General features: G+C 42.1%; 3 protein-coding genes across 7 annotated transcripts; 1 reads left to right on the top strand and 2 right to left on the bottom strand.

Moving 5' to 3' along the window:
* Nucleotides 1-305: 305 nt before the first annotated feature.
* Nucleotides 306-70,774, bottom strand: zdhhc2 (zinc finger DHHC-type palmitoyltransferase 2). Of its 2 annotated transcripts, none has more exons than XM_033029307.1 (13): nucleotides 70,502-70,774; nucleotides 57,424-57,450; nucleotides 55,184-55,278; nucleotides 49,792-49,912; nucleotides 48,331-48,400; nucleotides 47,058-47,090; nucleotides 43,361-43,481; nucleotides 33,514-33,646; nucleotides 28,373-28,499; nucleotides 24,448-24,540; nucleotides 23,784-23,899; nucleotides 8,548-8,620; nucleotides 306-703 (listed from the first exon to the last, which is right to left on the bottom strand). In XM_033029307.1, exons 1-12 carry the CDS (start codon nucleotides 70,623-70,625, stop codon nucleotides 8,580-8,582), a joined length of 1,101 nt encoding a protein of 366 aa, XP_032885198.1. In that variant the 5' UTR covers nucleotides 70,626-70,774; the 3' UTR covers nucleotides 306-703; nucleotides 8,548-8,579. The 2 variants fall into 2 exon arrangements, with proteins under 2 accessions (XP_032885198.1, XP_032885190.1); XM_033029299.1 differs by lacking the exon at nucleotides 306-703 and adding an exon at nucleotides 4,053-5,798.
* An 11,335-nt stretch (nucleotides 70,775-82,109) lies between these two features.
* Nucleotides 82,110-211,122, bottom strand: micu3 (mitochondrial calcium uptake family member 3). 4 transcript variants are annotated; one of them, XM_033029258.1, is made up of 15 exons: nucleotides 210,801-211,122; nucleotides 188,383-188,536; nucleotides 181,574-181,605; nucleotides 178,821-178,899; nucleotides 162,351-162,398; nucleotides 161,273-161,355; nucleotides 142,817-142,891; nucleotides 142,407-142,448; nucleotides 133,106-133,204; nucleotides 113,685-113,779; nucleotides 113,301-113,472; nucleotides 108,917-109,025; nucleotides 105,711-105,868; nucleotides 90,363-90,431; nucleotides 82,110-83,266 (listed from the first exon to the last, which is right to left on the bottom strand). In XM_033029258.1, the coding sequence occupies exons 1-14, from the start codon at nucleotides 211,086-211,088 to the stop codon at nucleotides 90,363-90,365; spliced, it is 1,503 nt and encodes a 500-aa protein (XP_032885149.1). In that variant the 5' UTR covers nucleotides 211,089-211,122; the 3' UTR covers nucleotides 82,110-83,266. The 4 variants fall into 4 exon arrangements, with proteins under 4 accessions (XP_032885149.1, XP_032885158.1, XP_032885168.1 ...); XM_033029267.1 differs by lacking the exon at nucleotides 142,407-142,448; XM_033029277.1 differs by lacking the exon at nucleotides 162,351-162,398.
* A 23,219-nt stretch (nucleotides 211,123-234,341) lies between these two features.
* On the top strand, nucleotides 234,342-240,677 carry fgf20 (fibroblast growth factor 20). Its single transcript, XM_033029247.1, has 4 exons — nucleotides 234,342-234,443; nucleotides 234,804-235,115; nucleotides 236,766-236,869; nucleotides 239,562-240,677. Exons 2-4 carry the CDS (start codon nucleotides 234,842-234,844, stop codon nucleotides 239,805-239,807), a joined length of 624 nt encoding a protein of 207 aa, XP_032885138.1. The 5' UTR covers nucleotides 234,342-234,443; nucleotides 234,804-234,841; the 3' UTR covers nucleotides 239,808-240,677.
* Nucleotides 240,678-243,793: the final 3,116 nt, after the last annotated feature.

Here is a 243,793-nt window from a genome sequence, read left to right as displayed (position 1 = left end):
AGGGGTCTTAGAGGTGTACAAAATCATGAGAGGAATAGATTGGGTAGATGCACAGAGTCTCTTGCCAAGAGTAGGTGAACCGAGGACCAGAGGGCATAGGTTGAAGGTGAAGGGGAAAAGATTTAACAGGAATCTGAGGGGTAGCTTTTTCACACAAAGGGCGGTGGGTGTATGGAACAAGCTACCAGAGGAAGTTGTCGAGGCAGGGACTATCCCAACATTTAAGAAACAGTTCGACGGGTCCATGGATAGGACAGGTTTGGAGGGCTATGGACTAAAGGCGGGCAGGTGGGATCAGTGCAGCTGGGACATGTTGGCTGTTGTGGGCAAGTTGGGCTGAAGGGCCTGTATCCACGGTGTATCACTCTATGACAAACACCCTGGTGAATTTCCTTTGTACGTTCTCCCAATGTACTGACGTCTTTCCAATAGTATGCAAACCAGAACTGTACACAGCTATGGCCATTCCAATATTGGATTACATTGTACCAATTATTTCAAATACCTTGATGAACACTTAAATCTCAGAGGCCTGTGAACCAGGGTAAATAAAATGGATTGGCTAATATGAGTCCTTACCGGTCAGCATGGATGTGGTGGGGCAATGGGCCTCTTTCTGTGCTGCATGGCTATCTGCTTTCTTGTCAATTTGTGCCAATCCTTCCTGCTCTTATTCTATGTCCACTCTCACTTTCTTGATCGGCTGAAACGAGAGGTGTATATTCATTGAACCACAAATCGAAAACAACCTCACACAACAGTAACAAATATAAACAGTTTACAATTTTTTATTTTATTCTTTTATACTGATCCTGCTTCAAACGTAACCATTTTCACTTCTTTAGAGGATGTGCTCCAGTGATCTTGGTACTTCAATGTAGTGAGAAATTGCTGTACTAGCAGACCATCTCTGAATGGGATGTTAAACTAAGCAGGCAGGTTGTTACAAACGCCTCATGGCATTAAATCATAATCGTGGAGTTTTTTGTATCTTAGCCAATATTGCACCGTGAATCTCTAAAATAAAACTAGATTTTTATTTACATTGGCTCTGTGTAGGAACTGACTGTGTATAAATTGTGTATAAGATGTTTCTTTGCTGTGGGAGGGTTTAGGGCAGTGCACCTCCAAAGTAATTAAGTAAAGTATTTATGAAGCACTAAGAACAAGATAGGTACAATGTCAGGTAGTCACATCTAAAGTATACAAAAACCAGCACATACCAAATAGTTGTGGCTCATGGCATCTCATCTATTTCTGTACTGATTCCAGCTGTGGATACGTTACTGTCAGGAGGAGATGCAAACTGCAGAGTTAGTCTGGACCAGTGATAATGCACCTCTTTCTGGCTTTGTGGAAACAAAATTCCTGGGTGTATTTTATGGGAAATTTCACTTATTCCATTATGGAATGCAGGGAATGTTCCCAAATTCCATTCACTGCCGAGTTGTGTACAGTTTATGAATAATTTGGAGCAAAGTACAAAAACAAACTTTGGGGTCCTGATTTGCACAGTGAAGGCATTTTATTTCTGCTTTTGGGAAATGGAAAGGGATCTGTCAATCTGAAAATAATCAGCCTAAAAAAAAAACTGCGGCTGGTGGGAAATGTCACTTATGAGGGCTCTCGTTCTTTAATAGCTTCTTAAAGCAATATTTCTCTCACATTTAATCAGTGTCAATAGAAGAATGTAAAACTAAAGCATTACCAGTTCACACATAATTGAGTAACTCCTGACTTGAATTTAAACCTCAATATCTCCAGTCTTGGTTGACTCACACATTGTAATCGTGAAAATGTAATAATTTACAACTGCTATCTTTGAAATGTTAAACTGGGACTTCTAGTGGGTAAAGATGATCCAATTGTTCTTTTCAAAATGCACACAAATTCTCCTTGAGTCCAAGGCAATATTAATCTCTCAATTCACATACTCTGAACATATTATCTGGGCATTATCACATTTCTATTTATAGGACTCAGCGTTGCACAGTTCAATTGACATATTTCTCTTCAACTAAACACTAAACTCTAAATGACTACTTTGGAATGCTCAAAATATAGGTGTACTCTGAAGCAGATAATTTGCGTATTGGTGCAATCTTTCCCCAGGAAGTAAAAAAATATGAAGGGTTCTAAGATTTTATATAGTTTGATAAAATGATTGGTAATTTGAAACTGGATCTAAGCCCCCCAATATATTGGAAAGGAAGCAAATGCACATAACTAGCCAAAAGCACTCTATGCTTTTTGCAGGATGTGTTATCAACTTTTGAATGCATTGGTGTTTTACCTGCCATGCTCTAAAATTGTAAAGCACAACATGGAGGCTATCAGGTGAAAGGATTATTCTTTTAATTATCCAATTGTGGAATTGAACAGAGCAACTGCTTTCCTTGGTACAGCATAAATAAATGTGGCCCGGTCTCTTCTGTCCCAAACAAACATTGATCCTCCAGGCCCAATGCTCAGTCCAATTAAATAACCTCAATCTTCACATGTACAACCATCCCAAGGTGTGATGGTCATCTCTGGCTTCTGACCCTTGCCTGTCGTCAATTCCAATTTACCATCTCCCACCTCACTTGCATGGGAGGCATTATGATGGAAGATGGGACCCAAACGTGGTTCTCTCATTTTGGGCGGGATCCTCCTCACAAAATATTAATGTGGACAGAGGTACATTATTATTTATTCATTATGGAATGCAGGGAATGTTCCCAAGTTTAGATGCTCACAATTTTCAAAACCAATGCTTTAGAAAAGTGATAGATTCCAAGGCATTTGACCAACTTAATGAACTGTAAAAGCAACAATGGGAATTTTAAATTTAAAGGACATATCCCAAACATCTAAAGGTTTCAAACCTCCTCACATTTATAATCATTAAAGTAGTTTATTAAAATTATTTTTTCAGTTAATTTTCCGGTGATGAAGGGGAATGATTAAATCATATATTTAAAGTTGTAACATTTAGGACTTCACTGCCAAATTTAGTTTAGCGGTACAGCGCGGAAACAGGCCCTCCCGCTCACCAAGTCCACACCGACCAGCAATCCCCACGCACCAACACTATGCCACACACACTAGGGACAATTTACACTTATACCAAGCCAATTAACCTACAAACCTGTACATCTTTGGAATGTGGGAGGAAACCGAAGAACTTGGAGAAAACCCACCCGAACACGGGGATAACGTACAAGCTCCGCACAGACCGCACCGGAGTCAGGATCGAACCCGGGTCTACTGGCACTGTAAGGCAGCAACTCTACCGCTGTGTGTGTTGTAGATTGTGTGATGTAGATTTGGCTTATGAAGCAACATTTTGACAACACGCACATGCAAGCCTTTTGGAATAGGGGTATTCTTCAATGTTTAATGCTAGGATTAATTAATTTCACTCTTAATTCGATTTGTGTGTCATGTAGCTACCATTACTGGATTTTCTCTGGATCTATATACACCTTCACTGAGTACATTTCCAAAGAAATGACAAGATTAACATGCTAATTGTTCAGATTTCCAGAATCCACAGTAGTTTGCTTTTGCTTTAAGTCATTAAAGGGGCTGTCCCACTGCGGCGACCTAATCCGCGAGCTCTGGCGAGTTTGCCCTCGACTCATACTCGCAGCATGGTCGACACGAGGTCATAGGAGGTCTTTTTAACTCTCCTTCATGCTCGAGAGTAGTCCCCGCAAACACGAGGCCTCAGCTAGGTCGCGGCGTATTTTTCAACATGCTGAAAAAATGCCCTCGAGTAAAAAAAGGTCGCCGTGGAAAAAATCAATACTTTTTTTACTCGTAGGTTTAGTCGAAGTAGGTCGGCATGTTATTCGTAGGTAATCGAGGGTAGTCGAAGGCAATTGAAGGTAGTCGTAGTACATAGTGTTCAACATAGTCGAAGGGAGATCGAAGGATGTCGTCTTCACTCTCCACTATTCGGTGTCCAATTTTCCCGAAGCTAGTCGAAGCTAGTCTTCAACATAGTCGAAGGAGGTCTTCTACATAGTTGAAGGAAGTCTTCAACATGACAATTTTTCAAACTCTCCTAAACTCACCAATTAGGTCGCCGCAGTGGGACAGCCCCTTTAAGCCACTGACTCTCTTCTTAATGCAAATGATTTATTTTTCCCATTTGTTTTAAAGCACTTGTCCCAGCAATGTAATCAAAATACCCCTGAATATATTCCACAGAAATAACGCAGTTCTTTAAAATGCCTTGGTAGAAATCACCACTAGAAAACTAATTTGTTCTAAGGCCACTATAAAATTAGTTCCCCTTTCCACAGATATTCCTGTTTTTTTTTTAAATTACAACCCTAGAATTTTACAGCCTTCAAAATTGTTCTTAGTTTACATTATCCGATCTGTGTTATAAAAGACTGGTGCCTAATTAAATACTCTATTTATTAACTTGTTTAAGAGGAGGCCAAAGAGGATTTACTCATGTTTCAAAGCAGCAGTCAGAAAATTAAATGCACATAATAACTAATATTAATGAAGACTACTTCACTTTTCATTGCATAGGGGAAACCTCTCTCCCCAGAATATATATTTTTCTCTACAAATTGATTACAGAAATAAAAATAATACTAATTCCATTGGCTTGAGCCATACTAAAATTTATCTTTGAAAATGTCTTGATCATTAATTTCAAATAGATTACAGCGTTGGGTCCAACTTTCAATGAAGGCACTATGAAGGGGCAATTTTGTGCTTTTTTTTCTCCTCTCACTTCAGCATGTTTTCTGTATTTCAACTCCCTTTGTATTGATTGTGCTGATGGCACTTTGTCATGTATCTCTTATGATGTGTAAATATTGTGAAACTGTTACACTATTCATATCATTCCATTTTATAACAACACGCACAATGAAATTGTCATGCTGACTTAACATTTGTAAGGGAAAACTGGACGCCAAAAACTGGCAACAAGGTCATTTCTCGTGTCTGCTAAAATAAATTAAAAAGGATTGAATGCCACAGTTGCAGCATGCAAAACCTACCATTAGAAACAACACAGTACAGAATACCGCCCGTCTGAAAAAACCATTTAAAATATTTTCATTCAGCATTTCTTTGGCTAGAAAACCAACTACTTCTGCAAGTTGCTTTCAGCAAAATTGCAAAACATATGGTTTAGATGTTCTAAAACCAATATCATATACACTTCTCACCCCATATCATAGCAAAATCAAAATCAAAATAAGTCCCCAGTGCATTAATGAAAGGCATATTCATGATATGTCATTTGTTTTTGCTTTGTAAGCCACCCCCTAAAATGTTGATAAAAATCTGTTCTTCTTATGAAATCCTTAACTGTCTGTTAACAGGTCATTCCTATTTAACAGAAAATACTATCACATGTACTGCTCTCAGAGAATGTGCGTCAGTCCTTGCGCATGTCATATGATTTGATGTGGAAATCATGGCATTACTATGGCAGGAGCAGTAATAAAAACAGTATTGTTTCAGCACTGTTTCAAAGGGCAAGAGACCATGTTTTCCTCAGTGATCTCATAATTGCTGCAATGCCAAGCTGCTATAAAGGTTTAGCGTGTTTTGTTAAGCAAATGCATTCAGAATAGAATTATATCCCCCATCGTACATTTAAGGGTGGCTGAACCAATGCGTTGTATGTGTTAAGCTGTGATAATAGGAAAACCAGTCAATCACAGGATTATTTCCATTGGACATCCCACGGAGGCACAGACATCTAATAGGAATAGTAGGTAGGTGAAGGTTGGGATCGTGGAGAACATTTCTTCCTAGATTTCTTCCATAAGCAGCTGCACCTAGAACTCAAAGAAAGAGATACAATGGATTTAGATCTCCATGTCATCAGTGTGCTCACGTTCTTATCTCTGTTGCCTAGCAACAACTTAGCAGAGTGGGTCTGCTACATTATACAAACTGCGTGTTCTGCTCCATTAGATGGCACAGCCCAAACAGTAAAAATATAGAAAATGTATAAGAAACATATTTTTATGGTGATGGGTTGAATCTGGTGGGCTTGGTACCTTGCATTAGTCAAGGAATGTGCCATGATCTATTTCAAACCAAACTAAGGACATTTCCCCGATCAAGCTCACCATTTAGGATACTATTTATTTTAGTGTCATCTATAAACTTATTGATTATGCCTTGCACATTCTCATCCAAATCATTGATATCGATGATAAACAGCAATGGGCCCAGCACCGATCCCTGAGGCACACCACTAGTCATAGGCCTCCAGTGTAAAAAACAACTTTCTACCAAAATCCTCTGCTTCAGTCTCTTCAATACCCCATACCACTGCTCTCTCTCCCCATCCCCCCACTCGTAACAAGGGCAGAGTGCCCCTAGTCCTCACCTTTCACCCCACTAGCCGTCACATACAACAAATAGTCCTCCATCATTTTTGCCACCTCCAACGTGACCCCACCACTCGCCACATCTTCCCATCTCCCCCGTCTGCTTTCCGCAAAGACCGCTCCCTCCATAACTCCCTGGTCAATTCTTCCCTTCCCTCCCGCACCACCCCCTCCCCGGGCACTTTCCCTTGCAACCACAAGAGGTGCTACACCTGTCGCTTTACCTCCCCCCTCGACTCCATTCAAGGACACAAGCAGTCGTTCCAGGTGCGACAGAGGTTCACCTGCATCTCCTCCAACCTCATCGATTGCATCCGCTGCTTTAGATGTCAGCTGATCTACATCGCTGAGACCAAGCGTAGGCTTGGCGATCGTTATGCCGAACACCTCCGCTCGGTCCGCATTAACCAACCTGATCTCCCGGTGGCTCAGCACTTCAACCCCCCCTCCCATTCCAAATCCGACCTTCCTGTCCTGGGTCTCCTCCATGGCCAGAGTGAGCACCACCGGAAATTGGAGGAACAGCATCTCATATTCCGCTTGGGCAGTCTGCACCCCAGTGGCATAAACATTGAATTCACCAATTTCCGGTAGTCCTTGCTGTCTCCTCCCCTTCTCAGCTCTCCCTCAGCCCTCGGGTTCCTCCTCTTCCTTTTTCCTTTTTCCTTTCTTCTCCCCATCCCCCCCCCCCCCCGACATCTGGGTTTCAGCCCGAAACGTTGCCTATTTCCTTTGCTCCTTAGATGCTGCTGCACCCGTTGAGTTTCTCCAGCACCTTTGTCTGCCAGATGAGGTAGTTGAGGCTGGGACTATCCCAACGTTTCAGAAACAGTTAGACTGGTACATAGATAGAACAAGTTTGGAGGGATATGGACCAAACACAGGCAGGTGGGACCAGTGTCGCTGGGACATGTGGGCCAATTGGGCCGAAGGGCCTGTTTCCGCACTGTATCACTCTATGACTCTATGACTAAAGTGCATTGCCTCTGCCAGGTCTGATTTACCAGGGAAGCATCAGGGATATAAAACTATCAAACTTGTACAATCCAATGTTACTGCTGATAAGTATTGTACTCATGTTCATTTTATCCAAGCAGCTTCAACGCCATGCAAATGTTATCAGTCTGTGACAGCCTAGTTGGTCAGCCTTTATATTCCTATTTCCACTAAGAAAAATTGGAAAAAAAATTAAAAATTGCAAAGTTTACAAAAAAAGCATCAAAAATATTTGGAGATACTGAAAATGACCCCGAATTTACCCACACTGCCACCAGGCTTCATTAATTCATAGACCTGCCATTTAAATTAGTCTGAAGAAGGGTCATGACCCGAAAAATCACCTATTCCTCTTCTCCAGAGATGCTGCCTGACCCGCTGAGTTGCGCCAGCATTTTGTGTCTATCATCAGTATAAACCAACTTCTGCTGTTCCTTCCTACACATGTAAATGAAAGTGCTCAGGTTTGTTCTTCCCAGCTTAATGTGGCTCTCAGAGACTTTCCAGCTCGCTCTTTCCCATTACTTCCAAAGCACATATTGACAAATCCAAAAGAAACAGTCAATTGCTTCCCCTACTTTAATGTCGACTTGAAATCAATGTCCAAAATTCAAAAAGAACGTTCTTTAACAGATGAAATGAAAATCGATGGAAGGTATGAAGTTCCAACTGTTGTTATGTGTTCTGATTCATGCCATAATAGAGGCAGAAGTGCTGAATACTGCGTATCTATCTGAAATTTACGTTCAGTTTTTTTGGACGCCAAACCAAAGCAGTGAAATATTCATCGTCCAAGATCATACGTAAAATTAGGCACAATATTTTCATGGATTTGCCACCAGACTATTAAAGAATTTTCAAGTGTCTCCTGCTGATCTTATGACAAAATTAAGGCAGGCAATTAAGAGAATTTGAGTATAAATTCATGGCATGTGGGTGTAATAAGTTTTTATGCAAGATGATTTAGTGAGAAGGCATTTTAAGTAGGTAAGAGCCAACTCAATTATTTAAATTACAGCTCTAGCAAAATGCAGAAACTGGAGTTTTTAGTTACAGTACATTAGTCTGGAATTTGCACAATCCAATGGAATTGTTATATTAACATGAAACAATGTTATTATATTCCTCCTATTACCACACATTTGGACCACGAATGAGAAGTACATAGTTACAAGGGTGTCGGTCTACTTACAGCTGCCACAGTTAAGTGTGTTTCAGGGGGTGCTAGGTCTCATTTTCCATGACCATGACAGGATTGTTCATACCTGTAAATTAACAAACACCTAAAACATTAGTAACATAACAGCTGGTTTTATGCTGGTCATGTAATTTCTATTCACAAATAGATTTTCTAGCATTCTTTGGCCTTCCTTACAAACACTTCAAGCAGATTGAGGTCCAAGGATGTAACTACCCAATAAGTTAAACTTTCCTCTCAAAATTATGTGTGATTATTGTACAGGTGTGCTGAACAAGACTTTATCTCTCGCTTAGCCATATCTGTCTAAGTCCATAGCTCTGTGAACGTGGCGATATAAGTTAGATAAAGTGGTAAAGAAGGATATTGTTTGACAGGGACCCCAACAGTCCTTTCAGGTTAGGCAGAGGTTCACTTACACCTCCTCCAACCTCATCTACTGTATCCGTTGTTCAAGATGTGGACTCTTATACATCGGCAAGACCAGACGTAGACTGGGCGATCGTTTCGCTGAACACCGTCGCTCAGCCCACCTGAACCTACCTGATCTCCCGGTTGCCAAACACTTCCATTCTTCTTACCATTCTCACACAGACCTTTCTGTCCTAGGTCTCCTCCATTGTCACCGTGAGGTTAAATGCAAATTGGAGGAACAGCATCTCATATTTCACTTGGGCAGCCTACAGCCCAGGGGTATGAATATTGAGTTCTCTCACTTCGGGTAACCCTGGCATTCCCTCTCTCTCTCTATCCCTCCCCCAACTAAATCGCACTAGTTTCTCGTTTTCACCCAACAAACAGCTAACGGCCTGTTTCCTTTATCATCGTTACTTTTTTTTACATATCTTTTATTAATTGTTCTTTATCTCTCTACATCATCGTCTATATCTCTAGTTTCCCTTATCCCTAACCAGTCTGAAGAAGGGTCTCGACCCAAAACGTCACCCATTCCTTCTCTCCAGAGATGCTGCCTGTCCTGCTGAGTTACTCCAGCTTTTTGTGTCTATCTTCGGTTTAAACCAGCATCTGCAGTTCCTTCCAACACACATTGTCTTTATCAGTCAGGGCATTAAGTATAAGAGTCATTATTCAATATATATATATATATATATATATATATATATATATAATGACTCTTATATTCAATGCCCTGACTGATGAAGACAATATGTGTAGGAAGGAACTGCAGCTGCTGGTTTAAACCAAAGATAGACACAAAATGCTGGGGTAACTCATTGGTATGGATTAAAAACAAAGTAACCGTTTTTATATTTATTGTATCTTTTTTTTATTGTTGATATTTTGTGTTTAAGCTTTCCAATGAAATACATAATAATGAATAGAACTTAAAATCATGAAATAAAATATCTAGTTTGCTCACCTATTTTAGCGATGCCTCATTCTGATGTGTGTCCCCCCCCCCCCCCCCCCCCCCCCCGTTGAGTAACATTGTGAATGCGATCACTATAACGGGGTTTATTTGCACTCGTTGCGACTTTTTTACTTTTTATAATGATCCTACCGTGAACTAAGGACTTCGTGGTAGATTAGGTGCCGACATTTTGTAAGGAAGCTTAGAAATCAGTAAGTGTCCATATGTATTATATGTCATATAAACATTATTTTTTTCTCGCTTTTTTTCCTTCAAATTTTGATCACAAATGAGCTCAAAAGGGTCATAGGTAGGACCATTTTTAATGCTGTGGTATTTCGTTACGATTTTATAACCTTTATATTTGGCCACCCATGTCATAGGTTGGTACCCTTATTTACGGAAACACCCATATACATATGTATACAGTGCCCTCACTGCCCTTTGGGACAAAGACCCATCATTTATTTATTTGCCTCTGTACTCCACAATTTGAGATTTGTAATAGAAAAAAATCATATGTGGTTACAGTGTACATTGTCAGAATTTAATAAAGGCCATTTTTATACATTTTGGTTTCACCATGTAGAAATTACAGCAGTGTTAAGGGGCTGTCCCACTTGGGCGACCTAATCTGCGAGTTCTGGCCAGTTTTCCCCGATTCATACTCGCAGCATGGTCAACACGAGGTCGGAGGAGGTTTTTGTAACGCTCCTTCATGCTCGAGAGTAGTCCCCGTGTACTCGAGGCCTCAGCTAGGTCGCTGCGTATTTTTCAACATGTTTCAACATGAGTAAAAAACGGTCGCCATGGAAAAAATCGATACTTTTTAAATTCTAAGTTGCAGTCGTAGTAGGTCGTAATAGGTCGGCATGTTAGTCGCAGGTAATCGAGGGTAGTCAAGGGTAGACGAAGGTAGTCATAGATAGTCTTCATCATAGTCGAAGGGAGGTCGAAGGAGGTCGCCTTCACTCTCCACTATTCGGTGTCCAATTTTCCTGAAATTAGTCGTAGCTAGTCGAAGCTAGTCTTCAACATAGTCGAAGCTAGTCTTCAACATAGTCGAAGCTAGTCTTCTACATAGTCGAAGGAGGTCTTCAACATGACATTTTTTCAAACTCTCCTAAACTCGCCAATTAGGTCGCCCAACAGGGACAGCCCCTTTATACTTAAGGGCCTGACCCACTTGGGAGACCTCAACCTCCACCTCAACCTCTGGCGACTATGTATGTTTTACTCGAGGACGGTCTCTGGCAAATTGGTCCGTGAGTGAGCACGACCCCCTTCCACCTCAGAGGAACACACCGAAAACCAACAACGACCAGTGACGTGTTTAAGAAGAAGGGTTAAGTGACGTGTTTAAGAAGAAGACGTCTGAAGAAGGGTTTCGGCCCGAAACATTGCCTATTTCCTTCGCTCCATAGATGCTGCTGCACCCACTGAGTTTCTCCAGCTTTTTTGTGTACCAACGACCAGTGACGAGTGTCTACAGCTCAAATGATCACCTGATAAAATGATGTCATGTCTGGATTTTTTCTCACTAAAAAATGCCTCCCAGGTTTTTTTTTAATCATTCTGAACCATGCAAACAAGGAAGGAACTAGTTTGGAGAATGTTAGTAAAAATACAACTACTGTTTGCAGTAGCCCTTTTGCTTCAGCAGCCATTTAAGAAAGGCAGAAGGGGAAGAGCAAGGGTGAAGAGAAAGCACCAGAAGAGGTCTCAATGGGTGAATGGAGATGATGTGATGGACTGTCCCAGTAGACCAGATGACTGGAAGACAGTGGTGCTGGGCTTTGACAAAAGATGGAACTTTAAGCACACATGTGGGGCTGCTTCGCTGCCTTCAAATGTGGCAGTGAAGGATGGGGTGGTGGTGGGGACATACACTACCACCCTGGTCTCCTCCTCCAAGGGCCAGTCCTCCTTCTACTGCACTATCACCTCCTGTGGCATCACCTCCTGCAACTCCTCTGCCTGGGTGGGTAACACCTGCATGGCAAGATTTTTTCAGGGTTGTGTCCTCCTGCTGCTGCCTTTTTGGTTCCATCTCTAAAGCATAAGTCTCCTCTCCAAAAAACTCTCCAGCTATGAATGAACATGCCCTGGAGTGAAAGAGGTGACGTTCTGCTGTTTAATTTACCATTTTTTTCTACTGACCTTTTTTTTCACCCCGGAGCTATTACATTCGACTACCTTCGACTACCTATGACTAGCATCACGACCTACTATGACCGGCTTCGACTAGACCTACGACTAAAAAAGTATAGATTTTTTCCGACAGCGACATAGTCGCGGTCAATTTTAACTTGAAAAATATGGCACGACCTAGCTGAAGCCTCGACTACGCGGAGACCACTCTCGACCAAGAAGGAGAGTGACGAAGACCTCCTACATCCTCGTGGCGACCTTGCCGCGACTATGGGTTGTGGGCAAACTCGCCAGAGGTCGCACAAGTGGAACAGGGGCTATAGTCCCTCCATTTCAGGGCACCATAATGTTTGGGACTCATCAATGTAATGTAAATTAAAGTAATTATGTTTAGTATTATGTTCATCCAAGTTTGGCAAAAAAATATATCAGGGAAGGTAGTACATCCGTGGATAACAAGGGAAATCAGGGATAGTGTCAAAACAAAAGATGAAGCATACAAATTAGCCAGAAAAAGCAGCCTACCAGAGGACTGGGAGAAATTCAGAGTCCAGCAGAGGAGGACAAAGGGATTAATTAGGAAAGGGAAAATAGATTATGAAAGAAAACTGCAGGGAACATAAAAACTGACTGCAAAAGTTTTTATAGATATGTGAAGAGAAAAAGATTAGTTAAAACAAATGTAGGTCAGAAACAGGTGAATTGATCATGGGGAACAAGGACATGGCAGACCAATTGAATAACTACTTTGGTTCTGTCTTCACGAAGGAAGACATAAATAATCTGCCGGAAATAGCAGGGGACCGGAGGTCAATTGAGATGGAGGAACGGAGTGAAATCCAGGTTAGCCGGGAAGTTGTGTTAGGTAAATTGATTGGATTAAAGGCCGATAAATCCCCAGGGCCAGATAGCTGCATCCCAGAGTACTTAAGGAAGTAGCCCCAGAAATAGTGGATGCATTAGTGATAATTTTTCAAAACTCTTTAGATTCAGGAGGGTAGCTAATGTAACCCCAGTTTTTAAAAAGGGAGGGAGAGAGAAAATGGGGAATTACAGACCTGTTAGTCTAACATCGGTAGTGGGGAAACTGCTAGAGTCAGTTATTAAAGATGGGATAGCAGCACATTTGCAAAGTGGTGAAATCATTGGACAAAGTCAGCATGGATTTATGAAAGGTAAATCATGTCTGATAAATCTTATAGAATTTTTCGAGGATGTAACTAGTAGAGTGGATGAAGGAGAACCAGTGGATCTGTTATATCTGGACTTTCAGAAGGCTTTCAACAAGGTCCCACATAAGAGATTAGCATACAAACGTAAAGCACACGGTATTGGCGGTTCAGTATTGATGTGGATAGAGAACTGGCTGGCAGACAGGAAGTAAAGAGTAGTAGTAAACGGGTCCTTTTAGGAATGGCAGGCAGTGACTAGTGGGGTACCGCAAGGCTCAGTGCTGGGACCCCAGCTATTTACAATATATACTAGACTAAATGGGACCCGTTGGGTCCCAGCATCACACAGGAGGGCTGGTCATCCAACGCAATATTCCACCTCTCCACCAATTCTAATATTGGTGGCCGGTTGGGGGGGGGGGGGCTTTCTGGAGTGCTAGTATGGGTGTTGTGGGCTGAAGGGACTGGTTTCCAGAGGGCTAGTATGCAAATTGTGCGGCAAATTAATTATTGGGCTGGCGTCTCAGTCAATCAAGCCTGTTGTGCTGGCAACTCACACACTCACGGCTGGTGGGCTGGTAGTTGACTCACGACTAATCCTTGAAATTCTATTTCAAGCAGGGTATAAGGCCACCAAATTCAAGTGCAGTTTCTTACCCCTTCTAGCATGGTGCAAGGCCACCAAATTCAAGTGCAGTTTCATACCATTTGAAGTAGGGTGCAAAGCCACTAAAGACAGCGAGTCGTGACCTCTCCCTCCTCCATCTTGCAGAGACTGAGCCACACCCACATTTCCGGGTTTTATAACCCCTCCCCCCCCCCACCGGAAAAGGTGTGGCTTTCATGGAGTGATTGACAGGAGAGAGATTCTCAACATTTAAAAAAAAACTAATAACACTTTTATTTTTCATTGATGGGAAGAATTCTCTGCACCTGCGCAGCGGAGGGGAGACTGAGTAAGATGGCCAAAAATCACAGCCGTAAGTGGTAGCGTTTTTATCTAAAATCAATATACAGTGCAAACAGGAAGTAAGTGCATTTACAGTAGTGCCTTTTAACTTCAAGCCAAAGCACACACGCCACCATTTGCAGTAAGTAGTGCATTTCAACCATGCCACCATTTGCAGTAAGTGGTGCCTTTCAACTTCAAGCCAATGCACCCAAGCCACCATTTGCAATAAGTAATGCCTTTTAACTTCAAGCCATTGCATCCAAACCACCATTTGCAGTAAGTAGTGCCTTTCAACATCAAACCACACCCAAGCCACCATTAGCAGTAAGAGGTGCCTTTCAACTTGAAGTCAAAGCTCCCAAGCCACCATTTGCAGTAAGTAGTACCTTTCAACTTCAAGCCAAAGCAACCAAGTCACCATTTGCAGTAATAGTGCCTTTCAACTTCATGCTACCATTAGCAGTAAATAGTGCCTTTCAACTTCAAGCCAATGCACGCAAGCCACCATTTGCAGTAAGTAGTGCCTGTCAACCTCATGCCATCATTTGCAGTAAGTAGTGCCTTTCAACTTCAAGCCAAAGCACCCAAGCCACCATTTGCAGTAAGTAGTGCCTTTTCTACTTCAAGCCAAAGCTCCCAAGCCACCATTTGCAGTAAGTAGTGCCTTTCAACTTCAAGCCAATGCTCCCAAGCCACCACTTGCAGTAAGTAGTGCCTTTCAACTTCATGCCACCATTTGCAGTGCATTTCAACTTAATGCCAAAGCACCCAAGCTACAATTTGCAGTAAGTAGTGCCTTTCAACTTCAAGCCAAAGCAACCAAGCCACCATTCGCAGTATTAGTGCCTTTCAACTTCAAGCCAAAGCTCCCAAGCCTCCAAACACCACAACAGCAGCACTCATCTGCTACAGCCCTGCTCCCACCCTCACGTGGCTCGTGTACTACTCCACTCACTGTAAGGGAGCACGATGTCAGACGGGTGCTCCTGGCAGTGAACCCCAAGAAGGCTGCCGGCCCAGATGGAGTACCTGGTAAGGTGCTCAAAGCGTGTGCCCACCAGCTCACCATCATCTTCACCAGAATCTTCAACCTCTCCCTGGACCAGGCAGTTATCCCGTCCTACCTAAAATCAGCCACAATCGTCCCAGTGCCGAAGAAGTCTCCCATCACCAGCCTAAATGATTACTGTCCCGTGGCCCTCACTCCGGTAATCACGAAGTGCTTCGAGAGATTGGTCCTCCAGCACATCAAGGACTATCTCCCTCCAGACTTCGACCCCCACCAATTCGCCTATCGCCCAAACAGATCCACAGAAGACGCCATCACCGTAGTTCTCCACTCTGTGCTGAGCCACCTGGAGCTGGGGCAGAGCTACGTCCGGATGCTCTTTGTGGATTACAGCTCAGCTTTCAATACTATCATTCCGGACATTATCATCGACAAACTGGTCACTCTTGGCCTCCCCACTCTCACACGTGCCTGGATAAAGGACTTCCTCACCAACCGGCCCCAGACTGTGAGACTCGGCCCCCACCTCTCCTCCACTCGCATGTTGAGTACCGGCTCCCCACAGGGCTGTGTGCTAAGCCCCCTCCTATACTGTCTCTACACCCACGACTGTAGTCCGGCCCACAACAACAACCGCATCGTCAAGTTTGCTGACGACACTACAGTAGTCAGACTCATCTCAAAGGGAGACGAGGCAGCCTACAGAGAGGAAGTCCTGAAGTTGACAGCCTGGTGCTCAGAAAACAACCTGGCTCTGAACACCAATAAAACAAAAGAGCTCATTGTCGACTTCAGGAGGCACAGCACCGACTTAGCCCCCCTATACATCAACGGCGAGTGTGTGGAGAGGGTCAACACCTTCCGGTTTCTCGGCGTCCTCATCTCCGCTGACATCTCCTGGACAGACAACATCACAGCGGTCATCAAGAAGGCTCAGCAGCGGCTGCACTTCCTGAGGGTCCTCAGGAAGCACAACCTGGACTCCAACCTGCTGCTGACCATCTACCGCTCGTCCATTGAAAGCCTGCTGACATACTGCATTACAGCATGGTACGGCAGCTGCACCATGGCAGACAGGGAGAAGCTTCAGAGGGTAGTTAGGGCAGCACAGATGATCATTGGCTGCCCCCTCCCCTCCCTGATGGACATTTACACCTCCCGCTGCCTCAGCAGGGCGAAGAACATTATCAAGGACAGCTCCCATCCTGCATTTGGCCTGTTCGACCTGCTGCCCTCAGGGAGGCGCTATAGGTGCATCAGAACAAGGACAAACAGACTCAAGAACAGCTGCTTTCCAAAAGCCATAACCTCCCTGAACTCACACATGTACTGACTTCACAGCCTAACCCCCGGACTTCCATCTATCCACCTACTGAAATTTGTACTGTAACTGTAATTTTTTTTTAAATATGTGCAATAACCCATACTGTATATAGGAATCCTATTTATTCACTCTATTTATTCATTGTCTTTTTATAGAAATGTATATAGCGCCACAGAACTGTGCACCTTATCCCCCCCCCCCCCTTTGTTTTGTTTTTTGTTTTTTGCACTAATTACATGTCTGCACTGAGTAGGAGCTGCTTTTAATCTCATTGTACATGTGTATAGTGACAATAAAATGGCATTCTATTCTATTCTATTTGCAGTAAGTAGTGCCTTTCAACTTCAAGTCAAAGCTCCCAAGCCACCTTTTGCAGTAAGTAGTGCCTTTCAACTTCATGCCACCATTTGCAGTAAGTGGTGTCTTTCAACTTCAAGCCACACCCAAGCCATCATTTGCAGGAAGTAGTGTCTTTCAACTTCAAAGCTCCCAAGCGACCATTTGCAGTAAGTAGTGCCTTTCAACTTCAAGCCAAAGCAACCAAGCCACCATTTGCAGTAATAGTACATTTCAACTTCAAGCCAAAGCTCCCAAGCCACCATTTGCAGTAAGTAGTGCCTTTCAACTTCAAACCAAAGCTCCCAAGCCACCATTTGCAGTAAGTAGTGCTTTCAACTTCAAGCCAAAGCACCCAAGCCACCATTTGCAGTAAGTAGTGCCTTTCAACTTCATGCCACCATTTGCAGTAAGTAATGCCTTTCAACTTCAAGCCATTGCACCCAAGCCACCATTTGCAGTAAGTACTGTCTTTCAACTGCAAGCCAAAGCACCCAAGCCACCATTTGCAGTAAGTAGTGCCTTTCAACTTCATGCCACCATTTGCAGTAAGTAGTGCCTTTCAACTTCAAGCCACAATTTGCAGTAAGTAGTGCCTTTCAACTTCAGGCCAATGCACCCACGCACCCCATTTGCAGTAGGGAGTGCCTTTCAACTTCAAGCCACACCCAAGCCATCATTTGCAGGAAGTAGTGCCTTTCAACTTCGTCAAAGCTCCCAAGCCACTATTTGCAGTAATAGTGCATTTCAACTTCAAACCAAAGCTCCCAAGCCACCATTTGCAGTAAGTAGTGCTTTCAACTTCAAGCCAAAGCACCCAAGCCACCATTTGCAGTAAGTAGTGCCTTTCAACTTCAAGCCACACCCAAGCCATCATTTGCAGTAAGTACTGCCTTTCAACTGCAAGCCAAAGCTCCCAAGCCACCATTTGCAGTAAGTAGCGCCTTTCAACTTCATGCCAACATTTGCAGTAAGTGGTGTCTTTCAACTTCAAGCCACACCCAAGCCAAGGGGGGGGGGGGGGGGGGGGCCTTTCTGGAGTGCTAGTATGAACCATTTTAGAACCAATAGACATTTATTTTGCAAGCTTTAGAACCAATAGTCATTTTTTTTGCAAGCTTTGGAGCCAATAGTCATTTTTTTACAAGCTTTAGAACCACTAAGGGCACTTACATTTGAGTTGACATGTGTTCAGTGTTATTCACAGCTCAGAGAAACGTAACCCTCTGCCTTCCTCCATCTTAAAGAGACTGTGTGGCACACCACTTCCTGGCTTTATAGTCCCTCCCCCCTGCTGCCAGCGGGGGCAGCAGAGAGAATGGGGAATTTTGTAAAAACATTAATATCTCTGTCATTTTTAATCGACGGGAAAAATCCTCGGCACACATGCGGCGGAGGAGGTCTCTGAGCAAGGTGGCCAAAAATGACAGCCGTAGGTGGCGGCGTTCTCTAGGAAATCGCAGCACAGTTGGCCAAAACCGGTCAAGAACAGACTTTTAGTAATATAGACTAATGATCTGGACGAGGGAATTGAATGCAACATCTCCAGGTTTGCGGATGACACAAAGCTGGGGGGCAGTGTTAGCTGTGAGGAGGATGCTAGGAGGCTGCAAGGTGACTTGGATAGGTTGGATGAGTGGGCAAATGCATGGCAGATGCAGTATAATGTGGGTAAAAGTGAGGTTATTCACTTTGGTGACAAAAACAGGAAAGTAGACTATTATCTGAATGGTGGCAGATTAGGAAAAGGGGAGATGCAACGAGACCTGGGTGTCATGGTACACCAGTCATTGAAAGTGGGCATGCAGGTGCAGCAGGCAGTGAAGAAAGCGAATGGTATGTTGGCATTCATAGCAAGAGTTTTTGAGTATAGGAGCAGAGAGGTTCTACTGCAGTTGTACAGGGTATTGGTGAGACCACACCTGGAGTATTGCGTACAGTTTTGGTCTCTTAATCTGAGGAAAGACATTCTTGCCATAGAGGGAGTGCCGAGAAGTTTCACCAGACTGATTCCTGGGATGTCAGGACTTTCATATGAAGATAGACTGGATAGACTCGGCTTGTACTCGCTAGAATTTAGAAGATTGAGGGGGGATCTTATAAAAACTTACAAAATTCTTAAGGGGTTGGACAGGCTAGATGCAGGAAGATTGTTCCCGATGTTGGGGAAGTCCAGAACAAGGGTTCACAGTTTAAGGATAAGGGGGAAGTCTTTTAGGACTGAAATGAAAAAACCTTTTTTCACACAGAGAGTGGTGAATCTGTGGAATTCTCTGCCACAGAAGGTAGTTGAGGCCAGTTCATTGGCTATATTTAAGAGGGAGATGTGGTCCTTGTGGTTAAAGGGATCAGGGGGTATGGAGAGAAGGCAGGTACAGGAGTTGGATGATCAGCCATGATCATATTGAATGGCGGTGCAGGCTCGAAGGGCCGAATACCCTACTCCTGCACCTATTTTCTATGTTTCTATGTTGCATATACTTTGCATCCAATGACTGCTTGAAGTCTGCGATTCATGAGCATCACTAGTTGCTGGGTGTCTTCTCTGCTGATGCTCTGTCAGGCCTGCATTGCAGCCATCTGTAGCTTATGCTTGTTATGGGGGGTAGTCCCCTACAGTTTTCTCTTCAGCAAAAAGAAGGCATGCTGAATTGGGTTCAGATCTGGTGATTGACTTGACCATTCTTTTTAGCTTTGAAAAACTCCTTAGTTGCTTAGCAGCATGTTTGGGATCATTGTAGTGCTGCAGAATGAACCGCTGCACAATGAGTTTTGAGGCATTTGTTTGAACTTGATAAGATAGGATGTGTCTATCCACTTCAGAATTCATTATGCTACTACCATCAGCGGGTGTATCATCAATGGAGATCAGTGAGCCAGTACCTTCAGCAGCCATACACCCCCACCACTGTGTTTCATACATAACATGGTATGCTTCGGATCTTGGGCAGTTCCTTCTCTCCTCCATATTTTGCTCTTGCCATCTTGCCATATGTTAATCTTCGTCTCATCTGTCCACAAGACCTTTTTCCAGAGCTTACAAGCTTGGCACACCTGTATTTGGGTAATTTCTCCCATTCTTCTCTGCAGATCCTCTCAAGCTCTGTCAGGTTGGATGGGGAGTGTCGATGCACAGCTATTTTCAGATACCTCCAGAGATGTTCGATTGGGTTCAAGTCTGGGCTCTGGCTGGGCCACTCAAAGACATTCACAGACTTGTCACAAAGCCACTCCTGCGTTGTCTTGGCTGTGTGCTAAGGGTCATTGTCCTGTTGGAAGTCCTCCACCCCAGCCTGAAGTCCATAAAGCACTGAAGCAGGTTTTCATCAAGGATCTCTCTATACTTTGCTCCGTTCATCTTTCACTCCATCCTGACTAGTCTCCCAGTTCCTGCCGCTGAAAAACATCCCCACAGCATGATGCTGCCACCACCATGCTTCACCATGGTATTAGCCAGGTGATGAGCGGTGCATGGTTTCCCCCAGACGTGACGCTTGGCATTCAGTTCAATCTTGGTTTCATCAGACAAGAGAATCTTGTTTCTCATAATCTGAGAGTCCTTTAGGTGCTCTCCAAACTCCAAGCTGGCTGCCATGTGCCTTTTACTGAGGAGTGGCTTCCGTCTGGCCACTCTACCATAAAGCCCTGATTGGTGGAGTGCTGCAGATATAGTTGTCCTTCTGGAAAGTTCTCCCATCTCCACAGAGGAACTCTGGAGCTCTGTCAGAAAAACCATTGGGTTCTTGGTCACCTCCATGACCAAGGCCCTTCTCCCCCGATTGCTCAGTTTGGCCGGGCGGCCAGCTCTATGATGAGTCCTGGTGGTTCCAAAATTCTTCCATTTAAGAATGACGGAGGCCACTGTGCTCTTCGGGACCTGCAACGCTGCAGAAATTGTTTTATACCCTTTCCCAGATCTGTGTTTCGACACAATCCTGTCTCGGAGGTCTACGGACAATTCCTTTGTCTTCATGGCTTGGTTTCTGCTCTGACATACACTGTCAACTGCGGGACCTGATATAGACAGCTGTGTGCCTTTCCAAATCATGTCCAATCAATTTAATTTACCACTGGTGGACTCCAATCAAGTTGTAGAAACATCTCAAGGATAATCAATGGAAACAGGATGAACCTAAGCTCAATTTTGAGTGTCATAGCAAAGGGTCTGAATACTTATGTAAATATATTTCAGTTATTTCTTTTTAATTACTTAGCAAACATTTCTAGACAGCTGTTTTCGCTTCTTCACTCTGGGGTATTGTGCGTGGATTGTGCGTGGATTGATGATTAAAAAAAAGAATGTAATCCATTTTTAAATAAGGCTGTAACGTAAAGGTTTCCGTGCGGTTCCCAGAGGTTTTTGAAAAATTCAAAAGGTAAGACCTTCCACTACCTGCAACCTCCGGCAACCACCTTCAACTAGCATCACAACCGGCTTCGACTAAAAAATTACCGGTTTATAAAACGGCAACCTATTTTTAGTCGCGACCGGTTTTTGAATTTTTTGAAATAATCGCTGGAACATAGAAGAAGCGGAAACCACTTTCGACCATTAGGGAGACTGACAAAAATCTCCGGGAACTGCACGGAAACCTTGGGTGGGGCGCAAAGTCTTCAGAGGTTTTAATTCAGATTTCCTAAGTGGGACAGGGGCATTAGGCTATTAATTTTATCTATGCCCCTCAGGAATTTATAAACCTCTGCAAGGTCACCCTCAGCCTCTCATACTTCAGGAAAAGATGTTTCAGCTCTTGCATCCTTTCTTTTAAACTAAAACCCTCCTGACATGGGAACAACCTTGCAAATTTTTTTTTGCATCCATTCCAGTTTAATGACATCCTTCCTATTGCAGAGTGACCAGAACTGTACTCAGTACTCCAAATGTGGCCTTACTAGTCTTGCACAGCTACAACATGACACCCCAACTGCTGTCCCTGATGGATGAAGAAGAGTGCCAAATGCCTCATCACAACGTGTTACCCCACTTGTTACAGGCTTCCAGTCTGAAAAACAACTCTCTGCCACCATCCTCCGTCACTTAAGGCCATAAAACCAATTTTAATCCCATTGGCTAGCTTGGCCTGAATCCCATGCAACGTATCCTTCCAGACCATCCCACCATAAAGTCATGACAGAGAATAAAATAACAGAACACACAATGAACACAGTTTAACATCCACAACAGTGAGACCTGGCACCTCCTCACTGTGATGGAAGGCTTAAAGTCCTTGTCTCTTCCTTCCTTGTTCTCCCTCTACTTTGAGGCGATCCAGGGTTTCGATGTTGGGCCCCCCGCCGGGTGATGGTAAGCCCCGCGGCCGAATCCGAGCTCCGCGAACAGGCCGGTTCAAACTCCGTGGCCAGGGGTGGACGAAGCTGCCACCCTCCAGTCCAGCGGACGAAGCTGTTGTTGCGGGAGCTCCGGAGAACCTGGGACCTGCGAGCTCCCGATGTTGTTGTCCACTGGGCCCTCGGCCGAAGCCTCCGAGGCTCCGAAGTCTGGCCACCGCCGCAGCACCACCACAGTCCTGAAGTCGGCCAGCTTTGCAATGGTAAGTCCTGGGTCTGCCTCCGGAGCCTCGTGGTTGGTCCCAGTTGGAGGCTGCCAGCTCCGCGATTAGGCCTCAGCGCAGACGGAGACGGAGATACGACAAAGAAAATGTCGCATCCCCCCGAAGGAAGAGACTAAAACATGTTTCCCCCGCCCCCCACACATACACAACTAAAAATAAACTAAAACATACGTCCAACAAGACAAAAGAAAACAAAAAAAAAGAAAAAGACAGACGGACTGCAGGTGAGCCACAGCTGCTTGTGCAGAGCTGCCACTTCCGGATGCAGTACCCTTTCAAAGGCCAAACTCCATGCCGACAACGTCTACCATCAATCTACCTGGTCTCCTGTACAACAAACTCAATCAAATCGTTGAGACACAACTCCCCACACACAGTCACTCTGACTATCCCCAATCAATCCCTATCTTTCCAAATTCAAGTAGATGCTAACTCAAAATTCCCACCACTGATGTAAAGTCTGTAGTTCCTATGCTTTACCTTGCAGACTTCTTAATTAATGACATAACATCAGCCACCCTTCAATCTACCCCCCACTTTGTCTGTGACTTTCACTGATAAAGATATCTCTGCCAGTTGCCCCATTATTTTTTTCCTAGCTTCCGACAATGTCCTATACCCTCGATCAGGTCCTGGGGATGTATCTACTTTAATGCATTTTAAGATATTCAACACTTCTGTAATATAGATTCAATTCAGCACTATTAACTTTCCAAAGCATGGACTTGGTGGGCTGAAGGGTTAATTTCCATACTGTATCTCTAAACTAAACTAAATTTAAATGTAGCCAGTGAATTATAGTAAGCACCCTTCCTACCTGCAGGTAGTAGAGACCAACAAGAAATCCCTTTTAATAGAAAAGGGCAGCATAGTGGAGCAGCTGGTGCACTGCATCACAGCTTCAGCGATGCGGGTTCGATTCTGACCTTGGGAGCAGCCTGTGTGGAGTTTGCACATTCTCTGTGTGACTATGTGGTTTTCCTCTGGGTGCTCTGGTTCCCTCGCGCATCCAAAAGCAATTTGACCCCAGTATATGTGAAGTGGATAAGAATGTGGGGTTACATTGAACTAGTGTGAACAGGAGATCGATGGTCAACTTGGTGGGTCAAAGGTCCTGTTTCCATGCTGTGTCTCTAAACTAAAAACCTTGCATATCTCCTGTGCCTCCACACATAGACGCCGTTGTTGATCTTTGAGGAGTCCCATTCTCTCCCTAGTTACTCCTTTGCACTTAATGCACTTGTACAATCTCTTTGCATTCTCCTTTACTTTATCTGCCAGAGCTACCTCAAGTTCCCTTTTGACAAGTTCATTAAATTTTGAAATGTTCTAAAAACTCACCATGCTTGCCTTTTCCATCGTCATAAGTTCCATCTGACCATGTCTGGTTGCTACCCAATAGATGGTTCTGGGACTCTCGTAAAGGCTTGGCAAGAAAAGGATGGCCTTCAGTAACACTGTTGGAGCAGGTGATTAAATGATTACAGAGACACCAGCAACTGCAGATGCGGGAACCTTTAGCAAAACACTAAGTGCTTGAGGAAGTCAGCAGGTTAGGCAGCATCCGTGGAGGGAATGAACTAGCAATGTTTTGCGATGGGACCCTTCATCAGACTCTTAAATGTCATCTGTTCATTCCCTTCATAGATGCTGCTTGACCTGTTGTTTCCCCCCACTTGTGATTGTGATTAAATGATTGGTTCTTTGTGAGGGTACTTTGAATAAACCTCCAGGGCATTTCACCATCCTACTCATTGAATAGGATGGATTTAATACTCTAATTACCACATGCCGCATGCTTTACAGAGATTACATAACCAAATCCTCAGCAATCAAAGATTAATTGCATAAAATATTTAAAAACAGATCTAATAATCAACATTGAAAACTGAAAGCTTAAAAATTACTTGTGCTTATAAATTAAGTCACCGAGTTAGGAAAAAAAACACATCTATTTTGAAAATCTCCAAATCCACAGGGAATCATATAATAAATAAGTAAATACTTTTTAGCAGTTGAGTTGTGCCCAGATGGAGTCGTGGGTTGCTCTGGGTCCTGATTCACTAAACATGTTGGGAAGGAACAACCATCGCCCAAGCTGCAATTACATAACATAAGAAATTATTCAATTCAAAATAAATTGCCATTTATTTATAAAATAATGCAATAATCTAACTTTTAGGACAGACTACAGTACATTATCTTGATATTCTTGATGAATTTAACAGACCTTTTTACATATGAATAACATTTTGCTTTTCCTTTAATAAACAGGTATATTTAATGCCCGGTGACCTGCAGTAACCAACCAGGAAGATCTCACGTTTACCTTCTAACACGGGTGAGATAGTTGATCTTGTTTAGCCAGAGAAATGGAGAGGTTGGGAAAGCCAATAGCTTTTTAACTTCCTGGTGTGTGTGCAACTTTACTGTTATACAAAAGTGCCCGTTTGCATGTGATAAATCTGCTATGTTGCTGGGTTCCAGAGAACTGTTTACCACAGACTCTCTCTGCAACTCTACAATGATTGGATTTATTTTCAAAGAATAAAACCTACATTTCTTTCTGCTTTTACATCCCAGTGTTGAGTTGTGTCCTTCAGAAGCGCATGTTTGAACCTGTGAGCAAGCAGTTCTCAGGACTGTTAAAACTAGTTGCCTATCACAAGCTTTAATCCTATGATTGCCTAATATAAAATGTAGAACATTATTCTCCAGCTAAAGGCATCTCATTCAGAAGGTGACAAGTTTCCAAACTGGATTTAAACTGCAAGTTTAATTAAAAACTTCTTAGGGTCAATGATCTGAATGATCACATTTGGTGTGTAACTTTGCTCAATGAGATTGATGTCAACTTTACAATGGTATTTGATCACCAACACATATCAGAAGTTGACACGTTCAGTCCTTCAGTATTCACTCTCTATTTTAACAGAAATTGTACCTTAAGTAATCTTCATACAGCCAAGATTATTTTTTTATATCGCAAATTCCTTCCATTGCAATGAGAGAAAATATGGCTTGAATTTGGAAAATATCGATGTGGAAAATACAATGCACATGAGATATATAACTTTGGATCCGTACTTATGTAACTAGGTTTAATCTCGAATGCATAAAACATTGATCTGGAGGGGGGGGGGGGGGGGGGGAGGGGGAGGGGGGGGGGGGGGGGGGGGATGATGGGGCGTGGGGCACCATAAAGACATAAATACTTGTTTGATGGTTTAATAGTCCTAACGTCTGCTAAAACACCTACAGCTGTCATTCCTTTGGTCTAAATGGGTTTTTTTCTCAAGGTCTTTCTTATCGTCCACCTCCTATCTTCTTCTTAGTTAGTCCAATGACATCGAGGATGACTTATTTCTATTCCAATTCTCTGGTTTCTAAGGTGGCTGATGAGGCCAATACAGGACCAACTTTGCTACAGGTGAGCCAAGAGGTACTAGATGAGGTGTGCGAGAGGGTAATTTGGTGCATTCCTTCTGGTGTCTCCGTTGGGGGAGGGGTAAGCTCTGTGCACTTTCATCTAATGGATTCAAGGCTCTCAATGTCATCCCTAAATGCCTCTCGTTCAAGTTAAAGTTCAAATGTATTTGTCACATGCACCATAAGGTGCAGTGGAATTATTTTACCATGCAGCGTTACAATTATAAAAGGACATAATATACAACATAATTCAACACAGACATGCACTCTTTAGAATGATCCAAGGGCCAGGAATTATTCAGATTAAGCAGGGATGCTTCTAAAAGGCTACAAGAAACAGGACTCAACGGGCTGAGCTATAGGGTGGGGTTGAGCAGGCTCGGAATGTATTCCTTGGAGTGCAGGAGGATGAGGGGTGATCTTATAGAGGCGTACAAGATCATAGGAATAGATATGGAAACTGCACTTTTACCCAGAGTAGGGGAATCGAGAACCAGGGGCAAATGTTTAAGGTGAGGGGGGAAATATTTGATGGGAACCCGAGATGCAACCTTTTTACACATACGGTGGACGGTGTATGGAACCTACCACCCTATGGAGCAAGCTGCCTATGCTGTATGGCTCTATGAGAACATCTCTGACTAGTTGCCTTTGCCCGTCTGGTAACCATTGGCTGTGACAGAGTTTAGAATAAAGCGTCTGTTTTGGAGTCTGATATCGGATATTTTCACATAATTTTAAGGTGGAGATATACAGATTCTTGATTAGTACGGGTATTAAGGGTTGTTGGGGATAAGAATGGGGTTGAGAGGGAAAGATAAATCAGCCATCATTGAATGGAGGAGTAGACTTACTGGGCCGAATGGCCTAATTCTGCTCCTAAAATGTTATGAACTTATGGTCAGGTATGTTAATGATGTGGCCAGTCCATTGCAGCTGATAGAATAATTAGCACTTTGTTTCTGGGGACATTGGTCTGAGAGAAGACACTGACGTATGGTTCACGTATCCTGCCAGTGGATTTGCAGGATCATGAGGAAGGTTTGGAGGTTTTGCTCTCGTGCTTTGAGGTGCCTGCTGTAGTCAGCCTATGTCTCTGACGTATAGTGCCGGGCAGGCAGGGATCTCTTCTGGCTGGTTGACCATGGTCGAGATTGAAAATAACTTAATTGAAAATTATTATAATTAATTTATTCTAATAAATACAGGTTTTATTTATTTTTGTTTTCCTCAAACAGCCATAGGTTGTGTTACTGCAATGAAGGTGAATGGGGGATTTAATTGCCGATGTCTACTATGTTAATATCAGCACTGTCTTTCTATAAACAGAGTTTTCTCCCCATTGGATTGCAACCTTGTCGTGGTCCTGGAGCTTGTAGTGACCCCATGAGCTATGCCAGCGGGAGATATGTCTCCTGTAAGGGTCTCCCAGGTCGAAGGGTAGAGGCGAGACGAAGAGCGATCCACTGGTCCTCCAGGTTGGAGGTTGAGCACGGGGCTAACAACCCTGTCTCGTAAAACAAATATGTTATGTAAACAGCAACTGAAGGAATCAACACCACTGAGTGGAGGACCTTCGTTGCTGCCCTACATCCCAGGAGGCATAATAGGCAGTAAATAAGTAAGTAAGAGTTTACAGACACAATTATCAAATTCACTTGTGTGCACAACCCATTCTATCCGTGCAACTTAACAATTTTGTCTCAGATGTATACCCTTCCTCCGTCTTCTAGGTAATAGTCCAGCTGAGTTACTGCTGCCTGACCCGCTGAGTTACTCCAGCATTTTGTGTCATGCTGCTGTTTTAAGCTGCCTTATTGCTCTCAGGAATCTTTCCCAAGACACCTTTTGCTCTTAATTCAGTGAGAGCATCAAAGTATCAAAGGCATTTTATTAGTCACATTCACATACACCTAGGTGTAGTGAAGTGAAATGCTTTTTGCCATTTTGCAGCACACAAAAAAAGAATACAGACATAACACCAATGAGAGTCTTAACACATAGAACATCCCCCCACAATGGCTCCCACCATGAGGGAAGGCACAAAGTCCGGTCCCCAACCCCAGTTCACCCATAGTCGGTCCCATTGAGGCCTCCACAGTTGCCTCTACGGAGGCCCGATGTTCCTGGCCATTCTCGCCGGGTGATGTTGCTCCGGCGTCGGGAGAGTCCTCCCAGCGGCCTGGGAATCCTGGAACGGCCACTTCCGCACTGGAGTATTCACAAATCATTGCAAACCTTTTAAACCTATTACTTCAATGCATCTTTTGGTCAGCTTTTCCAACACCCATGGTTACCTTTCATTGTGTAATTGTTTAACAGCAGCCTCTGGGAAATACTAAACCAAAATTAAATCAATTAATAGAGGTAAAAGAAAATTCAGCTTCTCAGAAAAGGCTAATATTCAATGGAGTTTTACAACAATCATTTACATAGCAAACTAGACCCAATTTGTGGTAATTGTCAGAATTGTTGAGGATAGGAGATGTCAGGATCTGTACCTTGTAAAGACAGGCAGCAACCAGTACTTCTTCTCATCGCCAAATACCTGCTTCATATTCTTGCTGCAGCCCAAGCTAAACCCATTCTTGTCTGGTCCTTGTCGAAATACAGGTGCCCTGAAGGCCTCTGAAACATAAGAGTCATTATTTTAATGTTATCACATGGAACTCACACCATACTATTTGCAACATTTAACTGCAGAACAAGCAAGAAACCAAAACAAAATCCATGAGAGAAATATAGTTTTGAAAGGGCATCCTAACCATTTTAATTCCTCTGTGCAGCCACCAATAAAGCATGAGGCAGAACAGAGTTTAATGTCTGCCTTTTCAAACTTTGTGAGATGAATCATAATCTTACTTTGTTTAGGTGCCTTAACTTTACAGTTCCTGGTCAGATCTGAGCAGTTGTGGGAAGGGAATTAAAGAAGGCTTAAGGCACCAGTGGTTTGAAAGGTTTTAAAGGGGCTCAAACATCTCAGGTAAAGCAAAGAAGAAGGGATAAATGAGGGGACAACAGAATGTTGAGAAACTTGTCCACATCATGGTAATTGATATCTGTGTCAGCATTTAGTGCCCATTCATATCAGTTCCAGCCATGAGCGGCTGTTGGGCTATTTCTTCATTGTCTTCTGAACAAGCACATTGGAGTGTGCCTGGCGAGGATGTTGAAGGGTCTTGGACTAGAAGTATTAAGTAAAGTTTCTCTTTCCATTGGGTGACCAAGAAAGTACATCAGCGTATTTACTTTCTGAGCATATTTGGCAAGTCCATGAGAATTCTGTCTAACTTCTACAGATGTGCTATAGAAAATATTATGACAGAATGCATTTCAGCTCTGTTTTTTGACTGCCTGAACCTGCAGCATGGTGAGCGCAGCCCAGTCCACCAAAGGCTTGCCGCTGCCTTCCATCCAGCCCATCTTTACAGTGCATTGCATCAGGAAGACTGGAAGTGTCGCCAAGGATACTTGCCACCCTGGCCATTTCCTGTTCTCTCCTCTGCCTTTATGGGAGAAGATGCGGGAACGGGATAGCACGGACCTCCAAACTTAAGAACTGCTTCTTCCCTACTGCAATGCGACTCCTGAATCAATCACCTCCTTCACATCCCAACCCTGGAGGTGCTGCAATGTTATCTTACTCTTATTTCTACCTCAGTCAGTTATTCTGTTATTGCACTTCAATATTCTTTTGCATGACTCAATGATTTTTTACTACAATCTTGCACCATTCTGTTGTTTTGCACTTGCCATTGTGTTTATGGCCATTGTATGTGCACTGTTTGCTGTGAGCTTCACATGTACAAGGGATTTTGAGAATAAACTAATCTGTCATCTGACCAGCTGGAGCATCCAGCATTTTCTGATTTTTTTGTAGGTGAGAGGCCAGATGTCTTTCTCTGGCATTTGTGAACCAGAGAAGGAGTCTTTACAGCAATCGAATTACTGATACTAACTTTTTAATTCCAGATTTAATTAATTATTCAATTTTACATTCACAAATGCACTGACGGGATTTGAACTGGTATCTCCAGATCAATAATTTGGGTCCCTGTACTGATCCTGTAATTGAACAACAATGTAGTGATACACTGTGTTACTGTTCCCCCGTATAGCTTCCGATTTTGGTACAATGGCACTACTGATTAAAATCAGAGGTGTTGCATTTCTTCCATGGAACATAACAGGTCTTTTGTTGCTGTCTACACATATCAAAATACAAAGACCTTTTTGTATATTGTGAGCATACTCTGAACATGGAACATTTGCATCCTGTGCTTTTCTTATCTTTCTGCAATGAAATATATTTAACATGATCATTTGCCCAATGAGCTGTCAGCTGCATTAGAGTTACAACCGATGTTACAAAGCAAAACGCTGCTATTACTGCAATGTCCACTTTAAATTGTCAGAATAATCTGCCAACACTGGCCATGGTCAATAATGAAGCATTTGGCATCACCACAAACATTGCCTGATTGGATTGGATTCTGGCATTACAGTGTTGCATAAAGCAGCTAGTGACAACGTTCTGGTTGAATTTGAAAAAAAAGATAGTCTCACATCTCATTTGTGTAAGGATGCATTTAGTCTAGAGGGCTATATTAATTGACATTTTCAAAGTACAGGTACCAGGAAAATGAACAAAATTTGTAAGTTGGGAAATCTGTAAATGCTGTAGCCATTGGAGAATCCATGGACTGTGATCAACATATGTTTAAATACACACAAATAAATGTTAAATATTTCTTATTTCTATAACACCCTCAATGCAGAATGAGTATTAGAAGTGCAATCAAAAATATAATATTGGGCCCAGGAACATGCCACGTGGAGGAATCCACATGAGGATCAAAAAGGGTTGTTTTAACAATGAGGAAAAATAAGTTCCAACAATGAGACCTGGGCAGGTAAATAAATGCAAACTGACCAGGGACGAGGCAAAAGTTGGAAGAAATGCAAGAGATCACAGACATAGAAACATGGAAAAATAGGTGCAGGAGTAGGCCGTTCGGCCCTTCGAGCCATTCAATATGATCATGGCTAATCATTTAAATTCAGTACCCCATTCCTGTTTTTTTCCCCATATCCCTTGATTCCTTTAGCCCTAAGAGCTAAATCTAACTTTCTCTTGAAAACATTCAGTGAATGGGCCTCCACTGCCTTCTGTGACAGAGAATTCCACAGATTCACAACTCTGGTGAAAAAGTTTTTCCTCATCTCAACCCTAAATGGCCTACCCTTATTCTTAATCTGTGACCCCTGGTTCTGGAATCCCCCAACATCGGGAATTTTTTTTTCTGCATCTAGCCTGTCCAATTCTTTAAAAATTTTATATGTTTCTTCAAGATCCCCTCACATCCTTCATAAGGTTGGTTTTATAACTACAGGAAATTAGTTAGTGAGCCAGATGGAATTTAAATCATAAACATATCGAAACTCAGTGGAGGAATTGTGAACGGTAGGTTGATAAGGTTAAGAGTGGTGGGAGTGTCTTGTGTAACAGGTTGAAATTTATTGAGGGTGGAGGATTTAAATCAACCTGAAAAAATGATTGAAATTGACAAGGGTATGGATGAGAACATATGCTTTCTAAACATGAAAGGTGGACACAAAATACTGGAGTAACTCAGCGGGCAGGTAGCATCTCTGGAGAGATGGAATGGGTGATGTTTCGGGTCAAGACCCTTCTTCAGACTGATTTCAAGAGTGCAAAAGAAAGGATGTTCATAAGCGATAGGAGCAGAAATAGGCCATTTGGCCCATCAAGTCTACTCCACCATTCAATCATGGCAGATCAATCTTTTCCTCTCAACCTCATTCTCGTCTTTTCCCCATAACCCTAACACCCGTACTAATCAAGAATCTATGAATCTCTGCGTTAACAATATCCATTGTTATCGCAAGGCTCGGTGCTGGGACCGCAGCTCTTTACAATATATGTTAATGATTTAGATGAAGGGATTACAAGTAACGTTAGCAAATTTGTGGATGACATAAAGCTGGGTGGCAGTGTGAACTGTGAGGAGGATGCTATGAGAATGCAGGGTGACTTGGACAGATTGGGTGAGTGGGCAGATGCATGGCAGATGCAGTTTAATGTGGATAAATGTGAGGTTATCCACTTTGGTAGCAAATACAGGAAGGCAGATTATTATCTAAATGGTGTCAAGTTGGAAAAATGGGAAGTACAATGGGATCTGGGGGGTCCTTGTTCATCAGTCAATGAAAGTAAGCATGCAGGTACAGCAGGCAGTGAAGAGAGCGAATGGCATATTGGCCTTCATAACAAGAGGTGTTGAGTAAAGGAGTAGAGGTCCTTCTGCAGTTGTATAGGGCCCTAGTGAGACCACACCTGGAGTATTGTGTGCAGCTTTGGTCCCCAAATTTGAGGAAAGACATTCTTGCTATTGAGGGAGTGCAGCGTAGGTTCACAAGGTTAATTCCCGGGATGGCGGAATTGTCATATGCTGAGAGAATGGAGCGACTGGGCTTGTATACTCTGGATTAGAAGGATGAGAGGATATCTTATTGAAACATATAAGATTATTAAGTGTTTGGACATGCTAGAGGCAGGAAACATGTTCCCGATGTTGGTGGAGTCCATAACCAGGCGCCACATTTTACGAATAAGGGGTAAGCCATTTAGAACGGAGATGAGGAAACACTTTTTCACACAGAGAGTTGTGAGTCTGTGAAATTCTCTGCCTTAGAGGGCGGAGGAGGCCGGTTCTCTGGATACTTTCAAGAGAGAGCTAGATAGGGCTCTTAAAGATAGTGGAGTCAGGGTATATGGGGAGAAGGCAGGATTAATCGATAATCAGCCATGATCACATTGAATGGCGGTGCTGCTTCGAAGGGCCTAATGGTTTACTGCTGCACCTATTGTCTATTGTCATTTATTTGGCCTCCACAGCCTTCTGTGGCATGGATGTTCAGAACACCTCTGCAGATGCATGGCCCATTTTGGACACTACACTGCAGAAAGGATACAAGGCCTAAGAGACGTTGCTGAAGAGTGACAAGAAATGGTATCAGTGATAAAAGACCAATCACATCGAATGACTAGAGAGACTGACCATTCTACTCACCAAAGTAAATGTACCATGTCACATGTTGTATTTTTATTAGAACTAAATCAACTCCTCTGTTACAAAAGCAATCTTTCCCTGTTACTACTATATTACTACTCAGAGATTGGGAGTGGAGATAGCACTATTGGTCTCTGTGCTGTACCTGTTTGAATTCTGCTGGTGCAATGGCATAGAGAATGACTGGTCTTCACAATGTCTCATCCTGACTGACCAGTTTTAATTTCATTGCAGGTACAGGTACCTGGTGAACTTTGAGTCTGGCTGGAAAGAGCAGGAGACAGTCACCAGGTCAGGAAGAGAGGTTTTGATGCATACAGGTTTCCCTGTGGACTTTGTCACAATGACCCTAAAGCTTTGAGAACAACGGCTATGTTACTGTGCACAATATTGCTGCAGCCGTGCAAACTCAAAATATGAAAACATCACAAAGTTACATTGAGATCACCTCATTTTTTCTATGTTATTGGTTAACCAAATTTTCACAAACCTTACTGTTTAAAAATTCAACAGCTCAAATAGATCATTGTCGAGAATTTTTATCTTACCCAATGTAGACCTGTTTTTACTGACTAACCAGCAGTGATAGCCAAACAAAGAGGACAGGCTGATGGAAAACATTGCAGCTGCAAAGAACAGGAACATGATGTGGAACTTTGCTTGGGTATCTGGCAAACCATTCTGGGGAATAAAAACAAAAAGGTAACAGTACACTGTGAACATAGAAAACAAGGTTGTACCTGCTGTGCGTAATTTTGAAACTACATACTACAGCAACAGTGTTTAAGAAGGAACTGCAGATGCTGGAAAATTGAAGGTAGACAAAAATGCTGGAGAAACCCTGTGGGTGCAGCAGCATCTATGGAGCGAAGGAAATATGCAACGTTTCGGGCCGAAACCCTTCTTCAGACTGATGTGGGGTGGGGTGGGGGGGGGGCAAGGAGAAGAAAGGAGAAAGGAAGAAGCAGAGCCCGAGGGCTGAGGGAGAGCTGAGAAAGGGAGTTGACAGCAAGGGCTACCGGAGGACATTTCCGATGCCATTTTCTCACCAGGGTCTCTTCCATACCCCGTATGCATCGGAAATGTCCTCATTCTTCTGGGACAGGGGGATCCCCTCCGCTACTATAGATGAGGCTCTCACCAGGGTCTCTTCCATACCCTGTAATACTGCTCTCTCTCCCCATCCCCCCACTCGTAAAAAGGGCAGAGTCCCCCTAGTCTTCACCTTTCACACCACTAGTCGTCACATACACCAAATAGTCCTCCGTCAGTTTCACCACCTCCAACGTGACCCCACCACTCACCACATCTCCCCCCCCCCCCGTCTGCTTTCCGCAAAGATCGCTCCCTCCGTAACTCTCTGGTCAATTCTTCCCTTCCCTCCAGCACCACCCCCTCCCCGGGCACTTTCCCTTGCAACCGCAAGAGATGCTACACTTGTCCCTTTACCTCCCCACTCGACTGCATTCAAGGACCCAAACATTCGTTCCAGGTGCGCCTGCATCTCCTCCAACCACATCTATTGCATCCGCTGCTCTAGATGTCAGCTGATCTACATCGGTGAGACCAAGCATAGGCTTAGCGATCGTTTCGTCGAACACCTCCGCTTGGTCCGCTTTAACCAACCTGATCTCCCGGTGGCTCAGCACTTCAACTCCCCCTCCCATTCCGAATCCGACCTCTCTGGCCTGGGTCTCCTCCATGGTCAGAGTGAGCACCACCAGAAATTGGAGGAGCAGCACCTCACATTCCGCTTGGGCAGTTTGCACCCTAGCGGCATAAACATTGACTTATCCAATTTCCGGTAGCTCTTGCTGTCTCCTCCCCTTCTCAGCTCTCCCTCAGCCCTTGGGCTCCTCCTCTTCCATTCTCCTTTCTTCTCCCCCCCCCCCCCCCACCCCACATGAGTCTGAAGAAGGGTTTCGGCCCGAAACGTTGCCTATTTCCTTCGCTCCATAGATGCTGCTGCACCCACTGAGTTTCTCCAGCATTTTTGTCGACTACAGCAACAGATCTGGTTTTAATGTTTTCCCATCTTTTTCAGGCATATAAGGAGCAAGAATAGGCCATTCCACTATGCAAGACATTCTACTAATTTGTACCTCAACTACAACCAACTGACCTCTGATTAATAAACATAAACATCCTACGCTCAAAAGAAACCTATTTATGGCTCATAACAATTTCAATTAACCCAGCAGTTATTATCCTTTAGATGAGAGTATGAAAGAGTTCCAGATTTCCTCTGTTGTTAGTGAAAATGTGCCTCCTGCATTCAATTCTGAATGGTATAAAATCTAGTTCTGATTGCTCCATGAATCAAAATCTCAATGTCCATATCCTTTAAACAAAGATCATTTCGACTAGATTATTCTCTAACATTGTCCTCTTCATGACCTAATCTTGCAAGATTTAGAGCAGGTCTAATCTGTCCATTTCTGCTCCCTTCTAAGTGAGGAATTCACTTTAAAAGTGAGAAGCCTAAAATCTGAAACACTGCAAGGAGAATCGAGAACTATTGGACATACAGTATGTTTAAGGTGTGTGTGTGTGGGTGGGGGGGGGAGGAGATTTAATGGGAACCTAAGGGGTAATTATTTATACAACGGGTGATAAGTGTATGGAACAAGCTACTGGAGGAGGTATTTGGGGCAGGTAATATCGCAATATTTAAGAAACATTTCGACAGGTACATGGATAAGGTAGTAATAGAGCACGCCAAAAGCAGGCAGGTGGGAGTAATGTAGATCAGGCATGTTGATCGACGTGGGCAAGTTGAGCCGGAGAGCCCGTTTCCGTGCTGTATGACTGTGACTCACTATGACTGCAATTAGTGAGGTTAAACCTGGACCTCGCCACTGCCATCACCACAGCATGTTGTTTGCACAATCATGAGATGAAACATGTTACTGTCAATGCTCCTTCCTAAAAAGTTACAATTTAGTTTGACGTGTACTTTCCTTTGAAAGCTAATGAAGTTAAGAGAGGTCAATTGTGTTTTGGAACCTAAGAATGGAAATGAATATAAAAGCGCTAAAATTATACACTTATCAGGAATCTTAGCCTAGACAGGCTTAGCCTTAGCCTAGACAGAAGCCTTAGCCTTCCCCCTCCCATTTCATCTGTGCATTAATTGCCTCATATTGTGTTTTGTATTGAATTCTGTCTTTACTTTGTGTACTAGTCATGTCTCTACTATTTATTTAATTCCCCTTACATGTTTTTCCTCTACCTGCTAAATTTTTGTAAGGTGTCCTTGAGACTCTTGAAAGGCGCCCATAAATAAAATTTATTATTATTATTATTATATCTATTTCCATAACGTTGTTCTTCCCACATCATTGGGATCAGTTGTTCGTTCAGTCACTTTGCAAATATAAATAATACAAAAACAGATGGAAGAACACTGCTCTGAAGCATTTTGTCAGGCTAGTGTATTTTCTTGCAATTTGCTACAGTATGCTATAGTTGCATTTGGTATATCTCCACATATTTGTCCAGTGTTAGCATTACTGGTACCAACAAACATTGGATGGACATCATTTGAAGTGAGTCTTTTGTGAAAATTGTGTCAAATGTGCAATGATAATCTTGGCCAGATATCCTTGGAAGATCATGAATGGAAGAGCATTTTTTGAACAGTGATCACATCCATGCATGTTTTAAGATGAATAAGGATAAGTCTGGACCTTGGACGAAGATACTAAATCAGAATAAGGCAGGTTACAGCATTATTAGATAAGAGTTAGTGAGAGTTAATTGGGAGTAGCTATTATTGGGTAAACCTTAAGTGGGGAAAAAAAGACACAAAGTGCTGGAGTAAATCAACGGGTCAGGCAGCAACTCTGGGGAACATGGATAGGGGATGTTTAAGAAGGAACTGCAGATGCTGGAAAATCGAAGGTGCACAAAAATGCTGGTGAAACTCAGCGGGTGCAGCAGCATCTATGATAGGGGATATTTCAGGTCGGGATTCTTCTTCAGATTGATTGTGGTGGGGAAGGTGGGGGTGAAATCTGGAAAGGAGTGGCAGCACAGTGGCATAGCAGTAGAGTTGCTGCCTTACAGTCCAAGAGTCCCTGGTTCGATCCTGAATGTGGTGTTGTCTGTATGGAGTTAGCATGTACTGCCTGTGACCACATGGGTTATCTCCGGGTGCTCCATTTTCCTCCCACATTCTAAAAACACGCAAGTTTGTAGGTTAATTGGCATCTGTAAAAATTGTCTCTACTGTGTAGGGTAGAACTAGTGTACAGGTGATTGATGGTCGGCATGGACTCAGTGGGCCGAAGAGTCTGTTTCCATGCTGTTTCTCTAAAATTAAAACTAACAAAGTCTGGCAAGTGATAAGTGGATATAGGTGAGGCGGATATTTGATGGGCAGATGGTTAGACAAAGGCCAAAGTTGAAAAGACAAAAAGTGTGAGATAAAGATAGAAGAATTATAAATTGTGAAGCCGGAGGAAGAAGTGTAGGTGGAAGTGGAAGGGGAAGGTAGAAATGGGTGTGAGTCCAATAGAGGCACAGGGAAGAGAGGGGGGGGAAAGGGTGGGGAGTGGGAAAGGAGGGTGGGGTGTTTTGCACATTATTTACCGAAAATTAGTGAATTCAATGTAAATACCATTGGGTTGCGAGCCAATCCAGCAAAATATGAGATGCTGTTCCTCAAGTATGTTGTGGCCTCATTCTGCAGACCAACAGCAAGTGTTCAATATGGAACAAAGGTTTCTTGATTAAGTTGGTCATGTGTGGATTCCTGATGCCATTTTTGTGAAGAGTGGCATACTGGTGGTTGTCTTTTCTATCAGATTCAAAGATAATTCTGCATCTCTGCTATCACAATTTAAACTGTGTTGCCATTGGGATATATAACTGTTCTAAAGGTATCACAAATACATCACAAATGCAGGTTGCTGAAGTTGAATGCTTAAACTGCAAATTCACCAGATTTCTTGCCTGCTTAGATAGCTAATAGAAGGTGACATAACCTTCTTTGATAAGTCCTACATGTTCTCTAGCTGTAAAGTGTTTAGAACTGACTGCATGCAGGATGACACTAAAGCCAGCAAAAACAAAAATAGTATTGGGTTAGCACAGCTTACAGCAACAACACGACCACCATATCACACTATTTCAACATTACCAAAGAGGCAGAGACTATTTTGCTCCAATAAGTTTGCTGCAGCATTATAAATCAAAAATGGAGTGTGTTAAAATGGTGCTAATCGATAATCAATTTCTGTCAGGGAAATGGGGCCGATCAAGAATTTGGATTCCTACCCAATATTCCTTCAGGCGCTTAATTAGAATTCCATCCTTGAAAAGAGGGACGTCATCAAAAGAGGTGAAAGTGGATGGAGGAAATCAATAAAAATAGAACAAGTTAGAATTGATAAAATAAACAAATCAAGAAATAACCAGAGAAAGTGCCTTATGTCGACAGCTAAAAATGCTTGTGTTTATAGAAGCACCTTTTGCAACCTCAGGCTCTCTCAATATGCCTTCCAGTCATGGAAATAGTGTTTAAAGTGCATTTATTGCCATACTGCAGGAAAGTTAGCAGCCAATTTGTGCACAGCAAGCTTCCACAACAGCAATGCCAGATTGATCTACAATTTAGACCTCCCACTTCCTCCAAGTCGAAGAATTAGCTATGGGCACCCGCATGGGTCCCAGCTATGCCTGCTTCTTTGTAGGGTACGTTGAACAATCCCAGTTCCAGGTGCACACTGGCCCTATCACCAAACTCTATCTCCGTTACATTGATGACTACATCAGTGCTACCTCCTGCACCCATGCAGAGCTCATGGACTTCATCAATTTCACCACCAATTTTCATCCTGCACTCAAATTTACTTGGGCCATCTCTGACACCTCCCTCCCCTTTCTTGATCTCACAGTCTCCATCACAAGAAATAGACTATTGATTGATGTCTATTACAAACACACTGACTCCCACAACTATCTCGACTACACTTCTTCCCACCCTGCTTCCTACAAAGACTTTATCCCCTACTCCCAATTCCTCCGTCTACACCGCACCTGCTCCCAAGATGAGGTGTTCCATACTAGAACATCCGAGATGTCCTCATTCTCTAGGGAATGGGGGTTCCCCTTTCCCATCATAAATCAGGCCCTCACTCGTGTCTCCTCTGTACCCTGCAGCTCCGCCCTTGCCCCCCCTCCCCAAAGTCGCAACAGAGACAGAGTTCCCCTACTCCATAGCTTCCATCCCATCAGCCGTCGCATACAACACATCATCCTCCAAAATTTCCGCTACCTCCAATGGGATCCCACCACTAGCCACATTTTCCCATCTCCACGCCTTTCCGCCTTCCGCAGAAACCATTCTCTCCGCAACTCCTTGATTAACTCATCCCATCCCATCCCACCCAAACCACCCCCTCCCCGGGTACCTTCTCCTGCAACCGCAACACTTGTCACTATACCCCCTCCCTCGACTCCGTCCAGGGACCCCGATAGTCCTTTCAAGTAAGACAGAGGTTCACTTGCACCACCTCCAACCTCATCTACTGTATCTGTTGTTCAAGATGTGGGCTCTTATACATCGGCGAGAACAAACGCAGACTGGGCGATCATTTCATGGAACACCTTCGCTCAGAGTGAATCAACCTGATTTCCCGGTTGCTGGACACTTTAATTTTCCTTCCCATTCCTACACAGACCTTTCTGTCCTCAGTCTCCTCCATTGTCAGAGTGAGGCTAAATGCAAATTGGAGGAACGACATCTCATATTTTGCTTGGGCAGCTTACAGCCCAGTTGTATGAATATTGATTTCTCTCACTTCAGGTAGCCCCGGCATTCCCTCTCTCCCTATCCCTCCCCCACCCAAGTTGTACTAGCTTCTCATTTTCATCCTACAAACAGCTTACAATGGCCTGGTTCCTTTATCATCCTTTTTTGCATATCTTTCATTCAATGTTCTTTATCTCTCCACATCACCGTCTATATCTCTCGTTTCCTTTATCCCTAACCAGTCTGAAGAAGGGTCTCCACCCAAAACGTCACCCATTCCTTCTCTCCAGAGATGCTGCCTGTACTCCAGCTTTTTGTGTCTATCTTTGATCTACAATGTTCCCTTTGTAGATGTTGGTTGAGTGGAACAATATGTCTAGACACTGGGAAGAAATACCTGCTTTTCAAAATAATACCACTGAATCATTTATGTTCAAAAGGAAAGGTGGAGGGATAGGGGTGGGAAGAGAGGGTGGATATAGAACAAGATGAAGTCACAAAAAAACACAAATTTGGTTTCTTGTCAAATCCTATAATCAGACTCAGAATCAGAATAAAGCATTCTGATTCTGATTCTGATTATGGGATTTTAAACCACATGTCTGATTACTGTTCAGAACATAAGAAACAAAAGTGGCTCGCACTGTGGAAAACAAAATTAGAATTCCATGTGAATAATTGTACATAAAAGTTCCATATATTATCTTGTTTTTTTAATATATTAGACTGCAATGGGATTAATTAAATGGAGCCACTGGTCGTTTCCTACACACTGATGCATATTGAATGTATAGATCCAAAATTATAGGAATCTTATTCCTATTTTCATACTGTTCATATAGTTTAAAGTGTGTGAAATATATTTGGTCTAACAAGATTCCTTAAAAGAAAGAGGTTGTGAAGGAAATTTGTTTTATTTGTTAAGGAGAGTCTAGGACTAGAGGTCATAGCCTCAGAATTAAAGGATGTTCTTTTAGGAAGGAGATGAGGAGGAATTTCTTTAGTCAGATGGTGGTGAATCTGTGGAAACCTTTGCCACAGAAGGCTGTGGAGGCCAAGTCAATGGATATATTTAAGGCAGAGATAGATAGATTTTTGATTAATACGGGTGTCAGAAGTTATGGGGAGAAGGCAGGATAGATGGGGTTAGGAGGGAGAGAGCCATGATTGAATGGAGAAGTAGACTTGATGGGCTGAATGTCCTAATTCAGCTCCTATCACTTATGATCTTACGAAAACATAAAATGTAAATTTTCCTACTAGGTCTTCTGAAATAAGCCATATGTATGTGGTCCCAAAAGACTGCATCACAATAAATCATCATCATCATCATAGTTGAAAACATCAACAGGCACGGTGCCTTACAATGCTATGTACGACAGTGATCGCAATGTCTACTGGTGTGGATGGCCGTTGGCTCGCTAGGAGCTCATCCGGCCTTTAACAGGTCTTGTTTTTGGTCCTGCTGGGGGTCCACAGCCCCCTCCTCACCTGGCAAACCAGGTGGGGGAGACGGTTTAGTCGCCAACTACGCGACCATGGAGCAGGTAGCACGGGATTACATGGTACCCATGGCGGAGAGAACTCCCCCCGACCTGACTTGCAGTCACAATAAACTGCAAGTTCGAAGTGTCCTACCTAATACATTCATTACTAGCATAGTTACTTTTTACATTACCTCAACGGGGAAACAGAATATTCGGCAGGGTGAAGGAACAAGAGTCAATCTTTTAAAAGAAAACAGATAGTTTAATGTTTCACCACTCTTAAATTTCTTAGTCAGGCTTCGGATGCACTAGCTGCCCGGGTCTACCGACAAAAATGGCTTTATTTAAAGATTTCTGCCATTGCATCAATGATGCACATTCTCCCAGAATTTATCAGGAAATATGTTAACTTTAGACCAAATCCCTGTGGCTTAATCCAGTACCGCAGTATGGTTCATAAGTTCATGGGGCAGAATTAGGCCATTCGGCCCATCAAGTCTACTCCGCCATTCAATCATGGCTAATCTCTCTATCCCTTTTCAACCCATTCTCCTGCCTTTGCCCATAACCCCTGACACCCTTGCACCAGTGAAGGTCATCACCATTATTAATTTTAATATGTCTGGATCTTTCCAGACAAAGCATCAAGTCACCCATGCCATATTAGCCCAGGTGTTTTCCACAAATATATCGTGATTAATGGTTCTCAAATTAGATGGGTTCCAATGGGTGGAAGGGCTATGCGATACTGAAAGTCCCAGATGACAACTTTTTCAGGTTCATCAATATGAAATAAATTATTTAAAAAACCACTGAAAAGCATACATTTCTAATCATCATTATAAAATCATGAGAGAAATAAATCGAGTAGAAACACAGAGTCTCTTGCCCAGAGTAGGTGAATCGAGGACCTGAGGACATAGGTTTAAGGGAAAAGATTTAATAGGAATCTGAGTGGTAACTTTTTCACACGAAGGGTAGTGGGTGTATGGAACAAGCTGCCAGAGGAGGTAGTTGAGTCAGGGACTATCACAACGTTTGAGAAACAGTTAGACCGGTACATGAATAGGACAAGTTTGGAGGGATATAGGCCAAATGTGGGAAGGTGTGACTAGTGTAGCTGAGACATTGGCCGGTGTGGGCAAGTTGGGCCAAAGGGCCCGTTTCCGCACTGTATCACTCTATGACTCTATGACTCTCGGTGATGGAATGAGTTCCCTCTTTAAAGGCATAAAGAGACCTACAATGCTGTCCATTATGTTACAACCAGAAAAAGTTAATTCAGGCCTCAGTTTTGCCTCACATCCATCAATACTATGAGGCCCTTTTTCTTCATGTGACTTCTATCTCATAAAGGTTCATTACTGTAATATTAACAAATTACCTATCATGGGAATGACTCTCACTGGCAGTGGAAATTACAATGAATTACAATAATATGGCTAACAACGTTTGATTCAAGAATAAGGGCTGGACAACACAGCAGCAACACTAAGCCTTGTTCTCATGTCAAGGGAAGGTGGCACTGCTGTAGAACTGGAGGCTCCAAGATATTTGCCCCATGGTCGTGTGGAACATATTTAAAATTGGAATGAATGGTTCCATTAGTTTGTGAATCCACAAACAAACGAAAGATCATTAAGAAATCGCAGAAGATATCAAATAATAAAATGACACTCATTTTCATTGCTATTTCTGGAAGTTGGCTGTGTGAAAAGTTTCAGTTTACTGTATATCAAAATAAATCAACAAATGTTATGAAAACACGATACATTTTATATAGTTTTCATTTTGGTGCTTTTATCTAAAACCCCCTTTCCTATTGCACTTTAATTTGTAAATTATCAACAGATTTCTGTACAGATCTAAAATTTCTTAAAGAGATTTAATCTCTGGATTGGTTCTAATTTATTTAGGTAGAAAGAAAATTATGCATTTAAATTCAAAACCACACTAGAATGATTGCTAAGTAATTGACTGTTTCATCCATTTCATTTGCAGCTTTGACAAATAAATGACTTCTGAAATATTCTGAGCTTTATCTCTTGAAATTTAATCGTACAATCAATTAGATTGTGTGAACAGTTATTTCCCAGAAAAATACCATCCTTTTCTAGAGTAATTGTACACAGGCAGACATGTTAAACTTACCATCCAAAACTTGATAAAATACTGCAGATCGGTAGCCACGATAAATACACAGTAAAGCAGTGAGTAAGCCAAGAAAAGGAAGAAAAACTTGTAGTTGGAGAAACCAACGCAGTTGTTCACCCTGGAAACAAGTAAACAATTTCTTCGTGAAAATGTTATTCTTTTAAAGAAAAAAATCAGGATGCTGAAGTCACTAAAGAACGAACAAATTACCGAAATGCAAGGAAAGAAAAATAGGTGAGGCAAAACAGACGGATGACACATGAGTCAACGTGTGAGGCCCTAGCAACTTCAATACGACGTGAAACTTCCTCAATTCATTGTTCAAGGATTAGTTCAATCCTTAACATCGACTTTGTCTAAGAATTACTAAAAACATCACATATGGGATACTTCTTAAGTAATAGGAGGTAGACAAAAATGCTGGAGAAACACAGCTGGTGAGGCAGCATCTACGGAGAGGAATAGGCGATGTTTCGGGTCGAGACCTTTCTTCTTAAGTAATATTTTGTTTGTAATGCATCAGTAATAATGGCGTTTGTAATGCAACAGTTTTTCATGTTTATCAATGAAATATTGTAATAGTTCCAGGGCAAACTAAAAGTACAGCAGGAATAAAGAATGGTTCACACAAAAGGAGTGACTCAGCTGGTCAAGCAGCATCTCTAGCGAACATGGATAGGTGACGTTTCGGGTCAGGATCCTTCTTGTCTTAAACTAGCATCTGCATTTCTTCTTTCTACATTTTGACCTCTCCATTGAGTCTGAAGAAGGGTCCCAACCTGAAACATCACCTATCCGTGGTCTCTGAAGATGCTGCTTGACCCACGGATTGCGCCAGCACTTTGTGCTTTAAGATTTCAGCAGAATGCTGCAGATTTTATACAGACAGATCTTTTATTGGACTGATGATTTGTGTCCAACCTTGCATATCTGCATACGGCATCCTGTTTCCATCATCGGTCAGAGTTATGACTGCTTCTGTGTTCTCTTCCAGAAGGAAGAGAAGAAAGGGGAGGTAGATGTTACAATTTTTCACAACATATGGATGAAGGCTAGGAATAGGGAAAAAATTAAAAATGTAAAAGGCAACTTCAACTGCCCTGTATGCGACTTGTGGTCATTCTGGCAGTTGTTTGCTGCGTATACCCTGTGTTGGAGCAGTGGCAACACAGAGGTGACAGACCTTGTTATAATATTTAAACCAGGTACCCAAAAGGCTATTGATAATTATTTCATGGGAATGATTAGGTCAAAATGCAGGTGGTGATATTTAGATTAACTGATATGAGATAAATGATCAGGAGTGTTCCACAGGACCCTCAAGGACATAATGGGGAATACGCTCCAATCTTTATCAGTGTGGAGAGAGTGTCCAGCTTTAGGTTTCTGGGCACACACATCTCAGAGGACCTCACATGGTCCACCAACACCGCTGCGCTGGTCAAGAAGGCACAGCAACGACTGTTCTTCCTGAGAACACTGAAAAAGACTGGTCTGCCCCAACAGCTGCTGACAACCTTCTACCGCTGCACCACAGAGAGCATCCTAACATATGGCATCTCTGTGTGGTATCTCAGCTGCACGGAGGCGGAGAGGAGAGCTCTTCAGCGGGTCGTCCACAGAGCGCAGAAGATAATTGGGACACAGCTACCAGCCTTGGAGGGCATCTACTACACAAGGTGCCTCAGGAAGGCCATCAGCGTTCACAAAGACTCCTCACACCCTTGCAATAGTCTGTTCGAACTCCTACCATCCGGCAGATGTTGCAAGGCCTTCTACGCCCGTACCTCCAGACTTAGGAACAGCTTCATCCCCAGAGCTAGAGCTGCTCTGAACCGGCCCTGCTGAGTGCCCCCCATGAACTGTCTCCCTCGGATGGTCACGTCACACATCGACCTGGTACAGACCTATTTGCACTTTATACTGCTTTAACTGTATTTTTTTTTAACTTGTTTCTCTGGTTGTGTCTAAATTTTTAGCTAATACATCGGATGGAAGCTGCATACCAAATCTCGTTGTACCTCTGTGCAATGACAATAAAATATATTATTATTATTATTATCAAGGAAACCTATTGCTGACACTGAGCGCTCCTCCCTGTTACAATCAGATGATCACCACCCCCACTCCCCATGCATCTGACCAACCGCCTGCCTTCAATCATCCAGCACCCTAACAACTGGCCACTGCCACTTTCCCCAGAATCTTGCAATAACACCCATTCCCTCCAGTTTCCAGTATGTAATTCCCTTTTCCTGAGCTCCAATCTAAAGACTCTACGGTTGACTCCACTATCAAACTATATCCCTCCCCAAATATCAAGCCCACATTCACTGAGATTCCGAACAAGGAACTACATGCATCTCTAAAGCAATACAAGATAAACTATTGAAAGGTTATATAACCAGCTGGGAATTACTTCTGGGGACATGAACATCGAATTCTCCCAGGTACACAAAATTGCTGGGGAAGCTCAGCGGGTGCAGCAGCATCTATGGAGCGAAGGAAATAGGCGACGTTTCGGGCCGAAACCCTTCTTCAGACTCAGTGGCGGGCGGGCGTAGAAGGCCTTGTAACATCGAATTCTCCCAATTTTGTTAGTCCTTGCTGTCTCCTCCCCTTCCTCAGCCCTCCTACTGTCTCCTCCCATCCCCCAGCCTTCGGGCTCCTCCTCCTTTTTCCTTTCTTCTCCCCGCCCCCCCACCCCCGATCAGTCTGAAGAAGGGTTTCGGCCCGAAACGTTGCCTATTTCCTTCGCTCCATAGATACTGCTGCACCCGCTGAGTTTCTCCAGCTTTTTTGTGTACCTGGGAATTACTTTAGTCCTGTCGTAGCTTTTTGCAAAGTACTAGGCTCAGCAGTGTACTAAGTAGAATGTCAAGTTTTCAAGCGATCTTGTTCAGTCAGAAAGAATGTCCGGAGAGTTAAATGGAATCAATGCAGGAGAATGCAATTTGTCATGTGGGATGAATGGGTTTAGTTTCCCAGGGATAGAGGTTAAGCAAACAATCTGACAACTGAGAATGTAGAAGGATAGAGCGAGGTCATGATGGGGTAAATCTGAAATATACATCTGTGTACATGTAGGTGTATCATTTGGTATCAAATCTCTATGACACTAAGGAAAGATATGAAAATAAAAATAGGTGAACCCACATTGATCCTGAGGGAACTGCAGTTACAGTGTAGTTGTGGTGAAGTCTTTGAAGTAAATTGTCTGTTTACAACTGGATATTTGTGAGAGAAAACAGGCAAGTGCAGCCTCATCTGATGAAGGAGAGGCATTGGAGAGGATTGCTGTGGATCAACATACCAATGAGTCGAGAGGTTGTAACCTTGACTAGAGCGATTTCTGTGCTGTAGCAAGCCCAGAAAGCTGGCTGGATAAGATTCATTCAGAAAGGTTGTTATGAATTTGGAAAGGAGCAACATGATCATGGACTTTAGATGTTGGAGACTAGAAGGTGTTTTGCAAGAACTGAAGGATTTACTGTTTTTGAGGTGGTGAGTTCTGATGGCTGTTTAATAAAGGAGGGGACCATTACCAGGGAGAGGAAACTGTTAATAATGGACTGTTTTGAGAAATTATGTTTTGAGAACATATTCTGAAAAATTGAGTTATTATCTGAAGCCATAATATTTCATGAAGCAGCTAGTTTGAGGTTAAACACAGAAAATACACAATTGTACATACCAGGGACAGTGATGGTCCATCTTCAAAATGCATCTGTTGAATACAAAGTATAATTAAATGTAAGATTTCACAAAGCCCCATAAATCAATGACCATTGCCTAAATATTTAAGTCAGGTGGAAATTTCAGTCATTGACAGTAACACTGTTACATGTGCCTCACTATGTGAAGGTTCATCAGTGTGCTTAATTATAGTGTTTTAGTGGACCCACATAAGAACTAGGAGCACAAATGCGTCATACAACCCTGAAGCTTCCTCTCTCGTTTATTATTACAGGTGGTTCTGTACTTTATCCACTTTCCCACATACTCTCCCTATCAAATTTGCAGAGAAATCTGGACAGGAGACAAAATTGTTTGGCATCCCACAACAGTTGTACAAACAAATGGGTTATGAATATCTCAAATCATGACAAGTCTTAGATCCCTCACAACGTTTATAAAACATATCCGTTGCATGTCAAGGAGATTAGAATTATTAATGAGAAGTATTTGATTACATGTTTAGACTTTAGAGGTACAACATGGAAACAGACCCTTCAGTACACTGAGGCCACACCGACCTGCGATCACCCCATACACTAGAACTATCCTACATACTCGGGACAATTTACAATTTACAGAAGCCAATTAATCTACAAACCTGCTTGTCTTTAGTGTGGGAGGAAACCGGTGGTCCCAGAGAAAACCCACGGGGAGAATGTACAAACTCTGTACAGACAGCGCCCGTAATCAGGTTCAAACCTGGGTCTCTGGCACTGCAAGGCAGCAACTGTACCGCCACGTCACTGCGCCATCCATGTCTTCTGAAGCAAAGGCTAAGTTGCCCTGGGAATTTATTATTATTTGCCTGCTTTTCACCCATAAACCGCTAAACCTTTCCTTTCCATGTACCGGTCCATGTGTCCTTTAAATGCTGTCTTGCCTCAACCACCTTCTCAGGCAGTGTGTTCCATATAGCTTATAATGGCAGATCTCTATACCTAAACGGCATCAGTCCACCTGAACGGTAACATGTAGAAAAGGCTCCAAGCATTAAATATATAAATAAATATATAATCTAAGAAAGACACATAATTATCATGGTATCGCGCATCAAAAGAGTTTACGTTATAATAATAATCATGGCAGCTTAGAGTTGCTTTATAAAGCTGTATTCACACCAACACATGTGACAACAATGTAACATGTCATGGATAACAGAGTTAAGGTAAGTTCAACAAAGAATGCATTGAACAGTTTGGCACATCATGGAAGAGTGAATAAATGCTTACTTGTCACAAACCGAGCAGTGATGACAGCGATCTGGCTTCACAAGTTGACATCTATCGCAGTATCGAATTGCTTTGGAAACAATGCTATACATAAATATATGGGACAAAAATCTGGACAAAGACAATACTGTAGAAATGCTAAATTACATTAATCCATTTCTTCAATGTCATCAATCTGAAAAAGGCATTGAAATTACATAACAGTCTGAAGAAGGGTTTCGGCCCGAAACGTCGCCTATTTCCTTCGCTCCATAGATGCTGCTGCACCCGCTGAGTTTCCCCAGCAATTTTGTGTACCTATTGAAATTACGCTTTGATACAAGCATGTGAATACTTATCGTATTTTAACAAATTTTGATTTTCAAATGGTGAATGGATTAAATCTTCATTAATTGATTACATCTACTAAAATAGGGGATAAAGGAATTTCATATTAAACATTTGAGAGCTAGCATTGCACTTTGTAATTACAAAGCGAGAGATAATTATGATCCAAGCTGTGTGATTTATCTTAATACTGTAGATATATTTTCTCACTTAAGAGTCATAAAGTCATACAGCTTGGAAACTGACCTTTCGGCCCATCTTGCTCACGCCGAACAACATGTCCCACCTACACTACTCCCACCTACCTGTGCTTGGCCCATATCCCTCTAAACCTATCATATCCATGTACCTGTCTAAATGTTTCTTAAACATTGCGATAGTACCTGCCTCAACTACCTCCTCCAGCAGCTCATCCCATAAACCCATCACCCTTTGTGCAAAAGGTATTCCCGAGGTTCCGATTAAGGTTAGTTACCTAAAATTGATGGTCAATATTTATACCATTTGGTTATAAGCTACTCAGTGGAATATGAGGTGTTGCTCATCCAGCTTGTGTGTGGTCTCACTCTGTCAATGGTGGATGCCCATGACAAAAAGGTTAGTACGGGAATGGGAATGGTTAGCAACTGGGAGATCTATCAGGGATTGCTGGATCAAGTGCAAGTGTTTGCTGTGTCTGCGCTTGGTCTCGCTGATGTACAGGAGGCCACATGCAGTAGATGAGGTTAGATGGAGGTGGACATGAACCTCTTTCTCACCTGGAAGGACAGCTGGTCCCTGGATGTACGTGAGGGAGGAGGTTTAAGGGCTGGTGTTACAAATCCACCACCAGCCGCAGCTTCCCATCCCCACCCCTTTCTGCTTTCCGCAGAGACCGCTCCTTCTGCAACTTCCTGGTTCACATTCCTATGCACCCAGGTACTTTCCCCTGCAATCATTTCATGCTTCTCTCTTCTTTGAGGCTGTGTGTCCTGCAGAGTATTTCCATCATTTTTTGCCTTTATTCATTTCTAGAATTACTGTAATAGCTTTCAGCCATAAGTGCGGTTTAATCAAACAGCATCTTAGATACCAGAATGCAATCAGACCCAAGTATGTCTAGCAGAACATTGCCAATCTTAATTTGCTTTTTACCTCCAGATAAGGTTCTTGTGTAGATGGGCAATTCCTTGGCCATTCGTCTGAAGACTTCCTGGTGACCTTCACCCCTATCCCCACGTTCTATTTGTTCCCGGTCTGTGTATGAAAGGTGGAACTGTGGATAATAATAGTAATAAAAAATGTATTTAAGAATCTAAATTCCTATCACCTCAGAATAACTTAAGTGAATCAATTTGGTTTCAATCTCCGTTGCAGCTTGTGCTCTGCAGTATTTTAAGAAATCTCATTCCGAATGACATAGCAGACTGTGACTGTCTCATAAAGATCTATGAATTCAATGATCATATTCATGGAATTTATAAAGCATGTATAAACTGGTCATCTTTAATTCACTATTTATATCACAATTACTTATTTCAATGTGCCTCCTCGTATTTCAGTAGGAGGCATGGACAAAATTTGTTGTCATTTCTAGTGTGATGTCCCAGGATTAATGGTAGTTGTTGGAGAACTAATAGAACTAGCTCCGCATGCAAGATGCACACAGCAATGCACAAAGGACTCTTCAACATCGTCCCCTGAAGCGTGTGGGGGGCGGGGGCGGGGGGGGGGGCTATCATCTGCAGGTTCTTCTCCAAGTTTCACACATACCAAGGAATTATGTCTATAGATCCTTCAATGTCACTGCCTCAAATTCATGATTTACTTTAAATTTTAGGGTATCTTCACTAAGCATCTCACCAATATCCCATCAAGAACGATTAAGAATAGGCAATAAATTGTATGAATAAAGATCAAAGTACCCCACATTATAACAAGTCTGGGGGATTTGGATTGGATAAGATAGCTCAATTATAAACACAACTCGCAGTGGAGCTGGTTTCAACCTGAGTGTTACATTTTAAACCAAATTATTATTTGGTATTTTAATACGTTATCTGATCCATCTGACCCTGCACATCGACACAGTCACATAAAAGGCTTAGCAATGCTTTTATTTCCTTGGAAGGTTGAGGAAATTTGGTTTGTCAATGAATTCTCCATCAAGCCTCCACAGATGTAGGGTGTAAAGCATATTGACTGGTTACATCACAGCCTGGTTTGGCAACTCAAATGCCCAGGAATAAAGGAGACTACAGAAGGTGGGAGATTCTGGCCATTCCATCACCGATACTGATCTCCCCACCATCAAAGACATTTATAAAAGGCACTGTCTTAAAAAGACAGCTAGTATCATCAAAGACCCCACCACCACAGCTGCACTCTCATTTTGCTGCCACCATTGGGAAGGTACAGGAGGCTGAAAACTGTGACTGCCAGGTTTCAGAACAGCTTCTTCCAAGCAGCTTGAACATGACATAACACAATGTTAGCAGCTATGACTTTTTATGGACTGTATCTTTGGTTTGCACGATAAATATTTTTGCAGTATTATGGTTACATAGTATTATTGTTATTATTTTATATATTTTGGATTGTTATATATTATCTCTGAGTTACTGGAATTACAACTTGCTATAACATTTAACTTGCTGTTAAAATACAGCAAGTAGGAGTTTCATTGACCCGTTGTCAGTAGACAATTAAACACTCCTGATCTTCTTGTGGAAAGATGAGGCACAAAACAACTGTGGTTGCTCTTGGAACTTTAGATGCCATATCTTGATTATGCTCGCACTTGTCTGATTTATCTCCAGTTTATCTGCAACCCTTTCTGAATCCTTGGGTACCTTTCCAGTTGATTTCTCTCAATCTATTCCGACACATTTTGTGTGGGATTATTAAAGACTAATGTTTGAAGTTATGTAAATATCCAAAGATTAAAATGTCCCTTTTAAAAAAAGTAACACTCTTCAGCAACTAGGATGGTTGAAAACCATAAAGATTCCGCACCTACTGTGAGTGGTTGACTGCAACAAACAGAATCGCAACTTACTGTCACTGGCAGGCCAGGGATTAATCAGCAGAACTAGATGAATCGATTAAAGGAAACTGTCTGCGGGTATTTAGTGTGACTGGGAAATAGTCAGAAACTTTAAAAAAAATAGAAACGGTAAGCATGGATGAGAAGGGGAGATTTAAAAGGAGATTTACGAATCAAGTTTTTATCTACAGAGAGTAGGAAGTAGAGGAAGTGTTGGAAACAGATATAATTGCAACAGTTAAGACGCATTTAGACAGGCAGGGAATCAATGGATATAGACCATGTGAAGACAAAGGGGATTAGCTTAATTTGGACTCATGGATGGCATTGGAGATGTTGATCTGAAGGCCCTATTCTTGTGCTGTACTGTTCAATAGACAATAGACAACAGGTGCAGGCATAGGCCCTTTGAGCCAGCACCGCCATTCACTGTGATAATGGCTGATCATCCACAATCTGTACCCCGTTCCTGCCTTCTCCCCATATCCCTCGACTCCGCTATCTTTAAGAGCTCTATCTAACTCTCTCTTGAAAGCATCCAGAGAATTAGCCTCCACTGCCTTCTGAGGCAGAGAATTCCACAGATTCACAACTCTCTGAGTGAAAAAGTTTTTCCTCATCTCCGTTCTAACTAGGGAGCTAACTAGGGACGCTGCATTGAAGGCGCCTCTGCCTTCAATGCAGCGGCGGGCTGCCCGTAGCGGCGACTGCGGAGGGCTCTGGAGGCCCCGACCACGGGTGAACATCAGAGGGAGAGACTGACTTTGGTGCCTTCCCTCACAGTGGGAAACATTTGATTCTGCTGTGTGGGGATGTTTTATGTTGAACTCTATCATGTTGTGTTCTTTATTTTATTGTATGGCTGTATGGTGATCACATTTCACTGTGCCAACTGGCACATGTGACAAATACATGTATCTTGTATCTTGTAACTGGCCTACCCCTTATTCTTAAACTGTGGCCCCTGGTTCTGGACTCCCCTGACATTGGGAACATGTTTCATGCCTCAAGCGTGTCCAATCCCTTAATAATCTTACATGTTTCAATAAGATCTCCTCTCATCCTTCTAAATTCCAGTGTATACAAGCCCAGTCGCTCCATTCTATCAACATATGACAGTCCCACCATCCCGGGAATTCATCTCGTGAACCTACGCTGCACTCCCTCAATAGCAAAAACGTCCTTCCTCAAATTTGGAGACCAAAGCTGCACACAGTACTCCAGGTGTGGTCTCAGTGGGACCTGTACAACTGCAAAAGGACCTCTTTGCTCCTATACTCAACTCCTCTTGTTATGAAGGCCAACATGCCATTAGCTTTCTTCACTGCCTGCTCTACCTGCATGCTTACTTTCAGTGACTGACTGACCCCCAGGTCTCGTTGTACTTCCCCTCTTCCCATCTTGACACCATTCAGATAATAATCTGCCTTCCTGTTTTTGCCACCAAAGTGGATAACCTCACATTTATCCACATTAAACTGAATCTGCCATGCATCTGCCCACTCACCCAACCTGTCCAAATCACCCTGCATTCTCATAGCATGCTCCTCACAGTTTACACTGCCACTCAGCTCAATGTATAAATTGAATACACTCAATCTATAAATCAAAGAAAATTGAGCAGATAAAATTAAAAATAACTAATTAGAGACAAAGTAAAAGGGACACAATTGCATTAAAATAAAAATATGCAGATTATAGAAACAGAATTCTGAAATTACAACTTTTTAATATACAAAATAAATATGACTAAAAATGTCATTAGACTTTTAAGAAAAAACCATGGAAACATAGAAACATAGAAAATAGGTGCAGGAGAGGCCATTCGGCCCTTCGAGCCAGCACCGCCATTCATTGCGATCATGGCTGATTGTCCCCAATCAATAACCCGTGCCTGCCTTCTCCCAATATCCCTTGATTCCACTAGCCCCTAAAGCTAAGATCCATATGCTTTGTGGGAATTCAATACACAACCTGATTTATGCATATGATTGCATAAGTGTGGGTAAAAGTTAGCATATTAGACTAAATCTAAATCAATGACCAACAAAAGTGAAAGGGAAAACTAACTGGTGAAAATATTGGCAGAGGTGTGTAGTAGAAAAGTGAAATAGATATTTGATATTAATTAGTTACAATGCTGTTAATTAAGTGAGCATGAAATATCTGGGCCCCATTAATACTTGTCTACTCCTAACCTAAATGCTTCTCCATTTATAGTTGTGATTTCAGCTGCAGGGCCCAAATTTCTGTAATTTTCACCCTAAATCTTTTCCCTTTCTTTTCTCTTTTGAAACTGTCCCAAAACCAAAATGGTTAACCAAACGTTTGGTCATCTGTCCAAATATCTCCTTAAGTGAAATAAGATATATACTTTCCAAAAGGTTTACAAAGGCATACTGGTCTGATTTAATTTTTTCAGCTGTAAAACAAAAGAGCTTTGATACTTTATAAGGTAACATGAAAAATAAATCAAGATCTTGTCTAACATTGTATTTAAAAAATACATTCTCAATAAATAACCTAACAAACTGTTCATGATGTTTTCTGTCAATACACCACATCTGGCCTAGAAACAGTGCAGCTGACAATTGCCAGTTAAGTTATTTATTTGGCTCCATTGAAACAAAGCTTTTCAGATTGTTAAAGGGAGCGTTAAAACCTCACTGATTGTCGCAACAGATTCCTGCTGCATTTACGTGTAGCAGACTTGGAAAAGCTACATTCCCTGCAAATGGTAACTCTGGTAAAATACTGTAGTTAATGGTGAGAGAAAAAAACTGGAGGGCTACTTCCTGGTGCTATGATCTGTTCTTGGAGAACTTAAATGGAGAACTCTTAAACTGTTCATAGGTTGAAAGGCCAAAAGGCAGTCCTATAATATGAATGGAACTAAAGGCTGGCTTTGCCAATAAATCTTCAGTACCCATTTATTTCCAGAGACCAGAAAGCCAAATGTTACATTGTCACATGTGTTACCAGGTTCTCGTTTCAAAAACAGTCTCCTGTTTTCATCCATGCACTTCACTACTATGGCTCACTTCGGAAGGAATGTTTTTTGTCTTTAAATCTTATCTATTGATAACATACAAGAGATGGGAACTCCCTGAGTTGGGTTTTGCATCTCTGGCTGAGTCACCTCATACCAAATATTAGAAAAGATGACCTGGCTCACAGAATCCTTGACACCATTGCACAGAAAAGTACTCTTCCGTTTGGCACTCCCTGGAAGCCACCGGTCCAATTCCTAGTTTACACTAATTAGCTGCATTGTAGTGTAATATGGAGCTAATTCCTGAAAAAAAATCGCTGCCAAGGGTACTATCTGGAACACTGATGGAATTAGAGCAACAATCGAGAATAGCTCCATCATTGAAACACACCAAAATACCAAAATGTGCACCTTTTTATTATGTAAACAGTTCATAAAATGGAAAGATTAATCGACAAAACCTATGTACAAACCTTTTCAAACAAAAATTATTCTGCCTTCATGCTTACCTCTTTAGTCGGATTCATTGGTTTTGTAAAGATGGTTTTCCAGTATGACCACACAAACATGATGAAAAGCAGATGGTAGAATACTAGACAAACAACTGGAAGAAAGGAGATCACAAAAAGAATCATATTCATTCTTGTGCATGAATGCGCCAGTCCTTCAACTTTATATTATTATGAAATCAACTGGGCAAATTTGATTTAAGATTAAATCTGGTACACCAATGCATTATAATAACAATATTTTAATAAACAATTAACAACAATAAATAAATGGCAGAGGAATTGAATAACTTTTTTTTTGCATCCGTCTGCACAGTGGAAGACACCAGCAATGTGCCTGAAATTCAAGAGAGTCAGAGGGTGGAAGTTAGTGTGGTGTCTATTGCCAGGGAGAAGATGTTTGGGAAGCTGAAGGTGGATAAGTCACCTGGGATGGATGGACTGCACCCTAGGGTTCTGAAAGAGGTGGCTTTAGAGATTGTGGAGGCATTGATTGTGATATTTCATGAATCACTAGAGTCAGGAGTGGTCCCAGATGAATGGAAAATTGCCAATATTATCCCGCTGCACAAACAGTGGGAACTATAAGCCGGTTAGTCTGACTTCAGTGGTTGGTAAGATTTTAGAGTCCATTATAAAGGATGAGGTTATGGAGTACTTAGAAGTTCACATAGAAGAAATAGGCTGAAGTCAGCACGGCTTTGTGAAGGGGAGGTCTTGCTTGACAACTTTGCTGGAATTCTTTGAAGAAATAGCAGGACAGACAAAGGAGAGTCAGTAGATGTTGTTTACTTTGATTTTCAGAAAGCCTTTGATAAGGTGCCACACGTGATGCTGCTAAAGAAGATGAGAGCCCACGGTATCAAAGGGCAGATACTAGCATGGACAGCAGGTTGGCTGGATGGCTGAAGACAAAAAGTGGCAATAAAGGGGGCTTTTTCTGGTTGGCTGCCAGTGACTAGCGGAGTTCCGGAGGGGTCACTGTGGGGCTGCTATTCTTCACGTTGTATACACTGATTTGGGCCAGGGGATTGAAGGCTTTGTGGCAAAGTTTGCGAATGATACAAACATAGGTGGAATGGCAGGTAGTGTAGAGAAAGCAGGATCTCTGCAGAAGGACTTGGACAGGTTGGGAGAGTGGGCAGGGAAGTGGCCGATGGAATATAGTGTAGCAAAGTGGATGCATTTTGGTAGTAGGAATAAAGATGTAGACTATTTTCTCAATGGGATGAGAATCCAGAAATCGGAGGTGCAAAGGGACTAGGAGGTGATGGAGCAGCATTCCCAAAAAGTTAATCTGCAAGTCGAATTGGTAGTAAAAAAAAGCAAACTCAATGCTAGAATTTTTTTCCAAGAGGGCTTGTATATAAAAACAGGGATGTAATATTGAGGGTCTCAAAGGTGCTGGTATGGCCGCATTCGGAATATTGTGAGCAATTATCGGCACCATATCTGAGGAAGGATGCACTGGTTCTGGAGAGGGTCCAGAGGTGGTTTACAAGAATGATCCCAGGAATGAGTAGGTTAACCTATGATGAGCATTAGTCAGCACTGGGCATGTATTTGCTGGATTTTAGAAGAATGAGGGAGGACCTCATTGAAACATACAGAATAGTGAAAGGCTTGGATAGAGTGGATGTGTTGAGGATGGGAGAGTCTAGGACTAGAGGTCATAGCCTCAGAATTAAAGGACATTCTTTTATGAACAAGATGAGCAGAAATGTCTTTAGTCAGAGGGTGGTGAATCTGTGGAATTCTTTGCCACAGAAGGGGGCCGTCAGTGGATATTTTTAAGGCAGAGATAGATAAATTCCTGATTAGTACAGGTGTCAGAGGTTATGGGGAGAAGGCAGGGGAATGGGGTTTGGAGGGAGAGATAGATCAGCCATGATTGAATGGCAGAATAGGCTCGATGGACCGAATGGCCCAATTCTACTCCTATTCCTTATGACCTTATGACATTTTGTTTTCAATACCAGCAGTGAAAATATATAATTGAACTGAAGATTAAATAAATACAAATTTACATAGAGAGAACTAGATAGGGCTCTTAAAGATAGCGGAGTCAGGGGATATGGGGAGAAGGTCTTAATTATTTTCTTTCACACAATGAGTTTCCAAACTAATAACTGTGACTTGAATTCGCCCCATTCCTACTATGTGTCTCAGCTTAATATTAGAGTTGCTTTCTAATTGTCATTGAATCTTATTTGATAAACAACTCTAAATTAAAAACGTACCTTTTTCTCCAATATTTTTCATTGATACTAAAAAGAAAAAGAAAAGATAAATTAAGCAAAGCCAAAGCAGTATGAAATATATATATATATATATATATATATATAATTTACAACTCCTTGGCTATTTGACCCTCATTTGCTGAAGCATCTCCTATCATTCTCCGATCATTAGATAATTTCCCTTCACCTCAAAGATTATTTGTGATACAGGTTGTTGGAAGGACAACCTGCTGATGACACAGTGAGAGTAACTGGACTGTGGAGTACTAAGGGACCAATAGATGATGTGTTTACCAATTAGTTTTTAGGTTTTGGGATGAATCAAGGGAATGACAGGGAAGAAAAGAATGACAAGTTAGAGGCAAACTAGATTACAAAACCACGAGAGAGAATAATACTAACATTTAAAACCAAAAACATAAAACCATCATGAAACAATATGCACTATACTGGACACCCAACATGAAAACAGAAAATATTTACAATATACACAGCGGTACTCAAGAAAGATCACCGACGCAGAATGTAGACTTGTTCTCTTTTGACAACAGCTGCCTGACTGGCTTACTATTTACAGCTATTGTTCCACCGTTCAACTGTTCCCTTTGTAAATGGAACATGCTGAAGCCATTCAGCAATGGTAACACCATTCTATATCTGGGATTTGTAGTTAGAATCCCACTAAAAGATGATCATTGTCTGGTACTTTTGTGGCAAGAATGTTGCTCGCCGCTTATCAGCCCATGCCTGAATGATATCTCAATTTTGCTGCATACAAGCATGGCTTGCTTCATTTGCTGAGGAGTTGCAATGAAATTGAGTACGGGTCCTGACCCAAAACATCGCTAATCCATGCTCCGCTGAGATGCTGTCTGACCCGCAGTTATTCCAGCACTGTGTGGCTTTTTTGTAAACCAGCATCTGCAGTTTCATGTGTCCACACTTCTGCCCTTGTCCTTCTTATAGCTACAGGTCATTGCTTGGGAAGGTGCTGTCAGAGTAGCTTAGGTGAGTGATTACAGTGCATTTTATAGATGGTACACTCTGCAGCCACTCAGCAATGGTAATGTTGACTGTATTGCTCTGCAATAGAGGTGGCACAATCTCAAACTGGTGACTTGACAATTATTCTACTATTGCCTTTAACCTTTATAGAAAATAGCTTCATAAATATAAATAATGGTGTCTATTTTAGAATGTTCCGCTTTGTTTAAGTTTCCAGTATTTGCAGGTTTTTATTTCTCCTCACATTTTATTTGGAACACTGCTGCTTTAATACACACGCACTGTCAATTACCCACAGTTGTTCAACCATTGATGCCAAAAGCTTCAAGGCATGGAAATGCAAGAAGTATTGTTGACTGTTGACAATTACAACTGAAAACCATTTATCCTGGGTGCTAGCAACATTTGTCAAATATATTTTCTGTGTCAGAATTGCTTTGTATCGTATAGTAGAGATCTGAAAATAACCTAGTATAACTGATAATTTATGCATTATTAGTTTTGTTTATTTGTTGTTCTGTTAATGTGTTAGGAAAGCTACTATAAGAATTTCATTATTCCAGTCCCAGTGCATATGACAATTAAACACTTTTGAAAGAAACTAAATCATTGTTTTCAACAACATTTCTACACTTTTCCATGAGTCAATGCGTCACAGCGCAGAAAACTGGCCCCTCAGTCGCCCTGGTCTATGCTGACCATTTTTACGATTCCCATTTATTAGTATTTGGTTTATAGCTTAATATGTATGCAATGCAAAGAAAATAACATATAACGTGTGTTAAAGATCCAAAACTACCTGAATGTATTAAAGCTGGAAGTTAAATTAACCCCCTCCTCTGGCTATTCGTCCAACTCAAATCATTATGGCCTAAGGTAAAGATTTAATAACCAAATGCCAATATCACCGTTATATTCTTCCATACCATTCACATTCAATATCTCCCTCTCTAAGGGTACCACTCAGCCATTATGAAAATGGGAGCATTTTAACTGGCCTGGATCAACATAAATAAGTTACATGTTAAAAAATATGCATGTAATTCATCTTGAGGTTTAATCCAAGATGCTAAACCTGTTCGAAAATCAAAGGCAACATAGACCCACATTTCCAAAGTGCATTGCCAGATTACTTTAATTTGGTTTAGTTTAGAGATACATCATACAAATAGGCCCTTTGACTCACCTAGTCCACGCTGACCAGCAATCACCTGTACATTATTCTATCGTACACACTAGGGGCAATTGTTATAGAAGCCAATAAACCCACAAACCTGCCGTCTTTGGAATGTGGGAGGAAACTGGAGCACCGAAGAAAATCCAAGCGGTCACAGGGACAATGTGCAAACTCCTTACAGATAGCACCCGTAGTCAGGATCAAACCCGGGTCTCTGGTGTTGTAAGGCAGCAACTCTACCGCTGCACCACCGTGCTACCCTCCTGCAGTGCAGATTCCAAATTATATTTGAAGAAGGGTTTCGACCCGAAACGTTGCCTATTTCCTTCGCTACATGGATGCTACCTCACCCGCTGAGTTTCTCCAGCATTTTTGTCTACATTCCAAATTATATTGATATCATTAAGCAACTAACCTGATACAAATGTGCACAATAAGACTTTATCTTCATGAATGGTGCGCTAAAAGAATCATTCAAATTCAATCAATAAACCAGTCATCATAGACCTAAATAAAAATAAGTACATCAACATTTCCAAGACCTAATAGCATTAGGCAGATCTATTGACCAGTTGCTATTTAAACAGGCACAATGTAACATAATAAGCCTCTTATTGATGTTTCATGCACATTCATGCAACCTTTAAAGGGTCACATTTAACTAAAACGACATTTAAGATTTCTATGTTTAGAAGCATCTAAAAAAAATTCCAAATTTATTTACCACATTGCATAAACATTTGAAGGCTCTGCAGCTTAATTTTAAGTCTATTAATCAATAAACAGAAATATCCTGAAATTATCACTTAAATGTGTAGGAGGGAACTGCAGATGCTGGTTTACACCAAAGATAGACACAAAATGCTGAAGTGACTCAGCAGAACAGGCAGCATCTTTGGAGAGAAGGAATGGGTGACTTTTCGAGACAAGACCCTTGCTCTACCCAAAAAGTCACCCATTCCTTCTCTCCAGAGATGCTGCCTGTACGGCTGAGTTAGTCCAGCATTTTGTGTCTATAATCACCTAAACCTTAATTTAACTTCCAAAGTCAATCTAAGCTGCAGTTAATAATAGAAAATTCCTCAAATGAAATTTGAAATGCAAGCGCTTTCCATAATGCCTTGATGTTATCGATAATTCACTCTCTTGGTGATTGTCATTAATAAATAAGGATACTCTCTGTATCCTTATTTTTTTTTTCTATCTACAATCATAATATTTCATGTTTCGATGGTGAGGCCCTGTAATTCATTGTTGGAATGGGTACACTGGAACATGCTGTGAAGTTGCTGTGCCATATTGACTACACCCACCAGAACTTCATTAGCACAACTTGCAAAATACATAGCATTTAAATGGTGCCAAAACATTATTTTGTGCACAAAAATGGTGAGTTAAATCAGAAGCCAGTGCAATCAAATTACCTTGATGAAAGTCACAACTGCACCTCTTACGGCACAGAAACAGGCCCCTTGACCTTCTGAGTCCACACATCATTAACCGTCCACTTACACAAATCCCACAATTAATCCTATTTTATTCTCCCACATTCTTTTCAATTCTCCTCAGATTCTACCACGCACAATAAGGACAAATTACAGTGGATAATTAAGCAGATAACCTATGCCTTAGGGATGTGGGAGGATGAAGCACCCGGAGCAGAATAGTGAAAGGCTTGGATAGACAGGATGTGAAGAGGATGTTTCCACTAGAGGGAAAGTCTAGGTCATAGCCTCAGTATTAAAGGACGTTCTTTTAGGAAGGAGATGAGGAGGAATTTCTTTAATCAGAGGGTGGTGAATCTGTGGAATTATTTACCACAGAAGGCTGTGGAGACTGTCAATGGATATATTCAAGGCAGAGATATTTTGTTTCTTGATTAGTATGAGTGTCAGAGGTTATGGGGAGAAGGCAGGAGAATGGGGTTAGGAGGGAGAGATAGATCAGCCATGATTGAATGGCGGAGTAGACTTGATGGGAAATCACATAGAATGTGCAAATTCACAACACCTGAGGAGCGTACTGAACCTCCTTCCTTGGAAGCATGGGGCAGCAGCTCCATTGGTGAGCCACGGTGTGAAAGAAAAAAATCTACATCACTTGCAACTTTCTATATCAATGCCATATATCAACTTTCTTTTTTTTAAAAGCTTTACACTGTACCTCAGTACACATGACAATAATAATAAACTAAACTAAACTAAACTAAAAAGAAATACTTAATCACATCAGGAACACAGGAGACAGCTACAAACAGTGAGACATATAGTAGGTGGCACTCGGAACGATTTGGAGGCCAGATTGAAGGCTACTGTGACACTCACACCTATAGACAAAGCAGCCAGCATGTGGGTATTTGGCTGGAGCCATGAATCTGCGCTCCATGGCTCAGTGGTGTATTTTATTAGAGAACGTCCAGCCTCTGGTTACATTGTACCTTTCACTTCTGGAGAATGATTTCATCTGGTAAAGTCTTGGATGATGGGCCTTCCAAACCAGCGCCTTTTCCCCTGCTGCTCAGAAGGAGGCATTACCTTCAGGTGCTCTCCCCACATTCTGCTGGAGGCTGAATGGGAACACTCACTACCCAGCAGGAACAAAGCCTTAACCAATGACAGGATTTTGCTGGCTTTACCTTGCACTAAAAGTTATTCCGTTATCATGTTTCTTTGCTCTGTAAATGGATTGATTGGAATCATGTATTGTCTTTCTGCTGACTGGTTAGCACACAACAAAATGCTTCTCACTGTACCTCAGTACATGTGACAATAAACTAAACTGACCATGTGGTTCAATTCCAGAGTCCAGAGTCCCTCAAAACATAACCAGCTCTTCTCATTTATGCAAGTATTTATTGAATCCATTACATTGTGTATGTGTATGTGTTTGGGGAGAAGATGGTTGATTCCTAGCAATCAGACTGGGGACATTTTCTGTGCGTGACTTGTATTGTGTGATATGTGCATTTAAATTCCTTGTTTTGGGGATCAGGTGTCACATCAGCATCCAATGATTCTGACGTCCACTGCATGCTCAGTATGTTTCTGTACGCATTCATCCAGATTAGTCCATTTTGACAAACGCCACAGGGATCATCACAATATATAATGTGGTACCAAAAATTAGCAGTAATTGCGCCTCGTATTTTTTTTACTGTTTCCCCTTATTGAAGTCTCCTTCTGCATCTACCTATCATGGGCCCTTACGATCTTATATGTTTCAGTAAGATCATCTCTCGTTCTTCTGAACTAAAAAATACAGGTCTAGCTTTTTTTTTGAAAGCTGTTTGTGACAGGACAACCCTGATTGCAGTAATTAGGCCAGTGAATCTCTTCTGGACTGCCTCCAAGAATAATATAGAAGGAGACCATTGCTGTACAGTATATACTAAGTGTGACCTAACCAACAACCAGTACAGTTGTAAGAATACAACAACACCACATTGCAAGGAATGGCCAATTTACACAATTTACCTTCCTAGGTATATGCATGACAAAATCCACACAAATTAAAATGATTATGTGATAGAGGGGGAGGCTGCAAGCTGAAAATATTATAGAAAAAGCTTTAACATTTTGAACAATATCTAATCACTTAATATGTGCCTTTTTAAACATTTTCTATAATATTGTGTGAGTGTATCTGTTGGACCTCAGACCTTTCTTTTAAATACAAAGTCAACAATGATTTGTCAAGATAGGCATGTGATTGCACTCGTCTCTGTTTCCATGCAACTCATTTCTATATGCTCCCATTAGCTGACAAAGTGTGCCTGGATCACAGATAGCTCCATAGCAACTGCCAATGTTAAGGATATACAACAATGGAAAAAAACACTCTCATCTTTGCTTCTTCACCAGAAACCTGAAAGCCCAACCCAAAAAATGGTGAATATTACTGAAGGAAGGTTGCTGTTTCATACAAAGATTAGTCATGTTCAAAATGGTGTTGGAAATGGAAATTTACATTGCAGCTGCTTTAATAATAATAATAATAATAAACTTTATTATGGACTCAAGGTCCAGACAAGGGGCAACATTACATTAAAAATGCATTGCATATCAAATATCATAAATATATATAAAATCATGGTATATCACATAAAAACATCATAATTTATATTTAACAAAAACCCACAATACTTAAGTTAAAAATCCAGATTAAAAGATGATCAATGTCCTACAACGAGACAACGATACCAGTGTCTCCACAACTGGGATTCGTAGCGTGTAGTGCTAACCCTTATGTTTGTCAAGGCCACAATAAGCACATTTTTAGAGTCATTTATCCTGCAAATGAATTTATACATGTGGTGTCTTAGGATAGCTTCTAAAGTACTGACTCCTGCAACCACAAACATATTACTGGCGCTACACCATCTAGGTTGCCTTAGCAGTGTTCTCATGGCATCGTTATATGCCACCTTTAGTCTCTGCATACTTGTCTTTAAATAGTTCGACCACAGGTGCGCAGTGTAGAGGGGTGTGCAGTATGCTCTAAATAGCGACATCTTCACCACAGCTGCACACGCACCAAATTTACGCAAGAGGATATTTGCCTGTACATACAGCATGCGTCGTTGCCTATAAATATCCTCATCATCTGTCATTTGTTCTGTAATAATATGCCCTAGATATTTTATCTTATTACAGACACTAAGATTGTTGTCAGACAATTTAAAAACAGGATATTTTAGGCATTTATCCTCTTTGGTTCTACAGACCATAACAGCACTCTTACTAGCATTATATTTAATGTCATGTTCCACACCATACACGGAACATATAGTAAGGAGCTGCTGGAGACCAGCGCTAGATGGACTAAAGACCACAAGATCATCTGCATACATAATATGGTTCACTAAAATATTACCAATCACACACCCAGTGTTACAGGCTTTCAATTGTTTAGACAGATCATCAATATATAGATTAAAAAGGACTGGGGACAAAATTCCCCCTTGTCTAACACCATTGCTAACCCCAAATGGGGCTGAGACCCTATTGCCCCATTTTATTTGCATAGTCTGGTGGGCATACCAGTAGGCCAGAATTCTAACATTGTATTCAGTCACCCCGCTTTGACTCATTTTACCAAACAGCTTTCTGTGATTAACACGGTCAAAGGCTTTGGAAGCATCAATAAGGCACATAAGGATTGAAGAGTGTTTGCCTCTATATTTGTTTACAATCTCCTTTAGGGCATATATGCATAAGTCAGTGCCATGTTTAGCTTTAAAGCCAAACTGGTTATCTGTGGAGTTAACAAACTCATTTATTCTATCCAGCAGAACTCTTTCTAAGACTTTTGACAATATGCTGGCTAAAGCTATGGGCCTGTAATTATTTAGGCTGCCTACTTTACCAGCTTTGTCCTTAATGACCGGCACTAACAGGACAGGCAACATTGAGTCTGGTAACAAGCCATGAATCATAAAGCCAGTAAAACAAATAGCTAGGAGAGGAACTATCCTCATACTCGCATACTTAAGACCACATTGTTCTTGAATCTTTTATTGCCGAACAAACGTGCATTAATATATTTTTTTAATGTGTTCACTAGATTAGCTTAGCATTGCTAAATGAGTGTGTAAAGAGACAAATTGAATTACTAAAATTTAAATAGATAATCAGATAGACAAAGTACTTTTACCAACCAGCAACCATTTTGCCACAGAAAATTCACCCTCAAGAGTGTGGATATACCATACACCTTCAAATTATATTTTAGAGTCTAAAGATCAGGTTTATACTGGCATCAAACTGCGAGGATTTACTGAGGTTGAAACAATGGTAACGGTATGACAGATATTTCATGACAAATGGCACAGAATTTATTTCATGCAAAATGGGTAAAAATTGCTTCCTCACTAAGTGAACAGATTTTAAAAGTCTCAGCAATACAGTTAAATTCGGAATTGGTTGTAACCACAGCAACAAGTAAATGCTCCATTTTACATCCATGTATTCGAGGGAGATCCACGCTAGATCAAATCTCCATCACTGTAAGGCAAGCTTAATATAAGTATTTACAAAATAACAAGAAAAATAGACTGTAAACTTTACGACTATCATCCTGCCAAACAACAGAATGACTTCCTTCACTTTAACAAATAATTTCCTGTGCATAATGATTCATCATGAAATTAAAATAGAAATGCTGGTACAGAAATGTAAATGATTATTAAATAACTTTTAAAATCATTTACAGCTGAGAAAGCAGATGGAACCAATTGGTAAAGCAATATATATACCGGTGGAATCCAGATACATTTGTTTCCTCCATAATTAATACATTTGGGTATATTTAGAAATTTTAATCGGAAAGGCTGACAGTGAATGGCAAATTCTTCATATACATCATTGACCTTACAAGTAGAGTGTAGGTAAGGATCATTTTGGAATAGTAAAATTATTGGATAACCTGGTTCCAATTGTTGGATAACCCACCTAGTTCCATCTACCCAAACACCCTTCCCCATTTGGCTCCACCTATCACCTGCAAGCCCTTGTTCCAACTCTTGCTCCCAGCTGGTTCCATTATAACCCCCCTAACTGGTTCCATCATACCTCCCCTCTACATAGTTCCATCATACCCCTCTACATAGTTCCATCATACCCCTCTACCTGGTGCCATCATACCCTCCCTACGTGGTTTCACCTGTCACTATCCCATCCACCTGCTACGTACTGGCAATCTTTCCTATTGCCACTCAGTCCTGATGCAGAGTTGATCCAAAGCAATCGGTAAAAGCAAAAAGGTTTGGCCTGAAACTTTGCCCATTTCCTTCGTTCCATAGATGCTGCCTCACCCGCTGAGTTTCACCAGCACTTTTGTCTACCTGCAATGATTTATACCTTCCTTCTCCACAGATGCTGCTTGATAGAGTACTTCCAACATACTATTATTGTATCCACATACATACAATTGCCTGAATTTGTGAACATTGAGCTGTGGCTATGTTTCACAATATCAACAGCCCCTGAATATCTGAAGCAAAGTTGTAGATGAACCACTAAAAACTAAATTATTTGCAGTAAAGATTTACTTGTAAACTACCAAGATATAACACACTTGCAAGGATAATTTTTTGATACCAGCTGGAACTAACAACCATGCTAATTATTCTCCAGAGTCTCCTGCCATATGTGTAGATTGCAATCTGTGAAGCCTTTTTATCATCTAGTTTTGCTGTAACTCAAGGCAGATACTCAAGCGTGCCAGTATTCTGCTAGAAATCAATTGGTGGTTTGACCCAGAAGTAATGGACAATGTTAGTTATTAACAGAATTTCATGCATGTCCTGTCCTAAATATTTATTAATTTTAAGACAATGCTTTAATTTCAACAACCCAATGTTTTGGCATTATAAAAGTTGTATTTTTCATTCAGTAATTTTCTGTTTTGAACATTTTCCCCTCAGGCACTAGGTAACAAAGGCACTACAACAGTAGGCACATTTTTATCTTCTGTGATCCTTGCATACAACTTAATGCATCCGAAGCATAAATAATATTCCTCTGCCAAAAGCAAGTTAGCAACACTGTTTGGTTATAGCTATGTCACATAATCTAGGCTAACATATTGGTGCAACACTGATGGTCTACTGTTATGTAAGATGCCATTTTTTAGATCATGCATTAAACATAGAAACATGGAAAATAGGTGCAGGAGGAGGCCATTCGGCCCTTCTAGCCAGCACCACCATTCATTGTGATCATGGCTGATCGTCCCCAATCCATAATCTGTGCCCGCCTTCTCCCCATACCCCTTGATTCCACTAGCCCCTAGAGCTCTATCTAACTCTCTCTTAAATCCATCCAGTGATTTGGCCTCCACTGCCCTCTGTGGCAGGGAATTCCACAAATTCACAACTCTCTGGGTGAAAATGTTTTTTCTCACCTCAGTCTTAAATGACGTCCCCTTTATTCTAAGACTGTGGCCCCTGGTTCTGGACTCGCCCAACATTGGGAACATTTTTCCTGCATCTAGCTTGTCCAGTCCTTTTATAATTTTATATGTTTCTATAAGATCCTCCTCATCCTTCTAAACTCCAGTCAATATAAGCCAAGTCTTTTCAATCTTTCCTCATATGACAGTCCCGCCATCCCAGGGATCAATCTCGTGAACCTACGCTGCACTGCCTCAACACAAGGATGTTCTTCCTCAAATTAGAAGACCAAAACTGTACACAATACTCCAGAGGTGGTCTTACCAGAGCCCTATACAACTGCAGAAGAACCTCTCTACTCCTATACTGAAATCCTCTTGTTATGAAGGCCATAAAGGTCTGCTCTCTCAGGCAGATGTAAAATATCCAGTGACATTGTTGAAAAATGAACTGGGGAGCTTTCCTGACACCCTGGCCAATATTTATCCTACAACCAACACCAACTGTTGTGCAACATTGTGCTAAATATTAAACCTCCCTGCATACAAACTGGTTGCAATGTTCACAACACAGCACCAGGACATCATGAGATTTCATGTGGTAATAAATAAGCACTAAATAAGGCTTTATTTGTAGTCATATGATTAAAAAATATTATGCTTAGTGCCAGTAAAATATTAAATGTTCAATTTCAAGACGGGTGCATTTTGAGATAAGCTGGAAAAGGAATAGCTGAATGCAGAGGCTTGCTGCGTTTCTGCAGTGGTCAGTTCAACCACAACGTGTTGCTACAATGTGGTATCTCAACTAAAACTAATGGCACAAACAGGGCATTGCAACAGTACACTACACAAACACGTCCTTGGGTGTCAGCCTCCATATAAAATAAAAACATCCAGAAATAAGGTTTCTGGATCAAACACTTTACTTCTGGAACGTGCATAGGTACACAAACATACACTATTCAAACGATTTATCCCTAGATTGGTTATTTGCAGCTTTTCACCAAATAGCTAAATTAAATTTTAAAATGTCAAACTGGCATGAATCAATTCCTCCAAAACTGAGATGTATGCCATATTTGAAACAAAAAAAATATTTTAAAAGTAAATGCTGAAAATAAAGAGAACTATTAGTATCCAGAATAATACCAGGCTTGCAACCGCACTCAAGCTAATACATGTGTGTGTTTCTTATGTGTAGGAAAGAACTGTAGATGCTGGTTTAAATCGAAGATAGACACAAAATGCTGGAGTAACTCAGCGGGATAGGCAGCATCTCATGTAGTTCTTAAATGTTTTACAGATTCGCAACAGTGTGTTTTATTTCTCTAAGAATCCTCAGAGCAAAACAAACATATCGGTACTTATCAACACATTTAACTTTAGTATGCATTATATGCACGAAAGGAACGTTGTATCTTACCGATGACAGTGAAACAGTTTTTGTTTCCCCAAATAGAGAATACTGTTTAATTAATTTCAGAACTTTGTTACAATGAGTATACATTTTTGTACACCTTTTTGGACTGTGTGTGAAACCTATATGCCACAAAGTATGTATTTTCTACAAAGATCTGTTAGTATGTATCTTGGCAGACACGCAACGTGATTAGCATTTAGATTCAGCTCAGGAATCTGAGACACTACAAATGTAGTTTATTGTTCTTTACACAGCCACATATTTTGTACGTCATTGCAACCTGATTATTTTGAGATAAACTTTCCAAATTAAAACGATGTTCTGTTACGAATATTGTCATGTGGCATTAGGCGAATCTCGACTATCACTGAGTTTTGCAAAATAGTTTTGCATAATAATCCCTTTAGATTAAAGCTCTAACGTGCTTTATTGCGTAGGTGAAATATGGTATCGGCTGAAATTTAATTTGGTTATAAACAAATGTCAATATGGGAGTTGTACTGTATCTGAAATTACCCCGCCTAAACTATATTAAAACTAGGTCACACGATTATGGAAAATCAGGAAAAAATAACCCGATAATCGATTTCCCCAAGTGCCAGGAATTATCCAATTACACCAGGAAAGACACGTTCTTTATATGCGATTCTTGTGCCATTAACCAGGATAAGACGTCCTGCTTTATCTCCACACGGATCCGAATATAAATTGAACACCTTTGCAGTGGGCATGGGATCGGCAGCCGCAACCACATAAAATGGTGATGAGAAGACCCGCCGACTGTTTACAAACACCACACCGCGGAGCAGGAGGGGCTGAGATGAACCGTGGGGGCGGGAGGAGCTCGGGGGAGCGGGGCTGGGGGTCAAGGGGAGTGGGGGTGAGGGGCTGCGGAGCTCGGGGAGAGTGGGGAGGGGGAGAGTGAGGATGGGTAGGGGGAGTGTGAGAGGAGGGAGAGTGGGGAGCGTGTGGATGGGGAGAGTGGGGAGGGGGAGAGTGAGGATGGGTAGGTGGAGAGTGAGAGGAGGGAGAGTGGGGAGCGTGTGGATGGGGAGAGTGGGGAGGGGGAGAGCGGGCAGGCCGGGGGACAAGGGAAGTCAAGAGTGGGGGGAGGATGGAGAAAGGTAGCGGCTGGGACGGCAGAAATTGGAGAGAGGGGGCAGATGAGACCCGGGAGATGGGCGGGCGGTGGGGAGAGACAAGGGGAAAGAGGAGTTTGGGATTTGGGAGAAAAGCCGCAGCGGGAGCTGAGGAGCGAGAATTACACCAATGAGAGTGGGAGGTCGGGAGGGACATGGGGGTGGGAGAGCCTCTGGGAGGATGGGGAATGAGGGAAGGGAGACTGGGAGAATGGGGAGCGAGGGGGACGGGGAGAGAGACCCTGGGAGGATGAGGAATGAGAGGGAGTGAGGAATGGGGCTGAGGGGCGGGCGAGGCTGTGGGCAGGGGATGGGATGAGGAGCGGGCGAGATGTGGGAGCGGGTCGGTTGCTGCTGCAGCCGGGCTGGAGGTTTGACAAGGGGCATCCTTGTAGAGCGGCGGGACGCGGCGAGCTCTGCTCTGCTCTGTTCCTCCTGCCTTACCCACGCACAGCTGGACGACATAGGCGTAGTAGGACCAGCAGGCGATGAGCCCGATGAAGAGGACGGGCACCCAGTACAAGACCCGCTGGCACCTCTTCAGGGTGCGGGACCGCGACGGCGCCATCTTCTCCGGGCGGGCGGGCGCAGTTTCTCTCCAATTTCGCGGCGCTGGAGCTGGAGCTGGTGCTGGAGCTGGTGCTGGTGCTGGAGCTGGTGCTGGTGGTGGCGGCGGCGGCGGCGGCTCGTCCGCTGAGCACTCGGTCTCCCCGCGACTGAGCGCCGGCCCCGGCACCGTCACACTGCAGAGCGCCGGCACGCCGCGGCCGGGCATCACATGGACTGTAGCGCAGACACCACATTGATCAGCCGACCGACCATTCTCTACCCTTTTTTGTTTTTTGCGAAGCCTTGGAAGCCTCAGCAGTAAAATCTTTTTGAAAGAATTCAAGCAAACGAATAATCAATCCCGAAATTATTAAAGAGCATAAGAAAGAAGAATTGTATATATATATATCTGTTTTAAAAATTAGGAGCCACATTGACTCGTTCAGGGTCATTTTAACAAGATCATGGTTGGTTGGGTGGTTAATTGGCCTCTGTAAATTATTTCTGCTATAATTCAGATTGGAGTTGATGAGTTGGTGAGAGGCAATGGGCTGCAGGGTAATAAGCTGGGATAGGAATTGCACATTTACTGCAGATGCTGGAAACGACCAACAACAAATCGAAATATCAGACTTCGAATCAGTCACAACATGAACTGTCACCTGTCTATTTCCCTCCACAGATGCTGACTGGTTTGCTGAGTTCTTCCTGCAATTTTTTTTGCAGGTTGAATAGAAATGAAACGTGAGCTGGAATAGACTAGAATAGCCTCATTTTACGTTGTAAGGAAATGTGAGAAATAGGATCATAAAAACATGTAATATTTATATGTTATGGCTTTCTGCATATGCATGTAAAATATTTAGAGCATTTTCTAATTAGGGCCACAGGACTACAAATACTGTCATAACTCAATGCTTAATTGCTGAGAATGAGTTGATGTTTAAAAATGTAATCGTGCATTGTCCATTTGCTCACTCGGTGTACTCCGCCATTCAATGAGATCGTGGCTGATCTTTAATCTCAATGTACCAACAATTTGAGTTGTGAATTTCTGTTACTGTGATAGACCCTCGGATTATCATATGCTTCATGCTATGGTGTTGGCTTGATTCTGTGAATGATGGGTTAGAAGAGACTACTTTTATTGTATTGTTTACAGTGTACTATGTTTACATATTCTGTTGTGCTGCTGCAAGTAACAATTTCATTGTTCTATCTGAGACATATGACAATAAAACACTCTTGACTCTCTTGATTACTCGTGAACAAATTTAACTGTGGATCTTGACAAGGTAGCATGAGCAATTATCTTCAGTGTGAATACATTCCTTCAGTTACCACTGCGATAATCTTTTTTTCTCACAGATCACAATTCCAGGATGCAAAATGAGCAATTTTACTATCAGACTGTGTGCATAGTTGAATGTTGTTTATGAAATCAAATTCTTATTGCTGACACACTGCTTGCCACATGAATCATCTAATATTGGTAATAGAAGTGTGATCATCACACTGCAACATTTGGATGACTGATTCTTTGTTACAGCTAATGGCAGTCGTGTTTAGGCACCTCAACTAGATGCAAGAGAGGATGGACCAACTTGGACATGTGTCCAAATATAGAGTCATGGAACCGTACAACATGGCAACAGGTCCTTCAACCCAACTTGTCCATACCAACTAGCTGGAGTTTTTATGGACATTTTCAACCTCTCACTTCTGAGGTCTGAGGTTCCCACCTGCTTTAAAAGGGCATCAATTATACCAGTGCCCAAGAAGAGTAAGGTGACGTGCCTCAATGACTATCGACCAGTGGCACTCACGCCGGTGGTGATGAAGTGCTTTGAGAGGTTGATCATGGAGCGAATCAACTCCTACCTTGACGAAAACCTGAACCCACTGCAGTTCGCTTGCCGCCACAACAGATCAACGGTGGATGCGATCTCGCTGGCCTTCCACTCCGCTCTGGACCACATGGACAACAAAAACTCATATGTCAGGCTGTTATTCATCGATTACAGCTCGGCATTTAACACAATCATCCCCTCCAAGCTGGTTACCAAACTCGCAGAACTGGGTCTCTGCGCATCACTCTGCAATTGGATCCTCGACTTCCTCATTCATAGACCAGTCTGTTCGTATTGGTGGAAATGTGTCAGCCTCGATAACAATCAGCACGGGAGCACCTCAAGGCTGCGTGCTCAGCCCCTTGCTGTACTCACTCTATACCCATGACTGCATAGCCAATCACAGTGCGAACTCCATCATCAAGTTCGCTGACGACCCCACTGTTGTGGGGCGTATCACTGATGGGGATGAGTCAGAGTATAGGAGAGATCGAGCAACTGTCCACATGGTGCCAGCGCAATAACCTGGCCCTCAACACCAGCAAAACCAAGGAACTGATTGTGGACTTTGGAAAGAGTAGGAGGGGGACCCACAGCCCCATTTATATCAACGGGTCGATGGTTGAAAGGGTCAAGAGCTTCAAATTCCTGGGCGTGCACATCTCTGAACATCTTTCCTGGTCCGAGAACACTAATGCAATTATCAAGAAAGCTCATCAGCGCCTCTACTTCCTGAGAAGATTACGGAGAGTCGGTTTGTCAAGGAAGACTCTCTCTAACTTCTACAGGTGCACAGTAGAGCATGCTGACCGGTTACATCGTGGCTTGGTTCGGCAATTTGAGCCCCCTGGAGAGGAAAAGACTACAACAAGTAGTAAACACTACCCAGTCCATCATCGGCTCTGACCTTTCTTCCATCGAGGGGATTTATCACAGTCACTGCCTCAAAAAGGCTGGCAGTATCATCAAAGACCCACACCATCCTGGCCACACACTCATCTCCCTGCTACCTTCAGGTAAAAGGTACAGGAGCCTGAAGACTGCAACAACCAGGTTCAGGAATAGCTACTTCCCCACAGCCATCAGGCTATTAAACCTGGCTCGGACAAAATTCTGATTATTAATAATCCATTTTCTGTTATTTGCACTTTATCAGTTTATTTATTCATGTGTGTATATATTTATATCATGGTATATGGACACACTTATCTGTTTTGTAGTAAATGCCTACTATGTTCTGTGTGCTGAAGCAAAGCAAGAATTTCATTGTCCTATACTGGGACACATGACAATAAACTCACTTGAACTTGAACCAAGGTGCCCCATCTAAGTTAGTCCCATATGCCCACATTTGGCTCATATCCCTCTAAACCTTTCCTATCTATAAAATGTAGATTTAATAGATAGGAAAGTCGATTTTCCACCATTCTGTATGAACGTTTGAACTATCAGCAGAGCATTTCCAAGTATTCTCAGAAGACATACTTTCACCAAGGTACGTGCAGCAGACAAGTCATTGTGAAAGCCACTGCCAGAATTGTTATTAGCGAAACAATAATAGAAAATTGAAAGCAATTAACAATGTGCATAATTTGTAAGGAATGCAAATTTATATCGCCCAAAAGCAAAAGACACAAATTGGAGGCAAATTAAAAATATACAAAAGAAGCAAATTATGCAAAAAACTGAAGATACCAAAATTGGCAGTGCTGTTGATTGTGGGAAGATAGTCTTAGGTTATAGAAATATATTCATCAATTGGCAAAATGGGCAGAGGACTGGAACATGGAATTTAATCCGTAAAAGTGTGAGATGATGAACTTAGAGAGGATGAATAATTGAACATTGAAATATACAATGAAATGTGGGCCCCTCGGTAGTATTGACAAAATGTGCAGAAGTCCAAGGATGTCTGAAGTTGTTAGTACAGGTAGATAAGGCAAAGATTTTGTAGATAGGAAAGTCAAGAGGGAGTTAGAGTTTTCAAGCGGGAGTTAGATTTGGCTGTTGGGGCTAAAGGAATCAAGGGATATGGGGAAAAGCAGGAATGGGTCCTAACTTTAGATGATCAGCCATGACCATATTGAATGACACTGCTGGCTTGAAGGGCCGAATGGCCTACTCCTGCACCTATTTTTCCGTTTCTATAAGGTGATGAAGGCGGCATTTTTTTAGCTGGGACATAGCTCGTCCATAGGCGAGCTTTCAATAGCTAGAACAGAATAAAAGAGCTGAGAGGTTATGGTTCAGCTTTGTAAAGCATTGACTAAGAGGGTACCTACCATATAGAGATGTACAAAATAATGAATAATATAGACAGGGAAGATAGTGGGAACGTTTTTCTTGTAACACCGGTGTCAAAAACTAGAGGACATGTTAAGGTAAGGGAAATAAATATTTATTTCACCTACAGAGAGGTTGTTGGGTTCTGGAAAGTACTGCATGAGTCTAACAACTTTTAAGAAATATTTAGATCAACACTTGAACTGGCAAGGCATAAAGATTATGGACCAAGGGTTGGTAAGTAGGATTATTGTCGACATGTAGTTGATAGTTAGCATTGAAATACTTGGGTGACAGCCTTGTTTACAGCATATGTCATATGGCTCCATGACTGACAAAACAAAGATGTTGTAACTACTCGATATCTGTGGAAACAGGCACTTAACATTTCAGGAGAATTATACTTTGTCAGAACTGGGAAAATACTGTAATTGTTTACATTACACCAACTAGAGTAGTATTTCATGCAAAGTGACTTTTCAAGATACCACAGAGAACTGTTAAGAACAAAGAAATTAAATTATTTTCACTGTTTACAAGTTTTGAATTTGGGAAGTTAGTCAACAAATTTGAGCCAGAAGTTCATTAGGAACCATCAACATAGCAGAAAGTGGTGAAAACTTAAAATTCCCTTCTACAAATAGCAATTGACACCAGATCAATTGCATAGATAAAATTGAGTCTAAAGGTTTTTTGTTAACCAAAGTTAAAGAAGAGTTTGGAATATGGAGTTAGGCCACAAATCAATCCCGTTTAACAGGCTTACGAAGCTAAATTAAACCAGATGCAAATGATAACGTTCTATTATATATTTTTATTTTCTGTACCAGTCCATGACATTTTAATCACATATGTGGATGAATCCACTCTGTAGTTTCGGGTCCGGAAGTGGCGGCGCTTCCCTGCAGCTGCGGCTCGCTGGCAGACCGTTGTCTTTTCTTTTTTTTTGTTTTCTTTTTTGTCCTGTTTTAGTTAATTTTAGGTTATTTATTAGGTGTTGTGTGGGGGGGGGAGAAACATGAATCTCTTCCTTCGGGGGGATGCGACCTTTTCGCGGTGGCGGCGACCCGACTTCCGACCCGACTTAGAGCCTCGGCCGCGGGGCCAGTGGACGACATCGTCGGGAGATCGCGGGTCCCAGGATGGTGACCTGTTTTCCAGAGCTCCTGCAATGACAGCTTCGTCCGCTGGACTGGAGGGTGGCAGCTTCGGCAGCTTCGCCGCCCCGGGCTGCGGAGTTTGAACCGGCTCATTCGCGGAGCTCAGATTCGGCCGCGGGACTTACTTACCATCACCTGGCAGGGTCGCAACATCGGAAGCCTAGATCGCCTCAACGCAGAGGGAGAACAGGAGGGAAGAGACAAGGACTTTAAGACTTTTGCCTTCCATCACAGTGAGGAGGACCTGGTGGACTCACTATGGTGAATGTTAAATCTGTGTTTATTGTGTGTTTTGTTATTTTATTCTATGTTATGACTGCAAGGCACAAAATTTCGTTCAGACTGAAAAGTCTGAATGACAATAAAGGATACTTTACTTTACTTTTTAGTTCCACAGCATCTAGGTTTTCACCATGTAGAAATTAATTCTCTAACCTATAACTCTAAAGAGAGCAACTTCACATTTTCCTATATAGATTAATTTGCTGCAATTGTGCCTGGCACTTCATTCATTAATTCCTCTCAATTTAACAGCCATTTTGTGTCTTGAAGGAAGGACTGAGTGAGATGGTTGATGGTTATCAAGAATTCCCTAGATTTGGTTAACATAGAAAATAGAACAGTACAGCACAAGAACAGGCCCTTTAGACCACAATGTATGTGCCAAACATGATGCAAAGACCATTTATTTTCTAATTGCACTCAATCCATTCCCTGCATATTCATATGCCAATCCAAAAGTCATTAAATGCCACTATCGTATCTGCCTCATCCACCACCCCTGACAGCACGTTCCAGGGATTCACCAGCATCTGTATAAAAATGTTCCTTTGCACATCTCCTTTAAACTTTGCCCCTCTCACCTTCAAGCTCTGTCCTCTAATGCTTGAATTTTCCATTCTGGTATAAAGGTTCTGACAGTCTACCCTTTCCATGCCTCTCATAAGGTGCCATTAAATTAAAAAATGGCAAATGTGACTAATATATTGAAAAGAAGGAATTATTTTGAAGGAAGGGATACAGGAACCATGAAACAAGAGCGGTTCATTTAACAGGCATTTTTGGAAAATATTGTAAGTTACTATTGAATAAATTATAGTAGGGCACTAACTAGAATTCAAGATAATTAAGCAACATCAAAGGATTTGTGATTGGAAACTCGTGTTGACCATTTTATTGGAGTTATTTGAAAGAGGAACATATGCTGTGAATAAAAAGGAACAGGTGGATAGAACCATGATTTTAAGAAGGCATTTGATAAATACCACATCAAAGGTTATTGCAGAAAATAAAATATTATGGTGTAGGATGTAACAGCTTGCTATGGGTAGAAGTTTAACTAACCAACAAGAAACAAAGGCATAAATATGAGCTTTTCTGGTTGGCAGAATGTAACAAGTAGTTTGCCAAAGGGATTAATGGTAAGGTTTCATCAATTTACGTAAGTGTTTTGAGGAACCAACGCAACGGTTAGTCAATTTAGTAATGACACAGAGGTAAGTAGGAAAGTAAAGGACATAAGGATGCTACAGAGAGTTTTTACATTGGTGGAATGAGAGGGCTAAGATCTGGGAAATTGAATGTAATGGGGAAAAAAGTGAAATTCGTCATTCTTCACAAAAATATAAAGATGGAGAGTTCTAAATTACAGAGTAATCTGGTGATCCTTGTGCATGGTTTGCAAATAATTAGAATACAGCAAGTAATTAGAAAACCTAGCAAAAATGTATTGTTTATTGCCAGGGAAATTGAATACAAATGTTGGAGACAGTTTGTTTTGGTTATATATTACATTAGTGAGGTCTCATCTTGGAAGCAGTTAAGGTGAACGAGACTGATACTGAAATGAGCAAGTTCTCTTACAAGGAATGATTGAACAGGCGAAAGCTTACTTCGGCTTAAGTTTAGAAGTATGAGAGAATACTTGATTGAATCACAAGATCCCAAGCCATCTTGACAGGATAGATGTGAATAGATGTTACCTCATGCTGGAGAGGTTAGAACCTGGGATGACACTTTAGACTTTAGCAATAGAGTGGAAACAGGCCCTTTGGCTCACCGAGTCCACACTTACTTAAGAAAAACAAGGGTCACCCATTTAAGATGTCAATGAGGATACATTCTTCTTTGCATGTGTGAGTCTTTCAGACACAAGAGACCGCAGAAGCTGAAATCTGGTGCAAATGAAAACGGATGGATAATTCAGTGGGTCGAGCAGCATCAGTGGGGGAAAGTGAATTGTTGACGTTACACGTTGAGCCCTTGCTTTTCCAGATCAGGTTGTGAGAATTTGAAACTATTGCGGCAATGGACGCATAATCTAAATATTTTAAGGCCAAACATAAAGAAACATAGTAGAAACAAGGAACTGCAGATGCTGGTTTACGAAAAGGGCACAAAGTGCTGGAGTAACTCAGTGGGTCAGACAGCATCTCTGGAATATATGTATAGGTGACTTTTCAGATCGGGAATCTTTCTTGGAGAAATGCTGTCTGACCCGTTGAGTTACTGCAGCACTTTGTGCCCTTTTTTATAGATAGATTCTTGATGGGCAATGGGGTGAAAATGGGAATACTGAATTGAGGCTAAAATTAGATCAGCTGTGAATTTACCAAATGGTGGAGTGGTCTCAAGGGGCCAAATTAACTACCCTGCCCCAATTTATATTTTTGTATTTGTGATACTCTTTTCTACTTCCTTGAAAGTCTATCTCGTCTTTGAGCTTTGACATACTTCAGTACGATTATTTAAAAGTTTTGATTTAATTTTGGCATATCCTCATCACTGTTATGATCTTCCTTTCCTGAGGATGTAAAAACACATACCTGCCAGTTATTTGCATTTATAAAAATGGCATCTATTTTTTCTGAAGGTGCGGTCAACATTGCTCTGACAACCATATTTTCTTTTCTATATGTACAATTTTCATATTTCATGTATATTTTCATAACTCTTTTCATTCTTATAATTGTCATCTTTTGCAGCTTTTTTGAAGTCTCATCAATATCTACTTTTTAAAAATATGCTATTCATTAGTTGTGGCATTTCTTCAGACATTCATGGTACCGTTTTGTCAAGTGGAACATTCTTGGCAATTTTAATAAAGCAAGTGGAACACTTAAAGTTTCTCCATTAAATTATTATTTTAAAATCTTCCAACTGATCTATTGCTTTACCAGTTAGCAGATTTGCTAAGAATGCCTTATAATCTTTATGGGCTCGAAATTTTATTGGTGCAGCATTCACATGCGTTGCTTATCAAAAACTCAATTCTATTCAAGTTGCCAAATTTATTCTGGCTCCTCTATAATATGCATACACATGAAGGTGTCTTGACAAATAAACAATAGTTTCAGCAGTAACAATAAAGTCCTATTGGAACTAAAAATAAACAATTGTTCAACTGAAAAAAAATGTTTTTTTAGTCATTCTCCTCTCCAAAATAAATTTCTTAAATAATGCAAATCAATTAAATTACAAATGAAAGGTTATTAAAGCAAATTTTGTAAATGTAGATGATACTTCATTTATTTTTCATTGTTATTAAAGTGTTGTTTACATCATACAATTCACTGCCTCAGTAAATTTGTTTTAATGCACAGACAAGCAGGAGACTTTGGTATTTAAAGAGCTGCATATTTAAAATAAACGACCAAGTACATGCTTTATCCCAGCCTGAAAGGACACAACGTGCTGGAGTAAGCGGTTCAAGCAGCATCTCCGGTGGACATGGGAAGGTGACATTCTGAGCTGGGATTCTTCTTCAGAAGGGAAAGAAAACTTGGAGAGAGGAGAGGCAGGAGAAAGCATGGCAGGTAATATTGCACACAGGCAAAGAGGGATTTTAATCAACAGATGGTTGGGATAAAGGCCAGAGATAAAAGCAGGTGTGAGACAGGTTGGGAGTTCCAAATTCTGAAGCCAGAGGAAGCAATGTAGGAAGTGGGAAGAAATAGGTGGGAGTCCAGGTGGGGCATAGGAGAAGGGAGGGGGGAGAAGGGGGCAAGTCTGGAGGAGAGGGTTTGTTGGAGGTTATCTAAAATGGGAGAATTCAATGTTCATATTGTTGGGTTGTAAGCTGTCCAAGTGGAATACGAGGTGCTGTTCCTCGTTAGTGTACGGCTTCACTCTAGCAATGGAGGTGGCCTAGGACAGAAAGGTCAGTATGGAAATGGGAGTTAAAATGGTTAGTAAAGGGAGATCCAGTAGGTCTAGCAGACCAAGTGCAAATGTTTAGCGAAACAGTCACCAAATCTATTCTAGGTTTTGCCGATGTACAGGAGCCAACATTGGGAACATCGGATGAAATAGATAAGGATAGAAGAGGTGCATGTGAACCTTCCAGCCTACTGGATTTGATAAGGAAGTCAAATACCTTGTAACCTTTTTATAATAAGCAATTTATATATGTAATAATGTTGCTAGTTTAAAGATACAGCATGGAAATAGGCCCAAGTCCAAGGACCAGCAATCCCCACACACTATCAGTATCCTACACACTAGGGACAGTTTACATTTATACCAAGCAAATTAACCTACATACCTGTACGCCTTAGGACTGTGGGGGGAAACCAAAGCTTCTCTGAGAAAACTCACGCAGGTCATGGGGAGAACATACAAACTCCATACAGCCAGCACCCATAGTCAGGCTCAAACCCGAGTCTCCAGCAATGTAAGGCAGCAACTCTACCGCCGAGTACTTAAGACCTAATAGGTTCACTCTTGTTTCATTTCCCACAGATCATGGGGAGTATTTTCAGTATTTTGTTTTGTAGCATATTTCTAGAATCCTCAGTATTGCTTTAGTTATTTGAAAATTATGTGGAATCTTGTTGTTAAAAGTTAATGTCACAGTGGTTTTTTGTATGGTCTGACAGGTTTCCCCATTTTTGTGTTTTTCTAATATCAAAAAGTGCTACAAAGTTATGAATATTGCTGTGAATGGTAATTTATAATCTATACATAACTCTGATCTTGTGCTCTTCCGGTTTGCTCGTTTTTTCTATTTGCGAAACACGGTACACGATAGCGCTGCGATTTTTCGCCATCTTACTCACCATTCTCCTGTGCTCAAGTGTGACAAGTTTTGTTCCGATCGATGGTATATGTAAAAGTTATTAAGGATTGAAAATCTTAAAAACCGCGCATGCGCAGATTGGTCTCCTTTGCTGTCACTAGCTGCCACGCAAATTGGTCTCCTCTCCTGTCAGTCAGGAAGGGGCGTCGCCAGGACAGAGCAGCCTCTTCCTGCACCATCGCCGCACGTATTAGCCGCGTCTGCTGTCAGTCGGCTAGAGATTGCCATCGGCGCCATGGTGAAGGGGTGGCGGCAGCCGGGTGTGGTGGGTAGTGCCGCGGGCCGAGCCCAAGGACTAGGCCTAGGCTGGAGCCAAGGACGAGCCCGGGGACTTGGGATGTGGCCGTGATCGGGGCCGAGAAAGAAGCGCGGCCTGGGATGGAACCAAGGACGAGCCTGGATCCGGGACGAGCCCTCCTTCCCACCCTCTCTCCCTCCCACTCTCTCTCCCTCCCCCTCCCTCTCCCCTTCCCCCTCTCCCAACCCTCCCTCTATCCATCCCGTCTCGTTCCCTCCCTCTACCCCCTCTCCCTCCCTATTCACTTTAAAACTGATACACCCCTCACTCTCCCCCCCTCTCTTTCTTTCCATCCCTCTCTATCTCCCTCCTTCCCTCCCTCTCCCCCTTTCCCTCCCTCTCTCGCTCCCCCTCCCTCCCCTTCCTTTTTTCCCTCCCTCCCTCCCTCTCCCTCCCTCCTTCCGTCTTTTCCTCCCCCTCCCTCTATTTCCATCCCTCTATCTCATCTCTGCCTCTCTCCCTCCTTGTTTCCCAGGTGAAAGAAGAGGGAGTCAAGAAGAGGGGGACGGAGTGGTGGGGGATGAGGGGGAATGGAGGAGGATAGGAGTAGGAAGAGAGATGGCGAGGTAATTGAAATATTAAATGCAAAGTTATTAACTTTAACTTAACTTCTGTCGTTAGTGCGGGACCGTCAGCCGATCATGCGCAGTTGGGGGCCATGGTTTAGTGGTGGAATATTGCTTGGGGGATCAAGCCTCCCGTGTGACAAAGGGATCCAACGGGTCCCATTTAGTCAAGTACTTTCTAAATTTCAGTATGCAAAGCATCCAAAATTTCTCCTTCGTGTTTACTAACTTTCAAAATCAAAATAACATTTGGAAATCCATTAAAACAATTGTTCTTGATAACTTTATTGTCATTGAAATAGGCATTTCGCAAATGACCAAACCCAGTGCTGACTTTTGAAAATAAAGTGCCGAATAATTGTAATTTCTCTCATAGGCATCAGTATTTACGTTTGTTCAACTGCTTTTAAACCACTGAAACTAATTGTAACTGATAACTGTAGCAACTCAGTTTAATTTTATAAATATACGTGGATGCTGCTTAATTATATAGTACGAAAAACTGATAGGAAGAATATAAATAAATTGTGATACAATAAATAGGTCAAAATAAATACAGCTTATTTTCAGGGGGGAAAAGTGTGCTTAGTAGGTGACAATATAATCATTCTACAAGTAATAATGACAATTAACAGGCTTTCTTCAGATATGTGCAATGTTCCCATTTAAACTAATGTGTCCATGCCAGATTTGTTTATATAAACCACGCAGGATCAAGCATAACAATACAGACCAAGGAGGTCTATACCAATGTTTATGTTACACTCGTGCAAATTTTCTGGATTCCCTTTGAATGTACCCATGCTTTTTTCCTTACAAATTAAATTCTAAATAATTTAGATTTTGAATACCGTTCACTCTAGAAATTAACTAGCCTAGGTTTTTCATCAACACAACAAAATACATTTTATGATTAATGCTCAGTCTACTTTGTCGTTATATATTTAATGACCTTTTGATGCCATCTATAAAATCAAAGTGTTCAATGATATATTATATCTTGCTCATTCATATTATGTTTTTCTACTCGACTTCTATCTTTGTCTACTTATTTTATATTCTATACATCAGTAACACTAAAGCACCAGCATAAGACATAACAAAGGTTTGTGATCACACATGCTTGTAATTTTAACTCTTATTTAAGCATTTAAAAGAAAACCATTGATCTATTTGAGCAGTGCATTGAATAGGCGCAATGCAGTAAAGTTTTCCAAATAATTGTACAGTTCAAATAGGGGTATAAGGGTAATTAGGCTTCTTTGCATAGATTGCCAAGTATCATTCAACCTTGAGTATGGGTTTTCTGGGACAATCAACATCATTAAAAGAAACATGCTTTATATTGTCTTCTCAGTTGTTTCCGGTATTGCCTTCTTTTTATGTACACATTTGCAATCATTTTTACTACCAGCCGTTTGAACACCTGTGTGAGAAGATGAGAAAAGAAAATTAGTAAGTGTTTGTTAACTTCAGGTTTAACTATTCTAATGCTCTCCTAGCCAGCCTCTCATAGTTCATCCTCCATAAATTTGAACTATTACTAATATCCCTTTGTCATTCACTGCTTTGGTAACCTTCGAACCTGGCAACACAACATTTAAAAAATATTCTTCCACATTCAAAATCCACTACTCATCTTATCTATTTCATCTCCACCAACGCTTCAGCACTTTGAGATCTCTGTGTTCCCACAATTCTAGCTTTATTCTCAATTCCTATTGCTCCACCATTGTTCCTTTTGTTGTCAGGTTTTACACAATGGATTCCTTTGTTCCCTCCATTTTCCCTTCACACTTAGTTCTTGAGACCAATTTTTAGGACCGTTCTAATATCTTGTGTCAAATTTTGTTTAATAATGACACATGAAATCCCTCACTGACAATACGCTGCTAAAGATGCCGTACAAGTTCAAATTGTGTCTTTGAGAAACACAAGTGTTCACAAGTTCTTAGGTTATAGGAGCAGAATTAGGCCATTCAGGCCATCGAGTCGACTCCACTGTTCAATCATGACTGATCTATCGTTCCCTTTCAACCCCATTCTCCTGTCTTCTCCCTGTAACCTTTGATACTCTTTCTAATCAAGAAACTATCAATCTGCGCTTGAAAAATACCCAAAGACTGCCTCCACAGCCGTCTGTGGCAATAAATTCCACAGATTCACCACCCTCCAGCTAAAGAAATTCCTCCTTACCTCCTTTCTAAAGGTACATTCTTTTGTTCTGAAGCTGCGCCCTCTGGTCCTAGACTCTCTTACCAGTGGAAACATCCTCTCAACATCCACTCTATCCAGACCTTTCAGTATTCGGTAAGTTTCAATAAGATCCCGCTTCATCCTTCTAAACTACAGCGAGTACAGGCCCAGACCTATCAAACACTCATCATACTGTATGTTAACACAATCATCCCCAAGATCATTCTCGTAAACCTTCTTTGGACCCTCTCCAAAGCCAACAAATCCCTCCTCAGATATAGGAGCACAAAACTATTCACAATACTCCAAATGCAGTCTTACCAGCGCCCTATTTATAAGCCCTCGGCATTACATCTTTGCATATTCTAGTCCTCTCGAAATGAATGCTGACATTGCATTTGTCTTCCTTACTACCAATTTGACCTGCAAATTAACCTTTTGGGAATCTTGCTCCAGCACTCCCAAGTCCCTTTGCATCTACGATTACTGAATTCTCTCCCCATTTAGAAAATAGTCTACACCTTTATTTCTACTGCCAAATTGCATGACTGCATAATTTGCTACAATGTATTCCATCTGCCACTTCTTTGCCCACTCTTCCAACCTATCTAGTCCTTCTGCAAACTCCCTGGTTCCTCCACCCTACCTGCCCCTCCACCCATGAATAATTAAAGAATATATAATGTTAAAGAAAAATTAATAATCATCCACAGGTTCAGTTTGTAGAGATTAATGTACATATTTTGGAAGATTTTAAATGTATATTTTTTTCCTAAAGATTGACTTTTAAAAATTGCCAATTGTACTGCCACATCCAGAATTAAAAATAAATATATAATTTAAAATAGTTATTGATATCAAAAGCTTGACCAAAATTTTTTTTTCATGATAAATTAATCAGCTGCATTAAACGAAATGCAATTTGCTAGCATGCAAATAAAATAAAAGCAAGTTTCAGTAATGGTAACCACACTATAAAATATCTGTCAAAAAACAGCAGTTTTTTTTAAGATCCCATAAGTAATCCTGAATTCTTTCCTGATCAGGTCTACACGCTACTCTAGACCTACAAGAATCTGGTTAACCATATAACCATATAACAATTACAGCACGGAAACAGGCCATATCGGCCCTACAAGTCCGTGCCGAACAATTATTTTCCCTTAGTCCCACCTGCCTGCACTCATACCATAACCCTCCATTCCCTTCTCATCCATATGCCTATCCAATTTATTTTTAAATGATACCAACGAACCTGCCTCCACCACTTCCACTGGAAGCTCATTCCACACCGCTACCACTCTCTGAGTAAAGAAGTTCCCCCTCATGTTACCCCTAAACTTCTGTCCCTTAATTCTGAAGTCATGTCCTCTTGTTTGAATCTTCCCTATTCTCAAAGGGAAAAGCTTGTCCACATCAACTCTGTCTATCCCTCTCATCATTTTCAAGTCCCCCTTAACCTTCTGCGCTCCAGAGAATAAAGGCCTAACTTATTCAACCTTTCTCTGTAACTTAATTGTTGAAACCCAGGCAACATTCTAGTAAATCTCCTCTGTACTCTCTCTATTTTGTTGACATCCTTCCTATAATTGGGCGACCAAAATTGTACACCATAATCCAGATTTGGTCTCACCAATGCCTTGTACAATTTTAACATTACATCCCAGCTTCTATACTCAATGCTCTGATTTATAAAGGCTAGCATACCAAAAGCTTTTTTTACCACCCTATCTATATGAGATTCCACCTTCAAGGAACTACGCACGGTTATTCCCAGATCCCTCTGTTCAACTGCATTCTTCAATTCCCTACCATTTACCATGTACGTCCTATTTTGATTTGTCCTGCCAAGGTGTAGCACCTCACATTTATCACATTGGTTACTCTTACGGTTTCTAAAATCACCATAATATTATATTAAGAAGTAACCTAGGCTCTGGTTTGAGACAAGACAAAAGTATATGTAGCTTAGTCCCTGCAGTCATCCTCACTAGCATCTGGGGATTTCTTGAAAAATTGGGAGAGCCATCCCATAGACTAGTCAAGTGACAACCTGACAGAGTTACATCTTTCTGCCAATGTATATTCTGTTCCACCAGCAGGTAGAAGCACATATCATCCAATTGCACAGATTCATTGTAGTCTTTGTGCTTGTTGATACACAAATCCTTTGAGCAAAAACTCAAGGAAAATAATTTGAAAATGTGTGCAATTTTGGTCCTGTTCTAGGTGAATTAAAACTAACTGTATTTTCCTGTTTGGAATTAAACAATCAATGTTTGAGTTACGTTGCCTGATATTTAGGTTTCCAAAACACTTCATAATAATGGATAAAATAATTGTAAAATTACTGTGTGATATCAGCAATCTTACAATTAGTTTATTTATAATTATGTAACTAAAATATTAGAAATAAGGATCTGCAAATGCTGATTTACAAAAAAGGACACAAGGTGCTGGAGTAACTCAGCGGGTCAAGCAGCATCTCTGGGGAACATGGACAAGTGATGTTTCAGCGTGGGACCCTTCTTCGAACGTTGAACTTTTGTTCTTTTTTAGCTAGAATATTGATTGTTTATTTCCAAATAGGGAAATAAAGGTAGTTCTGCTATAACAGGTGTTTCCATACCACAAATTAGATTCAAAGTGATTGCTGAATTATGGAAAATTATTTTCATTTCTTGGGTTGAATTAGTTATAATGCGATTTTGATTAGGAACTAGAGAGCTACTTAAAAGATACTTTGGAAATTGACAAGCTGTCTGGCAAAATAAAAGTCCAGGGAAAAAAAAATCTGTATAACCTCCCTGCAGCAATTAGACATAATTGTCTCTCAAGAACACAGACTGTCAGTCTCACCGTAGATGACCATTGAAATCGACAAGCAAGCACATCTATTGACACGTGGGATATTAATTTATTAATCAATGAAACATACAGCCTTTAATATTTTCAACGTAGTGACAAAAATAAGCTTAAAGCTAATTTATATAAAAGCTTTGTGTATAAAATGAGAGGAATAGATCGGGTAGATGCAGAGTCTCTTGCCCAGAGTAGGGGAATCGAGGAACATAGGTTCAAGGGGAAAATGATTTAATAGGAAACTGAGGGGTAACTTTTTCACACAAAGGGTGGTGGCTGTATAGAACAAGCTGCCAGAGGAGGTAGTTGAGGCTGGGACTATCCCAACGTTTAAGAAACAGGTTTGGAGGGATATGGACCAAGCGCAGGCAGGTGGGACTAGTGTAGATGGGACATGTTGGCCAGTGTGGGCAAGTTGGGCTGAAGGGCCTGTTTCCACACTGTATCACTCTATGACTCTAATAGAAAGATCTTTATTGTCGTAAATCCTGCAAGAAAAACGATTATTGCAAGTCTGAAATTCTAAAGACCTAAAACTCTTTTCCCCCATTAACACAGTTATTTATCTAATGTGGTTTTCTATAACATAAGGTTCCTTTGGAATGCGACTATTGTGTGATAGTGATGGTGATGAGTCAAAGTGTAGAAGTGAGGTCGATCGACTGACCAAGAAAGACATAAATAATCTGCCGGACATAGCAGGGGACCGGAGGTCAAATGAGATGGAGGAACTGAGTGAAATCCAGGTTAGCCGGGAAGTGGTGTTAGGTAAATTGAATGGATTAAAGGCCGATAAATCCCCAGGGCCAGATAGGCTGCATCCCAGAGTACTTAAGGAAGTAGCCCCAGAAATAGTGGATGCATTAGTGATAATTTTTCAAAACTCTTTAGATTCTGGAGTAGTTCCTGAGGATTGGAGGGTAGCTAATGTAACCCCACTTTTTAAAAAGGGAGGGAGAGAGAAACGGGGAATTACAGACCAGTACTAACGTCGGTAGTGGGGAAACTGCTAGAATCAGTTATTAAAGATGGGATAGCAGCACATTTGGAAAGTGGTGAAATCATTGGACAAAGTCAGCATGGATTTATGAAAGGTAAATCATGTCTGACGAATCTTATAGAATTTTTCGAGGATGTAACTAGTAGAGTGGATAAGGGAGAACCAGTGGATGTTTTATATCTGGACTTTCAGAAGGCTTTCGACAAGGTCCCACATAAGAGATTAGTATACAAACTTAAAGCACACGGTATTGGGGGTTCAGTATTGATGTGGATAGAGAACTGGCTAGCAAACAGGAAGCAAAGAGTAGGAGTAAACGGGTCCTTTTCACAATGGAAGGCAGTGACTAGTTGGGTACCGCAAGGCTCAGTACTAGGACCCCAGCTATTTACGATATATATTAATGATCTGGACGAGGCAATTGAATGCAACATCTCCAAGTTTGCGGATGACACGAAGCTGGGGGGCAGTGTTAGCTGTGAGGAGGATGCTCTGAGGCTGCAAGGTGACTTGGATAGGCTGGGTGAGTGGGCAAATGCATGGCAGATGCAGTATAATGTGGATAAATGTGAGGTTATCCACTTTGGTGGCAAAAACAGGAAAGTAGACTATTATCTGAATGGTGGCCGATTAGGAAAAGGGGAGATGCAACGAGACCTGGGTGTCATGGTACACCAGTCATTAAAAGTAGGCATGCAGGTGCAGCAGGCAGTGAAGAAGGCGAATGATATGTTAGCATTCATAGCAAAAGGATTTGAGTATAGGAGCAGGGAGGTTCTACTGCAGTTGTACAGGGTCTTGGTGAGACCACACTTGGAGTATTGCATATAGTTTTGGTCTCCTAATCTGAGGAAAGACATTCTTGCCATAGAGGGAATACAGAGAAGGTTCACCAGACTGATTCCTGGGATGTCAGGACTTTCATATGAAGAAAGACTGGATAGACTCGGTTTGTACTCGCTAGAATTTAGAAGATTGAGGGGGGATCTTATAGAAACGTACAAAATTCTTAAGGGGTTGGACAGGCTAGATGCAGGAAGATTGTTCCCGATGTTGGGGAAGTCCAGAACAAGGGGTCACAGTTTAAGGATAAGGGCGAAATCTTTTAGGACCGAGATGAGGAAAACATTTTTCACACAGAGAGTGGTGAATCTCTGGAATTCTCTGCCACAGAAGGTAGTTGAGGCCAGTTCATTGGCTATATTTAAGAGGGAGTTAGATGTGGCCCTTGTGGCTAAAGGGATCAGGGGGTATGGAGAGAAGGCAGGTACAGGATACCGAGTTGGATGATCAGCCATGATCATATTGAATGGCGGTGCAGGCTCGAAGGGCCGAATGGCCTACTCCTGCACCTATTTTCTATGTTTCTATGTTTCTACCAAATGGTGCCAGCACACCAAGCTGGCGCTCAATGTCAGTAAGACCAAGGAACTGATTGTGGACTTTGGAAGAGGAAGGATGTGGATCCATAAACCTGCCTATATCAATAGGACAATGGTGGAGAAAGTTAAAAGCTTCAAATTCTTGGGCATGCATAGTTCTGAAGATCTTTCCTGGACCCAGCACACTGATGCAATTATAAAGAAAGTACATTAACGCATTTACTTCCTGAGATGATTACGAGATGCGGTATGTCAGAGAGGATTTGCTTCAACTTCTACAGAGCATGTTGACTGGTTGCATCACGGCCTGGGTTGGCAACTTGAATGCCCAGGAGTGAAGACTGCAAAAAGTTGTGAATATTGCCCAGTCCATCACTGGTTCTGACCTCCCCACCATCGAAGGGATTTAATGCAGTCGCTGCCTCAAAAAGGCAGCCAGCATCATCAGAGACCCACACCATCCTGGCCACACACTCATTTCACCCCTGCCATCGAGAAGAAGGTACAGGAGGTGAAAATTGTAACGTCCAGGTTCAGGAACAGCTTCTTCCCTGCAGCCATTAGCCGATTAAACACTACAATCTAAAATAAGCTCTGAACTACATAAACTATTGTTGTTATTATTGCACTATTATTGTTTGTTTGTTTTTTATGTGTATGTGTGCATGTGTGTGTGTATACACACGCTGAACTTTTTTCTCTCATTTATTACAAGTCTGTTATTGCAAGTCTGAAGATTGCAGTGTACTATGTTTACATATTCTGTTGTGCTGCTGCAAGTAAGAATTTCAATGTACTACCTGGGACATAAGACAATAAAAAAACTTTCAACTCTTGAACCATCTGCATCTCAGATTAAATGCAGCTACTTGCCACAATTTGAAAAATCTTATCTAAACCAACATATATTCCATCAAATTAAAGAGCATCTCCCATTGAGAGATTGCTCAAGACAATTGTAGTCATAAACTTTTAATTAAAAAGACAGAATGGAATTATATTTTAACTAATAAAGTCTAAAGGAAATCACTACTTTTTTAATAAATATTCCTTTAAGAAAAAAAAAGATAAATTCTACATACTTATCTGCGGACAAACTCTTTTTTTAGGCAGACTTTAAAACTGGGGTATCCTTGTGAAGATTTGTAGCCCTGTTGGATGAAAGGCAAGAAAAACGAAGAGATGGTAATATTAAATATTTTTTAGCTTATGGCTTTAAAGAACTTTAAAATGTCTAAATTGTTAGATACGTTTTAGCTAAGGCAATGTTCTAGTAGCAAATATTAGTCTAGTAATGATCTGCAAGCTTGGAAATTAATGCAGCATTTTATAATTTTACTTTGCTGACTGATAGAATTGAGTTTTATATCATTATTTCAAATCAAGACAGAATGTAAATCACTCAGTTTACTTACTATGCTTTATAAAATAATTGCAATGAAAATGTTTCTCTTTACATAGATGTTGTATGGCCTGGGTATTAACAGTATTTAACATTTTTATTTCAGATTTCCTGGAACCATGATTTGTTTTTGCATTGTAAATACAATACTACACTTTGGAAACTTCACAAATGTAACAGTATCAATTATACAATTATAATGTTTGAATTTCATTGTTATTAAATCACCCATTAAAGAACTTTACAAATACTTGAATTTAAAACAAAAAAATTATTTCCTTATGCATTGTGCGTATGTATTGTATGTAATACCTTATGTATTTTCTCAGATTGTGCAATTGCCATTCATTCTTTCTCAGGATCTCTGCCATTTCTGAGGTTAAGAAACTATTACAACATTGCTTGCTGCAGGGAGTCTGTGTGCAGGACCAGTAAATCAGTGTGTCTGGTGATGAAGTAACACCACTTCTCACCTTTTATAAGTTTGAATGTTAAAGGGCCTCTCCCACTTGGCCGTCATTTACGCGACAGGCTGATAGTGAGTGTCTAGCGCGTCATCATGTGTCCGCACAGCCGTCTGGAGGGCACGACGTCATTTGAAGATAGACACAAAATGCAGGAGTAACTCAGCGGGACCGGCAGCATCCCTGGAGAGAAGGAATGGATGATGTTTCGGTTCGAGACTCTTCTTCAGTCTGCATTTTGTGTCTATCTCCATTTTGTGTCTATCAACAGCCGTGAGCCCCAGGCCGAGCTCGGCGATCGCTTGCCTGCTTCTGCTGCTGTTGGAGGTGAGACGTTGTGCCGCGACAGGGTGTCCCATTTGGCCGTCATTTGCGCGACAGGCCGGTGGCGCACGAAGATTTCGTGCAACACGAAAACCTGGCGCGCTGCGCGATACCGTGCGACACTCCACACTCCTCCACAGCACTCCATGCGCCTGTCCTTCGCTACCCACACGCTACCAGGTCGCGTAAATGGCGCGCAAATGACGGCCAAGTGCGACAGGCCCTTAAGTCTCTGGGACAGGCATTAATTGAGATAAACATATGGCAGGCCATGCATACTGGTTGGTAGCTTCCTGGTTTTTGCAATTAATTGTGTATGTCAGGCTGACAGAAGTTGCCGTCTGATTTTCAGTGAAAATGTAAGAGAGTAAAATGCCATACAATAAGATAGGCTTGTTCAAGGGAAAGTTTTCAAAAGTATTTCAAAATGTCTAACAGTCAGACAGACAGGTAGTCAGAACCATTTTTCCCCAGGGTGGACATGTCAAAGATTACAGGGCGTATCTTTGAAGATGACGGAGAAAACGGGAGTTGTGTAAGCAGGTATTTTTATTTACATAAACAGAGGGTGGTGAATGCCTGGAATGCTCTGCCAGGGATGGTGATGTAGGTGGATATGATAATAATTTAAGAGATTTTTGGATAGTCACAAGGATATGCAGGGAATGATATGGATAATGTGCAGACAGAGGAGATTAGTTTAACTTGGCAGCATGTTCAACATTGTGGGCCGAAGAGCCTGCCCTGTGCTGTACTGTTTTAATGTTATCCTGTGGCGGCACCCGGTGGTTAGGCCACTTGCTACACGAACCCTCGGCAGTCGGGGGTAGGGTCACGTGACTGGGCAATGGCGGGAAGGAGTTGTCACGGGGTATAGGGGTGTGCTTTAGTACATATAACGAATCCCGGGTCAACCTTCCCTCTCTCTCTCTTCCTCTCTCTTCGCGTGAGTGTCCTGCCACCTCAGCAAGAGCCCAGCTCGAGCCCACGAGGCAACAGCCTCGCAGCAGCAACAATTACTTTATGTTAGAAGACTAACCTATAATGCCAGAATAAAGAAACCGTTTATTCACGACGTTTGGTGCCTCTACAATACTCTGAATAATTTATTTCATTACATTACAAATTTTTAGATGCACATGAACTAGTTACTGAACAAACTAGAAAAGTGTTGAGCATTTTCATTGTATTCCCAGTGGTGCTTACAAATTACAGATTCTACCTGATCATTTTATAACTTGTGGAGTTTCCATTACAATGTGCTGCATGCATACTATTGGTTTATATCATAGAGGATTTTTAACTACTTGTGTAGCTAAGGTATCAAATGAAAAAAAAATTATTAAGCTGTGGGTAACTTTTTCACAAGTTTTACTGAAGGTACTGATTGGGAATGATCAGCCACGTTGTATGGCGTTGCTGGCTCGAAGGGCCGAATGGCCTACTCCTGCACCTATTGTCTCTTTAGATGTGGAGCTCAGGCCAATCCTTCTTACTGTGGGAATCAGAGCATAAAATGGATTCAGATGAAACATTTTCAACAAAATATTAGCTCTATTTCTCTGTCCAGCGATGCTGACATTCAATATTTTTTGCATTTTTTAATTTCCAGCATCCCCAATTTTTACTTTGCCTTTCAACCATGTAATCATAATAGACTTCCACGTCAGCTATTTAAGGTCCAAATAGTCATATGTGCAAGAAGATCTGGAACACATTCTTTCTTCAACCAACACCACAAAAAACGAATAAACCTGTCTTTAGTTACTTTGCAGTTTGAGAGACATCACTCTATGCAAAATAACCATCTAATTTGAAGATAGATTAGTATTCCCTGAAATTTAACTAACTGTGTGAAATGCTACAGGGCCCTTCTGAGGAACATGACAAATTGCTGTGAGCAGTTTAGCTGACAGGCTATCAAATGAAGGACAGGCATTATATTTTATTATTTAGGATGGGTGGGAAGTTTTCAGTAGTTTAAACTGGCATTTTGCAATCACAAATTATTTGCTCCAACCTGCAATTGTCAGTTAATTAAAATTATTGTAACTGTGAGGAGAGTAATATGTTGGCTGCATATCTACTGTGTTGTACATTCAATGGTAAATTGCTGATGACAAGTGAAATTTGCAGCTTTCAAGTTAGAAACATGGAAAAATAGGTGTAGGAGTAGGCCATTCGGTGCTATGATCCAGCACTGCCATTCAATGTGATCATGGCTGATCATCTAAAATCAGCACCTCGTTCCTGCTTTTCCCCCATATCACTTGATTCCTTTAGCCCTAAGAGCTAAATCTAACTCTCTCTTGAAAACATCCAGTGGATTGGCATCCACTGCCTTCTGTGGCAGAAAACACAGATTCACAATTCTCTGGGTGAAGAAGTTTTTCATCTCAGTCCTAAATGGCCTACCCCTTATTCTTAAACTGTGACCCCCTGGTTCTGGACTTCTCCAACATCGGGAACATTTTTCCTGCAGCTAGCCTGCCCAATCCTTTAAGAATTTTATATGTTTCTATAAGATCCCCTCTCATCCTAAATTACAGTGATTACAAGCCCAGTTGACCCATTTTTTCATCATATGTCAGTCCCACCATCCCAGGAATTAACCTGGTGAACCTACCTTGCACTCCCTCAAGAGCAATAATGTCCTTCCTCAAATTAGGAGACCAAAATGGCACACAATACTCCAGGTGCGGTTGCACCAGGGTCCTGTACAACTGCAGTGGAACCTCCTTGTTCCTAAACTCAAATCCTCTTGCAATGAAGACCAACATGCCATTAGCTTTCTTCACTGCTGCTGTACCTGCATGCTTACTTTCAGTGACTGATGTACAAGCACACCTATGTCTCGTTGCACCTCCTCTTTTCCTAATCTGACATAATTCAGATTATAATCTTCCTTCCTGTTCTTGTCACCAAAGTGGATAACCTCACATTTATCCATATTATACTGCTTCTGCCATGAATCTGCCAACTCACCCAACCTATCCAAGTCACCCTGCAGCCTCATAGCATCCTCATTGCAGCTCACATTGCCACCCAGATTTGTGCCATCCGCAAACTTGGAGATGTCACATTTAATTCCCTCGTCAAAATAGTTAATATAAATTGTAAATAACTGGGGTCCCAGCACCGAGCCTTGCGGCACCCCACTAGTCACTGCCTGCCATTCTGAAAAGGAACCTATTCTCATAATATTATTCACCTCAACTAAGTATTTTCTTTACCTCCGTTGCTGCAGAGAATACAATCCAAGTTATCAAATCTTTCTTCAAAGTGAAAAAAAAATTCCAGCCCTGGATCCTCTCCAGAGCACTTTCTACAATGTGGAAACAGGACCTTCATCCCAACTTGTTCATGCAGATCAAGACGACCCATCTAAACTAGTCCCATTTATCCGCATTTGGCCCATATCCCTTTAAACCTTGTGTGCGCCAGTGTGTGTGTGTGTCTGTGAAGCGGAGACAACATCCGGAGCGAGCGGAGACTTGGCGATGCCCAGGGAGCATTCCCCTCCCCCCCCCCCCGTCCCGGCCCGGCCCAGGTGCTCTATGTCCAACTGGGGTCCAGGGGAGGTGAGGGTCAGTGACCCGGTCAGGCATCGGAGCGGAGCCTCAGCCCGAGATTCATCCCCGCGGCTCCGGAGGCGGCACCGACGCCCCCACTCACCAGGCCCGCTCCTGGCCGGTGTTAAAACGTCATGGGGTATGGACAAAGCGGCCGATGGACAGAGCCGCGGAGGTGAGGCTGGAAGGTGTGAGGGTGCCACCGTGTCTCACCTATCACACCATCTGCACGGGAGAAACTAAACTACATTTTTTCCCCCAAAATCATCCCGCGGGCCGGTAGTTTGACAGCCCTGCTTTAAACCAATGCCCTCTAGTTCTTTAAACACATATCCCTGGAAAAAGACTATGCAATCCACTTATATATTCTCCTCGTGGTTTTTACTCACCTCTAAAACAATTTTTGCTTTATTTTGAACATTCCAGCACCTGCAGATTTTTGAGGGTGCGAAATTTGTGATCAGCCTGAGAATGTTGTCAAATGCGTGACTCTCAATGCGTGAGAGTTGGCAGCCCTGCACAAATCACATTTTCCTCAGTACTACAATGAAAGAATATATGGTCAAGTTCTCCTCAACCTTTGAACCTCAACATTTTAACTAAGAGGGATATGTGTGGTCAAAATTAAGAGTGTACCTGGCACTACTACCTCCTCACCCTTTGCCTTAATGCACAATTCATCTCACAGACCACTCACTTGCTTGTCCCAAAGTGGAGCATAAAGCGATTCCTGGGCCTCATTTGCATTAGAATAAATTATTATTTTGAAGGATATGCCGTATCGAATCCTTGAGCCTGCTCCTCGTTTCAATGAGACCATGGCTGACCAGATCTCCATAATTATAAACTTCCCAATAGGCCAAAAAATATGTCCATCTCAGTCTTGAATGCATTGAATGGTTCAGTTTTAAGGTTTATAAATATGACTTCCAGGTAAGCAATGGACATGCTTGCACACATAGAGGAAGCGCCTCTACTTCCTGAGAAGATTACGGAGAGTTGGTATGTCAAGGAAGACTCTCTCGAACTTCTACAGGTGCACAGTAGAGAGCATGCTGATCGGTTGCATCGTGGCTTGGTTCGGCAACTTGAGCGCCCAGGAGCGGAAAAGACTGCAAAAAAGTTGTAAACATTGCCCAGTCCATCATCCGCTCTGACCTCCCTACCATCGAGGGGATCTATCGCAGTCGCTGCCTCAAAAAGGCTGGCAGCATCATCAAGGATCCACACCATCCTGGGCACACACTCATCTCTCCACTGCCTTCAGGTAGAAGGCGCAGGAGCCTGAAATCTGCAACATCCAGGTTCAGGAATAGCTACTTCCCCACAGCCATCAGGCTATTAAACTCAACTCAAACAAAACTCTGAACATTAATAGCCCATTGCACTTTATCTGATTATATATATATATATATATATATATATATATATATATATTCAATAGTATATAGTCACACTGATCTGTTCTGTATTTATTTATGACTACTATATTCTGTTGTGCTGAAGCAAAGCAAGAATTTCATTGTCCTATCTGGGACACATGACAGTAAACCCTCTTGAATCTTGAATCTAACAATTTATAACTACAGGTGCACAACCTTTTATCCGAAAGCCTTGGGAGCAGACACTTTTCATAATTCAGAATTTGTCGGCCTTCGGAATGGAAATTTTTTAGCGTAGATTTTAATGGCTGGCTCAGTGGTAGAGTGCTCGGCTCATATCCGCAAGGTCGCGAGTTTGCGCCTTGATCCCGGCCGTTACTCGGTCGCGAGTTTGAGTCTTCAATGTCGTTTTTTCTTGCAGAATAAATGTCTGTATGAAATGCAGTGTGTTGAATGAATTCCTGAATTTGTAAATGTGCCCGCAGCATTGAATCACCTCTCGCACTCATGTCACCCTAGCGGGGCTACATGCCCTTAGGCGGCCTAGCTCGGGGATTCTTGAATCCCCGAGCTAGGTCGCGAGTTTGCGCCTTGATCCCGGCAGTTACTCGGTCTCGAGTTTGAGTCTACAATGTAGTTTTTTCTTGCAGAATAAATGTTTGTATGAAATGCAGTGTAGGAGAGGTGTACTGACTGTGTGGGCAGAACTTTGGAAGTGATTGCCCACCAGTCTAAAAAGCCGCTGTGTCTCCCTGTCCCTGGGATAGCAGGGGGCGATCAAACAGCACAATACCCCCCCCCCCCTCCAACTCCAGAGGAATCCGCTCCCCGATGGGCCGCTACGGCGACAAGTGGCAGTTTGCCCACAGCCCGAGCTGCGCCCCCTCATCCGCCACCCCAAGAACAAGACGTACCTTGCACACCATCAGCTTCTGCCCCTACGTGTTCCTCTGGAGTTGGAGCGGGGCTGGGCTGGAGTTGCTGCTGGCTGTGGGTCTCTGGGATCTCCGTGCTTGCAGTGGGCCTGGGGGTCGGTTGTCCCGTTGGTCCTGACGTCTCCGGCCACCCCCCTGGACTGGAGCTGAGACTGGGAACTGTACCGCCCTTGCCCCCTCCCTCTGCAACTGCAAACAACCCCACTTTCCTGCAAGGGCGGTACAGTTCCCGGAGGATGGCAGGTGGCCAGAGACGTCAGGACCAACAGGAACCCGCTCCCCGATGGGTCCCTACGACGCCCTGAACTGCGCCCCGTCATCCGCAACCCAGGTTCCTCTGTAGTTGGAGCGGGGCTGGGCTGGGCTGCTGTTGGCTGTGGGTCTCTGGGATCTCCGTGCTTGCAGTGGGCCTGGGGGTCAGTGTCCCGATGAGGGGGCGCAGCTCGGGGAACGGCTTCTGGTGGTCCTGACGTCTCCGGCCAGTTTGCAGTTTTCCTCTGGAGTTGGAACGGGGCTGGACTGCTGCTGGCTGTGGGTCTCTGGGATCTCCGTACTTGCAGTGGGCCTGGGGGTCGGTGTCCCGTTGGTCCTGACGTCTCCGGTGACTGGCACTGACCTGCTGGTATCGCCGACGTGAAGACAGTGCAAAGCCCCCGCGTCGGTGCAATGGGCGGGGAGCTGGAGAGGGGAGGGAAGGGGTCACACACATGGCCAGGAAGCAGAGGGGTGTAGGTGGGGTGAAACTTAAGGGAGCGACAATCTGCTGCTGCCTGCCCGCTGAGTTAAAAAGTTCCCACGCAAGACTCACGATACACTGTGTATCGTGAGTCTACCGTGGGAACTTTTTAACTCAGCGGGCAGGCAGCAGCATATTGTCAATTATTAACCCTCCCGCGCAATATACCCTCACCTTCTATTTTATGAATGGGGATTTAGTTCCCCTTTCTTCGAGGACCGACCGGAGGTTCCGCTGTCACCTCTGCGGGCCGCCCTCGGTGAACGTTTTCAAGGACCTTTCTTCAAGGACCGAAAAAATGTCCGCTATTTGGAGGTTTTCGTTATTTGGATCTTCGGATAAAAGGTTGTGCACCTGTATTTGTTTTATTCAACAATAATGCTGATAACCAGTAGATGGCAGCAAAGTTCCCCAAAATCGTACATTTTCTATATTGACATATATTTCACTACATCAATGAATAGATGCAAAACAAGATAGCATCAATATCTGATCTAGAAGAGATTTAGAGATACAAAACCAACTTAACTTGAAAATGACAGCACCCCTCACCCCCCACTACTTTCTGTGTGAAGAAGGGTGCCAACCCAAAACATCACCTATCCATTTTCTCCATAGATAGAAACATAGAAATATAGAAAATAGGTGCAGGAGTAGGCCATTCGACCCATCGAGTCTGCACCGCCATTCAATATGATCATGGCTGATCAACCAACTCAGTATCCTGTACCTGCCTTCTCTCCATACCCCTGATCCCTTTAGCCACAAGGGCCACATCTAACTCCCTCATAAATATAGCCAATGAACTGGCCTCAACTACCTTCTGTGGCAGAGAGTTCCAGAGATTCACCACTCTCTGTGTGAAAAATGTTTTCCTCATCTAGATCCTAAAAGATTTCCCCCTTATCCTTAAACTGTGACCCCTTGTTCTGGACTTCCCCAACATCGGGAACAATCTTCCTGTCCAACCCCTTAAGAATCTTGTTCAAAAGGGAACTGCAGATGCTGGAATATCGAAGGTACACAAAATTGCTGGGGAAACTCAGCGGGTGCAGCAGCATCTATGGAGCGAAGGAAATAGGCGACGTTTCGCGCCGAAACCCTTCTTCAGACTGGAGAAGGGTTTCGGCCCGAAACGTCGCCTATTTCCTTCGCTCCATAGATGCTGCTGCACCTGCTGAGTTTCCCCAGCAATTTTGTGTACCCTTAAGAATCTTGTAAGTTTCTATAAGATCCCCTCTCAATCTTCTAAATTCTAGCGAGTACAAACCGAGTCTATCCAGTCTTTCTTCATATGAAAGTCCTGACATCCCAGAAATCAGTCTGGTGAACCTTCTCTGTACTCCCTCTATGGCAAGAATGTCCTTCCTCAGATTAGGAGACCAAAACTGTACGCAATACTCCAGGTGTGGTCTCACCAGGACCCTGGACAACTGCAGTAGAATCTCCCTGCTCCTATACTCAAATCCTAGATGTTGCCTGGCCCGCTTTTTGCATCTTTCCATGCTGTATTTCTGTATAGGTTTTGAATAACCTGCAACCATCCAAGACAACAGATGCCACCTTGCATACATGTCATAATACAATTTTAATAAGTACAAATGTTGACAAATTACTGCAATCATAATTAGGGTCATTACAACACATCACAAAAGTAAGAAATGTTGTAACCTCTTTATGGTCTCATTTTAGCTGGCAATGTTGGCCATTTCCAGAAATTATAAGCTGTGAATGAAACATCACAGTTAACAGAACCATGGTCTGAGTGAAACATCACAGTTAACAGAACCATGGTCAAGAAATGCAAATGCTAGCAAATTATTCTCACCTCTAATCCTATCGGTCTGTCTCATTTTTCCCTCTCACTTTCATACAACGGCTATTTTCCCGCTATACCCTCAATCCTGATGCTGGGTTTCAAACAAAAACATTGATCATTTTGTTAATTTCACTGATGCTGCTTGACCCGCTGAATTCTTCCAGCATTTTATTTATTAATCCACATCACATCGGATTTTTCTGTAGTTACTTTTGTCATTTCCATATTACAATGAGCTGTCAGATTTCTGTTCCTGTTTTCTCAAACCCGGTTTTAATCAGCTCCACAGATAAAAGGATCCAGAAGCTCCAGTAACTTGTCAAATTATATTTACTGCTGCAAGTTACATAGCTAACACAGAGCGACACATCTTTGTCAGAAACAATCAGATATATCACTGTGGAAAGCTAGAGACAAAATTGCTGGTGCCCTAGCTAAGATATAGACAATAGGTGCAGGAGTAGGCCATTCGGCCGTTCGAGCCAGCACCGCCATTCAATGTGATCATGGTTGATCATCCCCAATCAGTACCCCGTTCCTGCCTTCTCCCCATATCCCCTGACTCTGCTATTTTTAAGAGCCCTATCTATCTCTCTCTTGAAAGCATCCAGAGAACCTGCCTCCACTGCCCTCTGAGGCAGAGAATTCCACAGACTCACCACTCTCTGTGAGAAAAAGTGTTTCCTCGTCTCCGTTCTAAGTGGCTTACTCTTATTCTTAAACTGTGGCCCCAGGTTCTGGACTCCCCCAACAACGGGAACATGTTTCCTGCCTCTAGCGTGTCCAAGCCCTTAACAATCTTATATGTTTCAATGAGATTGCCTCTCATCCTTCTAAACTCCAGAGTGTACAAGCCCAGCTGCTCCATTCACTCAGCATATGACAGTCCCGCCATCCCGGGAATTAACCTTGTAAACCTACGCTGCACTCCCTCAATAGCAAGAGTGTCCTTCCTCAAATTAGGGGACCAAAACTGCACACAATACTCCAGGTGTGGTCTCACTAGGGCTCTGTACAACTACAGAAGGACCTCTTTGCTCCTATATTCGATTCCTCTTGTTATATAGGCCAACATGCCATTCACTTGCTTCACTTACTGCATGCTTACTTTCATAGACTGATGTACAAGGACCCCCAGATCCCGTTGTACTTCCCCTTTTCCCAACTTGACGTCATTTAGATAGTAATCCGCCTTCCTGTTTTTGCTACCAAAGTGGATAACCTCACATTTATCCGCATTAAACTTTATCTGCCATGCATCTGCCCTCTCCCCCAACCTGTCCAAGTCACCCTGCATTCTCATAGCATCCTCCTCACAGTTCACACGGCCACCCAGCTTTGTGTCATCTGCAAATTTGCTAATGTTACTTTGAATCCCTTCATCCAAATCATTGATGTATATTGTAAATAGCTGCGGTCCCAGCACCGAGCCTTGCGGTACCCCACTAATCACTGCCTGCCATTCTGAAAAGGACCCGTTAATCCTTACTCTTTGTGTCCTGTCTGCCAACCACTTCTCTATCCATGTCAGCACTCTACCCCCCATACCATGTGCCCTAATTTTGCCCACTAATCTCCTATGTGGGACCTTATCAAATGCTTTCTGAAAGTCCAGGTACACTACATCCACTGGCTCTCCCTTGTCCATTTTCCTAGTTACATCTTCAAAAATTTCCAGAAGATTAGTCAAGCATGATTTCCCCTTTGTAAATCCATGCTGACTCAGATCGATCCTGTTAATGCTATCCAAATGTTCAGCTATCTTATCTTTTATAATTGACTCCAGCATTTTCCCCACCACTGATGTCAGGCTAACTGGTCTATAATTCCCTGTTTTCTCTCTCCCGCCTTTCTTAAAAGGTGGGATAACATTAGCTAGCCTCCAATCCACAGGAACTGATCCTGAGTCTATAGAACATTGGAAACTATGGATATCCGAGTCTTCATTAAATACACTGAGATGCTAGAAGAGTTGGAGGGTGGCAAATGTTCTGCCTCCATTTAAGAAGGGCTGCAAGGAAAAGCCTGGGAACTATAGGCTAGAAAGTCTACCATCAGTGGTTGGAAAGTTGCTGGAGAGTATTCTGAGGGATAAGATACACGTGCATTTAGATGGGCAAGGGCTCAGTAGGGATAGTCAGCATGGTTCTGTACGTGGGCAACCTTGTCTCACTAATCTAATCTGATTGAGTTTTATGAAGATATAACCAAAAAGGTTGGTGAGGGCAGAGCTGTGGACAATGTATATATGGATTTCAGGAAGGCATTTGACAAGGTACTGCATGGTAGGCTGCTCATGGAAGGTTAGATTGCATGAGATCCAAAGAGACCCAAAGACTGAATAGAAAATTAGCTTCCTGGATGGAAACAGAGGGTGATGGTCATTATCTCAATGGTGTCAGATTAGGAAAAAGGGAAGTGCAACGAGACCTGGGAGCCCTTGTACACCAGTCACTGAAAGTAAACATGCAGGTACAGCAGGGAGTGAAGAAAGCTAATGGCATGTTGGCCTTCATAACGGGAGGATTTGAGTATAGGAGTAAAGAGGTCCTTCTGCAGTTGTACAGGGCCCTGGTGAGGCCACATCTGGAGTATTGTGTGCAGTTTTGGTCTCCTAATTTGAGGAAGGACATCCTTGCTATTGAGGCAGTGCAGCGTAGGTTCAGGTTAATCCCCTGGATGGCGGGACTGTTATATAAGGAAAGATTGGAAGACTGGGCTTTATTCACTGGATTTAGAAGGATGAGAGGGTATCTTATAGAAACGTATAAAATTATAAAAGGACTGGACAAGCTAGATGCAGGAAAAATGTTCCCAATGTTGAGCGAGTCCAGAACCAGGGGCCACAGTTTAAGAATAAAGGGGAGGTCATTTAAAACTGAGATGAGAAAAAACTTTTTCACCGAGAGAGTTGTAAATTTGTGGAATTCTCTGCCACAGAAGGCAGTAGAGGCCAATTCACTGGATGAAATTAAAAGAGAGTTAGATAGAGCTCTAGGGGCCAGCGGAATCAAGTGATATGGGGAGAAGGCAGGCACGGGTTACTGATTGTGAATGATCAGGCACTGTGGAACAGCAATGGCAGGAATTTCTGGGCATAATCCAGAAGACGCAGGATCATTTCATTCCAAAAAGGAAGAAAGATTCTAAGGGGAGTAGGAGGCAACCGTGGCTGACTAGAGAAGTTAGGGATAGTATAAAACTAAAAGAAAAGATGTATAACACAGCAAAGAGTAGCCGGAAGCCAGAGGATTGGGAAACTTTCATAGGACAACAGAAGGAAACAAAACGGGCAATACGGGCTGAAAAGATGACGTACGAAGGGAAGCTGGCCAGGAATATAAAGAAGGACAGTAAAAGCTTCTTCGGATATGTTAAGGGAAAAAGAGTAGCAAAGTCAAATGTGGGTCCCTTGAAGGCAGACACGGATGAAATTATTATGGGGAACAAGGAAATGGCAGAAGAGTTGAACAGGTACTTCGGATCTGTCTTCACTAAGGAAGACACAAACAATCTCCCAGAAGTACTGGAGGACAGAGGATCTAAGGGGGTCGAGGAACTGAAAGAAATTTTCATTAGGCGAGAAATAGTATTGGGTAGGCTAATTGGACTGAAGGATAATAAATCCCCGGGGCCTGATGGACTGCATCCCAGGGTCCTCAGGGAGGTGGCTCTAGAAATAGTGGATGCATTGGTGATCATTTTCCAATGTTCAATAGATTCAGGATTAGTTCCTGTGGATTGGAGGATAGCTAATGTTATCCCACTTTTCAAGAAAGGAGCGAGAGAGAAAACGGGGAATTACAGACCAGTTAGCCTGACTTCGGTGGTGGGAAAGATGCTGGAGTCAATTATTAAAGAGGTAATAATGGGGCATTTGGATAGCAGTAAAAGGATTAGTCCAAGTCAACATGGATTTATGAAAGGAAAATCATGGTTGACTAATCTTCTGGAATTTTTTGAGGATGTGACAAGTAAAATTGATAAAGGGGAGCCAGTGGAAGTAGTGTATCTAGACTTTCAGAAAGCCTTTGATAAGGTCCCGGATGGGAGACTCCATGACTAAAATTAAAGCGCATGGTATTGGGGGTAGGGTGTTGACGTGGACAGAAAATTGGTGAGTGGGCAGATGCGTGGCAGATGCAGTACAATATAGATAAATGTGAGGTTATCCACTTTAGTGGCAAAAATAAGGGGGCAGATTATTATCTCAATGAAGTTAGGTTAGGTAAGGGGGAGGTACAGCGAGACCTGGGTGCCATTGAAATGTATAGGGGTCTGGTAAGACCACATCTGGAGTATTGCATACAGTTTTGGTCTCTTAATTTGAGGAAGGACATCCTTGTGATTGAGGCAGTGCAGCGTAGGTTCACGAGATTGATCCCTGGGATGGCGGGACTGTCATACAAGAAAAGATTGAAAAGACTAGGCTTGTATTCACTGGAGTTTAGAAGGATGAGGGCTATCTTATAGTAGAAACATATAAAATTATAAAAGGACTGGACAAGCTAGATGCAGGAAAAATGTTCCCAATGTTGGGCGAGTCCAGAACCAGGGGCCACAGTCTTAGAATAAAGGGGAGGCCATTTAGGACTGAGGTGAGAAAAAACGTTTTCACCAGAAAGTTGTGAATTTGTGGAATTCCCTGCCACAGAGGGCAGTGGAGGCCAAATCACTGGATGGATTTAAGAGAGAGTTAGATAGAGCTCTAGGGGCTGGTGGAATCAAGGGATATGGGGAGAAGGCAGGCACGGGTTATTGATTGGGGATGATCAGCCCCGTGGGGATGATTGGGGATGATTGGGGATGATCAGATGGGACTAGGGGAGATTATGTGTTCGGCACGGACTAGAAGGGTCGAGATGGCCTGTTTCCGTGCTGTAATTGTTATATGGTTATATATGGTTATATGATCGCAATGAATGGCGGTGCTGGCTCGAACGGCCGAATGGCCTCCTCCTGCACCTATTTTCTATGTTTCTATGTTTCGATCACAATGAATGGCAGTGCAGGCTCGAAGGGCCAAATGGCCTCCACCTGCACCTATTTTCTATGTTCCTATTTATGAGAAAGCTTTTGTATTATCTGGACTTGCTGATTCTCTGTAGAGGTTGAGATGAAAGTGAGTTTTATCAGCTTCTTTGGAATTATTAGTCAAAGGAGTGAATAGGGCATAATTTTCAAACTGTGGAGGAATTTGATTTTTATTTAAAAAATGTTCTTAAGAATTAGAGTTTGTTATAACATACTGCAATGAGTGCTGGAACCACACATTTGTATTCAAATAGTCTTAATAGATACCTTACATTGACAATGTTATATGCAGCTTACTCTTTTGAAATCTATAAACAGGAGTTAGATGAAGCTATAAATCAGTTTTGTAATAATGTGACTTGGTAATCAGACTAGGTAATAAAAAAATGCCAGAGCAATACTGAATCCTTGTATGCATAAGTGTGTAAACAATGGATGGTGCACTTAAATAGACCGCATTTTCAATAGATGAAAGATTTTTAGTAAGTGGTTACTCAAAACAACAAGATCTTATAAAAGTTACCTTGAAAGTTTAAACATTAAATAGAAGTTTGTGATAACACTGGGCTAATCCAGAAGTGCTACTGCTTACTTCAGTTACACGTTCTTAGCATTCCAGTTGATTTCCATTGCATTAAAGATCTAACATGTTTTGTATTGATTGAATACCAAGGCAATTATCACCTATTAAGCTATATAGATAAGCAAATATGCTTTCAAAGCAATTCAGCAATAATCTTTTATAAAACTATATCTGCTCACCCTAAATCCTCTGTGTAGTCGATCTTTCATAACACCAATGAATTCCTTGTAACTTAGTTGATCATCTTTGTCTACATCAAAGATTTTGAAGATTGTGTTCACCAAATGAGAAGAAAGTTTGAGGCTTGTGGCCACATATACAGCACGCTTAAACTCATCTGCATAATCAAGCCAAAGAAAGAATTAAAAACGTGAAACACTGTTCCCAATGTTACTGATCAGCCTAGATTTAACCTGTTTTTTTTTAACGAATTTAAATATATAAAAAGTCGATTTCACTACTGTACAACAATTTGTAAAAAAAGACAAGGTAGATTATATTTCCAAGTTTCACAAATGTCCATAGTTTAATAAGTGTTAACAATTCATTGAAAAGATAATTTTTCTGTAAGTTACAGGTCCACCACTGATTTTCCGGCAACAGTTGGTCCAGCACTTTCTTTAATCCGGACAAAATTGTTACGAGAGTGCACTTGAATCCTCTCCAGAATTCCCCTTGAAAATGTGGCACTCAAGCCAGGTGAGGTGGCCAATCTCGACCTCATTGGGACTTCTGTGGCCAGACTTCCGATCGGTGGGTCTAATTTGCCTCTGCAGCTGGGGCTCTGGAACTCCGGCCCGGCTAGAGACAGTGGGTCCATTCCCATAGCCAACTTCTGCAGCTGGACCTCCAATCGGCTGGTTAAAATGTTGCCCTGCAGCCAGGGCTCAGGAACTCCTGCCCAGCTGGAGCCAGCAGATCTGTTCCCATAGCTGACTTTGTGGGTAAAACTGGTGTTGGTGGTGGTCGGCCTGGTAGTCCTGCCGGGAAAGTGGCATATCGGCCACACGGGCGGCTGCTGATCCAACCCTCATCGGGACTTCTGACGGCAACTCATTAACTGGCACCTGGGCTGCCCGTGCAAGAAATGTAAATTTTGCAATAAAAGTAATTTACAATTAGTATTCGTTGTATTTAAGTTTCGAGCAGCCCATCGTGCTTGGAGACATGGTAGGGGTATAATTAGTCAATTGGTCCGGCAAAGCTCTGGAACCAAGGGCGCCGGAAAATCGGTGGTGGACCTGTATTAGCATAACTAATATGATAATTTGAAAAAATTATCATTAAAATTATTTCATGTCTGTAAGATATAGTAAGTGAAAATAATTTTCAGAGGCGATATAACTTAATATTATATTTAGTTGAATGGGGCTTACGTACACATAAACAAGAAAAATACCCCCCCCCCCACCCATCCCTAGCATCGTTTTTTAATTTGTGTTCAACCATACTGTTGTTGCAGAAATTCAGTGAAAGGAGACCATGTTTTGAAAAAGTGATCTGCCTTTTCAGCCAAAACAAGCCTAATGTTTTCCAAATGTAGTGTCTCGGACATGTCAGTAATCCACATCTTCACTGTGGGAACTGTCGTCTTTTTCCAAAATTTAAGTATACTTTTTTTCGCAGTTATTATGCCGTAAAGGAAACGTCTTTGAAATATCGTTAACTTAGAAGGTCTCTGACATACCTAATATTATCAGTTTTGTATTCCAGTTTAATTTTAAGTATTTTAGAAAATATATCAAATATTCCCCTCCAGAAGTTTTGTATCTTTATACAGGAAGCAAAGGAATGGGTTAAAGTCGCTTCTTGATGGTGACATTTATCACAAATAGGGGAGACAGTTGGGAAGATCTTATTCAATTTAGTCTTGGAGTAGTAAAGCCTATGCAGTATTTTAAATTGTATCAATGAGTGCCTGCCATTGAGAGAGCAGTAATGTATGTATAGTAGGCTTTCCTCCCAAATATCTTTTGAAATTAATAAACCCAACTCGTCTTCCCATGCTCGCTTATCGATCTCAGAAGATGGGGTATGCGCATTTAAAAGAGTGTTATAAATGTAAGATGTTAACTTGCTTGTGTCAGCATGTCTATTCAAACAATCGTCTAGTATATCTGGACCCATAAAACGACAGTCTTGTGTAATAATTGTCAATTAAAAAAAAAACTTTTGGGGAGATATATATTGATTGATTGAAATAAATATAGGAGTTGTGGAAGGAAGATCATCTTTATGGCATTTACTCTACCTATAAGGGAAATAGGGAGTGTTTTCCAGAATTGAATGTGGGCATTTAGTTTGGTAATTAGTGGTGGGAAATTTGTTTGAAATAGGGAGGTGTATTTTCTAGTCACGTAAACTCCAAGGTATCTAAATTTTTCAGTAACAATTCTGAAGGGAAATTTTTGGAGTTGTGAAGGGTCTTGAGCTTTTATTGGCCTAATTTCACTTTTATTCCAGTTTATTCTATACCCTGAAAAGGCACCAAATTGTTCTATAAGGTTTAATACATTTGGGATACTAACTTGGGAGTTGATGATGTATAAGATTTCAGATTCAGATTCAGATTCAAACTTTATTGTCATTGTGCAGTGTACAGTACAGAGACAACGAAATGCAGTTAGCATCTCCCCAGAAGAGCGAACATAGAATATGAGCAATAAATATATTTACATACATAATTTTGTACATTACGTACAAAAGTACATTGTCTGCATAAAACAAAATCTTATTATTGGTATTGGTATGAGTATATCCGTGAATACCCGAATGTACTCTGATGCTTTCTGCGAGCGGTTCTATGGCTAAGGCAAATAACATTGGTGAAAGGGCGCATCCTTGTCTATTACCCCTGGATAAATGAAATTTAGGTGATAGAATTTGATTTGTCAGTATTCTGGCTGTCGGGTTGTTATATAACAGCTTCACCCATGAGATGAAGTTTTCTCCTAATTGGAAATTTTCCAACACTAAAGAGATAGGCCCATTCCACTTGGTCAAAAACTTTTTCTGCGTCTAACATCTAACTTGGTCGTACGTGTTTTTAAAGCAGTAATTCCTAAATTCCAGCTTTCTCAAAGTTAACTTGGAAAATAAGATGATTAGGATTGATATACTAATAAAAAAGGGGGTCAAAGTAAACAATTCCTTATAAATGTAATAATAAAACAGTGCTAAATGCCATTAAAAGTGCTTTACTATTATTTAAAATAATGCTCGTAGCCCAAAATTGTAAATAATTATAAGTAGTCTTTGTTACTTCAGCAAAGCTTTTTTTTATTCTCAAAGCACAAATTCACAAGTTTATAAAACATAACCAAAATCAATATTACCCAAATGAGCTTGCTCCTCTGTAAATATTTGAAATAATAATTTTACTCACCTTGCCCAATTGATCGATTTGCGAAATTATACATCTGCATTGCAATGGCAAAGTCCTCCAAGTTATTCAAAAATTGAAAAAAAGATCTGAATTCATCAAAAGTGATCCCCTAAAATGTAAATAACATCAGTAAGTACTGAGTGAACCATTATATGACTCCAATAGATATTGGTGTCAATTAAGAGACCTTTAATTGTAACTAATTGAGCACTATATTTGATTTATTGTTATGGGTTCCATATCTAACACTTCGTGTGCGATATAACCCAGCAATAGAAGGTTAATACTAGACTTGATGATGACACACAGAGTGAAAAATCTTTGAAGGTCAGCAAACTTTCCTCAGATTAGGTCAAAGATTGTTCCAACTGCTCTTTTTGACACAATTCAGCTAAAATAATATATTGAAAAAGTACTCTTAAATGAGTGCCATGGTTTTGCTCCTCTGCAAATATTCGTTTTAGTGTCACAAAACATAGTCCAGTTAGGGAGATCTTTTGAATTTTGATATAACATTCTTCTATGTCTGACAACACATCCTAATCTTCAGAACATTGCACAACACCATCCATGTTATTTGTATAGTTTCCAGGCCAAGAGAGGTAATTAAGAACTCTAATTTGTAACCTACAAAGTAGATAAGAAAACAAAGGTATGAATTTTATTTTCATAATAAAGTGGGATAACATAAAATGCACTACAAGCGAGAATGGTCCACAGCCAATTAACATCAATTTTTAGAGCCAAATTAACATAAGAATTATTGTTCTGTTTCAGTACATATGATAATTAAACACTCTTGACTCTTGAGACAGAGTAAGGAAAACAGAACAAGAATGTACACTGTTACACATGCCCATATCAATAAAGTATTATTTCCAGTACTTTATATTGTATCATAGGTTGAAAATTACTTATAATAACACCACTAGATAAGTAACCCACAACCAGAAGGACGTTCAATGTCTTACCATGGTAGATTGAAAATTAAATAAGTAATTTTAAATTCTAGAATAAAAATTTAAATCAGAAATGGTGACTATAAAACAGATACATTAGCATGAAACCTCTTTGATTCGTTAGTGACACTGATGGAAGGCAATCAATAGAAGGCAATCAACTATCCATAATGGATAGTTGGGAACAGATTCCTGGAAATTGACTCTTAAATCTAATTAAGAGTAAATGACCTCAAATGGCAAATGAACACCGTCACTCTCTTGAAGTAGTCTCATCAGCGGCTGTATTTCCTGAGGTCTCTACGGAGAGCTAACGTCTCACAGCCGTTGCTGCTGTCCTTCTATCGATGCGCTGTGGAAAGTATCCTCACCTATGGAATCCTGGTGTGGTTTGCCAGCTGTACTGTGGCTGAGAGGAGGGCGCTGCAGGGAATTATAAAAACTGCGCAGCGCATTACAAACGCTAACCTGCCCTCCTTGGATGACATATACAAGGCCCGATGCTTGCGCAGGGCCATAAATATCAAGAAGGACACTTCCCACCCTGCCAACCACCTTTTTACTCTGCTACCCTCGGGGAGGCGACTCAGGTCTCTGCAGTCTGCTGTAGACTAAAAAATAGTTTCTACCCATGTGCGGTAAAAGAGCTTAACTCCAATAGTGAACACTGGGAAGCAAGAAGTAACTTCGAGGAATACCGTTAAATTATTTTAAACTCTTTTAAAAATGTATCTATTGTTTTACTATTAACTGTACATATGTGTATTGGTTGTTGTGTTGTATTTCTTTTAACGGAGGAGAAGCAAATGGAATTTCGTTGCTCAGTTTTGGCAATGACAATAAACATATTCTATTCTATTCTATTCTATTCTATTCTATGATACAGACATTTAAAATAAATAATTGAAGAGTGATATTCTCTTTTTACCAGAGAATGCTAAAAAGAGAGAAAATTCAATTCGCAAAGTTCAGAACTAATTTCTTAATACTTGATGAATTTATTAAGAAATAATATTGCTTCTACATTAATTATTGCAAATAACATTTTGGCCTTGAACAGGGGTTGGGCTACTTTAACTGATTGTTCACCTAATTAACGAGCTACAACCATAATCACTTTTCATAGAGTCATGGAGTGATACAGCACAGAAGCAGGACCTTTGGCCCAACTGATCCATGATGACCGAGTTGCCTACCCGAGCTAGCGTTTGGCATGAATCCCTCTAAATCTTTCCATCTCATGTACCTGTCTAAATACTTTTTTAACATTGTAATTCTACTCACCTCTTACAACTCCTCTGGCAATCCACTCTACATATCCATCACCATCTGTGGGGAGAATAAGTTGTCCCTCCGATTCCCTTTAAATATTTCCCCCCTCTCACCTTAAACCAATGCTTTGTATAGTTTTGTTTAGTTTAGAGATACAGCGTGGAAACAGGTCCTTCGGCCCGTCAAGTCCATGCTGACCATTGATCATCCGGAAACTAGTTCTATGTTATCCCACTTTTCCATCCTTCACACTAGGGGCAATTTACAGTTTTAACCTTCAAACTGGCACATCTTTGAAATGTGGGAGGAAACCGGAGCACCCAGAGAAAACCCACCTACGCAGGGAGAACGTACAAACTCCACACAGACAGCACCTGGGTCTGTGGCGCTGTGAGGCAGCAGCCGTACCGTTGAGCCACTGTGTCATTCCCTTGTCGCACTTTACATAGCTCTTTGCCACTTGTAATTTTATATAGATCTATAAGGTCACCCCTCAAGTCTCCTATGCCACACGGAAAAATACTCCAGCCTATCCTTATAACCCAAGCCCTTCAGTTCTGGTATGATCAATGGTGTTATCAGTGTGGTGTTGAGAGGGAGAGCCAAAATAGTGCGGCAAGGAGGAGTGTTAAAGGGAAGGACAAGAAAGAATTGGGAGGCAGCGAAGCAAAATCTGTTTAGGATCAGCTTCTATTACTAGCCTTTTTTTGATGTCACTTCATATGTTATGATTTAGATATGGATCAATAGTAACAGCCCAGATATGAGAGTGAATAATATTTTTCTGGAGAGAATAGGAAGGAGAGAAAGACAAGTAAAAGGTTAACAAAAAAGAGAAATAAATCAGTAACCTGTTGTGAGCAAAGACTGGAGAAGACAGAAAAGAGAAAAACCCTTTCGCGTTTGAGTGAATGGACTGGTGCAAGGAATAGGTTGATGCCGGTGTTTAGTACAACATTATTTTGTGATTCTATCTTCTTTTAAAGGAGGGATTTGGTGAATTACTGAATGCAGACACCCAAAATTGTAGCTAGGAACTGCAGATGCTGGTTCAAACCGAAGATAGACACAAAATGCTGGAGTAACTCAGCGGGACAGGCAGCATCTCTGGATAGAAGGAATGGGTGACGTTTTGGGTCGAGACCCTTCTTCAGAATGTATTTTAAAATCTAAATTTTGCTTTAATTATAAGTACTAAAGGTACATTGAACAAGATGAGAATCTGAACTTAATATACGTTTCTAAACCATTATGAAATAGTCTCCCTTACAAAATAAACAGATTTTACTGGTTTCACATTTAACAACAAACATTACTAACATGTAGCAATTTAAAGCAAATACAATTGCTTGCACGTTCTTCCAAGATAGATTAACATGATCCTTTTATAAACAAAACCAATGGGATAATCCAAAACATCCCCTGCCTGAAGGATTACTTGTTACACCAGCAGCATTGATTTTCAATGATGCATTTACTTGCTGCAAGATGTTTCTCTTGCTGAGATACCCAATTGATAACAGACATTGGCTGTCAACAAATGGGGTAATGGCAATGTCCTTCACTATACTTACATCTGAGGAGATGTTCCTGACACATTTGACAAATTCCATGCCGTTAACGTTTTGGCACTATAACAGTCCCAGTCTATATTGGGAAATTTAAAATCTCCTACTATGATAACTCTATTAATCTTACAACTGCTTGCAATCTCCTGGTATATTTGTTCTTTTAACTCAATTTGACTATTTGGGGGCCTATAGAACACTCCCATCAAGGTTGTCCCCTTTTTGTTTCTCAGCTCCCCCTAAAATGGCCCCACTGTATGAACCACCATTAATGTCACCTCAGACCACTGCCGTGACATTTTCTTGAATCAAACAACCAACATTCCTCCTCTTTTACCCTTATCTTTCTGCCAGTCTCGTCCCTCTCAGGCAGGTTTTCATAATGGCTACAATACTCCAGTCGCACATGCCTATCTATGCCATGAGATCCCCTGCATTACTCATCAGGCCTCTCACATTTAAATAAAAGCAGTTTACTGATACCTTAGAATCACCAAATATAAATGCAGTATTCACCTAAAAAAATGATTGTTTTATCTTAATTTGTTGGAATATTCTGCAGATCACACGAGTAAGACCAAATACCTTTTCATCAGGAATCCTTTGACGAACAGACTCCAGATAATTGCCTATGTTATCTACATTTGTATAGCGTAATAGAGTACGAGCAAAATCCTCTTCACTGATTGTGGTCATTCCTTTAGAGTATGAAAGGAATTCAGTTTCCAAAATTTCAGTCTGTATATTGTCCATGAATCTAAAATAGTGTTACAATGACAGACTATGAGAGAACATAAAGCAAAATATTTTCCAATCAAAAGCTTAAGTTATAGATTATTAAAATTCAGTAAAGGATCCTGGATGAGGGAAATAACTAAAACAGAAGCTGGGTAATTACTATTTTATGTTCTATGTTCTTGCAAGGCAAATCAATTCAATCAAGAAAAATAAATTACAGTTTTGACTTACTTGTAAAAGTCATCGAAATTCAGCTCAGCCTTTCCTTTCCTTCCAAAAAAATGAACAAGTAATGTGGTATCTACAAGAAAGCTCTCCTCTGCACGCTGGAATAAAATAAATATTAATATTGTAATGGCAGATGGTTTTGAAGTTTTCTAATTTTTAGCCATAATCTATTTGTAAATCTACAAGTCTAAGTCACTTCTAATATTTTTTTATAAAGCAAACATTTCTCATGTATAAAGCAAATAAACTAGTTAAATATTGCTCTTGTACCCTTGGTTTATAATTCAACAACTATCCCATATTCTAGCATAGCTTGTCACTAGCAACCCTCTTTCCATCTCTAGCATTCATTCTATCATACTATCTGCTGTCTGATTTTAATGATAATGGTATTACTAAAAAAAAAGAAATACGCACATTGGCTGACGAGATTAAGTTTTCCTCTCTAGCTTTTAGCATGTGTTTACACTTTCTTTTATTTGTACCTTCAACATTGAAATTAATACTGCTTCTCATTCTTTCAGACTTCAAAATTCTACATGTATAACCTTATTCACATATGTCAAAATATTTATCCGCGATACATTGCTATATCCAGTAATAACTGAAGATAGAGTACAAGAAAATTAGGATAAGGCTTGTGTATAGTGTTCATCTTGGTTTCTCAAAATAGTCTTTTGACCTTTTCCAATTCCCTACAGAACATCTCCAAATCCTCCAAATCCCTACAGAACGTCTATCCATTAGTACGGACAGCTCTGGCTGCCGAGTTAAATTAAGCTTGTGCTTCAATCATTTAATATTCTTTAAATAGATATACAGATCACTTAAATGTAGATGGAGGCTTTAAAGAAAAATGGAATAAGAAATGTAAGGTTCATGAAGAGAGAACCAAAATTAAACCCAGTAAGTACCTAGGATATCTAAAAGGGGATTAGGAAAGTTTAATGGGACCGACTTTTTCATCTTCATCTTTTTGAAGCATATTATCAGCAAAATCCCCAGGGCCAGATAGGCTGCATCCCAGAGTACTTAAGGAAGTAGCTCCAGAAATAGTGGATGCATTAGTAATAATCTTTCAAAACTCTTTAGATTCTGGAGTAGTTCCTGAGGATTGGCGGGTAGCAAACGTAACCCCACTTTTTAAGAAGGGAGGGAGAGAGAAAACGGGGAATTACAGACCAGTTAGTCTAACATCGGTAGTGGGGAAACTGCTAGAGTCAGTTATTAAAGATGGGATAGCAGCACATTTGGAAAGTGGTGAAATCATTGGACAAAGTCAGCATGGATTTACAAAAGGTAAATCATGTCTGACGAATCTTATAGAATTTTTCGAGGATGTAACTAGTAGCGTGGATAGGGGAGAACCAGTGGGTGTGGTGTATCTGGACTTCCAGAAGGCTTTCGACAAGGTCCCACATAAGAGATTAGTTTACAAACTTAAAGCACACGGCATTGGGGGTTCAGTATTGATGTGGATAGAGAACTGGCTGGCAAACAGGAAGCAAAGAGTAGGAGTAAACGGGTCCTTTTCACAATGGCAGGCAGTGACTAGTGGGGTACCGCAAGGCTCAGTGCTGGGACCCCAGCTATTTACAATATATATTAATGAGCTGGATGAGGGAATTGAAGGCAATATCTCCAAGTTTGCGGATGACACTAAGCTGGGGGGCAGTGTTAGCTGTGAGGAGGATGCTAGGAGACTGCAAGGTGACTTGGATAGGCTGGGTGAGTGGGCAAATGTTTGGCAGATGCAGTATAATGTGGATAAATGTGAGGTTATCCATTTTGGTGGCAAAAACAGGAAAGCAGACTATTATCTAAATGGTGGCCGACTAGGAAAAGGGGAGATGCAGCGAGACCTGGGTGTCATGGTACACCAGTCATTGAAAGTGGGCATGCAGGTGCAGCAGGCAGTGAAGAAAGCGAATGGTATGTTAGCTTTCATAGCAAAAGGATTTGAGTATAGGAGCAGGGAGGTTCTACTGCAGTTGTACAGGGTCTTGGTGAGACCACACCTGGAGTATTGCGTACAGTTTTGGTCTCCAAATCTGAGGAAGGACATTATTGCCATAGAAGGAGTGCAGAGAAGGTTCACCAGACTGATTCCTGGGATGTCAGGACTGTCTTATGAAGAAAGACTGGATAGACTTGGTTTATACTCTCTAGAATTTAGGAGATTGAGAGGGGATCTTATAGAAACTTACAAAATTCTTAAGGGGTTGGACAGGCTAGATGCAGGAAGATTGCTCCCGATGTTGGGGAAGTCCAGGACAAGGGGTCACAGCTTAAGGATAAGGGGGAAATCCTTTAAAACCGAGATGAGAAGAACTTTTTTCACACAGAGAGTGGTGAATCTCTGGAACTCCCTGCCACAGAGGGTAGTCGAGGCCAGTTCATTGGCTATATTTAAGAGGGAGTTAGATGTGGCCCTTGTGGCTAAGGGGATCAGAGGGTATGGAGAGAAGGCAGGTACGGGATACTGAGTTGGATGATCAGCCATGATCATATTGAATGGCGGTGCAGGCTCGAAGGGCTGAATGGCCTACTCCTGCACCTAATTTCTATGTTTCTATGTTTCTAAAATGCTGGAAGTGGTAAAATTCATGTGGTACAGAGACAGATGCTATGGAGTTACTAAATGAACACTTTGCACCTGAATCTTACCAACATAACATTAACAGGGAAGGAAATAATAAATAAATACATAATTTAATTTAAATATTTAAAATGTAGCTCGCATGCAAAAAATAAATCAGAGTTAGAAATTATTTTGTCTAGTGCAATATTTTTGTATGTTAAGTTAAGAATTTTAATCTAAATCATAATTGTGTGCAAGTCATGGAAATTTTAGTTTGTTTCGGACCTCATGCAGTTGTCAATAGCATGCAATTCATAGTTTGACATAATTCAGTAAAAAATTCAGTGGCATATCCATAGTTTTTGAACAACAGGCGTGCTCCTACATTATTTAAAGGAACACAACCTTGTTTATTATGTGATTAGGGTGTTCAAGATGCAATCAGGTAGGGGGGTTTGGTTAACACTCATGATGCAAAGCCTTTCTCTCCCCTACACCCATGACCACTGCAATTTAGGCACCTAACACATCCCTACTCTCATGGTCTGATAACGTTTATCAAAAGTAAACTGGCAACATCAATACATTTCCCCAACCGTCCTTTGTATCTTGGATCCTCAATGGCTCTTCCTCTGACATCCCAGGACCTAAATTCCAGGTCTCAAGGACCTATTCTCAACTGCAATTCCTCTATAATTTGCAATGTATCCTGTTCTCTGCCAGTTCTACAATGGTGGATATGTGTGCATTATTGCAGTGACATGTGATGTGATGGAATATTGCCAATGGCAAAGTTATATACAAAACTGCTCCTCCTCATGCTTTGCAAGTTTAATGTGCCTTTTCTTTAAATGTGGTTTAATAGACAATAGACAATAGGTGCAGGAGTAGGCCATTCGGTCCTTCGAGCCAGCACCGCCATTCAATGTGATCATGGCTGATCATCCACAATCAGTACCCCGTTCCTGCCTTCTCCCCATTATCCCCTGACTCCGCTATTTTTAAGAGCCCTATCTAGCTCTCTCTTGAAAGCATCCCGGCAAGGGATCCCAGACTCCGGATGGCAAGTCCACGCCATCCCCGCGGCTAGAAGCTCCGCAGACCACAACCCCATGATGCCAAAGTCACCAGGCCAGCGATTGGAGCACTCCTTTCTGGCGACCCCCGGCAAGGGTTCGCCCTGCTCCGTGATGGAAAAGTCCTCGCTGCGCCCGCTGCTGAAGCTCTGGGCCTGACTCCAGGAAAGGCCGCTCCAATCCAAGCTGTTAGGCCACGAGGGAGGAGACATGGAAAAAGTCGCCTCCGTCGAGCAGGGCAGCCGACTCGCAGCGCCCCCAACCGACTAGAAATAGGGTGTAAAGGATCACTTTTACTACAGAAAGCTGGTAGGTGGGTAAAACATATTCTGGTGGATTTAGAACCATAAAATAATGCCCAAATTAGCTGCTTACATCTATTTACATCAAGTCTTGGGATTGGTATTGATTTAATATTACCATTTACAATGCCCTCCATAATGTTTGGGACAAAGACCCATCTGTACTCCACAATATGAGATTTGTAATAGAAAAAATCACATGTGGTTAAAGTGCACATTGTCAGATTTTATTAAAATATATTTTTATACATTTTGGTTTCACCATGTAGAAATTACAGCTGTGTTTATACAAAGTTCCAATGACTAGACCCTTCTTCAGACCCGAAACGTCGACCTTATCTCCATAGATGCTGCCTCACCCGCTGAGTTCCTCCAGCATTTTTGTGTACCTTCGATTTTTCCAGCTGCTTCCTCACCCGCTGAGTTCCTCCAGCGTTATTGTGTACCTTCGATTTCTCCAGCATCTGCAGTTTTTTCTTAAACAGTTCAATAGATGATAACTGTTCTGAATCTACTGGTACATGCTTTCAAACTTTTGAGTATCTTCAGCCCCATGGTAGACAGGAGAGGGAATCACCAAGGTGCAAGTGGTCTTTGGTTATGCTGACAGCTTTCCCAAGGCCACGTGAAGTGTAGATGGAGAGATTTGGATGATAGACTGAGCTGCATCTGCAATTCTCTGTAATCTCCTGGAGTCTCAGGCAAAGCGGTTGCCAAACTAAGTTTTCATCTATTCCGATAGGATGCTTTCTAAAGTGCATAGGATTAATTCAATGCAGTTTACAAACAAACAAGGTCACGTCTTCAAAGGCCTGTTATGGGACTGCTTATTTGAGAGTTTGTTGTGGTGTTCAATGTCTGATTTTTTTCTTGACAGCAAGTTTTTGCCTTTATATAGACAAAAATCACCCCGACTCTTTCCAAACTCAGGTCTCAGTAAAAATAATTCATCATTGCCTCTGCAAAAGGCTTGCATGGAGATAGCCTTTCATAATTCCGAAAAAAGCTAAACAAAAAAAATGTGCAGAAGGCTTAACAAATGGCCAATTCCAACAAAGTTCAAAATTACAACAGTAGTTTAGTGGCCTTTAAAGTTTCAAACATATAAGATAGCCTACTTCAATGACAGCCCATTCAACACCTTCAAATATTTTCTCTATCGATGGTGGTTCAGTGTGTGACATCTACAAATGCCTGACTAGGCTGCTGCTGCAGCAACTCACAAAGCCACAACAGCTATCATCAAGGAGGACAAGACTAGCAGGCCCATGGGATCAACACAACCATCTGCAGATCCCCATCCAAATGACACACCATTTTATCTTATCTTGGATATACATCACTGATCTTTTGTCATTACTGGGTCTAAGCATGATGGGAATACCTTCACCTGAATATCTGCAATGGTTCAAAGTGCCTCACCACCACCTTGAAGGGCAATTAGAGATAGACAATAAATAATTGTTATTTATTTGTATTATTTATATATATATATATTACTAGCATTTGACAGCAATTATAAATCTTCTAACTTTAATCTTAATGCTAACACTTATTTGGTTGCAATTATATTTTATTTATTTTAACATAATTTTGCTAAACCCTGTTGCAACTATTGATTTCTGTACAACTCCAAGGTGTAGAACTCTATGTCATTAGTAACTAGTAGTAGATGAAATTAAATTTTCCTAAAGAGAAACGCAGAGCAATAATATTCTCCACAGAATCTCCCTAATTTGGAATTTTATTTTTGAGTACAATCTACATTCCCCCACTGCAATATAACATTACAACACTATATCAAAATACAACATTTAAATGAACCGCATTGATAAAAATGGAAACATTCATTTAAGAATTAAATATTTTATATTAGAACGGCGACGAGGAAACACTTTTTCTCACAGAGTGGTGAGTTTGTGGAATTCTCTGCCTCAGAGGGCGGTGGAGGCAGGTTCTCTGGATGCTTTCACGAGAGTGCTAGATAGGGCTCTTAAAAATAGCGTAGTCAGGGGATATGGGGAGAAGGAAGGAACGGGGTACTTATTGGGGATGATCAGCCATGATCACATTGAATGGCGGTGCTGACTCGAAGGGCCAAATGGCCTACGCCTGCGTCTATTGTCTATTTCTGACGTTTTTTCGGGCTAAAGACATGAGATAATGTGGAAAATAATAAATGTGTTATAATTAAAGTAAGTTTACAATAAAGATTAAAACCAGATGATAGTAATGAGAGCAGGTCATTGCTTGCAAGGTAATTATACTACAGGCGATGTACTTATTATAATGATTGTTGGAAGTAAGTAAGTTTATTGGCCAAGTATTCACATACAAGGAATTTGCCTTGTTGCTCCGCCCACAAGTAACAACATGACATACAGTGAGTTACGAATGATTCAGAAAACACTAAACATTAATAATAATAAAACATTAATGATAAAACACCAATGATCAAGCATGTGAACCAACAAAATACCAGATCAAAGGGAGGCTACATATTTTTGGCTGTTGAGTAGAGCAACTACTCGTGGATAAAAACTGTTTTTACGTCTGGCTGTGGCAGCTTTGACAATCCGGAGTCGCCTTCCAGAGGGAAGTGATTCAAAGAGTTTGTGGCCAGGGTGAGAGGGGTCAGAGATGATATTGCCCGCTCGCTTCCTGGCCCTTGCAGTGTACAGTTCATCAATTCGTAAACAAGAAATCATATGTAAAATTATTTTCCACAATAAAAATTGGATCTATGAAACACATCAAAGTATGGACAAGAGTGTCTAAAGTAAGTAAAAGTGAGCATTAAACTGGCAGTGAAAGAGGGATCCACATCAGCTTTGGCTGCGACGGCGCTCAGGTTACAGTATTCCACGATGAAAAGGACTAAAGTGCCTTGCGTAGTATAATAGGGTTTCTTTGCCCAAACATGCACAAAGTCATTTTCTCCACACTCCCCTGTCATTACAGTAATTGGAGACTGTGGAGGAAATGTGCAGGCAAATGAATTACAGTTGGAGTAGATGGAGGAAAAAAGATCAAAGACTATTAGCAGGGATCTGGTGTATAGTCTGGGGGCTAGAAGTGGTGGGAACTGTGGCAAGCATAAATTATGATAAGATGCCAAGTTAAAGTAAGAACATACCTGAAGTATGTTCGGATGGATCCCCAACAGCAGTCCAGGTAGGGTCCAGCAGCCTAACAGCAAAGGCGGCCTCGACGCTCTAGCTAAGACTTGCTTCACTGCTGAGGCCCAGCACACATGAAAGTCTTGTGTGCAAGGGACAATTTAGAGCATATTATATTGAACATTGCCTGCTGATTCACTGTGCATCCACAGCAGTCTCTTTGCATACATGCATCACATATTTGGGAGGACCAAGACTGAACATTCGGAAGACCTTTAAGTGGCCAAAAGATTTTCGTGATTAGGTTTTAGATTAAGGTCATAAGTCATAGTAGAAGTAGGCCATTTGGCCTATCAAGTCTCCTCCACCATTCAATCATGGCTGATCTATCTCTCCCTCCTAACCCCATTCTCCTGCCTTCTCCCCATAACCCTCACCAGCACTCCCAAGTCCTTTTGCACCTCCGATTTCAGGATTCTCTCTCAATTTATATAATAGGTACTTTGGGTCCGTCTTTACTAAGGAGGACACAAACAATCTTCCTGATGTACTAGTCAATGGATTTGGGGTGACGGAGGAACTGAGGGAAATCCACATTAGGCAGGAAATGGTGTTGGGTAGACTGATGGGACTGAAGGCTGATAAATCCCCAGGGCCTGATGGTCTGCATTCCAGGGTACTTAAGGAAGTGGCTCTAGAAATCGTGGACGCATTGGTGATCATTTTCCAATGTTCTATAGATTCAGGATATGTTCCTGTGGATTGGAGCTAATAATAATAATAATAATAATATCTTTTATTGTCATTGCACATCAGTGCAACGAGATTTAGTATGCAGCTCCAACCGATGAAAAAGAAAAGTAAAATAAATAAATAAGCTGTGTGCTGTGACCATCCGAGGGACAGTCCAGGGGGGGGTGGGGGGCACTCAGCAGGGCCGGTTCAGAGCCGCTATAGCTCTGGGAATAAAGCTGTTTCTGAGTCTGGAGGTACGGGCGTAGAAAGCCTTGTAACGTCTGCCGGAGGGAAGTAGTTCAAACAGTCCGTTACAGGGGTGTGATGAGTCTTTATGGATGCTGACGGCCTTCCTGAGGCACCGTGTGTGGTAGATGCCCTCCAAGGCTGGTAGCTCTGTCCCAATGATCCTCTGCGCTCTGTGGACGACGCGCTGAAGAGCTCTCCTCTCCGCCTCCGTGCAGCTGAGATACCACACAGAGATACCATACGTTAATATGCTCATATAGAGCTATTGCTCTGTTAAATACGGATCAAAAAATAATAGCGAAAACACTAGCCAGTAGACTAAGCAGGTATGTTAGTAGATTAATAAATGAGGATCAAACAGGATTTATACCTAAGAGACATTCATTCAATAACTTGAGACGTTTGCTTAACATAATGCACTCACATAAATCTCACGACCAAGAGTTAGCTATCATCTCACTGGATGCAGAAAAAGCGTTTGATCAAGTAGAATGGGATTATATGATTAAAGTATTGCAAAAATTCCAATTGGGAGAGAACTTCATTGCATGGATAAAACTATTATATAACAAACCTACGGCTAGAATACTAACTAATAATATATTATCCTCGAAATTTGAACTATCAAGGGGCAATAGACAAGGTTGTTCATTATCTCCGCTGTTATTTGCTTTGGTAATTGAACCCCTTGCTGAAAAAATAAGAACACACCTGGATATTTACGGTTATAATACAAAATATTCAAATAACAAAATATCCCTATATGCCGATGATGTACTACTGTACATCACAAAACCACAAATTAGTATACCGAATATATTAAATTTAATTGAGGACTTTGGATCCTTTTCAGGATATAGAATAAATTGGAACAAAAGTGAAATTATGTCGATAAAACCAAAAGACTCAACACATCTCAGGAAATTCCCCTTTAAAATAGCTACAGAAAAATTCAAATATTTGGGAATTGAAATTACTAGAAATTACCAGGATATGTTTAAAGCCAATTATAATCCCCTACTTAAGAAATTAAATAATTTGATTAAATTCTGGAAAACACTTCCGATGTCCTTAATAGGCAGAATAAACGCTATAAAAATGATTTTCTTACCACAAATTCTATACCTATTTCAATCAATACCTATATATCTCCCAAAAAAGTTTTTCAAAAAATTGGACTCAGACATTACAAATTTCATATGGGATTATAAACCCCATAGAATACAAAGAACACACCTTAATAAACGAAAAGAGTGGGGGGTCTAGCGCTCCCTAACTTTATGTATTATAATTGGGCAGTAAATATTAAAAATATGATTCACCTGCTGGACAATTCTGCCCAGCAGGCGGACTGGATTGTAATGGAAAAAGGGGATTGCTCCCCGAGTAATATAGGAGCGATTATCCTCTCACCAATAAATCTGAATAATAAAAATTATAATAAAAACCCAATTATACATAGCACAATTAGAACATGGAAACAAATAAAACAGAATCTAAAATTAAGAAACCTATCTCTCTCAATACCAATAGCCAATAACCCATCGTTTAAACCATCAATCATAGACAAATCATTTATACATTGGGAAAGAATGGGAATCAAAACGCTCGAAGATCTGTATGAAGTGGGAAAATTACTATCATTTCAACAACTACAACTGAAATATAATTTGAAAAATAACCAATATTTTAAATATCTTCAAATTTGTGATTATTTGAAAAAATACACAAAAGACTATCATAATATGCCTTCCGACTTACTGGATGAAGCAATGAAGACAAAGGCGGAATCAGCTAACTTAATATCGTACTTATATAATATCATTTTAAACATAGAAATACCCACAACAGATGGAATTAGAAGAGACTGGGAACAAGAATTAGCTATAAAAATTTCAAAAGAGAGCTGGGATAAACATTTACTACAGGTGCATAAATGCTCGATTAATGTACGACATACGCTTATCCAATTCAAAACATTACATAGACTATACTATTCAAAAACTAAATTAAATAAAATCTTTCCCAATGTTTCACCAATCTGTGATAAATGTCTGTGTCAAGAAGCTACCATAGCGCATTCTTTTATTTTTTGTACAAAAATCCAAAAATTCTGGCATGGAATATTTGATATTTTTTCAAAATTAATTAAAATAAAACTGGTACCAAAACCAGAATGGATCATTTTTGGGATATCGGAAGATATCCCTGAATTAAATGTGTATCAGAAGAATTTACTCAATTACGGGCTAATAATGGGAAAAAAGCTCATACTTAAATTCTGGAAAAATGCGCCCACACCAACAATAAAAATGTGGATATCAAATATGTTTGAAACATTACATCTGGAAGAGATGAGATTCCTCTTAGCAGATAAAGCAAACCAATTCCAAAAGACATGGTCTACGTTTATGGACCTATTACAAGCATGAGGTGCAATAGTAATTTTAAATAAATAAATAAATAAATAAATGGTATCAGGACCTGGCATTGGGAGATAAAACAACAAAAACAGACTTGGTTGGTAGTCTCTCTGCGGAGTTTAATGTTATAATAGAGCGATTGTCCTTACTTTCTTTTTCTTTCTTTTCTAGGGTCTACTTTCTTACTTTACTTCCTTCTCTAACTTCTTTTCTATGGGGCTTTCTTTTCCCAACACTCTTCTGCACTTCACAACTCTTGCGCACCTTCTTTACTTTCCTTACTTCTATCTTTTTCTTAAAGCTTTAAAAAAAAAAAAAAAATGAAGCGGTACAAAAAATGTATTAAGATATATGTGTTGTGTGTTATTGTAATTTACCGTACTTCTAATAAAAAAAAAAAAAACAAAAAAAATATGCTCTCTGTGGTGCAGCGGTAGAACGTTGTCAGCAGCTGTTGGGGCAGACCAGTCTTTTTTAGTGTCCTCAGGAAGAACAGTCGTTGCTGTGCCTTCTTGACCAGCGCAGCGGTGTTGGTGGACCATGTGAGGTCCTCTGAAATGTGAGTGCCCAGAAACTTAAAGCTAATGTTATCCTGCTTTTTAAGAAAGGCCAGAGAGATAAAACAGGGAATTATAGACCAGTTAGCCTGACATTGGTGGTGGGGAAGATGCCGGAGTCATTCATAAAAGATGAAATAGCAGCATATTTGAATAGCAGTAACTATTATTGTATTATATGCTGTAAATCCGTAACAGATAGGTAAATACATTACAATTTCTAGCAATAGACCAAGTATTTATGGAGAAGTTCAGTTGCTAGCTGGTACATTGGCATATCATAATCAGTAGCATCATTATACTCCTCAGATTGTAACTAATAACCAACTGTACACCTTGCTTTTCCTCACCTTTTCAATTTTGGCATTGTAAACTACAGGTTTTTGCTCTTCAAACCACACATGACATGCCTTTCTGCCCACTACTTTCCCATTAACATTAACAGATTCCATTTCTTAAGAAAAGGATAATTTTTTTAAATAGCCTAAGTATCCAAATAACAAACTAATCCCATTCACACAAGAATTCACAATATAACATGATTTTTAAATCTCACTGTCATGAATTTATATCCCAGATGGAAGGAATTTAATTTTTAATTCCCATAAATTAATCTAGAAACATCCACCCAAAATATAATCAAATACATGTGACTCAAACTGTTGTGAATATTTAGTTTAAAATAATGATCATGGAGAGAGAGAATAAGACAAAATGATCTCCAAAAAAAATGGGCATTTTAATCATCTTGCTTCAGGAACGCGATCGATTGGAACGTTGCATTTGCGGTGAATATGAACCTCATATCGGCAGGAAAAACACTGCTGGTTCGTATGTGGCCCAAATAACATATTTGCTTATAGAGGATTGATTAAAGTCATCCCAAGAAGCAAGTTTATATGTAAATTACACGACTTACACCGTGTTTTGTCCCGTACTTGAGATCCGTCACGTTGTAGGCGTTGACGGCGTTAGAAGTCGCTTTTTATTTTAATACAATTATGAAATTGTCTCGCGATTAAAAAAATAAAATAAACGGGAATGGAAGTCGGAACGATTTTTCTGCATCAGCTAGCAGCCCGAGGAAATCAGACTCGGACAGGCGGTAGAAAACTGGATTTTAATCCCCCCCCCCCCCTCAAAGGACCCAAAGTTGCGCACATGGCCAGTGGCAGAACTGCAGCACCGCTGAAGGTAAGTTTTGTAACATCGCTATAGTAACAGGTTTGGTCTAAGTCAGCATGGATTTACGAAGGGTTCATCACGTTTGACTAATCTTCTGGAACTTTTTGAGAATGTAACTATGAAAATGGACAAGGGAGAGCCAATGAATGTAGTGTACCTGGACTTTCAGAAAGTATTTGATAAGGTCCCACATAGGAGATTAGTGGGCAAAATTAGGGCATATGGTATTGGGGGTAGAGTGCTGACATGGATAGAAAATTGGTTGGCAGACAGAAAACAAAGAGTAGGGATTAACGGGACCCTTTCAGAATTGTAGCCAGTGACTTGTGGGGTACCGCAAGGCTCGGTGCTGGGACTGCAGCTATTTACAATATATATGAATGATTTAGATGAAGGGATTACAAGTAACATAAGCAAATTTGCAGATGACACAAAGCTGGGTGGCAGTGTGAACTGTGAGGAGAATGCTATGAGAATGGAGGGTGACTTGGACAGGTTGGGTGGGTGGGCTGATACATGGCAGATACAGTTTAATGTGGATATTTGTGAGATTATCCACTGGTAGCAAAAACAGGAAGGAAGATTATTATCTAAATGGTGTCAAGTTGGGAAAAGAGATCTGGGGGTCCTTGTTCATCAGTCAATTAAAGTAAGCATGCAGGTACAGCAGGCAGTGAAGAAAGCAAATGGCATGTTGGCCTTCATGACAAGAGGAGTTGAGTATAGGAGCAAAGAGGTCCTTCTGCAGTTGTACAGGGCCCTAGTGAGACCACACCTGGAGTATTGTGTGCAGTTTTGGTCTCCAAATTTGAGGAAGGACATTCTTGCTATTGAGGGAGTGCAGCGTAGGTTCACAAGGTTAATTCCCGGGATGTCGAGAGAATGGAGTGGCTGTGCTTATATACTCTGGAATTTAGAAGGATGAGAAGGGATCTTATTGAAACATCATAAGATTATTAAGGGTTTGGACACGCTAGAGACAGGAAACATGTTCCCAATGTTGGGGGAGTCCAGAACCAGGGGCCACAGTTTAAGAATAAAGGGTAAGCCATTTAGAACAGAGATGAGGAAACACTTTTTCACAGAGAATTGTGAGTCTGTGGAATGTTCTGCATCAGAGGGCGGTGGAGGCCGTTTCTCTGGATACTTTCAAGAGAGAGCTAGTCAAGAGTCAAGAGCGTTTTATTGTCATATGTCCCAGACGGGAGAATGAAATTCTTACTTGCTGCAGTTATTGACCCTCTCTACCATCGTCCCATTGATATAAACAGGATTGTGGGTCCTAATCCTTCCCGTACTAAAGTCCACAATCAGTTCCTTGGTCTTACTGATGTTGAGAGCCAGATTGTTGTGCCGGCACCATTTGGTCAGTTGGTCGATCTCACTTCTATACTCTGACTCGACCCCATCCGTTAGTCGTCCAACCACAGTGGTGTTATCGGCGAACTTGATGATGGAGTTCGCACTATGACTGGTTACGCAGTAATGGGTATAGAGTGAGTAAAGCAGGCGGCTGAGCACACAGCCTTGAGGTGCTGCCGTACTAATTGTTACTGAGGATGAAGTGGTTCCTTCAATTCGAACAGACTGTGGTCTGTGGATGAGGAAGTCGAGGATCCAATTGTAGAGGGATGCACAGAGGCCCAGTTCCGTGAGCTTGGTAACCAGCTTGGAAGGGATGGTGGTATTAAACGCCGAGCTGTAGCCAATAAACAACAGCCTGACGTAGGTGTTTTTATTGTCCAAGTGGTCCAGTGCAGAGTGAAGAGCCAGTGAAATAGCATCTACCATTGACCTGTTGTGGCGGTATGCGAACTGAAGTTGGTCGAGGTTCTTGTCGAGGTAGGAGTTGATGTGCACCATAACCAACCTCTCAAAGCACTTCATCACCATAGACGTCAGTGCCATTGGTCGATAGTCATTGAGGCACGTCACCTTACTCTTCTTGGGCACCGGTATTATTGATGCCCTCTTAAAGCAGGTGGGAACCTCAGACCTCAGAAGTGAGAGTCCGTAAAAACTCCAGCCAGTTGGTCCGCACAGGTTTTTAGAACACGGCCGGGTATACCATCAGGTCCAGGAGCTTTCCGAGGGTACACCCCCCTGAAGGATCTTCTGACGTCGACCTCTGTGACTAGGACTGTAACACCGTCAGGGCGAATAGGGGCTCGGGAAGATTAGGTTGATGGAGGAGAATTCCCTCGGTAGGTAGAAGGGACGGCACTTCATAGAAACATAGAAAATAGGTGCAGAAGGAGGCCATTCGGCCCAGCACCGCTATTCATTGTGATCATGGCTGATCGGCCCCAATCAATAAACCATGCCTGCCTTCTCCCCATATCCCTTGATTCCACTAGCCCCTAGAGCTCTATCTAACTCTCTCTTAAATCCATCCAGTGATTTGGCCCCCACTGCCCTCTGTGGCAGGGAATTCCACAAATTCACAACTCTCTGGGTGAAAAAGCTTTTTCTCACCTCAATCTTAAATGGCCTCCCCTTTATTCTAAGACTGTGGCCCCTGGTTCTGGACTCACCCAACATTGTGAACATTTTTCCTGCATCTAGCTCCTTTTATAATTTTATATGTTTCTATAAGATCCCCCCTCATACTTCTAAACTCCAGTGAATACAAGCCTAGTCTTTTCAATCACGCATCTGCCCACTCGCTCAACCTGTCCAGGTCACCCTGCAACCTCCTAACATCCTCTTCACAGTTCACACTGCCACCCAGCTTTGTGTCATCCGCAAACTTGCTAGTGTTGCTCCTAATTCCCTCTTCCAAATCATTAATATATATGGTAAACACGGAGCTTTGCGGCACTCCACTCGCCACTGCCTGCCATTCTGAAAAGGACCCGTCACTCCTACTCTTTGCTTCCCGTCTGCCAACCACTCTATCCATGTCAACACCCTACCCCCAATACTATGTGCTCTAATTTTAGTCACCAGTCTCCCGTGCGAGACCTTATCAAAGGCTTTCTGAAAGTCTAGATACACTATATCCACAGGCTCCCCTTCATCCATTTTACTTGTCACATCCTCAAAAAATTCCAGAAGATTAGTCAAACATGATTTTCCTTTCATAAATCCATGCTGACTTGGACTAATCCTTTTACTGCTATCCAAATGCCCCATTATTACCTCTTTAATAATTGACTCCAGCATATTTCCCACCACCGAAGTCAGGCTAACTGGTCTGTAATTCTGTAATTTCCCGTTTTCTCTCTCGCTCCTTTCTTGAAAAGTGGAATAACATTAGCTATCCTCCAATCCTGACTCTATTGAACATTGGAAAATGATCACCAATGCGTCCACTATTTCTAGAGCCAACTCCCTGAGGACCCTGGGATGCAGACCATCCGGCCCAGGGAATTTATCATCCTTCAGTCCCATTAGCCTACCCAACACTGTTTCTCGCCTAATGAACATTTATTTCAGTTCCTCTACCCCCTTAGATCCTCTGTCCTCCAGTACATCTGGGAGATTGTTTGTGTCTTCCTTAGTGAAGACAGATCCGAAGTACCTGTTCAACTCTTCTGCCATTTCCTTGTTACCCATAATCATTTCACCCGTGTCTGCCTTCAAGGGACCCACATTTAACTTTGCTACTCTTTTCCCTTAACATATCTAAAGAAGCTTTTGCTGTCCTTTATATTCCTGGCCAGCTTCCCCTCGTACTTCATCTTTTCAGCCCGCATTGCCCGTTTTGTTTCCTTTTGTTGTCCAATGAAAGTTTCCCAATCCTCTGGCATCTGGCTACTCTTTGCTATGTTATACATCTTTCATTTTAGTTTTATTCTATCCCTAATTTCTCTTGTCAGCCACAGTTGCCTCCTACTCCCCTTAGAATCTTTCTTCCTTTTTGGAATGAAATGATCCTGCGTCTTCCGGATTATGCCCAGAAATTCCTGCCATTGCTGTTCCACCGTCATTCCTGCTAGGATCCCTTTCCAGTCTACCTTGACCAGTTCCTCTCTCATGTCTTCATAGTCCCCTTTGTACAACTGCATCACTGTCACTTCCGATTTAACCTTCTCCTTCTCAAATTGCAGATTAAAACAAATCATATTATGATCACTACCTCCAAGCGGTTCCTTTACCTCGAGTTCAAATCTGGTTCACTAGACAACACTAAATCCAAAATTGCCTTTTCTCTGGTCGGCTCCATTACAAGCTGCGCTAAGAATCCATCTCGGAGGTACTCTACAAACTCTCTTTCTTGGGGTCCTGAACCACCCTGATTTTCCCAGTCTACCTGCATATTGAAATCCCCCAACACCACAGTGACATTACCTTTGTTACATGCCAGTTTTAACTCCTGCTGCAACTTACACCCTACATCCGGGCTACTATTTGGGGGTCTGTAGATAACACCAATTAGTGTCTTCTTGCCTTTACAATTCCTCAACTCAATCCACAGTGACTCTTCAGTCCCTGTCTTCCTTCGCAAGGGACTGAATTCCATCCCTCACCAGCAGAGCTACCCCCCCTCCTCTGCCCACCTGCCTGTCCTTTCTACAGGATGTATAACCCTGAATATTAAGTTCCCAGGCCCGATCCTCCTGCAGCCACGTCTCAGTAATCCCCACAATGTCATATCTACCAGCCTCTAACTGAGCCTCAAGCTCATCTACTTTACTTCTTATACTTCGCGCATTCATATACAACACTTTTAATTCCTTATGCATCTCACCTTTCACATCGATCCCTATTACACTTGGCCATACTCTCCTATCCCTTTGTGAGCTTTCTTTCCCGTTAATTCTGGGGTCATTAACTATCCCTTTACTCTCTTTCCCTTTAACTCCATCCTTGACTATCCCATTTGACACCCCCCCCCCCCCTTTATTTAGTTTAAAACCACCCGCGTAGCAGTGGCAAACCTGCCTGTCAGAATGCTGGTCGTCCACCTGTTAAGGTGCAATCCATTCCTTTTGTACAGTTCCCCCATACTCCAAAACAGATCCCAGTGGTCTAAGACTCTAAATCCCTGCCCCCTTCACCAGTTCCTCAGCCACACATTTAGGTCCTGTATCTCCCTCTCCTGTTTTCCTCTCGCCATCACGTGGAACTGGAAGCAAACCGGAGATAACCACCCTGGAGGTCCTGCTTTTCAGCATTTTTCCGAGCTCTCTAAAATCACGCTGCAGAATATTCATGTCTTTCTATCCGCCAGATGTTCGAGGTGTGGAGAGCAGGAGTTGGATAGGACTGCCACGTCTAAGCACCACGAAGAGTTGACCATCTCCCTTTCCCAGATGCCTGCGTACGGTCCATACGGTGGATGGAGAACCCTAAGGCTGGACCTCTGAATCTGGGGAGCTGGGGGCGAGCCATGTCTCTGTGAAACAGAACACAGAGCATTCCCTCAGCTCCCTTTGGTAAAGCAGCCTTGACCTTAAGTCCTCCACTTTGTTTGGGCCAGTAGGATGGTAGGGAGAGGGGGGGCGAAGTCCCCTACGCTTCAGTCTTACTTGTAGTCCTGCCCGACGGCCACGTTTCCGTGCTCCATGAAGCCCTCCTCGGTGTTTAAAGGTATAGTACTTGCGAGCCTCCGCAATGTTGGGGATTCCCTTACAGTCGGCACCTCCAGCTCCATCGCTGCTGGGAGATCCTGACCAATGTCCTTAATTCTGGACTCCATGAAAACCTCCCCAATGTTTACAGGTATAGTACTTACTGTACCTGCGCACCTCCGCAAGGTCGGGGATTCCCCTCCGATCGGGGATTCCCTTACCGTCCCTATCTTTGGGAGTTCGCAGTAGCGCTAATGCATTAGCAGCTCGCTACTTACATCGTTGATTTCTGCAGATTCTTTGATACAGGTGAGCTCAGAAATACTATATTTGAAGATTTTCTGTTATGCCGCTGGCAAAATGTCACCGCAGGTAGGCACCATCTTAGGTAGAAGATGTGTAAGCTAGATAGGGCTCTTGAAGATAGCGGAGTCAGGGGATATAGAGAGAAGGCAGGAACGGGGTACTGATTGTGGATGATCAGCCATGATCACATTGAATGGCAGTGCTGGCTTGATGGGCCAAATGGTCTCCTCCTGCATCTATTGTCTATGGTCTATAATAGTCTACGCCTTTATTCCTACTACCAAAATGCATGACTCCACCTTTTGCTACACTATATTCCATCTTTCACTTCTCTGCCCACTATCCCAACCTGTCTAAGTTCTTCTGCAGAGTCCCTGCTTTTTCTACACTCTATTTTCGTATCATCCGCAAACTTGGCCACAAAGCCTTCAATCCCCTCATCCAAATCATTAATATACAACGTGAAGATTAGCGGCCCCAGCACCGCACCCTGCGGAACTCCGCTGGTCACTGGCAGCCAACCAGAAAAAGCCCCCTTTATTGCCAACATGCTCTCCATGCCAGCAAACATGCCCTTTGATACAGTGGGCTCTTATCTTCGTTAGCAACCTCATGCGTGGCACCTTATCAAAGGAATTCTGAAAATCCAAGTAAACAATATCTACTGACTCTCCATTGACTGTCTTATTTTCTTCTTCAAATAATTCCAGCAAATTTGTCAAGCAAGTCCTCCCCTTCACAAAGCCATGCTGACTTTGAAATGTGTTGCATGAAAACATTACCCAAAGTCAGAATTTCAATTCCTGTATTTTTCTAACAAAAATCTAATGCTTGAGCATTTAAAAATGTTGACTCCATACTAAAAACGTTTGTTCTTGGTTCCGTGCTCTTTACTTTAAAAGTGTGATACAGGCACACCTTGAAATGTCTGCATCTAATGTATTTTCCTAGTTGAGCTGTGAAGGTGGTGGTAGGCCATCTTCAAACGAATGAGAAGCAGTTCAAACTAATTGATTGGTTTTCTTTGTAATTTAGCAAGACCATGAAGAAACAATTTGAGTAGTTAAGGATCACATGCAACAAAACAGTAAGACTTTTCTTCTGGTAGGAAACTAACAGTATACTTTTATGGTTTAGATAGCTTTTACTTAAACAAACAATTTATTTTTAAATACATTAAAATCCAACAACTGTCAGAATTGGTAGTCTGATCGTGTTATCAGTGCACTACATAGTTCTCAAGGTTTGGAACATAACTTTAGACCTGCACTGTCATTGGCTCAGCAAAAAGTGATGGTATACACACATTCCAAATAAAATGCATTGGAACTAAATTTCTTTAAATCTTTACAGGACTTTTCAGATATTTCTGTACCTCTGCAAGATCTGCAAAGAGTGCTTGGCTGGTGTTACGCCTCAATGTATCCCAGTAACTTCGATCTGTGGCATGATCTGGGCAATCTTTTTTTAACACCTGCAGAGTTGCGAAAAGGTATAATTGTTGTAAGGTTTGACATTGTTCACCAGATATGGTGGAAGTTCTACGTATGACACTGAAAAAATATGCAAATTATATCAATGCTGTTTCCTTTATTTTGATTGAATTCGGAATTTTAGGAGTGCACATTATGAAATTTAAATATATCGTTTCTTCGTGCAAATAACCTGAAGTGCTGCATAGCTTTAGTTCCTGAACCTAAAGAGGGTAACACCTGCCTCAATGGCAATACAATGAACGTTCACCTGGTGAATCGCTGGAACGAGGAAGGTTCTTTTGGGAAGGGAGATTGATTTTATTACTTATATTAGCATAAATCAGATATCGAGTTATGTCATATGCGACGACTGGTATAAATAAGGTGAAACAATCAAATGATCTTCTCATTTTTCTATTCTCACCTGATTATAACCTAAGAGTATGCATGCTATTTTAAAGATACAGTGCCCTCCATAATGTTTCCAATTGACATACAGTGCATTAAGAAAGTACGGGAAAAGGGGTCATCATTGGGGGGCGAGGACTCCTTCCCATGGAAGTGCGCTGTGAGGCGGAGGCGACGGTAGAAGCGCTCCAAGTCATGGTGGGCGCGGAACTCATTGAGATGGGGACGGAGGGGGACAAAGGTAAGACCTCTGCTGAGGACAGACCGTTCGGTGTGGGAGAGGGGGAGGTCGGGGGGGATGGTGAACACCCGGCCGGGATGGGGGTTGGGGCCAGAGGAAGGCAGGTGGGTGGACTGGGGACGGGGCGATGTGTGGTGGGGGGGTTGTGGGTGTTGGAGGGGTGGTGGGTGGTCAGGGGGTGAGAGGGCTATAATGTGGGTGGGGAAGAGCGGGGGTGACATAGTGGGAGGGGGATGGGGGAGAGTCAGTGGAACAGCCACTGAGGTTAGCAAGGTTGGGCAGACTGGCACTAGGACCCAGTGGAGTCAAGCCCAGGAGAGTGGGAGTAAGCAGCGTGGAGGCTTCAGGCCCAGTGCAGAGTCCAGGCTCCAAGTAAGGCGACGGCTGTGGGTAGTTGGAGGGAGGTGGAGTGGCACGGGTCACCGGAGCCGATGGTCGGAGTCCAGTGGCATGGGTCACCGGACCCGATGGTCGGAGTCCAGTGGCAAGGGTCACCGGACCCGATGGTCGGAGTTCCGTGGCGCGGGTCAACGGACCCGATGGTCGGAGTCCCGTGGCAGTTGAGTCGGGGTCTGCAGGCGATGCGTTGGAGGTCCCGGTGGGTGGATAATCGGCGGGGCGGCGCGGGACGGCCATAGCGGTGGGGCGGCGAGATGAGTCGGGTGCGTTGCGGCGGCCATGTTGGGGGAGCCCCGGTCCGGTGACGATGCCGGGTAGGTCGGGTCCGGCGGCGGTGCCCGGTAGGTCGGGTCCGGCGGCGATGTTGGGTAGGTCGGTTCTGGCGGCAATGTTAGGTGGGCCAGTGGGGCGGCGATGTTCAGTGGGCCCGGTCCGGCGACGATGCTGGATGGGCCCAGTGCGGCGGCGATGTCGGGTGGGCCCGGTGCGGCGATGAGGCTAGGCGGTCCCGGGGGGCGGCGAGGGTTGGAGGAAACAGCGAGGGGGAGAAAGTCCAAGTTACCGTAGAAGCGGCGAGGCTGGGCGTCATCGGTAGGCAGGTGAGGGTCGGCGGCGGCATCGACGTGGAGGTTGGTGAAGGCAGCGTCCTGGTGAGTATTGCAGTCGCTCGTCGTGGCCAAGATGGCATCGCGGGACTCGGGCAGGCGATGCAGGCCGGAGTTGGGGCCTGGAGCCTGCTGGTGGTCGAGTCGCGGGGCGTCGGTAGCGGCCTGGAGGCGGGATAATTTAAGGTCCTTGGTGGAGTTGAGGTAGGCCAGGAATTTTTGATTGAAGACGTGGATCTTCCGGCAGATGAAATATAATTGGGGTCCGTTGCAGGTATGGGTTAGTGAGGCCTGAAGTTCAGGGAGTGTCGATGTGAGTTCCTGCTGGTGCCGGCGCATCGCGACCAGGGTGGATCTCAGTGCCCGGTTGGAGAATTGCTGGGTATGCCGGTGGATAGCCAGTCGGTACCGATGGTCCGGTTGGGGTCCGAACTGGGAGGTAGGGAACTGGAGCTGGAAGCCATGGGGTATGAGATGGAGGCGCAGGCAGGCCCCGAGGAAGTAAATGTGGCTGTGGTATCGAGTCTGGGTAAGGATGTGGTCGTACAATTGGAGGGCAGGGGGGATCACAGAGTGTGTGCAGTTAGAGAGGAGGTTGTGAAACTGTCTCCGGAGAGAGGAGAACTTCTTCAAAGTAGGCATACCTTGAGGAGATATCGCAGTGGAGTAGACAAAGTGTTCAAGAAGGAACTGCAGATGCTGGAAAATCGAAGGTACACAAAAATGCTGGAGAAACTCAGCGGGTGCAGCAGCATCTATGGAGCAAAGGAAATAGGTGACGTTTCGGGCCGAAACCCTTCTTCAGACTGATAGGGGGTGGGGGGGGAGAAGGAATGAAAAGGGGGAGGAGGAGTAGCCCGAGGGCGGGAGGATGGGAGGAGACAGCTCGAGGGTTAAGGAAGGGGAGGAGATAGCAAAGGCTAGCAAAATTGGGAGAATTCAATGTTCATGCCCGCCGGCCGCAGACTACCCAGGCGGAATATGAGGTTCCTGTTCCTCCAATTTCCGGTGTTGCTCACTTTGGCAATGGAGGAGACCCAGGACAGAGAGGTCGGATTGGGAATGGGAGGGGGAGTTGAAGTGCTGAGCCACCGGGAGTTCAGGTAGGTTCTTGCGGACTGAGCGGAGGTGTTCGGCGAAACGATCGCCCAACCTCCGCTTAGTCTCACCGATGTAAATCAGCTGGCATCTAGAGCAGCGGATGCAGTAGATGAGGTTGGAGGAGATACAGGTGAACCTTTGTCGCACCTGGAACGACTGCTTGGGTCCTTGAATGGAGTCGAGGGGGGAGGTAAAGGGACAGGTGTTGAATTTCTTGCGGTTGCAACGGAAAGTGCCCGGGGAGGGGGTGGTACGGGAGGGAAGAGAAGAATTAACAAGGGAGTTGCGGAGGGAGCGGTCTTTGCGGAAGGCAGACATGGGGGGAGATGGAAAGATGTGGCGAGTGGTGGGGTCACGTTGGAGGTGGCGAAAATGGCGGAGGATGATTTGTTGTATTTGCCGGCTGGTGGGGTGAAAGGTGAGGACTAGGGGGACTCTGCCCTTGTTGCGAGTGCGGGGATGGGGAGAGAGAGCAGTGTTGCGGGGTATGGAAGAGACCCTGGTGCGAGCCTCATCTATGGTGGAGGAGGGGAATCCCCGTTCCCTGAAGAGCGAGGACATTTCCGACGTGTACCTTCAAAGTACAGAGAGATCCTTGATGAAAACCTGCTCCAGAGCGTTCAGGATCTCAGACTGGGGAAGAGGTTCACCTTCCAACAGAACAACGACCCTAAGCTCACAGCTAAGACAATGCAGGAGTGGCTTTGTGAAAAGTTTGTGAATGTCCTTGAGTGGCCCAGCCAGAGGCCGGACTTGAACCCGATCGAATATCTCTGGAGGGACCTGAAAATAGCTGTGCATCGACGCTCCCCATCCAACCTGACAGAGCTTGAGAGGATCTGCAGAGAAGAATGGGAACAATTACCCAAATACAGGTGTGCCAAGCTTGTAGCGTCATACCCAAGAAGACATGAGGCTGTAATCGCTGCCAAAGGTGCCTCAACACAGTACAGGGACTGAAAACTTATGTAATTGTGATATTTCAGTTATTTATTTTTAATTACTTTGCAAACATTTCTAAATACCTGTTTTCGCTTTTTTATTAAGGGGTATTGTGTACAGATTGATGATAAAAAAAAAGAATTTAATCAATTTTAGAATAAGGCTGTAACGTAACAAAATGTGGAAAAAGTTAAGGGGCCTGAATATTTTCTGAATGCACTGTAGGCTTTCTTACATAGAACATACTGCAGGAACACCCTGCGGGTGCAAATAAATTCAGGGACATTAAGAATAAAGGTTGTCGGTCCTGCAATCAATTCATATATTTTAATGACTGAGCAGTGCCAACATTTATCTGGTACTGTTAATTTATTTTTAATTTTTAGAATATCAGTTATTTTCTTCTTCCTACACAAATATTGTAAATTAACTGTACTAATATATTGCCATCCTTATGTATTGTGTATGCCGTTAGGCATGGAACATTAATGTACGAGAATAAAGCAAAGGAGACAAAGGTTTGGAAATGGACATATCTTATCTTCAAAATCACCATAGCACTAACAGTAACATTCATGACAAGTCTTATTCCCCGTACAAGGCAAAGTTCACTGATTTTACATTCAGTGATAGAACTGACATTTAGTATCTTTTTTTCCCAATCTTAAAGAACAAAAACAGTGTCTAGAAATAAGTTTAAAAAAAAGTAGCTGTAAAGTCATTGATAATCCCTATTTCATTTTTTAAAAATTGTTCTTGCATTCATGTACAGTGCCCTCCATAATGTTTGGGATAAAGACCCATCATTTATTTATTTGCCTCTGTACTCCACAATTTGTAATAGATGTGTGATAGAAAAAAATCACATGCAGTGCACATTGTCAGATTTTAATAAAGGCAATTTTTATACATTTTGGTTTTACCATGTAGAAATTACAGCAGTGTTTATACATAGACCTCCCATTTCAGGGCACCATAATGTTTGGGACACAGCAATGTCACATTTAGTATTTTGTTGCATATCCTTTGCATGCAATGACTGCTTGAAGTCTGCGATTCATGGAAATCACCAGTTGCTGGGTGTCTTCTCTGGTGATGCTCTGCCAGGCCTGTATTGCAGCCATATTTAGCTTATGCTAGGTTTGCTAGTCCCTTCAGTTTTCTCTTCAGCATATAAAAGACAAGCTCAATTGGGTTCAGATCGGGTGATTGGCTTGGCCACTCAAGAATCAGCAATTTTTTAGCTTTGAAAAACTCCTTTGTTGCTTTAACAGTATGTTTCGGATCATTGTCTTGCTGTAGAATGAACCGCCGGCTAATGTATTTTGAGGCATTTGTTTGAACTTGAATAGGTAGGATGTGTCTATACACTTCAGAATTCATTATTCTACTACCATCAGCAGTTGTATCATCAGATTCAGATTCAGATTCAACTTTATTGTCATTGTGCAATGTACAGTAGAGACAATGAAATGCAATTAGCATCTCCCTAGAAGAGCGACATAAATATGAGCAATAAATAAATCTATTTACGTGCATACAGTCACAGTATTATTTTCCTGGTGGGAGGAGTGTCCGGGGGGGGGGGGGGGTGATTGGCAATCACCGAGGTACAGTGTTGAGTAGTGTAACAGCCGCAGGGAAGAAGCTGTTCATGGACCTGCTGGTCCGGCAACGGAGAGACCTGTAGTGCCACCCGGATGGTAGGAGGGTAAACAGTCTGTGGTTGGGGTGAGAGCAGTCCTTGGCGATGCTGAGCGCCCTTCGCAGACAATGCTTGCTTTGGAGAGACTCAATGGAGGGGAGTGAGGAACCAGTGATGCGTTGGGCAATTTTCACCACCCTCTGCAGTGCTTTCCGGTCGGAGACAGAGCAGTTGCCATACCATACTGTGATACAGTTGGTAAGGATGCTCTCGGTGGTGCAGCGGTAGAAGTTCACCAGAATCTGAGGAGACAGATGGACCTTCTTTAGTCTCCTCAGTGAACGGCTGCGGCTCCCCTGCAGTCCGTTTGTTTTTACTTTTTTGTGGTTTTTTTCGTTTTGTCTAGCTAAGTTTTTGGTTTTTTAGGTTGTGTTTATGTGGGGGGGGGGGAGGTGGGGGGTTGAAACAGGGCTTGCTGTCTCTCCCTTCGGGGGAATGCGACTTTTTTGTCGTATCCCCCTTCTCTGCCTCCGTCTGCGCTGAGGCCTAATGGCGGAGCTGGCAACCTCGAGGCTCTGGAGGCAGCCTGTCAGGACTCGCCCTGGGCTCGCTCCCGTGAGGGCGGCCCAGCTCGGGGCTGGAACGGCGCTCCCGTGAGGGGCTGTGACGCTCCCGTGTGGGCGGCCCAGCCCGAGGGTAACAGCGCTCCCGTCGGGGCGGCCCAGCCCGAGGGAAACGGCGCTCCCGTGGGGGCGGCCCAGCCCGAGGGAAACGGCGCTCCCGTGAAGGCGGCCCAGCTCGAGGGTAACGGTGCTCCCGTCGGGGTGGCCCAGCTCGAGGGTAACGGCGCTCCCGTGAGGGCGCCTGGCGCGGGGCTGAGACGCTCCCGTGAGGGCGACCCGGCTCGGGGCTGGAACGGTGCTCCGGTGGCTGAGACGGCGTTCTGGCGGCGGCGGCCTGAGTCCAGGGTTCGGCCGCGGGCCAGTGGACGATGTCGTCAACAGCTGCGTCCGCTGGACTGGAGGGCGGCAGCTTCGACCACCCCGGGCCGTGGTGTTTGAACCGGCCCGTTCGCGGAGCTCGGTGAGCCGCGGGACTGATTTACCATCGCCCGGTGGGGTATCGCCTCAGCGCAGAAGAGACTGCAGCCCTAAGATTTTTGCCTCCATCACAGTGAGGAGGTGCTTGGTGGACTCACTGTGGTGGATGTTAATTTGTGTTTACTGTCTGTTCTGTTGTCTATTATAGTATGTATGACTGCAGGCACGAAATTTCGTTCAGACTGAAAGGTCTGAATGACAATAAAATGACATTTAAGAGACGCTGGTGAGCCTTCTTGACCAGAGTTGAGGTATTGTGGGTCCAAGAGAGGTCATCGGAGATGTTGATCCCCAGGAACCTGAAGCTGGAAACACGTTCCACCTCCGTCCTGTTAATGTGGATGGGGGTGTGCGTGCCGCCCCTAGACTTCCTGAAGTCTACAATGAGCTCCTTGGTCTTCTTGGAGTTAAGGGGATGAGTGAGCCAGTACCTTCAGCAGCCATACATTCCCAGGCCATAACACCCCCACCACCGTGTTTCACAGATGAGGTGGTATGCATTGGATCTTCGGCAGTTCCTTCTCTCCTCCATACTTTGCTCTTTCCATCACTCTGATATAAGTAAATCTTCATCTCATCTGTCCACAAGACCTTTTTCCAGAACTGTGGTTGCTCTTTTAAGTACTTCTTGGCAAGCTGTTACCCGGCCATCCTATTTTTGCGGCTAACCACCAGTGGTTTGCATCTTGCAGTGTAGCCTTGGAATTTCTGTTCATAAAGTCTTATGCTTTGACAAATCCACACCTGACTCCTGAAGAGTGTTTCTGATCTGTCGGGTGGGTGTTTGGGGATTTCTCTTTATTATCGAGAGAATCCTTCTGTCATCAGCTGTGGAAGTCTTCCTTAGCCTGCCAGTCCCTTTGCGATTAGTAAGCTCACCAGTGCTCTCTTTCTTATTAATGATGTTCCAAACAGTTGATTTTGGTAAGCCTAAGGCTTGGCTGATGTCTCTAACAGTTTAATTCTTGTTTCTCAGTCTCATAATGGCTTCTTTGACTTTCATTGGCACAACTTTGGTCCTCATGTATAAAGATGACCTTTAGTAAAATCTGACAATGTGCACTTTAACCACATGTGATTTTATTCCCATTACAAATCTCAAATTGTGGAGTACAGAGCAAATAAATAAATGATTGGTCTTTGTCCCAAACATTATGGAGGGCACTGTATCCATTCTAATATTGTCATTCTGGACTGTCTTCATTTCCCTATTTATGCTGAGTTCTTCCTCTCTTTTCATATTTCTTGCAATTCTCCTCTGTCTTGAATGTCTGCCACATGCTTCCAGATATTTGCTATCTTATTTTGTTGCATTTGTTTTCTCCATGTTCTCTGCCCCGCTGTAGTTACCATTTTATCTGTATGCCTGCATGTCATGTATTTAAGTTCGGTTCCAAGCTATTCATAACACATGTATAACACACGTACATATACCATATGGAAACTTATGGGCTACAAGATATAAATCACTGTTCCCATTAAATATTATGTGCCATAAGATGCAGATAATAGATCCTGGCAATGTGATTTAGGGTTTTTCATTACTGTGAGGGCAGCTCTGTTTCCAAGGCTCTAAATTTATGAATTCTAAACAAGTTTGGAGTAATGTAAATGCAAACAAATCTGAATGGCCATACTGTAAGGGTTTAGTTGGTCATGTAGGCTTAATTGTAATTTCTTTCCATGGGTTGTCATGTATAAAAGAAAAATGAGCTGGCCTGTGGCTGAGGCTTCAGCAGAAGGGTACCGCTGCTGGACTAGGGGGTGGAAGTACCAGGGCTGTGTTATGTGGATCAGTGACAAAAAGAAACAATCAGAATGATGGAAACCCCGAGGTGAGGAGTCAAAAGGATTGTACAGTTGGTGATCCCTAACACTGTGTGGGTAAGAGAGTCAGTCTATTTGGAGTCCTTTTCTAGAGAAAAGGAATAGGTGACATTTCGGGTTGAGACCCTTCTTCTGAATTTTTTGTGTCTATCTCCGGTGTAAACCAGCATCTGCAGTTGCTACTCAACTATTTGGAGTAATGCTTGGAATGAGTGACTAGTCCCCCAACAAAAGTCACAAAATGTAACGTGGATACCATTGACAAGTGAGAATGAAAATGTGCAGAAATGTGTTATATTACAGATGTAAGAGAATTACCAATTTATTTGTTTCCTTAAAACTAGTATGAGACTGTTTTGTTTCCCATCTAACCAATGTGTTGAAAGTATGACTGAAAAATCTGGTTCAGGTTATATTTTTGCAGACACTGGAAATTATTGACCAATTTTTTTCACCTTCCCAACATCTATGTAGTCTAAAAGAAATGTTCTTTTCATTTTCTAATGCATATAAAGTAGCATTTTCTCAATTTATTCACAGCAATCTTAACTAAGGATTTTATTGACCTTTACATTTAAAAAATCTAAATATTATTTCAGAAAGCCATACATGTTATCGCACCTTTTAGTAAATAATGACATGAAATTATTAGATTTCAACAATTATCTAAATTCAACTCAGATTAAACTTTTAAATAAATAAATTGACCATATTTAGCCGAGCTTCTAAATGATTGATTTCCACAAATGTGTAATACTAAAAAGGATAAGGTAGAATTTCTATACTTTGAACCAACTTTGGGGTGCTGGGTATTGTTAATCAAGATGCATGCTATATCTTGATACTCAAATACCTTGATACTCAGATATTATACTCATAAAATGTATCCTGCATAAATTAACACTGCAGATACAATTAAAAAGCCATACATACACTGAAAGCAGGAGCATATTGATAACCAAAAAGTTGCAGATTCTTACATGGCATATGGTGTGGTGTCAAGTTAGAGATTGTAGTCAGCAAATGAGAAAAGGAAAGGAAAAGGAAAGACAATGTAATTAGAAAGAGCAGTCAGTCATACAAACACCTTCTCAGATCAAACCACACAGGCAGAACAGAAACAAGCTCTTCGGTCTGATATTAATATTTCCCCTTTCATTCTGGAGCCTTGAACTGGTGAATATGATTTATGTATGCTACTCAAATTATCACTCACAGCTTAGTTTTTTGAAGATTTAGTAATTGACATGATGTAAGTGATATTAATAAGACTAAACTGCCACTGGTATGTTTAAATAATCACCTTCATCCTAGATCAAAACAGGAAACTAATATGTGCTTACCACTTGTGCAGACTTCTCTTCATCATCACCTCTTATTCCTCTTTTCTCATTTTTCTTTCTGAAAATTTCCTGAAGCTACAATAAAATATGGTAGAAATAACTTGCATTCAAATCTATACATACATACATACATACAAATATGCAGTAAGTTAAAAGCACCGTTACTAAGCTTTCCTTTAACCATGATCATGGGTCTGCTGTTAGAATTAAGAATAAAGTTTACATATGGGTTTCACAATGAAGCAAGCTAGAAAGTAAATTTGTTTTGAAGACTAGTTACGAAACAACAAAAATCTCCAAATAATTGCTTAGAAGACAGTTGGTAAAATATGGGGATTGTTAAAATTCTGGTACCATTTTCCTGTCATCAATATATTATTTATTATTGTTAAATATTTACTAATGGTCCTAAACTAAACCAAGATTTTAAAGATCATCACTACTCATGATATGTTACTTATCAAACAAAAACAATCCATGTCTCTATTTCCCACTCTCAATCAAGACTGGGAATTTAGATTTTTTTTTAATGTTTTAGGTCACAAACATTTGTTCTGGAAGTAGCACATATATAAACTTTCAAAGGCAAATTATTTAATTTTGTTTTACATAAACAAAGATCATACATCCACATGTTGAATTAAAAAGTTTGCACAACCTTAGATTTATACTTGCACAAACAGCATTTGTTTTCAATGTGCATCGAGAAGTATTGGTATAGAGCAAGTGAATTGAAATATTCATGTTTACAAAATCTTGAACCTGGGAAGTACGGTTGTGGCCAATAAGGAAAAAAAGAAAATGCTCTAAATACTCCCTCCTCCTGGTCAGTGCAGGAACTCTATATTGCCGAAGTGAATAGGGAACTGACTCCTAAGAAAACACTGCACAGCAGGATTTGATCAACAGAGTCAGTAAGTGCTTAGAGGCTTTTATGGAAGTCTGATGGTGGCACAGTGGTGAGACTGGTAGAGCTACTGCTTCACAGTGCCAGAGACCCGGGTTCAATCCAGACTTCAGTTGTTGTGCGCGAGGTGTGTGTATATTCTCCCTGTGACCTCGTGGGTTTCCTTCGGGTGCTCCTGTTTCCCCTGATATCCCAGAGACGTGGATTTGTAGCTTAATTTCCCCTGGTGTGTAGGGAGTGGTTGCAAAAGTGGGATGACATAGAACTTGTCTGATCGGGTGATCGATGGTCGGCAAGGAATCAGTGGGCCCAAGGGTGTTTCCATGCTGAATCTCTCAACCAAACCTGGCGATATAGGTTGCAACAGCGAATCATGTCAGGTGAATTTCCCTGATAGAGTGGAACTTGAACCTTATTGCTTATCACCATTGGTTTCAAGCAAGGTCCTTGTCAGTACCCCTTAGACTACTACTGTTTACTGTGCTGTGGAGACACAAGAGACTGCAAATGCTGTAATCAAGAGCAAAAATCTGTTGTATGACTGATGCATGGTGTTCATCCAGAACATAACCATCCCTCTGCCTCACAGACTTCTGACTACAGACTGCACTCTAAGTTTATTTTTTAACTTAAGGTGGAGTGCTGTAATAAAAAAACCTGCACTTCCAAAGTAAGACTGCATCATAGAATTACAATAATGAGATTGGAAACTGCCTTTTGGCCCATCCAGACTTCGCTGTTATCAATCATCCACTTACACTAATCCCTTTTTTATTCTCCCCACATTCCCATCAACTCTCCTCAGATTCTACCACTCAATTACGAGGATCATTTTATGTGGTCAATTTAACTACTAACCTACACAACTTTCGTATGTGGGAGGAAACTGAAATAACCAGATTAAACCCAAGCAGAGACCATGCAAATTCCACACAGACTGCACCGGATATCTGTAATAAGTCTGGATCGCTGGGGCAGCTCTACTAGTAGTTAATGTAAAAATACACTTTTTCAATTATTTGGGATTGTTTGATCAGACTGTTAATTCAGACATAAAAACTCTCTGACCTTGCAATTCTGCATTAGGCTTCTTCATTTAAAATATTTTTAAGCTGTTAGGTCTGGCAATACTATCCAATGATTGCTATTGAAGTCGGCATATCTACAGTATGTTTTTATTTGTTCTATATTAAGATAAACTTTAAATGATATGTTCAGTATTAAGATTCCTAGATTAAGTATACAGTGCCCTCCATAATGTTTGGGACAAAGACCCATCATTTATTTATTTGCCTCTGTACTCCACAATTTGAGATTTGTCAAAGAGAAAATCACATGTGGTTAAAGTGCACATTGTCAGATTTTAATAAAGGCCATTTTTATACATTTGGTTTCACCATGTAGAAATTACAGCAGTGTTTATATAGTTCCCCCATTTCAGGGCACCATAATGTTTGGGACACAGCAATGTCATGTGAATGAAAGTAGTCATGTTTAGTATTTTGTTGCATATCCTTTGCATGCAATGACTGCTTGAAGTCTGTGATTCATGGTCATCACCAGTTGCTGGGTGTCTTCTCTAGTGATGCTCTGCCAGGCCTGTATTGCAGCCATCTTTAGCTTATGCTAGGTTTGGGGGCTAATCCCCTTCAGTTTTCTCTTCAGTTTATAAAAGACATGCTCAATTGGGTTTAGATCGGGTGATTGACTTGGCCACTCAAGAATTGACCATTTTTTAGCTTTGAAAAACTCCTTTGTTGCTTTAGCAGTATGTTTCGGATCATTGTCTTGCTCAGGGCCGGTGCTAGGAATTGCGGGGCCCAATTAGAAAACTGATGGCGGGGCCCCTGCTCTAGAAAAGTAAAAATTTATGTATGCTTATATTTCGTGTAGTTTCGGGAATTTTAAGGCAAGCTGGTTGGTGATTGGATGCACCCCCCTTAGAGACAGCGTTTGATTGGCCGCCAAATAAATTTGTCAAATCTGTAACAAAAATCGCTGGTCGGTGCGAACTCAGTGGACTATCTGGTTGTATCTCCAAACTAATCTGGTTGTATCTCCAAACTAATCTGGTTGTATCTCCAAACTAATCTGGTTGTATCAACCAGACTATCTGGTGGTATCTCCAAACTAAACAGTATAACATGCAGGTACATTCATTTAAAATTAAATTCAGTGATTATTTCACATGATTTCTCACTGTGTAAAGCTCAATATCTGACCAATTTCTGTTTAACACGTTTGGTCTGCCGTGAGCATTTTTCGTTGCATCTCATTGCATCTCCCCTTTTCCTAATCGGCCACAATTCAGATAATAGTCTACTCTCCTGTTTTTGCCACCAAAGTGGATAACCTCACATTTATCCACTTTATACTGCATCTCCCATGCATTTGCCCACTCACCCAGCCTATCCAAGTCACCTTGCAGCCTCCTAGTTTAGAGGGGTTTAAACGGTTTAGAGATGTTTAGAGGGCTTCAGATGGGTTCAGGTGTGTTTACAATTGTTTAGAGGGGAATAGAGGGAAATAGGGGGGCTAGAGGGGGTTTAGAGGTGTTCAGAGGGTCCCAGAGGGGTTTAGAGACGTTATAAGCCCCCCGTGAGAAATTGTAATTCTCTGAAATTGAAGATAGACATAAAGCTGGAGTAACTCCGCAGGACAGGCAGCGCAGCGACTCTGGAGAGAAGACCCTTCTTCAGACCGAACTGAACTCGCGTCGATGAGAGTACTTGTGATTGTCTGAAGAAGGGTCTCGACCAGAAACACAACCCTCTCCCCAGAGCCGCTGCCCGTCCCGCTGAGCCAACTTCAACTTCAGAGCCAAACAAAAAACACAGAGTGCTGGAGGAACTCAGCGGGCCAGGCGGCTGCCTCACCCGCAGGGTTTCTCCAGCATTTTTGTCTACTGCAAAACGTCATTCCGGGAATGCTGAGGGGACAGGGTGATAGAGAGGGAGTGGGAGAGCTAGAGAGAGACAATATGGGGAGCGGGAGAGAGAGCGCGAGAGAAAGAGGGAGGGAGGGAGGGAGTGAGCAAAAGACAGAGAGACACAACCAAAGATCCGCTATAAGATGTTCAAAAGGGAACTGGATCCAAGATCTTTGGACACAACGTGGGTCGGTAGGTGAATGACAAACCTGCACACCAGGAAGAAGCCCCTTCTCGCGGTCCGGGGCCCTCACTCATGATGGTGAGTTAAATGAAATTCTCAACGTGTCACCGATCTACATTCCTCAGTAAATGTAATTGTGTTTTAAACAAGTATTAATGACGCCGCGTGAATTTTATTCAAAGGAACACGGCGTCATTAATACTTGTTCAAAACACTATAACATTTACTGAGGAATGCGGATAGATGCAGATTCATGACATTGCATAACAAGGTGTTAAGTACTTACCGTTAAGATGTGCTAACAGCACTAGTTAACAAATCGTTTGTGTATGATGGCCGTGCAGCGGTTGTTATACATGTTCGTTTAAAAAAATCCGGATGGCGAATTAAAAAAAATCTTTATTTAACAAAGAGAATTCGTATTTCCGTACGAAATACTGAACATTAGTGCGGGGCCCCGCTTAGGCGCGGGGCCCAATTGGGAGCAATCGGTCAAATCGGCTTAACGCCGGCCCTGGTCTTGCTGTAGAATGAACCGCCGGCCAATGAGTTTTGAGGCATTTGTTTGAATTAGAGCAGATAAAATGTGTCTATACACTTCAGAATTCATTATGCTACTACCATCAGCAGTTGTATCATCAATGATGATAAGTGAGCCAGTACCTTCATGTCCAGGCCATAACACCCCCACCACCGTGTTTCACAGATGAGTTGGGATGCTTTGGATCTTCGCAGTTCCTTGTCTCCTTCATACTTTGCTCCTGCCATCACCCTGATATAAGTTAATCTTCGTCTCATCTGTCCACAAGACTTTTTTCCAGAACTTTGGTTGCTCTTTTAAGTACTTCTTGGCAAACTGTAACCTGGCCATCCTATTTTTGCAGCTAACCAGTGGTTTACATCTTGCAGTGTAGTCTCTGTATTTCTGTTCATGAAGTCTTCTTTGGACAGTGGTCATTGATAAATCCACATCTGACTCCTGAAGAGTGTTTCTGATCTGTCGGACAGGTGTTTGGGGATTTTTCTTTATTATAGAGAGAATTCTTCTGTCATCAGCTGTGGAGGTGTTCCTTGGCCTGCCAGTCCCTTTGCGATTAGTAAGCTCACCAGTGCTCCCTTTCTTTTTAATGATGTTCCAAGCAGTTGATTTTGGTAAGCCTAAGGTTTGGCTGATGTCTCTAAAAGTTTTATTCTTGTTTCTCAGTCTCATAATGGCTTCTTTGACTTTCATTGGCTCAACTTTGGTCCTCATGTTTGTGAGAGAAGGGTTAATAGGGATGGTTGATTTAGACTAGGGATAGAAATATAACTTAGAAAGAAATAAGGTGTCAGCAGAAGCCAGACTGCTGGTAGAATAGAAAGTAACAATATAAAGAACAGAGAGAAATTCTAGATAATAGCAGCAAGTACAGATGGTGACATTTCAAGGATGAGAGTCAGAAGATAACCACAGTCAGACAAGAACATAACGGGAACTGGGGGAAGGGGCATTCTGTACTGCGCTTGCGTGATAAGATTCTATGAATATGTACTCACACCCACTATGACAAGATGCCTAATTTAAATGCACATGCGATGCATGATAGGGGAGGTGCCTTTGACGTTGGGTGGGCGTTCCACGACGTTCTCGTGGGAATCTGGGCTTTATGTTATGATTGGAAGAAGCTCAATGGGGAGAGATGAGAATGTGATAATAATGAAAAGAAATGTATAAAGATAGAAGACATCCCGATCCTCGGTGTGCCTCTAGGGGACATCAGTGGAGAGGCACCTATTCTGCAGAATATGAAATTAATAAAAACACTTCTTTGTCTGAATTTGTCTCAAGAGCATTTGTGATTTTTGAATCTCACAACTTGGGGGCTCGTTTCCGAGATCCAATACTCTAGACAGCTGACGGGAATAGACGGACGAAGGGAAGGTGCACCCTGCTGAGTTCAGCGGTCTCAGACTCCTTGCTTGCTGTCAGCTGTTTAAGCAGTAGTATCCGGACCACACAGAGACTCGACAAAGAAGTGGGAGTAGTCGGAAATCGCGAAAAATCAATCGAGCAATTCCAGTGCATGGAACCCAGGTAGGAAAATAACTATTAAGTACTTCCTGGGCTATTGAGAATGATGAACACGGTACAATGAACACGGTATTAAGAATATAAGACCTTGTGGTTAACGCCCTGAAGGATTCAGGGGGCTGCAAGGCAAACCCAGAAGGGAGGGGAAAAGGCTGTGGGCCAAATCCCCGCATTCTGCCCAATAGTCCGTTGGGGGCAAATGCTGGACCCTGGAGGACAGGAAATACCCAGGGGTTGGAGAAGCCAACAATTATGTTATAGTCAGTTTGGGAAAATGCAGAGCTGCATATGGGCAGGAGATACCCACAGAAAGAGCAGAGCCGCTGGGGGCAGGAATACCCAGGGAAGAGAGAATACAGGGGCCGGGGTAGATGTAGAGCAGAGCCGCTGGGGGCAGGAATACCCAGGGAGGAGAGAATCAGACCCTTAAGAGAGGTACCCATGGGAGGACCCCAAGGGGGAATGGGGTTTGTTAATGTCCCCTTAACTAGTACTGAAGTGAGGAATTTCAAGAGAGAAATGAAAAGCCTCCTAGAGGATCCTTTAGGTCTGGCAGAGCAGTTAGATCAATTCCTTGGGCCAAACACTTATACATGGGAGGAGTTGATGGCCATTATGGGGAATCTCTTCACATCGGAGGAGAGGCAAATTTCGTGACCAAATCCTGGCCTGATGTAAGGAAGAAATAAGGAACAGATAGAGACAGGAAAGTTCCTGAGACAGGATGATAAGGGAGTTAACCCGAAAGTAGCAGATAAGAAGACGGCAGAGGCCGCGAAAGGGGGATGTGATAGAAGACGGCAAAGGCCGGGGACAACAGTGCAGGCAGGGAGAAAATATAAATTGAATAATCTATTTGAAGTAAGAATGAAACGAAGTGATTTGTTTGAAAACCGGTTTGGAACAAATGGTTGAAATGAGCAAGTTGTAAAATTGAACACAGACGCCCCCGTGGCGGATGTGGGAATTCCCACTGTGTTTGGGCCGTGGGGGATTGCGAACAAGCTGCAAAAATTAACTCTTTGTATCCTGGTAACCTGAAAAAGAGAAGTTGTAAAAATCGTTTCTTGATGTTCTTTTAGATTTCTTGTCAGTAAAGTTAACTGGAAATAAGTTAATTGATGAAACATGACCAGCTTTTATGCTGTTTTATGGTAGACATACAAGTTGAGAAACACAGACAGAGAGCGAGAGAGAGACACAGACACAGTACGAATAAGACAGTACCCCATTTCAACCGAGTGACGAAAAGGCTTACAACCAATCATTGAGAATTTATTAGAGGACGGGTTATTGGAACCATGTATGTCCCCCTACAATACTCCGATCCTACCAGACAGAAAGACCGACGGGACGTTTAGACTCGTACAGGACTTGAGGGAACTGAACAAGGTGGTCCAAGCCCGACACCCAGTAGTGTCTAACCCTTACACCATCATGGGACGGATACCCCCAAGCCACAAATGGTTTAGTGTGGTAGATTTAAAGGATGCCTTCTGGAGCTGTCCGCTGGCAAAAGAGAGTAGAGACTTATTCGCCTTTGAGTGGGAGAACCTAAAAACCGGGCGAAAGCAACAATTCCGGTGGGCGGTGCTCCCTCAAGGTTTTACAGAATCACCAAATTTATTCGGCCAAATTTTAGAGCAGGTATTGGAGGATTTCCCAGGACACGGGGAAACGCAACTATTACAGTATGTGGATGACCTCCTTTTGTCAGGAGAGAGAGAAGATGAAGTAAGGGACGCCACAATAAGCCTGTTAAACTTCTTGGGAAGGAAGGGGTTAAGAGTGTCCCGTAACAAGCTTCAATTTGTGAAACAAGAGGTAAAATATCTGGGACATCTGATAAGTGGAGGAAAGAGACGAATCAACCCCGAAAGGATAGCTGGGATCACGGGAGTACCACTACCAAAGAATAAGAAAGAGAACCGAAAATTCCTGGGATTGATAGGATACTGTCGACTGTGGATAGATGATTACTCCAGACAAGTGAAATTCCTGTATGATAAATTGGGAGAAGAAAAAGACAAAGTTCAGTGGACCCCAGAACAGGAGTTGGAATTTGGGAAATTAAAGAACAGTTTGATTACTGCTCCCGTGTTGGCTCTGCCCTCAGTAGAACGACCTTTCCACCTATTTGTAAATTCAGACAAGGGGGTGGCACTAGGGGTACTCACCCAGGAAAGAGGGGGAAATCGACAGCCAGTGGCCTTCCTCTCGAAAATATTAGATCCAGTCTCCAGGGGATGGCCGGGATGCATACAAGCAGTAGCAGCTACCGCAATATTGGTGGAAGAGAGTAGGAAATTAACCTTTGGAGGCACTCTGGTTGTTTCTACACCACACAGTAAGAACCATACTCACTCAGAAATCCAACAGATGGTTAACAGACTCTAGACTTTTAAAAGTATGAGGCCATCCTGATGGAAAAAGACGATTTGATGATAATTACGGATAAGAACCTTAACCCATCCCAATTCCTGTATCCAGCGGAGAAACAGGGTGACAAGGAAGAGGGTCCAGTACACTGCTGTAGTGAAATAATAGATTTACAGACAAAAAGTAGAGAAGACTTAGAAGAGCAACATCTGGCTGAGGGCAGCCGGTGGTTCATAGATGGATCCTCCAGGTGCATAGATGGAAAAAGACATAGTGGGTACGGTATAGTGAACGGGGAAACTATGGAGGAAATTGAAAGCGGCAGGCTGCCTGGTAGTTGGTCAGCTCAATCTTGTGAATTACATGCATTAATGAGAGCTTTAGAATTATTGGAGGGGAAGGAAGGGACAGTATATACCGATTCAAAATACGCTTTTGGAGTAGTACACACCTTTGGGAAGATCTGGAAAGAGCGAGGAATGATAACAACTCGAGGTAAAGAATTAGCGCATGAGCAATTGGTAGGACAGACACTGGAAGCCTTGCAAAAACCAGAACGAATAGCCATAGCATATGTGGCAGGGCATCAGAAGGGTAACACCCTGGAGGCCAGAGGAAATAGGGCAGTGGATGGGGTTGCAAAAAGAGCAGCCACAGAACAGATGGTAGAAATGAAGTCACTAATACCTTTAAGGGAACCAGAGGAAAATATACCTATCTTTAGTGAGAAAGAACAGGAAAACATGAAAGAAATGGGGGCTCAAATGGGAAATGGTGGACACCAAATGGAAAGCAGCTATTGAACAAAGAAATAATGAGGGAGTTATTAGGGAGATTACATGGACAAAGCCATTGGGGAACACAAGCCCTCTGTGACACCCTCCTCAGAACCTACGCTTGCTGTGGGATGTTTACCATGGCCAAACAAGTCATAAGGGGCTGTGTAATATGTCAGCGAATTAATAAGAAAATCATGAGAGCAGTCCCAGGAGGAGGACAACCATTAGCAGTTAGGCCCTTCCAAAGAATACAGATAGATTTTACCGAGCTGCCCCGGGTACGAACATGGAAGTACCTGTTAGTGGTAGTGGACCATTTCACCAGATGGGTAGAGGCATTCCCCACGGCAACTGCCACCTCACAGGCGGTAGCCAAGATATTATTAGAACAAATTATACCCAGATATGGGATTGTTGAAACAATAGACTCAGATAGAGGGACCCATTTTGCCTCCAAAACACATGAAATGATATGTGAAGCTCTGGGAATAGAATGGAAATTGCATACACCATGGCATCCCCAGAGCTCAGGAAAGGTGGAAAGAATGAATGGCACCTTAAAGACCCAAATCACCAAGTTGATAGAGGAAACGGGACTCCCCTGGACTAAGTGCCTCCCGATAGCCCTGTTGAGAATCCGAACAGCACCTCGAAAAGACATAGGGATATCACCATATGAAATGTTATTTGGGCTCCCATACTTAGGGAAGATAGAAGGAGTCCCAACAATACAAGGGAACGATGTGTTCCAGAGGAACTATTTACTGGCAGTGTCCCAATCTCTTGCAGAACTAAAAATTAAAGGATTGCTGGCCCAGAGCCCACCACTGGACTTCCCGATTCACTCAGTCAAGGCTGGAGACTGGGTATTAATAAAAACGTGGAAAGAAGAAAAGCTGCAACCTAAGTGGACTGGACCCTACCTGGTGTTACTAATCACGGAGACAGCAGTACGAACAAAAGAGAAAGGGTGGACACACGCAAGTCGAGTTAAGGGTCCTGTGGAGGCCCCACCAGAGATATCAGCCCGTGGACTGTGCGCAAAGGAAAAGAACCATTGACTTTAATATTTACCAAGAACCCGCAGGAAAAATGAAGATTTTGTGTTGGTGGGTCGTGTGTTGGGTGGTTACCCAACTTGTAAGTAATGTAACATGCATAAAAATCACAATACCACAGAATAGAAGGTCCACCACCATCCCATTTAATGTATGTAACGGAAAAATGGTGGTGCGGCTATAGAATGTATGTATGCACCCATCCCTGTTAAGATTGGCACGCGGTGTTTACTTCATCAAAATATAGGTGGCATCGGACCACCTATCAAACTGATAGGTGGAGAGTATATCAAAACCCGAACGAGAAATTGCCAGGACGCGTATATGTGAGCATACAGAGTGTACAAATATAGGAAAGTGGTAGGTATTGGATATGTGCAGATACTGAAGTTTGAGATAGAAGTAAAGTGAGATGGGAAGATGGGAAGATACGAGGATAGGGGAGAGGTGTTCAAGATAGATGACAGTCAGAATAGGGATCCCGGGGCAACACCAACACCACCAATAGTCAGCAATGTCACCAGGGAAGATGAGTCTAAGGATCTGAAGATAATGATAGTAGCAGGAGAAACAGGATTAATGCAGTTATATAAGAAAGGAATACCAACAGGGGGAAAAGGAGCCAACACCTGGCTTGCCTGGATGATGTACACAGCCAGAAGTATGCAACAAACCAATTGTTACGCCTGCGCCGGAGCTAGGCCTCAGCTGGTCCCAGTACCATTTCCCCTGAATTGGGATAGAACACCTAGGGCTATGAAATGTATACTACAGCAATTCACGAATCCCCTCTTACCAAAGAATGCGATACGCCAGAGTTATCATTACCTATTTCCGGCCAGCAACAACAATACAAAGGGCCGAAGGGAAGACCCTCGACCTCCTCCATTTACCATTCCTTTTGGGGAGGAGGGGTTTGAGTGATATACAAGAAATAACCCAGAGGGACAGGACATGGGGGAGGTGCTCAACTGCAATAAGACGTATAATATAACGGCTGAGGAACAGGGGCCGCTGTTCAATAGCTCCTGGCTGAAAAAGCAGATAGTCAGTAGAGCCGATGTCTGGTGGTGGTGCGGGGAGAATACCCTGTGGCCCCGGTTACCAGGGTCATGGACGGGAACCTGTACCCTCATACAACTGATGATGCCCTTCACCATAGCAGTAGAACATGCTGTAGAACTCGATAAAGGAAGCCGACGACAAAAGAGAAAGGTGAGAGGATCATTCGACACACACATCTATAGATGCGATAGGGGTGCCAAGAGGGGTACCCGATGAATTTAAAGCCAGAAATCAGATAGCTGCGGGCTTTGAGTCCATACTCTTCTGGTGGTCCACAATTAATAAAAATGTGGACTGGATCAACTACTTATACTACAATCAACAACGCTTTATAAATTACACTCGAGAAGCAGTTGAAGGATTAGCGGAACAACTGACAGCTACCAGCCAAATGGCCTGGCAAAATCGCATGGCCTTGGACATGCTACTGGCTGAGAAGGGAGGGGTGTGTGTAATGTTTGGCGAACAATGTTGCACATACATCCCCAACAACACTGCTCCGGATGGGTCAGTATCAAGAGCCCTAGCAGGTCTCACCTCTCTGTCTATCGAATTGGCTGAGAACTCTGGAGTAGACACCTCCTGGACCGGGTTTCTAGACTCCTGGTTTGGGAAATGGAAGCACATCTTTACATCAGCCCTAACATCAGTAATAGTCATGGCAGGGTTATTGTGTTTGTTCGGATGTTGTATCATTCCCTGCGTACGGGGATTGGCTCAGCGATTGATAGAAACCGTCCTGACGAAGAACAGTGCTGCCACCATAATGGCCTTCAGAACACAGTATGACCAACGAGAGGAGGATAGGGAGGTGAAGAATCTTCTGCTAGCATTAGAAAAGGAGGAGATAGTATAAATCAAGGGTGCGTAGCAAAAAGAAAAATGGTGGATTGTGAGAGAAGGGTTAATAGGGATGGTTGATTTAGACTAGGGATAGAAATATAACTTAGAAAGAAATAAGGTGTCAGCAGAAGCCAGACTGGTGGTAGAATAGAAAGTAACAATATAAAGAACAGAGATAAATTCTAGATAATAGCAGCAAGTACAGATGGTGACATTTCAAGGATGAGAGTCAGAAGATAACCACAGTCAGACAAGAACATAACGGGAACTGGGGGAAGCGGCATTCTGTACTGCACTTGCGTGATAAGATTCTATGAATATGTACTCACACCCACTATGACAAGATGCCTAATTTAAATGCACATGCGATGCATGATAGGGGAGGTGCCTTTGACGTTGGGTGGGCGTTCCACGACGTTCTCGTGGGAATCTGGGCTTTATGTTATGATTGGAAGAAGCTCAATGGGGAGAGATGAGAATGTGATAATAATGAAAAGAAATGTATAAAGATAGAAGACATCCCGATCCTCGGTGTGCCTCCAGGGGACATCAGTGGAGAGGCACCTATTCTGCAGAATATGAAATTAATAAAAACACTTCTTTGTCTGAATTTGTCTCAAGAGCATTTGTGATTTTTGAATCTCACATGTTGATAAACAGCAATAAAGGTTACCAAAGGTGATGGAAAGACTGGAGGAAAGACCGGATGCTAAGAGCTCTCTTATACCTGCATTAAGGAGGCAATTAAACACACGTGAGCAATTACAAACGCATGTGAAGCTATGTGTCCCAAACATTATGGTGCCCTGAAATGGGGGGGACTATGCATAAACATAGCTGTAATTTCTACATGGTAAAACAAAAATGTATAAAAATGGCCTTTAGTAAAATCTGACAATGTGCACTTAGACAATAGACAATAGGTGCAGGAGTAGGCCATTTGGCCTTTCGAGCCAGCACAGCCATTCAATGTGATCATGGCTGATCATCCCCAATCAGTACCCCGTTCCTGCCTTCTCCCCATATCCCCTGATTCTGATATTTGTAAGAGCCCTATCTAGCTCTCTCTTGAAAGCATCCAGAGAACCTGCCTCCACCGCCCTACGAGGCAGAGAATTCCACAGACTCACCACTCTCTGTGAGGAAAAAGTGTTTCCTCGTCTCCGTTCTAAATGGCTTACTCCTTATTCTTAAACTGTGGCCCCATCGGGAACATGTTTCCTGCACTTTAACCACATGTGGAGTACAGAGGCAAATAAATAAATGATGGGTCTTATTCTCAAACATTATGGAGGGCACTGTATTAGCAGAGATGAATGGGTGCTGTTTGTATCAGAAATATATATGCAAATACAAGTACAAGAAATGGATAGTGGGTAAAATTAACCAAAGATAATATGTGAGGGATATGCCTGTCATCAGAAACTGAAAAAAAAGATAAACACATGATAAAAAGGCAAGGAAAAATAGTTCACTGGTTTGGGATTTTGACAAAACTAAATAAAATTGATTACAAAAATAAATTATCAGAGAAGGCAAGTTAGGGTAAAGGTGGTCAACACATGTCCCCAGTCCTAGACTTTCTCACCAAGGAAAACATGCTTGCAGCATCTACACTGCCAAACTCACTCAGCATCTGTGTTTCAATGAGAACAATTCACATTATTTTTTAACCAAGTGTGTGGCCCATTCTGATAGGTCCAGGAGAAAGACTTCAAATTGAATTTTTATTGGGAAGAAATTGTTACGAGGACCCTTGAAGACTGAAAAAGACGAATTTATTATGGGGAACAAGGAAACGGCAGACGAGTTGAACAGGTACTTCGGATCAGTCTTCACTAAGGAGGACACAATCGCCCTGATGTACTAGTGGCCAGAGGATCTAGGGTGACGGAGGAACTGAAGGAAATGCACATTAGGCATGAAATGGTGTTGGGTAGACTGATGGGACTGAAGGCTGATAAATCCCCAGGGCCTTATGGTCTGCATCTCAGGGTACTTAAGGAGGTGGCTCTGGAAATCTTGGACACATTGGTGATCATTTTCCAATGTTCTATAGATTCAGGATCAGTTCCTGTGGATTGGAGGGTAGCTAATGTTATCCCACTTTTTAAGGAAGGCAGAAAGAGAGAAAACAGGGAATTATAGATAGTTAGCCTGACATAACGACGAGATGACATAGCGGCAAATTTGGATAGCCGTAACAGGATCGGTCCGAGTCAGCATGGGTTTACGAAGGGGAAATCATGCTTGACTAATTTTCTTGAATATTTTGAGGATGTAACTAGGGAAATGGACAAGGTAGAGCCCGTGGATGTAGTGCACCTGGACTTTCAGAAAGCATTTGAAAAGGTCCCACATAGGAGCTTAGTGGGCAAAATTAGGGCACATGGTATTGGGGGTAGAGTGCTGACATGGATAGAAAATTGGTTGGCAGACAGGAAACAAAGAGTAGGGATTAACGGGTCCCTTTCAGAATGGCAGGCAGTGGTTAGAGGGGTACCGCAAGGCTCGGTTATACATTAATGATCCAGATGAAGGGATTAAAAGTAACATTAGCAAATTTGCAGATGACTCATAGCTGGGTGGCTGTGTGAAGAGGATGCTATGAGGATGCAGGGTGACTTGGACAGGTTGGATGAGCAGGCAGATGCATGGCAGATGCAGTTTAATGTGGATAAATGTGAGGTTATCCACTTTGGTAGCAAAACAGGAAGGCAGATTAATATCTAAATGAGGGATCGGCAACCTTGTTCTGAATAGGGGCCAGGATGCATGTCTGTGAGCGGATGGCGGGCACATCTATCACGTGTACACATGGATCCCGCCCCGGATGGCAGGCATCAAATCACGTGTTCACATAGATCCCACCCCTTTGAGGACACTGGGCCCAGTTACGGTCGCTCACGAACATGGCGTACCTACGGACCATTGCCTTGGCTCTGTCCTGAAGGCAGTGGCTCCAATACTCACACTCACTCGTCCAGGCATATTGACAACCCCGATCCCGACAGTGAAGCCCAGACACAGAAGGTGCACGGCTGTGCCAGTGGCTTTGCGCAGGATGCGGTACAGCCGGAGCTCGGCGGCTCCGCCATTGTGGCCACCAGCACAGGCCTCCTTGCGTCCTTGCATCACCGCGCCTGGGCGACGCGGCCTCGGGGGGGTACCGGAGATTATGGAAGTCTGCGGGCCGGATGATTACGGAAAAAATAATACGCCCGCGGGACGGATGATTTCACGTTACGGGCCGCATTCGGACCGGGGGCCGTAGGTTGCCGACCCCTGATCTAAATGGTGTCAAGTTGGGAAAAGGGGAAGTACAACGAGATCTGGGGTCCTTGTTCATCAGTGACTGAAAGTAAGCACGTAGGTACAGCAGGCAGTGAAGGAAGCGAATGGTATGTTGGCCTTCATAACAAGAGGAGTTGAGTTCCTCTTGGAGCAAAGAGGTCCTTCTGCAGTTGAACAGGGCCCTAGTGAGACCACACCTGGAGTATTGTGTGCAGTTTTGGTCTCTAAATTTGTGGAAGGACATTCTTACTATTTAGGGAGTGCAGCGTAGGTTCACCAGGTTAATTCCCGGGATGGCGGGACTGTCATATGTTGATAGAATGGAGTGGCTGGGCTTGTATACTCTGGAATTTAGAAGGATGAGAAGGATTCTTATTGAAACATATAAGATTATTAAGGGTTTGGAAACGCTACAGGCAGGAAACATGTTCCCGATGTTGGAGGAATCCAGAACCAGGGGCCACATTTTAAGAAAAAGGGGTAAGCCATTTAGAACGGAGATGAGGAAAAACTTTTTCACACAGAGTTGTGAGTCTGTGGAATTCTCTCCCTCAGAAGGAGGTGGAGGCCGGTTCTCTGGATGATTTCAAGAGAGTCAGATAGAGCTCTTAAAGATAGCGGAGTCAGGGGATCTAGGGAGAAGGCAGGAACGGGGTACTGATTGTGGATGATCAGCCATGATCACATTGAATGGTGGTGCTGGCTCGAAGGGCCGAATGGCCTACTCCTGCACCTATGGACAATTGTTTATTGAGTGAAATACAATACAATTCAATTTATTGTCATTTGGACCCCTTGAGGTCCAAACGAAATGCCGTTTCTGCAGCCATACATTACAAACAAATAGATCCAAGACACAACATAATTTACATAAACATCCATCACATCGCTGTGATGGAAGGCCAAAAAAACTTATCTCTCCACTGCACTCTCCCCCCCGATGTCAGAGTCAAAGTCAAAGTCAAAGTCAAAGCCCCGGCGGGCGATGGCGAATTGTCCCGTGGCCATTAAAGCCACGCCGGGTGATGCAAGGTCGCACACCGGGTCTTGGTGTTAGAGCCCCCGGCGTGCGCTCGCAAACTCCCACGGCCATTCCAAGCCGCGCGGGGCGATGATGTAAGGCCCCGCTCCAGGAGCTCTTCAACCCCGCAACTCGGGCGGGAGAAGTCGCCGTTGCGGGAGCCCTGAAAAGCGGTCCCCCTCCAGGAACCCGCGGGCTCCCGGTGCCGTCCGCCAAACCCGCAGTTGCAGCCACCGAATCTCCGGGGGTCGGGTCGCAGCAGCGTCCACCACAGCTCCACCCGCTCTGGACTCGGCCAGCTCCGCGACGGTGAGGTGAGTAGTCGGCACCACAGCCCCCGGTCTTCCTGTTGGAGGCCGCTCCTCGTTGCAGCCCCAACGACAACGGAGACCCGACAAAGAAAAGGTCGGGTCTCCCGTGCAGGGAGAGATTTAAAAGTTACCCCCTCCCCCCCACACCACCCCCACCCCCCCACACACATACCCCAACAAAAAATAACAAAAACTACATAAAAACATAGACATAAAATAATAAAAAACGCAGACGGACTGCAGAGGCCGCTGCTGACGAGAGTCGCACCGCCCACTCTCCAGACCAGATATAACCAGACCAGGATACAAAATATCTTTCCATAGCACATTAACAGAACATGGTGTAGGAAGGAACTGCAGATGCTGGTTTAAACCGAAGATGGACATAAAATGCTGGAGCAATTCATGGGACAGGCAGCAACTCTGGAGAGAAGGAATGGGTGACATTTTCAGTATGAAGAAGGGTCTCGACCTGAAACATCACCCATTCCTTCTCTCCAGAGATGCTGCCTGTCCCGCTGATTTACTCCAGCATTTTGTGTCTATAATAGAACATGGTATTTGGTAGGGTAGGCTCTCTATTGAGATAGAGGTTTATATAATTTAGAGGTTTATAAAGGTTTGACATTCCATTTCACTTTACTTTTTCTGACTCCATTTTGTGTCCTTTACACCTCTAACCTTTGTCACTTCGCCCATCAATAACCTCCACCCCCTCGCCCCCCTCACTTGAATCCACATCATTTGCCAGGCTTTGCCCCATCACACCTCTTTTTTCTAGCTTTCTCCCACCCTACTGTAATCAGTAAGAAGGGCCCAGACCTGCACTATTGACTGTTTTTCCTTCCACCGATACTGCCTAATCCGCTGAATTCCTCGAACACCATGTATTGGTCAAGTTTCCAATATCTGCAATTTCTTGTGAATCCCTAATTAATTCATTAACCATATGGTCCATAAACAATGGGATCACCTGGGCAACCTTGGCCTCAGAGGTAATCTTTTTCCCAGTTCTTATTAAAGTCTTTGATCTGAAATATTACCTGGTGCTTGATTATTTTCATCATTTTCTGTTTTTATATTAGATTTCTATCATCTGTAGTTGTTGATTTTCAATTGCCCCAAATTTTTAATTTTGTTATCCGAAATTTAAATCCTGTCATATGACAAATTTGTCCTGTCATAAATAACATCTACTTTAGAATCTGGTTTCATATCAGTATTGTTCAATATGAATTAAAGCATAGCTTGGGATAAATAATTAATTGGCCGAAGATTACTGTTCCAAATGCAAATTATTCCATGTACTTTTTCCTTCTTCAATTCCCTGCTATAATTTTGAATTAAGTGCTCACTCCAATCAACAAATGTGCACAGTATTAAAAAAATGCTGAAGGGCAGCAAGTTTATAAAAATACATGTATATTTCCAAGCTTGTCAGGATATTTTCAATTAACTTGCCATAACATTTTGCATGCTACAAGGCTACTGCAGAATAATTCTTACATTGTCTTCAAAGCTCGTTTTAAAAAGCAAAATCCATTAAAATATATATTTTTTACTAATTACAATAAATTAAAATTGGTATACAAGATATACAGTTTAAAGTACATACCACTAAGAACTCCTTCTTATCCACCATTTCATTGCCATCAGTGTCAAACATGTTGAAAGCTATTTTAAAACCTGCATGAGGCTCTGCAACATTTATGCAAAATACATTTGTTATACACAGTAACATATTTAAGGGGTGCACGCTATTAAATCTAAAGCAAATATCACTTTACAAGTAAATCTCCTGAAGACTATGAAAGTAAAATACATAGACAGGCTTCAAATTAAAAAACAAGTCTTCCTTCATTATAATGTCAAATATATTTTTATTTTCTCAAAATAAATAAGTTTGAACTTAACAGCTTTCTACTGTATGCAATTTGGTTTACACTAATTTACTGTGTCATTAATAATTTCATGTCATTAAGGTGTTATTAGAAGACATGTTGCACTGTTTCCAATGCTTAAAATTGTATTCAATTGCATGAAAAACATGCTGTCGAATTCATATAATGCCTTTAATTTGCTGCTTTAATGGTCGTAAGATGTTTTCCTTACTACCACCTGGGACTACTCAGATGAGAATACGATTAGTGGAGACTTGATCAAATGACACGCATTCAAATAATTCCAAAAAATTAATTGAAATACTTAGCAATATTTTGCCATCTAGAACAAAGACAGGTTAATATTCCCCATAACAAGGAAGAAAAAGAGCAGGAAAAAATAGGGTTAAAAGAAACAAAATCAAATGCCACTAAGTAATGGTTAAAGTTTGAAATCGTTATGATTCAGTCTCAAATATTTAAATGATTTAAGAAAAAACCCCAGAAAATCAAAGCAGAAAAGTTGGAGGCAGAGAACTTAACAGTTGGCATGCTGATACACTAATGCTTGAAAGGAATACTCAACATACAGAAAATAAAGTTATTACTTTAATTATTTTGATACAAGGTATAAAAGGTGATAATGGTTATTTTTTCCCTACTTCAAAAACTATTTGTACTTTAATCAAAATATTAGAAAAATGAAATTTAGATTGCTTTTCTGATTATTTATATAGGTTTGTAAAATGATACCATGTACAAGTTCTAAAAGCATTTGCTGAAATTATTAAACATGCCATTTACTCAACTCACTTGTTAGTATGCACAAAAGAAACAAATATTCGGTGTAGGCAATCAGACCTAAAATAAAAGTGATATCACTGATTATTGTAAGAAAAATCAACTGCACATTTGCAGCATTTAGAACAGGTTTGTATGAATTGCAGTGTTTTTTCCAATATGTCAAAAACATCTAGAATTGTAAGTGGGACATTCACATTTGAAAAAAAAGATTGTGGATTGTATGAATTGCAGTGTTTTTTCCAATATGTCAAAAACATCTAGAATTGTAAGTGGGACATTCACAATCTAGTTTCTATCCTTCAGAACAGAGTTTCCTGTTTACACTAAACCTGAATGTTAAAGTGCACTTGTTGAGGTTAAGTAGTCTAACTTTACGACCTACTGCTTTTGTCCCCTAAAGCATATAAAAATAGAGAACAAACGGTATAATTGACCTTCTAAGTGGCTACAAACTCAAATAAAATTAAGATACCTGTATGACATTCATCTATGATAAGATGCTCCTTGGGTTTTGATAACAGGGTGTAAAACATCCTTAGGTAATCACTCAATTAGTGTGAACAGGTTTTTTTGTTTTGATTTGTTTTACAAGAAAGAGATTGTCTCCTAACAAAGAGAGCAGTATATCCAATGTGCAACAAATAACTAAACATGAAGCAACTACTAGCCTTTGAAAAACATTTGCTTCTTTACCTGTAACAGAAGATTGTGACCAATAGTCAGATAGCTATGGTTGAATGCACTGAGGTTATGGGAGAAAGATTTTGTAATAGTCACCACAAAAAAAGACTTCCAGAAAGATCATAATAACACAAAGAAGGCTTGAGAATAATAAAGAAAATGTACACATTGATTAATTGTGATAATGGAGATATGTTTTTCATTTGTGGCAATGTTACTGTTTAAATATAACAATTGAGGCATAATACACAAAAGCTACATTTTCCAGAGCTCCTGCTCTACTACTATAATTACGAAAGGAAATCGCCAGCCATAAAATATGCAGAATATCGAACCTGCCCCAAACTCATGTCAGAAATTAATTAATGAAGCAAGGCAAGTAAACTAGGTCCTGTGAAGTTGCAGAACATTCCAATAGCCCAGTGCAGGGAGCTAATCATAGATGATATACTGCAACATGAAATTATCATAAAATCCTCCAACAGCATCTATATACTTAAAAGTCTGATCTTGTTTATTTATTTGTGTGTGTGTGTGTGTTTGTGTATAATCATGTCTTCGCGAAAAAACGACGCGCTAGTGGTAATATTTTTACATATTCCGGTAGAGTTTTTCCCGTGGAGTCCGAAATCCCCTTATCTGAAAATCTCATGCCTTATTTCTCGAGTTATTACTGAAAATGTTCAAAAATCTAACAAAACTTTGAATTTAAAAACGACTGTCTTTCGCTGATGACGTCACAATGGGTCTGCATGTCCTTCTTCCTCGCACTGCGAGTGACGTCACCCCACTCCCCTTATTCAAGACTCAGCCTGCCCCCCGCTCCAAAAGATGCAGAAAGAACGAGCAAGTCGGGCCCACCCCGCTCGCCGAGTCCACGTCATCCTCCTCTCTGCCCTCATTGAGGGATGGGACCGAGCTGTCGGGTCCTCGGGTCGGGTCCTCTCTCTCTGCCCTCCCTCTCTTTGCCCCTCCTCTCTCTCTGCCCTCTCTCTCTCTCTCCCTCTCTAGCCGTGCCTGCGAGTTGGGGTATGCGTGAGTGGATAGGGCGGGGGATGGGGTAAAAGGAGTGAATGAATAATATTAATATATCATGGGGGGTGGTTACTGTGTATGTGGGGGGGGGGGGGGTTAGTGTGTGTGTGTGTGTGTGTCGCAGGCCGCCCCCCCCGCAACCCCGCGTTCAGGGGACGGGACCCAACGGGTCCCACTTGGTCTAGTATTATTTAAGATTCCGTTCACTCCTCGTATCATTCGAAATTTTCTAAAAGATTGTCCTATTGGAAGATGTGCACAGGACATATTGACCTGAATTCTTATGATGCAGGACTTAGGTGGCCTGAATTCTTACCCAGATGTGTAAGCAGATATGATAGTGGCGTTAAGGAAGCTTTTAGGTAGGCACCTGAACATGCAGGGAGTGGCAGGAGATGAATCACCTGCAGGTAGACGGGATTAATTTTAATGTAGCATCATGTTCAACATAGACATCGTGGGGCAGAGGGTCTATTCCTGTGCTGTACTGTTCTATGGTAAATGGCCAAATATCTTTTGCACATCATAGCCCCTGGAAGGCATGTCGGCTGCATAATGCCAAGGGTGAAAATCTAGAGATCCAAGTTATATCCAGAAGTGGTCTAACACAGTAAAGATCCACCAGTCATAAGGAGGAGCAGGTATATAAATTACTGATTGCGAGGTACCCGATTATAGGTTAATGGGTTAGTAAACTGAGTTTTGTACATATGGATTCATGAATTTGAGCCGGGGAATTTAATTTTAAATAATTAAATACATCTGGATTAAAAATTCATAGTCAGTAATGGTGCCATTAACATTCAAAAGAAAAATAAATCTACCTTTTTAAATCTCAGCCTAGTCCACTTGCAACCTGTTAACTTGTTAAACTGTTTTATGGACCCATAAAGACTGAAACGGGTGAATTTATTATGGGGAACAAGGAAATGGCAGATGAGTTGAACAGGTACTTTGGATCCGTCTTCAATAAGGAGGACACAAACAATCTTCCTGATGTACTAGCGGCCAGAGGATCTGGGGTGACGGAGGAAATGAAGGAAATCCACATTAGGCAGGAGATGGTGTTGGGTAGACTGATGGGACTGAAGGCTGATAAATCCCCAGAGCCTGATGGTCTGCATCCCAGGGTATTTAAGGAAGTGGCTCGAGAAATCGTGGACGCATTTATGATCATTTTCCAATGTTGTATAGATTCAGGATCAGTTCCTGTGGATTGGAGGGTAGCTAATGTTATCCCACTTTTTAAGAAGGGTGGGAGAGAGAAAACAGGGAATTATAGACCAGTTAGCCTGGCGTCGGTGGTGGGGAAGATGCTGGAGTCAATTATAAAAGATGAAATAGCGGCACATTTGGATAGCAGTCACAGGATCTGTCCGAGTCAGCATGAATTTACGAAGGGGAAATCATGCTTGACTAATCTTCTGGAATGTTTTGAGGATGTAACTAGGAAAATGGACAAGGGAGAGCCAGTGGATGTAGTGTACCTAGACTTTCAGAAAGTATTTGATAAGATCACACATAGGAGATTAGTGGGCAAAATTAGGGCACATGGTATTGGGGGTCGAGTGCTGATGGATAGAAAATTAGTTGGCAGACAGGAAACAGAGTAGGGATTAATGGGTCCCTTTCAGAATGGCAGCCAGTGACTATTGGGGTACCGCAAGGCTCGGTGCTGGGACCGCAGCTATTTACAATATACATCAATGATTTAGATGAAGCGATTCAGTAACATTAGCAAATTTGCCAATGACACAAAGCTGGGTGGCGGTGTGAACTGTGAGGAGGATGCTATGAGAATGCAGAGTGACTTGGACAGGTTGGGTGAGGGGGCAGATGCAGTTTAATGTGGATAAATGTGAGGTTATCCACTTTGGTAGCAAAAACGGGAAGGCAGATTATTATCTAAAGTTGGGAAAAGGGAAAGTACAATGGGATCTGGGGTTCCTTGTTCATTAGTCAATGAAAGTAAGCATGCAGGTCCAGAAGGCAGTGAAGAAAGCGAATGGCATGTTGGCCTTCATAACAAGAGGAGTTGAGTATAGGAGCAAAGAGGTTCCTTCATAACAAGAGGAGTTGAGTATAGGAGCAAAGAAGTTCTCTTGCAGTTGTACAGGGCCCTAGTGAGACCACACCTGGAGTATTGTGCGCCGTTTTGGTCTCCAAATTTGGGGAAGGACATTTTGCTATTGAGGGAGTGCAGCGTAGGTTCACAAGGTTAATTCCCAGGATGGCGGGACTGTCATATGCTGAGTGAATGGAGCAGCTGGGCTTGTACACTCTGGAGTTTAGAAGGATGAGAGGCAATCTCATTGAAACATATAAGATTGTTAAGGGCTTGGACACGCTAGAGGCAGGAAACATGTTCCCGATGTTGGGGGAGTCCAGAACCTGGGGCCACAGTTTAAGAATAAGGAGTAAGCCATTTAGAACGGAGACGAGGAAACACTTTTTCTCACAGAGAGTGGTGAGTCTGTGGAATTCTCTGCCTCAGAGGGCGGTGGAGGCAGGTTCTCTGGATGCTTTCAAGAGAGAGATAGATAGGGCTCTTAAAAATAGCAGAGTCAGGGGATATGGGGAGAAGGCAGGAACGGGGTACTGATTGGGGGTGATCAACCATGATCACATTGAATGGCGGTGCTGGCTCGAACGGCCGAATGGCCTACTCCTGCACCTATTGTCTATTGCCTATATCTTAGCTAGGGCACCAGCAATTTTGTCTCTAGCTTTCCACAGTGATATATCTGATTGTTTCTGACAAAGATGTGTCGCTCTGTGTTAGCTATGTAACTTGCAGCAGTAAATATAATTTGACAAGTTACTGGAGCTTCTGGATCCTTTTATCTGTGGAGCTGATTAAAACCGGGTTTGAGAAAACAGGAACAGAAATCTGACAGCTCATTGTAATATGGAAATGACAAAAGTAACTACAGAAAAATCCTAAAAATCCGATGTGATGTGGATTAATAAATAAAATGCTGGAAGAATTCAGCGGGTCAAGCAGCATCAGTGAAATTAACAAAATGATCAATGTTTTTGTTTGAAACCCAGCATCAGGATTGAGGGTATAGCGGGAAAATAGCCGTTGTATGAAAGTGAGAGGGAAAGATGAGACAGACCGATAGGATTAGAGGTGAGAATAATTTGCTAGCATTTGCATTTCTTGACCATGGTTCTGTTAACTGTGATGTTTCACTCAGACCATGGTTCTGTTAACTGTGATGTTTCATTCACAGCTTATAATTTCTGGAAATGGCCAAAATTGCCAGCTAAAATGAGACCATAAAGAGGTTACAACATTTCTTATTTTTGTGATGTGTTGTAATGACCCTAATTATGATTGCAGTAATTTGTCAACATTTGTACTTATTAAAATTGTATTATGACATGTATGCAAGGTGGCATCTGTTGTCTTGGATGGTTGCAGGTTATTCAAAACTTATACAAGAAATACAGCATGGAAAGATGCAAAAAGCGGGCCAGGCAACATCTAGGATTTGAGTATAGGAGCAGGGAGGTTCTACTGCAGTTGTACAGGGTCCTGGTGAGACCACACCTGGAGTATTGCGTACAGTTTTAGAAACATAGAAACATAGAAATTAGGTGCAGGAGTAGGCCATTCGGCCTGTATACTCTGGAATTTAGAAGGATGAGAGGTTATCTTATTGAAACATGTAAGATTATTAAGGGTTTGGACACGCTAGAGGCAGGAAACATGTTCCCGATGTTGGGGAGTCCAGAACCAGGGGCTACAGTTTAAGAATAAAGGGTAAGCCATTTAGAACGGAGATGAGGAAACACTTTTTGTTGTGAGTCCGTGGAATTCTCTGCCTCAGAAGGCGGTGGAGGCCGGTTCTCCGGATACTTTCAAGAGAGAGCTAGATAGGGCTCTTAACGATAGCGGAGTCAGGGGATATGGGGAGAAGGCAGGAACGGGGTACTGATTGTGGATGATCAGCCATGATCACAATGAATGGTGGTGTTGGCTCGAAGGGTCGAATGGCCTACTCCTGCACCTATTGTCTATTGTCTAACTCAAATTCCCTCTGAAAAGGTCCCAGCATTCAGTTCAGTTACAAACAGGGATAGGGTGAAGCATTGACATAACTAGTAAGCTCACGTCCTATGAATGAATCAAGAAATTTGATTGCTTTACAAATTGCAAGTTAAATTAATGTCTAATTTTGTGTCAGATCAATACTGCTGGAAAACATCTGGCATTAACAAAGTTACTAACACAGTGGAATATTTATATTTCATTCAGAACTATTACAGAAAATCTGTCCGTAGGATACATCCTCACATCCATTTTCATTTATTTTCCATAAAAGCTGATCCGATTCATTCCCCCAAACAAGAGAATAATTTATTAAACGGATGGGACAGAATTTGAAATGAAACATATTTTACCTATTTTTGGACACGAAGAACAAAATTTAAACAACAAATGTACATTATTTGAACTACAGCATAAAACAATAAATCATAAATTGTTCCTTTCTAGGTAAGATTTTGACTGCATTCATACCCTTTTGTTAATGTTTATGCTGCAGCACCTTCAAAGTCTGGTGTGTTATAATTATGGCACGTTTATATAAGGAGTTTCTTTCAAAGAATAAGATTATAAATTTATCTCTCGGTATTTGATCCCTCTGAGATTCTTCACTGTTGAGACAATAATTGATAGCTTCAAATTATCCACTTTCTAATACTATGTACAAGTACAAACAATGCACAAAAGAAGTGTTTTTGGATACATGCAGTCAGCCATTTCCTTTTATATCCACAAGAATCACTAAACCCTATCTTTGATTAACTAATATTATGGATTACAACTAAATATTTTTGAATAATGTTAAAATATTTTGACTAATTTATTGAAGCCAAATGCTGGAACCACAAGTTTGGTTCTCACCATGTTTGGTGCATGCAGCATTCAATTAATAAAATGCTATCCTATACTACAAGCTACCTTTGTAAATCTGCTAGCAACATCAACCTCATTGGAAGAGCCATTCTTATGCCCTCTACTCATGCAACCCCACCTCCATCTTTTCTTTGTCTTCGCTCAGCCCGCCTGAACCTACCCGAACTCCCGGTTGCTGGACACTTTAACTCTCCTTCCCATTCCTGCGCAGACCTTTCTGTCCTAGGTCTCCTCCAGCATCTATTTTGCTTGGGCAGTTTATAGCCCAGTGTTATGAATATTGATTTTTCTCACTTCAGGTAGAAACATAGAAAATAGGTGCAGGAGTAGGCCATTCGGCCCTTCGAGCCTGCACCGCCATTCAATATGATCATGGCTGATCATCCAACTCAGTATCCTGTACCTGCCTTCTCTCCATACCCCCTGATCCCTTTAGCCACAAGGGCCACATCTAACTCCCTCTTAAATATAGCCAATGAACTGACCTCAACTACCTTCTGTGGCAGAGAATTCCAGAGATTCACCCGTGTGAAAAATGTTTTCCTCATCTCGGTCCTAAAAGATTTCCCCCTTATCCTTAAACTGTGACCCCTTGTTCTGGACTTCCCCAACATCGAGAACAATCTTCCTGCATCTAGCCTGTCCAACCCTTTAAGAATTTTGTAAGTTTCTATAAGATCCCCCCTCAATCTTCTAAATTCTAGCGAGTACAAACCGAGTCTATCCAGTCTTTCTTCATATGAAAGTCCTGACATCCCAGAAATCAGTCTGGTGAACCTTCGCTGTACTCTCTCTATGGCAAGAATGTCCTTCCCGGTAGCCCCGGCATTCCCTCTCTCTCTATTCCTCCCCCACCCAAGTCGTACTAGCTACTAATTTTCACCATAAAAACAGTTAACAATGGCCAGTTTCCTTTATCATCGTAACTTTTTTGCATATCTTTTATTCATTGTTCATCTCTTCACATCACCGTATATATTTCTCGTTTCCCTTATCCCTAACCAGTCTGAGAAAGGGTCTCAACCCGAAACATCACCTATTCCTTCTCTCCAGAGATGCTGCCTGTCCCGCTGAATTACTCCAGCTTTTTGTGTCTATCTTCCATCTTTTCTTTGTTCTTCCAGTTATAAATCAATGTTTATATAATGAAAATACTTAATGCCTACTGAATTACAAAGTATTGGTGTGTTTCTTTGTGATTGCCATCAAATTCTTGTCCAAATAATTGACACTGACAAGCCAGAAGTTTAAATAGATGTTGTTAACAGAAAAATTCCACAGCAACACCTCATAAAAAGCTTTCTTACATACATTGTAACTCAATGCTACTCTAACAGTTAATACTGATCACTGTGAATAGAATTAAGAGCATAAAATTGTCTAGCTAGTGAGGGACCTCAAACAGACTTAGGCATTCTCGAGTGCCTTCACAAGGCATCTAAAGATGAGGTTTGTTTGACAGCCAACATAATACCTTTGTGAGTGACTTTGCTTTGGTTTGAAACTCAACACCAGGATTAACAGGTTTCAACCTAGTTCTGGTGCTCAGTTTCAGTTCCAACATAGTTATTTGGTCCGAGCGTGGAAAACTACCTACATCACAGGTATTCACTGTGTAGGAATTAATTCTTCAAAGCTCTAATGGCAGCTTTATCCATCAACAATGAACAAGATTTTGGACATTTAAGGTTTTTAAAATCGTATAAACTCCTACCAACAAAGGTATGAAAAGTCAGTCATTTTAGCATTTTTTCCAATTACTTTGATGGGTAATGTTCCACAAATTACAATACACTTGTTTCGGAGTTATTTATTTTACCAAATTTTCGATGAAACTTAAAATATGAACATTTCCAAATGTTTTAAAATTTCAAATTACAAAATTCTTTTGGGGGGGTAAGTATTAGCATAAAGTTAAAAACAGGGGGGGGGGGGGGTAAGTATTAGCATAAAGTTTAAAACAATGTAAAACATGTTATGCTACTTTAAAATATAATTTAACTGCATAAAAGTTGATAAAATACATCTTAATCCTCTCAAAAATTATTATCGCATTTTCAGTTGGTTAAGCTATTTTTCCAATAGAAATTGTTTTGATCATTTAGTTACAAGTCTCAAGCAATGGTATGGCTTTTGATAATAATTAAAGTTATTTTATAGTTAATTACTTTTTCTTCATATGTAGGCAATTTGTTTCACGTTTATCTTGCCCAAATTTTAAAACTAACTAGACCATGGGGGACCCGTTGGGTCCCGTCCCCTCAACGCGCGGTTGCCGGGGGGGGGGGGGGGGGGGAGGCCTTCGACGTCACACACACTAACCACCCCTACACACACTAACCCCCCCCCTGATTATATTAATATAATTAATTCGCTCCTTTTACCCCATCCCCCGCCCTATCCACTCACTCATAACCCCCAACTGCACTGGCGCGGCTAGAGAAGGGGGCGGGTGGAGAGGGAGGGGGAGGGGGAGGAGGGTGGAGAGGGAGAAGGAGGGGGTAGAAATTGAGTGTGGGGGGCAGAGAGAGGGGGGCAGAGAGAGCTTGAGGGGGGGGGGGAGGGCGGCTGGGCCATGTAACTCGCAGCTCGTGGAAAACAGTGGGGCTGCGTGTTGAAAATTTTGCACAGCTTGCCGCGATGAGCAGAGGCATTGTGACGTCATCCAGCTCGCTTCAGCACGTTAGATTTTAAAAAGATGTCAGATTGGTGAACACTTAGTAAAAAAACTCAGGAAATAATAAATCAAATTTTCAGATGAGGGGATTTTGAGATCATGAGGTAAATTTCATGATCTCAATAAGATTTCCATCAGGTATACCAAGATTTAGTTACATTGAACACAATTAATACTTTATAAATAAATAACTAAGCACACTGGTTACTACAGGATATGGATCTTAAAAGCATTGTGGCTGTAGTGCTCTGGATTAGTGTTTACTTGAATGACAGAATATCACCATCACTGACACACTGTCTCTTCGGTGTACACCAAGGCATCTTTGATAGTACCTCCCAAATAGTGCCATAGTGGCACAACTGGTAGAGCTGCTGCCTTACAGTGCCAGAGAACCGGATTCGAACCCGACCGCTGATGCTGTCTGATGGAGTTTGCACATTCATCCTGTGACCACATGGATTTCCACCGGGTGCTTCGGTTTCCTCCCACATCCCAAACACATGTGCATTTGTAGGTTAATTGGCCACTGTAAATTGCCCCTAGAGTGTAGGGAGTGAATGCAAAAGTGTGATAACATAGAACTAACGTGATCAGGTGATCAATGCACAGCGTCGACTTGTTGGGCCAAAGGACCTGCTTCCATGAGGGGGGGGGGGGGGGGGTCATAGAAGATTGAGGGGTGATATTATAGAAATTTACAAAATTCTTAAGTGGTTGGACAGGCTAGATGCAGGAAGATTGTTCCCGATGTTGGGGAAGTCCAGAACAAGGGGTCACAGTTTAAGGATAAGGGGGAAGTCTTTTAGGACCGAGATGAGAAAAACTTTTTTTCACACAGAGTGGTGAATCTGTGGAATTCTTTGCCACAGATAGTTGAGGCCAGTTCATTGGCTATATTGAAGATGGAGTTAGATGTGGCCCTTGTGGCTAAAGGGATCAGGGGGTATGGAGGGAAGGCAGGTACAGGATACTGAATTGGATGATCAGCCATGATCATATTGAATGGCGGTGCAGGCTCGAAGGGCCGAATGGCCTACTCCTGCACCTATTTTCTATGTTTCTATGCAACATCTCTAAATTTCTACAGATCTGATAAAGAGCACATCCATGAGAACTCTACCATATTTAAGTCACATGTTTTGCCATTGTGGAAATATACCAATGTTCCTTCATTGGCACAGAGTAAGAATTCTGGAATTCCCTACATAACTAGTTTTACCACTAACTACACAGATTCGTGAAGGCAACTAACATCACTGCAGTAATACTTTTTTTTCCCGCTCATTTATTATATTGTTTACAGTGTACTATGTTTACATTTTCTGTTGTGCTGCTGTAAGTAAGTATTGTTCTATCTGGGACATATGACAATGAAACACTCTTGACCTAAGGAAACAAATGTACAAAATAACTTTTATTTGATCGGCTATTAAGGTGGATACATCTGAAGAGAGAGACAATAAAGGAGATTGCTAGGGGCTTGACAAAGTTCTTTATATCCTCTCGAATCACAGGCGAGGTCCCAGAGGCCTGGAGAGTAGACATTATTGTCCCTTTGTTTAAAAAGGAAAATAGGAATAAATCCAGGAAATTGTAGGCTAGTGAGCCTAACATAATGTAAGTGGTAGGGAAACTCTTGGAGAGGATTCTTATAGATAGTTTACTTGATTTTTGTAAGTGAATTGGTTAATTAGGGACAATCAGCATGGTTTTCTCCACGGCAGGTCATGTCTTACGAATTTGATTGAGCTTTTTGAGGAGGTAATAAAATGATTGTATATGAATATGGCAGTGGATGCTGCCTACATGGACTTTAGGAAGGCATTTGGCAAGCTCCCTCATGGTAGTCTAATAGAGAAGATCAAGAAGCATGGGATCCACAGTGATTTGGTACGTTAGAATCAGAACTGGTTTTCCCCATAGAAGGCAGAGAATAGTGGTGGAAGGGTATTATTCTAGTGGGAGATCTGTGACTAGTGATGTTCTGCAGTTGTCTGTGCAAGGACCGGTTGTTTGTGATACGTATAAATGACAGAGGACAAAAATGTTGATGGGTTGGTTTGCTGGTGGCACAAAAATTGGTAGAGTCGCAGGCAGCAAAGAAGGCTGTCAATGGATACAGCTGGATATAGATCAGTTACAGACATGGGTGGGGAAATGACAGATTGAGTTTAATCCAAGTAAGTGTGAGGTGCTGCACTTTGGGAGATCAAGTATAAAGGGAAAGTATACAGTTAATGTAAGGACCCTTAAGAGCATTGATATACAGGGGGGTCTTGAGGTCTGAATCCATAGCTACTTAGAAACATAGAAATTAGGTGCAGGAGTAGGCCATTCGGCCCTTCGAGCCTGCGCCGCCATTCAATATGATCATGGCTGATCATCCAACTCAGTATCCCGTACCTGCCTTCTCTCCATACCCTCTGATCCCCTTAGCCACAAGGGCCACATCTAACTCCCTCTTAAATATAGCCAATCAACTGGCCTCAACTACCCTCTGTGGCAGAGAGTTCCAGAGATTCACCACTCTCTGTGTGAAAAAAGTTTTTCTCATCTCGGTTTTAAAGGATTTCCCCCTTATCCTTAAACTGTGACCCCTTGTCCTGGACTTCCCCAACATCGGGAACAATCTTCCTGCATCTAGCCTGTCCAACCCCCTAAGAATTTTGTAAGTTTCTATAAGATCCCCTCTCAATCTCCTAAATTCTAGAGAGTATAAACCAAGTCTATCCAATCTTTCTTCATAAGACAGTCCTGACATCCCAGGAATCAGTCTGGTGAACCTTCTCTGCACTCCCTCTATGGCAATAATGTCCTTCCTCAGATTTGGAGACCAAAACTGTACGCAATACTCCAGGTGTGGTCTCACCAAGACCCTGTACAACTGCAGTAGAACCTCCCTGCTCCTATACTCAAATCCTTTTGCTATGAAAGCTAACATACCATTCGCTTTCTTCACTGCCTGCTGCACCTGCATGCCTATTTTCAATGACTGGTGTACCATGACACCCAGGTCTCGCTGCATCTCCCCTTTTCCTAATCGGCAACCATTTAGATAATAGTCTGCTTTCCTGTTTTTGCCACCAAAATGGATAACCTCACATTTATCCACATTATACTGCATCTGCCAAACATTTGCCCACTCACCCAGCCTATCCAAGTCACCTTGCAGTCTCCTAGCACCCTCCTCACAGCTAACACTGCCCCCCAGCTTAGTGTCATCCGCAAACTTGGAGATATTGCCTTCAATTCCCTCATCCAGATCATTAATATATATTGTGAATAGCTGGGGTCCCAGCACTGAGCCTTGCGGTACCCCACTAGTCACTGCCCGCCATTGTGAAAAGGACCCGTTTACTCCTACTCTTTGCTTCCTGTTTGCCAGCCAGTTCTCTATCCACATCAATACTGAACCCCCAATGCCGTGTGCTTTAAGTTTGTATACTAATCTCTTATGTGGGACCTTGTCGAAAGCCTTCTGGAAGTCTAGATACACCACATCCACTGGTTCTCCCCTATCCACGTTACTAGTTACATCCCCGAAAAATTCTATAAGATTCGTCAGACATGATTTACCTTTCGTAAATCCATGCTGACTTTGTCCAATGATTTCACCACTTTCCAAATGTGCTGCTATCCCATCTTTAATAACTGACTCTAGCAGTTTCCCCACTACCGATGTTAGACTAACTGGTCTGTAATTCCCCGTTTTCTCTCTCCCTCCCTTCTTAAAAAGTGGGGTTACGTTTGCTACCCGCCAATCCTCAGGAACTACTCCAGAATCTAAAGAGTTTTGAAAGATTATTACTAATGCATTCACTATTTCTGGAGCTACTTCCTTAAGTACTCTGGGATGCAGCCTATCTGGCCCTGGGGATTTATCGGCCTTTAATCCATTCAATTTACCTAACACCACTTCCCGACTAACCTGGATTTCACTCAATTCCTCCAACTCCTTTGACCCGCAGTCCCCTTCTATTTCCGGCAGATTATTTATGTCTTCCTTAGTGAAGACGGAACCAAAGTAGTTATTCAATTGGTCCGCCATATCCTTGTTCCCCATGATCAACTCACCTTTCTCTGACTGCAAGGGACCTACATTTGTTTTAACTAATCTCTTTCTTTTCACATATCTATAAAAACTTTTGCAGTCAGTTTTTATGTTCCCTGCCAGTTTTCTTTCATAATCTATTTTTCCTTTCCTAATTAAGCCCTTTGTCCTCCTTTGCTGGTCTCTGAATTTCTCCCAGTTCTCTGGTATGCTGCTTTTTCTGGCTAATTTGTACGCATCATCCTTCGCTTTGATACTATCCCTGATTTCCCTTGTTATCCACGGATGCACTACCTTCCCTGATTTATTCTTTTGCCAAACTGGGATGAACAATTTTTGTAGTTCATCCATGCAGTCTTTAAATGTCTTCCATTGCATATCCACCGTCAACCCTTTTAGAATTAATTGCCAGTCAATCTTGAAATACTTGAAAGTAGTAATGCAAAAAGATTGTGATAAAGGTGGCGTATGTTATGCTTGCCTTCATCGGATTGTTTTCTCCAGGGCATCAGAGGCTGAGGGGAGAACTGACTGAAGTTTAAAAAAAATTATGAGAGGCATAGTCAGCAGTTAGGGATGGAAATTTCAGATATGGTAGAAGTGTTTAACAAGCTTTTAGATAGTCACATGGATATGCTTTAAATGGAGGGTGATGGATCATATGTAAGCAGAGGGGATTAGTTTAACATGGCATCATGCATGACAGACATCATGAGAGAGCCAATGGACCTGTTCCTGTGCTGTACTATTTTTATATTCTTAAAAAAAAAATAATGTGCAATTTTATTGGACAGCATGCAGTGTGGTGCAGTACAAATGCTATCATATTTTGATGTGTGACAAAATTAAGATTGTGAGCAACTAAAAAATGGTTACAGTTTAATATTGTGCTTGATGGAATGCTGTCTTAAAACATGGCACAAAATTTCTCCTAACTCTTAATCAGAAAGTAAAGAATTCTAGCTATATTAAATTTCTCTAGTGTAAGAGAACGATGTCCCACAATTCAAGTCTTTCCTTTTAAAAATAAATCTTCGCTCTTAGCTCCTATCACTGCTTCTTGGTTTAGTTTTTAGTTTAGAACTACAGCGCAGAAACAGGTCCTTCGGCCCATTTAGTCTGCAACGACCAGCAATCCCTGCACATTAACACTATCCTACACACACTAGGGACAATTTATATTTATACCAAGCCAATTAACCTGCAAATCTGTGCGTCTTTAGAGTGTGGAGGAAACTGAAGATCTCGGTGAAAACCCATGCACGTCACGGGGAGAATGTACACACTCCATATAGACAGCACCCATAGTCAGGATCGAACCCGGGTCTCTGGCGCTATAAGACAGCAACTCGATTGATGCGCCGCCCCATCTTGTGTTGAAAATATAAGTAGAGTTCAATTTAAATGCCGTGAACTTTAATGGAATTATAATAAGACCTGTGCTGGATCTGGATCTGGATGTAGTAGGCTGAACAGCTCTAGGCAGAGCATCACTCAGCACTATGATGGTGGTGGAAGTGCTAGTCGAGATGGGGATGCTTTTGGAGTGCATCTTTGTATGTGTTGATGTTTTGGAGATCTCTGATGCTGGCTGGTAGGATATTCCAATCCCTTGCTGTTTTGAATAAAATTGAATTAGAAAGTGCTAATGAAGTGCCGTGCAGAATGAAATAATTTCCAAGTTGGTAGCTTCTGGTTGACGTGCCTATGGGTGCTTGGGTTAACTGGATGGTGTCCTACATCTTTAAATCAATAGTGGTATTCTTGATCTTGTGGAATGTTGTCAGCCTGATGAACTTGCGACGAGTAGTAGGTGGATGAAGTTTAAGGTCCTTTATCATGCTGGAGATTGGGCTCTGCCACTTGTCGGTTAGATTTGAACCTTGCTGCTCTGTTTTGCAGAGTCTGGATCTTATTGATGTTCCCTTGAGTGAAAGGATCCCACACGGAGCAGCCATATTCAACATGTGGACATACAAGGCTTTTATATGCTTGGATCTTAACTTCTTTGGGTGCATTTTGCAAATTGCAACGTAGAAAGACGATGACTGCTGGCTTTGGCTGTTGCCCCTTCCACATGCTTGTTCCATTTCGTGTTTTCAGACAAAGTAACTCCTAAGTATTTATGACTAGAAACTGCCTCTAGCTGATGTCCAGAGAGTGTATAGTAATGATGGATTGGTTTAGGTTTCCTAGTAAAACACGACATAAAATTTTTCTGGTTTGAACATCATTTGCCATTTCTTATCCCATGTCTCCAATGAGCGCAGATCTTTTTGAAGCATCAGGCAATCATCATGAGACTTGATCGGTCAATAAACCACACGATCGTCGGTGAAGAGGCAGACCTTAGATATGATGTTATCAGGAAGATTATTAATGTAGACTAAAAACAGCAGTGGTCCCAGCACAGTGCCCTGTGGTACGCCAGTCGACATAGGCTGGCTATGAGGATGTTCCCTGGACTACAACTGACTGCTCCGTCAGTTAAAAAGCTAGTTATCCAGGAGTGAAGTGAACCCTCTACACCAAAGTATTTGCGACGGTGAAGAAGCCTCTGGTGTCATAAGCTTTTGCAAAATCTAGCACCACTGCGTCCAATTGTTTGGTTTCTTCCACAGAGCTGAAGATTTGGTGAATGGTAGTTATCAGCTGGGATTCACATGACCTTCCAGCCCAGAAACCATATTGAGTATGACTGAGGATGTTGTTTCTCTCCAGGTGTCCTATGATGTGTCGATAGATGACATGCTACCCAAATAGTAGTGCAAATCTACCATTGTTGAATGTTGTAATTGTTAAAATTGTAATTGTTATAAAATGTAAATAAAAATATAAAATTCCAGAACTACTCAGCCAGTCAGACAGTATTTGCAGAGAGAAATCACAGTTAATAATTTATATCAATGACCCTTCTTCAAGAGCAGAAGTTGCAGCAATTTGTATTTTTAATTCATATTTCCAGTATCTGCAATTTTTGCTTTTTAGATCATAAGCATCTTAGGTTGATGGTAAATCTTGTTACCATGGGTCACAAGTCACCACAGATATGAATTCACAATGAATAACAAAGTGATAAAAATTCATCAAGTAAATTTTACTGACCTTTATCACGCAAAGTTCTAAAGAATCTTGAAGAGCCCTTCCATACTGGTGGAGTTTCTGTAAGCATATTTTCTAAATCCTGCAAATTACATTCGGAAATAACATATTTTGTGAAGAAACTTCTTCAAAAATGTTTTTAAGATAATCATTTATTTACATGCCCAAATAGTTTCTAGAATATTTTTGTAAGGATGCCAATTGCATTACTACACAACAATTTTATGATCCCAATTGAACAATTGGGTTTTGTGATTATAGGAGTTCTGATGACAGGTACATCAACCTGAAGTGCTAACTGTTTCTTTATCTGTAGATGCAGCCTGACCTGTTGAACATTGCCAGCATTTATCTTTTAATTTCAGATTTAAGAAGTGTCTTAAAAGTAGAGGAAGAGAATGACAAATAGGAATTAAATTATGAGATTATAAAATTGAAGTTTAGGATGCAAGGTCATCAATAGTGGTGAATGGAAGACCAGATTGAAGGTGTTTAATGCTGTGGAATGCTGGTGGGGGATAACAGAGATGGGAACAAGCAGGATTTAATACACAACAATTAGAATTATACACCACCACCTTAAACATGGAATGAGCCGAGGTTTACAATGGCTTATGAATGGGAGGCAAGCCGAGAGAGAATAGAAAAATGAAATTGAAGGTGATTAAAGCACTGGGACAAATGAACAAAGGCCAAATACGCACACAAAACTGATACAATTTAAAAAAAAAAAATGTATTCAATCCACTAGTTTTTGCATTAATAGCAAAATAACTACAGAAATACCTTTTGCAGTTGCTGAGTATAAATAACTTTAATTTCTGTGGTAATTTTGATAATATCAATCTTGGACAACACTAAATGTGGATGTGCATGCAGAGTCATTGAAGCCCCTTTGCCCACCATATCCATGGTGACATTTTTTGCCTAGCTACACTACTTCCATTTGCCTACATAACCTCATGTCTTTCTCTGCCTTGCCTTTCTGTGCCTGCGTAGTGTCTCTTAAATGTGTGTATCTGATTTCACAACCTTCCCTGGCAATAATATCCAGATATTGACCACTCTCTGTGTGTAAAATAAAATTCCCCTCATATACCCTTTGAAACTCCTTCTTTTCTTAGACATATGCCACTAGTTTTAATACCCTTATCATGGGGAAAAGAGTCTGCCCTGTTTATGCTTCTTATTATTTTATGTGCCTCAATCAGCTCACTGCTCAGTCTTTCACTCCAGGGAAAACAAGTCAGGCCTATCCAATCTTTCTCAGTAACTAAAATCCTCAGATCCAGGCAACATTCTGGAGAACCCCCCCTGCACTCTCTCCAATGTAACCATATTCTTCTTATGGTGATACAGTGTACAACCAAATCTGCACACAATACTCCAAGTGCAGTTGACCAGCCATGACCAGTTGAAGGCAAGCATGCCATTTATCTTATTCATCACCCTATCCAGCTGCATTGCTTCTTTCAGGGAAGTAAGGACATGAAGTCCCTCTGTTTATCAACATTTGTTAATGCCCTGCTATTTATTGCATATGCCCTGCATAAGCCTCTTTGACTTCCCAAAATATATCAACCACACTTGTTAGTATTGTATAGAGGATTTAAGTAGTTTATTAATATACAAATATTTGAATTGGAGCAGGTATAGACCATTCAGCCCCTTATGTTCCAAAAAAGATCACAGTAACCATTTAATAAGATAACAGCAAATCAGATTTTGACTTTGACTAAACATTCTTGCCTACCCTCATTAGTCTTTCACATTGTTTTTCGGAATCAACCTGACTGGCATAAAAAATATTGAAAAACTCTGTTTGCACCTCCCTTTTAAGAAGAGTTCCAAGGACTCGTGACATTCTGAAAGAAAAAGAAAATCACCGTATCTGTCTTCAGAGCTGAACTTTTCTTAAACGACCTCTAATTCTAGATTCTCCCCTAAGAGGAAACATCTTCCCCACCTATCATGTCAGCACCCCTTCATGATCAACATATATTTTGCTTACTTGGGGGTGAATTTATTTCAATTTTTTGTTTACATCTAACCTATAGACAACATAATATTTAACATTGTCAGCAAGATGATGAAATATTCTGTATTTGACTTCTGCGACTATGCAATGATCTCCACCATTTACAAGTTTTAAACCAATTTTAAATCAATAAAAATATTATACAGTAAAATTGCAGTTTCTGAAGAGGCACTGAAAAAGTTTAAATTCTTCAATATACTTTGAATTTACTTTGTTCTTTCTTATCTTTTGACAAACTTACTTTTATTTTACAAAAAGACAAAGTGCTTGAGTAACTCAGCAGGTCAGGCAGCATCTCTGGAGAACATAGATGACGTTTCGAGTTGAGACCCTCCTTCAGACTGAAGTTACTCCAGCACTTTTGTCATTTTGTGTATTAACCAACATCTGCAGGTTTTTATTTCTACTCTTACTTTTATTTTAATTTGATACATCATACAGCCAGCTAAACACAAATTAGTTGTATTTCCTGTAAAAAGACGCTTGAAGCTCTTTGTAATGTTGATCAAAATTCAAGATCTATTACTGTTTTTGTGTTTGGAATCTGCATAGTGTCATATTTTATGTAGATAAAGGTATTAGAAAAAAAAAACTTGGTAGTCATTTATAGCCATAGTAAGTAACGGTTGTTTGTTATGGTGCGAGAACTTGGTTTGATGGCCAGTTTACAGGTTCAACCAGAAGTGAAGATTGGTCCCATTGTCTCAAGATCACTCACCTGCCTTGAGAGTGATCTCCGAGGCTTCAACCCTGCAAAACAAGAATTGTTTCTTAACTTGTGTTAACTATAAGGATTATACCAGTATCCGCACATTAAAATTGGAAAATAATATCAATGGTTAGTAGAATTTTTACATTTACATTTGAGCACAAAAAAAGTGTGCTAATTTATGATTATGATTACACTGAGTTGTAACATACATTGTGATAGATTGGTTTTACTGATTAGTGAGATAGCATTGAAAAGTCTACAAAATCCTATAAAACGAAATGAAATTGTTCCCTGTAAAAGAACAACACTAATTGGGTCGGCAAAAAATGTCATATCTGCAATCAAACCTACACCAATGACTAGGATTTGGGATAGGGTGGGGGGGAGGGGGTGGTGGATGGTGGTGCTGGCATCTTGAACAGTGGGTGGACAAGAGGAGTTCAACCCATGTTCAGTCCTGACCTCGGGTGTTGTTTGCATGGAATTTGCATGTTCTCGCTGTGCGTTTCGTTCGTTCTATTTGCTATTACATCCTAAAGATGTGCGGGTTGATAGGTTAATTAGCCACTGTAAAATTTGGTGGAAGGGACGAGAATGTAGGGAGAATGCAAAGGGATTAACAAACCATAAATATAAATGGGGGCAGGACATGCTCAGTGGTGCAAGGACTGGTTTCCCTGTTGTACCTCTCTATTACTATGAAATGAGACAGAGTCAGAGAGTCGATATAGGCCACAGAGAGATTTGAAAACAAGGAAAATAATTTAAAAATCGAAGCACTACCTGATTACCTGAAGTCAATGTAGATGAGGTGCTAACACGCAATTAACAGGAATAGAGATTATGTGTCAATGAAGCTAGCTTCAAATAAGGATACAAGCAGAATTTTGCACAAAATTTCAACTCATGCATTTGAAAAACATCTGGTCTGTTTTGTGAAAATCCAAATTGGTATACATCGCAGTAAAACATGTAAGGAAGGATTATTTAGTGGAAACAAAGAACTGCAGATCTTGGTTTCCAAAAAAGGACAAAGTGCTGGAATAACTCAGTAGGTCAAGCAGCATTTCTGGGAAATATAGGTGATGTTTTGGATCACGACCGTTCTTCAGACTGATTGTAGGGGAGGGGGTGGGAGGAACAAAAGATTGGAGAAATAGACGCAGGACAAAGCATGGAAGGTGATTGGTGGACACAGGCGAAGGTGGTTTTTGATAGGCAGATGGTTGTAACATAGGCCAGAAATTAAATAACTGAGATAGAGGGATTGGAAACTTGCAAATTGTGAAGCCAGAGAAGGGAATGTGGATCGAAGGAGAGGGGTGTGTGGGAGAAACAGGTGGGAGAATCCAGGTGGGACATGGAGAGGGGTGGGGCTAAAGGGGGAGTGTGGGAGAGAAATAGATGGGGAGGTATTTGTAAGTATTTCCTAAAATTGGAGAATTAAATTTTCATACTGTTGGGTTGAAAACTACCCAAGCAGAATACGAGGTGCTGTTCCTCCATAATACCCACAGACTCACTCTGGCAATAAAGGAGAACCAAGGCAGACAAGTTAGAATGGGAATAGGAGTTAAAATTGTTAGCAGTCAGGAGATCCAGCAGGCCTTGGAGGACCAAGCCAAAGTGTTCGATGAAACGGTTGCCGAGTCTGCATTGGTCTCGCTGATCTACAGAAGGCCACATTGGGGACATCAGCTGCAGTAGATGAGGTTAGAAGACGTGCATGTGAACCCGTTTCACTTGGAAAGATTGCTGGGGTCCCCAGATGAGGCATGGGAGGAGAAAAAGGAACAGGTGTTACATCTCCTGCAGTTGTTGTAAAATGTATCTGGGGCAGGTGTGGTTTCGGTGGGGTGGGTTGAGTGAACCAATCGGTTAAGGAGCTGTCCACATTTACTAAAGATGGACATCTCGGATGTCCTAGAATGGAAAGCCTCATCTTGGGAGCAGATGAGGTGGAGACGGAGGAATTGAGGATGTTGTAGGAGCCAGTTGAACCAGGGCACAGAAGAGTCACTCTGTGATACAAAGGTGAGAGAAATCAAATGAAAACACAAGAGACTCTAGATGTTGGAATCTGGACTAAAAAGAGCTGCTGGAGGAATTCAACTGGTCAGGCAGCATCTATAGAGGGAAATGGAGAGTTAACTTTGAGGTGAACTGTATGCAATCTTGGTCCACCCAGAATGAAAGGCCTCTGAAAGGTGAGGTGTGCAACAGAATAATTCTGTCAAAAACCAGCAAAAGGGCCCCTGCAGAATGTTGTATTAGTTTGCTGTTTTGGGTGCACTACAATTTCTAAACATATAAAACTCATAATTATCTTAATTTAGCTAATTTAGATTCATTGAGAACTCTAAATTTATACATGTTTTTCATTTTATTTAATTCAAATTTCATTCTGTTTAGAACAAAAACGACAGAATTAAAGTTGACAGAATCCCTTTATAAAATCCACATCGACCACAAAATACATTAAAAACAGACTATTCAGAAATAAAAAAGAACAGATCTCAAACAGTAAAGCTGTCCGGATATTTATTTAACACAGCATCTAAATGGATTCAAATTGATCCAGTCAAAAGAGTTACTTTTAAATATACCTACAGTGCCCTCCATAATGTTTGGGACAAACACCCATCATTTATTTATTTTCCTCTGTACGTCACAATTTGAGATTTGTAATAGAAAGAAAAATCACACGTGGTTAAAGTGCACATTGTCAGATTTTATTAACTGGTATTTATATACATTTTGGTTTCACCATGTAGAAATTACAGCTGATTGATAGTTCTTCCCCCGTTATGGCCTGGGCATGTATGGCTGCTGGTGCTGGCTCACTCATCGTCATTGATGATACAACTGCTGATGGTAGTAGCATAATGAATTCTGAAGTGTACATTCACATCCTATCTGCTCGTTCAAACAAATGTCTGAAAACTCATTGGCTGGCGGTTCATTCTACAGCAAGACAATGATCCCAAACATACTGCTAAAGCAACAAAGGAGTTTTTCAAAGCTAAAAAATGGTCAATTCTTGAGTGGCCAAGTCAATCACCCGATCTGAACCCAATTGAGCATGTCTTTTATATGCTGAAGAGAAAACTGAAGGGGACTAGCCCCCAAAACAAGCATAAGTTAAAGATGGCTGCAATACCGGCCTGGCAGAGCATCACCAGAGAAGACACCCTGCAACTGGTGATGTCCATGAATTGCAGACTTCAAGCAGTCATTGCATGCAAAGGATATGCAACAAAATACAAAACATGACATTGCTGTATCTCAAACATTATGGTGCACTGAAATGGGGGGGGGGGGAGGGGAGACGGGACTATGTATGAACACTGCTGTAATCTCTACATGGTGAAACCAAAATGTATAAAAATGGCCTTTATTAAAATCGGACAACGGGTACTTTAACCACATGTGATTTTTTATATTACAAATCTCAAATTGTGGAGTACAGAGGCAAATAAATAAATGATGCGTCTTTGTCTCAAACATTATGGAGGGCACTGTGGGTCAAAAAAATTACACTTTGCAACAGAAGTAAGTGAAAAACAAAATTAAAACTACAACTAATTTTAATGGAAATCACAAATTTGAAATTGATATTTTATTAGCTTGAAATTAAAAAAAGGTTTACACAAGTATTAGAGTTATTACCATATCTAAAGTATTGTTTTCTTTATGGAGCAAGATAATAAACTAACAATGCTCCCATTGACTATAATTGCCTATAATCAATGTACTTCACACAATTAGATTTGCTATGTACATATCTAGAGTTTTATTATGACCAGGACATAAAGCCATAAATTTCATGAGGTGCATCATATCTTCAGAGTTAGGATCTTGCAAGAACCTAAACAAAGCAAGATTAGTGTCAAAGGTATCAAAGGTATTTTATTAGTCACATTCACATACACCCAGGTGTAGTGAAGTGAAATGCTTTTTGCCATTTTGCAGCACACAAAAAAAAAAGAATACAGACATAACACCAATAAGAGTCTTAAATACAAAGAACATTCCCCCACAATGGCTCCCACCATGAGGGAAGGCACAAAGTCCAGTCCCCAACCCCAGTTCATCCATAGTCGGGCCCATTGAGGCCTCCACAGTTGCCTCTACGGAGGCCCGATGTTCCAGGCCGTTCTCGCCGGGTGATGTTGCTCCGGCGTCGGGAGAGTCCTCCCAGCGGCATGGGAACCCTGGAACGGCCGCTTCCGCACTGGAGGCCGCGGCTTCCGAAGCCAACAAGGCCGCGCCGGTTGGAGCTCCACAACTGGCGATCTCATCTAGAGATCCCAGGCTCCCGGTGTAAAGTTCGGCGCCGCCGCCCGCAGCTGGTCGCTCCACAGTCCCGCAGCTCCGCGATGTTTTCCCCAGCAATCCTCAGCTCATCGGAGCTCCAGCGCGGCGACCCGGGCAAGGCATCGCCCGCTCCGCGATAGCGCTCCAGCGCTGTGCCGTCGCCGAAGCCGAGGTTCTGGGTGGTCCCCGACAGGAAACGCCGCTCCAGGCCCGCTGGTAGGCCGCGAGGACAGGTCAAAGCTGCAGCCCGGAGAAAAGCTGCCTCTCCAACCAGGTAGGGACCCTGAAAGGTAGTTTCCCCCCCCCCCCCCCCCACTTAAAAAAGTCTAGACCTCCAAACAAAACACTTAACTAACTAAAATAAAAAATAAAAGATGAAGAGACAGACAGCTGCTGGCTGGGCAGCCATGCATCGCCATGCACAGCCATGTCTAATAGCATGCAGTCAATTCCTCTGTACGCAGGGTGTGTGCAACAATGGGAAGAGGCCTCATAACAAAGGGTATTTAAAAAAACCTCTGGGTTGGCAAATGCACCCTCAGAACTGAATCTTCAGCAATTACTTGGTTCAAACTTTTCAGTCAGTGCCAAAGGGTTGCTACTTACTAATAATGTGAATGAAATTTGGCCCCAAAAATTGTCTCTCACATCCTCCTATTTTCATTCTGCTGTCACTGATGCATATTATGCATACTAGGTTGCAATTTACAGCAGTCAATTAACCTGCCAGCATGCCTTTGGGATGTGCGGATAGTCACATGATCACAGGGAGAACTATGAGGCAGCAGTGCTAATTTATATTTAATTCCACATTTTCCACTCTTCATAACCTCCCCTTCCAATGTAATTTATTTAAACTTTCATCCAGTGTCACACCAAATCTTTTGGCGGTAAACTGACCACACCTGAGGTATAGAAGTGTGAAGACGCACAGATTCAGGGACAGTTTCTTCCCAGCTGTGATTAGGCAACATAATCATTCTACCACAACCAGAGAGCAGTGCTGAACTATTATCTACCTCTTTGGTGACCATCAGACTTTCCTTGATTGGACTTTGCTGGCTTTATCTTGCACTAAATATTATTCCCTTATCACATATCTATACACTGTATATGGTTCGATTGTAATCATGTATTGTCCTTCTGTTGACTGGATAGCACACAACAAATGCTTTTTGCTGTACCTCGGTACACCTGACAATAAACTAAACTAAACTTTCTATCTTCCACACAGCAGGTCTATACTGTAGAGTGTAGACGGTAACTTTGACAAGCAAACAGTTACCTTGATTGAGCTTCCATAAAGTTACTGATCACAAGAAGTGCTGATAGTTGACATGTGTAAACAAGTTATTTGTAATTAGAATAAATTCTACATGAAAGTCCATGCACAAATGCAGTAATTTGGAGTTGGAAGTGGCTGGAAATCCTAATCCTCACCAAGGTGAGAATTTGGTTCAATATGGGGAAGTAAATTTAACCAAATTCTGTGTTGTTGAAAAGCCAAAGTTGTAATCTCATGGATAGCACTGCTGACCACCTGAGGATGTAATATAGGCAATATCTGGTGTCATAAGCCTCAATACTCTGAAAGACCCAACCAGGCTATTCCACAGTTTCTTGATAAAGATCATACCCTGCCTTCTACGTTCATAGGATTTACTTTTAGTCACCATTCTTTTCACCATAAATTTGCAAATTAAAAAATAATGTATATTTCCTTTGATATTACCAAACCCTTTATCTTTCATGTAATGTTCTTCCAATTTCTCCTGTACTCTCTATTTATGTGTTGATTTTCCTTGTGTGTCTATTCCTAATATTTGCTCTAAAACATTTGTTCTTATTTTAATTAAACCTTGAATTTGTTCATTATCCTGGGAGTACCAGCTTTGGATGCCTCTTAATTTCTCCTCACAGGGAAACTGCTTATTCATATCCAAAGTAAACGTACCTTCAGGGCCTGGCATTGCTCATTCACTGCATTCTTAGACAATGTTTTCACTCAACCCGTATGATCTCTCTTCAAATCACTGAAGTCAGCTGAATGTTTTGGATGGATATTTTTTACCTTTTGATTTTACTGTTGGATAGATCTATATTTAAAGATAGATCTGACCATTTTAAGCAGATGCTCTTGCATTAAAATGTATCCTACATCCTACTTTACAGTAATTTATCCTACTTTATCCTACACTTTCTTCTCCAAAAACAGGATCCAGCTAGAAATGAAAATTAAAGTTCACTAGAAACACTTTAGAACTCCTTTAATTTTCATTTTATCATTTTTCTAAACCCTGCCACAAATCTTCAGCCCTAGACCCTATTCTCCTCCCCCAGTCGATATGCCTTGGGGTAAATTATGTCACCTTTAGCAATGTTTGATTATATTCACACTTCTCTAAAATCTATCCTACATCCTACAGCAAAGTAGCTGGTTCTTTTCCATTTAAAAAAATGCATGTATGAAATCAATTTAACAGCACAATCATACTTACTTCTTGGTTCATCTGTTGTGACAGATTCAATAAAGTCCTGTGGGGTCATGAAAAGTTGCCCATCATATTCCAATGACGTAAACAGTCTAAATCTTTGTTCCTGGGAAGAAACATACAGTTCTACATCTTCAAAATCAGTTTCTTCTATTGTATTCTGAAAAATACAAAATTAAAATGTCTTATATGTTTGACTGTTGCATTTCTCATACAGTAAGAGCAACACAGAATGATGTACAAGTCACTTGCATGTAAAATTACATGTCAGTTTATCATATCCATTTAAATTATAGTATTTCCTAAATAAATGAAGGACCTGAATAGGCAAAACCAAAAAGCACACTCCTGCTTCAAAACCCACATAAAAGACGCAACAATATGACATTTCCTTCTGAGTTGTATAACAATAGTCTTATTAATAGAAAATTATAGAAGTTTAGCACGGCTGGAAATGATTTGAGCTTTTCAACCACACAAACAGTGCTGTGACCTGGCCATGATTAGATAATGAAATAATCTATTCAAGGGTCAAGTCACGAGTGTTTTATTGTCATATGTCCCAGATAAAACAATGAAATTCTTACTTGCAGCAGCACAACAGAGTACACTGTAAACAATATAATTAATGAGAAAAAATATATAGAATGTAATGCCAAGCTACTTGGGTTTGATGTATCAAAAAGATGATATTTTTAAACAACGTGCAACATTTAATTGATTGCTAAGAATTAAAACAAATAAACCTCAACTGATCTCAATGAAAGGGATAGTAGGGATGCTCTCTACCACAAAACCTAATAGCTGGCAGTAAACTCTCACCTGTCTACCTTCGGTCACAACCATAACTCTCTCCTGTACTAGGCCACTGAAGTGAACTGTTCTGACAACTAGCAATTCCAGGTAGAATGCTGAAGCCTGAGACGAGCTGGATGTCAGATATCACTGCATCCAACCATTCACTCTGCTGCTGAACTCATGAGATAAATAGAATATAATAATGTAATGACTGGATGATTTACATTCTGGAAGTTGAAAAAGGGTAACATTCCTTATGATTTTTTATGTTGACCAACTAAGCAAACAATAAATTGTATATTATTTTTGAATGTATTTGGCATTCTTGATTTAATTTCTCATGTTTTTAGGAAATGCACTATACTGTTTTTTATCAATTGTCACAACCAATATTTTTTTGTCTAATTAATGTATTTTGCCAAATAAAAGGTAACAAATTCCGTAAACGATCTTTCTAACACAATGAGTGCAATGAAACTAGAGTGCATTAGAATTACTGAGAATCAGTATTTGAAAACAAGAATTACATATCTTAAATCTGGTATGTGATGTATATATACATTTCATTGAAACATTTCAATAGTACAGTACCAAGGTCTCATGAAATGGAGATTAAAGGGCCTGTCCCACTTAGGAAGCCTAAACAGCAACCTCTGGTGACCTTCCCCGCCACCCAAAAAAAAAAAAAAAAAAAAATCAAGGTCGAGGTGACCTGCAACCTCCTACCACCTCCCACGCACATGTTGAAAACCTTCCACGACCATGAAGAAAACCGGCTTCGACTAGACCTGCGACTAAAAATGTATCGATTTTTAAAACGGCAACCTATTTTTAGTCGAGGCCAGTTTTAATCATGATGAAAAAAATAGCAGCAACCTAGATGAAGCCTCGACCACGCTAAAGCCACTTTCGACCATTAGGGAGAGTGACAAAAACCTCCTGTGACCTCATGGAAACCTTGGGTGGCTGGCAAGGTCACCAGAGGTTGCTGTTTAGGTCTCCTGAGGGGGACAGGCCCTTAAGAAGCTCTTCCAATGTTAATTTTATAAAAATGCATGACATCCAATAGCTACTATTTTACCAGGAAACTGTGCAGCTTTTGTCCAAGTTCCCATAATTGTTTTTTATTAAGTAAATGGAAATCCTAACAATCAAAACAAACACCTAAACAAAGGCCTTTAACACCGAATATTAATTGCTAGGCTCTCTCTGTGTGGTCCAATCTGCTGTCTATCCCCATTTTAAATGACGTGTGGGGGGGTCACAGCTTATGTGTATAGATCCACCTCGAGTGTTCTTAATTGTTTCTGCACAACAATTGACCCTTTGCGTGTTCATGTGCCAGTTAGTATGATCAGCTTTTTTTCATCTTCAAACAATCTCCACTCACACAGATATTTTATCATTGCCTGCCTCACGTTTACCTATAAGTGTACAGACATTTTTTTCCTCATTTCTACCATCAAATGATATAAAATAATATTAAAAGCATTGGACAAAGTTTTAAAATCTATTGAGGTGAAATTTATGGTTTTGTTTAGAAAGCATACTGTATATCAGAGAATAGATGGCAATGTTATGTTAAGACATTAGTTGTAGGTTTTGTTTTCCAGAACCTTAGAAAATGAAGCAATTTTACAAAGTGATAGAGAGACAAAGGGAGGGAGATTCAGGAAGCATGTTTGAGATTCAATCCACTATGTTGAGTCATCTGCAGGCTCTCCCAGAAGCTGGAGTTGATATGCACAAAAAACAGATTCTCAGAGCACTTCATAATAGAGAAAGAATGGGAGGAGGGCAATGGTGATCAGCATGGAAGAAGGATGGGGAGCAGCAAGGGGGAGGAAGGTGTGAATGAACTGTACATCTTGCGGTGGTTGGTACCCATGCTTCTCAAGGGCAGCTATGCCAGGACTGTTTCAAGTAGAGAAGTCACTAAAAATGTATCTTGTAGGAAAAAAATCTAATTATTAAACATCTAGATGTCATGTGCCTTATTTTACTTTTTTGGAAGAAATGTATTCAGTGCTATTTTTCATTTTCCAATAATTCTAAGGAATGCATGCTATCGAAAATTCAGGAAGGTAATATTTGGCAAAATATACTCATTTGTCACAGGATCTAACAATTCACATGTTACCAAAACAAACCTGAAACTACATTAAATGGAAATGAACACCCTTTGCCATGAATTTACTTACCTCTTGATAATCATGCACCAGCTCAAAAGCTTGAATATAAACAATAACAGCAGCAATTTCCTTTTGAGCATTTGTCACACACCTGTGGTTATCAGCATTACCCAAGTATCTACGTAATGCTACAAGCAGAATTACAACTGCACAACTACCTTGAACTATTCCCTAATTTGCAATTTAAACCTATTTGTTGACACAGGTGTACATTTATCACGACTGAATGCAATCTCTGCAATCAAATCTGAGCCTTCTCAATTTATTAAGAGGTACAAACAACTTAAAAAAACGTAATACTTCTTTGTCCTTAAAAAGTATTCAAAAGCTTATGAAAATAGTTCTACCTTAAAGTATTAAAACATTATAAAGCGATTTCCATAGTTTCAAATGTGTCTTCTATTCCTGCAAACCACTTACAGTTTCAGCTTCTTCAACTGTTGCATTCGTCCACCATTAGCAACCTATGCTTCAGCTTAGCCCGGCAATTCCTTTCCAAACTTTAAAGCCTCTTTACCTCTTTCAATCGTCCATAAAGATGTTCTTTTAAACTACTCTCTAAAAGCGTCATAAGTATCTCTGAATAAATTATAAGCATAAAGTTCTTTGAAATGCATAAATTGTTACAATTTTGACTACCTTGTTAATTGATGTATTTTTCAGAGATGCTGGTTGGAGGAGGAAAATATTGGGTGGATTTCTTCATCATCATTAATTATTAGAATGGATCTGTTTAATATTATCCTGAATCAATTAGAAATAAAAAACAGGAGCTTGATTTATCATCTTATCCAAATATTTCACACTGATTATCTGCAAGGAAGGATCATTAAAGCCTTTACTGGACTTAAGTCTAATAATTCAGAGTAACATTTTCTAACCAAACAATGTAAAATTCTTGTCAGAATTTAAAGTTCATTTTAATTCTTGAAGTTTTCCTGTCTGCACCCCAATTCCGTCCAATCAAATGCTCAAATGAATTCAAATACAACACGGCAATGGGTGTTCCTTATAAATTGGTTGTGCTCTGTATCATTGGCTTAAGTACTAACTAACTAAAAGCAAGGTTCACTGCCAATACATTGTCTCACATTACCTTGAACCAACACCATTAAATTTTTACTCAGATGTTTCACATTTGGTTTTCTCATGATGACCTGATTGAGTTCCAGATAAAGAATTCACAACCATTCAAGGAAAACAGGTGCCAACCAATTGCACAAAGCTTCAAGAAAATAAACAAGCAATTTAATCTTTCATCTTACTTCGTACAACACATTAGCCTTTCATCACACGTGAACATACCCATCAAGTGATAACGTTTGCCACTTACGGTAAATGATGAAAAAATTGCCTAACATCAATCCAGAGCTACCCAATAAATAAATAATTTTATGTTTGCATTGGAATACAATACAAACGGAAGCAGCATAGAATTTTAAAAATTGCATTGGCAAAATAGCTTATGTGACCATTAACAATTAGTTTCTTGCTCATATTCACACTTGCTATTGCTTCAAAAATATTTAGGTCACAATCTCAAAGGTGAAATAAATTAATTAACTTTTACAAATTACATGGCAGTTTTACATGGTTTTGATTGATTATAATCTTTAAATCATATAAAGACTAAAGTTTTAAATAAAGCAAAAGCTATGAGGATGACACAGAAATAAAAATGTTTCTTTAAATGTTTCTGATTTATAATGATTAATACTTCAGGTTGCTATAAAAGTTGCCACTTCCAATAACTTTTTTAACAGAAAAACAAAAGGAACAGGGCGTTAACGTGAAAAGAAAATGTTCATTTCAAGTTTAACTACAAAAAAAATCTGCTTTGTCCACATTTTTCAAATTCCAAGTCCTTTTCAACAGCCAGCCAATATCTGGTATTACCATGTTTGGCATTTACTCCTTGGAGCGCAGGAGGCTGAGGGGTGATTTTACAGAGGTGTATAATATCATGATGGAAATAGATAAATGCAGAGTAATTACCATGGGTAGGGGAATTAAGAACCCGAAGAGCATAGCTTTAAGATGGGAGGAAAGATTTGATAGATACCCAAGGGTCAACCTTTTCACACAGATATAAGAAACAAGCTCCCAGAGGATGTAGTTGAGGCAGGTACAATACACCATTTAAAAGACATTTGGGCATGATTGATAATAGGCCAAAAGCAGGCAAATGGTAGATTTGATGGGACATCTTGTCGAAAATGGACAAGTTTGGCCAAAGGGACTATTTTCATGCTATACGACTCCGTTAATGCACAAGCATAAAGCCCCAGAGTTTTTGATCAAAATATTATCGCATAACTATCAGTGATGGTCATCATTACAGCGTAGCTTAAAGAGAAACTTCCATCAACCATAAGCTCAAAATAGAAAATGGGAAACACAGTACGTTAACTTATTGCTTCTGCCGTCTCTCTCCAGAAACGTACCAGAGAAATACATCGAACGTCATGAAGTTTATGATACTTTTATGGTGGAAACCTACTGAACATAGCAGAAAAACAGGATATTCATTTGTCTCGTGGAAACTTTAGTGCTTTAATTAATGTCAAACAACCCCCCGACGCTGAAAATTAACATTTACCAGCGTGAAATTACATTCCTTCAGGTTTTAATCATCTCGATCTGAATCATAGAATTGTCATGACAAGAGGAGGTCATTAGTCCCATTGTCTTTTCCAGCTCAAAGAAGTAGTCGAATAAGTCCCATTCACCTACTCTTTTCCCAAAGCCCACAATTTATATCTCTTTCTTTTCTTTTAAAATCATCTTATTCGTTTTTTTCAAAAGTAAAAACAAAAGAACAAAAAAGTAATGATAAACATAACAGTGATATTGATACATAGGGATCAGGGTTACATTAATGGCAGGTATAACCTAAATATGAGCCCAGTGTCAAAATACACATTGAATATAGACCTCCCGGTCTCTATTGAATTGAATTGAATTCCTTTTATTGTCATTCAGACCTCACGGTCTGAACGAAATTTCGTACCTGCAGTCATACATACAATCATACAATAATAAACAACATTAAACACAAATTAACATCCACCACAGTGTATCCTCCAAGCACCTCCTCACTGTGGTGGAGGCAAAAATCTTACGGCTGCAGTCTCTTCCCTCCTTTTCTCCCTCTGCGCCGAGGCGATTCCCCACCGGGCGATGGTACAAACAGTCTCGCGGCTCACCGAACCCCGCAAACGGGCCGGCTAAAACACCGCGGCCCGGGGTGGTCGAAGCTGCCGCCCTCCAGTCCAGCGGACACAGCCGCTGGCCCGCGGCTGAACCCAGGACTCAGGTCATAGCCGCCAGAACGCCGTCCCAGCCACCGGAGCACCGTTCCAGCCCCGAGCCGGATCGCCCTTACGTGAGTGCCGTTCCTCCCTCGAGCTGGGCCGCTCCGACGGGAGTGCCGTTCCTCCCTCGAGCTGGGCCGCTACGACGGGAGCGCCATTCCACCCTCGAGCTGGGCCGCTCCGACGGGAGCGCCATTCCACCCTCGGGATGGGCCGCTCCGACGGGAGCGCCACAGCCCCTCACGGGAGAGTCTCAGCCCCTCGCCAGGCCGCCCTCACGGGAGCGTCACAGCCCCTCACGGGAGCGCCGTTCCAGCCCCGAGCTGGGCCGCCCTCACGGGAGCGAGCCCAGGGTGAGTCCTGACTGGCTGCCTCCGGAGTCTCGAGGTCGCCAGCTCCGCCATTAGGCCTCAGCACAGATGGAGGCAGAGAAGGGGGATACGACAAAAAAGTCGCATTCCCCCGAAGGGAGAGACAGCAAGCCAGTCCATGTAAATAAAGTTAAGTGTTTAAAAGAGAACTTATATGTATAAAAACTAAAATATAAAAAGAAAAAAAAGAAAAAACAGAAAAAAACAAGAAACAAAACCCCCCTAAACTAAAGAAGAAAAAAAAAAAGCAAAACAGAATCTGGGTTGCAAAGAGTTTCAACAATTTAAGTCCTTGTTTGTCATCAAGTCCGTTCCACCGTATACCAGTACAATTTTTTTTATTATAACAGTTGGAGAGGGGACAGTTCATGTCGTATGAAAATGTTGAATAAATCTTCCTCAAGCCCTATAAAATCTAACCAAGGGTTCAACAATGTCACTCCTAATTTTTTCTAAATTTAAACATGATATTGTTTCAGAGTAGCAATGAAGTGTGGTCGGAGGATTGGAATCTTTCCATTTAAATAAAATAGATCTTCTGGCAATTAACGTGGTAAAAGCAATCAGCCGATGGGCGGAACGGGACAAATGAATAGAATCTAACATTGGTAGCCCAAAAATTGCAGTAATAGGGTGAGGTTGTAAATCAATACCTAAAACTACAGAAATAGTATCAACATTTTATTTCCAATATTTTTCCAAAAGTGGGCAGGACCAAAACATATGTAAATGAGGCCACTTCAGAATTACATCCGTCACAGGTAGGATTTATTTGACGATAAAAACGAGCTAACATCTTTTGACATATGAGCACTGTGAACCACCTTGAATTGTATCAAAGCGTGTCTTGCACACATTGAGGAAGTATTAACTAATTGAAGAATCCTCTCCCATTTCTCTATAAATAAAGAAATTTGAAGTTCTTTCCCAGTCATTCTTAATTTTATCAAATGTATCTTTTTTTAATTTCAAAATCAACATAAAAAGTCGTTATTAAGCCCATTCTGATAAGGGTTCAAATATAAAAAGTTTCCCAAGATATCGGTTTGATGTGGTAACGGAAAAAAGGGTTGAGTAGCCCTCAAAAAATGTCTAATTTGTAAATATCTAAAAAAATGTGAGTTAGGTAAATTATATTTATTGGAGATTTGTTCAAAATATATCTCAAATATATTTAATGATGCTGCCTCTCAAGACTGAGATTCACAACTCTCTAAAAGAAGATTTTTTTTCTCATCTGATTAAAATGAGCAACTACTTATTCTGAAACTAAAGCCCTTAGTTCTAGATAGTCTAATTTAGAGAAACATTTCCCTCAGCATCTACATTCCATCAGAATCTCACTCACTTCAGTAAGTTCTTCTCTCTTTCTTCTATAGTCCAAAAAGTAGACTCAACTTGTTCAATCTTTCCTCGTATATCAACCTCTTCATCCCAGTAAGCCACCTGCGCTGCTGCCAGTGTAAACACATCGTTCCTTAAACATGGAGACAAGTATGCTATACTTCAGACGGAAATCACCTGTGCCTTGTAAAATTGCATTAAAACTTCCCTTCTTTCATACTTGAATACTTGCAGTTTGTGCATGCTAACTTTGTTTTTCATGTCCAAGGACCACAGATCCTTTCCTGCGTCATTTTGCAGAATCAGCTTTTAAATAGTTTGCTCTTTCATTCTTCCTTTCAGTTGATAGCGTCACATTTTTCCAAATTATCTGCCAACTTCCTGCCCACTCATTTCATCCATTTAAATGTTTTTATTCTTTCAAGAGATGTGAGGTTTGCAGACTGTCAGCATTTAATTGCCCATCCCTAATTGTCCTTGAGAAGTCAAGTCATGTCAAAAGAGTTTAATTGTCATGTACTGAAAACGAAATGTTGAAATTCTTACTTGCAGCAGCATAACATGTCTATAAACACAGTACTCAAAGATAACATAATAAATGAAAATAAAGTATCGTTGAGGATGTGTCACCCCAACATTTGATTTTGTTTCTTCTACCTTGTTGGAGAACAATTCCTAGCATCCATCCAGCCAACTGAGACAAAAGCACACTGGATAGCCACCAAGTGGTCACAGGAGTGGATGGCAACCTCATCTCCATTACACAGCTACATTTCTTCACCAGATAAAAGCTGTCCAGGGTCTGACCTCTCCAGAGGAGCATGGGTGAAGCTCAACAGACTTCGTACTTGTTTTGGGCGTTTCAATGCCAGCATGTGGAGATGGGGGCTCCGCCAGAGCCCAGCCTGTGAATGCGGAGCACAACAACAGACAGCCAACATATCTGGGTGCCCGCTCTACCACCCACCAAATGGAGCTCAGGGCCTGGCAGACATTGATGCAGACAACAACCTGGCTGCTCAACACCCGGCTTGAGATCTAACTATTCCTTTGGTTTATGTTTCATTCGCAAGAAGAAGAAGAAGTTGGAGAAGATGCAGGAGCTTGAAACCTCAATGTCCAAATGCATTCTGAAATCAAAATACACACCTACTAGTTCCAATTTAGCCTCCTTGTTTTTTATATTCTCCAAGAACTCCAGCAAATTGGTCAAATTCTTTAGATTTTCTATATATCCTATTACCTCCTTCATAATGGAATCTAGCATTTTCCTGAAGGCAGATGTTGGTTTCCTGCTTTCTGTCTCCTTCCTTTCTTGAATAGTGTCCTTACAATCTTCTGAACAATCCAGGACATTTTGGTAGATTGTAACCAATGCATCCATCATAATTGTATCCCCTTCCTTCAACATCTTAAGATGCAGACCTTCATTACTAAGGAGATTGTCAGCCCATTCAAGTACTTCGGAAATATTTACTCTGTGATAAATATAATTTTAAATCCCTCCCTCTCTATAGCCTCCTGATTATCTCTTGTCGGGATCTTTCTTAGGTGACACCATGAAGAGCAATACAAAGTAATTATTTAGAATATCTGGCATTTCTCAATTTCCCATTATTAATTCCCTCCTCATCTAATGGACCAATGTTTACTTTATCTTTGTTAATCTTTTTTATGTTATTTTCTAATTTACTCTTGAATTGTTCCCTTATGATTAGTTTTAGTTATTGACTGCTAATCTTTGCAATGTTGCATGTCATTTCTTTCAATATTATAGTATCCTCAACGTCCTTAATTAGTCACAGATAGTGCATCTTTCTCATGGAACTTTTTTCCCCATCATTAAAATGCCTTTGTTGAAATTTATGAAATATTTCCTTAAATGTTTGCCATTGATCTACTGCCTTACCTTTATTTTTCTTTCTATGGAAACCAATTCCATGCTCGTCATTATAATTACCTTTATTTCAATGTTTCAAGTCCAAGTTTCGCACTTTCAAACTGACTTTGAAATTCTGCCATTTTGTGATTAGTCTTTCCAAGGGAATTCTCTATTAGTAGATTATTCATTACACAGTGATGACAGTTTAAGTCGGATCATCTGTGAAAGCATGTCGCCTCTTACACAAAGCAATATCACTTTATTGGCTTCTTCCATAGAAACCATGAAATGGATCATCAGGCTTTCAACTGTAAAACAAGCCAAAACATCAATGAAATAAAGTCAGCATCAAATGAGAGCATCCTTCATTTTGACAGCAGGTCGAGAAGCATTTACGGTGGAGAAAGGGGGGAGGAATTGTAGATTGATGCAGGGTCTCGACCCAAAACATCAACAATGCCTTCCCTTCCCCTGCCCCACAGAGCCTGCATGATTTCCCCCAGTTGTTTTTGCTCCAGCTTCCAGCATCTGCAGTGTCTTATTTCTACAAACAGCAAATCAATATGGTTCTTGTTCCTTTAGTAGAGAATGTAACAATTTTGAACTTTTTAAATATTATTCTGTTCTACCTAATCTAATGCTCAAACATCCATCAGAGGACTAAAATCTCAGTACCCGATAGATTCATGCAGTATAAGAATCATGTTTCCTGGGGTATGCTGCTATCCCGAGAGTGTGTGCAAATGGTGCTGTTCTATTGGGTGTATGGGGCTCACTGTCACCATTATTTTTCCCCCTGGCTTTCCAGAGCAGCAGAACTGCAGCAAAATATCAGCCACGTGCTTGTCTGTCTGTGCGGTGCTTCAAGTGGATGTCATGGAACAATCCAAGTACCTACTTATAATCTTACACTGATCAAGTAAAGCATTGGACTATTAGTTCCCCTTCACATGCTATTCACACTCAAAAGCAATACAACCTAAAACCTTCAGAGCACTCCTAACAACTTTCTGAACCTGGGTGACTCAATTTCCTTTCTTGAAATGAGTTACAAATGCAAAAGTGACCATTTATTCAGGGGATCTTCACGTAAAATACACATTACATAAAAAAAGACTGAATCCTATTTATCTGCATCTTATTGTGTTAATGGGCTTGTAAAGCTGCAGCAAGTAAGAATGTTCAATGTACTGTTCTCAGTACATGAGAAATAAATATTTTTGAGTCTCTCGTTTATTTAGAGGTTAGTGCTAGCAAGTCCTTTTTAAAGTCTAGCATTCAACATTATAAAAAGCACCACCAAAAATATCACTGATATATTTATTTTCATGTACAACAAAGCACATCTGGCTCCCAAGAAATCTAAATTTATATTTAAATCTCTACCAGCGATAGACCTCTTGTGGAATTTTGGGCATGGACCTCAGTTGTAATGTTTAATGTGATCCCTTTTTAATCCAGATGACAAAACATGGTTCAGTTTTTACAGATGTCCTCCAGTCACTATTGTCCACAGCTGGGAAATTGCGCACACACCAAAAAAATCACTCAATATGGAGCGAGAGAATGAGAGAGGATACTAGTTTTGCCATTGTTGGATTTTGAAATTTAATATTATGGGAGCTTGATTGTATTTAGCGATGTCCACAAGTGTATCGCACAGATGGCCTATAGTTAATCAAATTACTAATTTACAAGAGATTAGATATGCACTGTTATTTTTGTTCATCTTGAAAGCAAAAATTTGATTTTTACTACTTAAAAGTCTCTCAATACCCAGTTATTAAATTGGCAATCTTGGTATCTAATTTACATTATAAAAGGCAGTCTAATAATTAATGGTAATGTATTTGATGATATTTGAGATCCAATTCTGATGTTTAGAAAAAGCGATCCCAGTCTCCAAGGCAAGAAGTTATTTTGTTCACTTTCTTGAAGTCGTGTGCAAATTCTTCAAGAATGGGAAACCACACAACCTTGTAACCTTGTTAAGTTCATCCTTAAAGTGCAGTCAATCTCACCTCACGTCTGGAATTCAGCTCTTTCTGCATATTTGGCGAAAGGGTCAAATAAGATCTGGAGCTGAGTGATGCTAACAAAACTGAAACTGTGCACTAGCAAGTAAATTATTGTTGATACTTAGCAGTAAATTACACATTGTTGAAAATTCAGAGCAGGCAGATTGGACAATCTTTAACAGATTGGATTTATCCTATCTGTTGTTTACAGTACAAACTTTGGCATTTAATCAATGGGATATGACTCCAGTTTTATAGTTAGGATATTGTCAAGCTCCAAAATGTTCCTATATCCAAGGCTACAGCCATCTCAGGGGATTTATGTTTGGGGTAAATTTTATATGTGTCTCAATCCATATTGCTATGCATTGCAATAATGACAAATTAAGGTATATTAAAAATGTCTAATTGCCTGGCCTATCGCATTGCCAAATGTACATCACCATTTACATTTGACGGAGATTCTTGGGCCATACCATTGCCAATAAAATCTGCAAGGTTGCTTTAGTAAATGATACTGTCTTCTGCAGAATTACTGACATTGTAGTCATATTAGGCTGATTTGTAATTTAACTGATATTTGATGGTAGTCCCATCATTTATGTGCACTGAGTGCTCAAGTAACTGACTGCTTCAATGCCTAATTGAGTGTATGAACTGTGATAAGAACAAAAAGACTTTCCAACTCCAATCTTATTTTAGTAGAATGCTTTTGGAATATACAGCTTGCTTATCTTAGTTATATTTAATTGTGCAGAGAAGTATATCCTGTGTGTTTGAAATGGCAGTTAAAATCACAACTTTTAAAATGCTAAATTAGGGAAGAGTTGGATGAAAATCTTGATACGTTTTGTCTTCTGATAACAGTTAATACACTGATCTCGCACTTCAGATTAAAATATCATCATCCCATCGAATTCAGCTATTCCAAAAGTCAAAGAGTATTGCCCTTCAAACTCTGATTGATTGAAAAGTAAAGTAATTGATATGTGATCTGCTCTCAACTATAGACACTGAGATCTGCCTGATGCTGCCTGACCCACAGAGTTGATCCAGCACTTTGTGTCTATCCAAAATCTCACTGTTGCCTTTTATGGAGTTGTCAAGTGATAAGATCTGAACTAAAAATTTCAAAACCTAACTTCATCTGCTTCCTCCATGAAGTCATTAAATAATATCCAGAACTCAGTAAACATGCAGTCAAAACCTCCTGCCTTGCATTCTACTTTCCAGGGTGAAGAGTAAATATTCTGCAATGGCTGCAAATAAAACCAAGTACCAAAACAGACTAAGCTTTGGAAAGATGCTGTAAGGAACTTTGCCCAGCAAGTTTGCATTGGCACAGCAGCCACAGAAATCTCATTTGGATATCTTTTTTTATTTTTATTTTTTAAAAGGAAATTATTCAATGTGCACATGTAGAATAATAATAAAAAACGTGATCTTGATATTATTACTTGTATTATGTTTTTATAAAATTATGTAATTATATCTGGAGTTGGAATATGTGACGAATCTAAAGCATTCTCCCTCAATGCAAGCAGAGAAATAAGACTTACATTGTTAAATAATCACACTCATTTCACTTGAGGGGTTTCTTTTAAAATATTTATTCATCTGCTTGTTGTTTTCTGTACCAAATGGAGCAAGTTTCATATTATTAAATTTATTTAAATCACTGTTGTGCACTTTCATTTAATTTTAAGCTTACATGCACAAATCAGGCAGCAACCAAAAAGTGTTAAAATCTTAAAAGCGGTCCATATGACTTTAAGAAAGTACTTAATTGGTACTCAGCAGCAAAAAGTGTGAGAAACACTACATTTTTGATGCTGTATTCTAATATATACAAACATATGAACTGCCAATATAGTGTTCCTCATAGAAAACGTCAGCCTGAAACAAAAAGCTTCAAAAACTTCCTAGGGCGTTTCAAAACATTCTTGTCTAAACTTAAATAAAACATAAAATAAAAAGAAGGACATTCAAATGAACAGAGCAAAGAGTTTCAGAGAAGCACAGTGGTGCAGCAGTAAAGTTGCTGCCTTACAGTGCTTGCAGCGTCAGAGACCCGGGTTCGATCCCGACTATGGGTGCTGTCTATACGTTCTCCCCATGACCGCGTGGGCTTTCTCCAAGATCTTCAGTTTCCACCCACACTCCAAAGACATACAGGTATGTATGTAAATTGGCTAGGTAAATGTAAAAAATTGTCCCGAGTGTGTGTAGGATAGTGTTAATATGTGGGGATCGCTGGTCGGTGAAGACCCGGTGGGCTGAAGGGCTTATTTTTGCGCTGTATCTCTAAACTAAAAGTAAGCAACCAGGTAGTTTTCTGGATTAGAGAAAAAAATGAGAGATAAGGAAGGGTGAGAAGGAAGAAAGGGGTAGATCATTTGGACCAATTAACCATATACGTAATTGGCACACAGTAATAATGCGCGAACAGCAGTATTAAAAAGCATGCTAATCTATTTTTAATAATGCTGAGAAATATGTCAGAACATCAGGTTATAACTACCTTGGCACCCTCTAAAACCCACCAAGAGGCCAAAAATCTCTTCTTCAGAAGTTGACACAAATGTGTCTTTTATTTTATTATGTTTGGCTGCCACTTTAAAACCCAGCATTTAGTTCCAACTCCTAATTGCCTCAAAAACCACAGGCAATTTAGTGGCCTATAGCTACTAGTTTATTTCACATCAATTAAGAATCAAACATGTGAGGTGTATATGAAGTCAGCTACAGTGAAGTCACTACAAAATTTAAAGTACTGCTGTAGTGGGTCATGAACTCAATCCTCTGGATTACTACTCCAGTACTTTACTGCTGCACCATTACAATACGGCTACGAAGATCTTGTGCACAAATCTCAAACTAGATGACCTTTAACATTGCCTTTGAATTGAACGATCAGAATTATATTAACTGAGCTTTTGTTGGCACATTGATCTGGCCAATGATTAATATGTTTCGATTCAATGTTACTTATGTGACTGTTTTTTCAAATACTCCAAGTACAGTTATGGATTTCTATATTCTTTCATATTATGCATTGCTTCTAATAACAATCAACTTAATTAAATAACAGCTTATATGTTTGACACAAATGCTCATAAACACAAGTGTAACTTTCAAAATAAAATACATAGATGTTTATCATTCCTTCATAGACACTAATCCTCAGCATTACAGGTTTGTACACAATTAATATGCATTTCTAATTTTCCTGGAAAAACATTCCAATATTTTGAAGTGATGAATAAGTACGTTTATCATTCAGAATGTTTAACATTTTATGAATGGAATTAATGAGAAACAAAACCGAAAAAAACTATTTTTATACTGTTTCAATTTCCCAGTGGACTCCATTTTCATGTGCAATGGAGTACGTCTGACCAGCTTTATAACTCTTATGGTGTACATTATTAACATATTAGAATATTTCCAATATTGCATGAAATATACATAAACAACACATTTTTCTATCACTATCGCCACACTCCATTCCAATATCCAAAAATCTTAGGGCTAAAGGGATATATGGGGGAAAAAACAGGAACGGGGTACTGATTTTAGATGATCAGCCATGATCATATTGAATGGCGGTGCTGGCTCGAAGGGCCAAATGGCCTTCTCCTGCACTAATTTTCTATGAATGAACAATGACGATTCGGCACGGTGGTACAGCGGTGGACCTGCTGCCTTGCAGCGCTAAAGACTCAGGTTCGATCCTGTCTATGGGCGCTGTCTGTAGAGTTTGTTCATTCTCACTGTGACCTGCGTGGGTTTTCTCAGGGATCTCCAGTTTCCTCTCACACTCCATGACGTACATATTTGTACATTAATTGGCTTCGGCAAAATTGTATATTGGCCCTAGTGAGTGTAGGATAGTGTTAGTGTGTGGGGATCGCTGGTCAGCACGGACTCGGTGGGCCAAAGTGCCTGTTTCCGTGCTGTATCTCTAAACTAAGCAAAGCCTCAGTGTACAGAATTCCAGATTTAGCACTCTCTGCGTGAAGAAATGTCTCCCATCTCTCAACTAAATGGCCTTCGTGTTATTCTGACACCATGACGCCTCCCTTTAGATTCCCCTGCCTTTAGATTCCTCAGCCAAGGAAAACATCCTCTATGCATCCACCCTATCCAGTCCTGTAAAAATGTAGTTACTTTCAATTAGACTACTTCCTCATTTTTCAAATCTAGACTGTTATATGTACCAAAAACAGAACCATAAACATAAACAGCATAACTGTCCTGTAAACACAGATCAGTAAAGACATTTTTTAGATGTCTTTCACCCGTCTTCAATAGGATGGTGAAGAAGGAAGTATTGGAACAAGATACATCAAAAGTTGATAACAAGGAGATATGAACAAAGTTGGTTAAATTTATCCATAGGTGTCTATAATAAGAAGCATCAAAGAATTTTGATCTACAGTGCCCTCCATAATGTTTCAGACAAAGACCCATAATTTGTTTGCTTCTGTACTCTACAATTTGAGATTTGTAATAGAAAAAAATCACATACGGTTAAAGTGCATATTGTCAGCTTTTAATAAAGGCCATTTTTATACTTTGGATTCACCATGTACAAGTTACAGCAGTGTTTATACATAGTCCCCCCCCCCCCCCTCCCCCCCCCCCCTCCCATTTCAGGGCACCATAATGTTTGAGATACAGCAATGTCATGTAAATGAAAGTAGTCATGTTTAGTATCTGTTGCATATCCTTTGCATGCAATGACTGCTTGAAGTCTGCAATTCATGGATATCACCAGTTGCTGGGTGTCTTCTCTGGGGAAGCTCTGCTAAGCCTGTATTGCAGCTATCTTTACCTTATGCTTGTTTTGGGGGCTAGTCCCGTTTCCTCTTCAGCATATAAAAGACATGCTCAATTGGGTTCAGATCGGGTGATTGACTTATTGACTTGGCCACTCAAGAATTGATCATTTTTTAGCTTTGAAAAACTCCTTTGTTGCTTTAGCATTTGTTTGGCATTTGTTCAAACTTGAGCAGATAGGATGTGCCTATAGAATTCGTTATGCTGCTTCCATCAGCAGTTGTATCATTAATGAAGATGTGAGCTAGTACCTTCAGCAACCATACATGCCCAGGCCATAACACCCCCACCTTAGATGAGGTGGTATGCTTTGGATCTTGGGCAGTTCCTTCTCTCCTCTATACTTTGCCCTTGCCATCACTCTGATATGTTAATCTTCGTCTCATCTGTCCACATGACCTTTTTGCAAGGTCTTTTAAGTACTTCTTGGCAAACTGTATCCTAGCCGTCCTATTTTTGCAGCTAACCAGTGGTTTGCATCTTGCAGCGTAGCCTCTGTATTTCTGTTCATGAATTCTTCTGCGGACAGTGGTCATTGACAAATCCACACCCGACTCATGAAGAGTGTTTCTGATCTGTCGGACAGGTGTTTGGGGATTTCTCTTTATTATAGAGAGAATTCTACTGTCATCAGCTATGAAGGTCTTCCTTGGCCTGCCAATCCCTTTGCGAGTAGTAGCTCACCAGTGCTCTCTTTCTTCTTAATGATGCTCCAAACAGTTGATTTTGGTAAGCCTAAGGTTTGGATGATGTCTCTAACAGTTTTATTCTTGTTTCTCAGTCTCATAATGGCTTCTTTGACTTTCATTGGCACAACTGTGGTCCTCATGTTGATAAACAGCAATAAAAGTTTCCAAAGGTGATGGAAAGACTGGAGGAAAGACTGGATGCTGAGAGCTCTCTTATACCTGCATTAAGGAGGCATTTAAACATACCTGAGCAATTACAAACACCTGTGAAGCTGTGTCCCAAACATTATGGTGCCCTGAAATGGGGGGGACTATGTATAAACACAGCTGTAATTTCTACATGGTGAAACCAAACTGTATAAAAATACCCTTGAATAAAATCTGACAATGTGCACTTTAACCACATGTGATTTTTTTTTTCTATTATAAATCTCAAATTGTGGAGTACAGAGGCAAATAAATAAATTATGGGTCTTTGTCCCAAGCATTATGGAGGGCACTGTAAGTACATGGGACTGACCGTAATAATTAAATGCAATGACAATAATCTTTGGGGGTGCATGGACATAAGTCATTGGAAGTGGCATGGCAGGTAAGAAAAGGCACGCTGAATTTGAGCTTTATCAATATGGACACAGAATATCAAGGAAATGTGGATGCTGGTGTAAATAAAAAGACACAGAGTGATGGTCAGGCAGCATCTCTGGATGACATGCATGGGCAATGTGGGGGGGGGGGGGGGGGGGGAGTGAAGCTGGAAGAGAAGTGGGGGCGGGACGAAGCCTGGCAAATGTTGGGTGGGTTCAGGTGAAGGGGGAGGGGGACAAGGAGGGGGTTGATTAGGTTGGATAAAGGGCAGAGATGAAAAGAAATAGGAGATAAGGATAGAACAGGTGCGAATTGTGAAGCTAGATGAAATAATATAGGTGGACGTAGACGGAGGCAGTGGAAAGGTGAGAAATCCAGTCTGAATCCAGTTTGGGCAAAAGGGAGAGAGAGGGGACAAAGTAAGGTGGAGGAGGGGGGGCATGGCAGAATAATAGGTCAGTTTACAGGAGAGATAGAACAGCTGGTTGTGGTGCTGCAACAAACTCTCGCTCAACATCAACAAGATCAAGGAACTAATCTTATCCCTCGCCCCCACCCCCTCCCATCCCTTGCTGCTGTGGATACAGCCCTCACCCATATCTTCTGGGTCCCGCAGTTCTGCTCTCACTACCTCTCCCAGGTTAAACAAGTGTAGAGTATCCTTGGACCTCCCCACTAGCTCCACATCTAACATATCATTCTCTGACATTTCCGCTACCTTCAACGTGATCCCACCACCTGTCGCATCCCCAACCTTGTCCAGTGCATTAGGTCCTTCGGATGTGGCCTCCTTTACATTGGAAAGAGCAAGCATAGCCTGGGCGACCATTTCACTGAACACGTGCTCTGCCTGCCAAACCCCATGGCTGCCAACCATTTTAACTTCTCTTCCCATTTCCATAGTCTTTTTTCTCCTTGGCCTCCTCCATTGCTAGAACGAAGCCACATGCAAATTGGAATAACTGCACCTTGGTTGAATTACAACCCAACCATTTGAACACTGAATTCTCCAATTTCAAATAAATCCCTCCCTATCACCCAATCCCTCCCTGGTGCACTCCCATTTCTCCCACTATATGATCATTGCCCACCATTTCAGTAACTTGCACTCCCCCCACCCCCTGTACACATTTTATTTTGAATCTGATATTTTCTCTAGTCTCCTCTTTCCTCTTCCATTCATATCTCACATCTAAGTTTACATTTCACTCCTTTCCTTATCTGGCACCCTTTTGCCTACTTTTCATGAATAGTCTTCATCACTTACTCCACCCATCTGTCAAGATTAGAACGGGTGACAAAAGGTGATGGGGAGAAAGCAGGAAAAGGGGATTAGGAGGCAGAGATCAGCCATGATTGAATGGCGGAGTAGACTCCATGGGCCAAATGGCCTAATTCTACTCCTATAACTTGTGAATCAACCCTCTCATAAAAACATAGAAAAATAGGTGCAGGAGTAAGCCATTAGGCCCTTCAATGTGATCATGGCTGATCATCTAAAATCAGTACCCCTTTCCTGCTTTTTCCCCATATCCCTTGATTCCTTTAGCCCTAAGAGCTAAATCTAACTCTCTCTTGAAAACATCCAGTGAATTGACCTCCAATGCCATCTGGGGCAAAGAATTCCACAGATTCACAACTCGCTGGGTGATGATGTTTTTCCTCATCTGGGTTCTAAATGGCCTACCACTTATTCTTAAACTGTGACCCCTGGTTCTGGACTCCCCCAGCACTGGGAACATTGTTTCTGCATCTAGCCTGTCCAATCCTTTAAGAATTGTATATGTTTCTATAAGATCCCCTCTCATTGGGAGACCAAAATTGCACACAATGCTCCAGGTGTAGTCTCACCAGGGCCCTGTACAAATCTCCTCGCAATTAAGGCCAACATGCCATTAGCTTTCTTCACTGCCTCCTGTACCTGCATGCTTACTTTCAGTGAATGATGTACAAGCACACCTATGTTTGTTGCACCTCCCCATTGTGCCTTCCCCCAGTGGGAACCATTGTGGGGGATGTTTTTATGTTTATTGTTAAATTTCTTTAATGTTGTGTCTAATCTTTATCTGTGTGCTGCATGGCAAGACAAATTTCACTACACCAATTGGTGTATGTGACAATAAATGTCCTTTGTCCTTTTCCTAATCTGACACCATTCAGATAATAATCTGCCTTCCTGTTCCTGCTACCAAAGTGGATAATCTCACATTTATCAACATTATACTGCATCTGCCAACTCACCCAACCTATCCAAATCACCCTGCAGCCTCATAGCATCCTCATCGCAGCTCACACTGCCACCCAGCTTTGTGTCACCTGCAAATTTGGAGATGTCACGTTTAATTCCCTCAACTAAATTGTTAACATATATTGTAAATAACTGAGGTCCCAGCTTACCTAGTCACTGCACCATATGGTATAAAAGGGCATATACTAGCATGGATAGCAGCTTGGCCGGATGTCAGAAGGCAAAGAGTGGCAATAAAGGGTTTTTTTTCTGTTTGGTTGCCAGTGACTAGCGGAGTTCCGCAGGGTTCGGTGCTGGGATGCTACTCTTCACGTTGTATATTAATTGTTTGGATGAGGGGATTGAAGGCTTTGTAGCCAAGTTTGCAGATGATATGAAAATAGGAGAAGGGGCACCGGTAGTGTAGAGAAAGCAGGGACTCTGCAGAAGGACTTGTACAGGTTGGGAGAGTGGGCAGATAAATGGCAGATGGAATATAGTGTAGCAAAATGTGTAGTCATGCATTTTGGTAGTAGGAATAAAGGCATAGACTTTTTACTAAATGGGGAGAGAATCCAGAAATCAGAGGTGCAAAGGGACATGGGAGTGCTGGTGCAGGATTCCCAAAAAGTTAATCTGCAAATCAAACCGGTAGGAAAGAAGGCAAATGCAATGCTAGCATTTATTTCAAGGGGGATCAATACTAAAACAGGAATGTAATACTGAGTCACTAAAATGTGCTGGTCAGGCCACATTTGGAGTAAGGTGAGCAATTTTGTGCACCATATCTGAGGAAGGTTGTGCTGGCTCTGGAGAGGGTCCAGAGGAGGTTTACAAGAATGATCCCAGGAATGAGTGGGTTAACATATGATGAGCATTTGATGGCACGTGGCCTGTACTCGCTGGAGTCTAAAAGAATGAGGGGCACCTCATTGAAACGTACTGAATAGTGACAGGCTTGATAGAGTGGATGTGGAGAGGATGTTTCCACTAGTGGGAGAGTCCAGGATAAGAGGTAATTGCCTCAGAATTAAAGGATGTTCCTTTAGAAAGAAGGTGAGGAGGCATTTCTTTCTTCAGAGGGTGGTGAATCTGTGGAATTTTATGCCACAGAAGGCTGTGGATGCTAAGTCAATGGATATTTTTAAGGCAGGCATAGATAGATTCTTGATTAGTATGGGTGTCAAGGGTTATGAACAGAAGGCAGGAGAATGGGGTTTGAAGGGAGACATTGATTGAATAGTGGCGTTTGTCAAGGAGCTGAATTAGGCCATTCAGCTCCTATCACTTATGACCTGTACCCTCCTATCAGGATTGCCAGGATTTGCCTCATCCCCACTTTTTCAGCTTATCCCCTTCCACTCCATCAGTCTGAAGAAGGGTCCGACCCAAAATGTCACCTGTCCATTCACTCCAAATATGCTGCCTGACCCGTTGTGTTCCTCTGGTACTTTGTGTTTTGCTCAAAATTCTAGCGTGCAGTTTCTTATGTTTCCAAGGGATGGATCGTTGACTTCAGAAAGTTGAATTTGGGAGACCACTAGCAGTTTTCATTGCTGGAACGGCAGAGGAGAGTTATCATTTTCAAATTCCTGGGCTTTAACATCTCAGACAATCTGTATAGGGCACGTGGAAACGCGAAGACTTTCATTGTACCTACACCTCACCATACATGAACATATGCCAAAAACCTGACTATCCCTCTCTAAGAGTTTGGAAATCTGTTCTAATAGCCCCTTCTGAGGTTTGGGATCATTTTATGTTGGATAAACGTCCTGCAAATAGGTAATGTTTTTTTTTCTTCAGTTAGTGGTACTGCATAGCTACTGCCAGATCAGCTGAGCACAGTGTATCCCAGAGATACTAGAGGAGCTTAGTGCATCCTAGGTTCTCCGTGGGTAGGTCAGGACAGGATCACTGGGAGGCGTTTGCAACGAATGGTGCAGCATCCCAAGGACATATACCGGTGCAAAAAAAAAAAGACCAGTCTTGTGAAGAGAGATAGCTGAATATTATGCACCAAATATCAATGATATTATTGCGAGTAATCTTCTATTTGCACTGTGATGCATTGGTCTTGTGACAGGTGGCTGTTGGAAGCGTAGCGGGCTCTCGATCTGCCGACCCGCATCCCACTCACACGCTGTTGCGGCTCCTACCTTGGCCTTTCCCTTGGCTTTCACCACCGGCACCGGCAGCGGCACATCAGCGGAGGGCAGAGCCCACCTCCTGCTCCCAGCCTCCGTCTCCGCGTCGTAGCAGCACCAAGAGGCGGTGGCCGCCGCCGCCGCCGCGCCGCACGCCACCGCCACCCAGAGCCCTCGCCTCCCAGCCGCAGCCGGCATCGGTATCAGCATCGGCCGCCACTCGCCCCCTGGCTGCGGGCCGGGTCGCCCAGGGCCGGGGCACCAGCGCTGTAGCGACGACAGTCTCCTGAAGGCGGCCATTGCTGCTGCGGGACCGTTAATGAGCGGCCGCGTCTCGAGCAAAGCAGCGCAGCCCCGCCCACCCGGCCGGCACAACACGTCACAACACGCCCCGCCCACCCACCCGGCACAACGCAACACGCCCCACCCACCCGACACAACACGCCCCGCCCACCCGGCCGGCCGGCACAACACAACACGCCCCGCCCACCCGGCACAACACGCCCCGCCCACCCGGCCGGCACAACACAACACGCCCCGCCCACCCGGCCGGCACAACACAACACGCCCCGCCCACCCGGCCGGCCGGCACAACACAACACGCGCCGCTGCTGCTGCTGCTGCCGCGGGACCGTTAGCGAGCGGCCGCGTCTCGAGCAAAGCAGCGCAGCCCCGCCCACCCGGCACAGACACAACACAACACGCCCCGCCAACCCGGCACAGACACAACACTTTGCTGTGGACCGCAGTGGTGAACCTAATTATCAGAGTGGCTTTAGAAAAGGGAGAGGTACTAATGATCCAGTTCTGTGCTTGGAAGATGATTATAAGGAAAGCACAAGTCAAAAAAGAGTGTAGTTACCATATTTTTTGATGTAGAGAAGGCTTACGATATGTTGTGGAGAGAAGGTCTTGTGATAAAGCTGCATTTAATGGGAGTAGGAGGAAATATTTTTAACTGGATAATGGATTTTCTCAACGGTAGAAGTATCCAAGTTAAAATAGGGTCAGACATCTCTAGTAAATGTGTAGTCGAGAATGGAACTCCCCAGGGAAATGCGATAAGCCCAATCCTATTCTCAATCATGATCAATGATATATTTGCAAACATTCAACCAGAGATGGGGCGATCGCTCTTTGCAGATGATGGCAGCCTATGGAGAAGGGGGAGGAATATAGATTTTATCGTGGAAAAAGTACAGCAAGGGATAGCCCAGGTGGAAGAGTGGGGAGGGAAATGGGGTTTTAAATTCTCTATAGAGAAGACAAAGACAATGGTTTTCACAAGGAAGAAAATTAAAGAGGATGTCCAGTTAAAACTATATGGCAACAATTTGGAAAGAGTAAAAGATTTCCGTTTCCTGGGGGTTCATTTTGACTCCAGATTAACATGGAGGGTCCACATTACAAAAATAATTGAAAAATGCAAAAAAGCCATCAATGTAATGAGATGCTTGGCAGGTTTAGAGTGGGGAACAGATGTATTATCTCTTAAACGTATTTATGTATCACTGATCAGATCCAGACTAGAGTATGGCAGTATAGCTTATGGGTCAGCATCTAAGTCAGTGTTGTCCGAGTTGGACAAAGTCCAAGCGGAAGCTCTAAGAGTCTGTATAGGAGGTGTACGGACGTCACCTGTATGTGCACTACAGGTGGAAACTGGGGAGATGCCGTTGAGACTGCGCCGCAGACAACTAATGGCTAATTACTGGCTAAGCCTTAAGGGTCATGGAGAGAACCACCCAACAAAACAGGTAGTACAGGTGTGCTGGGAGAGAGGGGTGGCTCAGTCTGGAAGCTTCAGCTGGGTTGGAGGAGTTGTGGCAAGGGACATGGGAGTAGAGGACAAAGAGTTCTGCCCTGCAGTATTGTGGCCATCTGTGCCAATATGGTTACTGAACATCCCAAAAGTTGATCTGGAGATATGGGAGGCAAAAAGGAGGAACAAAAATTCAGACCTATAGACAGAATATCATAGCCATATAGATAATAGATACAGGGAACACCTCTTAATTTTCACAGATGGATCAAAGGATCCAGTAGCTGAAACAACAGGTGCGGCTGTGGTAGTTCAGGGGATGAATGTTGAGCTTTACAAAAGAACAAACAACTATTTTACAGTATATACAGTGGAACTGCGCTATTTTGATGGCAGTTCGGTGGATGGAACAGGTGCAACCATGTAAAGTAGTAATATGTAGCGACTCATTATCTGCAATCCAGAGTATTGGGTCTGGTGCATCCCATAGGCGGCCTGACTTAGTTTATGAAATCCTGCTACTATTAAGCCAAGTGACAAGGAGGGGCAGTGACGTGACTTTGTTGTGGGTCCCAGCACACATTGGTGTTCTAGGGAATGAAAAGGTGGATAAATTGGCAAAGGAGGCTGTAAAAAAAAGAAACATAGAGGTAAACTTACAACTATCCAAATCTGAAGGAAAACACATTGTGTGGAAGAAAATAAATCAGGAATGGCAACAATACTGGGAACAGGAGACAAAGGGGAGACACCTCTATTCGCTACAAAACAGAGTGGGCATTACAGCAAGAAGAGGGGGGAACAGGAGGGAACAGGTAGTATTAACAAGATTGAGGATAGGACACACTCACCTGAACAGCACATTAAAAATATTGGGAAAACACCCTACTGGGCTGTGTGAGGAATGCCATCAACCAGAAACAGTTCAGCATGCTCTAGTTGCATGTAGGAGATATGAGACAGAAAGAGGATTTATGATCATTGAAATGAGGAAAAGTGGTTTGACAGAAATATCAGTAAAGAACATTCTAGAGTGTGGAGGGAAAGGAAAAGGAATAAAGTTGTTGTTTGATTTTTTGAGGGCCTCTGGGCTTATAAAAAGGATCTAATATAAAGACACGAGTACTGTGGAATGAAGCCAGAAGGTGGCAGCAATGCAACATTGCGGATGCCGGCTGCCGTAAAACTCCAAAGAAGAAGAAGCAGTAGAAGCAGTGGTGAACCCCGTGTAGCCGTGTGTATGTATATATATGGACCCGACCATTTGCAATTGGAATTATGTGCAGCCTGGGCTCGACTCGCAGTGTAGCCGTGTGTGTGTATGGACCCAAGACCCTGGACTCGCAGCGTAGAACAAAGATCCTATAGCGGAGCTTTGGTGTAGAACGCAATACATGGGTCAACCCGGTGTAGCTCTGTGTGTGCGTATGGATACAATTGTACTCATGAATTGTCTTTCCGCTAAAAGCGCAAAATGCAAGAGTTTTTGTTAGCGACCGAGCAGCCTCTTGCGAGACGGGTGGGTGACTGCTCAGCCCCCTGCTGTACTCACTCTATACCCATGACTGCGTAGCGAACCACAGTGCGAACTCCATCATCAAGTTCGCTGACGACACCACTATTGTGGGGCGTATCACTGATGGGGATGAGTCAGAGTACAGAAGAGAGATCGAGCAACTGTCCATATGGTGCCAGCGCAATAACCTGGCCCTCAACACCAGCAAAACCAAGGAACTGATTGTGGACTTTGGAAGGAGTAGGAGGGGGACCCACAGCCCCATTTATATCAACGGGTCGATGGTTGAAAGGGTCAAGAGCTTCAAATTCCTGGGCGTGCACATCTCTGAAGATCTTTCCTGGTCCGAGAACACTAATGCAATCATCAAAAAAGCACATCAGCGCCTCTACTTCCTGAGAAGATTACGGAGAGTCGGATTGTCAAGGAAGACTCTCTCTAACTTCTACAGGTGCACAGTCGAGAGCATGCTGACCGGTTGCATCGTGGCTTGGTTCGGCAATTTGAGCGCCCTGGAAAGGAAAAGACTACAAAAAGTAGTAAACACTGCCCAGTCCATCATCGGCTCTGACCTTCCTTCCATCGAGGGGATTTATCGCAGTCGCTGCCTCAAAAAGGCTGGCAGTATCATCAAAGACCCACACCATCCTGGCCACACACTCATCTCCCTGCTACCTTCAGGTAGAAGGTACAGGAGCCTGAAGACTGCAACAACCAGGTTCAGGAATAGTTACTTCCCCTCAGCCATCAGGCTATTAAACCTGGCTCGGACAAAACTCTGATTATTACCAACCACTTTCTGTTATTTGCACTATCAGTTTATTTATTCATGTGTGTATATATTTATATCATGGTATATGGACACATTTATCTGTTTTGTAGTAAATGCCTACTATTTTCTGTGTGCTTAAGCAAAGCAAGAATTTCATTGTCCTATACAGGGACACATGACAATAAACTCACTTGAACTTGAACTTGAACTTGACGCATGCCATGAGCGTGGGCGCGACTCGCAGTGCAGAATGCAGTCAGCAATGCAAGGGACAACCCAGTGTAGCAGTGTGTGTGTGTGTGTGTATAGACGCAAGACCTCTAGCAATTGTAATCTTGTATTGTCTTTCCGCTAAAGGTAGACCCAAAATGCTGGAGTAACTCAGCTGGACAGACAGCATCTCTGGAGAGAAGAATGGGTGACAGCATATGTAAGAAAGGCCTATGACAGTGTCAAAAATATTATATACCTTGCAGGGCTCTCACTTAATTTTTTTTCTCTGTTGTCAGCCGGCCAACCTTGGCAGCTTTTTAAGTTGCCAAATGACAGTTTAGGTGGTCATTTAAGATGGCTTGCATGACGCGTGCGATAATGTGCTCGGACGAAGTGCGTAGTTACCAATCGGAACTATGCTCAATGAAGCATTCACATATTCTGCTTCAAATAAAGTCACAAACTAAACATATTCACCAATCAAGACATGATATATACCACAATGACATGCAGCAAAATTATAATACAGTATCTCTTTTTACACATTGCAATTAATGCAATTTCTATTATTTTTTTCCACTTCCAAACTAAAATGTGGTTGGATTATTCAGCGTATGATCAACCTCAGTGAGTCCAAGCGCAGACTTGGCGATTGCTTCGCACAACACCTCCACTCAGTTCGCAATATCCAACCTGATCTCCCGGTGGCTCAACACTTCAACTCCCCTTCCCATTCCGAATCCGACCTTTCTGTCCTGGGCCTCCTCCATGGCCAGATGAGGCCCACCGCATATTGGCGGAGCAGCACCTCATATTTGAACATTGGCTTCTTGAATTTCAGGTAGTCCTTGCTTTCTCCATCCTTCCCCTCCCATTCCCAGCTCTCCCACAGCCCACTGTCTCTGCCTCTTCCTTTCTTTTTCGTGTCCCCCCACCCCCCCCCCCACCCCCCCCGACATCAATCTGAAGAAGGGTCTCGACCCGAAACGCCGTCTATTCCTTCGCTCCATAGATGTTTCCTTACCCGCTGATTTTCTCCAGCTTTTTTTGTCTACCAATAGGATCCTACTACTGGCCACATCTTCCCATCTCCTCCCCTTTGGCTTTCCATAGAGATCGCTCCCTCCATAACTCCCTGGTCAATTTGTCCCTTCCCACCCAAACCACCCCCTCCTTGGCACTTTCCCTTGCAACTGCAGGAAATGCTACACTTGTCGTTTTACCTCCCCCCTTGACTCCATTCAAGGAACCAAGCAGTCTTTGCAGGTGCGGCAGAGGTTCCCCTGCACCTCCTCCAACCTCATCTATTGCATCCACTGCTCTAGGTGTCAGCTGCTCTACATCGGTGAGACCAAGCATAGGCTTGGCGATCGCTTCGCCCAACACCTCCGCTCGGTCTGCAATAACCAACCCGATCTCCCGGTGGCTCAGCACTTCAACTCCCCCTCCCATTCCGAATCCGACCTTTCTGTCCTGGGCCTCTTCCATGGCCAGAGTGAGGCCCACCGTAAATTGGAGGAGCAGCACCTCATATTTCGCTTGGGCAGTTTACATCCCAGCGGTATGAACATTGACTTCGTCAATTTCAGGTAATCCCTGCTTTCTCCTCCCCTTCCCAGCTCTCCCTCAGCCCACTGTCTCCACCTCTTCCTTTCTTCTTCCCGTCCCCCCCACCCTCACATCAGTCTGAAGATGGGTCTCGACCCGAAACGTTGCCTATTTCCTTCGCTCCATAAATGCTGCCTCACCCGCTGAGTTTCTCCAGCATTTTTGTCTACCCATTCACACAAGTTCTGTTATCCCACTTTCCTCACCCACTCCCTACACATTAAGGGCAATTTTACAGAGACAAGTTAACCTACAAAGCCAATGCGTCTTTGGGATGTGGGAGGAAACCCACACGCTTGCAGGGAGAATGTGCAAATTCAACGCAGACAGTGCCCGAGGATAGGATTGAACACAGATCTCTGGCGTGTGAGGCAGTAAGTCTTCCAGCTGTGCCACTATATTTTGTTTTCCAACGCACAAAAAATTATACGTTGATAACTTCGCTTACTAAAAAAATGAAAATATCAATTTTCAGTTTTAAACCTCCAAGTGACGCTATGTCCTCCCTTTACAGCTACTGTATGTTTTAATTAAGTTTAAGACTATGGGGCAGTACATTGGCCAAGTTCCTCCAATTTCCGGTGTTGGTCACTCTGGCAATGGAGGAGACCCAGGACAGAGAGGTCGGATTGGGAATGGGAGGGGGAGTTGAAGTGCTGAGGTCAGGTAGGTTCTTGAGGACCGAGCGAAGGTGTTCGGCGAAGCGATCGCCCAACCTCCGCTTAGTCTTACCGATGTAGATCAGCTGACATCTAGAGCAGCGGATGCAGTAGATGAGGTTGGAGGAGATACAGGTGAACCTCTGTCGCACCTGGAACGACTGCTTGGGTCCTTGAATGGAGTCGAGGGGAGAGGTAAAGGGACAGGTGTTGCATTTCTTGCGGTTGCAATGGAAAGTGCCCGGGGAGAGGGTGGTATGGGAGGGAAGGGAAGAATTGACAAGGGAGTTGCGGAGGGAGCGGTCTTTGCGGAAGGCAGACATGGGGGGAGATGGGAAGATGTGGCGAGTGGTGGGGTCATGTTGGAGGTGGCGGAAATGACGGAGGATTATTTGTTGTATGTGACGGCTGGTGGGGTGAAAGGTGAGGTCTAGGGGGACTCTGCCCTTGTTGCAAGTGCGGGGATGGGGAGAGAGAGCAGTGTTGCGGGGTATGGAAGAGACCCTGGTGCGAGCCTCATCTATGGTGGAGGAGGGGAACCCCCGTTCCCTGAAGAATGAGGACATTTCAGATGCCCTGGTGTGGAACGCCTCATCCTGGGAGCAGATGTGGCTTATGCGGAGGAATTGGGAGTAGGGGATGGAGTCCTTACAGGAAGCAGGGTGGGAAGAAGTGTAGTCCAGATAGCCATGGGAGTCAGTGGGTTTATAGTGGATGTCGGTCAGAAGTCTATCACCTGCGATGGAGATAGTGAGGTCAAGGAATGGTAGGGAAGTGTCGGATATAGTCCAGGTGTATTTGAGTGCCGGATGGAAGTTGGTGGTGAAGTGGATGAAGTCAGTCAGTTGTGTGTGGGTGCAGGAGGTGGCCACAAAGCAGTCGTCGATGTAACGGAGGTAGAGGTCGGGGATGGGGCCCTGGTACGTATTGAACAAGGATTGTTCGACGTACCCGACAAAGAGGCAGGCGTAGCTGGGGCCCATGCGTGTGCCCATAGCTACGCCTTGTATTTGGAGGAAATGGGAGGAGTCAAACGTGAAGTTATTGAGGGTAAGGACCAGCTCCGCTAGGCGGAGGAGAGTGTCAGTGGGTATAGGTTGCTCCTCTGGTCGAGGAAGAACCGGAGGGCTTTGAGGCCATCCTGGTGGGGGATGGAGGTGTAGAGTAACTGGACGTCCATGGTGAAGATGAGGGGGTGAGGGCCTAGAGAATGGAATACGCGGAGGCGGCGGAGAGTGTCTGAGGTGTTTTGAACATAGGTAGGAAGGGATTTAACCAAGGGGGATAGGATGGAGTCAAGGTATTTGGAAATGAGTTCGGTGGGGCACGAATAGGCAGAGACAATGGGTCTACCGGGACAGTCAGGTTTGTGAATACTGGGGAGAAGGTAAAATTCGGGCCGTGCGGGGCTGGGGAACGATGAGGATGGAGGCTCGGTCGGGCAGGGCGTGGGAGTTGATGAAGTCGGTGATGGTGCTAGAGATGGTGGCCTGGTGCTCGTCAGTGGGGTCATGGTCCAGGAGTAAGTAGGAGGAGGTGTCCGAGAGTTGGCGCGTGGCCTCAGCTTTGTAGAGATCGACGCGCCAGACTACCACGGCACCTCCCTTGTCGGCTGGTTTGATAACCCAATCTGGGTTTTTGCGGAGTGAGTCGATGGCAGTGCGTTCAGGGGGGGAGAGATTGGAGTGCGACAGGGGAGTGGAGAAGTTGAGGCGGTTGACGTCGCGACGGCAGTTTTGGATAAAGAATTCCAAAGCCGGGAGGTCACGAGGGGGGTTCCACGAGGAGGGGGTGCGTTGGAAACGGGAAAAGGGGTCATCAATGTGGGGCGAGGACTCCTTCCCATCTACTCCAAAACATAATATTTTCCTTTTGTCCAGAGATTCTGTCTGACCTGTTGAGTTACTCCAGCTTTTTGTGTCTATCTTCAGTTTGAACCAGCATCTGCAGTTCCTTCCTACACAAACGATACTATACGATAAAACTTTATTAATCCCAGGAGGGAAATTGTGTGTGTGTGTGTGTGTGTGTATATTCCGGAAGTGGCGGCGCTGTGATACAGCTGCGGCTCGCCTGCAGTCTGTCTGTTTTTACTTTTTATGTCGGTTTTTTTTGTCTAGTTTAGTAATTTTTTTGGTTATTAGGTGGTGTTATGTGTGTGGGGGGAGGGTGAAACAGAGCTTTTTGTCTCTCCCTTCGGGGGAATGCGACTTTTGTCGTATCCCCCTTCTCTTCCCCCGTCTGCGCTGAGGCCTAATGGCGGAGCTGGCGGCCTCCAACCTGCGGCCGACCTCGAGGGTCCGGAGGTAGAGCCAGCCAGGACTCACCAACGCGAGGCTGGCCGTCTTCGAGCTGTGGCGACGTCCGGGTAGCGGCACGACTCGGCGCTCCGGTGAGGGCGGACGGTGCGGAGCTGAGACACTCCTGTGCGGCCGGCACGGCTACCGGCTGGAAGGCGCTCCCGTGGGAGCAGCCCGGTGCGGGGCTGAGACGCTGCCTTGTGGGCGGCCCGGTGCGGAGCGGAGACGGTGCTACGGCGGCTGAGGCGGCGGCGACCTGGATCCGGGGCTCGGCCGCGGGCCAATGGAGGACAATGTCGGGAGCTCGCAGGTCACAGGCTGGTGCCTGTTTTCCGGAGCACCCGTTGCAACAGCTGCGGGCAGCTTCGACCACCCCCCGGGCCGCGGAGCTTGATGCCATCGCCCGGTGGGGTATCGCCTCGGCGCAGAGGGAGAAGAGGAGGGAAGAGACAGTAACTCTAAGACTTTTGCCTCCATCACAGTGAGGAGGTGTTTGGTGAACTCACTGTGGTGGATGTTAATTTGTGTTTATTGTGTTTTGTTATTATTACATGTATGGCTGCAGGCAACAGCATTTCGTTCAGACCGAAAGGTCTGAATGACAAATAAAGGATTCAATTCAATTCAATATATATATTATGCACACACAAAAAAAACACACACACACATATATATATAGTTATATATTCATATATAAATATACACTGTTTTGTTTTTTCGTTTATAACATTGTTTACAGAGTACTATGTTTACATATTCTGTTGTGCTGCTGCAAGTAAGGATTTCATTTTTCTAACTGGGACGTGAGAGACACTCTTGACTTTTGACTTACTCCGCTAATGTGTGGGATAGAACTAGTGTACGGGTGATTGGTGATTGGTGGTCGGCGTGGACAAGGTGGGCTGAAGAGCCTGTTTCCACGCTGTATCTTTAAATTAAACTAAAAACACTAAAACCAGAGGGAGTCTAAAGAAGGGTCTCTAACCGAAACGTCACCCAATTTCTTCTATCCGGAGTTGCTGGCTGCTCCATGGAGTTCCCCTGCACAATTAAAGCGTGGAATAGTCTTCACCCTACCATAGTTACCCAACCAGATGCAACTAAATTGAAGGTACCTATTTTTTCCCCAAGAACCCTTTTTTTGCTTAAGTCCAAGTCAAGAGTCAAAAGAGTTTTATTGTCATGTGTCCCAGATAGGACAATGAAATTCTTGCTTGCTGCAGCACAACAGAATATGTAAACATAATTAAGAACAGGAGATAAAAGTTCAGTGTGTTTATCTACCATAGACCATATATATACACAATAAATAAACAGATAAAATGCAATAGGCTGTTATTGTTCAGCCCTCCACCATCTCCAGTTTAAATTCCATTTAGAATATTTATGGAGGACCAGGAAACCAGAAGCAAGAGTTACTCCAGGGCGTTACTCCAGATCCAGGGTCAGGGGGTGATTCTGCGTTGGTTTTTAGCTGTCATGGCGAGGCGGCGACCGGACAGCAATGGCGGCCAGATCTCCCACAATTCACAGCGAGGGAGAAAGTGCCCAGCGCCGACCAATTGCCATGGCAGTGCGCAGGTGCAGGGCGGCCGATGATGTGCTGGCCATGGTTGTGCGCATGTGCAGGGTGGAGGATCTGCTGGCCGTAGCAGTGCGCATGTACAGTGCGCATGCCGGCGGATGAGGAGCGAGCGGAAAATGGAGCCCCGGCACCATGGATACGGATGGCGGGCGGAGATGGAGAGTGACAGATAGAGAGATAGAGAGGGGGGCCCGCCCAGAGTTGAACGGCAGGTGTCCTGCCTTGGCCGGAGGCCGCCTTGATTTCGAGGCCATGGGCTTCAGCCTATGAAGCCCAGTGGTAAATCCGGCTCTGCGAGGCCCCCCTAGATCTCGAGACCCTAAGCTTAAGCTTGTCAAGCTTATACGTAAATCTGGCCCTGGATAAGGGAGAGCCAATGGATGTTGTGTATCTGGACTTTCAAAAAGCCTTTGACAAGGTCCCACACAAGGGAAAAGTGTGCAAAATTAGAGCACATGCTATTGGGGGTAGGGTATTGACGGATGGAAGCTGGTTGGCAGACAGAAAGCAAGAGTAGGAATTAATGGGTCCTTTTCAGAATGGCAGGCAGTGACTAGTGGGGTGCCGCAAGGCTCGTTGCGGGACCCCAGTTATTTACAATATATATTAACGATTTTGACGAGGGAATTAAATGTGACATCTCCAAGTTTGCGGATGGCATAAAGCTGGGTGGCAATGTGACTGCGATGAGGATGCTATGAGGCTGCAAGGTGACTTGGATAGGTTGGGTGAGTCGGCAGATGCATGGCAGATACAGTATAATGTGGATAAATGTGAAGTTATCCACTTTGGTGGCAAGAACAGGAAGGCAGATTATTATCTGAATGGTGTCAGTTTAGGAAAAGGGGAGGTGCAACGAGACCTGGGTGTGCTTGTACATCAGTCACTGAAAGTAAGCATGCAGGTACAGAAGGCAGTTGAGAAAGCTAATGGCATGTTGGCCTTCATTGCGAGAGGATTTGAGGTTAGATGTAAGTTGATCCTACTGCAGTTTTCAGAGCCCTGGTGAGACCGCACCTGGAGTTTTGTGTGCAATTTCGGTCTCCTAATTTGAGGAAGGACATTATTCCTATTGAGGGAGTGCAGTGTAGGTTCACCAGGTTAATACGCGGGAATAGCGGGACTGACATATGATGAAAGAATGGGTCGACTGGGCTTGTATTCACTGGAATTTAGAAGGATGAAAGGGTTTTTTATCGAAACATACAACATTCTTAAGGGATTGGACAGGCTAGATGCAGGAAAAATGTTCCCGATATTGGGGGAGTTTACACCCAGCGAGTTGTGAATCTGGAATTCTCTGCCACAGAAAGCTTTGGAGGCCAATTCACTGGATGTTTTCAAGAGAGATTTAGCTCTTCGGGCTAAAGGAATCAAGGGATATGGGAAAAAAGCAGAACAGGGTACAGATTTTAGATGATCAGCCATGATCATATTGAATGGTGGTGCTGGCTCGAAGGGCCGAATGGCTTACTCCTCTAACTATTTTTATTATTTATTTTCATGTAACCTTGTTATTTTTTAATTATTCCATGTCAGCAACCTTTTTTCCCCACCGTTTTTTCTCAGAGAACTTCGGTTTCCTCCCACACTCCAAAGACGTACAGGTTTGTACGTTAATTGGCTTGGTAAATGTAAAAATTGTCCCTAGTGGGTGTAGGATAGTGTTAATATGCGGGGATCGTTGGTCGGCGCGGACCCAGTGGGCCGAAGGGCCTGTTTCTGCGCTGTATCTCTAAACTAAACTAAATTAAACAATCATGTCAAATCTTGAATGCACCCTTTATATTTTACACACTGTCAGACAGGACATACTTAGTACACAGGCAACAGGAACCAACATAAACATTTGAACTTGGCTAATTTTCAAAAGTCTTAAAAATGGACATAATTATTTTTACTAAATAAGAAATTTTATATGTATCTATCATATCAATACACTTAATATCATTGTCACTGTTATTTTTGTAATTTGCAATAACTTCAATTAATATAATTGATGTGAAACATTTTTTATCTCTAATATACACCTTGAGCTTGGGAACCATAAACCTCTAGCACTATATTCTCCAGGCCTGGTCCTCTTGCAGCCGTGTCTCTGTAATTCCCACAACATCATACCAATTTCCAATCAACACCAATTTCCAACTGAGCCTCGAGCTCGTCCACTTTATTTCTTACACTTCGTGCATTCGTATACAACGCTTTGACTTCGGTATTCACCCCCCCCTCTCACACCCATCACAATTGGCCCTGACCTTACTCTCTTATCCCTTCTCTAACTTTCCTTCCCATTAATTCGGCAGTCTTTTGTAACTTTTCCTGTACTCACTTCCCCTTTATTCCAAGATATGAAGATACTAAAGGTGGAATTCCTCTCGGGATACACTTGATCCCAGCTGGCATATTTGTTCTTCTAATTTCCATTGACTATTTGGGGGCCTGTGGTATACTCCCAACAAGGTCTTCATCTTGTTCAAAAGGGAACTGCAGATGCTGGAATATCGAAGGTACACAAAATTGCTGGGGAAACTCAGCGGGTGCAGCAGCATCTATGGAGCGAAGGAAATAGGCGACGTTTTGGGCCGAAACCCTTCTTCAGACTGATGGGGGGTGGGGGGGGGAAGAAAGAAGGAAAAGGGGAGGAGGACGAGGAGCCCGAGGGCGGGCGGATGGGAGGGTGGGAGGAGACAGCTAGAGGGTTAAGGAAGGGGAGGAGACAGCAAGGGCTAGCCAAATTGGGAGAATTCAATGTTAATGCCATAAGGACGCAAGGTCCCCAGACGGAATATGAGGTGCTGTTCCTCCAATTTCCGCTGTTGCTCACTGGCAATGGAGGAGACCCAGGACAGAGAGGTCGGATTGGGAATGGGAGGGGGAGTTGAAGTGCTGAGCCACCGGGAGGTCAGGTAGGTTATTGCGGGCTGAGCGGAGGTGTTCGGCGAAACGATCGCCCAACCTACGCTTGGTCTCACCGATGTAAATCAGCTGACATCTAGAGCAGCAGATGCAGTAGATGAGGTTGGAGGAGATACAGGTGAACCTTTGTCACACCTGGAACGACTGCTTGGGACCTTGAATGGAGTCGAGGGGGGAGGTGAAGGGACAGGTGTTGCATTTCTTGCGGTTGCAACGGAAAGTGCCCGGGGAGGGGGTGGTGCGGGAGGGAAGGGAAGAATTGACGAGGGAGTTGCGGAGGGAGCGGTCTTTGCGGAAGGCAGACATGGGGGGAGATGGGAAGATGTGGCGAGTGGTGGGGTCACGTTGGAGGTGGCGGAAATGGCGGAGGATTATGTGTTGTATTTGCCGGCTGGTGGGGTGAAAGGTGAGGACCAGAGGGACTCTGCCCTTGTTGCGTGTGCGGGGATGGGGAGAGAGAGCAGTGTTACGGGGTATGGATGAGACCCTGGTGTGAGCCTCATCTATGGTGGCGGAGGGGAATCCCCGTTCCCTGAAGAACGAGGACATTTCCGATGCCCTGGTATGAAATGTCTCATCCTGGGAACAGATGCGGCATAGGCGGAGGAATTGGGAGTAGGGGATGGAGTCTTTACAGGGGGCAGGGTGGGAAGACGTGTAGTCCAGATAGCCATGTGAGTCAGTGGGTTTGTAATGTATGTCGGTCAGGAGTCTGTCCCCTGCGATGGAGATGGTGAGGTCAAGGAATGGTAGGGAAGTGTCGGAAATCGTCCAGGTGTATTGGAGTGAGTATTGGAGTATTCATCTTGTTTTATTTCTCAACTTCATCCATGCAACCTCACTGGATTTACCGTCAGTAATGTCTATTGCCATGACATAATCAATCAGTAAAGAAACTCCCCCTCCTCTTGTACCCCCCACCTCTTTCTCCCCTGTAACACCAGTATCCAGGAACATTAAGCAGACAGTTCTTTCCCCCCTTAGCTAGTCGCACATATGTATCCACGTCCTGAGTCCATTCTCCTTACCATTAGGTCTCTTGCATTGAAATAAGTGCACCTCAATCTAACAGTCCTGCCTCACTCCTTGCTGTGCTCCTGCCCATCCTCTCTACTAAACACGCATTAATCGGCTACTAAACTGACTTCCAGCCTCTCACCTGCCTCCCTCCTGCATCAGATCCTGTCCCCTGCCATTCTAGTTTGAACCTTCATGAGAAGCACTAGTAAACCTGTCCGCCAGGAAATTGGTCCCCCTCCAATTCAGGTGTAAGCCATCCCTCTTGTACGGTCTTGGTAAGTTATGAATTGCCACTAGACACTAAGTCAAGGGGCAGATTAAGAGGTCAAGTGTGCCACATCTAATCTCTGGCACTTTCCATACTTCCATGCAGGTGTGAAAATTCAAAACCCACTGATGTATACACTGCAGCCACTAGTGATTCTCAATAGGTGCGCAGACTGGCTGTTAACACATTCCAGGCCAATGGGATAACGTTTAGTGTTAAATACCATTTTCCAGCCTAAATATTATTATGTTCATGTTATGCTGCATGAACATCTGAGCCAATACATAACCTGAGCCAATACAAAATCATCGGTGAAATAGCCCACAACAGTTTGTGAAATTACCCAACAGTTAAAGTTGGGTGGGTGTGTGAACTGTGAGGAGGATGCTATGAGATTGCAGGGTGACTTGCACAGGTTGGGTGAGTGGACAGATGCATGGCAGATGCAGTTTAATGTGGATAAATGTGAGGTTATCCACTTTGGTAGCAAAAGCAGGAAGGAAGATTATTATTTAAATTGTGTCATGTTGGGAAAAGAGGAAGTACAACGGGATCTGGAGGTCCTTGTTCATCAGTCAATGAAAGTAAGCATGCAGGTACAGCAGGCAGTGAAGAAAGCGAATGGCATGTTGGCCTTCATAACAAGAGGAGTTGAGTATAGGAGCAAAGAGGTCCTTCAGCAGTTGTACAGGGCCTTAGTGAGACCACACATTGAATATTGTGTGCAGTTTTGGTCTCCAAATTTGAGGAAGGACATTCTTGCTATTGAGGGAGTGCAGTGTGGGTTCACAAGGTTAGTTCCTGGGATGGCAGGACTGTCATATTCTGAGAGAATGGAGTGGCTGGGCTTGTATTCTCTGGAATTTAGAAGGATGAGAGGAGATCTTATTGAAACATATATTAAGGGTTTGGACATGGTAGAGGCAAGAAATATGTTCCCGATGCTGGGGGAGTCCAGAACCAGGGGCCACAGTTTAAGAATGAGGGGAAGCTATTTAGAATGGAGATGAGGAAACACTTTTTCACACGGTTGTGAGTCTGTGGAATTCTCTGCTTCAGAGGGCGGTGGAGGCCGGTTCTCTGGATACTTTAAAGAGAGAGCTAGATAGGGCTTAAAGATAGCAGAGTCAGGGGATACGGGGAGAAGGCAGGAACGGGGTACTGATTGGGGATGATCAGACATGATCACATGGAATGGCTGGCTCAATGGACCGAATGGCCTACTCTTGCACCTATTGTCTATTGTCTAAGTAATTGAAAGGCAATTTAGGATAATTGGGCCTCAGTTGTTAGTCCTGTGGCATTGTCCTGAGATAATAGACTTCCAATAATAATAATGTTCCTTTGTGCATGTTGGAATATTGCGTTGGATGACCAGCCCTCCTGTGTGATGCTGGGACCCAACGGGTCCCACTTAGTCTAGTTAAGATATATATCTTGTCTGTTAGGTCATTTGCTGCCCCCATTGCTCTGCTCCTAATCATCATGATGAAAGGAGCAAACAGCATTGTTTTCAAATAACATTTCCAGACCAATACATGTTCATCATCAAGATAATAAATTAGAAATCAATAGGAATCATAGATAAATTAAACATGTTCCCAGTCCCTGATAATTTATCTATGATTCCTATTGATTTCTAATTTATTATCTTGATGATGAACATGTATTGGTCTGGAAATGTTATTTGAAAACAATGCTATTTGAAATGTTATTTGAAATGTTATTTGAAAACAATGACCTAACAGACAAGATATATATCTTAACTAGACTAAGTGGGACCCGTTGGGTCCCAGCATCACACAGGAGGGCTGGTCATCCAACGCAATATTCCACCTCTCCACCAATTCTAATATTAGTGGCCAGTGTTGGGTGGGGGGGCTTTCTGGAGCGCTAGTATGGGTGTTGTGGGCTGATGGGACTGGTTTCCAGAGGGCTAGTATGCAAATTGTGCGCCAAATGGATTCTTGGGCTGGCGTCTCAGTCAATCAAGCCTGTTGTGCTGGCAACTCACTCACTCACAGCTGGTGGGCTGGTAAATGACTCACGGCTAATCCTTGAAATTCTATTTCAAGCAGGGTATAAGGCCACCAAATTCAGGTGCAGTTTCATACCATGTGAAGTAGGGTGCAAAGCCACTAAAGACAGCGAGTCGTGACCTCTCCCTCCTCCATCTTGCAGAGATTGAGCCTCACCCACATTTCCGGGTTTTATAACCCCTCCCCCCCACCGGAAAAGGTGTGGCTTTCATGGAGTGATTGACAGGAGAGAGATTCTCAACAATTTAAAAAAAAACTAATAACACTTTTATTTTTCATTGATGGGAAGAATTCTCTGCACCTGCTCAACGGAGGGGGACTAAGATGGCCAAAAATCACAGCCGTAAGTGGTAGCGTTTTATCTAAAATCAATATACAGTGCAAACAGGAAGTAAGTGCATTTACAGTAGTGCCTTTTAACTTCAAGCCAAAGCACCCAAGCCACCATTTGCAGTAAGTAGTGCATTTTAACTTCATGCCATCATTTGCAGTAAGTGGTGCCTTTCAACTTCAAGCCAATGCATCCAAGCCACCATTTGCAGTAAGTAGTGCAACTTCATGCCACCATTTGCAGTAAGTGGTGCCTTTCAACTTCAAGCCAATGCATCCAAGCCACCATTTGCAGTAAGTAGTGCCTTTCAACTTCAAGCCAAAGCAACCAAGCCACCATTTGCAGTAAGTAGTGCCTTTCAACTTAATGCTACCATTAGCAGTAAATAGTGCCTTTCAACTTCAAGCCAATGCACCCAAGCCACGATTTGCAGTAAGTAGTGCCTTTCAACTTCAAGCAAAAGCACCCAAGCCACCATTTTCAGTAATTAATGCATTTTCTACTTCAAGCCAAAGCTCCCAAGCCACCATTTGCAGTAAGTAGTGCCTTTCAACTTCAAGTCAATGCTCCCAAGCCACCATTTGCAGTAAGTTGTGCCTTTCAACTTCAAGCCAAAGCAACCAAGTCACCATTTGCAGTAAGTAGTGCCTTTCAACTTCATGCCACCATTTGCAGTAAGTGGTGTCTTTCAAATTCAAGCCACACCCAAGCCACCATTTGCAGTTAGTGCCTTTCAACTTCAAGCCAAAGCAACCAAGCCACCATTTGCAGTAAGTAGTGCCTTTCAACTTCAAGCCAAAGCAACCAAGCCACCATTTGCAGTAAGTAGTGCCTTTCAACTTCAAGCCAAAGCTCCCAAGCCACCATTTGCAGTAAGTAGTGCCTTTCAACTTCATGCCACCATTTGCAGGGTGGGGGGGGGGGGGGGGGGGGGGGGGCTTTCTGGAGCTCTAGTATGAACCATTTTAGAACCAATAGACATTTTTTTGCAAGCTTTAGAACCAATAGACATTTTTTTGCAAGCTTTAGAACCAATAGACATTTTTTTGCAAGCTTTAGAACCAAGAGACACTTTTTTTTGCAAGCTTTAGAACCAATAGACACATTCTGCAAGCATTTTAGAACCACTAAGGGCACTAACATTTGAGTAGACATGTGTTCAATGTTATTCAGAGAACGTGACCTTCTGCCTTCCTCCATCTTGAAGAGACTGTGTGGCACACCACTTCCTGGTTTTATAGTCCCTCCCCCCTGCCGCCAGCGGGGGCAGCAGAGAGAATGGGGAATTTTGTAATTCTCTGTCATTTTTAATCGACGGGAAAAATCCTCGGCACACATGCGGCAGAGGGGGGCTCTGAGCAAGGTGGCCAAAAATGACGGCCGTAGGTGGCGGCGTTCTCTCGGAAATCGCAGCACAGATGGCCAAAACCGGTCAAGAACAGACTTTTAGTAATATAGAGATGATATGAGAAATGTTCAAATTTTCACTTTATTCCTAAAAGAGAGAACACAAAATAATTGTATGCAGTACCATTTGGGAAGCAAAATGTATGCTTCTTGAGTGCAGATGATACATTTACATCCCAGCAGGGTATGCATGCTTTATTATACACATCCTTTGACATATTTCTTGTAAAACTACTTATAATGTACAGTGGTTTATGTTAGTAGCCAACAGTGGTCTATGTTAGTAGTCAGCTAAGTTTCGCTGTCAGATTGTCAGTTTCGCTGTCAGATTTCTGTTTTTATGCAGAATTGTAGTGACCACCCAGATTTTTGCCCTGTGGGGAGAGCAAATAGTTATGAACTTTGCAAGAGTGACAATGCTTTAGAACATATGAAAGACTAGGCACATCAGCACCAGTTGGTTCACTCTGAAGATAGACACAAATTGCTGGAGCAACTCAGCGTGTCAGGCAGCATCTCTGGAGAAGAGGAATAGGTGACATTTCGGGCCAAGACCCTTCTTAACGCAAAACATCACCTATTCCTTTTCATCCAGAGGTTCTGCCTGGCCCGTTGAGTTAAGGGGCTGTCCCACTGCAGCGACCTAATCCACGAGTTCTGGCGAGTTTGCCCTCGACTCATACTCGCTGCATGGTCGACACGAGGTCCTAGGAGGTCTTTGTAACTCTCCTTCATGCTCGAGAGTAGTCCCTGCATACTCAAGGCCTCAGCTAGGTCGCGGCGTATTTTTCAACATGTTGAAAAAATGCCTGCGAGTAAAAAAAGGTCGCCATGGAAAAAACTATACTTTTTTTACTCGTAGGTTTAGTCGAAGTAGGTCGTGGTAGGTCAGCATGTTATTCGTAGGTAATCGAGGGTAGTCAAAGGTATACAAAGGTAATCTAAGGTAGTCGTAGATAGTCTTCAACATAGTCGAAGGGAGGTTGAAGGGAGGTCGACAGAGATCGAAGGAGTTCGTCTTCACTCTCCACTATTCGGTGCCCAATTTTCCCGAAGCTAGTCGAAGCTAGACTTCAATATAGTCGAAGGAGGTCGAAGGAAGCCTTCTACATAGTCGAAGGAGGTCTTCAACATGATATTTTTTCAAACTCTCCTAAACTCTTCTAAACTCGCCAATTAGGTCGCCGCAGTGGGACAGCCCCTTCACTTCAGCATTTTGTGTCTTCGGCATAAACCGGCATCTGCAGTTCCTTCCTACACAGTTGGTTCACTGAATTATTCACTGATCTACAGCCATTCAACCTCTTGGGAGGAAAATGAAATTAACATAGATAAATTGAAGCTTGGGTTAATTTAAGGAAAAAAGTATTCAGGGGATTTCTCCAGAATTCAAATAACTGGAGATTCTATAGTCTATGGGCAATTTACCCCGTACGTCAACTATCTTTTGATAGGTGTCAGAAAACATACCAGCCAATGGCATGAACACTGAATTTTTCAATTTCAGTTATGCCTCAACTCTGGTGTGTTCCTCCATGCATCCCCCCTCCCCCACCCCACCCACTCCTCTTTCCTTGTGATCCCACTGCACCCCTCCCATTTTTGTCTTTTTACCATATCCCTTTTCGCCACCCGTCCCCACCCCTTCCTGATTCTACCCACCTAATACCCACACTTTATACACACCAGCTTCCTCCCTACCCCCCATTTCATTCTGGTTCTATCTGCACTCCACCTCTCCCACAGTGGTTCTTATTATCACTGAAAATAATTCTGCACTGTCAGATTGTGTTCCTGTTTATCACCCCACCCAGTAGTCTTTGTCTTTTTTTTGTCTGCCTCCACCTATCAATTGCTGCTTCTGTCACTGAACTCCACCCCTTCCCCTCCCGTACCTGGGTTCACCTGCCTGTTATCCTCCACCCACCAACCACCCACCTGCTCCTCTCTTATCACCCTCCCTCCCCTTTATATCTTCCCTCCCAATCCTCAATCCTGACATATCGACTATTTATTTCCCTCTCGATGCTGCTCGACCCACTGAGTTAGTCATTGAGTCATACAGCACAGAAACAGGCCCTTTAGACCAACTCATGCCATGAAGGCCACACCCCTTCCGGTGGGAGGGGGGGATTTATAAAACCCGGAAGTGTGGGTGTGGCTCAGTCTCTGCAAGATGGGGGAGGGAGCGGTCATGACTCTGAGCTGTGAATCAACTGAACACACTGAATGTCTACTGAACTGTGAGTGTGGTGTTTATGTGGTGTTTTGTGTGGTTTTATGGTGGTTTCACCCTGCTTGAAGTGGTATGAAACTGCACTTGAATTTGGTTGTCTTGCACCCTGCTTGAAGTGGAATTAAACTGCATTTGAATGCGGTGGCCTTGCACCCTGCATGAAATGGTATGAAACTGCATATGAATCTGGTGGCCTTGCACCCAGCTTGAAATGGTATGAAACAGCACTTAAATTTGGTGGCCTTGCACCCTGTTTGAAGTGGTATGAAACTGCACTTGAATTTGTTGGCCTTGCACCCTGCTTGAAGTGGTATGAAACTGCACCTGAATTTGGTGGCCTTGCACCCTGCTTGAAGTGGTAAGAAACTGCACTTGAATTTGGTGGCCTTGCACCCTGCTTGGAATGGTAGGAATCTGCATTTGAATTTGGTGCCCTTGCACCCTGCTTGAAATGGAATTTCAAGGAAGAGCTGTGTCAACTGCCAGCCCACCAGCCATGAGTGAGCTGCCAGCACATCAGGCTTGAGTGACTGAGCTGCCACCCCAAGAATTCATTTGGCCCACAATGTCCATACTAGCCCTCTGGAAACCCCTCCCACTGGCCTCTTCCCCCTCCTCCCCCTCCCGTCCTCCCTCTCCCCCCTCCCCTGCTCCACACCATCTCCCCTCCTCCACCCTCTCTCCCCTCCTCCACCCTCTCTCCCCTCCCCCTCCATCCCCCCTTTCCCCCTCCACCTCCCTCCCCATCCCCCCCCTTTCCCCCTCCTCTCCTCCTCTCCCCCCCTCCCTTCTCTCCTCATCTCATCACCCCCCTTCCTCCTCCCCTCGTCTCCCCCCCCCACCTCCCTCTCTCTCTTTCTCTACCCTACTCTCTCTGCCTGTCTCTGCCCTCTCTCTCTCTCTGCCCCTCCCCTCTCTAGACGCGCCTGCAAGGTGGGGGCCATGCGTCTGTGGATAGGGCGGGGATGGGGTAAAAAGATCCAATGAATAATATTAATACAATATCAAGGGGGAGGTTAGTGTGTGGGGGGAGAGGTTAGTGTGTGGGGGGAGAGGTTAGTGTGTGGGGGGGGGGGGGTGGGGGGTGGGGGGTTAGTGTATGTGTGTGTGTGTGTGGGGGGGGGGGGGTTAGTGTATGTGTGTGTGTGTGTGGGGGGGGGGGTTAGTGTATGTGTGGGTGTGGGGGTGGGGGTTAGTGTATGTGTGTGTGTGTGTGTGGGGAGGGTGGTTAGTGTATGCGTATGTGTGTGGGGGTGGGGGGTGGTGGTGGTTAGTGTGTGTGTGACGCCGCAGCCCCCCCCCCCCCCCCACACACACACACACACACGCACACACACACACACACACACAACCGCGCGTTGAGGGGACCGACCCAACGAGTACCCCTTCGTGGTCGAGTAAAGTATAGAATTTTGACTGGCATTTATTATTTGCTGAACCAGGAGCATGAATTATATAAATGGAAAGACAGTTTTGGACAATGAAAAATCAATTGATTAAATCAAAACTCACAGCAAAATGACTATTGTGTTCATTCTCGGGGTAAAGCTGATTTGCCATGTAATCGCACAAGCTATAACTATTTTGATTTTGTACGAAAATGTGCAAACTGATGTCCAGTATAGACAATAACATCGTTTTAACAATACTATTTCACAATAATGTATGATTTGCAATTTATTTCGAACCATATAACATTTAACATCGATCTCTGCTAAAATATAACCGTTTCCACCCTATCTTCAACAGTTTGGTCCTATTGGCACTGAATCATAAAACATGCTTTGAGAAGATAATGTTTAAATGTGGGATATTTAGAAAACTTTGATCTCGCTCTACAATCAGACACATTTTTCAAAGAGCTGATCAGTGGAAGTGTTAACATTTCGCTTATTATGTTGACACAGATATGCTTTGAGATTACAATTATAGCGGTTTGCGGGTCGCGCCACATGACATCATCGTTTACAAATGGAAATAATACAACATACACCTGTTGTGGGGTCGTTGATACTTGTTGCGAGTAATTCATCACTATTCTTTAATACAAATGTAGAATTAAATTGGAAATCCCTCTGTAGCTGGAACATCGCCAGTTTGATTTGTATATACACACACTCTTTGAAGTTAACTTTCGTTATCTGCCCTCTTTTTCTGTGGAGATATTATTCTTGAAAAGTGAATTAAGCAATGGAATAACTTATTTTCAGATCGCAGTAAGATGGGTCCCGTTTGGCTGATAGTGGAACCTTGTGATTATTTCAACAAAACACTGGATACGGATTTAAGTTTTGAAAGGGGGCTCTGAAACTAAATGTGTTAGGATGCTCATTGTATTGTATTCATTAGATTTAGAAAGTATATGCCAAATGAAAACTTATGGAAAAAAAATGTTTCTCTACAGTCTGAGAATGGGATGTGTTTCAGATGGACAATGACTAACCTTAGAAAATAAAGACACCGAGTGATGGAGTAACTCAGCGGGTCGGGCAGCATCCCTGGAGAACATGAATAAGTGACGTTTCGGGTCGGGACCCTTCTTCAGACTGTTAGGTTGTGTCTAATCTTATACGCACCGTGTTTTTCGAATTCAAAAGCATATTCTGATAAACCGCTAAATCTCGATAATAACCTCGCGCAACTTTATAAAAAAGAGCCACAACATGGATGTTCTCATTCAGAAAGAGAAAGTGCGCGGCTTTATCGATCTTCCACCGTTAGAATATGTTATGATATCAATGCAGCATTTACCATTGAAGTCTGCTTCTAAAAATCCCATGCAAGTGGTGATGGTGCGGTTGAGGAGGGGGAGGGGTGTTTCACGAATTTACGCCTTCATGTGCCTGGGCAGGTACGAGTCTCCAGGAACGCCTCCGCTCAAACCTTGTCTTGCACCTGTTCCACGTAAAATGCACAGACATCAAGCAGTACCTATTAAATCAAACTGCCCGGTGTTCGGATATAATCCATGTCTTAAACTGTGGAAATAAGACGAATATATCTCCCTCCTCGGGCAAAAGGTAAGAAGAGAAAGCTTTCAACAGCCGTTTAGCACCAAGTAGATATTTGTGCAGAGTCACATTGGCCGATGTTTTAATTGTACCGCGAGTGTTGGATCATTGCGTAAGATCATGTTGTGGTATGGCTGCAGTTGAAAGTAAATACATGAAAAAAACTTTGAATGAGACGAATTTATTATATGCCCCGAGGGCTTATTTACATACGGTATGTATATAAACAGTCGGCTAATCTGATCCATTTTCATAACAGCATCAAACTAGAATATGTTACTCCAGGCGCTTTAAAGAAACACCTGGAGAATTAACCAGTGGCATAATCTTTTACTTTTGTTTTCTTTTGTTTGTCATTTTCTATTTCAGTAGTAGACTGTTTCCTTGGTTGTGGTCAACGGCTCGCTATGGCCCCGTTAGCCGAAGTCGGGAGCTACTTGGGCGGTCTGGACAGTGGACATATGGCGGCCCCTTTCTTTCCTCCTGCCGTGGAGTTCCCGGTCCTCCTCAGCGATCACCTCGCCCAGACCGAAAGCAGACTGTCTCGCAGCACCACCACGGACTTAGTGCATTTGCAGGGGATTTTGCGAAGGAGACAGCTGTACTGCAGGACTGGTTTCCATTTGGAGATTCTTCCAGGTGGAATAGTGCAGGGGACCAGGCGAGACCACAGCCGATTCGGTAGGTACGCCTCTTTCAAAAGTAAAACAAAACCAACCTGATATCTTAGTAATTTCTCCTTTATACGCGGATATATAGCCAAGCATTCACGCTGGGGAGAAAAAAAACCCTAATGGCATTAAGACTCTTTGACACCATTCACTGTCAGGAATAAGTTGTTGCGAATCGCTGTGATTTTGCGGTTCTTGGGTCGTCTTTCGCTTTGCTTTTTCGTGCATCGGTTCTTCCCGCAATGTTTTAATAATTATTGTTATTAATGTACCTATTTTGCGCTGCTTATAACATAGTTGGGTCCTAATGCATTTTAATATTTGCAAGACGATCAAGCCAAATCTTGGTGCCTCCTGCAAATCGGCACACCTTACATACATCACTCGGCATGACTTCAAACATCTTGAGACGTTCCTTTAAACATCCACCTTTCATTGGACCCTTATGCACTTTCCCACTGATGTGGTTAAGAGGGAAGATAAATCACATTTTATTATCATTTTCTGCACCTCGGGGCACACGCGTACATGTCAAGGGTTCAACAACCACTTAATTACGGCAACGTTCAGAATTGCGAGGTCCTTGTTAAAACGCACGAAACTGTAAACACGATCATCAGCATGTTAGACAGTACGCGACTGTCAACCTTTTAAAATACATTCATTAAATGAAAGGCTCCGAGCCACAGGCATCGGACCGCTGGTCAGATTTTCCAGATGCCCGCACCGGTACAGATCTTTACAAACCACGGTGTTCAGAAGAAGATTCTATTGTCCAGCCTTTATATTGCAACCCTTTGGATCCCGCCTGCGTCCTCACGCCGACTGCGCTAGCACTCATCCCATGTCAAAGATACGAGGGCGAACTGACTATTCTCCGACACAGTTGACTAGCGAAGCTACGCCGACAGCAATCTGGTATTCGGAAATTTATAATACTCTTCCGGCAAATATGCCATTTCATTAAAAAAAACTATTCTAAAATTAAACTCCTCTTGGGCTGTTCTCCCGTGCTGCCAGGAAAAGAACAGGACGGTGGCCAAAATACTTTCTTCGTCTTCTGGCATGCATTTGGAGAAAATTTTGAGAAACCTGACATATCAATCTTCTAATGTACATCTAATTAAACTATAAATATGTTATTTTGAGCACTCGATGAATTTCCATGCCACTGTAGTTTTTGGTATGTGGAGCGTGCTAAAGGCAGGCTGATACGAACATTTAATTTATAGTTTATTCAACTTGGCATTGAAAATACAAACTTTGAAACATATAAGATTGTTAAGGGCATGGACACGATAGAGGCAGGAAACATGTTCCCGATGTTGGGGGAGTCCAGAACAAGGGGCCACAGTTTAAGAATAAGGAGTAAGCCATTTAGAACGGAGACGAGGAAACACTTTTTCTCACAGAGAGTGGTGAGTCTGTGGAATTCTCTGCCTCAGGTGAAGGCAGGTTCGCTGGATGCTTTCAAGAGAGAGTTAGATAGGGCTCTTAAAAATAGCAGAGTCAGGGGATATGGGGAGAAGGCAGGAACGGGGTACTGATTGGGGATGATCAGCCATGATCACATTGAATGGTGGTTCTAGCTCGAAGGGCCAAATGGCCTACTCCTGCACCTATTGTCTATTGTCTAATACATTTTTGTACTGTTTTATAGGAATCCTGGAGTTCATCAGCATAGCCGTTGGGTTGGTCAGCATCAGAGGAGTGGATAGTGGTCTGTACCTTGGAATGAACGACAAAGGAGAATTGTATGGCTCAGTAAGTAACTGATTCTAAATCAAATATCAGGGGAAAAATCAATATGGTAGTGTGAACACATAATTAGATCTGCATTGCTATACAAGGGCAGCATCGCCATCTCTTCCATTTTCACTGCTTATGAATCTTGAAGTATGTGGAAGAAGAGTACATGGGTTTCAGAGTCATGTTATAATTTTGCACGGTATTTTACATCTTAAGTATTTTTGATATTTGAATTAAAATATGTCTTATGCAATACAGGCAAGTTTTTACATGACATTATTGCTCTTTTTTTTGTACAAAGCCATACACAACACACTTGTCCCATTTTGACTAATATTTCCAAATCAACTAATTTCAAAATGAGCATTTGTGCATTTTAAAAAACTTTGTAAAATGTTGTGGAAAGTGTGTTGTGGCTTGCCGGGAATTTCTGGGAACTAAGAGCAACCTGCACTGAAATATGGTTTCGTTTTGTTATGTTTATCACAGGAAATTACATTGGGAGGAGAACAATTTGTTTTGGTTTTGGCCAATGAATCATTTTAAGAATATTGTCAAATATCTGCTTTGTGTATTTTCGATCTGGTTGTCAGGAGACACACAACAAATGTCTTTATTCTCTGTTAAATATTACCAATTAAGCAATCTCAATCAGAAAGATGGCAAGCATAAATGGTCTTGATAACAACTTTATGATGTGAATGTTGAGGGCAGATCTCTAACTCTGATCAGGGAATGTTACAGTGAAATGACTGCTCCACGATATACAAGTTCTGTGCTTCACTGAAATCAAACTTCTGATGTTGCCACTTGATGCAGGAAAAGATGAGTTTCATTATAGCATGTTTCTTCATATTAATGGTGACTGATTATAAACATTAAATTGAATATACTTAGCTGGAATATTAATGCATGAGGTAGGTAGGTTGTTAAAATACTACTTGAATTTTACAATTAGATTTCCCCTTCTGTGAGTATCAGAGTGTCATAGAGTTTATAGTCATACAGCAAAGCGACAGGCCCTTCAGTCTAATTCATCCATGCCGACCAAGATATCCCATGTAAACTTGTTTACATTCCATTTGCTCTTGTTCAACTCATATCTCTCTAAAACTTTCCTATCCACGTATCTGTTCAAGTGTCTTTTAAATGTTGTTACTGCACCTGCCTCATCCAACCCTCTGGCAGCTCTTTCTAAATACCCACTGAGTGAAAAGGTTGCCTTTCAGGTTCCTATTACATCTTTCCCCTCTCACCTTATTCCTACATCATCTGGTTCTTGATTCCCCTACACTGTGTAACAGATTATCCATTCACCCCATCAATTCCTCTCATGACTTTATAAACCAACCTCTATGATCATCTGTTAGCCTCCTGTGCTCTAAATATTAAAGTCCTAGCTTACGCAATCTCTCCCTATAGCTCAGGCCTTTATCAACATCCTCATAAATCTTATCTGCATTCTTTCCATTTTAATGACATCCTTCCTACAGCATGGTGACTAAAACTGAACACAATACTTCCAATGTAGCCTCTATAATGTAACATCACGTCCCATATTCTATACTCAATACCCCGATTGATGAAGGCCTTCTTTATCATTGTACTATGGATAATATAACATGCACAGAATATGTCAGATTAAAACATATTTTCTGATAAAAAGTGTATAAAGCAGTGATTTATGTTATTGAAACAGTAATGATGGTCGATTAAGATGATATAATATTGATACTGTTAAATAAATTAGTGTACTAGATTAAGAATTGATGAGTTCTGTATAAATAATTTATAGAGGAAATGATTTTAACTGCAGGATTTTGATTTATGAACGGCTATATTGTTAATTACACATTTCCCCCTGTAATTGATTTACATTCCAGCAGGTGGTGTATAAATAGCAAAATACTTACAAAGCCAGCTAGACAATTAGATACATTTTTGAAGCTGAATTTAAAAAAAAATATTGTTTTGAGAAATTGACCATTCTATTTAAACAATTTGGTATTGGCCAATACATCTTAAATTGCAAAAATAAGAATAAAATTGGAAAAAGGTAGCTTTTTATGACATTATTACCATCTGTGCATTTTATGGTTATGTTAAGAAAAATAGCCTAATTAATAGTAAGTCGAATTGACTTCCAAATTCAGTTAGGTTGAGTGAAGGTTGCTATAAAAACAAACATAATCACTATATATCATATTAACAATTGCATTACTATAAAGAAAATGGAAGTCAGATTCTCAAAAATAAAACTGCAGATGCAGGAAATCAGAAATTAAAAAACTGTTCCTAAGTAAGTTTATTTTATTGTTGGTGCGTTTGAATTGTGGCAGCACTGCAACCACCAGGAGTGCAGTTGTTTGAGTGGAAATATCTGCCATCTTCTTAAGGCTAGTAGGTCGGTAATTCAGTCTTGCTGGTGTCATTAGAACAAATAAAATGAATTGGGTTAGCTACCTTCTGAACATACTCTTCTCCTAATCTGCACTTGGTTCCTGTGATCCATAATGTGGCGATCAGTTCAGGTTTAAATAAATATTTCACAGTCTGAAACATGTTATTATCTAACCACTAAATTCAAAATCTGACATTGATCACATTTTATTTTTTAATTCCTGTATATAATTGTAACATATCCCTATTTTAACTGACTATTGATTTGCAGTGAGTGATACTTTCTTATCTGTTCTTTTCTTTTTAGGAAAAACTGACAGCAGAGTGTATCTTTCGAGAACAATTTGAAGAAAATTGGTACAACACATATTCTTCCAACTTGTACAAGCACAGTGACACAGGGCGACGATATTTTGTTGCACTCAATAAAGATGGTTCTCCAAGAGATGGGAGCAGATCCAAAAGACATCAGAAGTTTACACATTTTTTGCCAAGACCTGTGGATCCAGAGAAAGTACCTGAACTCTATAAAGATGTATTAGGCTATAGTTGAAGCAATCCAACTTCTGAAGAAGAAGAATTATTTACTCTGTTCATCACAGAAACACAAGCTTCCCAAGGCCTCAAGTGGTTGAGAGAGTGGTTTGGAAAGGATGTGGCCTTAGTTTCGTCAAATGTGAAGCACTTCTGATGTGTAATCACCTGCTCAGGATTTTTACATTAATACTAAAAGTGCACAACTTACAGACACCAGTAATGCTATATAAAGCAGGAGACAAAGGGAATCGGTATGTGTTGATAGTGACTTTGCTATATGATGCTGCAGGTGCCTTTCACTGAGATGTTACATTGACAGAGTAGTGCCACAAAAACGCTCCTTTGTGTAACTGTGGATAAGCACTATTTGAACGGTGGAGAAGGGTAAAAAGTCAACCTGAAATATCTCATATGAAGACTACTACTAGACTTTTTCACTCTTGCTATAGAGTATCAAAACAATGAAAGAGTTACTGTAATTTGTAGCACAATAGTATGGCTTCCATCACAAATGTTGACTAGAATTTAAACTCGCATTGTCTTTGGCAACTTTGGACATGGGACTTTACAGGTCTTTTGAGATGGATGTATTTATACAATTCCAAATTGCATATATTTATTTTATAGAATTATTTATAAAGCAGAATTTATTTTTACTGAGAAATGTACAGGTAAGATTAAAAAACCCCACAAAATTAATGTGCCAATATTAACTCAGAAGGTTTTCTTAATGCATCATGAAACAATATGTACTATCACAGCTTTCTCTTTCATTGAACGTTTTTTATAATCTATATGTAACTGTCTCTTGACTGTACCATACGAGAACATCAGTTTCTTTTTGTTTCATAAATAATTGTTTCCATTTCTGTACTGAATGCAACACACATTCAAAAGTGAATTAAAATATTGAAAATAATCTACAGGCACAGTCTCATTTCATTTAGGATCAAATCCTGAAAGAACAGTCATTTCTCATTATTGATCATTTAAGTTTTAATAGTACAATAACGATTTACTAATCTTACATGATCCAATGGAATACATTTATTTTGTAGTTACGTTTGAAAAAGTATTTTGTTTCACTAATTTATAATGAAAACTGTAAAATGTATTTTACTTAATTATTTTATTGCCTATTGAAATAACTAACATCGCTCTTCATTTTGGAAAAAAAACTATCGGGTATTGTAAATGAATATTCTCTAAATAGACATTGTTTTATCTATTTTATTAGTCCAATTAACAGCATTTCCGACAACTTTAATGCCGCTTGGAGTCTAGATTTTGACATTGGGTTAATGAGTACCTTAAACTATTCCTAATATACAGACTTCAGTTTAAAATGTTTATTTTTGAACATATCTTAAAGTAAAATAATCATATCTTGACCTATTTTGTTTATTGTAAGGAAATATATTTTCACTTTAAAGATGAAAAGGTAGCTCTTGAGGCTAATTAAATTATAAATCAGGAGATATCAATTTCACAACCACCCATTTTACACAGTTGCATAAATTCAAGATAGAGCTAATTTAAAATCATGCATTTTAGAAATTTAAATTAAATAATTTCTGAGATAAAATGTAATTATTGACAAGCAGTCTACAAATATTTGAAGTCAAGGTCCTGCAATATATAAAGAAAACCCAATTATCACATTATAATTCAGAGAGGTAAATGAATTCATCGGTTAACCTATGATGAGCGTTTGTCGGCACTGAGCCTGTACTGTCTGGAGTTTAGAAGAATGAGGGGGGACCTCATTGAAACATACAGAATAGTGAAAGGCTTGGATAGAATGGATGTGGAGAGGATGTTTCCACTAGTGGGAGAGTCTAGGACTCGAGGTCATAGCCTCAGAATTAAAGGATGTTATTTTAGGAGGAGATGAGGAGAAATGTATTTAGTCAGAGGGTGGTGAATCTGTGGAATTCTTTGCCACAGGAGGCTGTGGAGGCTGTCAGTGGATATTATTAAGGCAGAGATAGATATATTCTTGATTAGTACAGGTGTCAGAGGTTATGGGGAGTAGGCAGGAGAATGGGGTTAGGAGGGAGATAGAGATCAGCCATGATTGAATGGCGGATTAGACTTGATGGGCTGAATGGCCTAATTCTATTCCTATCACTGATGACCTTATGATAATTTTTGCATGTGAGAATTGAAGCAAATGCACAATCATCATAATTCAGAATAAATATTCAGAAATAGCACTGGACCCCTCTTCAATGTTCCATGAATATATTTTTATAGCACAATAGATGATATTACTGGCCACAATATTCACCCATCTTCAGAAATGAACTGCCTTAACAATCGTTGAAGTATAGATGTTTGAGTACAACGATGACAATGAGTGCAGTATTCCTTGGAAATATTGCAGTATATTGTCCCTGGGCATTGTACACTTTAGTAGATGTAATAAACATTCATGGCTATGATTAATTATGTCTTGTCAATCACCATGATCATTGGAATGGGAAATATATTATGAAAACTTGTTTAACAGGAAATAAACATCTACTGTTTTAGTTCTAAAAGAGGACATTGTTAAAAAAAAAACACACTTTTCATCAAAAGATACCTATGCTGAGATCTAAGCCTGGACACACTAACATAATTCTACAAAACCACACACAAATGTCCACTGATGTATTTACTGGACTGCATCCACCATAATTTATTCCATAAAATGTCTTCCTAATTTAGAAGATTAAAAACTTCCTCTGAGTCCAACTTCATGTTGGTTTTTATAAGCATAAGCATTGCATGCATAAAAATGTTTGCATTATCATTAAATTGAAACCTTTCATGAATCAGATAACCTTGAGCTAAGGATTTTTGAAAAGAGTGTCATTGTTTATTTCTATCACTCAAGTGCAAAATATTCCCAAATATTTAAGGATGAATCTTTAGTTACATGGTTGAAAATGGGCTTATTACAACATATAAGCATTTTTAAGATGAATGCCCTATTTAACAACTTTAGAAAGCTGATTTTAAAAACATGCTCTTTAAAAATGCATGGAACATGTGACAATAAACTAAACTAAACTAAACTTATTAGTTTCATTGCCATAACCTAAACCTTTCTTGAAATCATAAGAGGTTTTAACAGTTCTTCCATGTCTAAAAAAGGTTAAATTTGGAGTTCTTCCTGCAAGGTTAATACATTTGCTCAACTGCTGGAAATTAGTGATACAGATTGTTTTGATCCAGGAGTATGACCTGTTTTATGGACAATGTCAGCTTCTGGTGTTATGTTCTTTAAACAGGCACAAAAAAAAATGCTGAATTGCAGTTCCTCAAATCTTTTTCAACGACTTACTTCATTTCCTTATGGAATTTTAGTGGAATTCAAGTCGCAAAGTTTTAATTTAATGAAAGCCAAGTTTAAGAATTAGTTATGATTATTATGCAGGGATTTGATAAATTCAATTGATGTTCAGCAGGCCACTTATTATTGCTAATTCTAGGTATGTTTTTAAAATTAATCTTCTGTTTTGGGGTAGATCCTTTTAATATAAAATCCCAATGATTATAATACTGTGGCAATTATAGAATAATACTTTTAATGCTTGCAAGGTCAATGTAACTAAAGGGCCTGTCCCACTTAGGCGACTTTTCAGCGGACTGCTTGCGACCTTCAAGCTCGAGGCTGTTGCTTCAAGTCGCCTGAAAAACCGCGAACAGGAACGGCGACCGTCAGAGCGGCACACACACACACACGCACGCACGCGGCGGGGACCAGGGAAAGCAGGGGAGCACAATCTGAAATTCACACGGTGCAAAGCCAAGGTGATACAGACACACACCGCTATGAACAGGAAGATTAAAGACGGCTAGCACAGTGTACGGTAAGTTCTTTAATAGAGCGGGCAGGTGGGGGGAGGGGAGAAGGGGGGGAGATGGAGTGGATACACTTTTAAGAAACCAGACAACTTTTAATAAGCCAGAGATACACAGCTGTGAAGTTTAGCGGCATTTAACATTCCCGGT

Source organism: Amblyraja radiata, chromosome 1, assembly GCF_010909765.2.
Source record: "Amblyraja radiata isolate CabotCenter1 chromosome 1, sAmbRad1.1.pri, whole genome shotgun sequence".
Taxonomy (NCBI): Eukaryota; Metazoa; Chordata; class Chondrichthyes; order Rajiformes; family Rajidae; genus Amblyraja; species Amblyraja radiata.
Note: the sequence above shows the minus strand (reverse complement) of the source record. Positions and strands in the feature narration are given on the sequence as shown.

What these genes read in the sequence shown, in the direction of transcription:
- fgf20 (XM_033029247.1), top strand. Translation starts at nt 234,842, where the DNA reads ATGGCCCCGTTAGCCGAAGTCGGGAGCTACTTGGGCGGTCTGGACAGT. An exon ending in GCGAGACCACAGCCGATTCG is followed by an intron (nt 235,116 to 236,765) that starts GTAGGTACGCCT and finishes ACTGTTTTATAG; the next exon opens with GAATCCTGGAGTTCATCAGC. An exon ending in AAGGAGAATTGTATGGCTCA is followed by an intron (nt 236,870 to 239,561) that starts GTAAGTAACTGA and finishes TTTTCTTTTTAG; the next exon opens with GAAAAACTGACAGCAGAGTG.
- micu3 (XM_033029258.1), bottom strand. Translation starts at nt 211,088, where the DNA reads ATGGCCGCCTTCAGGAGACTGTCGTCGCTACAGCGCTGGTGCCCCGGC. An exon ending in AAAGGATTCCTGATGAAAAG is followed by an intron (nt 109,026 to 113,300) that starts GTATTTGGTCTT and finishes TTTACATTTTAG; the next exon opens with GGGATCACTTTTGATGAATT. An exon ending in GACTACACAGAGGATTTAGG is followed by an intron (nt 90,432 to 105,710) that starts GTGAGCAGATAT and finishes TTCATCCAACAG; the next exon opens with GGCTACAAATCTTCACAAGG.
- zdhhc2 (XM_033029307.1), bottom strand. Translation starts at nt 70,625, where the DNA reads ATGGCGCCGTCGCGGTCCCGCACCCTGAAGAGGTGCCAGCGGGTCTTG. An exon ending in CACAACTCAACTGCTAAAAA is followed by an intron (nt 23,900 to 24,447) that starts GTATTTACTTAT and finishes CTGCTCCAACAG; the next exon opens with TGTTACTGAAGGCCATCCTT. An exon ending in CGATGGAAAAGGCAAGCATG is followed by an intron (nt 8,621 to 23,783) that starts GTGAGTTTTTAG and finishes GTTAATTTACAG; the next exon opens with GTATGAACAATCCTGTCATG.